The sequence below is a fragment of the Idiotropiscis lumnitzeri genome, chromosome 20 (assembly GCF_059441095.1).
Source record: "Idiotropiscis lumnitzeri isolate Australia: NSW breed Sydney's pygmy pipehorse chromosome 20, RoL_Ilum_1.0, whole genome shotgun sequence".
Classification (NCBI taxonomy): domain Eukaryota; kingdom Metazoa; phylum Chordata; class Actinopteri; order Syngnathiformes; family Syngnathidae; genus Idiotropiscis; species Idiotropiscis lumnitzeri.
Window position 1 is genome coordinate 10015280 of NC_142410.1, and position 285104 is coordinate 10300383.

At 43.4% G+C, this 285104-nt stretch overlaps 9 protein-coding genes and 2 long non-coding RNA genes across 21 annotated transcripts in view; 8 read left to right on the forward strand and 3 right to left on the reverse strand.

The window, feature by feature from the left end:
* The first annotated feature begins 409 nt into the window (after positions 1–409).
* Positions 410–132861, forward strand: nrg3b (neuregulin 3b). The gene is made up of 9 exons (XM_088283739.1): positions 410–2618; positions 77496–77631; positions 109000–109073; positions 115132–115158; positions 117005–117107; positions 117953–118073; positions 123835–123932; positions 127767–127949; positions 131944–132861. The coding sequence occupies exons 1-9, from the start codon at positions 1766–1768 to the stop codon at positions 132473–132475; spliced, it is 2127 nt and encodes a 708-aa protein (XP_088139865.1). The 5' UTR covers positions 410–1765; the 3' UTR covers positions 132476–132861.
* Positions 132862–147518: 14657 nt separating this feature from the next.
* On the forward strand, positions 147519–153358 carry cep55l (centrosomal protein 55 like). The gene is made up of 11 exons (XM_088283767.1): positions 147519–147634; positions 148062–148262; positions 148368–148475; positions 148801–148956; positions 151106–151159; positions 151237–151530; positions 151604–151797; positions 151881–152004; positions 152084–152155; positions 152540–152665; positions 152808–153358. Exons 2-11 carry the CDS (start codon positions 148074–148076, stop codon positions 153003–153005), a joined length of 1515 nt encoding a protein of 504 aa, XP_088139893.1. The 5' UTR covers positions 147519–147634; positions 148062–148073; the 3' UTR covers positions 153006–153358.
* Positions 153359–153933: 575 nt separating this feature from the next.
* rbp4 (retinol binding protein 4, plasma) lies at positions 153934–156383 on the reverse strand. Of its 2 annotated transcripts, XM_088283765.1 has the most exons (6): positions 156320–156383; positions 156127–156232; positions 155921–156057; positions 155748–155854; positions 154694–154906; positions 153934–154571 (listed from the first exon to the last, which is right to left on the reverse strand). In XM_088283765.1, exons 2-6 carry the CDS (start codon positions 156226–156228, stop codon positions 154549–154551), a joined length of 582 nt encoding a protein of 193 aa, XP_088139891.1. In that variant the 5' UTR covers positions 156229–156232; positions 156320–156383; the 3' UTR covers positions 153934–154548. The 2 variants fall into 2 exon arrangements, with proteins under 2 accessions (XP_088139891.1, XP_088139892.1); XM_088283766.1 differs by lacking the exon at positions 156320–156383 and having other exon boundaries at positions 156127–156254.
* A 1830-nt stretch (positions 156384–158213) lies between these two features.
* pde6c (phosphodiesterase 6C, cGMP-specific, cone, alpha prime) lies at positions 158214–168467 on the forward strand. Its single transcript, XM_088283763.1, has 22 exons — positions 158214–158733; positions 159813–159965; positions 160052–160141; positions 160580–160720; positions 160826–160900; positions 160982–161046; positions 161448–161514; positions 161724–161771; positions 162101–162250; positions 162489–162632; positions 162709–162774; positions 163197–163352; positions 163461–163568; positions 163637–163746; positions 163822–163909; positions 163973–164073; positions 164993–165100; positions 165217–165280; positions 165900–165974; positions 166065–166148; positions 166533–166686; positions 167217–168467. Exons 1-22 carry the CDS (start codon positions 158266–158268, stop codon positions 167258–167260), a joined length of 2559 nt encoding a protein of 852 aa, XP_088139889.1. The 5' UTR covers positions 158214–158265; the 3' UTR covers positions 167261–168467.
* Positions 168468–169137: 670 nt separating this feature from the next.
* On the reverse strand, positions 169138–180375 carry fra10ac1 (FRA10A associated CGG repeat 1). The gene is made up of 14 exons (XM_088283779.1): positions 180247–180375; positions 179957–180039; positions 179776–179868; positions 179571–179616; positions 179416–179492; positions 179258–179341; positions 179070–179154; positions 178086–178131; positions 171141–171254; positions 170573–170615; positions 170364–170497; positions 170199–170243; positions 169621–169699; positions 169138–169335 (listed from the first exon to the last, which is right to left on the reverse strand). The coding sequence occupies exons 1-14, from the start codon at positions 180262–180264 to the stop codon at positions 169293–169295; spliced, it is 990 nt and encodes a 329-aa protein (XP_088139905.1). The 5' UTR covers positions 180265–180375; the 3' UTR covers positions 169138–169292.
* Positions 172470–179661, forward strand: LOC148317634 (uncharacterized). Of its 3 annotated transcripts, none has more exons than XR_015839997.1 (5): positions 172470–172735; positions 173026–173087; positions 176564–176647; positions 179348–179455; positions 179543–179661. It is a non-coding gene; the product is annotated as an uncharacterized LOC148317634 (long non-coding RNA). The 3 variants fall into 3 exon arrangements; XR_015839996.1 differs by having other exon boundaries at positions 176564–176693; positions 179540–179655; XR_015839995.1 differs by having other exon boundaries at positions 172473–172735; positions 176564–176693.
* Positions 180376–181454: 1079 nt separating the features above from the next.
* lgi1b (leucine-rich, glioma inactivated 1b) lies at positions 181455–186580 on the forward strand. Its single transcript, XM_088283780.1, has 10 exons — positions 181455–181713; positions 181781–181852; positions 182530–182601; positions 182697–182768; positions 183728–183799; positions 183908–184077; positions 184246–184410; positions 184476–184696; positions 184775–185021; positions 185081–186580. Exons 1-10 carry the CDS (start codon positions 181514–181516, stop codon positions 185428–185430), a joined length of 1641 nt encoding a protein of 546 aa, XP_088139906.1. The 5' UTR covers positions 181455–181513; the 3' UTR covers positions 185431–186580.
* A 143-nt stretch (positions 186581–186723) lies between these two features.
* slc35g1 (solute carrier family 35 member G1) lies at positions 186724–191778 on the forward strand. The gene is made up of 5 exons (XM_088283781.1): positions 186724–187764; positions 188841–189015; positions 189759–189893; positions 189972–190168; positions 190729–191778. Exons 1-5 carry the CDS (start codon positions 187470–187472, stop codon positions 191139–191141), a joined length of 1215 nt encoding a protein of 404 aa, XP_088139907.1. The 5' UTR covers positions 186724–187469; the 3' UTR covers positions 191142–191778.
* A 3463-nt stretch (positions 191779–195241) lies between these two features.
* On the forward strand, positions 195242–239807 carry plce1 (phospholipase C, epsilon 1). 4 transcript variants are annotated; one of them, XM_088284710.1, is made up of 46 exons: positions 195242–195390; positions 200596–200655; positions 200739–200921; positions 201797–202403; positions 202803–203144; positions 203675–203884; positions 215086–215297; positions 216058–216203; positions 222946–223103; positions 223191–223358; positions 225181–225326; positions 225417–225564; positions 225989–226099; positions 226164–226273; positions 226357–226476; positions 227365–227493; positions 227672–227808; positions 228149–228255; positions 228322–228446; positions 228602–228746; positions 228838–229002; positions 229371–229485; positions 229569–229728; positions 229797–229919; positions 230083–230219; positions 230291–230529; positions 230737–230798; positions 230876–231041; positions 231163–231270; positions 231387–231503; positions 231901–232059; positions 232135–232270; positions 232354–232395; positions 233662–233780; positions 234376–234493; positions 234904–235041; positions 235588–235881; positions 235958–236121; positions 236415–236676; positions 236746–236864; positions 236991–237119; positions 237193–237390; positions 237918–238118; positions 238200–238412; positions 238684–238795; positions 239578–239807. In XM_088284710.1, exons 4-46 carry the CDS (start codon positions 201843–201845, stop codon positions 239766–239768), a joined length of 7062 nt encoding a protein of 2353 aa, XP_088140836.1. In that variant the 5' UTR covers positions 195242–195390; positions 200596–200655; positions 200739–200921; positions 201797–201842; the 3' UTR covers positions 239769–239807. The 4 variants fall into 4 exon arrangements, with proteins under 4 accessions (XP_088140836.1, XP_088140838.1, XP_088140837.1 ...); XM_088284712.1 differs by having other exon boundaries at positions 200596–200921; positions 238684–238887; positions 239578–239723; XM_088284711.1 differs by lacking the exon at positions 232354–232395 and having other exon boundaries at positions 200596–200921.
* A 1721-nt stretch (positions 239808–241528) lies between these two features.
* pcdh15b (protocadherin-related 15b) overlaps positions 241529–285104 on the reverse strand; it is a 76367-nt gene continuing 32791 nt past the window's right edge. For 2 of the 5 annotated variants that reach the window (XM_088284286.1, XM_088284283.1), the window contains 22 exons: positions 284322–284471; positions 284151–284242; positions 283396–283497; positions 280481–280613; positions 279866–279945; positions 278486–278579; positions 277341–277469; positions 272707–272826; positions 272279–272464; positions 271958–272194; positions 271257–271373; positions 269581–269721; positions 268935–269047; positions 262574–262683; positions 261432–261572; positions 258661–258788; positions 256725–256955; positions 256322–256410; positions 255760–255936; positions 255477–255695; positions 254161–254271; positions 249634–251900 (listed from right to left, as the gene is read on the reverse strand). In XM_088284286.1, the coding sequence (XP_088140412.1) occupies positions 250382–251900; positions 254161–254271; positions 255477–255695; positions 255760–255936; positions 256322–256410; positions 256725–256955; positions 258661–258788; positions 261432–261572; positions 262574–262683; positions 268935–269047; positions 269581–269721; positions 271257–271373; positions 271958–272194; positions 272279–272464; positions 272707–272826; positions 277341–277469; positions 278486–278579; positions 279866–279945; positions 280481–280613; positions 283396–283497; positions 284151–284242; positions 284322–284471 (4419 nt within the window). In that variant the 3' untranslated portion in view covers positions 249634–250381. Of the gene's footprint in view, positions 242990–245485; positions 245616–247840; positions 247915–248032; positions 248072–248379; positions 248402–249633; positions 251901–254160; positions 254272–255476; positions 255696–255759; positions 255937–256321; positions 256411–256724; positions 256956–258660; positions 258789–261431; positions 261573–262573; positions 262684–268934; positions 269048–269580; positions 269722–271256; positions 271374–271957; positions 272195–272278; positions 272465–272706; positions 272827–277340; positions 277470–278485; positions 278580–279865; positions 279946–280480; positions 280614–283395; positions 283498–284150; positions 284243–284321; positions 284472–285104 lie in introns of those variants that run through there. The other 3 variants (XM_088284287.1, XM_088284288.1, XM_088284284.1) reach the window with 3 other exon arrangements.
* Positions 241611–248453, forward strand: LOC148317639 (uncharacterized). The gene is made up of 3 exons (XR_015840029.1): positions 241611–241711; positions 246765–246835; positions 248290–248453. It is a non-coding gene; the product is annotated as an uncharacterized LOC148317639 (long non-coding RNA).

Below are 285104 nucleotides of genomic sequence, written 5' to 3' on the forward strand. Positions count from 1 at the left end.
CCATCTGTCCACGTTGCGTACTTTCACATCCATGCATCACAAACGTCACACGTGAAGGCGCGGATTTTAATTAAGCTCTAGCTTGAGGGGGTTTTCTTTTATCTCCCTCCCCCGAATTCCGAACGAGATTTCCATTTCCATAGCATAAAAACTGTCTTGGCCGCGAGCCGAAAAAGCGAGTGCGTCCCTCGCGAATGACAAAATAAGCATTGAAGTGTCAACTTGAAGTAGGACTCGGAGTCTCTCATAAATTCTGATGCCGCTCTTTAGTTTTGTTTACTCGCTGGAAGTCTGGCGCCTCCTCCGCCTGCTCCTCTCTCTCTCTCTCTCTCGCTCTCTCCCTCCTCGCCTCCCCTCCCTGGGGTGTGTCTGTGCCTCTCCTCTCCGAGCAGCGTGAGCGTGTGTGCGTGTGCGTACATGTGTGAGCGCGCGCGCCGCCGCCGCCGCTGTTGCCGCCTCCCGCCCTTCCGTCTTTCTGCCTCCCATCTGCATCTGCTGCAGAGCTTAGCCAACACGCATCTCGAACACGCTCCGTCATCATCATCACCTTTTTCGTCCCTTTTTCTTTTCTTTTTTTTTTTTTTCGTTGGCGCCATGGAGACGGGACAATCGGCGGGCGTCACTTTCCGAGTGTTGAGGATAGCGGCTGGGACGCGCGGGGACGCATCACTGGATTGAGCCAGCTGTCCGTCCCTCAGCCTCCAGGAACCGCCGTCGCCGCCGCATCATTTTTTTTTTTTGCTCTCCACCCCTCCTCTTCTCTTCATCTCCCGTTTTGCTGCTTGCGCCACTGTGGGAATGCGGCGGAGGTGAACCAGTCGTAAAGGTGTCTACGAATTCTCGCGCCAGGAGCGGCGCTATTTGCGGAGGAGAGCGGCGGGCTGCAGGCGGTCGGACACCCACCAACCAACCTACCAACCTCCCTCACTTGGGGGGGGGGGGGTGCGGGGCGCGGGGAGGGGGGGCTGTCACTCCAGGAAAGCAAAAGTGCAGGCGGCGGATCAGTTGGATCAGCACCAGCGGCATCTTATTCGGACTTCATCTCCATAATGGATTACTAAAAAAAAAAAAAAAAAAAAATTCTAAATTAAAAAGAGGCGGGCGAAGTGGGGAAACTTAAACTTGAACGATCGGACTGAATGAGCGAAAAAGGGGAACGACACTTTTCTGATCTTCAAGCAAGCAAGAGTGGCACGCACTTGGATTTACAGCTCTGATCTACACCACCTCGCAACGGATCAATACCCCGTTTTTTTGTTTTTTTTTAAACAAGGGAGTGAAGCATCTTGGGATTTATCATCGCTTTGTTTGAGCCCCCCACACCCCCTCCCCCCCCCCCCTCGCCACCACCACCACCAGCAGCAGCCTTCCTTCCTTCCCTCCATCTCACCTGCGCATAGCCCTATGAGCTCGTGTGTGCGTGTTCTTGTGCATGTGTATGTGCGTGTGCGTGTGCGCGTGCGTGTGTTAGCCTCCTCGTCCACCAGAGGGAGTGCGGGTTGTGTGGCTCGTCTGCATGCAAATGCTGTGCCAGCGTTTAATTAGTTCCATGAGTGTGTGAGTGTTAAACGTGCTTTCGAGGCGTGCGCATGCATGTGCGTGTAAATAGAAGTCGATCCGTCGAAATGTGTTGATAGGCTTGCCGTGTGTATTTATTTGTAAGATGTGCCGCTTTCTCTCGCCACCATCCGTTTCTTCTAAACACCCCTCGATCCTTTGGCAACCTGTTTGACCTCCAAAAGCTCCCCGGGAGACCGAAAGCAGGATGAGCGAGCACTCGGGTGCGAGCACTCTGGCGGCGATGACGCTGGAGGAGCCGGGGGCGGAGCAGGCGTCCCCCCGAGCTCCGGGCCCGTTCCGCTGCGGCCCCTGCGCCGTGTGGCCTCGCCAGCAGACCTGGTTGTGCGCCGTGCCCTTGGTCATGGGCTTTGTCGGTCTGGGACTCAGTCTCATGCTGCTCAAATGGATTGTGGTGGGATCGGTCCAAGACTACGTCCCCACAGACCTGGTGGATCCCAAAGGTAGCATGGGCCAGGACCCGATATTCCTCTCGAAACCCAGCGCCATGCCCAAGGGGCCGGACATTTCCGTCGCCACCACATCCGCCGCCTCCGCCACGGCGATGGTTGCCACGACAACGCCGCTCGCCGCCGACGGGACCGCCCCGGCGCCGAGAACTCGATCGGGGCCTCCGGCGAACCACTCGGCCAACGGCGGCGCCGCCGCCGCCGGCGAAGGCAACAGAGCGCCGCACCTCCACAACCGGGTCGGCACTCGCGTGGGCGGCACCGCCGTGACGACGTCCACCGCCCGAGCCCCCCGACTCACGCCGCCGCCGCCGCCCCACGGGAAGGACGTGACCCCTCGCAGCACGGTCAGGAAAGGAAGCGGCGTCGTCGGTGGCCGCAACGGCGCCGGCCACCCCAAGCCGGGACAGACGGCCTCGTCCACCGGGGCGTCCACGACCTCCGGCACCACCACCGCTGTGCGGATCACCACTAAAGTCCAGACGACCACCTCTCAGCCACACGCCCCCCCAGTGAAGCCCACCGCCCGCTGGACTCACGGGCGTCAAGGAAAGGCTCCGGCGACCCGGCCGCATCACCGCTTCCGAACACGTGAGTTTTACACTATCGCAGTGTTAACGATCAACACCGATTGGCGACTTGAAAAAGTCTGTTTTTGGCGACTCTGGGCTCATCATAGAACAATACGACTCATCACGCGAGTGAACTGGATTAAATATGTCTGCTGGTCTGAGAATGGAAAGAATTGCGTTTAGGAACCTCCGGGGAAGTGGATAGCGGCCAGATTAGCGTTAATTGTATTCATTAGCCCCAACTGATATCCTTTTGGGGTTTTCACCCCTCTAGTCTTTATCTTTCACTTATGCATTAATCCGATAAACATCTTACCTCCGGAAGATTGTCTTTTCTCTCTCGAGCCGATTTTTTTGACACGCGATCGACGGTGGCCTGTTTGAGGTTTCAGGAAGGGGAGTTCTGAGCTCCTGATTGGACCAATCAGTGAGTCCGACTCGCCGACGATGTCGTAGGTGAGACGATGGCCGAGAAGGGGGAGGATAAAAAAAAATTGAAGACAACGAGGACAAAGGAGCCGAACGAGGAAAAGCAAAGAGATGCAAGGAACCAAGTGATGGAAAGGCCCGAGGGGGGGGGGGTGACTAGAAGATGTCACAGTGAGGGGGCTGCAGATTTTGCATATTTAGCAGACGGCTTGCCTATTATTAATTTCACCCGGGTGCAGATGGGATGAAGACGTCGTGGCGCGCTCCTTCAGCTTTCAGTGTGAGTGTTTTCGAGCACAATTTTCAGCCACTTTAAAAACTCATTGACCACCAGTGGAAAAAAACAAATGATCTTGGACGTCATTAGCCGTCAATGGCAGTAAATGAGTTAAAGACGGGAATCGGCGGCGCCTCGTTTGTGCACTCCGCGTTACCTCGGGGCACTGCGACAATTAATTGTCCACATCATTGGCGGTGTCAATCACCATCTCTGCTTTAGATGAATTCGATGAACATTCCAAAGCCAAAATGGCCGCCAACCACTTCAAGTTGACGAATTGATTTGGATCCTGCCGTCCATCTCTCGTCCATCGCTTTTTACTCATTAGGCCTTCAAACAAGTCGGAGTCTATCCTGGCCCTGGATTGGTCGCTAGGCAACCGCGGGGGGGGCACATGCAGAAAAATGATTACTTGCACTCAAATTGACTTCTGGGGGCTATTGGGAGTCTTCGGTGGAACGAAAGTGCACGTTTTTGGAATGTGAGAGGGAGCTTGAGTACGCCGGCGAAAATCTACAAGGCGAACGTGCTGCCCCATTGATTGGCGATTTTTTTTTTTTTTTTAACGGGTTGAAATTTGAACTGTCTAAAAAATAACATTTGCCGGTGGAAAGTGTATTTGAGCCTGCCATGTCGTGACTGGCCTGTAGGTGGCGCAATATTGAGTTTCGAAATTAAATCAAATTAAAAATGAAATCAAATTATTTAGTATCATTAAATAAAAATTGACTCACGGCATAACGACCCAAAGACCCAAACGCGGCAAAACAAGACTTTCATTGGCAACAAATCGTAGCGAGACTGATTTTACCCCCCCCCCCAAATATGTGCCAAAAAGTGGGCGTGTTTGGGGTTCATCGCTTTGGCCGAGGGCTTCGACACGCTCATGCCGTCGATGCGCACGCTCCGGGATGTCTCGCGTGAATGATGACGACTCGGGGGCGGGGCTAATCATCGGTTCAACAAATGGAGCTCGACTTGGATTCAATAGGTCGGGTCAAGTCATTTCCTGACTTGACTTTTTTTTTTTTTTTTTTAAGCGTGTGTCAACAAATGTTAAATGAAGCTTCCAGTGGAAGGACTCAAATATTTGTATTTATATAAATAAGAAAAAATTTAAAATAAAATAAAATATTTATCTTAAAGACCGACGCCATGTGACTTAAATTTTCGCACGCAAACATTTGCCCTTGGCAAACCTTTGCAGCAAACAGTTTCTTTTATTTAAAAAAAAAAAAAAAAAAGTCTTCCCATCGGTTCCAGAAGCTCCCCTCCTAATTTCTTTGATAAATCAGCCTCCTTTTAAAAGGTGGCAGTAATAGCTGGCTGAAATATCTTGTACTTATGTGCAACACGGTGTGTTTAAAATGTAATAACACAACAGAATAAAAGGTCTGCGCCGGTGATGAAACGCTGTGCAAGCAGGTACTTTTTTTTTTTTTTCTCTTCCTTGCATCTGCAACCAATTTTGCTAAATTGTGGACTAACCAACTTCGTCTTGCGCGTCCAAGAAGCTTTATGATCGGATTCTCCTGCAAAAGCTCCAAATAAATAAAAGCCCGAAGCTCCGCTCGATGACGCGACTCGGGTGAAACAATCGCGGGGAGGAGGCGTGCTGGCCCGATGCCCGTTTTGCTTAATCGCCGACGATGATGCCACACGGCATCTTCGTGTTTGTGGAAGTCGCCCGTTTAATCAGGTCAGCGTCCTCCAATTTTGAATTATTTTTTTTTTTATTGAGTTGAAAGTTGGCTTTGGCTCGTTTACAAAGTGTCACGTGGACTCGTTGACTGATTATCGAGCCATGAGATGACCTTTGACCTCGACGCCGCGGCGAGGTCATGCGTTTTGTTTCCGTCGTCACCACATCGAGACTTTGATCGGCAAATTCCATTCTGTCCCGAAAATGACATCAAGCAAGCCGGCCGACTTCCGAACTGGTCCTGATTGGATCGGGCACACGAAGGCTAAGCGGATGCCAGGGCGAGCGAGCGATCTGAGTAAGGTAACAAAATGAGATTAGATTGGAGTCGGAATGAGCAGCGCAAAGTCAAAAGTCGACCCGTTATTGGGCCTCTTCGCTCGACCGGATTGGAAGAAAAAAATGATGAGCGACGCTGGCAAAAAAAAAAAACAGCAAGACACGCAAGCGCTTGATTTAGTTTTTAATTTTTTTTATTTATTTATTTATTTTTTTTCCCTGACCATACATAAAACCTCGTGCAAAGTCCTGCAACCAGTGAAGCGTGTCAGGGGGATTAAAAACAAAGATAGAAATCCAGTTTGCGGCTCATCCCCCCCCCCTCTCCCCGGAGGTCAGGCTCAGATTTGCCACGAGGCCTCCGAGGTCCTGTAACAATATCCGCCCCCCCCCTCTCCCCCTCCCATCATGCATCTCGGACACGTTGCTACTGGGATGCTTCTTCACTCCTGCGTGCGCTTCAACGCATCCCCCGTCATCGAGGTGAAAGTACTTTGGCGCTACTTTTTCTTGCAACCGGGCTTAGTTACGAAAGAAGTTTAAGCCCTGCCTTTGACTCGCTTCTATTAGATGACGAGCTGCTGCCTTTGTAGTTACAAAGCGGTCTCCTAAGCCCCCAAAAGGGTGGCTCGTCGTCCACGCTTGGAAGTTGAAGTGTGATTATCTAAAAGGGGGGGGGGGGTTAATATCAGTATCAGAAAAGTGTAAATATGTTTAGACAATGCAGCAGGAATTGCTCATACAGCCTGGAGGAGACGCCGCTGAGAAAAAAAAAAATGTTTTGACACCGCGTGCCAACTGGAGCTGTTCGGCGTCCCAATTATCAACATGTTTAAAAAAAAAAAAAAAAAAATTTTTGCATAACATCACACGGTTTAAAATATGCAAGCCTCTTGCAAAAGAGCGAATATGGCACGAAGGGCCGGCTCGGCTGGCCTTGGACGTCTTAGCTAGCGGAGACACTTGACACTGATGGGCACCAATTACAAAGCCGAATACATCAGCGTATTCAGCGGAGGGCAAGCCTGCAGACAAATTATCCCGGACTGACAGGCCGAGCGAATATGTGGAATTTTGTGGAAATTGATCCCAGTGCCCTTTCCGTTGCAAGTGCCGAGCACGGCCCACTGACTCTCGGCGAATCAATAAAGTAGAAAGAGGAGGGCGGGAGGGAGGCGGCAGGCCCCGGAGTAATGAGAGCTGAGCTAAAAGAGACAAACAAGATTGTGTTTTGGAATGCGGAGCGGCGCCGAAAATGAAGTTAATGGGGGCTGTCCAAACAATGACGGCCGTGAAGATCCAGCTGGAAAGTTCACAAGTATAAAGATGTTGTGTGAGGAAATCGTTGTCACCGAGGTCTCGGAGAATTCCGACGTCGCGTTCCTAATCGTGTCTGATCCGTCCCAACGGGGTGGCGGGAGAATCTCGGCATGAATGGTCCGTTTGAAGTTCAGGAGAGGTTTGACGATGATTTTATGACTTGACCGTGCGATGGAGTGGAAAAAAAACACAAAAAACAAACGTGCGGAAGGAAGCAACTGTCTCGGTTGGATGAGGAATCGAGATGACTGAGGTGTTAGGTACGGCTCGTTAGACAAGACAGGAGGATTCCTTGTCGGATTATTATGCAAGCCAATGTGGTGTGACCTTGACATCGGAATGGAAAGCCTTTAATGGAACGATGGTTTGGGCAAAAAAAAAATCCAAACCTCCTTCAGGTCCTGAAAGGGAAAAAAATATATATTTGAATTATTTATTTATTTATTTATTTATTTTTTGATAAAACTGCTTCTCAGTAGTTTGATTCCTGTTTGCTTGCCTGATGATCCCGCGTTTCCGTAATTATTTAATTGAATGTTAAAATAAGTCCAAACCGTGCGCCAATTCATGCAATCCTAGCTCATATCTAACATTTGTAATCCATTTCTTCAAGAACATCATCCCGACATTGTTCGCTCGCGTTATCGCCGAAGACAAAATGGCGTCTTCTTGATGGATAAACTCCAGTACACATCCTGTGGGCGGTTCGATAATCTGCCGCGCTCGCATGACACTGCAGCACTCGCCTGGCGATGCACCAAAGTCCTCCCGTTCAAATGAGAAACTTGATCCCGGTACCGCTTGCAGTCCAATTGGCTGACCTTGAACCTCAGCTATGACCTCAATATTAACCTTAGCAAATAAAGTGTTCAATGTATACGACGGCGGGGGGGAGGGGGGGGGCAGCTCGGGAATACGCACCCCACCGCCCCGTTTGTATTTCTCCACTTTTATCCGACAGAGTAAATGTTGGTGTATGTACACACTGCGGCTATCTGGTACAAATCACAGCGCGTCGTGTCGACAAACGGTCCTGGTGGGACGTGACAAAAGCGCGCCGGCGTTTGGCGAGGAGTGACGCGAAGTACGCGGCCTCGGTGGTCGCGCTGGAGGTTTAAATATTCATGTAGAGAAAGGGAAACGTGGAATGTGTACTGCAAGGAAGCATGAATAATTGATGACGTGTCCCATTTGTTAAGTGCAGGAGATGTCCCATGCACGAAGGTGGGGGTGCGCGGGTGCGCAAATGGCCAGAACATGCTGTAGGATGTTCGGGTACATGCTCAGCTAAAATTCCACATGCCACTTAAAGCTTTTTTTTTCTAAAAATATCCCGACAGGATGTTTTTAGCCCCCCCCCCAAAAAAAAAAAAAAAAAAAAATCGAAAAACTACTTTTGCCACTCTCGTGTGGAAATAAAATGTTTTGCCGCAATTCAAAAATCACAAATTGTATGCGCTATTTATACCCCGTCACTTTCTTTGGTTGCTTTTTAGGAAGCGTTGCCGCCTGCTTGTTAAGCACAAATCCTCTCTCAATAATTCAGTCAGTCATGAAATCGTTGACTTATTCATCCATTCGTGTGCACAGACGGACGCGGCCACTGGCTTGCATCACGAGGGGTGGCGCGCCGGAAAGAAATAAAAGTCGCGCGCCGCGCTGAGAATTACTCGTCATTAAATATGATCTGAGACCGTTAGCTCCCCCGTATTAAATCACGGGGCCCAGTGGGGTGAGCTGCTTGTGTTATCACTGTGTAATAACACAGGGGAGGAATGGGGGGACGGCGGAGGGGTTTTAATTTTTTATTTTTTTTTGTCCCTCAAAAATGTCTTTTTTTTTTGTTTGTTTTTGGATCGAATCATGAATAAATATCATATATTGTAATTCAATTAAACAGAATTGCCACGTCAAACCCCATTTTACTTTATGCAGTATAAATAGCTCTGCTCCTCGCAGAGGATAAATAATATATGACTATGAAAACTAAATGTGGTGTTGCGCAATTTTTCAGATATATTTCTCACTGTTAGCATTAGCCGGCTAAAGGCTAAGTTGGGTGTTTTATGTTTAATTTGCGTCTTGAAGCCCCTCATTTTGAAGCATTGTTCCATATTTGTGGCGTGTATATAATTTTGTCCTCACGCTATCATTTATAAAAAAAAAAAAAGTACTTTGAACTTTCTTCATTGAGACATGTATGAAAAAACCGAGCAAATAAGAATATGCAAATGTACAACAGGAAGAGCAAAACCTCGAACCTCAGCCGCGCTGGCCACAAAGAGAACTTCTCTTTACGTAAATCGTCCGGCAAGTCATTGACGTCAGAGCGTCTCGACCGGATTCGCACCTAGCATCTGGGTACATGACGAGCCTGCGGGGGGGGGGGGGGGGGGGGGGGTTTTCGGAGGCCGCAGCCGTCTGATTGATTCATCGCCATGCGCCGCCGCCTGCTGCCACCGCCGCTGACGGGGAAGTGTGCCATTGTGCCCTGGCGGGGATGTGGAAATGAAGGTCACTTCCTTTGCTACTTGCCACTCAACTAGCATTTTTTTTTCTTTTCTTTTTTTTTTTCAGTAGTGATGGGTAAATGAAGCTTCAAAGCTTGCCTCGTGGCGGTAATCCACGCATGGTTAAAAACCTGATCCACCGGGATAATGTCAACTCCCTCCCGAAGATAACAAGACAAAAGCCCTTTTGCCGGAGCGCTCACTCCTCTTTCATATTCGTCTCTAATCTGTCATCTTACACGACTCGCCGGCCAGTGGATTTGTTGCCGCAGATCGCCGATTATCAGAAACACACACGCGTGCGCGCCAATGTTATCGGAAAAGACGGCAAATGGCGTTTCATTTCGAGTAGCGCTTCGGTGTGATTAAATATTTGGTTGGGAAATTTACATTCGAAGCCCGGCAGGGCGGGGGGGGGGGGGTAGTCGGAAGACGGCAACGTAGCACATTCGTTTCCAGTGTGGAGGCTTGATTTTACGCTGGCGTGATTTTATAAGGTCATATATTTGATGACGCGACGTGTGGAGAGAGCGACGGGGACATCGCGGCGGAGGTGCCGCAGTTATTTTTGTCTCCTCGACATCGGGAGAAACGGATTTGCTGCACACCTCGAGGTGATTTAGTTTTAATTTATACGTCCAGTCGTTTCAATTGACTTCAAAATGTTCCATTTCTGCGGTTAAAGTGAAGGTCCATCTGTCATAAAAAAATAAAAAAAATAAAATAAATAAATAAATCCACTTCAGTTCATCAGGTTATTCCGGCAAAAATTCATCAAAAAAAAATAAAAACACTCCACATTTTGTTTACCGTTCAACCTTGACGCAAGCCGTGAAAGTTGTTTAAACAATCGCGGACTAATAGCCGACGCCGAACATTATAGCGTCCTCTGATTTCATTGTACCTCGCGTTTTTTTTTTATGACTCACAGCGCTCTTGCTTCTATGATTACCCGTTGCGAGTTGATTGAACAGGCGTGAGGGTCGTGTTACCGCACGCCGCCGGCCCGCTGCGCTGCCGCTTGGTTAAAGGTAAAAGGACGGTTGCCGTGACAACAGCCGAGCTCGCGTTCAAAGTCGCGAGATGGCTCAAAAGATTTGGGGTTGGTCGCTCAGAAGGGACTTGAACCAAACTGTCCGATCCGATGAGGTGGCTGAAATACTCAAATGGGAATTTTTGGAATACCGGAAGCCGGCGCCAGACAATATTGTTGTCCGCCATAAATCAGTCCCTGAATCTTAATCGCTCAGTCGGGCCATGAACTGGTTGTTGGCTAAATGAAGCATCAAAACTGCTTCATGAACCAGTTGCAGTATTTTTGGCCTCCTGTAGATGGCGCCATTTTTTTGGAAAACCTTTATTTAAACCAACAGTGCCATCTAGAGGACGGAAAAATACAACAACCAGAACCCGAGCTCTAGCATCCTGACTCCATCTGCAGATAATTGATGCTCTGAAACACGTCGGACTATTCCAATAATCAAGTCTAAAAGCATTCATAAGCTCCTCCCGGTCTGCCTTCAGTCTGGATGCGTTTTTTCCCCCCTGCTGGTAGAAGTACGCTCGTCTGAGTATTTACACAAGTGACAAGCAAGGAGGGAGAGCAATCATCGCATCTGGGTGGCTTTTATATTCCAAGTTCTCCCCGAACACCGTCCCGGAGAACTCCTCCTGTCAGTCCCGCGACCGTCAGACGTGTGGCGCGTTGAATCATTGATGGGACATCCCCAACAACAGCCATTAAAGGCCTGGCCGTCGCAGGCAGCCAGCGAGGAATACAACCGGGATGAATCTCCGACGATCTGTAGTATTGTAAACAAAACGCCGTTGCCTGCTGCTTCCTTTTGAGGGGCTTTGTAGTCATCCATCAAGCGCTTGGCTTCGCTTTGCCACGCCGCGGCCCGTCCCGATAACGCTTAGCTGCGCCAGCAACGTAAATAGTGGTACTGAAATGTTCCAGCATTCTGGTGAACGATACAGATTTTTTTTTTTTTTAACTGGCTTCTTATCTCTGTTCTGATCCGTGTTGACCCGCCAAATAAATAAATAAAAAAATACAAAATTGAAGAATATAAGGAAGTCAACGATTCAGTTCAAACAATTGCTGAGCTCTGAAAACATTCGAAGAAAGACAGTCGGGATCGTCTGTTGTGGTGCCGGTTAATTACCGTATTTTCCGGGCTATAAGGCGCACCGGTTGCGCGGCAACTCTTTTTTTTTTTTTTTTTTTTTTAAATAAAAAATATCTCGATTTATTTAGCGTATCTGAACTATAGAGCACCCCCCTACTGGTGAAAAAAAATCTGCACCGGTTTACTAAGCCGAGTGGGTCGAAATCTAGCAAAAAAGTGGCGGCTTATAGTCCGGAAAATACGGTCATTAATTTGGACCGACACAAAATAGTTGCGTATGATTCAAAACAGCGCCCCCTGCTGACCAGGAGTGTAAAATACAAGTGCCTCGCTGTGCTCAAAAAGTTTCCAGCTGGAGATTTTCCACCAAACTTGGCCCCATTAATGGTCGCCATTAACATTTTGCGAGCGTATGACCGTCACTCATCTTCCAGAGGCCCGCCGCCATGTGTCCCCTCCGGTTATGTGTCTAAACTCGCCGAGCAAAATGGCAATAGCAAAGCCTATCATGTATTTTTCACGGCGTCTATTAATGGAAGGGAATGAGGGGCTTAGCGCATGCGGCAGTGGGGAGGGAAAAAAAAAAAAAAAAAAAAAAAAGGAGCCGTAGGAGGCACTAATGTGCGCTCCTTGCACCGTCATCAAGTCGACACTTTGATCCCAGCTGGAGTCGGGGATCCTCGAGGGTGTGATGGAATATTTTATGGCGCTTTGTGAGGAAGCCACGGTGAGGGCTGCTTGTCACTGTGCCCCCCCCGCGAATGGCCAATATCTATATTTATTCCTGTTTTTCTTTCTTCTTTTAATTAATTAATTAATTAATTAATTTAATTTTATTTTATTTTTTGATTTTATTTTATTACATTTTATTTTATTTTTTATTTTATTTTATTGTATTTTTTAAATGTTTGCTTAAATTTCGTCAAGGTAGCACTGCTTTGGAAATTGTTCTAGATTGAGGGCATCCATTTGTTGTGTATCATTTATTTAGTCCGTTTAAATGGAACTCCAATCCGTTTGTGCTCTTAGTGTGAGCGCGTGTGTGTGTGTGTGTGTGGCCGGGGTGGGGGGCCGCCGGGCTGGTCCAGATGAGGCTCCCACCAGAAAGAGTCTGTGGCTTAAGGGCAAATAATGAAGATTAAACGGAGATCTGGCGGCCGGGAGATTGAAGAGTCATCGGGATCGGCGTATAGAGGCAATTCAAGATGGATCCGCTGGAAACAGAAATGGAGACGAGCTCGGATCAAATCCAAAAGTCCTGAAAGTGCCGTTCCTATCCACTGGCTGATGCTTAAACTGTTTTGGAAGGACAAGAAAATAAATCTTGGCTTTAGGTCACATCCAGGGCATGACCTTCGAACGCGGGCCGCAGCGTAAGAGGAGCTCTTGTTGTTTGTTAATCCACGACAGCTGGTATGTGCGTGCGTGCGCGCCGGGTATCGCGCGTGCGCACTCGTCAAGTGTGTGCGTACGTGCAAGAAGGTTGCCATGTGTCCAGCTGTGCCAGTCTGATGGCCTAGATAACGATGGGCGACGACACGTTCGAGGGGTGCAAAAAAATTAGAGCAGGCGGTAACGCACACGCACGTCTGGAAACTAAGAAAATAAGATGAAATAATAAGATTTGACATTTCTGATTTTTTTTTAATTTTTTTTTTTTTAAATATCATATTCAATTTGGAATTTGAATTGGATCACATGAGTTCATTATTCAAGCGAAGAACGATGAGCCTTAATGTAAATGTGCAGCGAATGATTTAGTTGTGGTGGCAGCGTTGCTGAGTCGGCAGGACAGAAAGCCAAGGCCTTTTTTTTTTACCGCGAGAAGTGACTTTCTTCTTGAGACCAAGTTGTGAGAGGTTCGCTTCTGATTTTTACCTTCGAGTGCTCTCAAGACGCTCGGGTCGCCCAAAATTCTTTTATTTCATAGATTTGGAATTCGGGATGTCGGAGCTTGGGTGTGATCTTGTCGACGGCTCAAATGGAGCGCTTGCCCTTTTTTTGGCGTCGTTCCTTCATTAGCTGGAGCAACCGATGGCGATTCTGCTGACGTTGCGTCGATCTACCTGGCCGTTCTCGGATTTTGCCGTTTCTACGGAGGTTAGGGCCTGATCGATGACTCGACCGACTCATTTAATTGCGCTTTGTTTGTCGCTCGTTTTAAAATCGACCGTAATTGACACGTTACGTCATGAGGCAAAGTAACAAAATTGGATTTTTGTCTTGTAAAGTTGCACAAATGCGTGTTAAAGGACCAACATCGAAATTATTTGGTTTTTTTTTTTTTTTTTTTTAATTAATTTCCCGATTATCACAATTTTATTCTGAATCGGTTGGGCCCTATTCATTGATGTCTGATTGCAATTATTTTATTCTTATTTTACATACTATTGTCAACTTATCACTCAGCTTCTAATTAAAAATATTTAGCGCATCGGTGCCTTGCAGTACTTTTTATTATTTTTTTTTTTTTTTTTTTTTTTTTTTTTTTTTTTTTTATATCCGAGGCTGAAAACTACTTTATTTAGACCAGTGACCGGATTCCTGCCATGACATCCATCTGACAGTCTCTTGACGTATATCACGATGCAAATTGTCTCAGTGGCGAAATGCTAATATTAAACCCAAAAGCTAGCAAAATTTGTGAAAAAAAAAAAAATAAAAATTATTGAAATTATTATTATTATTTTTTTTTGCAATGGGAAAAAGGCCCAGTGCGGATTTGCCCGAGCAGAAACCGTCAAAACTTCTTCGTCAACAAATCAAATTGCATTGAAAGCGTCGTACTACCGCATCGCTAAGGCGAAAACGTCATTCAATATTGGCAAGGAAAAAAAAAAAATGTCTTTGCTTTCATTGTTGTAGCACCCCCCCCCCGCTAATATAAAAACGGGCCAGATATGTGACAATGGTGACTACTTAACAGGCATCCGAGCGAGTCGGAGCGGGTGGGCCCGATGGCACACTGGAGAGGCATTCTCTCGTCTAATCTTCTTAGCGTGGATTTACTTGCCGGCAGACGAGCTGCAGACCTGTTCATGCTGCAATATATGACGGAGGACATCTTGAGTCTTAGAACCAGAACCCCCAATCCTTAACCTGACGCCGGATCAGATCATGTGATCATGGATTTTGTTCTCCATGATGAGGTCTCGTCGGCGGACGGGAGAGGCTCGTCTCATTCAAGGTGACTCGCCGCCAGCAGGTGCAAGGTCACCGGCTTTTGATGCGGACGGACGGACGGACTACTTTGGTACGCTCCTTTTCGCCGCGGCTGATCCGCCACTCGCTGTCACAATGAGTGCAGCGAGAAGCTTTGGGATGGGGAAAATCCCCCCCCCCCCTTCAGCAGAACACATTCATGCTTGAAGCCGGAGAGAGATGAGAGAGGCCCACTTCTCTGAGTGAGAGAGAGAGAGAGAGCGAGAAAGCCGGAATACATTTTCGTGTGAAATATTAAAGGCCGTGCATTAATGTGTCTTGCCGCTCCCCCGAGTGCCGGTGACGCCTCTGTCCTAGCGTTCCCCCACGAAAAAAAGGGACACGAGCTGTCTCGCTCACCTCAGCTCGCCGACATGTTTCTTTGTGAAAAGCGAGCTGCGGTCGTATTTGCTCGTTAAAACAAATTGGACTCCCGTAAAAAAAAAAAAAAAAATACACAACTGTAATTTTACCAATTTTTTTTTCCAGATCGAGTCCTCAATGTCGATACCAAGTCACCGATACCACTACATTTGATGAATAAAATTTGTATTAAACAATGCCAAATAATTAGAATTTTATTTCTGACAAAAGGCAGAACAGTGGAATTAAAATTTATTTATATAACACAATTTTAATTCATAATAAATGAACAAAAGTGCCAAATAAAACTGACAATCCCTCAAATTTTGTTCAAATTAAATATAAGTGCAAAATAATAGAGGTTGCGCTTTTATTAAGCGTGACGATAGGAAGTGGGAAAAATTAGGCTTTAGGCGGTACAAAAAATGTCCAAAAAATTGAATTTTGAAGCAATACACTAAACCGGCTAAAAATAGATATCCTGTATTGGATGCAGTTCACTTCGAAAAAAAAATTCTCTCAGCCGTGTGTGACATTTAGCCGGTATCGGCAACTGGTATTAGCAGCCCCTCGAGTACTCGCTCCCTCATTTTTATTATTTTTTTCCCCCGACTAAATCCTGTTCAATTCTCATGAGAAGGGCTCAGCGCGAGCTCGCCTGCCATGCCATCGTGCAGGACAGTCCGTTGGGGGGAAAATGCGAGTTAACCGCTCTTTGTGCCAGGTCAGACCTGGAGGCTGTGCCTGGGGGACTGAACACCCCCACGCGCCCCCCTCCCGCGCCCCCCTCCCAGGTGCTAGGGCCACCCCTCCTCTGTAGTCAGCAGCTTGTGCTGGCTCTGCTGGTGTTGACTTGATGCATATGATTAAAGATTCTCCAGCTAGCACTTGGCCTCAGGCTTCTCAGTGGAATATGCCCCCCCCCCGCCAACCCCGTCTCCTCCTCCTCCTCCTCCTCCTCCCCCCCCCTCCTTCGCCATCCCTCCACATGTCACACCGCCAAAAGTGCACACGTGCACAGCCCCAGACGCACGGCTGCCATTCCGCACCGTTTCTCTCCTCCGCATTGCTTCACTCCATCTCCCGCTCTTTCCTCGGAGGTGGCCAAACAGTGCACTAATGTGATGGCGCACCCCTCTCATCTCAAACACACACGCACACGCGCGCGCAATTACGTGTGATGGCGAAGCAAAACCCTCGGTCCGACACATGTCATTATGGAACGTTTTGCCGTGACAATGGCGCTAATGAGCCAAATGCAAAGCTAATGAAGATAATTTTCGCGCTGAGTGGAACCTGAGTGCGAGGTGCGATCTCCATTGAGTGAGTCAGAGATGCGCTCTGTTGTCGAGGACTGCGCATGTGGCTTTGAAGACCCCCGCTTCACACACAAACACACAGATGAATGAGCGTGTTTGGTTCTTTTTTTTTTTTTTTTTTTTTTTTGAGCTCTTGGTGAATTCTTGATTGTCCGCTAAGCAGTCCAGGGTGTTTTCCCGACGTCTCGCCCCAAAGCCAGCCGGGATATGCTCCAGTTAGCCGCAAGGCGAAAGAAAACAAGCGCCACGTGTCGGAAATGGATGGATGTGCCTCTCAGTGGAGCTGTCCAGTGCTGAAAGCTGCACAATAGCAATCAGTGCTGGGGAAAGTTGCTCGCAATGGAAAGTGCTCTTGCAGGAAGTAGTGACTTGGAAAATGTACAAAGAAAAAAAAACTGGGCGGGGGGGGGGGGTGCAAATAAGTTATAAATGTGCACTTTATTATATTAATAGTGGTTGCAAAGCTAATTATGCATATTTATATATTGTAGGAAAATGGAAATAAAAGAACATCTATATTTTTTTAAAAAATATTTTAATGAAATAAATTCATGAATTAATGCAAGAAATTCTCAGAGAAATAAATTTTTGTCATTCATTAAAAGTAAAAAAAAAACTATAAATTATATAAAAAAAATATAAAAAATTCCAATTAAGTATGGACAGTTGACCTCCGCTATTAAAATCCACGTGTATTTGACAGCCGTAATAAATGCACTGAAAAGTCTTCAAAAAACGGTAATAAAAAAAAAAAAAGGTTCGGCTTGCCCACAACATGCTGAGGAAAAAAAAAAAAACTTTTTGCAAACTGAAAACTTTTCATTGAGAACGGACCTCTACCAATCCTCGACCCTGGCTTGCGGCGGGGGGGGGGGGGGGGGTTAACTGTACATTGCACATACTTTGCCGAAAATGTCGTGATGGTGGCGCGATGGAGGACACGACGGAATCATTCTCACTTCCACGATTTCACATGGCGGGGCTCCGTTTTAAAAGGCCAACTAGTCTGTAATAACACGGCACGGACTTGCTGATTTCTCACCGGGCTGACTCGGTCGCTCCAGTTCATTATCTCGCCGGAGTGACGGCAGGAGACAGGAGATCCACGTTTAATTGGGTGCGTACAGTACGGTAGCTGGCCGTCGTGAGAAAGCAGCTGTTGAGAAGAAAAAGGCGTTATTTGATAAAATAGTTGCGTAATTAATAATGGATCATGCCGTTGCGGATTATGACGTCAGTTGGAAATGTGCGCCCCAGGCAATTGTCTCGCAATAGCATTTGCTTTACAATCGTGTGTGACATAACCCTCATGAATAATAACAATGTGCCCCCCCCTCCCTCCTGGAAAAAACCCCCCCAAAAAAACCAGTGAGCACATCACCAGAGGCAACCTGAATTTATTTTTCCGTCTGTGTTTCAGTTTTAGTCTAAAATGGTTTAATTGCAAGTGAATTAATTCATTAAAAAAAAAAAAAAAAAAGACTTGCCGGCTTTAATTGACAGCCGTGACTAATTCTCAGCGCTGCCTTGACTATTTTATTTATGCGGCCCCTCTTTTCAAAATTCTCCTCCAATATTGTGCAAGTGGGAGCTTGCATACGTCTTGATGTTTCCGCTTGACGTCAACTCAACAAACAGAATGTGTGTGTGTGCGTGTGTGTGTGAGCGGGTCACCCCGTAATGCAATTATCCGGAGAAATGTAAAGTTTGAATGCTCGACGACAAAGCTTTCGCTGGCTCGCTCGCTGTTGTTTGATGTCGTTGGGTTTGAAAATGAAAAGATGAGCATTCAAGATGTCCCCCACGAAGGCGAGTGTGAATGGACCAATGGATGTTGCGATTCAGAGAGGTGGCTCACAAGTGCTACGCGATGGATTATTTAATTAGCCGCGGCTTTGATTTTGACGTCCGATATTTTGCTAGTCTGTTTCCCACTTAAAGAAATTTGGTACGATGATTCTTAGTGAGCCGCATTTTTTTTTTTTTTTTTTTTATAAACGTAAATTTGGGACGTCATCATACGTATTAATTTAAAAAAACATTTGTATGTGTTTGGAATTATATGGAGGACAAACATAATGCCTCAATAAAACAAAATGAGTTTCTCTTGTAATGTAGTTTTGTGCCATCCTTGAATGGGCATTTTTTTTTTTTTTTTGCAAGAGAGCCCAAGAGCTAAAAAAAAAAAATAAAAATCTCGATTGCGTCAAAACCATTTGCTGTTGCGTTATGATCATTGATTTTTAATGCATGCATTGAAAAATTTCTGATGAAAAATATTAAAGTTATGTATTTTGCACATATGCATATATTGCGTCCATATCTAAAATATTTTTGTCTGGTTAGGAAGTGCATGAAAAATTGTGCATCTCAGGTCAACATACTGACAAAAAAAAAAAAAGAAAATTCTTGAAAAATTATGGCATATATACAAAAATATATAATTACCTAGCAAACTTTCACCGACAATGATGACTCAGTTGTAGCAAGCACAATAAACGAAATGGAAAGAATGTCAAAGTGCTAGGAAAAAAAAAAAAAAAAAGATTTTGACATCTCTAATCTAATTGGATGCGAGTGTGGCTGTGAGATGAACGGAGACGACATTAAGCGTTCCTCTGATGCGGTCCACTTAAGCGGGCCACCTGACGAGCCCCTAATGGAGGCGTATGAATGTTTAAAGACATATGCTTCCGAATGTGCACACGTGTGTGTGTGTGTGTGTGTGTGACAGCACCTATTCCCTCCTACTTGGCGACCCACGCCAAGCAGCCTTGAGTGAGGAAAGGAGCAGATGATGCCGCCGCCGCCGCGTGCGTGCGTGTGCGTCGCCACGAGCGCAATATGATGGAGGTGGAGGAAAATCTGTCTTCCCACCCCAGCAACCTGCCAAGACGCTGATTTAAAACGATACAAATGCATTCCATGTGCCGAGATACACGTGGCGGCGAGGGGCGGGGACTGCCAAAATGGCCGCCTCCCAAAGCAAACATGACGGGACTCGATATGTGCAATCTGTCTTTTTGGAAATTCTTTTTTTTTTGTTGAAATTGTAAGCGCCAATTGGAATTAATCAGCGAGCGTTGAGCACGGGCGGAGCCAGACCTTGTATGCTGGGTAAACACGTCCGTCGGAATCTACGCGGACCGCCGTCGGGCTGCTTTATGATGTATCGACGTCGCCATCTTTCACCGGAATGACAGTTTGACAGCTCGACTTAGTGCTCAGGTACGGCCCAGCGGAGTGCGCCGGTGCGCGCAGGTCAGAGAGGAGGTGCGCTGCACAGAAGGCGCTTGAAGTCTTCTGGCGCTGTCGATAAATAGAGCGGAGCGTATATCTGAAGGTGACGGCATGCTGGGGAATTACCGGAAGATGAGATGGCACGCCGGGTTCTTGTGATGGGGACAATTGTTGTGGCGTTTTTGTTGGGAGGTTTTCCCATTTCGAAAGTGTTCCTCAGCTCAGTCAAGGTTAGGAAAGAGTCCAAGATGTGTTTATTTAAGAGGATTGTCACGGGCTGAAATGCATCTCAGTTGTTGCCGTGACAACCCGTAATCCTCTCGATTGCACCTACGAAAGCCTTGGTTAAAAATAAATAAATAAATAAATAAAACACATTATTCATACTTTAGAAATGCAGGAAGTCTAGTGCTGCAGCAGTTCAGAGAAAAATCAATAAAAAAATATTTGTAGCAGTGGTGCAAAAAAAAAAAAAAACACTAACCAATTTCATTTGAATATCCAGTCATATTTACTGTTTATTTTAATCTGATTTTTTTTTCACCTTAAAAAAAAAAATATATATATATATATATATAAATTTTTTAAAATATTTTTATATTTATACATTTTTATAATTATTTATATATTTTTTTATATTTTTATTTTTATATTTATTTATATATTTATATATATATATATATATATATATATATATATATATATATATAATTTTTAAATATTTGCGTCGGAGCAGACAGTGCTATCTCTGGGTTAAAGGGTCCAGATGTGAGACGAGCGCGTCAAACATCTCCAGGCGTATTTTTGTTGCCATCATCATGTGACATTTTCCAAAATGGCCCGAGCAGATAAGCGCCAAGGCCCAATGAGACTTCACAAGTCAAATCAAGCCCGCTCAATGCGCCGGCCGTTTACTCGTCCGCATTTGCGACGCCCCCGCAGGCGCCGAGGTGGTAATGTTGCCGTAGCCGTTCACGCTCCTTTTTTTTTCTTTTTTTTTTTTTTCTCCCCCCTGGTCCTTATAACCCGACTTCACCGTATATTCATTACCCAATTTTACCTTATACAGTTTGCAGGGTTCGACTACATCAAGAAAATTCCGTAAAGCCTGTTCGGGGTGTACGGGAAGTAATCTTGAATGATGTCCCTCATGATGAAGCACTAGTTCCTTCGTGACTTCAACCCCCCCCCCCCCCTCTTATGGTAAGCGTCCGTGTCAATGCAATCCGACTGCAGCCGGGGGGAGGGGGGGGGGGGGGTGGCCCAGGAAATCATATCAATTATGCCTCATTTGCATCGGTGACAACTTGGCCACATCCTAATTTGCCCGTCGCGCACGGTCACTTAGCCTCCCGCACCTCCCGGGACGGAGCGTCGCGTCTTCGTCTTTGATGGCGTGAACTGAAAAGTGGCACGTGATCGATGGATTTCTATTTTTCGCGATGCCTCAATTAAAACTTAGTGATCTTTTTTTTTTTTTTTTTATAAATACGCTTATTCGACAACGCGCCGGTCATGGTCGTTTGTCACCGCTCGTTTGTCTCAGCCTTGTGATGCGCTCTGAGCGGCGGGGGCCTCGAAATGAAGAGCGGGTTTTAAATGAGCGCGTTGATGGCAAGACAAGAAAAATGCTCGGCTAATTTATCCGCTCCATCATGCATATTGCTACTTTCGCCCGGCTGATAAAATCGGGAGGCTGTCTTTTCTATTCCGCGCGTGTGCGTAAATAAGTCATATTTTATCTTTTAAAAAAAAAAAAAATGCTTTTTTTTTTGTTGTTGTTGTTGTTGATGAAATATGTTGACTCGGGAGCGTCTGCTTGAATCGTGACGGTTTTAATCAATCAGCGGCTCGACAGAGTGGCGGCGGTTAAATAATGATGCTCCGCTTGCTTGCTGCTGCTGAAGCCACGCGGTCGTGAAAATTTGCACAAGCTGACGTAAAATGGGACCTTGGACGTCCCTTTGCAGTTAGCGCATGTATGCCGACGCTATAAAGATACCCGTGCGATCTATTATTGCTCGGGATGCCTCCGAGTTGTTGTGAAAAGGTTGAAAATATGCCAAAGGGAAGCGGGCACCTCGTCTGTTTGTTGACATTTTGAATCGGCGCCAAAGGACCGCCAACTAGCAGATTTTCCAGACTAGAAGACGCTACTTTTTTTTTTTTTCTAGATTTTCAATCATGCGGTTCATGTGGATTTTTTTTTCACCACTAGGGGCGCTCTATAGTTCAGAAAATAATATTCTATTAATTAAAACCTCGATTTTTTTTTTGTATTTTATTTTATCATTTTATTATTTTTTTTAAGAATCTGTTTATGAACTTTTATGTGTAATTTTTTGACACATCGAAAACTTCACCTTCATCGATTAGCCTCAAACGGACTCGCAAAGCAGTTTGCTGTCATTTTTTTTTTTTTTTTTCCTTCCGGGGTCGTGCAACGAGCGGAGTCAGGAGGGAGAAATGTAGTAAATAAGCCGAGCAATTGGCGACGATGTGGTGCTGAGCGATGGCCCTTCCGATTATGATGGGCTGACCTTTTAAAAGGTGAGATAGAGCGATCGCTAGTTTTTTTTTTTTTTTTCTCGATTAATCAGTCCTGACCTTTACTCCTAAAACACTGTCACACTCGTGATTTGATGCTTCCCGCCGCAAAACCACATTTTTTTTTTTTTTTTTTCCACCTCAGCGATGGTTTTCCCTCCGACTTGTGGCGACGTCGATTGGCACGCAATCGGAACCAAAAGAACACGCTACATGCCGTCGATTAACTCGTTCACTGCCATTGACGCCGATAGATGCCCAAAAAGTACGTTCAGTTTACCAGTGAATCAGTTGATATCGAGTCAATCCGCGCGCTGACACCCACGTCACTCACCAGGCTGACACGCTTAAAGTCACAGATGCTACAGTGGAACCAAAAAATGGCAATCGCGATCAGATATCATTTCACGAGAACGATTTAGATATCACGATGTCTATAAGGCATGTTAAAATGTAGCTTTGCTAAACTTAAAGGCCATAAAAAAAAAAAAAAAAAGAATCCAAATACTCATTTGTCAATTTGAAAGCACATCAGCTCCCGCCCTCTTGCTAATGGTACACTAATACTGCAATTTGTTTCTTGCTTTGTGATCAATGTGCGCAATTAAGTCCGTTGATTCCATAGTTTGCCACATTAATGAATCCTGGAGGCCGCGTCGCGAATGCGGGAAACCAAAACAAATGGGGGGGTGACAGTTGAGGAGGGGGGGGGGACAAAAAAGGAAAGTCCCCACATTTCAGCCTGACACTGACGGATTGCACTTCCTGCCGCTGTCCTGGTGATAGATGGCGAGCGTCACATGCTGTGACTAAATGAAAATCACACGGGCGGAAGACGTGGGGGAAAAAAAATGGAATTGATGAAAGAATTAAAGCAGCGTGAAGCGGGATCCGGAGGAGCTGCGGACAATTAAAAACACATATTGGCTGCAAAAGCGACAGGTATAAAAATCGGTGCAATTAAAACGGGCAGACAAACATTTGAAGAGTGCATTTACGTCATCGTGCGATGCGTCATCAGCAAAATTCATTTTGAAGCCATTTTGATAGTTGAGAGGGTTGGAAGGATTGAAAAAAAATAAATGAAAAGAAATATTTTTTTTTACGCTTTAACATGAGATTTGCAGAGCACGCTACCGGAATGACTCATTCTATTTTTTTTTTTTTTTTTTTGCTTTCTTTTTTTAATCTGGATCAGATCTGGATTAAATTCTAATCCTACAATTTTTTTTTTAAATTAGAAAACATTTGTAAGAGGTATGCGCATGCCACAAAAAGTCGTTTAAATTGGCAACCAATCATTCAACCTGCATAAAGACATAAATCGAATGTGATGTTATGCATGACTTGGCCACCAGGTGGCAGTATAATAGTCCGTTTTACTCAACTCCTGTAAAATACTCTGTAATCTGAATTAATGTTTGTCATTTTATGCAGAGGATAAAGAAATATATGCCGGCGAGTGTTCTGTCTGTCTACATGTGTTGCTGCACCGTTTTCAACTTCCAATCCCTTAAGGCGTTCATACACATGGCATGCGGTTAAAAAATAAATAAATAAATAAATAAAAACAGGATGAAATATTTAAACTATTATGGGATTTGCCTTGATAGCTGATTCGGAATTTGCGCCAAAACAAGCGTCGATAAACGAACGGCGATTAAAGCGTCCACCTTGGCGGAGGTAATGACCTGATAGCGGACAAGTGGCACTTAGGTGAACTTGATGTTCATCTTGTCGGTTCGGGGAGATTGACCCATAAAGTGATGTGAGCGCCTTGCAGCAGTCAGCCAGCAAAGTGGCCGTTCCCTCGACGGCTTTTAAGCAATCCGAGCCTCCTCCGTAATGGCGTCGTCGGATGGATTCATACACCTCGCCGCCGAAAGTGATGGGGAAGCTCTTCACTGGGCCGCAATCAGCCAATGCCATCATTTCACCTCCACATCAAATTGTGATCCGTTCACAGTCGGGCCCGGCCAATTTCCTTGGCGGGGGCTTCCCGCGGGACGTGGAGAAATCCCCGGCTGTTTTTTTTTTTTTTTTTTTTTTTTTTTTTTAAGCAGCCCGGCACGCCGTTCCAGGGGGCAAAGCAGTCACTTTTAATTTGTGCGTTAAAAGTTAATAACTCCATCGGCGCTTCCAAGAAGACATGTTCCTTTCTCATTTCCAATGTCAGCCTATGAAATATTAGTGTGACAGAGAACATTAAAATTGTTTTGGTGTGTCATTTCTAATGAAGTGTCAAAGTTAAAGCGTGCTCGCCTGTCAAACGAATTAACTGCTGGCACGCAAACGCTTTAGCCGTTCACGCTAATTAGACGGCGCCAAACGGATTTAGCCCAATTGTTGTTTACGTCCTTCGTACGGGGTGTGTGTGCGTGTGTGTGTGTGTGTGCGCCCACCTTTTGTTAATATCTGCCCGCATCCTTCCAAAATAATCTGCTGTGCCTGATAAATTGCCACGAGTGAGCAGTAAAAAAAAAATAAATAAAAAATCTTGCGAAAAATCCGTCCATTTCAAAAGCATTGTTGCTTTAGCGAACGCTGCAAAGTCTTGGAAGTCGCTTAGTTTTAGATACTACTTGACTGAAAAGCAATATGTCAGTTTTATTTTTTATTTTTCACTGCTGGACATAGCATTTTTGTCGTAAAACAAACCTACCTGTGCACAATTGGCTAGGAGAGCGCTCCTGCCCCCTACTGGTGTGGATGGGCAATTACACTTTTTTTTTTTTTTTTACTTTATTGTAGTACGGCGGAAAAAAAGCATGTTCCCCAGGGTCACACAGCCCCCCCCCCCATTGCGGCCCGCCCCTCTATTTGAGAAGCACTGAGTTATGCCCTCATGACGATGGTGGTTGACATGCAAATTAGCAAAATTTTCTGTCGGTTGTGAATTGTGTGAAGGCTGAAAACCAACCAAAAATTTCCCATTCATTCCCAATGGGAAATTGAACAAATCCAATTGAAATTGTTCCCATTTGGAATTCAAAAGATTCATCTTATTCAATTCACCTCGGAGAAAAATTTGAATCGGCCAAGAATTGCCACACTTCTAAAATTCCCTAAAAAAAAAAATTCCCATTTCATGGCCAGTTCGAAATTCAAACTTATTTAATTCACCTTGGTAACCATTTTTAAAAATGTCCTAAAATTTTGTCATGCCACAAAAAAACCCCCCAAAAAACCCCGCATCATTTGATATCATTCCGTATCGTTCCACCTATGATATCATTTTTTTTAATTTAACCCAATTTCTCCAGAAATCACAAATTTCTCGTCGAAAATCACTCAAATAAAATGGCGGTTGTCGACATGCAAACTAGTGACTCGTGTATTAGCATGCTAACATCTTAGCATGTAAGATGTCTCATTAAACGCGCGACATCGCCGTATTGGCGTTTACACGCTCGCCTGGACTTCCCGTCACGCATCGACCGCAATCGAGGCTTTTGTCTCATCCGCCGGCTGGTCGCCTTTCAAAGGACGCGTGCCAATTTCAATCGTGTGTTTTGTCACCTGTTCACAAGCCAAAAATGGAGCTTACCCGCGACGCTAATATTACCCTTTCTCATTCATTTATTGATTTATTTATTTTATTTGGTCAACCTGTCGAGCATGACGAATGCCCGCGCCAAATATAACCCCGGTGCCACTTGAGGCTTGAGCTGAGATTTAATCATCTCTAATGACCGGCAACGCCAACGTTGCTATGCAGATCCCGCCGAAACGTCCTTCCCAGCACATTTGGGAAGCTGTCGAAAGCCGTTATCTTCTGGAGCAGCTTGCAAAAGCTCCAGTATGGATCAAATTCACACGTGGCTGGAATGGAATGACCGCAATTGGTGCGATCCCAAATTGGATGCCTTGCTTTTATCGGCGCGATTACTACCTTGGCATTAAACATGAAGCGCTCGCCGCTGCAGTCGGAAGAAGATCGGATTTAATGGAGCGGTTCGTTTAACGGGGGTGATCGGAAGATTATTCGTAGGATTGCCGCATAATATTAGCATAATGTCGCACCTCCTCCATCGGAAGGTCTTTGGCTTGTTAGCTTTGTGGCTAAGCGGGAGGGCAGCGAGCCATATTTCGAGGCGAGGGAAGCGCTTCCGTTTCGTTGAGTACGCCGCGAAAATGAGCTTTTTTTTGTATTTGTAAAATAATTTTTTTATTGTTTGAAAAAAATAGCATGACTCATGATCTAAAATACTGTACCATTATATATATTTCTATTTATTTTTTTTATTTTTATTTATTTTTCGTTTATTTATTTATTTATTTTTTTCTTAGTTACTTGAATGAAACTGAATCCACTTGTATGAAAGTACAATTCACTGGTCGAGTCGACCGCCGTGAAGGAGACAGACTGACTCCAACCCTAAATAGTGGAAGTCCAAGAATCAAAAAAAAATAATAATACACGTACACCCTCCCAAATAATTGGCTTTTCCTCGAATAATGACCGACTCACTGTAATTAATTTAAAATGTAAAATGCGTCTGTATTTTTCTTCCAATGCACGCAATTTTTTTTTTTTTTTTTTTTTGGGGCAAACTATGGAATTTTTTTGTTTTCTGAGATTTTAACCAAAATTTGAAAAAGTAAAAAAAATGTTGAAGAACTGCATTTTGCTGTCAAAAGCGCTTCTATTAAATTAAAAAGTCATGACATTTCTGGAGTACCTTTTAAAAAAAAAAAAGGGATTTAATATGTTTTGCCTTTGTAGTTATTTTCCCGACTTGAGATGAAATGTGCACCACCTGCACGCCTCCATTCCGCGTTGCCATCTCGGCTCATCAAGTATGACATTAAAGTTGTCGGATGAGGCGTAACGCGATGAAGTCGTACAAAAAAAAAAAATAAAAAAGTCAAAGAGATTACCTTGCTTGCTTGCCTTTCACGTTTCATTAGCGGCGTCCTCATCGAGGAGGACGGCCGCCGCCGCTTTGGCCGGCCACTCAACCCTCATTAGGACGCCTTTAAAGGGGTCAAATTATTTCATTTCCATGCTCTCCATATCGCGCATGGCTTCACTCTCCTCCTCCGGTTTTCCTTCTCCGACACTCGGCCGGGATAATCTGCAAAGATTAACCGCGGCAGCCGGCAGCCGGCAGCGGCGGCTCGGTTTGGTGTCGCCACTTTGAAAGGGACACCGAGCCACGACTGGAGCTTCTGGTTTTAAGCTCCTGCTGGTGGGCGTTGGCTCCGCTCGCGTTTCCAAGTTTCAAGTTGCCATAATCTCGCCGGTGTCACGGCTGCTGCTGCAGAAGTCGCTGGGGCCGTGAGTCAATACTCGCAAATCGTACTCGCATAAATCTGAGCGTCACGCTTCGGCGCTTTTGAGCGTAGCCCCCCCCCCCCCCAAAAAAAAGAAGGAAATCTTGGACTTTCTTTACATTTATAAATACAGTATTTCTGGACTATAAAGCGCACCTGTATATAAACCGATAAATAGATAAATAAATAAATAAGATTAATTAAATAAATAAATAAATAAATAAATAAAAATAAATAAATAAATAAATAAATAAATAAATAAAATAAATACATAGATAAATAAACAAATAAATAAATAAATAAATACACAAACAAATAAATAAATAAATAAGATAAAATATAGAGCGCCCCTACTGGTGGAAAAAAGTAGCATTTTATCGTCTGGAAAATCCGGTACATTTGGAAAACGAAATATTTCCAAGCTCACATGTTAGATGAAATGAAAGAATGAGCAATGAGCCACAGGTTGCAGACTTCTGTTTTTTTTAATTAATTTATTTTTTATTGCAGGACTTACGAGACCAGACGGGGGATGTCGTTTCTCTCCCCTTTTTTTTTTTTTTTTTAAAGCTCAATTGAAAGCAAGTGGGTGTGTGTGTGTGTGTGTGTGTGTGTGTGTGTGTGTGTGTGTGTGTGTGTGATCTGGCTTAATCTCCTCACAACAGATGCCCAACCTTGGCTCAAAATGGCCGCCGTGCCCCTCTAAACACTCTTAGAGTAATGATCGGGAATGATACTAGATTACCATGCGGCGAAGAACACTAATTCAGTCTAACCTCTCAATTTCGCAAATTTTTTTTTTTTTCCCTCCCTCGCCCTCCTCCTTATGCTTTCTATTTAAATGCCGTCGGGTCAAGGTCGTGCAGCTTGCGTTCACTCAGCATTCCACCAACATTCCTTCGTTTGAGCTGTTTCGGAAAGCATGTTCCAAATGCTCCCCAATCGGAGGTGAGGGTCAAATGACATTGGCGGAATATTCAATGGCGACCGCCCGACCTTCAGGTGACAAAATGGCGCCCAGACTGCCGAATTCACGCCGGGTGACTCTCGATAATCTGCTCCGTCGCCCTCTTCTGCATGATCCCCAATTAAGTATTCATGAAGACTTTTCGGCACTCAAATGGCCGCACATCTTCCTTTTTTTTTTTTTTTTCGTCACACTTAAAACGGCGACGGGAAACTCGGCTTGGAGATCGTCGCGATTGCTTTGCCGCAATTAGTATGCAGTCGCGGCACAATCCAGAGATGACACAAAAGTTGTTATTAATAAAGAAAGGCAGCGGGATGTAATTGGATTCTTCAAGTCCATTATACTAATGCACTTGTTTTGTTGCATGGAAGAGTGTCGGGCATACCAAACAAAGTCGGATGTTTTTCCTTTGTTTTGATTTAGTTTTTACTTTTGTTTTATAAATTATTATTATTATTATTTTTTTTAGCAAGTTTGTTAGTTTTTATTACCGTATTTTTAGGATGATAAACTGCTAATTTTGTCCTCGATTTTGAACCATGCGACTAATACAACGGTGCGGCTTTTCTGTGGATATTTCTTTCACCACTAGGGGCGCTCTATAGTAAGGACAATACGCTTTTAATAAATCTTTTTTTTTTTTTCCACTATTTTTTTCTTTGTAATGTTAATTGTATGCCAAGCAATAGTTAAAAAAAAACAAAACAAAAAAAAAAAAACGCAATTTGCATAAAGTGGGTGAAATTCTGAATATTTTGGGGAAAACAGCATTTTTCTTTTTTTGTTATCTCACAAAGTCCTAATATCATATTTTGTCACGCAACAACAAAAGATAAAAGGAAAAACCATCCAGACTGATAATGATCGTTTCTAGTGGCGGTTGAAATGTACACGAGTGAACGCGTCGTTAGGAGTCGGACCGAGGCAGCGTTTGAGAAGAGTCCTCCCACGCGTTGGCGACGTGACTCAGAGACGAGGTGACATAACACGCGCAGAATGCAAACTTGGCCAACACGTGAACGCAGGACGCCGCCACATCTTTCAACTTCTTGCAAACGTTTTCTAATAGATGCAAAAAGAAAAAAAAAACATTCCCGCCACAAATAAATGCGCAGACCGGCCTCCATTGCTTCAAGTTTAAAACGTCACACGAGGATTACGGCAACCATTTTGTACGGCAAAAGGCTGCCTGAGGTAAGATTAACGAGCAGTTTTATGTAATCCAGATTTAAAATCATGTTCTGATGTTGTCCTTTTTCTTAACTGCACTCCAATATCTTTAGACGCTCGTTAAAATTTTCCATCTGCTGGTTTCGATTTTTGGCTTCTATGAAACGGAATTCATCAAATGCGTCCAATTTTTATTTCTTTTTTTTATGTACAGGAACTGTGCATGTAGTTGAACGCTATTTATTTTTCTCCTCTTTTACGCCCTATCAAATATTTTTGTGCTTCTTCCCAAGTAAAACGCTGAACGTCACAGTTTGTGGGCAGCCATTTTCCAGGTTTACGTTGCTACGGTAGCTTTCATTCTGTTGATAAAAATAAAATGAAAATTTTTTTTTTAAAAAAGTGGCGTTTTAGGGGATGGGAGCAGGCGTTTCCCAGCATGCTTTGCTGCCGTTTTGACATTTAGCCGTTATCAAGCCTCTCTAACGTATTATTTCGCACACGCATGTCGTAATAAGTTATTGCGATTTTTGGTTGCGATAAATCGAAAAAAAACCCGAGTTGCAATGAATGACACGATGCTCTCTAACAGTTTGCTCGTGAGGGACATCGATGCTTCAGTGCACCGGTTATCGTTTTGTAACCATGCTGGATGTGGCCCGCCAACCGGGAGTTTGACACCCGAGGTCTGAAGCCGGAATCGCCAGCTTGAATGACGCCAACTTGACTGCGTTGGAATTTGCGATCCTTAAACTATTCATCCCACATCATGAATTGCGGTCAATGATTGAAAAAAATGTCCATTGATTCGACTTTTCTAATAGACTCCCACTGATAAATGTTTCAAGCCGCGGACGATTCACTGCAGGCCAATTTTCTTCATCCTGAAACAGACTGCCGTGTCAGCACGAGCTCTCCATCACTATACGGATTATACAAAAAAAAAAATGATGACTAGAAGCGAGGTCTTTGGAGAACCGTCATGATTAGGCACTCGTCTCCGTGACACCGGAGAAGTGGCAAGAGATTGTCCTGGATAGAGTTTTACTCGGCAGATCAAAGTGCAGATGGTGGTGATGATTACGAGAAGACAGAGCACTTATTATATACTTCAACATTTCATAAAAATCGGCGGCCGTCTTTTCACCTTCTGCTGTGTTAAGCGCGCCACGCCCTCCCCCCAAAAAAAATTTAAAATAAAAAATTGGGCGACTACAGTGAGGAAAATGGCGCATGGATCGGTAACCATAACTCTAAAAAAATATAAATAAATAAATAATACAAATATAAAGGTGAATTTATGGAACAAACTGCTTAGAGAAGACAAAATTCAAAAACTTTATTTAAAAAAAAAAAAATATATATATAAATTTTTTTTTAATAACTCATTCACTCATTCGTCTCCCAAAAAAAAAAAAAAAGATTAATTTTACCGGGGCTGGCATGAAGCAAAATTGCCGTCCGTCGTCGAAGTCAACAGTCAACTTGAATTAAACAAACAAATTAAATAAATTAAAATAAAATGAATTTGAAAATTTGACCCGGCTGATGTGACTTTTGCGTCACTTTCATTTTCAGAACCTTTGACTTAAACATGAATAAAAAAAAAAAATTCCTCGCTCTTGTCTTCAACCCAAGTGTTATAACGCCGCCATTTTCTGAGCAACTCCTCTCCTCGACACACACACACACACACCCCCACACACACAATCATCTATAATTTAGCGGCCGAGTGTGATGAAAGGAATACGTATAGACAGCTGGAGTCGGTTCACGCGTATCTTGGAGCCGAGCAGCCATCAAAGTGCTGGCGGGCAAAAGGTGAGAAGTGCCGTAATCAAAGATGGGGCGACGAGAGGGCAGCTACACCCCCCTCCCCCCCTCTTTCGGGTTCACAGCTCATGCCAACAGATGAGTGAAAAAAACATTTTTGCGGTCGTTATAGTTTTTTTTTTTCGTTTTTATTGTTCGTGTGTGTGTGTGTGACATATCCAAATATTTTTATTGACATTTTGGTGATGATTCCCGCCTCCATCAAATGTCAAATCGGCGTCTCTTCAACATTTAATGCCATATGCCACAGGACCAGCAGGCATACACTAAATTGAACACTTTGACTTTTGCATGCAAACTATAATTGGGTGCGCCGGGTGCCCGATATGGAAAACCGCAGGCTTCCACTCGCTCGTCCTTTGCTTTCGATTGTCTCTCTCTCTCTCTTGCTCTCGTAGACAGAAATCATTAAACCGGTGAAGTCATGAGTTCCCTGTCAGGAGGGCTAACGAACTGTTCCTGTTGTAAATGTGAGATCTTACTCACCGCAAGATGCCCAAAGGGTCGCTTTCGCAAAGCGAGGGAAGGAGAGTCGATATTCGGAATGTGTCATGTCCGCCGTTTTTCTGTCGACGAGCTTTAAATGAACGTTGATGATTGTTTGCGCTTAGCGACACGCCGTCGTTTGTCACCAAGCTGCCGGCGTCCAGCTTGTCGGAGGCCATTTTTTTTTTTTTTTCTTCTTCCTTCGAGGGTCATTGACGGCTTGTAATGAAAGAGCATATTGTGCTAATGAAACATTTGGAACGCGACGCTGTGTGAATCATCCCAAACTCTCAGTGAATGACAAAAAAAAAAATATATATATATATATATGAATAAATCACTCAGTGTTGCTGTTGGTGTAAAGAATTTATTTTTTTAGACGCCTTAAGATAGAAGAGAGGTCACACACAGATTTAACCTTAATGGATAAATCAATAATCAAGTGAGCGGTAGTAAGAAGTGCTTCTGACGGTGCGGCGGGGGAGAGCAAGACGCATCCATATTATCCGTTTTATCAAAACGACTCTCATCTGAGCTGGAAAGATGTCTTGGAAAAAGAAGAAGCTGCTTTGTTGAAAAGAAAAAAAAGAAAAAAAACATTATTTATTCCGGAAAAGTGCAACGAGGGAACACGGTGTGCTCGGCTTCCACCACCGCAGCACGACTTTGCCTGCAGGGAGCACGGCCTTGGACTTTTTACGGCAGCTAATGATGAGGTGGGCGGTGGATTTTTTTTATTTATTTTTTTTATTTTCCCAGGGCAGGTGAATGGTTTCAGCCGAGACACACCTGGATGTCTGACACCATTAAAAAAAAAATCGGTTGGCATTTGCTGTCCACAAAGGACACGAGTCGAAGATGGCCGGCTACAGCAGTCACAAATTTTATTTAAAAAAAATATAATAATAATAATAATAATAAATAAAAAAAAATAAAATAAAATAAATAAATAATAATTCCATATTGGCCAAGCCGATGCACTTTTTAAAAAAATTTTTAATAAATAATCCCGAAAAACAGACATGCTGCCCCTAGAGGCGCTTTGGGGTAGAGCAGGCAGTAGTCCTGATTTACTATGAATTAATTCCGCTCTTTAGAGCAGTACTTCTCAATTATTTTCTGTTACGCCCCCCCACAACGTACCCTCCACTGCAACTATAAATAGGAGAGCGCCACTGCCACCTACTGGAGTGGATGTACACTTTATTGTAGTACGGCGAAAAGAAAAAAAAAAGCATGTTCCCTAGGGTCACACGCAACCCCTCAGCATTTATCCGCCCACCCCCACTATTTGAGAAGCAACCCGATAAGACGCACTGCATTTTCCAAGGCATCATTTTAACCACCTAAAGAAACGTGCGCTTTTAATGCAACGTGCTGTGAACGTCACAGCACTTTTTATTAGCAAACGCATTCCCACCACAAGAACCAAATGTTCCCCGGCTTCAGATAATCCAACACGTCGACATATGCTACATAGTCTATATGTTATGTCAGCAAATCCTTAAATCTCCGCCGTATACGCTTTTGTTTAATCGTTGCGACTTGGGGGGAGATATCGCGATTTACCCTTACATTCACCTCAAGCTGTCCAAAAAAAAAATTTCCCTTGAAAGAAACGATTGTTGAAGCGGCCAAGAGAATGGGTCCGCCGCGCCGGGCTATACGTTGGCTTCGGCATATCGCCGCATGTTTTGAGCGGGGAGAACTTGGTGGGCGGAAGGATGTGAGCGGCTCAGCCGTGCGGCGGGAGAGACCAGCTTGCTGCGGGGGAGGACGGTGAGATTGCTGTGAAGTCAAAGCGAGCCATGTTAGACTTTTGGAACAAGAGGAAAGGAACGCGGACCGGTTTTGGAGCGGACGCTTTGTTTTGCATTTCAGCTGGAATCGATACGTACACCCAAAAAAAGGGAGATGTGAATTGAAGGAGACAAGGTCTGATTTGGGAGATGAGTTTTGTGTGAAGGCTTTTTGGGGCTTTGTTTACAGTTGACTTGATGTGTTTGTCAGGATGCAAATATCACCCGGAGGTTTTTTTTTTTTTTTTGTTTTGTTTTTGTTTGCCATGTGGCTTGTCATTGGCGGAGAAGGCAGCCAAGTTTTTTGACAGAAGCTGCAGGGCCAAACAATGTTCTCGTACAACTGTAGAAAGTCGCGTTCCAAGTTGCCTTGTTAGAGATGGGGAATACTTTTCGGCTGTTTGTTTCCGTGCGGGCTCAAGCCAATTCCAGGTTCATCAAAATCATGATTTTTTTTTTTTTTAATACCAAACCGGGAAGGGAACAAATCACGCGACGCGTTCATCACTTTCAACGTAAGGCCAGCGAGACGTCGTGATGGCGAAATGAAGCTTCAGATTTGCTTCATGAACCGGTTGTTGTATTTTTGAGTCCTCTAGATGGCGCTGTTGGTTTAAAAAAAATGTCAAGTCATCCCAATGTTGAACAGAGAGCGCCATCTACAGGAGTCCAAAAATACGACAAGTGGTTCATGAAGCAGATTTGAAGCTTCATTTAGCCATCACTAGCGAGAAGGCCTTACTGTGATCAACTCGCGATCTGATTGGCTATCCAGCTGTAAAAGCCCCCTTCGCTCACAGAGAACAGACGCGCGCACCATTGCATCGGAAGAGCTCGGACGAATGGTGCGTGCTACTGGTATTATGAAATCTGCCTGGCAACACGAGCTAGCTGAATTCTGATTGGATAAAAACTCTCATTAAAAATACAACACTAGGATATTTTATATATTGTATTCATTTATTTATTTATTTATTTTTATTTATTTATTTTTATTTATTTATTTATTGATTTATTTTATTTATTTATTACTTTTTATTATTCTTATTTTTTCTTTTTTTTTTTTTTTTAGTTTACCATCTCGCCCAATTATTAATCTACTTAAGTTGTCCCCCCCCCCCAAAAAAAACAAAATAAACCAACCTCATGTAAAGTACATACAGCGCGCTCGAAAAAACAATAGTATGTGCAAATGTTTGCTTTTCCATCCCTGCTGGTAACGCCACCTTGCTTAATTTGGGCCTCAATTTTAGTAGCTTAATTTTTTTTTTCCTACGGTGACATTACCCGCCAAACGTAAATGCCACGGCACTGCCAAGTACGTAGCGGCATATCATCATCATCATGATGACGATGATGATCGTCATCATCATAATCATGCAGCTGGAGCAAAAGTGTTTACCCGCTCATGACTGCGGCTTACAGGAAACAAGCGGCGCTTTTGCCATGTAATTGCACGAAATGACGAGCTGCCAAGCGGCGGGTCCTGGAAGTCAGCGCGCCGTCGTTGGGGAAGGGAGGAACGGATCATCAGAACTCGGCAGGAGGCCCAGAGTCAAGCGCGCTGCCTCTCGAGCGCCGTTGCATCTTATTGAACTGCCGCTTCTATAGGACGAGCCACCGCCGGGTATATTAACTTTTTCTTTCGGACATTGTGTACATTGCGTCCATGTCGGAGACACGGAACATCCTATACCGCCACGCGGAGCAATTAGGGAGACACGAATCAGGATTGCGATGACGATAATTGAGGCCGCAGATCCAGAATACATGCCTGTCCGTGTTGTGACATTGTCCACAAATGTTTTTGAGATTATATGATGCTATATAGATGTTAGCGCATCCTTAGCATTAGCCGTTAGGTGATAGCATTAAGCTAGCTGACTGGAAGGCAAAGTTATTATATATATATATATATATTTTTTTTTTTAAATACTCTATGTATTTTTATGATTAAGTTGAGAGTAACCTTCACCTTTGAGTGGTACTAAAAATATTTTTTTGTCATTATTCTAGTTGCTAATATACCTTAAACACTATTAAATGACAGAATTTATGATCCAAATTTTTTTAGTTGCTGCAAATGCATAATTGCACAGATGGGGAAAAAAACATCAAGGTGTTATTTATTTATCTTTTAATTAACAATGTTTATATACTGCTATTTCTCCTTTACACATTACATTCCTCAGACGGCAACACTGTTCCACATGTGAGAAGGGTAACCATAGCAACACAGAAGGCCGGTGGTGTCGAATACAAAAGTGGCATGCGCTGCTTATTATATACGCGCGCTTAATGAAACCGAGACTTGGCTTATGTTGCCATTAAAACCAATGAAACTATTTAGGCGGCGTTAGCATCTTTGAGCAAGTAGCGCACGCAGACGCACAGCTAGCGAAACCGAAATAATTGTCTTACCGTCGATTGAGACAATTCAACCGGCTTTATGAAAATAATTTAACAATTTAACACCGACATGAGTCACTTAAACCGTCTCCATTAACGAAAGAATTGATTTCAGATGTGACGGGATAGCTCAAGGTTGCTAAATTAGCGACGAAGCCTGTCGTCGATTCGTTCCAACTTTCTGAGAAGCTATTTGAGAAGCTCTGGCGTAACCCGAAATTGTTTTCCTCTGCCTTTACGTCACGCTGAAAGCTGCTAAAAATTGGGGTCGATATCAATGTAATATTGTTATTTATCTCATCGCGGCTTCTGAAGGCCACGCTTGTTAAGATGCGGAGCAGGCCCGACGATTTCCGTGGCAAGATCTCTTTACCTGTCTCATCAGCTTCGCCGCCGTGTGAAACCCGCTCGGCATGCAGAGCGCAAGAAAACGCGTCGGGAACAATAGACTCGTATCAGCGACGTCTGCCAGACTTTTAACCTCGGAATCCGTCCGGCTTTGAACTGCAAGAGCCTCCGTGGCGTCTCGGAGCAAATGCTCGGCTGCTTTCGAGAGTTCTCCTCCGACTGATTGGATGGCTCCACTTTAATTACGCCACCGTTCGATTTTGAGAAAGAGGCTCTTACCTCATTCAGTAGAGGTCAGCGACCAAGCGCAGCTAATTGAGGATTAGTCGCTGTTTTACAGGCAGTGCCGGAGAACGCTTTTTAATATTTGTTGTCACCGGTTGGCAGTCAACTCCGACTCAAATTTGTCGGCTCCACGAGGGAGTGCGGAGTAGATTGTGTGTTGGGAGATTTAGGCGCTGGTTGTGGAGGAATAAATCAGTGAGGTTGACAGACTTGCAGATTGATGATGATGGCCGTGGTGACCTTTTCGATCAAGGTCGGAATCCGAGGGAGAGTGATTGACGGGCGTTTTAGGCACTTTGGCTGCCAGGAAGTGTCGGACTTTGACAATTCTCTTGGGCCAGGATTGCGCCAATCAATAAATTAGCTTTGAGTCTTTTATTTGGAAAGTTAGTGTCTTAATTAAACACACCTTTGGCTCCTCCCACAAATTGGAGGTGGCATATTTTGAGATATTTTGGTCGGAGGTCTGCCTGGCAAACCTTAAACAAAAACTTTCATGTGCTCCTTATTTGCAAAAAGTCTTTTTTTTGTTTAATTTTTTTTTTCTCTTTTTTTCCGATTTTTTTCGATTTTTTTCAAATTTTTTCGATTTTTGATTTTTTTTTTTTAATTTATTTATTTATTTATTTATTTTTGTTCGATACGCATAACCGATACCTTGAGTACTTTTGACGTAAAATGTCATTCACCAAACTGACAACAAATTGTGAACAAAGACCGACTGACAAGGAGAACTCGATCCATTTGAGCATCGGTGGCTGGTATCGGCATCCTCCACAAGTATCCGATACCTTCAAATAAGGCCAGAATCGACCCTCGTTATTATAAACAGCTGCATGCTTTGACAAAAAAACGAATCGAATCATGTGGAAAAAGAAAAATTGTCATCAGATCATATAAATACACAATGAGAGAAGAACACAACAGATGTTAATTTATGACAGCATATGCGTGACGAAGCCCTTTGCCAAGAAAATGTGGAAATTAATGAAATGGCTTACAACGTTCGACTCGGCCAACAATCGGCGCACAAATAAAAACAAATTAGTGAACCGATTTGGGCCCTTGACACAAATCCAACGCGGATCCAGACTGGCGTTACGAAAAAAAACGTCATATTCTTCGCACGGCGCGACGTCCTCTCGAAGCGTTCCATCTGCGATTATTTCCGATGGATGTAGAAAAGAATTTGTAAAAGCCAAATCAGGAAGCCTCGGCAGCAATCGCATGGCAGCGTCCGTTCTCTGATTTGTCAACGGAAATATCTCCTTGATTGATTTTCAAGCGTGGTGGTCTCGGGTGACTTGCAAATACTTGTTTAGTCATGCAGCGCCGCTTCGAGAAAAAAAAAAAAAAAAAACGGCTTTTGAAATCAGCCGTCCGCTGCTTAAGTGCCAGGTTTGCGTCACCGTTTTGCTTTTCTGGAGCCCGGCGAGTAATTAGATCCGATTTGAATGCAAAACTCTCAGGCAGGCTTGTGCTGAGGGACGCAATGCAATTTGACACAATTGTGTTTTTATTTATTTATTTTTTTTTTTCCTCACAAGCGGCTTCCCTTTGTTATCTCTTGACATTTCATAGCGCGGGAAATATTCATATAAAAAGAAACACAAACCGAAATGCCAAGCTCGTCGTCGTCTTTCCCGCCGTACAAATACAAAGAGGTCATTCCGAGCCGAGATGAGGAATCGGCCACGTGAAGATTTTTTTTTTTTGTGAAATTTTAATCCTTTATTACTATGTAATAAAGTAGTAATTAACTATTTAAAATGTTATTATTTAATAACACCCGAAATGAAAGGCTGATGTCAGACGAAGTTGCACATCAGAACAAGGAAAGCCTTCGCTAAATTTTTATTCAACAGTTTTGATGTTTTTTTTTTTTTTAATTGAATTCCTTGATTCAATTATAAAGAACATGCACGCGTTTTTATCCCTGCTGAAATGTAAGCGCGCGACACCGCTTTTATCCGAGCGACGCGACAGGCAGCTGGAGGTTAAATGGATCACTTAACAAACTCATAGCACGACATGCTAACGTGTATGTTTTTTGGTTTTTTTCCGCACCGCAGACTCAACGTCATGTGGAGCGTAATTGCCGCGGGCTTGGTCGCTGCGACTTGTGAGGAAAAAAGAACATTTTCACGCACGTTCAAATTGCCGTTGTTGTGGCACTTTGCAGTTTTTTCAGGAGCATTGGGATTTTTTTTTTCTTTTTTTTTTTTTATGTACCTCAGTGATTTCTGCGGCCGTGAATGACAATTTAGTGTGTTCACCGATGCCCGTGAAAAGCAAAAAGTCCTCGAACAGCTGCCAAGTCGTGTTCAGCGATTGTCCACTGGAGTTGCCCTCCTACAATTTGCCTGGATCGTAATCGGGTGTCTGAAGGGAACGCTTGGAGACCTTGCCAAATATAAACGCATCGTCTTCCTCAATCATCTTCATCATCATCATCATACGGTCTCTCGACTTTCTTTCTCCTCGGCAGAAAGTGCGCGTTGATTAAAAACCGGGATGAGCTCGGCGGATTCTGACAACTTCAGCGTATGTGGGGCAGATGTCATAAATATTACAGCAAATACGAAAGCTGTAATCGACAAAGAAAAATCTTGCCGTCAGAGGCGTCAGCCCCCCAAGGAATGTTTTACGCATTCACTGCCAGCCTAAAAAAAAATGAATAATTTTTTTGACGTATTTATCCGTCAATGGTAGCGAACAAGTTGATTGTCAAAATTCATGCGAGCAAAATGTGTTCTCTCTCCCCTTCGCATGACTCAAGAAGTAGCTCTCGGTTTTCAAATAGGTTTGTGACCCCCGGTCGAGTGGACCGCGACGTTATTAATGTCGACGAGCCGCTGCTGAGATGAACTTGTGCTGCTCGGCGGACTTTCTTATTCACAGCAGCAGAGGCGGATCAATTGGAATCCGAGGCCAATGGCCGACTGAACGTCGACCATCAGTCTTGTCAACTATGAACCGAGCTGGAGGCTGTTTCCGGAGTCGCTTTTGATCTGCGTCGGAGATGAGCAACATCGCAATGAATAACCCAAATGTGGACACTCCTGATTGGTTAGCATCTGAACGTCATGAGTGTTTGGAGTTTGCGACAATGGGGGAGGCGTGAGTGAAAACCGCGACGGCCTGAGTTCGTTGTAATCCCGCGATGACCCACGAGTTGCACGTCATTCGGCGTCGCATCTGCCCGCCCCCCCGACCGCACAATGAGAGCAACGGCTTGCGGAAATAATGTTGCATGAAAGCCGCGGCTGGCGCTTCAACATGCCCGACTGTGTGCTGCGCGATACAGCTGGGATTACAACATCTGTTGTTGTGAGGAGGGAGGGCAAAAAAAAAAAAAAAAAGGGGGGGGGGGTATATATCGCACTGCTTTTCCCTCGCCAGTCGCGTTCTCCTCGTTGCAGAGACCCCGGGCAACTCGCGCTGGCCAGACGGATGCTGCGTTTGTGTGCAGCCACGGCTCAGCCAAGCACATTAATCCAGGCAATAGTCGTCTGCTTTTGCTCATTACTCCCATCGAGGCCTCGCCAAAAAAAAACGAGCACCTCTCCCTTTTGCGGCGTTCGCCTCGTTCCCTCAGCCAAGTGCGAGGGCCGTTCTATCGATCGCCGTTTGTTCGTTAGCAGGATGACACACGCAACCAATTGGTTGAAACTTAAGAGCCGGGCAGGAACTCATTACGTTGGTGTAAATCTGAACGGATTCTATAGGAAGAAATGCAATTGGTCGTCCCAGCAGGCTGTTGCTAACCTCATTAGCCATGAAATACGAATTAGTCTGTCCCAGCACAATCTTTACACTTTTCCCCGAGTCGTATATTTTCTCTTGTTGCGGTTCACAAGTCCAGAACAGAGCAAGAGTCTGTCTCATGTTTTCCTCCGTGAACCAAGATGTAGCCTGTTAGCTAGCGCGGAGATGGAAAACAAAAGATATGTTAGCTGTGACACATTAGCCTTTTTTTTCTCCATTTGTGTCATGATTTAAACAATTTGGCCATGTTGTTTTTCAATTTTAGCCACGAAATATATTTTTTTGGATAGGTGAAGTTGTGTCATTTGTCAGGTAGCATGATATAGCTTGCTAGCTAGCAAATAAGACAAAATAACTGAGCTCTGATCTTTCCACTTTTGTTACAGAAATTTATTTGATGTTTTTACGGATCTAAATTAACCGCTTTTACCATAGAATAAAAAAAAAAATGGTCTAGTCTTGTTTGGACATCTTGTGTGACCCGCAAAGTAGCCTGCTAACTTCTCACCAAAACAAAATTCACAGAGAAATGGGATGCGGCCATTTTTTTTTTTTTTGTTCACATTTGAGTCACCTTAAAGTGTTTCTCTTCCGATAAGATCGCAACACTTGCACGTTAAATTTTACAAAGTGACACTTTTTTGACTTATGCTGTGTTGCAGGTGTTAGCTAGCTGTTAGCAGCCGTTAGCTTCTTCTGCGTAGCTTCACCGCAAAGGCTGATCATTGCCATGTGCTCCCTTTATATTCTTGAAAAAAAAAAAAAACACCAAACTTGGCGGCGGTAAGCGAAATTCTACTTCCTGCCTTTAATGAGAGACTGCAGATGAAAGTCAGGCTGTCTTCCTGTCCTGCACCTTTCAAACGGCATCTTTCAAAAGAAGCCCCAACTCTCTGAGGACCACCGAATAAAACGCGTTATGAAAATCCATAAAAAAAAGGGGGGGGGACATTTTGATGTGGATTCCTGCTTTTGTTGTGCATCTCTTGTCAGATCTCGTGTTTACCATTGTGCTTGTGTTCTCCCAAACGTAGTTTTGGCACAGATTCCGCGTTCTCTTGCCCCGCCTCGGCTAAGACCACGTCGGGGGAGAGGAAAGAACGTGGCTGAAAAGCAAACATTTCCCGCAGCGCCTCGCTGTGTTTGTCATCTCGTTAGCGTGTCATTTGGCGAAATGGCGACTTGCGAGAAAAAAAAAAAAAAGCATCGATTCAGTTCAGTTCAGTTCAGCGGCTGCTCCTGAGCGGGACCGCGGGGCCTTTGGAGGTTTTCGTGTCGTGTTGATCGGGGAAATCGAAGGTAATAACGGGGGTGTGTAAAGAGCATCTGATGCGTATGTGATTTAGATTAAGTTGGGCTCGGCAGTTCCTTTAACGATCCCGAAGGAAATCCGACTAAATTGTGGTCGTCGCGCTGAAACATCAACACATGCAATTAGTGTTACTTACGTGGGTTGCCGTGGAAACAGGCTTGATCCCGAAAAGCGGGTTCGCGGTGGTTGTTGACTTTTTAAAGGCACCCCCCTACTGTCGCCAATTGATAGTTGGCATCCCTCTAATAGATGCTCATCGGGTGCACAAAATAAATGCCTCCCTTAAATTGGAAGTTAACCAAAACAGCAGCACCAACCCGGGCACATAAACTTGCCGCGAAATCATTCGAAAGGCTTACTCCTGGAATGACGCGAACGAGAGAGATGACTTGGCTCGTTTAAATGAGGCCGATGGCTATCGAATGGCTTTCGAAGGCAAGGTCCGGCCTGGTGAGTGACGTGGGTGCCGAACGATACCTTCCCCCAATGAAGTTGGAAGCTCGCGCTTGTGTTTTTGGACCGCCTCACAAATGCATTGTGAGGATTTTTACGATTAAAATGAGTGATGGCGCCGAGGTGAGGTTTCACTTGAGCTCGTCCCAACTTTACGGCCCCGCAGACCTTCACTGAGCAGATTTGTCATATATATATATTTTTTTTCGTACAACTTCCTTTAACGGACGCCCAGGCCAGATTTACGCACTCTTGAGGTCATTTTTTTTTTTTTTTTGGAAGGAGCTGGTCTGAAATGGGGAGATAGCAACCCGTCAACTAATTCACCTACCCTAACGCCGATTTGAGCTTATCCCGTTGTGCGTCCTATCAAATCACAAAGCACTCACCGAGCCGCGTTTGTGACCGTAAAGGATGGCGTTATTGGAGCAAACCGCACAAATGCACTTAGCAGTCGGAATACTAATGGCGAGTCGATAATTGCAGCTGCGTCTGCCATTTGAGTATGTGTGGGATGTTTGTTGTGTAGATTTAAAATGCATTTAAATTGATAGTCTTATTACGAATAACGTTTTAAAAAAAAAAATTAGTACCAAAGTCGCGATATACTGTTAGTCATTCAGGAATTATTTATTTATTTTATTTATTTATTTATTTTTTTAAAGAATGAGTAATGTCACAAGGAGCTGCTTTAGGCCACAACTGACGCTCAGATGCTCACACGCAACAATCGAACACAAAGATTCAGCAGTCGGTCACGAGGCCACACCACTTTAAGGCACGCATTCATCACGCGGATACTACAGTGTTGTACAAATTGTAATTGATCATTCGAGTGAAGTATCCTTTTTTTTTTTTTTTTTTTTTTGGACATTCGCAATTAGGCCAAACCACTTAAAGGCACGCATTCATCACGCAGATACTACAGTATTGTACGAACTGTAATTAATTATCACAGTGATGTCATTTAAAATTTTTTTTAGCATTCTATGATGTTTTTGGGGTTTTGACGTTCGTAAGATGAGCCAGTAGGCACGTGTCAATTTCAATTTCAGGACAAAATGGCTACCCCCCTGACGTGGAATATGCCGCTCCATTCTTATTTCACAATCATAAAATCAGATTTAGTCTAGTGGGGGCACTTTGAACAAGAAATTTGTGACTTCTGCATAAAAGCGTAACAACACTGCCAAATATATGCTAACTGTTAGCCCGTTTATGGCATTTTCCTTTGAATGTTCAGATTAAAATAGTGGAGGCTAAGTGTTTTGCTTTTTCTTCTGAAATACTCAACGCGCAAGTCTGTATTTTACATTTAGCTTGACAGTAACCTTGAGCCGAGAGTGGCCATAAACCCCTTGAAGCCTCTTTCTTGAAGATTATTTATTGCTAATTACGCCTGCCAAGATGCTGCTTGTTGAGAGTTCAGTCACCTGTCACAGAACAACGCTTGTAAATCTCAAATATGGAGGACAAAAAAAAAAAAATGAGCTGATCGACGGTTTGTGTCTCGAAAGACTGACGAGAGCGTCCGGGGGCATTTCGGGAAGTGCATGAGAAAAGAAACATGATGGACGCCTTTATTTCTGCTCCTTGGATGCTTTTATTCTTTTAAGGAGATTTAAGACACTTGTGAATTTTTGCAAGATGTCATTTTCCCACTTTCAGTTATTTTTGGTACATTGTCTCTCGCTCCTGAGCCAGTAGAGGGTTCAACCGCTTGTGGCTGATATTGAGGGGGGGCGAGAGGTGTGTGTGTGTGTGTGGGAGGGGGGGGGGATTTATAGCCCGGAGACACTCCCTCATGACTACATGGCCAAGTCTCTGTGATTACAGCCTAATCCTCCCCAGCATATCATGCGCAGCGCGGCGGCACATCGAGCGGATATCGGTGACGTCACGCGCAAGTAGTAGACGAAGTGGCGAGGGGGGGGAGCGAGGGGGCGGTCCTTGGCGGGACTTCCCTGTCAATTCTCGCTGTCCATCTTATTTTGCCTCCTCCAACCCCCCTTTTTAAAAAAAAATTTTTTTTTAACCTCTCTATCGCTGGTGCTTTATTCGGCCTGTCAGTCTCTTTGCCGCTCACGCTCGCGCATAGTGCGAGGGGATCAGCGGGGATTATCATTGGCAGTGAATGTCTGGAGAACACGGCAGATTTGTGCGTCACCGCCGTGGTTTTTTTTTAATTTATTTTGCGCCACCCTGCTCTCTGCTAATGGGGCAGCTGGAAGCACATCTGAGGTGCTGACTCATGGTCTTGCGTTCCGGGCTGTATGTTTGTGTTTCTATCGCGCTACTTTCCAACAAAAAAAAAATTGGTAAATTGTTTTCGGTGCAAAGTCAAAGAATAAACGCAAAATAAGACGGTACCCGGTTTCATTAGTTCAAGGTTTCGAGTGCTTAAGAAGGATGCCGATACCGGCCACCGATACTTTTTGGTTTTATTTATAATTCTGCTTTGAAAAAATTTTCTTTTTTTATTTTATTTTTTTTTTAATGACTATGATTTTACTTTCTTTCTTTCCCACTCAACAGCCTGACTTGTTGTATTGTGCGTCTCTATTTTGCTGCATTACGCTGAGTCACGGTACACCAACACATCTGCCCCTGGGATGTATTCTGATCGTGGATCTTCTAGTTCAACGCCACGTCCACCTTCGTCATTCGTCCGCTCCGTCACGTCCGCGCTGTTCCCGCTTCGGTCTGTGCTGAGGTCGCCTAGAGTTTGATGTGCATCTTTAAAAAAAAAATAATAATAATAATAATAAATAAATAAAATGCTGCAGGCTGCAATCAGGATCCCACGCGGAACATTGACTTCAAGGCCTCGCCGCCGCTAACCGACTGAAGGTCCCGCCGTGTAGCCTTTTAAAACGGGCTGCCGGCTTTTTCCGCGTATGCAAATGAGCTTTGGCTTATTTTTATGTTTGGCGTCGCTTGGAAAAGATGTTGAAGGAAATGCAATTCTCAAAGTGCGCCGGCTTCCGTTGCAGCCCGTGGAGGAACGCTGAGTTTATTTAGTTGGACTCCACGTCAAAACAAACATCAATGGGGACAATCATGGATTTTGAAAATGACATTTTGAAATTCCGCCCTCATGGTTCAAGTCTTTCCCCCAGATGACGCTCGTGCAGAAGTGGCAATAAACGCTTGTCATGTTTATTTGGCATCAAAAGTGCGCGCTCGCCGTCGGATTGGGAGCTCTCGCAGTGTTTCTGACAGGCATCGCTCTGCCTCAGAAGCTCATATTCAACTTCAGCCCAATCACAAATGACGCCGACTTTGTATTTGTCTTCTTTTTAATCTTCCATTAGAGCTAGGAGCCAGACACTCGTGCCTTCTTGTCCGATATATATATATATATATATATATATATATATATATATATATATATATATATATATTCATCCCAAATCTATAATTTTTTGAGCAACTATATTTCTCAGATATCAAATTATTTGGATTTTCTACTCTTCGGGGGAAAAACTGAAAATATTTTAGTGTTGAATAACTCAATGCTTTAAAACCAACCGCCGCTGAGATATGGCGCTGTATGTAAATGAAAATAAAAAAATTATGCATTGAACGAATATTTAATCAAGACACTCAAAAAAGGGAAACTAAAAGAAACAATTTAGAGATTTGAAAAATAATATAATACCATCTACTTTAGATGCTCCACCTTTAGTGTTCTAGTTATGTTTACCTTGCATATCTGGAAAATATCATTTATTTTAAATATTAATTTTTATTTATATATTTTTTTTATATAAATAAATATTATATATATATGAAAAAGTATACAATAACATGTTTGCATTTATTCCAAGTCTGTAATTTTGCAATCTCCCCAAGTTCCTTGCTAAACATCCCATGGAAATATTTCTGGAAAAAAAAAAAAAAAAACCTACCCGAAAGTTCCCGTCGCTTCAAAGCACTTCGTCAGCATCCAATCGGACGCTCGATGCGTGGCAAAGCCTCCGGGGGTCCTATTAGCATGCTAGGTGGGGATTTCCCCCGCTCGCGCGAGCCGACGCCGAATGTAACGACAGCTGCCGTTTGAGTTGCCAAACAGCGTGTGAGGTAATGTCGCCGATCAGTGAACAAAGATTCCTCGAGTCCCTGAAGGATTTCATGGATGTCATATTTTGACAGTCGTCCTCATTTTATTTAGATCTTTGTCTCGTATTGCTTCTATAACTCCCAACTCAGCAAGTCATAATCCTGACGTACTGTAATTTGCCTTATGCAAAAAAAAAAAAAACGCAAAGGTACAATCGTGCAAAGCGGAAATGAATTTTCATGAGAATGCATCCTCAAAAAATGGTTATTTGCCAGAGCGCCGCGGACGGTTCACCAAATTGTCCGTCTCTGAAGTCAACAAAGCGAACATGCCCCTCGAAGACGGACAGCGAGCTATCGACTGAACCTCTTGATAGGAAACACTTGCATCACACGCGCCATTGTGCGGGTAAATCATTACGGAAGGTTCAAAGCCAACTTTGTTCTTGCCGGAATTCATCATTTAAGCGGACGTTAGAAATCTGCGGTCGAGGGAGGGAGGGGGGCGGATTGCGCGGGTGGCTTGGTTAGTCCGCCACCCGATTATTTTTTTGGACTATGTTTCTTCGCGGACGAAAAGAATTTGAAATTGTTTTGAGGAAGACTGCAAGTCCTGCCGCATATTTGACCGCGCGAGCCGCATGTATTATTTATTCCATCGGACTCGTCTGCATCCATCAAGCAGCCCGCCGCTTGCAAAGGCTTTTAAACGAAGTCCCCGCGGCCATCTTGGAAATGGGCAACTCGCGCACGTGCACGGCGAGGAGAAAAACGCACTTGATTCCCATTGCCCCCCCCCCCCCCTTTTTTTTTTTTTTTTAAATGAATGCAGCTGACTAATGGGCGGGAGCGTGCGAGATGAAGCCCCATAAGATGAATGTCAACTTTACCGGAGTAAATAATCATCATCCATCATCAAGTATCCGCTCCTGAGCGACCGAAAGGGGGTATTAGAAAATAAACACCTGCTTAAAGATTCTCGTGATTTATGGCACTCTTTTTTTTTTTATATCACACAACTCACACGGATAGTTTGCTCCTCCGCTCATCCTCTCCAACGCTGGAGTATGTAGGAGTGGGTGCTGGAGGAGGGCAGATGAGTTGATGTAAGAAACGAGGTGTCACGAGCAGTGGGCAGCTGCTGGAGATGCGGGGGAAAAGAAAAAAAAAAAGTGGAGATGTCTTAAGCACAATTCCCAACGGGGGGGACAGAAGGTCGAGCAGAACCGCAGTTTAAAGAGGCAGAAACATGGCTCAGGCGCTCGGCGGTCCTAACGTTAGGTACACCTGCACACGGCTGCGCATGGGGACTGAGCAACAAGCTAATAAATTAAATTAAAAATATTTCGTTCTCATTCGGTGCTTGTCAAATAGTGGGGTGGGCCGACCTTGGGAGGCGTAGTGCGATGCCGAGGAGGGCACACCCCGGGGAATTTTTTACCGCTGTACTACAATAAAGTGTAATTGCACATCCACACCACTAGGTGGCGGTGGCGCTCTCATTGCTCCTTGTGCACAGCGACTATTAACTCTACAGTGTAGGTTTGTTTTCCAACGAAATTGATTATTTTTAGTTGCGGCGGAGAGTGGGAGGAGGTGGGGGGGCGCAAATTGTTCTCTTCTTGCTGGGGGGGGGCCGTAACACCAAAAAATTGACAAGCACTGGTCTACCCTGTAAAACCAAAAGATTTATGTATCGTATTTTCCGGACTATAAGATGATAATTTTTTCCTAGATTTTAAACCATGCAGCTAATACAACGGTGCGGCTTTTCTGTGGATTTTTCTTTCGCCACTAGGGGCGCTCTATAGTTCAGAAAATCGGCTAAATAAATCTCTCTCTTTTTTTTTTTTTAATTTGCAAAATTGTTGCCGTGTTAAAAGGCACCGTACAGTGCGGAAATCCAGTAAATGAAATCGCAATATCAAGATGTACATTGTGGTTGCAGTTTTCCTCCTACTTAAAATTCCGGCGAATAATAACAAACCTGCCGCTTGAGTACAAATGCTTTCAAAAGCTGGAAATGACTTTCAAAGACGTCCAACTTTTCTCCATTGAGGCGCATTGCTTTCGCGTTTTGTGTCATCACTGACGGGAAAAAAGTCCTTCAAGTCACGTGACCCGCCGTTATCGGCATCTTGCGATCTCCAGGTGCGAAGGAGAAGCAATCTCCGGAGGAAGGAATGAGAGACGACCAAAGCATTTGTAAACCAATAAGCATACCTCGTTATCTTGGAGGAGGGAAGTCTGTAGGATCGCCGCAAACCCGCGTTGACACTTTATTATACTTCCAATATCTTGGGAAATATAACAACTGCCTACACCACGCCGACGGTGCGAAAAAGATATTTAATCTGTTATTCCATCTGTGTGGCATTTAATGTTTTTTTTTTTTCCAACAATCGGTCGGCGCAGGAGCCAAAACCTCCGAAACAACAATTGCTGAACTCTCGGCACACATTCGGATTTTGCTTCCAAAAGGTCTTTTATTTATTTATTTATTTTTCTTTTTTTTTTATTACACAGACTTTTTTTTTGGTGCTGAGCTGCAAACGTGGCGTCTATAAAAGAAGAAAGAAATCATGATCATATTCTTCACATTATATCCTAGTGTTGTATTTTTAGATTAGAGTTTTTATCCAATCGGAATCCAGCTAACTCCTGTTGCCGGGCAGATTTCATAATACCAGTAGCACGCACTATTCGTCCGAGGCCTTCAGATATAATCGTGCGGGCGTCTCTTCTCTGTGAGCGAAGGGGGCTTTTCCAGTTGATAGACACTTGCGATAGCCAATCAGATCACGAGTTGGCTACAGTGAGCCTTCTCATTGGCCGTATGCTTATGTTGGACCCAATGTCCCGCGTGGTTGGGAATCAATGGTGTTGACAATACCCGGAAAAGAAAATGGCCGCCCAGACCATAAACCACAAGTATCTCTTGTGTTGGCGCCGAAAACTGTGTTCGGTCTTTCTACCGGTAAATCACGACGTGACTCATGCGTTCCCAAAAGCAAACGTGTGCTTAGCTGGTTTGCTTTCCTGCCACTTTTTTTGGGACCCTCGTGAACGACAGCGGGGCCACTCTGAAGCTTGTATCATCACATTGTTCTTTCGTGCTTTCTGATCCATGTGATCTGGCGCAGAGGTGCTGACTCCAGTCCGAAAAAAATAAAATAAATAAATAATAAAAAAAAAAAAAGTCAAGAACAAGAGGAGACTGCTAGGCGTCGGTTTAAAAATAGCTTGCTAGCTCGCTCAGGAGGAAAGACGGTTTCACATTCATTCATGACGATGACGGCGATGGTGATGGTGATTCCTCGCCCGTCTTCACCTTGACAACTTTCCATTGGCGGAAATCACCCACCAGCGGCATGTTTTGTAAAACAAGCGATTGCGCGTCATTAAAACGCAAGGCACGGCCAAGTGATGCTACTTAAAGCAGAATCTTAGATAAGTCTGTACATGTCGCACCGGGGAATACCGTCCACTTCCATTACTCCGCGAGCGAACATTGAGGTAGCAGGTTAATGGAGCAATTATGCGGTCCATTTCCAAGCCAAACAAAATCATGTCGCGTTCCAAGAACCAAAGCTGGCTCTTGTTTTAGCTTCCAAAGTGGTAGGCGGTCAAGGCCAGCAAGGCCTTCTCTGCTGGCCTAACATTAACAAAAAAATTATAATCATTCTTCACATTGATGTCATATTATATCCTAGTGTTGTATTTTTAATGAGTGTTTTTATCCAATCAGAATTCAGCTAGCTCGTGTTGCCGGGCAGATTTCACGATACCAGAAGCACGCAACTTTTCTAATGCCTACGAGTAGAACTAAATCCTTCTCAACGTCAACCAAATTCGCATTTCTGTAAAATGAAGGTGAGATGAACCCCCGGTGGAGATGTCAAGGCTCATGCGCGTTACGTCAACATGGCCGGAGGAGACGTCACATTCCATCGTGTGTCCACAAGCGGCCATGTTTGTTCTGACGGGTCCACGGGATCGCCAGCCTCTGGCCCGGAGCTGCTCTCTCTCTTTCAATTACCGCTCGCTTCTGTCAATGTCGTCAGCGAGCCGAGTGCCACGGTGTTTCATCTCACTTGAGAGAGGTTCTGCGGAAGGAGAGACTGCTTTCAAAACTGACAGATCAGACTTGTGTCGGTTTCCAGTGGAGGAGCGGCTGCGCTCATAGCAGATTTTTATTTTATTTTATTTTATTTTTTTTAACCGGTTCAAGTGCAAGGGGATCCTGGTTGGTTTGAATGTCGCGGGAGTGCTTTGGAGTTGAGGCGCAGCCTTGTAACCAAGTGGTAAGGAAACTAAAGCGGTGTTTGTCATAGGAAATAATGTAAATCCAAATAATCCGTTCAAGACGCCCAGAGATACGAGCAAAACAATACATTTTGTTCAACAAATTTCGAATAAATACCAAATGGTTAACCAACGTTCTGCCCACCTACCAAAATGATGTTGCGAAACTTTTGCGTCCATATTTGTCGTGTTTGTGCCAAAAAAAATCAGTCCTGTTAGATTGCACTTTCATCCATAAAAAGCTCCCCACGAGTCCCATCTGATGTCCTCGTGGCATCTTGCATCAGATGGTTCGTTACACAACCTTTCCTCGCACCTCCTTTGCATAAAATCCCGGTTGGCAAATGGCAAAATGCCGCGATTAATGATCACCGCGGACTCCGTTATTGTTTCACGCCGCATCGAGCTTAATATGCAAAGAAAACTGCGTTATTGTGCATTCTAATTACGTCCCGATTGCTTGATTGCATGCTTGTGCATCAATGAGGAAGGCGACATGATCGTTTGCACGCAAAACTCTTTCGCGCAGCACTACAATTACGGCTTGCTGAAATAAAAAGCTGTCGCGTTGTGCCTTATGATGCCATCTTTCAGAGTTTTGCTGGCATCACACTTCATTAATTACTGAAATTCATCTCAGCTCACAACCCGGCAATTGCCGCGCACTTGATCAGAATGATATTTGTCTATTTAGAGGCTGTGGAAGAGTGTAGCTTGCAAATACCTTCTTTGACGTTCATGTTGAATTATCCGATTAGGCTTTACGCAAATTTCACTCGCTGCCAGCTCAGGTAAAATGAATTAACGTAAATATACGTCAATGGGAGTGAATGAGTTGAAAGCAAATCAGTAATCTTAGATATTCACAAGCAAAAATGAAAATTTAATAATTTGTGACATTTGGAGGATAGAATGTATTTTTTTGTTCTGTATTTCTTTCTTGAAAAACCTATGGCAGTCGCCAAATCCCATTTCCTCTCGACACTGCGAACAAACATGAATGAGTTGCTTTCAGGTCACTGGAGCATCTTGTTTACTGAATTCAGAAAACGCCTATGAAGCACTACTTGAACTCTTCCCGACTACCTTCATCTCGGGCGCGTCGCGGAAAGTGAAAATATAAGTCGGGCACGCTGGCAAAATTCACACAAGACACTTCTGACGGTCTTGTTGGTGCTGGACGAGGCATTGACTTATTGACTGTGTGTGAAGCCTCTCAGAAGCGAGAGAGCGAAAAAGAGAGAGAGAGGATTTCCCGCAGCGGCCACTCAAGCAGGCACAAACAATGTTGGCCCTCCGTAGAATCCATTTGAAGTGAAGCCGGCGGATGCCCACAAACGGGAACGGCGCCGTTGTGAGGATGGAGCATATCCCAGCATTACTTTGCTCCGTTGAATCTGCTCGGCGAAAAACAAACAAAGTGACTCGACAACCTCCAGCGCATAGTTCACACTGTGACAAATGCATTTTTGCCTTTATTGACAATTTGTTGTTTTTTTTTTCGCAAGGGCAGCCTGCGCAAACGGGAAATGTGTTTGCATGCTTGACACCCAAGATAAAGCGGAGCGCGTTGAAAAGAGATTCTTTTTGGTTGGAGGGCTCGGGGAGCAGTTGTCGTCGGAATCAGTTAGTCATCTGCGATTCTATTTAAAATCATATTTTTTAGTTTATGAAAGACGCATTTAAGTTGTTTACTGCCATTGACGGCTTAAGACGTCAATTATCCATCCATTTTTTTATTTATTTTTTTAACTCTGCTGGTATTAATGGCTTACTGCACCCAAATGGATGCGGTTTTGAGTTTAAGAAATGGAAAGCCCAAAGGAGAGGGATTCCTTTTAAATTTATTATATTTTCTATATCATTGGTCAATCAACACGTGTGGGTGTTACTTTTACACATCAAAAGTGTTGAAAATGGCTCATGTTGCGATGCTAAAGGGATGAAAAAAAATTGACATTTTTTTTTAGGTCTCCTGAAAAGCGTCCAAGGTTTTGATGGATTACATCATTTCGGTGACTCACATCGGTAGATTGTGTTTGACAAGAAGAACATTTTCATCTTACCTTGATGTTTTCCCACAAAAGAGTTGAGCACTTGTCTGTCCAAGTCCAAAAATGGCCGTGAACAAAACAGAAAGAAAAGTCACATTGAACAAGGCCGGACGGTATTGCGCTCAGTCAGAGCTAGCTTGTTAGCTTAGCGTGTTAGCTTGACATACTGGAAGTAGCTAGCCCAGATGGCGAGCGTACCGGAGGTTACGCTTTTTCCCGCTTTGTTCATTCATCACTTTCTTTATTGTTTTGCTTGAACAAAGCGCTGCTTCTTTTCCTGCCCAAAGATTATTCACGTTGATAGAAAGTCGCGGCGAGCCAAAGTGGAAACGTCATGGTGGAAATGGAAAGGGAAATGGATGGCGTCCATTTATTGCCGCGTCTATCAGCGCCTCGTTCTGCGGCAACTCCATTTGAAACCAAACTCATTTCCAAAATCGACACGCCGCGAGATTTACTCGGTATTCATCTCATCTCTTTGAGGAGATTGTGATTCAAGGCGCTCATTGTGGCATATTTCCGAGAGGCGGGGCTTCCGGGTAGATGTTCACCGGGCTTCCCGCACAATCGTCCCTCTCTTGCTCGTGACCCCGTTATCGTCCATTTTCACCCGCAGCGCGGCAAATAATGGACTCAAGGGCAGAGCAGTCAGCTGAAGCTTCTGCAAATAGATGAAGACACGGCTCGCTCGCTTCGCTCGTGCGCGCCCGCTACCTACGCTCCCCGTTTTAAGCGGGATTCATTTTTGCCTTTCATTTTCCACGTCACCACGCTTGGTCAAATCCCGGCGAGCCTGGCGGACGACATCTCTCAGGAGGGGGGTGCGAGCTGCCGAGTTTTGTTTTGCCACTTCCAAGATTCATCTTGTGGTGGACGGTCAAGGCCTGCAAGGCCTTCTCTGCTGGCCTCACATAATCAAGAAAAAAAATTATATTCTTCACATTGATGTCATATTATATCCTAGTGTTGAATTTTTAGTTAAGAGTTTTTATCCAATCAGAATTCATCTAGCTCCTGTTGCCGGGTGTTGTTCTGTAATTCGCTCTGTCTAAAAATTTGTGATTCCTCCCGCAACATTCACTCATTTGTTGTCGTCGGGTCAAAAATGTCTGTTGACCGATAAAAGGGGGCGGCAATATCGCTTACAGTTTGGCCGATGTTTCCTGAAGCTAAATGCTGAGTTGGTGACACACTTCAAGCTCATGAATAATTCAGTGTCCTACTTTTTCTTTTTTTTTTTTTTTTTGCTCTCCCAGCTTTTCATTTTATGGCAGGAGGTGATTATTATATCAACTGTCTTCAGGGTGAATAAACAGCGCTGCCGTTGCTTCCCCCCGCCCCCTTTTGTATATTCATGCGCTTGCGGAAGATGAATATATCAGCAACAATATGAGATGGCTGCGGGCGACGTGACAAACTGCAAAGTAAGATTTCACAAGTTTAAAAGCAGACAAATGACCACGCCGAATTGTGCTTGGATCCTCTTTTCTTTTTTTTTTGAGTCAGCCAACTTTTCCTAATTGATTTGTCATCACAAGATTTATTGTGTTTGCCAAAAGCGAGCCAAAGGCAGCACATTAATTACAGGTCCAATTAGCATCGTGAGCGATGAGGCCGTTTTTTTTTCATGTACAACCAATATCGGAATGTTTAGAAGACGGCTAAAATGGTGCGACAGTGTATTTGTTTCATCTCCAAATTGTCTCCGATGGCGTTTACGATCAATAGGGTTCGAAAGTGCACCCTGTGGACGGCTGACAACGAACAGCGGGCGTGTCTGACTGGTTGACAATGAAAAAAAAAAAAAAAGAAAATTCGTTAACGAAATGCAATACAAAACTAAACGAAAACTGCATTTTAGGTTTACAAAAATGAATTAAAAAAAAGTGAAAATGTCCTTTTTGTTTTTCGTCTTTGGAAATTATTTAATGTTGAATTTAAATATATTAATTTGGAAATTAACTCATTCAAGTAATAAAAATTGGATCTTTGACGTCTTTAGCCGTCAATGGCAGTAAATGCGTTAATAGCGCGAACGTTAGCGAGAAGATCGAACAGTCATGTGGGAGTGCTTGTCACATAAACGCGACGTCAGCGAGCAGCAGCCAATAGAAAAGAGCCAGCACGTGACATCACTCCGAGGAACATTTAACGCAGCCTGTAACGCAACGTCAAGTTAAAAGTTCTTTCCCTTTTTTTTGTCTGTTTATCAGAAAGAAATCTGTACAGTATATTATAAAAATGCCAAACCAGGTTTAATTCGAAACATTAACTCATTCACTCCCATTGACGGATTTATCCGTCCAAAAAAGTCAATTCATTTGACCTACGCTGGCAGTAATTGAAGCCACAAATCCGAATTCTGTGATAATTCCGTAATGGGGGTGGCATGGCGTATTGGTCGCGTGTTCGATCCCCGGCCAGTGTGACCACGCCGAAGTGTCCTTGAGCAACACATCGGAGAGGTCGCTCCTGATGCTGCGTCATCCGTCGGTAAATGAACTAACAAACGGTTGTCTAAGGTAGAAAAGCGCCACCACTTGCGTTCTCAACTGAACGATGAATACTTTTTTTTTTTCATAAAGCAAGCAAAACATAATTAAGCCAAACGATTATGGATTTAGATTGCACGCCGTAATGTTGCTTCCATGTGCCGGCTGATAGAAAAGGCGTTTATGCTAATATGGTTGCTCGGGTTACGAGTGGCCGGCTCTGATAAAGCACTGTGTCTAATTAACACGCTGACAGCTGCACTGTTCGGGAAATCACAGCCTTCCAGTTTAGTCGCGTCGTTAAAAGAAGTTACGGTGGCCACGGGGCAACTGCTGCCGTCATTTTCTACTCTTGCATGATTTGCACCGAGATCAGGCAACACAAAAAACGCGTCCGTTCACCGAGTCACAATTTGGCAACTTCCAATTTTTTTTTTTTTTTTTTGTGGCATCTCCAGTGGGCTCTAAAAATACCTCTCACATCACAACACGCTGCTTTCTCGCGCAGCTCTCGAGTTAATAATGCGGCGTTTTGATTGGTCAGGACGTGCTCCTGTGATAGCGGCGGAAACAACAAACAAAAAGAACTGGCGAATGAAAGCAAAAAATAATCATCGGCAGTAAATCTGGTCATTTTGTTTACACTTGGCACGCCGGACAAGTCGCCTCTCGCTGGATAACTTATGTGCAACATTTCCCGTTTAATCTGATTCTCGACTCACTGGCTCTCCTGCTCGTTAGGAGCATATGTGCATGCAATCACTAATTTGTAATTCATCACGTATTTTTTATTTATTTTTTTTTTTATTGTCACTACAGGACATTTACGTAAATATACGTCTTTGGTATTGTTGGTAGTGGTGGGAAAATGAAGCTTCAAATTTGCTTCACGAACCAGTTGTTGTATTTTTGAGTCCTCTAGACGGCACTGTTGGTTTAAATAAAGGGTTGGAAAAATAGCAACAAGGTTAACAAGGTTTATTTATTTCATTTTTTTTCCCAAGTTCGGCGGACCGGATTAAAACGTTGAACGGGCCGCATGTGGCCCCCCGGGCCGTACTTTGCCCACGCCTGGTCTAAATGTTTAGCCAGTGAATCCAATCCGGTTGGCCAATTCATCCGCTGGCTTCCAGGTCACTTAGTTGATCACGTTTGCCTTTTTTTTTTTTTTTTTAAGAGACTTTTTCGGAAGACCGCACTTGGCGTTCTTGATGTTGCGAAACGGCCATCGTCATGGTCACTGATCTTTGATAACCGACGACTTGTTCAACTGATAACCTATTTGTTATGAGGTGAACGCTCCTCAAGAGTAGCCCGCGCTGATGTTCAACTTTATGTGGCAGCGACGTATTTCATCCACCCCCCCCCACCCCCCCCTCCTTCCATTGGCTGGGATCTGCTGAAGACAGGATATCAGCTGACCCGATAATGCCCAGTGGGAATTCAAACAAAACCGGAGATGAAATAGATACCACTCAGTGTTCTGCCAACAGTTCCATTTGTAAAGGCCATTTTTTTTTTTTTTAAAACTAAGTGATCATCGCTCCAACTCTTCATACCCGGAAACTGAATGATCGAACGGATCCATCAGTCCCCCCCCCCCCCCCGCCCTTCTTGAAATTCCTTCATTTGCCGTCTTTTTAATAAGTGTGTACACGGATCGGCTTGTTTTCCCGTTCTCGTATATCCGTGCTATATTTGCGCTGGCGCTCATAACGGTCGAACCGACGTGTGTTTGACGGCGCACTTAGCTTGAAAATGTTAATGTGTGTTGACAGAGGACGCTAATGTTTTCACAAGCTGTGGAGTCCTGCTGGCCTGGTTAAAGGCTCCTGTCATTTGTCCTCTTCTTCTCTTGCGATGCCACGTTCGAGAAAGAGACCTTTTGGGGCCGTCCCCCCCCCCCACCCCCGACTCTTGTCGATCAAAGGTCACCTCTTGGCAGCATAGTAGCAACACCTCGAGGGGGTTTGCCCGTTGATGTAGAGCGAACTAAAAGGCCTACTGACAAGCGCCGTAGTGACTCAGTCAAGCCTTGAAATGCGGAGAGGGATACGTGCCGTTTGTTTGTGCCGGTTGCAGGGCTCCCCCTAGAGTTGTGGAGTGGAACTGCGCTTCAAACCACTATTGTGGAAGTTGATGTCATGATTATTTCTCAATTCTCACGTAAATCTGCTGCACCTGGCGTCTTTGAGGTATGACCCGTAAACTCGGTTCCGGTCATGGGTCGATGGTGACGGGCTCGTTGAAGTTTTCTATCAAACGACATATAAAAGAGATATCATTTGTGTATTTCAAATTAGCAAACAACTTTTGCGTTCGGAACGAGCTAGTTAGCTTAATGCTAACACATGACGGGACAGGCTGACGATTAGCATTTACAATAATCCCGCCTGGCATACCGGATAGGATTTATCCTCTATGAAATACAACATAATTCTGAATTGTACTGCCCCCGGTGGCCAAGGCAGGAATAACAGAAGGAGCAGCACAATGGATTGAATTGTAGCACAAAAATCATGATGCATTCCTCAGTATTTCTAAAGTATATGCTTCTTTCATCAAGACGGCGCACGATATACCGAATGCTCGCTGATGCCTGGCTGGAAATAGATGACTTAGTTTACGTCACCTTACATATACGGAGCAGGAGAAGATGGGCGTACTTTAATCTGCCTGCCACAGAAATTAGCTTCTTTATTCCTGAGTGTGCATGATACGCTGCGTGTTGCGTGCCTCGCTGAAGTCGGGAGGGGAAAGAAGAAAGAAGTCGTCGACACGAAAGAAAAGAAGCCAGTCGTCTTGTGTCTTATTTCTTCCCTTTCATTTATCATGGCGGATGCGCCAAATAAAACGTGAGGGCGTTGCAACCGTATTTGCTCGCTTATGTCAAATATCAACGCCATAATATTTTAGATTTTTTTTCCGAGGCGCTCTTGGACTCGACGGCGGTGTTTAGGCTGCCGGCCGACGCGGCTCAAACAATTTAATGAATATTCATGTCGAACTAAATAGGGAAGAGCCACGAGCCATTGGCGCCGCATGAAGCCGCCGTCGGTGTCGGCGTGCGCGCGGCGCACATGCTAACCGCCGCGCCGGATGTTCAAGTGCGAGTAGAACATGTTTCACGGGTAATGTGGACTGACTTGCTGAGCAGCGCTGGAGGAATCAATTCCGTCTGCGTTAATGGAACATCGCCATCAAAATGACTTTAATGCTTTCATAAGTTCATTTATAGCAAATTAGCACGGCGGGGAATTATAAATGACTCATGTATGGCAGGTGTTGTGTGAGATATCCTGACAGCCTAAAGCATGGTAGGGTACATCTTCCTGCTACATTATAAATAAAGTAGGAATGCCATCGTCAGGAAGTGACAGAACGGCGACGCTACTTTCCGAGGAAGGTCATCCGAAGGTGAATAAATCTAATCTGTTGATTTGACTGGTCGGCAGGGATGGGAAAATGAAGCTTCAAATCTGCTTCATGAACCAGTTGTCGTATTTTTGGACTCCTGTAGATGGCGCTCTCTGTTCAACATTGGGCTGACTTGGCATTTTTTAAACCCTTCATTTAAACCAACAGCGCCATCTAGAGGACTCAAAAATACAGCAGCTGGTTCATGAAGCTAATTTGAAGCTTCATTTTCCCATCTCTACTGGTCGCCACTAATACGGTGCACCATTTTAGGAACGCGACAGCCAATTAATTTGTTGTCATGTGCTGAAAAAAATCTGCATTTGGTATCACCTTTAATTTTTTTTAAATTTAATAATTTTATAACAATTTAGTATATGTATAAATATTTTTTGGGGTGAAAATAAAAATTTTATTTTATTTATTTTTTTTCATTTTCTATTTTTTGTATTTATTTCATCAATTGTCGACGCGCTAACCGTCGTAGCCCGTTGCCGTTTGAGGACAGGAGCGTCGTCATCTATTAACACTACTTTGAATCTTTCACGGACGCTCTCAGTGCGCACAATTTTTTTTTTTCAACTTTGAAATGGCATCAAAAGTTTTCAGCGACCCGCTCGAACGCGCGATCGTCACGGCAACCCGACAGAAAGTGAGGAAAAACATGTGATCGGCTCTTAAATGCGAGCAACAATGTTCTCAGCGCTCGTAATTAATCCCGGTGGCCTGGAAAGGTTAGATGTATCAAAACGGTAATGATGATTGGAAGCCAGAAAAATTGCCGCTGCGCTTTTGTGTACGGCGCGGCGGCTCACTTAAATCACGGCGCGCCGAGGAAGCAGTGACCAATCAATCGCGTCCCTATTGAGGTAATTATCTTTGTTTATTTTAGTTCGCAATGTAATATCCCGATGTTGTGAATGATGATTGGCCAATTTATAGACTTGGGCCGGAACGCGCGTATTAAAAAGAGCCGAGCGATCGTTGGCAAAGCTGCCAGCGGAGCCGCGTTGACTCCAACGTCACATCAAATAACAATGCGCGACATTATTATGTAAGGCTTGCCGCGTGGAGTGGCGCCTGCCGAGGGTTACCCGTCCTCTTTGAAGCTCCCTGCACGGAGTCGCAGCAAATTTCAGCTAATTGTTCCGCCGGCAACTTTACGGCTCGGCTCGGCTCTCCGAGCTCCCATTGTGTCGTTTTCAGCAGCAGCAGGCAAAAGAGTTTTTAAAACTCCTTCGAGCATACCTGCTGTGCGCCAGACAGCGACTGTGGCGCCGTTAGAGCGGCCGACTCGCTAACGCGGAGAGCAATAAGTCGCTAATAAAACTGTTGAATTTGGAGCGAGGAGACGGAGAACTGGGCTTGGGTAACTATTTCTTCCAGTTGTCGCAGTTTTCTTTAATTGTTGGGTTGAGCTGGAAAAAGATCTAACAAGAGTCCTTTTTTCTGCCGCATTTTGCTAGCGTGAGTCGCGATAATTTGACGGCTAAGATTTGCCTGACTTATTTCAAGACGTGACCACGTAAAAGTTAGCATCGAAATCGATTTCAACTTTTACTAATTTATTTTATTTTATCTTGCCTTGGAGTTTAGAGCGGAGACGAGGAAAGCCTCTCTAATATTATACTTAAAAAAAAAAAATAAAAATATCAATTAAATTTTCATTTCATACTGCAACCCAATTCATTGCGCTACTCCTTCTGTCATGCCTCCCCGTGGCAACAGGGCGGCAGTATAACAATCCTGAAGACGACTTGACACTAGTGATGGGTAAATGAAGCTTCAACTCTGCTTCATGAACCAGTTGTAATATTTTTGGACTTCTGTAGATGGCACTCTCTGTTCAACATTGGGCTGACTTGCCATTTTTTAAACCCCCACAGCGCCATCTAGAGGTCTCAAAAATACAACTGTTTCATGAAGCAATTTTGAAGCTTCATTCAAGTAATCTTCCAAGTAATCCTATGCCTTTATGTGGAAGCTAAGAATTGAACTTTATGATTAATGCATTGGCTCTTTTCTGGTGTGCACAATTTGACCACTAGGGGGAGTATGATAGTCATGTAGACACTAAAGACGTTCACAACTACTACTACCTATTTTTTTTTTCACAGCAGAAAAAGAATATATACCTGTGAGTATTTGTCTGTCGCCATGTGTTGCTGCACGTTTGTGTTCAAAAACCGTAACACATTCTGCCCTCCAGCTGTTAATATAAATGTGTTCTTGTCAGTACTTTATGTGTAACGACGGGCTTCCGGGTGGTTTCCCTCGTTCCCGGTGGTGATCAGTCAGTCCGCAACGAATGCGACTCATTGCGATTGTAATAGCGTCAATTCTTGATATTATTGTGCGGTACACAACGCGCTCTCTCGCCCGCAGTCCCAACGCTCCCTCTCAGCCCCGAGGATATCCTATCGAACTCGGAGAAATGTGTTTCTGCTTAATGTCAGATCCGACTAGCGGGTCGGGATTGGAGGCCGGCGTGTCGCGAGTAAATGAACAGAATTTGCCTTTTCCGCCCCCCCCCCCTCCCCCCCCCAGGCTTCCATTTGCCCTCCTTCCCTTCCTCCCCGAAGTGCTCACCACGCCATCGAGCAAACACAGGAGCGGGAAGCCACCTTCATGCCTCATTGACTTTGTTTGCTCTGGCTAATTTTCCCCATTCCCTCCCACGCATCGAAAGTGGGGGGGGGGGAATTGCAGCTCACAAATGCCCCCCCCCTTCCCACCCCACCTCCCCCGTTAGTGACTTTGACACACAGGCTGTCATGCAGCAGCTCTCAGCGAGGTGGCGATTAGCGGGGCTGTCACCATATGGAGTGAGAAGAAGCGTCAAAACAAGGCGACGTAATTGCCGCCTTGCGTAACCGCTTTGGAAGGCGAATGCGAGGAGCGATTCGAGCGGACGCTTTGGATGGCCGCGGCTGCTAATTAGCGCCAAGCAATCTAACATACGTCATTTCTTAGTGAAGTAATCTGACTACAGTTACTTTGCAAGGTCAGAATTTGTTACTGTTCAGCAATTATTGCTCACTCCCAAGTGGTAGTGCTGTTCACCTCCTCTTGGGTGCGACAGTGAGCAGCATTTAATAGCTCACATTTATTCACAACAAATTGAAAAGCCAGTCATTAATTGTTTGTTCAACAATTCTTTAGTTTATTTTAAACGGGAAGGATTGTTAACAATAAATAGCAATATCTCATATCTCAATATTGTTAAAAGTGAAGAAACCGGAAGTTGACGCATATAAATTGACCTAAGCGGGCCACATTAAATGAGGTCGCGGGCCACATCTGGCCCCCGGGCCTTTAGTTTGACACCATCTGTGTAACCATTATTTTGATGACGCCCAAAGATCAAAGACTTATTTATTATTATTATTTTTTTTTTGTTCTTTTGTTAGTTTGTTTTATCAGATTTATGAGGGGGGGCGGGGCAAACTGGTGGTTAAGCAAGCCAGTGTCTTGTTTTTTTGAACGTCGTATTGAAATGGACTTGCAAACTGAGCCGAGGGTTTCGCGTTGCTGACGGCCTAATTATACGGATTGGCTGCAGCAGAGCGGAGCCGATCAGCGCTGGGGACGAATTAATTCGGGTGGAGGGACCCAGAGAGAGAGAGAGAGCGAGAGAGAGAGAGAGAGAGCGAGAGAGAGAGAGCGAGAGAGAGAGAGAGAGAGAGAGCGAGAGCGAGAGAGAGAGCGAGAGAGAGAGAGAGAGAGCGAGAGAGAGAGAGAGAGAGAGAGAGAGAGAGAGAGAGAGAGCGAGAGAGAGAGAGAGAGAGAGAGCGCGAGATATTCGGTCCGGTCCACCGCTAGCTAGAATTGATGGCTACTCCGCACTTGACTGCGGGGTGCATTCCGTGTCATTTGGAGTGTGACAGATTTGTGTTGAATTACAACAAAGGGCCATAAGCCAGACGTAAACAGCATTTGTGTTGATTCAATGACGCTCTCTGCATGTGTTTGCTCGTCGACGGGCGCGCGTTCATCACTCAAAGCAGCCGCTGGTCATTGGCGGAGCAAGCTGGGAATTATTGTTTGACTCCGTACAGTATATTAGCTAACATAAAACCACAAAGTAATTGGATCATAAAAGGCCATTTAGGGCGACAAATGTTTGTTTTTCATCACGTAGCGCGGGATTGATGCCGTAACGTAATTAAAATGTCATTTTAGCCAACAGAAAAAAAAAAAGGGGGCGGGGGGGGGGGGGTTATATTGTACTTGTACAACTTTTCTGCCAGCGTTTGTCTCATCAACTGGTCGGGTTAATGAGAACATTTGGATGGAGGATGGCCGTAATGTGCAGAGGGAAGAAACAAAAGGTCATTAAGAGCCCAAGTAAATCAAAAACACATTCATTATTTTCGTTGGAACGCGAGTAAATCAAAGTGCTCGCCGGGGTTTGCTCAGGCAATTGGCGGCGGTGTGCTGCAGCCCAATCATGACTTTACCAAACAAACCCCAAAAAAATGGTTGAATTGGCATTAGGGTTGATTTTTTTAAAATTTATTTATTTATAAATAGTTTCACTTTAATATGACAAGTTGACAAAATTCAAGTTCCCCCCAAAAAATAGAATGCAATCTTTTCCAGTAAAAATGTTACTTTTGTACGTTTGTGCATGACTTTTCTGGAAAAAAAAGTCTCGTCACTTGTGATAAGAAGCGCAAAAAGATAGCAAGTGTGAGTCCCAGCCACGAGTTGCAAGAGCAGATTGCAGCGTGTGACCCCCTCGCCCCCCCCTGCCCCCCCCCCGCTTACAGACTCACACAACATTCTTTTCCGCCATGCGTGGCTTTTGTGCTGCCACGTTATTATTTGCAGCGTGTTTTTTTTTTTTTTTTTTTTGAGCGCCAGCCGGCCCGCTCCATCGTGCTCATGTTGACAGGTGTCACTGGTTTATGTCTGGAATCCTCTTTTATGCTCACTCGGGCGACGCCGCGCGTGGATCTCATCGCTGGCAGCGTCGTTTTGGCCAACAAGAGCGACTCCGAATGAAGGCCGTGTTTTGTCTGTCTTGCTTTTTCCGCTTGTACGAATGAGTAATTGGAGCCTAAAAAAATGAGTGCCGTGAGACACGTTTATCAGGTCAATACCTTTTGTGCTGAACTATCATATTTAATTTAAAAAAAAATAAAAATTTGACAGATGGGGCCTGGTCTAACGAGAAATGAAAATCTAACGACTTCTGTTGACTAAAACGGCATAAATTGACAAGTCTTGCGGATTTACATTTTAAAATGCGCATCTTCAATGTAGTGTGCCGTTGGAAGGTTAGGATTTTTTATTTATTTTTTTAAAGATAATTTTTTTTTTGTTGTCGTTGGCAAGCCACCAGTATGCGCGGTGCGTGGGCCGCTTCATAAAGCGAACATCATGGAGGCAGCTCGGAAGATTCCATTCAGATTCAAGGATTTTGTTCAAAGATGAGAAACGTAACAACCGTGACATCCACCTTCATCCGTCACTATAAAACGTACAAAACAGGTCAACGAAGCGCTCGCGGGTCAAATATGGAATAAACTTCACGTCGGTCGTTTTGAAAACCCACAAAGGCTAGTAAGCTAACGTTACCGTTTAGCTAACTGTGACGTGCCCTTTTTTTTTTCTTTTTCTTTCTTTTTACGCCCCCACATTTATTTTTTTATTGAAAAGGCCAAAACGCATTCAATTGTAAAAAGGAAAAAGAATTACAATATTTTTCTTGCTTTTTTTGCACAAAAAAAACAAGAAAAAAAACAAACAAGCGAACTGTTTGTTGGAGTAGCAGGATAACCTTTAATATCGCTATAGTTCTAGAAAGGAAAAATTTATGTGTTTAAATTAAATCAAATTGAATTGAAATAAAATTAAATTGATTAAAATTATTTAAATTTTTTAATTGAGAGGACAATGCATTGCTAATTATTAATGCAAGTCAAGTCACACATTTTAGCATGTTAGCCATTAGCGCTCATCTCCACACATTCATTTCATACTTAAATTGCTAAACAAGCAGAAACGACAAAAAAAAAGGTCTCTTTGAAAAATGTTTGTGATTAAATTGGGAATAAAGGATTTAGAACGCGATGAATGTTCCAACTACAATGAATGACGACTCCGATGAATGCAACGGCGTCCTCCGGCAAACATCGAGCGCGTGCTTCTTTGTGCCTTCATTGTCCTCTTTCTCCGACAAAAAGCTTCTCCCGAGAGGATAAGCGGAGTTGTAATCTGCTCGGCGATAATAAAGATTCTCTGACATGTACTTCGCAGCGCACATCCAAGTGGAAAAGTAATCCTCCTCGACATGGCCGCCACACAAAAAAAAAAAAAAAAAATGTTGCTTTTAGGATCAAGGTCCAGCCGCAACGTTAATCGTTGAATGAGATGGAAATATTGTAAGAGGAGAGCACTTTTGTTGTTGTCCGTGTCACTTTGTGACCTATTTCCCCCCCCGCCACGCCTGCCTTGTCATCTCCATCGCTGCCATCTGCGCCGCACGCCGGCCTGACAAGCGCTGAGCTTTCCCGCTTGGCAGCTTTGATGGGAACCCGCTGAGCCAAAGTTTTGATGTTTGCACGCTCTCGCACACATTGGTCTCGCTCGAAGAAAAAAAAAAAAATGTCTTTGAGCCGTCGTCTGAGTCATTAAGGATGGCGGCCGGGGCGTGAGTCTGCCTCGTGGTTCTTGACCTTGTGGCAATTTCATTTTGGGTGTTCATTAGCTGCAATTTGTTGTTGTTTTTGTGCTGCTTTTATGTTGATTGTGATTAAAGAGCGACAGCGTCACTGAACAGGTGTTTTTAAAACTATTCTGCCTTATTGAAATCTCATTCGGGTTAATCAGATTATTACACCACCACATTAATAAATATTTGTTAAAAGCGTTATGATCTTCATAAAGCAAGATGTTTCCGTGCGTATCATTTAAAAAAAGAAATGATTTTACGCCCCCCCAGCGTTGCGCACAATGAGCAAGGAGAGCGCCACTGCCAACTAGTGGTGTGGATGTACAATTACACTTTATTGTAGTACGGCAGGAAAAAAAAAACGTCATAGGGGGGTTCGCCCCGCTATTTGAGAAGCAGTGGCGTGACGTAATGATGAAGCGTCAAATCTGCTTCATGAACCAGTTGTAGTACTTTTGGACTCCTGTAGATGGCGCTCTCTGTTCAACATTGGGCTGACTTGGCATTTTTTTAAAACCCTTTATTTAAACCAACAGTGCCATCTAGAGGACTCAAAAATACAACCAGTGGTTCGTGAAATTTGAAGCTTCATTTTCCCATCACTTGCGTAATGTAATGAATGTGTAATAACAAGCAGAATTGTGAACAAAGCCGCATCCCAAATTTGCAACTAACTCTTACTTTTTGTAGATGACAAAGTTGTCATTTGAACAGTTGTGTGTAACCGTGACGATGTGCTCTCTAAGAGGCAAATGTGAATCAGTGCTCTGTATTAAATATGAAACAAAAGTGGTCCTAAAGGCACCACGGAACGAGCGAGCGAGCGAGCTACCATTTTGTCGCTGCAATCTCGAAGGCGACGTCTCGCCTCGGCTATGACACATGCTCGCCGTCGGCGTGCACGCAATGTGACACATGAGGCTCGTTGCCGGCAACCTTGTGCTACGGGAGACGAACGCCACTGGAACGTATTCATCCGCCCCTCGCGCCGAATGGCTCCGAGCGCAACTTGTTTGACGAATACATCCGTTAGGGGAGCGTTATGCACCAGAGAGAAGCGCTTTGCCCGACACCCGGCCATCCTTCATGCGCGACATTTGCGTCCGTCAGGTTCAATGTTTTCGTCTGTCTCGTGAGGAAGGCCACGGGAGAATGGCGTTTTTATTTTGGTGTCGAGGCGACGCGTTTTACGGAAAATTGCATCGCCGCCGCCACGTCTGGAGAACTCGTCACTGAGCTGCGTTATCAAGTGTTGAAGATGATTAGTTGGATCCTGCGTCTGTTGAGGAATCATGAGAGGTGTTAAAGGAGTGTGTGTGTGTGTGTGTGTGTGTTCATCTTATGCAATAATTGAGCTTGGCTAACACACTCTCTGACCTAAAAAAAAAAAAAAAAAAAAGATGAGCACATAACTGCACCCAGAACTTGCATTTATCTTTTTGCTTTCGGGAACCCAACCCACAAAAAAAAATTTAAAAAAAATTCCCAAGCGTCGACGTCTGACTGTGAAAGGTCAATTGAGGACAGTTACGTTTACTTAGCAGTTTAAAAAAAAAACACACAAAAAAAAAAAAAAACACCACCTTCTCCTCCTCGTCGTCCTCTCCCACGCAGGAAGATAAACGCGGCAGGTGGCGAGGTGTTAAACGGCTCATAATTTGGACGGAAATGCAAGCCAGACACCATCCCAAGGCGATGGCGGGGGCGGGGGCGGGGGGCGGATCAGGACGAGTCGGCGTGGTTGGCTTAACGGTTTCCCTGATCCCACATCAGGCTTGACCAGCACAAACTGCGTTGCATCTCAATAATGCTCGACACGACGTGGCAGTGAAGCCAGACGAAATAAAAGCTGCATTTGTATACGTTCAAAAAAAAAATTGTACTCATCCTCATGAAATTTTGGACAAAGAAAATCGACTTTCCTGGAAAAACGGATTATTTAAAAAAAGGATTGTCAAATATTGCTTAGTCTTGATAAACAAACAAACATTATATCTCGTTTCCATGGATGCCGCGGTGACCTCCGAGCGTCGTCGCTCCTTTTTCCCAGCGACCTCGAATGCAGCAATAATATCACACGCGTTTATTTTGACGGCGCTCACTTCAGACGAGCTCTGCGAAATATTTCCATCAGTTGTGGTCACATCGGCGGGCCCAGACCACTCGAGAGGCTGCATTCAGGTTGTGTGTGTTTTCCGCGTGTGTGCGTGTGTGTGTTGCCTAGCAACGTAGTGGGCAGAGTGCGCAAGGCTGTTTGGAATGAGTGCGCATTTCTCGCTCTCTTTGCTTTGAACGTGTTTGACGCAAACACAATGGAGATGATGCTGTTCGTACGTTTTGTTTCTATGTATGGAGATGAGTCACTCGTTTTGGTTCGGTTTGTTTTTTTGGGGTTTTTTTTGCACCAGTTTCAGCTGTGACGACATAGTTAATTAATGTTTTCGGGGATGAGGAAAAAGTCTTGGGCTAAAATCTAGATAATGCTTTTATTTTTCTGCTTCATAAAGAAAACAGTATTGTTTTAATGATCCCCAAAACCCAAACCCGAAATGTCCCACTTTCACACGTGGCCAATTGCGTGAGCGCAATTAAAACACCACTCAAGTGGGCGTGTACCTCGCCGTCTCTGTCGAGCGCGGTGAAAAACAAACAGGATGTGCCGCATGAGGCCAAGTTGACAGAAAAATTGCAGCGCCGCCGCTCCACTGCCATCCGCCGAATCCCTGCCGTCTCTCGGCATCATAGGCGCACGCATCAAAATAACAAGCGGATGCCGGCCAAGGACATAAAAGCAGAAGCCTGTCATCGAGCTGCATGGAAGAATTGGCCACCGTGATTCAATGACCTTCGAGTTCTTGCTTGCAATACGAGATTGACCATCAGAGACCAATTAAGGTCGGCCCAAAAAAATTAATAAATAAAAAAAATAAACAAGAAGAATGTTTCTGGATGATTCCGTTGTGTCAAATGATTGTCTGTGCACCCAAATTTTTAGCAATTTTACGAAACGTTTAACGCTGCTCGTTTTCATGCAGACCAAATTTTGCCGATTCCAGCGCGGCGTCGGCGTTGTTGATGCCAAAAGACGATTTGCAATTCATCGACTTTAAGATGTAAATGTCAATGCGCAGTTTTAACGTGGACTCATCGGTTCAGCTCGTATTCAATTGCGTAATCTCACTTCCTAGATCGAACCACTAGGTGGCAGTGTAACAGCCTTTAATTTACTTTAGAACCCCCTCACCACCTTTTTTTTTTTTTCTTTTTTTTTTTTATCAAGATAATTCTAGCGGCATTTAAGTCAGTGAGGTTGAAAGGATTTCACCCCCCCCCAAAAAAAAAAAAAAAAAAAACTCAAAAGTAATCCAGCTAAATAGAGCCTGGATAAAAGCGTTGCAGTCTGCTGTCATCGTAACTCAAGCGCCATTCATTCAGTCTGCCGCCGGTTAGCCAAAATGCTCATTTGATGCTCCCAACGTTTGGAGCGCTATCAGCAAGTTTACAGAAACCGTCTTCTTCATCTCTCGAGGCCCGCATATGTTTTCGTTTGACCTGGAGGCGTTCGCTTGCATCTTTTTTGTTTTGCATTATTTAAGTCGCCAATCGCCATTCCAGAATCAAATCAGGCGTACACCGTCGGGGCCAATCAGATTTGTCTGTTTATGCCGCAGTTGCTTTGGCAAGTATCCTATTCTTATCGTCCTCTATTTCTGATTTCGATCTGACGAGACCCTATTTCATGCCCCTCCCCCCCTTCCCCGTTACGCTCACATGATGCGTAGCCCAATTGTGCCACGGGGGAGCAAAACATTGAAATTATGCGCCAGTGTTGACGAGAAGCAGTCCTGCGAGGTTTTAGTCCCATTTTTTTTTTTCCCGAGCCCGTTTTGATCTGATTCTTGTTTGTGTGAAATCAATCAAATATACGGCGGCAAATGGCTGCCTTCTCCCTCCGTCAGACGATGTGAGGCACTAAAAAAGCCGAGACGGGCTTCACTCCGCTGATCTTAGGAGTGCATTTTAGCAAACCGCCCACCCCTCGTGCTGTGCCCATGAGTGCCCGCACCACCCCCCCTCGTCGCCCCCCCCCCCCTCATGTGCCCAGAGAGCTGCCAAGAGAGTGGACAGACAAGCTCAGTGACTGCCAGTCTGCAGATGCAGGAGCTCGTGCACTCATGCATATTAAAGAGCGCCACCACCTGCTCGTCGTACATCACGCCCCGTATTCTCGCGCCTCGGAATTTTAATCAAGCGCGCCGACAGGAAGCCGCTCTGTGGTCCACGTTTTGCGGGGGTCGTTTAACTCCAACACTCTTTTGCCTCTCGTGAATGTCGCTGCGGCATTGGGGAGGTCCTCGAGAACACTGATAGAGGGGGCGGGGCATAAAAGTGAGAGGCAGGAAAAAGAGGATGGGCTCCGGCCTGCCTCTCACGTATCGGAACAATTTCCATTCCGGAGTCTTGTGTCTTTCCTGTCTCACGCTTAGCCACCGCCACACTTCCTCTCAAGGGTGAATAATTACATGCCTCCAGATTAGTGAGATGGAGAGAGGATTTATTTCGAAAAAAAGTGAGAAGACGGCAGCAGCAACTGCGGCTTTCACTCGCTCATAGGGAGAAAGGAGGAGGCTGTCTTTCTCAAATGTGAGATGGAAGCAAAAGCTCCTGGGTTTCATTCATTCATTCGTCCTTGGGTAGAGAGAGATGAAAGCGCCACCTTAAGGGGATTTAATACATTCATTCGTTCATAGAGAGACTAGATTCATTTTTAAAGGGCATCAATGAATTCATCCATTCATAATTTCATTATTTGCCCATCTGACATCTCTCACACCATTCATTTGTTCATCTGTTTAATTCATCCATTCATTATCCCTCCTTCCAGTCATTCTTCCATGATGGAATTCACACCCCGCTCACTCATTCATCCATTCACCTAATTCACACATTTATTCGTGCACATATCCATTAATTCATAAATTCATCTATCATCCATTATTTACTCATCAATTCATTCATTGGTGTACCCGTCGGCTCGCTGTTCATTTTTTCATTCACCCTTTCATTAATTATTCATCATTGGTCCACCCTGTCCAGATTTTTCACCCATTCACCCTTGTAGAATGAAAGTTACACCCACATTGATACATCCATCCGCTCAAGGATCCGTTGAGTCATTCATTCATTATTTCATCCATTAATTCAGCCATTCATCCATCCATCATTTGATTGATATTAATGGATGTTAACGTTTTGGTGGTGGATGCGTCCGCAGTCGTGTTCCCGTCTGCACTTGTCCTCCTTTGAGTCTTTATTTGGCAACTCATTTGCATCATTTAGCGACGATGACTTCGGCTGCTGCAATTGGGGCAAAATTAGGCTCCTCATAATGCTCATGACTGATTTTTTTTCCATCTGATTGCGTGTGTAAGAAGTTACATAAAATCTCATTTCATATTCAGACACGCGGTACTTCCACGAATTCACGTTCTGTCTGCACAGATTATATGCAGAGTGAATCTGAAGCGGCTCTCTCGGCCACTTTCGAACTGCCAATGTGTCGTCCAAAAGCGTACGAGTCTAATCAGCAAAAAAATAAATAAATAAATAAATAAAAACTCGATTGTAAAGATAGAAACCAAGCAAATTGTTTGTCCCACGTGAGACGCGCCGTTTATCCCTCCTGGTGGTATATTAACGCAATTAGAGCGCCGTCGGTGAATACGACTTATGTGGCTCGTGATTTCCATATCGGCGCTACGAGCGGCATGCCAGGCAAATTAGCATCTAATAATATTTCAATCGGGTTATTTGGAGAAATTCTGACGGCATCTCCAACTGCGCTCTCACTGAAGTGTACGTAGGTGGGATATAAAAAGTCTACACTCCCCTCTTCCAAATGGCGGGATTTTGTGGAGTTAAAAATGACACCGAGAGAATTCATCTGAAAATAATTCCATTAACATGATCTATCACCTGGATGCAATTTGGTGAAACAAAAATAATTGTGATTGCATAAGTGCGCACACCCTTTATTGCCACCATTTAAAGTACTTTCTGATTAACCCAGAATAAACTTCAGCTGTTCCTATCTTTTTTGTTTTGCTGGCGTTGGTTACTTCTTACTTCACGGTAACTTAGTTACAATTACAATTTGGACCTAGCACAGTGCAACTCATTAAATGGAGCCGCAGTCAATTTAAAGGCCCCCCCTGAGTAACCCCAAAATCAAGTTCAGCTGTTCTAGTGGGCTTTTCATTTTTGTTGTCGCAGAAGGCCGGGCGCTACGGCGCCTACGGTGGCCGTGTGAACTTGAACAAAGACGAGGCCGACACGAGAGGTCGGCAGCTAATTAAGAACGCGAACGGCATGACGGGTGCGAATGCTTCCCTCGAGGTTTTCACTGCACGTTCGGCTTCTTGTGGGCCGGGCCTTTATTAACCTGCCGTTTTGGATCATCGGCGGCACTTCGGAGTCCATCTCATAACGACGCGACGTGCTAATGACTACATTCAACTGTGACTTTGTATGACTCATAAAACCATCGGAGGGAGCTTCTACTTTGTTCAAGGGAAATGGGGCTTACGTCGGTCGTTTAATACAAACGTCTGCCTCTTTGCTTTCTCATTTGCGCATGACAAATATCTGCACCTTCGCACCGGCAGAGTCCTCCAAGGCTTTTTATGTTGATACTCCGCTCGCCTGCATTGTTTCGAGTGCGTGTTCATTCATATGGAGTTTTGTTTAGCTGCATCCTGTAATCCTGCGGAGGTATATTGTCTTCTCCTTTTTGTTGGCCAGCTTTTATCTTTCAAGGTAATCGACGAACGCGAGTTTTCCGGTGTAAGAAATCCCTTATGGATAGAATTGTCATTTTCAGTGAGTTGGATGAATCCCTTGATGATGCTGTGTGGTAATAATGCTGTAAAAATTCAAAAAAATAAACAAAAAAAAACTAGATTTAGGGCTTGACCGATTAATCGGCTCGCTGATTTAATCGGACAACATGAGCCACCTCACAAAAAAAGTGCCATTTTTTTTCTTGTCTGTATATGCAAATTAACAAATGACAACATTAAAGAAAGAAAGAAAACATTAAAACATCCTCCTTAAAAAAATCGCAGATTTTTACCGATTTTTCTCTCTATTGTGTATTTCAAAACAAACTATCTTTATTGTTGGGAACTTTAAGGAACCATGAAAGAAGTTATTTTATTCTGCTAAATATCGACTTAGGCATTGAAACACTGTCTCACACACACACACACACACACACACGCATACGTGTTTTTAGGACTTTTCGGGACGCATGCGCACACAGAAGATCGCTTTAAATTTCAATCGCTCCTATTGGCCTCATTTTGCACTTTTCAATTGCTTTAGATTCCCTTTTCAATGCTTCTGCACAAGAGTGTGGGGAGGAGACAAAAAAAAAAAAAAAAAAAAGCATTCCTGTCATTTCTCAGCCATTTTCCAGATAACTCTGAACACGCTCCCTAACAATGTGATGTCCATCCCCGCAGCTCCAAACACATCTGCGATTCGGAGTCTGCCCACAAGGCAGCGGTGCATGTTGGGTAAGCAATCAGCAGCTTCTCAGAGGCGTCGCTCTCTCTCTCTCTCTTTCTTTCTCTTTGGTGTGTCGTGCCGTCAACACTGGCATTGCTCTCCCAACAAGCGCTGCTGCCTCCAGGGGCAGTAAAGCCCCCGCACAACAACACTAATGAGCGCATTAGAAGGAAGCCGTGGAGGGAAAATGCTCCAATTGTAAATGGAATCGTCCCGTGTGTTGTTTGCCCCTGCCAAGGATCCTACGGCGTCCGCGTGCTGTGCGCGGGGAATAACCTTGAAATTGTCTTTTCGGCAAGGCATCGTTTGCGCAATGATATTAAGAGCAGGCAAAGGGTTGAGGAGTTGGTGAAATGAGGATTTGACTTTGGTGTTTTGAGATGTGAGGGGCGAAAGGATTTGAGGACAGTTAAGTTTTAAAGTAGAATGATTTGGTTTTATTGAGATTACTTTTTTTTTTTTCTAGGACTCTTTGCAACAACAATTAAATGAGCTAGCCCGTTGTCGCTGTGACATTTTTTTGTATTTTTTTTTTTTTAGTATCATGAAGCTGTAATTGCACATCCACTCCACTAGTTGGCAGTGGCGCTCTCTTTGCCCATTGTGTGCAGCGAGTATTAATTTTGAAAAGCGTGCAACCTTGCACTCACCGATTTTCCGATTGGCTGTGAGCGTCTTCGGATCATAGGACATAAAATGATTATAAGTTCCAAAAGTAAAAGTTTGGCAAAAATAATGAATAAATAAATGTTAAGTATCAAGCATATGAAATTGAAAAGTCTCCGGTTGGGTTGATATTTATTTCCTCCTGAAACACGAATGCTGAGACGTGCATTTTTTTTGGGGGGGGGGGGGGGTGGCGGGGGGGGGGGGGGGGTCATCGCATGCCATTTACCGGCATGTGTCCTGTAGCTGCCACACTTTTTAAATGACCTCCACGAGCTAATAAATACGGACCCGCTGCATCATTAGAACACCTTAGCGATGTGCTCGAAGGATCTCAGGTCTGAGAATTCTCTCCCGGATCACAGCGGCAGCATCTGTGATCCCCAGCCAGCCGGCTCGCGCGTTTCCTTGAAAGTCGCTCGACGAATCAGCGATTCTCATCGCGACGTCTCTGAAAAGTGGGCGAGCGATTTCAAAGAGTCCGGGATGAATCGGCGCTGCCGGTGCCTTTTATGAGTGTATTTTCATCCATATAGACCTCGCTCCAAGTCTGTGCGCCGGCAGCGATTTAATTTGAATTCAAGATCATTAAGCCAACTCAATACTGTACTTGTTTGTCGCTTGTAATTTGTTCAGCGCGCTTCCGTTGGATTGTAACTACTGTAAAACGGCTGAAAAGATGGCGCTATAAAGAGCCACTTTCAAATATAGTGCAAGCGCTTTGTAATTTTACCCAAAGGACATAAGTGAATTAAAACGTCATTACCGGCAGCATTTAAGTAACGTTTTAACTCATTAAGGCCGAAATTGCCTGACGAAACATCCCGGTAAAAAATTTATTTCCTGGTAATTCAACTCGTACAAAATAATTGATATCGTCTCACTTTGATTTGATATTCTCAAGCATTTCATTGGAGAACGAGAATTGGTTAAAAAAAAAAAAAAAAAAAAACTCTAGTGGTAGAAACGCGGTAATGCGCTTCCGTGCATGATGTGAAATGTTTTATCGATATTTATGTAATGCCAGCGTATTGCGCTAAATGAGCTTTATGATGCATATCTATATTTAGCACAAAGTCATGATAGACCGATTTTTTTTTCAATGTATTATTTAATTAATATTTATTTTTAATTTATAATTTTGAAAAAATAAAAACTTCAAAAACTTGACTTTGTTTGAATTCCTTTACGCATGTTTTTTTTTAACTCATTCACTGCCAGCCGAGTAAAAAAAAAAAATTCTAAAAAAATGGATTTTTGACGTCTTTAGCCGTCAATGGTAGTAAAGGAGTTTATATATCCAACGTTAAACATCCTTTAGCTGGATTTATGGCATCTCCGCACCACCTCCACCGTCACAAATCACAAAGTGAAGCAGCAAGATGTTCCAGCGTCGGCCGGGCCTTGCGATGCGTACTTAATTCCCTTCGCTCGTCCGACCCTGAGCGGCCCTTACAACACGGGGGGAGAGCCCGGCTGCCATCCTTCAGGACCGCAATGCAGAAAGCGCCGCCCGGTGATAGATGCGCAGCTGTCAAGCAAGCTGTTGCGGCAACAACACATCAGCATTGGGCGCTAGCAAGCGGCGCTACATGCTAGCGCACGCCATCGTGTAATCGTCTCGCGCCGCAAATGGGATTGACTGGCATTACGCTCGATACCTTGCCATCACAATTGGATTACGCATCATTCTCCTTTTCATCCGTTTACATTTTTCGTGCGAGCGTCGTCCGCGACAATCCCAGCCGCCGATATTTTCCTAATTGGCATTCTGAGCCCGCGCCGATCATCTGGCACACATTTGACGGCCGTGCGTCTGTTGGCCGGCAGCCGCCTCTCGACAGATGCTCTCGACGACGATCACTCGTGGCCGAGTGAAAAAACACCGTCATCTGTTTGTTGCGCCCCAGTGTCTCGTTCAATCTGGGGTTTTTTTTTTTGTTTATGGCCATTGATCGATCAATCTGGGGGCTCGGGATGTAAAGCCCGAGAGATGATGACGGATCAGACGGAACACAAAAATGAGAAATATATTCCTCTCGGGAACGACGACTGGTGGGTGAAGGTAAACAGGATCATCGAAATGTGCATCAGGCAAACATTTGCTTTTCATAAAATTATGCGTGTTGAAAGATTTCCCGGCATGCACAATAGGTCCAATGAAAGTTGCGGGGAAAAAAAATAAATAAAAAATGGGCTTTTACTAACAATGTCGTACTGCTCAGTGTGACACGTTTTACAGTTTATTGAAGGAGTTACAGTTCTCTAAATAAAAATTTTTACCGCAAATTGAATAGAAAAGAGAACCTGGGATGGAGCCCTCGGGGCTGCCTTAGAAGAGGGTGAAGTTCAACCTTAACCTGCTAAAAAGTCGAGAGCCGAACGCTGAAAACAGCCACAAAAGGACCTTCACCATAATTTATCGCCGTTTCTAATATTTTGGTTGCCTAATTTGCGGTAGTTTTTATGAGAGTTTTAGATAACCACTCAACCTGAAATGTTTTACAACTAGACTTTGAGGAACGCGACCATTGATTTATGGTCGCGTTCCTAAAGAACGCAATTAAAAAAAGGCAAAAAAATGACATGTGGCGCCCTCTTGCATACGAGAGTCAAAATATGCTGGATACTTTCTGAGAATGTTTTACTGAAGCATTACGCAAATTGAAGGGGCCTTAGGATGGAACCCTGCGGGATGCCGTGAGTGATTTTTCACATCTTCGCGACGTTGGTGACCTCATATTGCTAATTTTACTGAACTTTAGTTCTCGTTCGATTAAGAGTATTTGTTTTGCCTACTGAGAATGTGGAAGGGGGGGGAGGGTGGGCTGGGTGGTAGTCTCCAATCTAAAAGTAGACACATTTCACCAATTCCCACAGGACAACATTTAAAAGCTTTCCTATTCCAAGATGCCACTTCAAAAATAGAACACAAGACTCTCCCGTGCGGGATGCGAGTCCCCGGCAATAATTGTCACGGCGTTTCGAGTCCCTCTCAGCTTTTATCTCAACAGCGGCAGCGGTGACCACATTAGGTTTGCAAAAAAAAAAAATGATGTTAGGTCAGTGGTTTTAAGAGAAGCACACAAAAGCGAGATTTTTTTTTTCTTTTCTTCCCAACTATTAAAGAATGTTGATTTCATACGTCGTCGAACCTTTCTTTCTTCTACTTGTCAGTCCCTATCGGAATGGTCGCATAAGGAAGCAAGGCGGGAAGTGAGCAACGCAAGGTTGCAGGGGTACGAGTGACACAGCACTTTGGGAATTGATGATGATGTATGATGTCGCAGCCAAGAAGAAAAAAAAGAAAAAAAAATGTCTGGACTTGAAGGCACATTTTGGCAGCAACGTTTTTGAACGTCTTGAGCCAGAGGGAGCGAGGCTGTCAGGTCAGCCTTAAATTCAACATGTGACGGCAGATTCATCGTGTGAGAAGTAAAAAAAAAAAAAAATTTAAATAAAATATTTATCTTGATCAAGTTTTATTTTATATGTTGAAGTATTTTTAGATGAGTTGGTGGACTTTTCATACTCGCTATGAATTAAATTTCATTCGAAAGGTCAGGATTTCCCTCGTGGCATTCCTCAAGGTACCGTCCACGAGCCCCTTCTATTCCGCAATCGCCTCACAAATTTCAACGTTTGATGTTCGGTGAAGTTTTCTTCTTTTATGAGTGTCCTTTCACACCACTCTTACCCTTTAAAACTCCGGTTCATTAACCCCCCCCCCACCTTTTTTTTTTTTTTTTGTCTGGTTCGTTTTATGAGGTGTAACTAAAGTCCGTTCCATAACTTTTACCGCGCCAATAGGAACCAATCAACCTGATAGTGACCAAACAAAACCAAACCCAAAGCTGCGAGAGACTTTGATAAGTCGGATCACAGCAGGAGCACCCCCCCCCCACCGTCTTATCGTGTCTTTAAAGACCTTGTTGATTTATTTTCACGGCTTTTAGGAGAAAGACGGCTCATCGCTGAACTTGTTTACCAGCGCTCAGCTCTTTAGCCTGTGAGATCGAGCAACAAATCTCTTCCTCTGTCCAACACTAAGTAGTAAACTAAAGAAAGGTCAAAGAGACGTTCCAGGCGGACGCGGCTCTACTTCTTTGGTCACCCCCCCTCTCTCTCTCTCGCGTCGTGACGCAGACGGGATTCCGCGTGTTGATGATCTCATCTTTTGCATATGCCGTCCTAAATTGTCCTTTTTGTTTTTCCTTCAGCGATGGCCCCAACGCAGCCCAGCCTGCGGTCGGAGGTTTTCAAGCCTTGCGTCGAAGATAAGGACTTGGCCTTTTGCCTCAACGAGGGCGAGTGTTCCATCATCGAAACTGTGGCCGGGGTCCATCGACACTGCAGGTGAGCGCTCGGGCGGGCGGGTTCTTTTCTTTCCTGGAGTAAGCTGGCTGAAATCGGAACGCGTAACAGAACACACTCAAAGTCCATAATCGCCTCAAACACTAACTGAGGGATCAGAGATGCTTTTGGCCGCATTAGTCGATGATCCGCGCAAACAAATAGTGGGTCTTTGCATAAATGGATGGAAAGGCACAAAGCACGACGGCGGCGGCGATAATACTCGCATCTACGCATGTGTTGAATGGATGAGGTGCGTCAGAAAAGTTCCAGGACTGAGCCTTGAGTTTGAAATAGCAATAAAAATAAAATCACAAATCTGTGGCAATATTCTTCTTGGCCAGGAACTGTCAGATGCTCAAGGCGATGTGAACGGGCGGAAATGTCGAAGGATCGCTTTGTCAATTTGGGTTTCATGCGTTCGTTTTCGTATTTTAAAACGGCTCAATGAGAGGTAAGTCCAATATTGTCTTTTTGGAAAAAGGATTACGTTGAAATAACACACCTGACCAGCAGGGCGAGCCGTTGTCAAAGATGATGTACTTAAAGGATTTGAAGTGTTTGAGGATCTGAAGGAAGATTCTAAAGGGCGTCAAAGCGCGATTTAACTTCTGTCAATCTTGTCTCGACGAGTTCAGCGTTTGATTTTTATTGCGTTAAATAGGCGAGTTGAAAAGTGGACATTTTCAGATACAAGTTGCGGCTCTGGACCGGACGCACGGCTCCTCGCTTTGCGTGCATATCAACTCGCCCCGCGCAGCAGCAATTCCACCAACGATTACGCAAACACGTCTCGGAATCGGAACATTTCGGATTAAAGCACACCTACGTGGAATTAATGCGCCACCGTAGAAAGAACACAATAAGATCATAACTGACTGATGAGTTCAGGGAATAGGAAATATATATATATATATATTTTTTTTAAATTTAAATTCAGTTGCATTTAATTAAAAAAATGTTTTAGTATTAGTTTTAGGTTTTTTTTATTATTTTAAATTCAGTTGTGTTTAATTTTCAAAAAATTGTTTTAGAATTAGTTTTAGTTTTTTTGATGAGTTCAGGGAATAGGAAATATTTTTTTTTTTTTTTAATTCAGTTGCATTTAATTAAAAAATAGTTTTAGGATTAGTTCTAGGTTTTTTTCTATTTTAAATTCAGTTGCATTTAATTTTAAGAAAAATAGTTTTAGTATTATTATTTTTTTTTATAATATTTCAAGTGCATTTTATTTGAATAAAGTTACTAGCTTGGTGATGGAACAAATGAAGACACTTTTGAATTTTTTTTTCCAGATTGTGGCCTCCACCCCCACAGAAGCCTCAATTAATCACCTGAATAAATAAATGCCACGCCCAAAAATGGGCGTCAAATTAAATATGATTACACACATTGATAGACATCATTTTGGTGGAATAAAAAAAAAAAAAAAGTGCCGGAGTGTTGCAATAAAATCCTGACAGTATTCTGGTTCGTGCTGATAAACACAAACACGCACAAAAAAAACTAAAATAAAATTATCAACTCAATTCACGTCATTCCCTGGCGGCAAGCGAGCACTTTATTTATGATTCGGGTTGAGCTGACATTAAACAAGAAAAGATGTCAAAACAATCAGCGCGCTGGCGTCATTGATTGAGAACTGCGTTCGCAACTTGAATCAATGGCGAATCCTTGATAAGAAATCTCATTTAGCTCTCTTCTTGCCTTTTTTTTTTTTTCTCTCGCAGCCTTCCTTGCGCAGGATGTTCATGTTTGCCAATGCTAATAAGGCTCCCAAAATAAACATGCAAATTTGCTTTAAGACCTACTTTCGCGTGAACGCCGCGGCTGGCTCCCTCGTTCTCTTAACGCGGCGCCTTCGCACGTAAGACGACAGTCACCGGAAGGATCGCCGCATGACCGGAGGCCATCGCACACGGCCCCGTTCGGACGATTTTTGCTCGTCGGAATGGCAAACGGTCTGCGAGATAATGTGAAAAGGGAGCCGCGTTGCGGTTTAACGCCGAGCGGGACCTTTATCAGGATGAAACAGCGGCGTCTGCTGTCAAGCGCGGTAATTACGGATCATCAAATAAAGCCGGGAACCGGGGGGGGGGGGGGGGGTGATGACAGCTAGCTAACAAAGGCTTTCGTAGAAAACTGAAGCAACTTTTTCGACAACAAATTGTGGATTTAGTCCTTGAATTATTGTGAAGCATATGTACAGTTAAAAAAAAAAAAGGTTAGAAAATAAATTCTCATTCACTGCCATAAATAAATAAATAATTTACTGCCATTGACGGCTATAGGAGCCAAAAAGTTAATTAATTTTACGTGGGCTGGCAGGAAAAAAAAAATAATAATAATTCAAATAAATAAAATAAATAAAATAATTAACTCATTCACTGCCATTGATGGGTATAGAAGTAAAAAAGTTCATTCATTTTACGTGGGATGGCAGTGAAAAAATAAATAAATAAATAAATAAATTAACTCATTCACTGCCATTGACGGGTAAAGAAGCCTAAAAGTTTCATTTTTCAGGATTAAAAATCCAAATCAAATTCAATATAATGAATGCATATTGACACCCACTATGATTATTTTTTTTAAATCAATCAATTAGTCAGTCAAATCAAAAAGAAACATGCTGCCTAGCCCAGGGTGTGTGTGTGTGTGTGTGTGTGTGTGAGACCAAAATCTCAAGGTAGCAAGCGCCATGGTAACACAACGCCTCCTCCCGTTCTTGGGATATTTCCCTTGGTCCGTCATCATGGCGCCAGTCGTCTTTTCGAGCGCGTCAGTCGTCAACGATCGGCGGCAAATCATGGAGACATTGACGCCCGCCGTCGCAATTGATACAATTACCCATTTTTCACTTTTGATTGCTGCCTCCAAAAGTCATTAAAGCGCGCGCACGTTACATTTTAACCGACACCTCCGGCCAAATAATTCAGTCAGCGTGCGCACGTATCGGAGATGCTCTCACAGAACGAAGCAACATATTGGACCGCAAACGTCAATATTGTCATGTTCCGTGATGGATGCGCATTATTAAAGAATTGGCCTGCCGAGCAAATTTCTATCGCTGATGATTGTTTGAGATGACAAGACCGAGACTCAGCAGGTGGTGAGAAATGAACAGCAAACGATTACACTGGAATGCATTCTCGAATATCATAACAATCCCCCCAGATAGCATGCAAACATGAAACGGGGGAAATTGAAAACAACTTGGACGTGAATGAAATTATAATGTAAATATTAATAAATAAATATTTATTTATATTTATATTATATATATATATATATATATATATATATATATATATATATATGTATATAGATTTATTAATAAATAGATTTATTAATAAATATAAAAATATTAGAAAGGTGTGGGCAAACTATGGCTCGGGGGCCACATGCGTTTTAATCCGGCCCGCCGCACTTTGAAAAAAATTCAGTGAATAAACCTTGTTAATGCTTTATTTTTTTTTTAAATACTGTGGTGTGTCAAAGACAAATATTTCGTTGTAATGCTTTTGTTCACTTTGATTTAAAATTAAATGTCGTTTTTTTTTTTTCTCTGAGGAGTCCGGCCCCTCTGTCAAATTTTAGAACCCATTGTGGCTCGCCAATTAAAAAGTTTGCACACCCCTGTTATGAAGCATGATGCCTTTTTGATTCATATATATAATTATATAATATGTATTATTTTTGGAATTATCATTTATTTTAATTAATCGGTCCGTTTATCGGTAATCATAATTTTCAGGAGTTGCAGGCGACTTCACCGTCACGCTCACAGTTCACACACTCCAGTTGCGCAGGACATAAAAATCAGACGCACGTGAAAAAAGGCCAATTATGGCCTTTTTATTAAAATGACAATAGTTTGTTTTACGGCCAGTTGTGCGTTTTTTTTTTTCTTTTTTTTTATGGTGCACTTTGCGGCCGCTAACACGCGTACGCGCTGAAATGGTGATGGATTAGGATTTTAATCGTGGCTGTAAACAATGATGGATGAGCGGTGTGTGAGGTGCGCTGGGCAGCGGTGATATTGTGGCAGCTTGCAAGTTAACTCCTCGGGCCTTTTTAGCCTACGATCATATCTTATGGAAATAACGGTGTCACAATTGATCACTTCGCGTGGATGACCTTGGCTGGGCTTAGACATTATTGATAATGCGCCCCGGGCAAAGATGTTTCCCTTCCGCATTTAAAAGAAGTATACTTTAAACTAAAAGCGTGTTGCTGGACTCGTCGGGCTGCTAGTGTGGAATATTTGAGACCGAATTATAATTTGGTGTTTTGTTTCGGTGAACGTTAACTCATTCACTACCGAGTAAATAAAATTGCTCTTTGACGTCTTTAGCCGTCAATGGCAGTAAATGGGTTAATATTAAAAGTGTGGGGCTATTTAATCCATTTTTTGAATTACTGAAGTTTCATGAAACTGGTTTAAAGACCACATGGACTACATTTTCCGTTCTCTGCGATGATTCGGCCGGCCCGAGCAAATGTTCTCCCGGGCCGAAAATGGCCCCCTGGCCATAGGTTGCCCAACCCAAGCGTGTTTTCCGCCGGCGCAACTTGTATCCTCTTTATCAACGAGTTTCCTCGCTTGTGATGCAAAGATGACGCAAAGCTGCTGCAAGCAACTTCATCCAAAAGAAAATAACAAAAACTTTTAACGGCCCACTTCCTGCAGTTCCTCCAGTAAGCCACAATTTTTTTTGTCCTTTTTTCTTTATCAGTGCTTCTTTCCGATTTATATGTAAATCCGTCATTATTACATAAAAATGCTAATGCGCGGCGACGGCCGTACGCTCGGAAACTAATTTTCCAGGCAAGTTTGCATTTCAAGCAATAATTTTTGATCAGGGACAATTAATTAGCAGCCAATTAATTGTCAACATCCCGATTGAGTGATTAGTCAGCAGTCCCGACATCAACCCGAAACAAGATCAAATGCACCAATGTTGCCGAAGTAACGAATAATTAGGGTTGTAGTCAACGTCTGCTGAGTGCGATGAATAAAGGCGCGGATGATGAAAAGCGGGTTGCCGTGGCAACAAGGACTGCGCGCAAACACAATTAAGGATGCTGATGTTTTGGTTGCAGATCTTGATGTCTTTATTTGACACAAGTCTGCCATCTTTTCTCGCCCTCCGAAACGCCTCAGAACTCAAGTCTAGAATTTTTTTTTTTTTTTCTGTTGTTGTCCTTAAACCCCTCGAAGAGTTCACCGGCCATTCATTTGACATGTTTTTTTTTTTTTTTCTCTTGCTTCACATCCTTCAGAGTCCTTGAGTCTGTCGTAGAGAATGAGATTCTTTGTTGAAAATGGCGTTTGAAAGTCGCTCGCTTTCACATATTGCAGCAGTGTCCGCACGTATTTGCGAAAGTCATCTCGTTACATTGGCTACAACGATTAATCGACAACTAATCGAAAAAAATCGGGAAAAATATTTTTTAGAATGAATTATTCATATAGAGATTGATCAACGGAAAATTGTCCAAATGTCATTCTGTGTTTTTTTGTTTTTTTTTGCATTTGTTTGCGTGTGCATCCATTGTGATTAACAATAATTGCCGCCGAACGCTGTGATTTGACCGCCACTCGAAATACTTCATGAGCAGATTTGCACATTATATTTTTTTGGGCCCAAAGGCATGCTGACAACGGTTATTAGATCAGATTTAAATCAAGACTAATGGCTTCTTTTTCTTTTTTTTTTTTTTGTATGTTTGCTCCTCCAAAGCCATCAGTGCAAATGGATATTTGCAGCAATATTTCAAAATGTGTGTGTCTGTGTGCCTGCTGTGCCTCAGGGGACATCCAGCGAGATGAGGGGAAACATAAAATCTCCCAAAAGGAACAAAAACACAATCATGCTCGCTTCACCTCGTATGACAAAAAAAAAAAAAGTTGTTTTTATGATGAGTTGTCCAATAAAATCAATATGCTTCTAAATGTTTTTTTTTTCTTTTACAAAGTGAATACATGTTGAAAATAATTTTAAAAAATTAAAAATGTATATAAAAAAAATAAATAATAAAAAAATTATGGCAAATAGTGGCAATCTGCGAATAATTAACGTTCCCTCATAATTGATGAAAAAAATGAAAAAGAATAAAAAAAATAAGTATATATAAATGTAAATTCTCGTGGATCGTATATGAGTGACAGAGTCGATTGTAAGAATGTTTGTCTTCCAAGCGACATACATCAGAAGACAGCATCAGCAGCGTTCACCCAAAGTGACAAACTAAATCATAGAAATGAAGAGCACCATCTCTCAATTACCGCTTCCTGTTTGTTTCCTCCTGACCGCTTGGGCGATTCAATTGTGAGCGCGCCGTCCAACCTTGACGGGCATTACTAATCCACGTTGCTCCTCGGCTGAGCCACCCTGCTCGCCAAATGACGTTCGCCGGGTTCTAAAGCCAATGGGCCGTGTCCAAACTCCCCCTGCCCCCCACCGCCCCATCCTCGACCCACCGCCACCCGCCGCACGGAAGTCAGAGGTTTCTATCACACCGTGTTTGAAACTTTTTCTTTTAGTAACATATAGAGTGCAGAGTTTTTACTTATTTTTTTTTTCTTATTTGAAAAACAACAAAAAAAAAATTTCCTTTTTTTTTTTTCACGGTTCCGACCAAAATTTCCAATTTGTAAATTTATAAATATATAAAAATATAAATAAGAGATTTGATATAGATATAGATAGAAAGACAGATGAGTATATATTTTTTTATTTTAAATGAAATTTAATTGGCAGCAACACAGAAAACAGAATATTGGCAGGCAATCTTGGTCTAGTGCCACCTGGTGGCCACACCGAAGGAAAACAATGTCGGTCTGTAACGGATTTTCATTTCTATTCACTTCAAATGGGGAAAGATTATTTGAGAAAAGAATTGGGACGCGCTAATGTAGATTTATTGTCTATTTGTTTGTTTGTAGTTTTGTGAACCCACCCCCGCCCCCCTCCCACCCCCGCCCCCTTCCGTTGCTTCCTCCAAATGTCCGCATACAGCGAACGTCCATCTAACGCGCGCGGAGTTCACTTTTTTCCAGCGTTATCGTTGAGATTCAGCAGACGCCAACAGATGAAAGAGTCGCCTGTGTGTGTCGAGCCGACAAGGCCTCCCTTGTTGTTGCTCAAGCGACATAAGAGCTCGACGGCTTCTTGTCGGAAAATACAGTTCAACGTGCGCATTTGTGATGCGCTGCTTTAAACGCGGCCTTTTGTTTGGAATAGAGAAACGTCCATTTGAATTTGAGAGTTTTTATGAAGGCGCTACGTGCGGGTTCAGAAAATGTCGGCATGTCGGTAAATCTGATTTAGGACGAACTTGGATTGAAAAAAAAAAAAGGAAAAAAATCGCATATTAAAAATCACACTTGCAATTTGGCGTGAGGGGAAAAAAAACTCAATTAATTATTTTCAAAATGTTTCAGCCCAAATATTATGGGAGAGACGCTTGCAGATGATTTTAACCCCCCCCCCAAAAAAACAAAAAAAAAACAAGGCCGCAACCACACGTAACGGAACAGGCACTCAAACTGGGACGAGGTGTCCTTGTGAAGATATTTAATTGCGAAGATGGCGACCTGCGACTTTGCCTACTTGGATGTGCACTTGTGGCGACGAATGCGTTGCTGTGTCCTTGAGGACCTTTACTTGTTGAGCTGTGTACTTGCTCAGCTCGTTCTTTGTACTTGTGATGGCGCAACGCTCGGACAACATGCCCTTGAGTTTGTTCACGGGAGGAATCAAAGGATGCAGACGTGTGACTCGGTACCGGTAAAGATGTCGTTGTGGGCCGTGTGGACCGTGAAGGGAGAAAAGACGTGTGCTGGTCAACATTGACGGGAAACGCCTTTCACGGATTCATTCGGGGGAGCGGGTCTAACCAATTATCCGTTGTATCCGAGTACTTTTGAATAAATATCGGAGGTGTGCCAGAGAATCTTAAGCCACAAGTAAGAAAAAAATTAATTAGAAAAATAAAATTGTCAAAAAATAGGAAGTATGAATATGTACGTAGGACGTGCATGCGTCGTGTGATGCTAAGCTAATGGCCATGCTTTCCATTTACTTTGATGGGAGAGTTGCCCCTGCCAACATGGCCGCCATATTGGCGCGTGTTTCAGCCTGCTCGGTCTACTGGAAATCTGTTGTTCTCGCAGCTTGTTTTAGTTTGGCTTTTTTTTAGTTTTACGATTAGTTTCAGGGGTTTTATTTGTTTGTTTTTTTAAATATATAAGGTGATTTTTAAGCGCAAGATTTAAAAAAAAAACAACTTTGACCTTCCTTCATCAGCACAGATGTGCAGCGATACCAAAATAAATATTTTTTCAAATAAACCCCCAAATTCTCACCTTCTCACACGCTCAACCCACCTGAGGGAGCCCTGCTAACGAGATGAATTCAAACTCTGTTAATTAGTTGAGTGAGTTTTGTCCCTAAACAATCAGATGCCAATCGTGATTTCCGGGACTCTTCCTTCCACTTGGCATGTTTGCAGCCGACGCTTATTGACCTGCTCAAATGAATTTGGGGCGTAATCCAGTGAAGTTGCAAATGAAAGGAGACGGACAAGTAAATCCCATTGTTGCAGCCTAATTTAACTCACTTATTAAGCGACAGGCTGTTTGATGCCCGACGGCGGGAAAAGCATGATTATTTGTCAGGACGCGTAAACGTTGCCGCTAATTTCAACCCGGCGCGGTGAATTGAAGGCGTTTTCCGTGACACATTTAACTCGTCGTCAGCGTGAAGGGAGGTCATCTTAAAAAAGTGTCATTTTCTCCTCCGTGTGCGCCGAGACGACGTCAGGTAGGAGACAGTCTTGTTGAAATAATCCGAGTGGTGTCCATACGTGTTAGTTGTGACGTCACTGGCCACTGAATGAATTGTTCAGCGAACCGAACGAGAGATGCTCGACACACGGATGAACCGCCTTGACGGTCAAAAGGAATTGCAGTCATTTTGCGTCGTCATTTTTTTTTTGTCAAATTGGAGTTGTGTTCCGCGTTCGTATATTATGACGACATTGTGGTTGAACAGACCTTGACGTGTGGAGTTGTGGCATATTTGGTCGTCTTGGTGGTTCGACGTCTCTCTCTCTCTCTCTCTCTCTCTCTCGCTCTCGCTGATGATGCATTCACAAAAATCGGAAACAATACTACTCAGCAAATCGCAATTGTCAACACAAGAACAGATAACCGAATTCGTTCCAAGATGCTTCAAAGAGTTCAAGCGTATTTTTGTTGGGGTTTTTTTTTGCCTGGATTGTGTTTTTCATTGTTTGTTAGCATTAAGCTAGCAAACTTTCCAAATAACCAAAGTTAATGCAGTTTTGTTAAATACAATATGCCTAATTATCTTTGGTTCATGTTTATTTTTTTTCCGGCAGCGCTCTAAATAAATGCTTGTAAGTATACTCCAAAATATCGAGGTCAAAATGGATAAAATATTATACATGTGGAAAATGAACTGTATGCTAAAAAGTTAAGCTAATATGTGACGCTCTGTTGCTTCCGTTTGATTTGAATTCTTTTAATGATTGTCTTTGTGTGTGTATTTCTCTCTATCGATGAGGCAAAACATCGCAAAACAATTAAGTGGAAGCTGTCTTTTGGGTGTTTTCAATTTGCTCGCCTCGGTGACATAACTGGGCAGCTGTCATAAATCCGAGCAGGAGGTTAAGCTTCCTAATTGATGTCCTCAAATTCCTTGAGCCATGAGAAAGAAAAACGAGGAGGTTCGAGGGGAGGGGGGTGGCGACCCGGCAGTGTGAGGCAGAGGAGATGAGCGAGGGAGGAAGATTAGAGTTCCCTGACAAGGACTCTTTCAAGTTTGTAGGTTTGAAGTGCTAACGAGATGCAAATGTGTGCAAATAAGTGCGCAACCACCCTCTGCTAAACTCTCGCGGAATACTCACAAGCTACCAGCTAATTGTCAAAAATGGGGGAAAGTTTGACCAAATACTGCAAGGAATCGGAACACTGCCGCTAATTAACGGGCTCGTCGTTCGGTGGCTTGTTCTGATCGGGAAGGAAGGATGGCGGCAAATTCAATAAAATGCTTGTTTGATATCCCGTCAAGATAATGCTCCGTTGGGACGCGATTATTTGCTAATGAACATTTATTGCAATTAAACCGTTTTTCTTCAGAAAATTTGATTTTTTATTTATTTATTTTTTTTTAGTCAAATTAAAATTCATTTGTACTTTGTGTGTGCGTGTGTGTGTGTGTGTGTGTGTACCCTAAAACATATCTGTTGATTAATACGTGCAGACATGATTAGGCGGCCATGGTAAAAAATAAAAAAATAAAAAAACAGTTTGGCAACACGTGACAAGACAACTAACGGGAAGCGAAACCAACGTCGATCGATGGTCCAATTACTGTCGCTGACACGCAAATCCATACGCGACGATATGGAAGATGGCAAATGAATCCATCTGACTTGTGTTTAAAACTTGGACGACAAATTGAGCGAGATCGCCGAGCGTCGCCATCGACTGGGAATAACAGCCCCCCCCCCTCCATCCCTCCCGACGTGTGAAGGAACTTTGAAATGCCTCCAACCCCGAAACGGACTCGGCCCGCACGCACAATTCCGGGAAGTGGCGAATGACACGCTCATATCGGCAATGCAGCGCAGATGATCCACCAGATTGTGACGTCAAGGACTCCTAATCTCGCCGCATCCCTTGTGATGACAGAGGCATTAGCATGCAGAGATAAACGGTGACGAACGCAGGGAGAGAATTGCTGAGGGAGGCTCAGAAATGTGGATTTTTTTGTTTTTGTTTTGTTTTTTTATGACCACATTGAATCGACAAGTCAATTAGCGATGAAGGCATAATGTGGCACTGTAATTTTTCGTACCATGATGGAGGAATTATACCAAAGGCTAATCAAGTCGTTAAACACACTTTTGAAATAATAAAAACACATTTCAATGCATATTTAGAGAGTATATATTATTGTACATATTTTACAGTGTTTAAAAAAAAAAAGACAAAAAAAAAAAAACCCGAGACAATATACATCAATGAAAATGAACCTGTCGATTTCTGTCGGCGTAAAAAGCAGGATTTAAGAGGATTTGCTATTTCATAATTTTCAGTGGTCAACTGTGGAATTGCACCCACAATAAATGGGAGACGACACAAAATTTAGATAGCGAGATAAATTGTAACCACAAACGGAGCCGACCAATATTGGAAATGATGGAAAGGAAGCTCAGCGATAATAAAACAATCATTAATAATAGCGAAAATTAACTTTACCGGCTGGGAAACCTAACTCCATTCGTTTTCTACCCGTATATGTTGTCGCCGCTTTGTCGTCAGTATTGCAATGCAAAAAAAAAAAGCCATAAAGACTTTTAAAAGAAAAAATAAGAATAAAAATCTTGAACTACCGGTCGAGTGAAAAAAAAATTCAAATTAATCTTTGACGTCGTTATCCGTCAATGGCAGTAAACGAGTTAACTGACGACAAGAGCTCCACTTCTCAATGGCCTCCTCACATTTTTCTCGACTTGAAAAATGTCCAAAAGCGTCGTGACAGTTAGTGATGGGAAAATGAAGCTTCAAATTTGCTTCATGGACCAGGGGGATGAAAAAAAAAAAAAAAGCGCTCGGATCAGACAAAAAGGAACCCTCGACGTGAACGAGCTCCCCAGCGCGCTTTTGGAAAGCAGACGTCGTCTCGGTATTTAAGAGCAGACTGCATTTATTCAGCGCACAGCCCACCTTCACTCCCACCTCGTCAGCCGCCTCTCTTTTATCTGCCGCCACGCAGCGGATCTTTCACTCTCCTTCGGTACACATTCACGCACACACGCGCTGTTTCCATGGTTATGGGCTGCAGGAAAATCGCAATGTCCCAATTTATTGGGACTTGTTCAACATTTGTCATGCTTCCTTTCTCCCCCAAAAGCGGCCGTGTTTACACCGAATTATACATTTAAAGCAGCTGTACTGTTATTTCTTTTCTTTTTTTTTTTTTTTGCGCTAATATAACAAACCCCCCTTGAATTGACAAAGTGTGATGTCAGACACCGGAACCCAACCGGGCTCATTACTCTGCAGCGCCCCTCGGCTTTCTCTGAGCTTTTGGGCAATTTTCAAGCACACTCATTATTTTGCTGCTCTCATTTATTTTTTTTTTTGGTCCATTTTGTAACCGTCTTGCTGTGATTTTTTTTTTTTTGGTCATTGATGAAAGGTCCAAGAGGAACACATTTAAAGACATTTAATGAAGTATTGATTAAATGTTGGCCATCTTAAAGCCATTAAAATTTCAGTTCGGAAACTTCTGTTCACTAGCGGTTGAGTCGATTAATCGATTAATCGGCTGGTCCACAGGTTGACTTAACTCGGTGCTTCCCAAATGGGGCCCCCTGGAGGGGGGGGGGCGGTGTGACACTGAGGGGGGAACATGCATTTTTTTTCCCACCATACTACAATAAAGTGTAATTGCACATCCAGTCCACTAGTTGGCAGTGGCGCTCTTCTTGCTCATTGTGCGCAGCGAGTGTTAACTCTACGGTGTAGGTTTGTTTTGCCACAAAAATGCTATTTATAGTTGCGGCGAAGAGCGGGTGGGGGGGGGCGCGAATTGTTTTCTTCTTGCTAGGGGGGGCATAACAAAAAATAATTGACTTAACTTCAAGCTGACGAATTGCTAATCACGTTTTGGCATCGTAACTCTTAACAGAGGATTTTCGATGTCGCTAGACACAAACCAGTATTAAGTCGCATCATACGTTTTGGAAATAACTTGCCCATCACTGTCTGTGATTAACTCATTCACTGCCATTGACGGATATCGACGTAAAAAATTCCAATCATTTTAACTTGGGTTGGCGTTATGATACCGATCAGGAAAACCCACGGATCCATTTCAGTAGTGAAGTGGTGAGCGCCGATGGATCATTTAGAACCGGGTCAGTGATGTCATTTTGGGGAAGTCGGGAGCTCGGTCCCAATTTGATGGCGAAGCCTGCGAGAGTGCTTAAGAAACCGCTCCAGGCGTTCCCCCTCATGGCAGAATTCTCACAGAACCCAGAGAAGATGGAAGAAAATACAGAAAAGATTAAGCGTAACTGTCCGATCTGAAAATACTTCCACGCGTGATTAGAATTCAAGCAACCCAGAGATGATGATCTCATTCAGTCCCATTGACGGATATATCCGTCAAATCGTTCATTCATTTTACTTAGCCTGGCAATATTCCAAATGATCTCTCACAAAAAAAATTCTAAAACAGCTTCACAGTTGATGAATCTTAAAGAGAACCCCTGAGGAAAAAAACCTCCCAAAAACCCATTTGGGGTTTCACCAAAAACGAGCATCTGAAACTCGTCCTGCTACCAACTAATTGTTTACCGTCAAAATAACCAAATAGCCGTCAGATTAAAATTTTCAAAGGACCCGAAGCTCTTGCAAGGTGAGTTTTTCCACGTCCAAACGAAGTTCAAAAGCAGAAAAGTTAACTCCGACTGCGTTATGGTAACGAGCGCGCGCGAAAGCGATTTGAAGGACGGGTATTTTTGTGATGACAATTTTTCGTGTTGACACTTTCAGGTCAGCTCTGTTTACGTATGTAAAAATGACTATTTTGATATTTGAGCTGTAGACATGCCACGACATTTAAAGAAAAGCAAAAGGAAGTCAAAAACATGAATGTATTAACGGCTGGCGGGGAAATGTGCCGAAACATAAAATGTTCTTGTCTTGTATTTTAGAGTCTAAAGGGAATGGAAATGGAAGTAAAAAAAAAACACATCCTTTGGCACATACTGTAATTGCTGGGAGTTACATGCATCCAAATGTGAAAGGTTAGACGTAGTAGAGGGGGGAAAATAAAAGGCAATTAGCTTTCTTGAGCCATTCTACAAACATTCCCCTGAGACATGATAAACAAACAAAAAGGCCAACGCGTGTTTTTCCATCTCCACCAGGCTGTGGGCAGATTTAAGGTTCAAGTGGAAAGCCACCAACAGAAGCTCCCAGTCTCGGGAGACTCCGCCCCCTCCGTCCCTCCACTTCGGCCTGGGGGCCACATGCGGCCCGTTAAACGTTTTAATCCAGCCCGCCAAACTTAAAAAAAAAAGAAAATAAAAAGAAAATGTGGTTTCTGACATGTGCGTCATGAGGAACTATTTTAGCCACACAAAATATCAGGAATAACTATATTTAAATAACTAATTTAAATAATATATTTCAATATCTTCTTTCGATAACTACTTTAAATAATTTATTGACATATCTTCTTTAAATAAATTATTTAAATAACAATATATTTAAAAACCAAAACCTCTGAATTCATATGCAGACTCATTTATGTTTGTCATCTGTTCGGACGGCGCACGTTCTCGCTTTTGCGTGTCGATGTCGAGCGGATGACTTCCCCCCATCGTGACAGAGAGCTCCAAAATGGCCGAAATAATCAAAAGAAAATCACCAGCCAGTCATTCTAATTATCCACCGAGAGGTTCCTCAGCGAGCCTTTTGTCTCCACGCCGGAGAAAACGACGCTGTGTCTGTTGCGTACCACGGGGGTCAGCTGTTCTCTCTTGTGACAATCAAGGCGGCGGCGGCGAGGTTGTCACATTTCGGACAGCGAGTGACATGCCTATCTTATTAATGTGCTCCGAGGAGCGATTAAAGCAACAGCTGAATAACCCGCCGCCTTGAAGAGTGACTTGAAAATCTATCGGCAAAAGTGTGACAGCTTGGTCGTTCGTCACGGACGGAGACAATGACGGCTTACTTATTTCCCTCCAATTGTCGCTAATTTTACTTATTTCCGAGGAATAATTGAATTTGTCAATCAGTTTCATGACACCGGTCGAGCTTTGGGTTTTTTCTCAAGCGTATGTTCAACCGGTAATTGGTTCGACTTGAGCTTTTTTTTTTCTTCACCACTAGGGGCGCTCTATAGTTCAGAAAATACGCTAAATAAATCTTGATTTATTTTTTTGCCCCTCTCTTGGGTCTGTTCTGTTTTAATTAAATAATTTAATTCAAGTTGTTGCCGTGTTAAAAGGCACTGTTTTAACCATCTGTTTATGTACCATTTTTTTTTTTCAACATAGAAAACTGCGGCTTGTATGCCTTTATTTTTATTTATTTTTTCATTTTTATTTATTTATTTATTTTTTTTAGTCCAGAATTTATGGTATAAACTTTATTAACACCTGTAAGGCAATTCCAACTTTTTAAACAATGCAATTGAGATCAATCAATTGAATCAAATGTTTTATTTTTTGGTGTATTATTATTATTTATTTATTTATTTATTTACTTTTTTTTTTTTTTTTTGCGAAAAGTGGACCAACGAATTTGAAATAATGATGCTGTTTTTTTTTAATTTATTTTATTTATAATATACGTTTGAGGTCAACGAAAGTGGCAATAGAGGTCATTAAATTCAATCCAATTCTGTCTTTCAGTCAGGAAGAAAAAAAAAAAAAAAAGGATTTCCTTAGATGGCGTTCTTGGAAGCGTCCTTTTCGGTTATTTTCCATTTTATATTTCCACAGTGCAAATGTTGTCTAGAAAGTTGATTTCTATTTATTACATTTTTTTTTTTTCGGCGCTCTCCAACCTGCTCGGAGGAGCTTATTTGGGGATTTCTTATCAACGGTGCTCACAACTGTAATCGCACATCAAAATCTCCTGGCTAATTTTCTCCAAAGGCTTTTAACCTTTTCGGCGGGTCAGTGGAAATTTTTTCTTCACGTCGCGGTAAAGCAAATATTTCCCCACTTGCTGCATTCCAGCGCGTTAACTTCTGACTCACAAGGGCTGCCGTCGAAATTTTCTTGGCCAAAAGTGTCTTTCTTGTGCGCACGCCGCTCGGTAGAAAGCCGTCAAGAAGTCGCCGAAGAACCCTCGCCGCTTTTGGAACGCTCACAATCCAATCTACTGCGAGGGAGTTGAACTCCAAAAGTCAAAGTTTCCCGTTTCCTGATCGCATTAGAACACGGCAAATCACACCTCCAAACGTTTGGAATCCCACTGATAAGAGGAATATTCTCGCGCGCCGTGCCGAATTACCGGCGTTATTTCATGTCAGTGGCAAGTCTTTCGCCTCACTTGTTATTCCACAGCAGCAAATGCGCCGCAGGCTTTTTTTTACATTTCAACGTGCCGGATCCCCAACCTGAAATATTAGGAGTAAGCGGATCAAGTTTTTGCACAAAGTGAGCTCTGTCACACGTCTTTTTTTTTTTTTTTTTTTGGTGACCCACATTTATCCACGCACGCAAACTTCAATTAATCATTTCATGTCTCTTAGCAGGCATGTGGTGGCTTATGGGAGAGAAAAAAACAACCGACCTGCTCTGACGTCTTTGAATTTTGAATTTTTTTTTTTTGTAATTAAAAACAAAAATCAGTTTCCGGGTTATGTGTCGAACACGTTTTAAGTTCCACGACAAAAACCAACTGTTGTATAACAGCAATGCTTATTTTATATTTAAAACAGAGCAGTGACAAAATTCTGCCTAGCAACGACTCAATGCATCTGACCAGGAAGACCAAAAAAAATAAAAAATAAATTGATATTGTTGTGATCGCTACACTTTATTATTTATAATTAAAACAGGTCGGTGAAATTAGTTTATTTACCAAAATCTATTTTGGGAACAATTGCCCGAGTGAAACAGCAGTGCTGCGAATTCTGCCTAGCAACACGTGACACCAATGCAAAAAGTCAAAAGTGAGTTGCTTGCTTTGGCGCCACCTAGTGGCATCGATGTTGAAGTGAGTTGAGGCGCTTCATGTAGTGCTTTGACGCCATCGTCTATGTGGGGGGGACTGTCAATTTTTGGTGGCAGGGCTTGGTCTGGTTCTGAGAACATGGTGACTAATAACCGAGTGCGCTCATGAATGCAGCGCACCCGTACGGTTATGAAGTTGAAAAAAAACAAAAAAAAACTCCGCCCCCTTGAGTCAGATGGCGTTGGCGCCGAGCGATGATGAGTGAGTCAAAGGGGAGTCAGCTGTCACATCCTCGCTTCCCGCCGCTCGGCACTGGCGACAAACGAAGCGTCTTTAAATCTCATTTGGCACCGACGATCATTGTTTGCCCGCCGCGTGAGTCAACGCCGCTCCGGCCAACCTGACGCTGAATCGGATTTTTTTTTTTTCAGGGTGCGATCATTAATCAGTCGGTCGGACGGCGTTGCTAGGCCTTGGCGGCGCGCTCTGGCTCGGACTTGTGGATGTGTTTTGGCGCTGATAAGAGCGAGCGGGAACATGGTCCTCACATTGAGGTGATTGAAAGGGGCCGTCGGTGTCACTTGCGGAATGAAAAGAGGAGACGTGTTATTGTTTGGTCGCTCGCGGCTGTAAAAGCTCGCAAATTGGCAACATTTCGTTGGCTCAATGTTGAGCGAACACATTTGACCAAAATATGCTTGCTGTCATTTTTCGTACTTTTTTTTTAATGGGCGGAACTCAAAAATTTAATTTGGGCAAACTGCGGCCCGGGGGCCACATGCGGCCCCTTGAATGTTTTAATCCGGCCCGTCGAACTTGGAAAAAAAAATTAATTTTATAATTTTATCAATTCTATAAATTTTATATAATTTTCTAAATACGGTGCTTTTTTAAAAAAAAAAACATATATTGTTGTCATGTTTTTTTTTCTCTGATGAGGTGAGGCTACCAAAACACTCCATCCATCTGCTCCTGGTCCGGCCCCTCTTTCAAATTTTAGAACCGCCAATCAAAAAGTTTGCCCACAACCGATTTAAAGGGTTGTAAATTATAACATCAATGCCCTTTTTTTTTTTTTCTTTTTTTTTTTAGCATGTCTATGGCCTCTGCGATTCTGTGTTAGCATTAAGCTAACGGACGCGGAAGCTACAATTTTCTCTCCACCACTCAATGAATCGCCAAGTAGTTAGCGCTACGACCCCAAGACGAGCGAAAAACTATTAATAATAGTCATAAATAATTCCGCGTACGCTGCGCTAACGCTAATCAACTCATTCCCTGCCATTGACGGCTATCAAAGTCAAAAAGTATTCAAATTTATTTTATTTTTATTTGACCCCGGCTGGCAAGTTAAAAGGTCATTAATTTACATGGAGATGAAACAATCTTTTATTCATTTAATTCAATTGCCAACTCTTGTTTGCGCTTTAACCTCCTCTCTGCCCTTTCCCAGAACACGAGATGGGAAACGTTCTCGTCGGAGACGCTTGATCAATAAGTCCAATCGATTCAACGTTTCAAGGGCATCATATTTAAAGCCTGCCGAGATTATTCCGTAATTTATTCAGGTGTTTTCCTGAAAATTCTTCCCTCGTCCAAACTGACAAAAAATGAACTCTCGGTAACCATGGAAACAGAAATGCTGCGGAAAGTTGTTTTGTTTTCCTGCAATATTTGCCGGCATTACGCTAAGCTAGCCTAACCCGCCAATAATCGCCTCAGTGCTAAAGCGGGATGTAATCTACTAACTAATTCCGCCGACTCGCTTTGAGACTAAATGAGGAGGAGTTGGGGAAAAAAAAAAAAAGAATGATGGCGCCCGTTTTACGGTGGCGGCGGCAATCAATCACATCCACTTACTGTAACGTCGTCGCCTTGTCCTTGAAAACTTGGAATTTGTGTCACAAACATCGCCAGCTATCAATCCATCATTTCACCTGGACGTGTCCTTGTACCTGCGAGATTTTTTTTTTTTTTTTTTTCTCGGCATTGAGTGTTACATGAGAAATTGTGTACTTTTTCCCACCCTGTAAAAATGAAAAATGGTCTTTTCCGTATGAGCAGTAGAATGGTTGAATGGTCCGTTTATCTAAAACGTGACATTATTTATTTATTTTTTATTTATTTTTATTTTTTTTTTTACACACGTTTTAATTAAAATTATTCTCCGAAGCATAACAGGGTCAGCCATATTGAGATCTGAACCTTTATTTATTTATTTTTTTTATTATTATTTTTTTTTGTGTGTATGTGTAATTGGCCGGGAGTCAAGTCGGCTGCGTTCAGTCCCACAACGGCGCAAACGCCCATTTCTATCTGAGCCCGTCTCGGAAAATGCCAAAAGGAAGTAACTGTTGAACCACACTGCTAAACTATTTTTTTCCATTGGCGTCACTGCGAAATTTTTGGGAGTTTGCTTTTGTGATTTTTTTTTTTAATATTTTTTTTTAATTTTTTTTGCTTTTGAGTCTGAATTAAAAATGTTCTACTTGCATATTACTCCAACAATGCACAAAGCAGTTAAGAAATGAATTTTCAATCATTTCCCATAGTTCGGAATTGTTTTCCAATGTTGATGGTCAGAGGTCAAAGGTCGATCATCATCCAAAATGGACCTCAGGATGACCTTTGTGGATGTGAGGTCATTCTTTTGAAAATTCAAAGAAAACAAAAAAAAAAAAAAAACACGGCATTGCAGCTCATTACGAGCAATATTTCTCAAAGCTTCGCCTGGAACGCCGAAAGAGAACGCGCGCGTTGCATAATGTCAGACGACAAGACTCGGCGTTTTGTTTTCCTTGACTGCGTTCGTAGCAGCCAATCTGCACCGAAGCGTCTTTTCTTACATTTTCGCACATTCTGCAATTTATTTATTAATTTTTTCTTTTTTCAGTCGCTCGCAATTGTCCATGAACTTTAATGTCACCGCGTTTGTTTTGACATGACACCAGCAAGCGCCCTCGAGTTAAACTCGGAATGATCTCACCGAAAGGCACCGTTGCTCTATTCCCTCCATTTGACAAAGATAGCGGTCGTGGCAGGAAAAAAAAAGCAAGTGAGGAGACGGCGCTTGCGGCATGGAGATTGGACGAGGGATGCGACATGAGAATTATTAAATAATAAAAAAAAAAAAGATCTGTTCATTTGCGTTAGAAAATCCACCCCACCATTCTTTTTTTTTTAGACGCCGCGTAAATGGCATTATTCAGTATTTTGTTCTCAGGAATAAAGCGTTCGTGCTGGACAGACGACGACAAAAGGAGCAAAAAAAAAAAGAAACAAGGCTCGAGAAGGAAGCGACAGAAAGAAAGGAGCAAAAAAAAGAGGAAATCGTTTTTGTTGTTATCAATATGTGCTCGGCAGAAGAATAAGCCAGGAAGGCAAAAAAAATAAAATAAAATTTCAAATTTGACCAAGATGAAATCTTTCATATCAGAGCTTGACGGCCAGCGTGTGGAACGGGAGAATTTGCGCTTAGAGTGCCTTGTTGTCCGACATGAGTGCATAAAGTTGCAAGTACTGGCTGGGGAATTTTTTATTCATTTATTTATTTTTTATTTTTTTTAGTAATTTTCTTCTTATTGAAGAGCAAAATTTCCACTACACAAACAAAGTGAAAAAATATGTTGCTGTCAAAAAAAGAGGAGAAAGAAAAAAAAAAAAAAGTGATCATAATGAAATATAATAATAATAATAATGATAAATAAAATAAAATTAAATATTTAATAATTAATAAAATATTAATTTATTTGATTATTGATTTTTCTTAAGTGCAACTTGACAACCAGTGTGCTGTGGTCCCTTTAGAGTGCCTCGTTGTTGCCGTGTGAAAAAGCCCCACTCTTTTTAATGGGAGTGTAAATAATAATAAATAAAGACTTTATTTCTTTAATTTTTTTTTTTTTAATTACCGTCAGGGTAGAAGACATGGCCCTCAAGCCAAAGGCTCCATTTTTTTTGTTCTGCTGTTGTGGGCACGTGCGATCATGCCAACCGCACTCTGGGTGAGATGCCAACACATCTCCACATATGCGTGGTTGGAGTAGATATGCAAATCTTATTTTGACAAGCGCACCTTTGGACAAAAAGAGCATTGAGTGAACATAAAATATGTATTTTTTCGAATGTGGGTGGACGTTCATAAATGTGCTAAAACAGAAGGTAGCTTATTAAAGTCCAAGCGTGATTGGCTGATGAATTATGAAAATATGCCTCGATAATTCTAATTAGAGGGGCAGTGTTTTTTGTTTTTTTTAAATAAAACTCGTCATGTGATGACAAATCTCACATTCTTCATCATTGCTGTAAAAAAAAAAAAAAAAAAAAAAATGTTTGTTCTCTCCCCATTCCTCATCTTCATAAAGACTGATTGTTTACTGGCTGCAATTAAATGGATTTTTTGCCGACGCGTTGTTATTTCAGCCGCAACGCAAGTGATTGGGATCCGTGAACGCGCACGTTCCTTTCAGCTGCGGGGCAAAGCTAATCAGCCGAGCGTTAAGAAAAGTAATTAGCGTCATCCGCGTGGAGGTGCGGATGTGCGCGTCGCGCCGACTTACAAAGTATCCCGCTTTTGTTTACCGAGTCCTTCTAACCTAGTCCGACTTGCTTTAATTGAACGGATGCAGTGTCGATATTTGGATTTGTCCTCAATTGGTTCACGGTTACAAGTACGGAATGTCATCACCATCCAGAAAACAAGAAGTGTTTTACCGCGGCAAATAGTTTTTTATAAGTTGTTGAGTACTGCTGACAAGGAACCAATTAGATAGTGCTGTGGGCGGGACAATCTGCTTCTGCATGCAGGGCCACCAGCATGAGGGAGAGGGAGAGAGAGAAAATATTTTGTTTTTATTTCTTGAACAAAAACATTTTCAATTTTAGGGGGCAATATTTCATTTAATTAGCCATAATAACCTCTCATTGACCGATTTTTTTTTTTTTTTTTTAAATAAATAATTAAATTACTGACAGAATTTTCGACTGCTCTACATCAACCTTCGAGTTGACCAGCCCGACGTGATGCAAAAAAAAATTTTTTAAAAATCAGCCATTCATTTCTAAACTGCTCGCAACAAAAATATCCAAATTGTGCCAAATTCCCCCAAAATTCAAGATGACATTTCATGTAAAGAATTCTCCAAGGATCCGAATTGTCACAATTATTTTCAACTCCATAACGAGCTCACGTGCGCTCGTTAATTTCTGTCATCGGTGGCGGAACACGCGTGTTTCATCACGGACCGTGTTCGGCGGGACTTTGCGCTCTCGGCACGTGTCAGCCGGTCACGACGAGCAAATTGTTTCTCGCCCTTTCGCGATTTGCTGAGTACGGGCAAATTCAATTAGCCGCCATCGCGGGAACTGAGGCTTGACTGACAGCGACGTCTTTGACTTTGACGCTTTCCTGCCTCCTCGTTTTCATTTTCCACCTGCCTTCGTTTTTTTTTTTTTTCGTCATCCGTCGCCTTCATTTGCATGTTTGTCCTTATCGAAGTAAAAAAAAATTTTTTTTTTTCAGGATATAAAATATCTTTTGGGTGCTCGGAATCAAGTGGACATGACGCACCCTCTGCTTTGCAAGAACAACAAAATGACGAGGAGAGAATTAGCGTGCGATGGATACCAATCCAAATATAAAAACGCTTCACTTTCACTTTATGGGATCGACCAATCGGTGAATCGTAAAATATGGCGAGTATTTACAAAGTGCGGAGTAAATATAGATCACTTTCCACTCTAGACAATCCATATGGCTGACATCTGCTGAGAGACGGCGTTTTATTTATTTATTTATTTATTTATTTTTCCTCCCTCTCCTCTTCCAATTAGCATCCAGACTCTAACTTTGCTCTGCTGCCTCATATTTCATCTCCAAATGTAAAATATATTCTTTTTTTTTTTTTCTTTCCAAGGTTATTTAGTTTTTTATTTTTTATTTTTTTGTTATACCTTACTTATTACACGTTGCCGATTTGAAGCTGGCGCCAGAATCCGCTTGATTATCGTCGAGGTAACTTGACCGCGTGACTCGTCGGCATGTGGGCACTCGGGAGGGGAAAAAGGCGATACGTTTGAAGCGACGATTTGGCTGTTTTGAACGACTTTGTGCACATTACGTGTGAAATTGCGTTTGGGGAAAAAGAAAAAAAAATGCCGGAATTTGATTTGTTTAACTGCCTTTGTTAAGCAACATTACTGAAGAGGTTCAAACGAATAAATAAATAAATTTAAATAAATAAATATAAATAAATAAATAAATTAATTATATATATACATAAATATAAATTAATTAAATATAAATAAATATAAATAAATATAAATAAATATAAATAAATATAAATAAATATAAATTAAATAATTATATATAAATAAATATTAATTAATTAATTATATATAAATAAATATTAATTAATTAATTATATACGTATATATACGCCCACACATTTCCCGACACGAACTGCCCACCATTAAAATGTCACGTCTGACCAACCCGCACTACATCCCCCCCCCCGTTGTGTTCGGCATCGCGCCGCCATAATTGCCCCATCATATCGTTCCATTAAGCCGCCGCCCCATTTACGGGCCGACGTGTCATTCAGCGCCAAGTGCACACCGGCCCGCCTCCCTGCAGGCCCAAAGAAACGCGAGCCATCTATTCAAGGCCACTTGCTGACGACAGTAAGATGGATCGCCGTGTGAGCTCCGAGGCGCAAGGAAGCGCCAGTACCGGGTACCAGTGCACTCTTCGGAAGCAGGACACCGCGTAGCAAACACACACACACACACACACGGAATGTCATTTACTAGAGGACGTTACACCGACTTCCGTCCATTACCTCGAGATTTAACTTTAACTACTTCTCGCCTCAAGTTCACCCTAAAAAGTATTCACCTTAAAAAAGTCAATTAATGACATTACGTTGGTCGTCGTTTGGTCCCCGAAGGAGACGAGTCCCCCTGGTGTGACTGCACGTTTATGTGCCTGCAACCAATAAACGCACGCGCACACACGCACACACGCGCGCACACACAGGTGTGCCTTATTAAATGGTGCCTCAGTGTGCGAGTCGTTATCGGCGAGCATCATCCATCTTTTTCAAGCTGATAGTGTTGCTGAGCCACCGGCTTTCGGCCGCAAAACACTCCGTCGGCAAACAAAGCTCCGCCTCCAACGTCATGTGGTGGTTGACCTCACGTCCGGCTATTATTTACGTAGCCTATCCAACGATATGCTAAGACAGGTGTGGGCAATCTACGGCCCGCGGGCCACATGCGGCCCGTTCAACGTTTTAATTGGGCCCGCTGAATTTGAAAAAAATGAAATAAGTAAACCTTGTTGATGTTTTATTTTTCTAAATACTACTACTACTGTCAAATTTTAGAACTGATTGTGGCCCGCCAATCAAAAAGTTTGCACACCCCTTGTGCTAAGAAGAACTGAAACGAGGTCTGTCATAAGAAGTTATAAGGCAACCTCACCGGAAACCGGAAATTAAACTCCCAATGCAAAAAAAAAAAAAAAAAAGTATAAAAAAAAATTTACAATACTCATTTTTTTGGGGTGTGTGTACAAATATTTGTGTATTGTTAATTATTAGAAATGTTAATGTTGAATTGTGTGCGTTGTATCCATTGTGATGGAGTTCTAAAAGCTGACATCAACGGATCGAGAGGTCCTAAAAAGCCATTTTACTGTCAAATCATTTTATTTTTTTTTTTTCCGACAAGCTACGCTGCCGCTGCTGCGCTGAGCAGCGGGTGGGCCTGTCGACAAAAATTGAACCCCACTTCACCTCTTTGATGCCGTTCAGTCGAATCGGCCGGAATAATGTGACTCCGTTATGTATCGCTGCAAATTATCTTTCCATCCCCCCACCCCCCGCACCCCAAAAAGAAAGAGTTCACGCAATCACTGTCATTGACGGATATAATCGCCCAAAAAATATGTTCATCTTACCTGGGCTGGCAGTGAATGAGTTAAATTAATCAGAATAATTATAAAAAAAAAAAAAAATTAAATTACAAATGGAATCAAGAAACGAGTTGTGCCAAAAATGAAATAAAATAAATTAAAAAATAATGCTTTATGAATCATAATAATAATAAATAAATAAATAAATAAATAATAATAAAATTCACAGGAAAAAAAAAACCAAATCTCAATAGATGTAAAGCACGCGGCGTGGTGCTCCACTCTGCGAGCATAAAAAAAAAAAAAAAAAGGTTAGTGCAACGCTTTGGCACATTAGCAGACGGATAATAACTGTATTTAAATGTACTCCGTGTCAAGTATTAGTCATGAGCGCTGCGGAGAAAGCCAGACGGTGATTAAGGCATAATGGCGGTGTCAGCTGCCCTTTCTCTTTAAGACGCGTCAACAAGAAAACAAAAACGTTTTAAACGTATTATTTAACGCGGCGATCATTTACAAAGCGAAAGCGATGCATTTGCTCAGAAAGAAAAGGTCATTTCCTCCCATGTGTGTTTTCAATGACACACTCGACCACTCTCATTAAAACTAAAGAGGTGTATTTAATAATAAATTAATAAATTAATAAATTAATAAATTAATAAATTAATAAATTAATAAATTAATAAATTAATAAATTAATAAATTAATAAATTAATAAATTAATAAATTAATAAATTAATACAAGTTTGTGTATTAGAAGAAATTTTTTAAAAATGTGTTGCCACACACTGACAAAGGATTCTGCTTACTTTATCGTAAATATGGCGTGAGGTAAATATTTGAAGGCCCGTGCCGCAAGTACATGCGCCGGCGCTAATGTTTTTTCGATGTCACGCGCCAGCGAGCAACGGCAAACGACAAAAAGAACTTCCCGTGACGGGCTCGTACCGATGTCCCCAGCGTCTTCGACCACCGCAGGTGAATTATTTATTAGGGACGCGCCAACCTGTTGCGTTCCATTACAGGACATGTTTCATAAGGTCAAAAAAAAAAACTAATAATAATTCTGTCAATTCTGTTTGAATAAATACGATTGAGCAAAAGTGTACAGCCTGAAAAGCGAGAGAGCGTGAGAGTGAGATGTCGGCATGCAGAGAGAGGCATAAAAGTGAGGAAGGGGGAATTATTTGGGAATTTATTTTTAAGCCTGACTTGACAGCCAGTTTGTGTTTTGGGACCTCAGACTGGCATGGCTGCTTTAGAGCGCCTCGTTGTACATGCACGGCTGTCACGAAGGAAGGAAGGTTAAAAAAAAGTGAGGTCACTTTAGAGTGCCTCGTTGTTGCATTTTGTGTTTTTATTTTATTTACAAAAACACATTTTAAATTTTAGTCGTAATTATTTAATTCATTTTAATCAGCTATAATAACCGCTCATATTTGGCAGAATTCCGATAACCGATTCATTGACCGATTTATAATTTTTTTTTTTTTTTCTTTAAATTACCAATAGAATATTTGACTGCTCTCCGTCATCCTTTACTATTTACCTTTACGACCTAGTGAAAAAAAAAATCGACTTTTTTTTTGCCGTTTGAATGTCATATTTGTCTTATGTTCAAACTTGTTAATTCGTAAAATAAATATGTAAATAAAAATCGGCCGATTTTTGCCCACCTTAAAATATCCGCCGAATGATCCTAGTTGGTGTTGCACCGCGACTATCAATAAATCGCACATTGCCGCTGATGTGTCCAATTGGCGTTCAAGTGCTTAAAAATAAATAAATAAATAAATGCCAGGCTTGGATTTTTGCTTCTTTCCCAATTTCGACGACAACAGAGCAATTTGGGAAGATTGCAGCCAAGTCGCGAGGCCATCAATAACAATGAGAAAAGTGTCAGCCGCTGATTAGGGCGTAGGTGGGTGTGCGCGTGCGTGTGCGTGCGTGTGTGTGTGTGTGCGTGTGCGCATGCATGATGTATGAGATGTGATTTTTGTTCACATTCCTCGTCAGAAAAAAAAAATGAAATGTATTTATTTTTTCCTGCTTCTGGCGGAAAACAAGCATTTTTAGCAGATGGTAAAAAAGTAAAACGTGCAGCTGTCAAGGCAAATAATTACAAATAAAAATATGCAGCTGGTAAAAAAAAAAATATTTATATTTTTTCCTCCCCACGCGTATGCAAATGTGAATCTTGACTCGGCAGGATGTACAGCAGGTGAAGTTGCGTAAATTAAGTGTAACAGCCGCTCAAGCGCCACGGTTGGTGGTCTTTATGAATTGCGGCTTTGCGTCAAACGAGTCGGGGCGGCGTGATGAATTTGTCGAGCAGGCCTGTCGGAACGCCTGCTGCCAAAAAGTGATTATCTTTGAAAGTGAAACTGGATTGGCGGGGAAAAAAAGCAGGCTAACAAGTGAGCTCATTAATTATCGCATTTAAGACTTGATCGCAGGTTTGTTTTTTTTGTTTTTTTGTGGTCGACTAGTCAATCAATGACGTCGCTGATTTTTGAACACGGGACCGAGATCAGCAACTTTTTTTTGCGACACAGACCGGTTTCACGGCATGGAAAAAAAATAAAACGGAATGATTTAAAATACAGCTCACAATTATGTCGTGTAGTTGTCGTAAATAAAGTTGACTAGTCGACTAACCAGTTCAACCCTTGTTGGTTCCATTTGCAAATTTCAAATGAATCAATCTATTAAATATATTTGTGAAATACCAAAACCTCAACTCATTTTTTTCCACTCTCTGTGTGATTCCATTTTTTACCTGTAGAGGGCAGCAATGTACACCAACGGGCCGATTGACAAAAACAAGTTTTTGAGTTTTTTTTTTTAATTGCAAATATTTACCACAAAAGTGATCGTAATGTTGAGCAGTTAAATAAAAAAAAATGAATAAATAAAAGTTTTATGATTACACTGAATAGTTTTACTATTAAATCTTTTGGAACGCGACGCCATATGTTCCTGCCGCTTCAACCTGAGGCCACGCTAAATGACGTGGAACTTTCAAAACGTTTCTTAAAGCGAATCGGCCGCTCGCCATTAAAGAAACAAATTGCCGCCATCCGTTCTGAGCATACTGTGTGTACAGTAGTGTCTTCAAGGAGAAATGAGAACAATTACATATTTTATGACCCCCCCCCACTCCGTAAAGGCGCAAAGATAAAATGGTGATTAATTCTTAAATATCACTTGGTCATTTATTGAGCACGTCTGGAAAACAATATTAAAGCGGACCTATTTAAAGGCGGCGAATAATAAAAAGGACGTTAACGGCGTGTTGCAAAAGTCTCGCAACTTCCCGGTGTTTGATCTTCATGTCCTATTCGAGCCGACCTCCATTTGACCTCGCTGCTAATTAACGCCGATTAGCGATGAGGTAACGCTCTCGCCGTCGTCGTCCAGACGGAGGGGTGTGGTTTGCGAGATGTGTTCAAAGCAGCTGGGTCGTCACAAGCTGCCGCGCAAAATCGGGCCTCGAATTTTGACAATCTCACGCCCCTTCCTGCCTCAGCGCGAGCTTTTGTTCTGTGATTTTTTTTGTTTTTGTTTTTTTATTTTTTCCCTGAATGCGGCGCCCAAAACATCCTCGGAGCGCGTCATTATCTGGCATTGTTTGCCAGACATTGACTTAGTGTTTGCACAAAACGCAATACGGAGCATTGTTTGCATGTCGCTGAAAGGCTGGGCTGGCGTAAAGAGAGATGGGAGATGTCGACGGCAGACGCCCGTTGCGCCGGAATACTAACAAGGAGCATCAGCTGACATGCAGCAGGAGGGGAAGTGGTCGGTCCATTTTTAGCCTTTGAACGTCCATTTTGTGCCTTTCAACCTGTCGTGTCGATGAGCCAGCTTTGTCATCTTTTTTATCTTTTCTTTTTTTTTTTTTCAAAATAAGTAGCCCTCTAATTTCTTGGGGTATCTGCTGCACTTGTAACTCGCCTCGTCAAGTTTTAAGTGCTAGCGGTGAATTCAGCGCATTTAAAAACAAGCAGCAATTTTGCAGACAGCGAATAATTCTTCAAGCTGTTTATTGAGGGGGGAAAAAATAAAATAAAATAAAACACACCATAAATAAAATGTGCAAAAAATAAATAAATATATATATATATATATATATATATATATATATATATATATATATATATATATATAATAAATAAATTAAATAAAATAAAATAATAAATAAATAAATAAAATAATAAATAAATAAAATAATGTAAAAAAAAAAAGCTATTTTATTCATTTAATATTTTCTTAATATGCCAATTATTGTGCCATGAATATCAAAATGGATTATGTTGATCAGCCTAAAAAAAAAAAGAAATTAAAAAAGTCCACCTTGGTCCGGCCCTAATTTCAAGCCCTAAAGTGAAAACTTTTTGAACACAAACATGGAGCAAAAAATGTCGACATATATGCATGCATATATGCATATATTCTTTATCTTCTGCGAAGAACGACTATGACTGCAGTTTACTGAGGAGCTTTGACGATGATTTATACTGCCCCCATGTGGCCAAGGCACACAACTGAAAGAACGGCTCGATGTCCGTTGAATTGAAAGCCTAAAAAAAATGCGGCAGAAACTGAATTTATACAATTATGACGTTACTGTATGATTTTACAAAATTATCAGGTGGTGATTTTCTTTTCTTATTCATTTTTGGGAGGCTGTAACTTTGTTCATTACATTCGCGGCTTTCAAAGCGACCACTTTAGTTCCGTCGAGATCTTTTCTTAAAAACCAGATTCGGACTTCAACATCCGGTTATTTCTCTGTCTCACGTGCAGCCGACCGTGAAACAATGAGCGCCTCTTCTCTTCAAAGTTCCAATTGTGCATTTGGCGTAGCGTTAAATGAACATTTTTTTTTTATGGAAAGCGCCCCGCAGCTTGACGGACATGGTGATTAGCGTCCAAATGTGTCTCACTCGTTTAAAGAGTTGTTTGCATGTTTCAAACGGATCTCGGTTTAAGGCAGAACTCATTCGAATGGCGGCGGGAACAATGGATGGCGTGACTGTGTGCAATCTGGAGTGGATCACACACACACACACACACACACACATTCGCAACAGCGAGTTGTCAGCTGTGTCTGCCCCCCCCCCCCCCCCCCCCCCCGGAGCGCCGCAGAGATTTCCGAACCTCTTTCAGCCTCATTTTTCATCCAGCTGGGATGTTTTTTGTGTGTGCGTGTAAAATTCTGCTATCACGACACGCCAGAGAGCCACGAGACAACGTGAGCAACGAGCCGGTGGAGATGATACGGGTTCAGACCATCAACACACTTGAGGTGGCCCGTGTCGGTGACAAGGCGGCGCTATCTTAACGCGTACAAAGGTGGCTCCCCCGACACCGGATTTGGAACGCGACGACATGCGGCCGCCGCCCACGTGAAGCTGGTTCCTTGTCAGATGTAGCATGGGGCGGGGGGGGATACATTTCATACCCGGAAAAACTGTAGAGAGCCCAACTCACACATTTTTTACACATTTTGCGTTTCTGAACAACTCTTCTCAGTCATTCGCTTGCCCAGTTTGCTTCAAGTTGAATTTGGCGATTACTCCCGATCAGTGGCGCTGCAAATTAAATTTCCTCCTTCTGCCATTTTGGTTTAAAAAAAAATCTAAATATATTTTAAATTTTTCCAACGGTGGCCAGTTCGCTGCCCCCTCACGAGTGAATAGCCAATCACAAGCTGCTGTTCATCACCTTCAGCGGGAAGGCCTTGCTGTCATCAACTCGCGATCTGATTGGCTATCGCAATTGTCGATCTACGGTAAAAGCCACAAAACGGACGCCCGCACGATTGTATCTGAAGCCCTCGGACGAATTGTGCGTGCTACGAGTATTATGAAATCTGCCCGGCAACAGGAGCTAGCTGGATTCTGATTGGATAAAAAAATCTCACCTAAAGATACAACACGAGGATATAATATGACATCAATGTGAAGAATATGATCATGATTTCTTGATGATGCGAGGCCAGCAGAGAAGATCTTGCTGGCCTTGACGGCCCGCCATGATTTTATCCGACAAAAGTCTGCTTGCTTAAGGTTAACGAGACGCCGTAGGCCGGTTCTCAATTTTTGTCCGTTCTCACGTCCTCGTGATCACGTGAAACGTCCTCATAAGTCCTGTTCCAATTCAAAGTACAAATAATGCACAGAATTCCCGATCCATTCAATTTATTTTCTTTTTTTCATGAATCCATACAAATGATTTCTTATTCTTAAATGTGCTTTTAACCTCACCACCGACTCGCGACCTCTGACTGGCAACCTATTCAGTAGTCACCCAAGCTTCTGCCTTCGCCCAAAACGTCTGAGAGGGAATTGCAAAAATGTTCAACTTTGTGTTGGCAGGACCTTTGCGGATTAGGCAAGCCGAGATTCTTGATGTTGTCGACATTGCCGCCAATGTTTGCAGCGGTCTTGCAGCTATAGCTTTATCACTTACATCACATCAAGTAACTTTCTCCTGTTTTTTTTTTTTTTTTTTATCCCCGCTAATAAGGAGCTGGCCATCCTGTCAGTCATGTGCTATCAGTGAGGCTGCAGAGTGCTCCCATCACAACTTCCTGACAGTTTCAGACAGGGAAAAAAAAAAGTCAAAGATGAAGAACAAATCCAATGATATGTTTGTTTGTAATCATAATTTTTAATATTTTTTTTTAATATTTTGTGTCCAACAGGTGTAAGGAAGGCTACCACGGTCTACGCTGCGACCAGTTCGTACCCAAGACGGATGCCATCTTGTCTGACCCAAGTAGGCCCTCTTTTTAATTTGTGTCCCGGTCGGAAAAAATTCAAATGACAAAATGCAAAAAAAAAAAAAAAAGAAAATCTTAAAATTCCTCTTTTTTAACTTTTTTTTTTGGGAATGTTGGAAGTATGAAAAAAAATTTAATTTTCAATATTATTATTATTATTGTTATATTGGAATGAAAATTGAGTTGGCAAGTTTTTTTTTTTTTTTCTCCGTAAAGTGGATCAGCCATCCAGTTTTTGCGTAATCCTAACAGATGGGCATACAGATGGATGCCCGAGCTATTAAACCCATCAACCAAAACAGAAACAAGTTCACCAAAAAAAAAAATAATTTAAAAATTGCAAATACAGAAAGAGAAACCAATGGCATCAGATGTAAACTTGTCAAGCCAACATTTATTCACAAAGTCTTCACTGAAGTGCATTTATACAAAAATCATTGCGGGTTTACGCATTTAGATACTTAGAAGTCTGCGATTGCTTTTTCTGCAAAGGGAAATAAAAAGTCTGTCCATCGATGAGAAACTAAAACATGTTAAAACAATAAATGGACACTAAAATTTTAATAAAACTAAAGCTAATTCTTAAACTATAACTAAAACCAATTTTCTGAAAAAAATAAAATAAAATAAAAAAAACCTGCGCCAAAAATGACTATGAAAGCGTCAAAATAAAATTAAAAACTGTTGTGTATAATTCAGAATTTTCATATTTTATATATATATATATATATATTTTCTTTTTTTTTTTTTTAATATATATTTTTTGATTTATGTTCAAAGGGGAACTGCAAACAAAGCAAAGCCAGTTGCGATGCTCCGCGAAAATAAACCTTCTTCTCTAGCGCCACCTGCTTCAAGATTTGACCCCGACGACTTTAAACACTTCAATGAAGGTCATTTCCAATTGCTCCGAGGTGGCTCCAGCGTCCATATTTAGCCGTTCCAGCTGTCCTTTTTACACACACATCAATTGGCCGGCGTCCCTTCCCCAGATCAGCGTTCGCCGACGCACCACCTCTCGTCAAAATGTGCATCACGAGAGCGCTTGTCTTTATTGCCTGACGCCATCAGATTCAAATGAACGCCCGCATGGAAAAACCTCCTGCGTCTTTTTTTTTTTTCGGGCCGCTCCTTAACCTCGCTTTCGACGCCCTTCGCGCTCGTCCTTCAGCTTGCTGCTTTTCATGCAACAGTGACGCTGTCGCTATGCTTAAAAATGTATAAAAAGCAGGAGTCGGAGGTACAAGGCCTCTCCCGCGAGCCGGCTGTGGTATGAATTTGCACTGTTTTTATGTGAGTCTGCACCAAGAGCTTAATTCCTCGTGTGTTTGATACCAGCAGGCCCTGTGAGAGCCAGTTAATGGGGTCACAAGTCAGTGTCACAAAGCAGTGTATGCTTTATACCTCCCTCATGGCGCAGACTTTTCACTAGGGGACCTCTTATTTCTTTATTTCTTTTTTTTCATTTTTTTTTCCCGCTCCGGCTCCAGAATGTGGCTGATTATTTTTATATATTAATATATCTATACGAATGTTCTCGGCACAAAAAGCAAATAAATGAACTTTAATGACATGCATTAGTTAATTAAAAAAATAATAATAATCTCTTAATAATGTCTTCATAATAAGCTTAGTTGTTATTTATTTATTTATTTATTTGATTTTTTTTAGCCGTTCCAACCTAAAAATTTATTTTTTGGGGGCCGATTTTGCTGTCCACAGTTTAATGTCATAAAAAAAATTAAAATGAATAAATAAATAAAAATTTAAAAAATATATATTGTAATGTTTTCTAGGTACTTTTGGGCTGCTGAGTCCAAAAATGAATTATAATAAAATAATAATAATATTAATCATAATATAATATAAATATAATATTCATATCATATAATCAAAAATATTTAAAAAAAAATAATGAAAAAAAATTATAAATTAAATATAAATAATAAAAATGAATTGTAATTTGAAATATTTTTGGTGGGGTCAATTGGTTGATAATTCATTTGGGGATTATCGAAAATGCTCATTGTTTATTCTCTCATAAAAGTGGACCTAGCTTGCTAACTGCTTTTGTTGCCTAATTTATTTATTTTCTCTGATTGCGTAATTTTTCACATGAAGCATCCCCATTAGACTCAACGAGATTAAAGAGCTTCCCCTGTCTAAATCATAAAATAATAATTAATCTCTGTGATCATTTTTCCGATTTTTCCACTTGTAGCAAAAACAAAACACCAAAGTCAAAATTCATCATTTTAACACTTTTGTTCAAAATCTGAAATATCTGAAAAACTACAGCACACAAAAAAAGAAAAGAAACAAATGAACAATGTTGGAGGTGCTCCGCTTTGCAATTCTATATCTGCAATTTCAAACCTCGCAACTCTGCCCTACTTTGAATCCTCAAATGAAAAATTGCACGCATGCACCAGTTTAAGCAAATAACATGTTTGAATCGGCCCATTCTTTTACCACCGGGACGGATCAAGTGTGCCCAGGAAGATTTAAAAGACAGCCTATTTTATATCTCTGTTGATACAGAGTCATCTAAATTTACCCAGATTACCCATGGTTCCGAGGATTATCCTGCTTTCAAAAGCCAAGTCATGCCTGAACAAACACACACACACACACACACACTAATAGCAGCTACAAGTGGGACAAGCACCCGTGGAATTCATTGTGTCGGCCTTAAGCGAGCGTGTTGGTTGTCACACGCACATCGGCGCCGATTTGCCTCCGTCGTTGCTCGGCAGGCCCGAATGCAAAGAAAAAAAAAAGTTCTCGCCCCGCCAAATCGATCCAATAAAATCACACTTCATCCATCAGCGCTCCTCCTTTGTCTCGCTATTGACTCGCCACGAGTGAGTGAAAAAAACGAAGCGGAGTTGGTGAGAGAGTCTCGCAGATTGTTGCGCAGCGGTGACCGGGATGTATGCGGGTTGGTGTCAAAAGCTGGTAAAGGCTCGATGAGTCACATACTGCGCTCGCTGCCGATAAAAGAAACGAGATTCGGACTGTTGAACCTCGGAGTACGGATGCTCAATGAATCCATATTTTATTGTCCGGCAATTCTTCTTTCAGTCTGGGGAAGAAATTGACGTGAGGTAGAAACAAGCAGCGGATGATGTAGATAGCGATATTGCGATAGAGCGATTTTTTTTTTTCTGGGCTGATACCGATTATTGGTCGTCATGGATTCCGATAACCAATATTTAAAGCCGATATTTGTTTGTTGAAAAAAAGGGGTCAAATGGTGTGAATATTTTGAAACGTTAAAAATTCCAAAAGTTGCCTTAGTTTAAATGCCTTTAAGCACGTTTATTAAAACAACAAAAAAAATCGTGATTTACAAGACGTTAAAGATTTTGTAGGTCTTAGAAAATAGAAGTTAGTTTTAAAAGTCTAACAAAAAGTGCACGCAGCTCCCAGAAAACAAAGATCTTAAAAGTTTACGACGGCAAAAAAATTTCTGTTAGTTGTGAGTTGTAGGAGACATTTATTCAAATTTCGGCAAAGTCTGTCGCTTTTCCTTTCCTTTCCTTTCGAGGTAAAAAAGCAAACAGGCAGCTGACTGCTGATTGGCTGCTACCTACTGCACAAGGAACCAATCAGATGCTGCTGTGGGCGAGCCAATCTGCTTCTGCACGCAGGGCCACCAGCACAAAATAAAATAAAATGCCTTTGCCGAGAATCGGCAAATTGCCAAATATCCCTGCAGATAATCGGCCCGGCCGATAATCGGTTAGCAAGTAATTTAAGACAAAGCTTTAATTGTCATTGCGGAAAAATTCTGAAAATAGTTGAACCAATAATTGTCCAAATATAAAATCGTGAAATGTACAGTTAATGGTCATTTAACACCATGTAGTGTTATTCGGGGAATTTAACTTTTCTTGAATTTTATTGAACAGACCTTTCAATCATAATTTAAATCCCCCTCCGTAGTCTACAGACGGTGAAACGGGAGGCGAGCCAAGTCTTGTTCTTCCAGATGTGAAAATATAAATACGTGCTGCCGTGGCAACAGAGAATATTGCACGCCGTTGCGTTGGCACACAAGGATGGGATTACGGATGGGATTCATCCCGTCATTGTCTCCTTCCCGCAGCCACTTTTCAGGCTCATAATCAGACCCAGAGCATCTGACACAGGTATTCTACCGCCTCGCGCGTAAATGACTCCCCGGGGTGCTTTGCCGTGCCAGTGCGAGGGATTGGGCGCCAGATTATGATTGGTGAATGCCTTGAGACAAAGCGAGAGGAAGCCACGTTCAAGGGATTCGGAGACGGTTTGGTGCGAAAAAGTCGACGGTAGCCGCGAGCTTGAATGGACGATGAGAATCGTGCTCCGTTTCCAGCGTCAGAACGAAAATGCATCCCGTGACCAAGTGGCAGTTAGACCTAAATTCTCCCCGTGGCGAAAATCGGAACGTTCACCCTTCTGTAATTGATCGGTTTTAATCCTTCACGACGCCGAACCCGACGATGAATCCGATGGAGCATGAAATAAAGGCTGACGTTTGTTTATTAATCCTTGAGGGCGCCTGAGATAAATCTGCAAGTGGACTTGCTGTTCAGAGTGTTCAACAACAACAACAAAAAAAAATAAATAAAAAAAATTAGAATGATGAGCGCGACGCGCTTTCAAAATACGACCCGAAAGACGGCGGGCAAAGGCCACTCTTGCCTGCTTTCAAGCTGCCCCCGGGGGCGCTTCATTTGCGGCGACGACACAATCAAGCCACCAAAACAAACACTTTGTGTTGGCGAGTGCTTTTCAGGATGCCTTTTAATGGCTTTGAATTACTTGCGTGATTGGATGTTTACCGAGCGCAGCCGGCCGGAGGGGAGGGGGGGGGGGAAATAGATGCGACTTATTCATGGCAATTCATTTTTCTAATCGCCATAGTCAATAACGTCATGTTTTGCAACAACAGTTTTTTTGGGGTTTTTTTTGTTACGCTGTTACTTACATTAGGTGAGGTTCGTTATTTTCATTTAAATTTTACGGTGTTTTGTTACGTTACCACGGTGCTTCTCAATTATTTTCTGTTACGCCCCGCCCCCCCCCCACCACCCACTCTCCGCCGCAACTATATTTCCGTTGCAAAACAAACTCACACCGTTGATGTAATACTCGCTGCGCACAATGAGCAAGGGGAGCGCCACTGCCCCCTACTGGAGTGGATGTTCAATTACATTTTATTGTAGTAAGGTGGGGGGGGGGAAACACCCCAGCACATAGCGACAGAAAAACGAAAAAAAGATCTCGAAGAGGCTAATTACTGTAAAACTCCCCCAATCAAAATCCATCTTTTTATTTATTTTTCTTTTTTTTTCCGAAAAGCGCCAAATAATCTGTCGGCAGCTTCACCCAGCCACATTTTATTTAAGAGTGGGCCCACCTCTGTCAGAAAAGCAATTACTGCTGAGGGCTTTCATTTTAATTTAAACGCGATTACATTTCAGTGACATGAGAAAAAAAAAGGGGGGGGGGCACTGTCGGAACGAGGAAGGAACACGAGTGCTGCTTTTTTATCAGTCCCCGCAGCGCTGGGATTCGACTTAGCTGTTTGAGGGCGTATGTCAAAGTGTGAGAGACGCGCGCGCGTGTGTGTGTGTTTAAGTGTGCGGGTGTGCGGGGGGGGGGGTGCGCGTGTGTGCGTGAGATAGCACGTGTCTTGAAGCTACCAGCGAGCAAGTATCGAGAAGTGAAGCTGGGAGATAGAGGGAGAACAATTACCGCAATGCCTCCGGCTCAAATCAATATCAAAAAAAAAAAAAAAAAAAAAGAAAGAAAGAAAAAGAGGTCTAGGCAAAGCAGCGGCAGTCGTGACATAAAGCTTTACGATGTGTCATTTTTGCAACTTTTATTTTCAGGACTTTAATCCTCGCAGCCTCCTCGTCTCGGTTGTTTTTATTCAAAGCAACTGCGTGACAATCTCGGTCTGCCTAAAGGTGAATTTTGAGTCATGTTGAAAGTGTTTGACTCTTCTTTTTTTTTTTTCCTCACGCTTTTCCCGATGCTGCCATCTGGCCTGCGATCCAACAGCGGACGAACTTGGTATCGAGTTTATGGGTAAGGCACCTTGCTGTTTCTGTTTGTCAATACACTCATAAAAGAAAAAAAAAACTTCACCTTGGGAAAAAAAATGAATGCGGACCAGTTGCCATGGCAACACAGCGACTGTGAATTACGTGTATGTTGTGTGAACGCGGGCGCGATGTAATGGGGCTCAAAAAGACAGCAGGTTGCTTGTTTTTTTTTGTTTTTTTTTTTAAACATGTGGGCTCAATAAGTGTTTGGAATGCCTAATGCACTTGAACGCACCATGGGAATCGTCCGACATTCCCGCCTGCCGCGTGGATAACAAATCTTTCTCAAAACAATAATTCACCTCTTTTCCCCGTAATAATATCACGCTGCTCTCTGTCCAGAAGGAATACATCCACACATGTGCTCGCATTCCGACTGTTTTTCATTTTCCTCGCCCGGAAGACTCGCCGTCGAGCATACCAAACAAGCGATGGCGCTCGCTGGGAAGTTTCCCATTAGCTTGACTTCACACAAGGAGGGCGGGAGGCACATGTGAAAACCTTCCTCAACTCGGTGATTACAATCTGCCCGCTGGATTAATTGGGAATGTTGAATCGGAGGAAATTGAAAAACCAGATCCAGGACTGATTGGACTGACTTCGGGTCGATGGTGGCACGAGCACCAGCGAGTCTGTCTGCTTTCTCTCGTCGACTTGGCCTAACATGGAAGAAGCGACATTTTGCCATTTCCTCCCGGAGATTCTCCGGGGGCTTTGTGATTGTATTTGAGCCTGCCAAAGAGTGCACCTCTGTCATCTGGAGGCGCGGCGCGTGATTCCGGGAGTGCTTGAGAGGTCATCCGGCTGACGGCGCTGACACTTCTTGACACTTCGCGAGAGCGCAACGGCGGACGCGTCTTCAGACTAAAGTGCAAGTCGACGACTGCTGCGCTCGCAACATTGTGACCACGGGAAGCCCTCAAGCGGCCGCCGCGTGCACGCCCAACAACGATTGGGAGAGCTTGATAAAAACGTGAGCGGACAAGCACACATGAGGAAAGACCTCCCGGGACGGTTGACAGCCGCAAAAGCCGCAGACGAGCCGGCGAAGGTCACCGGGATGTCTTCGGAAAGTTTTATTGCAGCCGGGCCACCAAGATCCCAGCTGGAATTTAAAAAAAAATAAACAAATATTATTTATTTTTTTAGTAAAATGACAGCGTGATGCGTTTTTGACCTCGAGAAAAGTCCGGAAAAGAACAAGTTTGACAAAATATTTATTTAGAGCAGGTGTGGGCAAACTACGGCCCGGGGGCCACATGAGGCCCGTTAAATGTTTTAATCCGGCCCGACGAAACTTGGGGGGGAAAAAAATGAAATGAATAAACCTTGTTAATGTTTTATTTTCTATTTATTTTCAACGACATATTTATTGTTGGAATGCTTTTGTTCACATTCATTTGAAATTAAATGTATTTTTTTTTTCACTCCATCCATCTGCTCCTGTCAAATTTTAGATTTAGCTTTTAGGTCTAGAGCATAGCATAAGAAAATATTTGACCAACAATTAGATTTTTGGTGAATTTGCCTTGTGAATGGAAAAAAAACTGAATATTTTCAGGTTTGATTGGCAGATTGACTACCAACCTACTCGCCTCTTTAGAGCGCCTCATTGTCGGCCATTAATGGGCGCATGTCACGGTGAGAAAGACGGAAGCGCCAAAATAGGAAAAGAAAAAAAAAAAACAAAACCTCTGACTTGACAGCCAGTGAGTGGATCGGAGTTTGGAGCTACCGTGGTTGCCCCCCCCCCCCAGCAAGAAGAAACAAATTTGCACGTGTCAATTGTGGATCTTTAATGGCCTGTATCCCCCCCCCACCCTGCGCAGAGAGCGGTGACACCTACCAGAGGCAAGTGTTGTCCATCTTCAGCATCGCCTCGGGGATGTGTCTTCTCGGAGTGGCGTGTATGGCTCTCTACCGGCGCAACAAGTAAGCGAGCGCACCTGTTCGGGCGAGCCGCGGGCACCGAGCGAGCGAGATAGGAAATCAAGGAAAAAAGAAGCAGCTTATCATCCAGAAAATTTTTTAAAAATAAATGTATCTACCTAAATCACAAACACCTCTTTATATTTACTAGCTAGCCGCTACTAGCTGGTCGCTAACACTTGCTACTCCTCTGCTAGCATGGCGCCGTTTAAGGAACAGGCTTGTCAGAAAGAACACAAAATAAATATGGTTACCGTGCGGTTTATGCGAGTGATTCATGGTGATATTTTTTTTTTTTTTTTTTTAAGCGAAGGGAGTTGTGTTAAATCTGCTTTTACGGGAGGTTTAAATCCTACGTGATTATTTTTACATACTGTAAAACTTTTTTCCTCTGCGAGTCACGGCAGTCTTGTTTTCATGGCCTTTAGTCAGGATGTAATTAGTATGCAGTACTGCGGAGAGTTTCGCAGCCCTGTGTGTGTGTTTTTTTTTTTTTTTAATATGAACTATTAATGGCAAATTAACATTTAATCCCAAAGTTTTAGGAATCAGTTAATATTTCATTTGATCAAAGTTGAATCCAAAGGGAAGGAATGGCCTCACATTAAGCGTGACTAAAAGATTGCGTTCGCATCACAGTAGGAGGGAAATACGGTCATAAATAAGTGACAAGTGTTGTTTTAATTTTGTTTGAGTTACATTATCATGAATAAATAACATGCTGATTGACGTTAAAATGTGACAACTAGCTAGTTAGCCGCTAGCGCTAAAAGCTAATGTAGCTTTACTGACGGCTTATTTTATCTGTGTTGAGGTTGTGGAATTCTAACATTCATTTTCATCCGCAGGAGACACCGGCAAAAACTCCAGGCTCATTTCTCAGAGAGTCGTAGCTTGAGGGACTGTGGTATCAACGCCTCGGCTCTGATGTCCAAATCTGCCTCGAGAACGCAGTACAGCCTCCACAAGGCAAGTATTTCGATCTTGTCTTTGTCTTTTTCTGAAAATGAAAGCGTTTACCAGCGTCTATCCAACATGGAGATACCAAATCTTCGAAATCATGTGTGGGCAAACTACGGCCCGGGGGCCACGTGCGGCCCGTTCAACGTTTTAATATGGCCCGCTCAATTTGAGAAAAAAACGAAATGAATGAACCTTGTTCGTGTTTTATTTTCTAAAAACTGTGCTTTTTCATAAACATATATATTGTTGTAATCCTTTTGCTCACTTTCATTTAAAATTAAATTATTTATTTGATTTTATTTATTTAAAGTATTTTTTTTCCTCCGATGAGATGAGGTTACTAAAATACTCCGTTGTGGCCTGCCAATCAAAAAGTTTGCCCACCCCTGGGCTAAATAAACGACGTGAATTAAGCAAGATGGCCTTTTTATCTCATTTACTGCCATTGACGGCTAAAGACGTCAAAAATCAATTTATTTTTTATTTTTTTACTCGACTGGTAGTGAATGAGTTGATCAGTTCTCTGGCTCTTCCAACACACATCGTTGCGCAAACTGTGGTGTTAGCCATTAGCTTAAAAATTGTGAAAAGTTGAAAGTCCCAGTGTTGTCGTACTGTATTCTCATCACTCATGGGTCAGTTCTTGTTCAAACGTATTGCTTGGTCGGGATTAACTTGCTGTAAAAAATGACATTTAGCTCGTAATTATGCATTATTCACGAGCTTTGAATAATGAATCCATTGCTTGTAAATGCTGAAAACCGTGAGGTGCATCAGGACAAGAACAAAAAAGGGACTCTTGGGGATGAAAGGAGATTAAATTATGTGATTTAATTATTCATCCCGGGATAAAAAAAAAAAGATAAAAAAAACATGACATAGGGACATTTTGAAGAGAATTCTTGAGTACCAAAGATGCTTTTTTTTTTTTAGCATAAAAAATGATGGAGCATGACAAGCAAATTATTAATTTTGAGCGAATATTTGGCAATAAATGTGCATGCAGGTGACAATCACCTCGGCAGTGTCGCGACCGTGGCTTTTATTGCAGATGCGCTTACATGCGCTTTTTTTTATCATCCTCACGTAACTTCAACGAGCAAATTATATTCGGGACTCAACCGTCGCTTGTATTTGAAAACGCTGCCTAAAACATTTTTCAGCTTTTTTTTTAACAAGCAATAAACAAGCTGGTATAAATTTCGCTGTAAGTTTGTTGCATCTCTTTTACGGAAGTACCTTTCCGAATACAGCTCTTACGGAGGCTCTTCAATAATGCATCTACGTCTGAAACAAGCGAGCCCCGCCCATGGAAACTTACTTTGCAGACTCTTAAAAAGCCTTTTTTTTTTTTACGACTGTGTCATCGAAAATGGCGACTCAAGTGTTGACAAGCTGAGAAGCGTCAAATATCCATCTCAGCAGGGTACAATTTCTCCTTCTGAAAACACTTTGCGAGCGACTGTCCACAAGGTTTGACACCCTAAAACCAATCCCAATACTTTAAAGCCCAGCCGGTCTTTTTTCATCGGAGCGGGGGGTGGGGGGCTTTGAAATTCAGAAAGCCCTCGTAGGATGCCGAGAAGATGCCACAAACGTTAAAAAAAAGCTGTCTGAGGGAAGCTTAAGTCGGGAAGAGAAAGATCAGCGCGCCCGAAGCACCTGGGAGGCGGGAATGAGCTGCAGAGTCCGAGGGGGGAGGTGGTGGATGGGGGGGGGGGGTCATATATGAAATAATTTGTTTAATGTACCCTTTGTAGGATGAGAAGTCAAAATGGAAAGGGGAATTTTCACACCTGAAATTGCCTTTGTTGCCACGGCGAATGGACGGAGATGAGAGTGAATTAGCATCACGGTTGGAACGAGATTGCAAAGCTGATGTCAGAATTATGTGCCGCAGACAGGTGTCAAATGAGGTCAGGGGGGAAATTAAACTCGCATCAGCATAAAGTTAACGCGCCGGCGACTAATGTACTGGAAAAAGAAACAGAGGTCGGAAAGAACCTGGGGAGGCTTTTTATGGCGAAAAGCACATGGTGTTCCGCAGGGCTGCGTTCTGGAACCGCTAGATTATGGGTTACGTTACATTGTTGGGAATCGGGTTCCTGTGTTGGGTTTCTCATTCGGTCATGTACTAGAAAAAGAAAAAAGCTTACGGTTGGCCAAAAGGCAGCTCGAACTGGTTCATGTTAAATACTGGATGGTGTTCCTCAGGGCTGTACTCTAGAACCCTTCAACTTGATTCAATTTGTTTCTAACACCGTCAGGGCATCGTTTTAAACACAGTTTTGCTTCTGGAGGTATCTTCATAATGAATGAAACGGCAGCTTGACGGATCACGCCGGCAACAGTTCGGCATTTTCTGCAAATGTACATGCAGGTGCCTAATTATGCAACAACGCGCAGATACCAAAAAAAAAGTGTGTAGCTGTGCGCAGTTCTTAATTATCCTGCTGCTGTTTATTTAAGGATCCTAAAAGGGCCCATAAAGAAGGGCGGGATTAATGCGAGGCTGAATGCCGAGGTTTTTCGATAGCTTTTTACGAGGCTCCCGTGTCCTCCCCGTTGTCTCCACGTTGTCTTGTATTGTAAAGGCTTTTAAAAAGAGTCGTAAAAAAAAAAAAAAACGCGGCCGCAAACAAACAGGCGGCGGCAAGTTGGCAAAGTGGTTACACCTTGCAACGTCTTGCCTTTTGTCTCTGGCGGACGTGTGCCGTAGGAATGCAATTAGGGTTTAAGAAAAGAAATTTATTAATTAATTAAAAATTCTGCACAAAATAAATTAAATTCTGAACTGTACAGACATTATAAGTCACTAGTGTGCAAAATATCTTGCAAAGAAATACAAAAATAAATAAATAAAAATAAATAAATAAATAAGGAAAAAATGTCCTGTTTAGTGGAAGCAGAAATTGTGGAGCTGTTATCGAATTGGGGGGTTCTGATGTTCGAATGGAGCTTGACCTGTGAAGATGTTTTTAATTAAAATAGCTTTTGAAATTTTTTTCTAGGATATTTTCATCGTCTACTTTTTTATGTTGAATTTGGCGCACAAAAGGTCAAAGAAAAACAAGAGAGCTCAAGCGAAGCAGATTGCATTCATTTTAATTGCTGGAATATTTTTATTTTTTTTTTCAAAATATTTTTTTCAGATTTTTTTTTTTGTAACAGAAATTAATTCCAAGAAACAGAAAAATAATTATTCCGTGAAACTGAAATTTAAAAAAATGACTCCAGTTAATTCAACGCGCTTCCATCTCAACCCCGACATTTGGACGTCATTTCTCGTCCAATTACAAACAGAACGAAGTCACGGTTTGCCGATTTTTTTTTTTTTTTTTCGCCGAGTCACCTCTAGTGTAGTGCTTCTATACTGCGTCCGTGTCCGATGCGATTGACTGGTGAGCAATCCAGCGTGGCGACTGCCTTTCTCCCACATTCAGCTGGGATCGGCTCCAGTTCGCCCGTGACCCTGAACAGGATAAGCGCTCCAAAACGGACGGATGGATGGCTCCCCTGACGCAAATTCTTGAAGGGACCTACTAGGGCTGAACAATTTGGAAAGATTTATTATTATTTTTTTTATTTTTTATTTTTTTTTTAATGTAATCTTGCCATTTAATATACAATTTTTTTAAAAAGTCATTTCCTCATATACTTTAACACAAGCAATACTTTAAAATTTATTACAATAAACTAACAAATTTATTAGATTTATTTTTTAATGAAACAAAGATACTAAGCCTTTTTTTACCCCCCCCAAAAAAAAATCGTGATTAGAAAATCGCATTTGACCACATTGCAATGTTGATTTTAAATTTGATACTCCCAACCAGGGGCGGAGCTATATGGTGCCCCGCCCCCGCTGGTCACACTCTGGCCACCCCACATCTGGGGGAAAATTTGGGGCTAATTGATCACCCTTCAGTGTGATGTTTTGTCACTCCGGCCAACCCACTAAAAAAAATAAATTAATTAATTTAAAAAAAAAAAAAGTTTTTTTTTTTAAAAGGCTAGCCACGCCCCTGCTCCTAACACTTTAACATGAAACGATCCCTCGAAATCAATGTCCAAAGCAGGAAGTCCTGTTGGCAGAATAACTGAATCATCTCTTGATTTTCACCGAGGCGCTCCTTGCGGGTGCTTCCCGGGGATTGCCGCCAGATAATGTTGTTCATTTTGATAAGACCGGGGCAAAAGACGAACGCCGAGCGGAACGTGTGGAGCCATTAACGTAATCTTGTGTGGGATTAATTGTTTGTCTGTGAGGGCCAGTGTGCTGCTTCATGCACAAAAGTGCCCCCCCACTCCTCTTCTAATCTGAGTTTTAAAATGTAAAGTGTAATTAAAGACAGCGCCTGAGCACGGGGGAATACGCCAGCGAGCCACAGCGCGCTTCCTCACCCTGACAGGAGACATAAACCTTATGGAGTGCGCTGATACTCCACTCTCAAGACCCATTATGTATTTACCCCCGAGCTCTTTCACTGCGTCGTCTTACATCACTTGCAGCATGTTTTTTATTTGGACCGCTGCTAAAAATGGACCCAAGATGAGCTGTATGAAATCAGCATTGAGGAATAATTGGATTTATGCTGCTCTAGGGCTCCCTCTAGAGTTCACAAGTGTAATTGAATTCCTGGCCACTGCGTGAAATCTACTTTCGTGATTTTTTTAAAAAAATTTTTTAATATACTATATTGGATATTAGAAAAAAAAATTAATGATTGGTTTTGGGAGCTTTTCTTTAGTGCGCTTTGTTGTTTTTAAACACATTTTTTTGATCATCTTCTAAATTGATGAACATAAAAAAAAGCCACCTTCATCAAAGTTCACTCTAGGTCAATTTGCAATAAACTTAATGAGATCAGATTTTAGCTGTGGGCTATACAAACATTCTTAGTTCATGATTACGATTGGCAAAAAAAAATAATAATTAATTAATAGGTACCAAAACGTAGTTTGGCCTAAACCCAGTTTGCAAATAAAACCACATAGCCATACCACAAAATTAAAGATATGACCCAATGTCCTTACTTAATTATTTTTTTTTTATATATTTCCGAAGCAGTTCACTGTAATAAGGCCAAAAAAAAAAATCCCATTGCCGCCACGGCATTGAATCAAATGAAAGCCCTTGATGCATGAACGCTTTCCAAGTATGCCATTAGATTGCACTAATATGTGCTCTCCATGTCCAAAATGATGATTAGTCCACTGGAATAAAGCCAAAAGTCATCACGTTGAGTCACACCTCAAATTCTCATTTCAGGCGTTTGTGCTCATAAGCGCCCACAATGTTTCATAACACGACGTTTGGGGTCACAGCATGTTCATGAGTGGAGTCATTTTTACTACTCCCCACTTATCTTTTTCTTCTTCTTCATTCTCCTCTTGGTTGATTACGTCTCTTTGGTGGAAAGCGCCACCTACTGTACAGGAAGTGCAAAGATTTACTCAATGCAATTCACATTTCACAACATGACGAAACATGACAGCTAGACTAGCTAGCTGCAAAAAAAAAAAAAGAAAAAAATCAGGAGTTCACTGTCCAATAAAGGAGGTGTCTCGACTGGTCCGCGAATTTTTACAGATTGCACAGGATGACAAGGACGCCATTGTCCTTGCCGAAAGGCGGCGTGGATCGTCGCAATGATTTAGCAGCTGTTCTCTTTGAAGGTCGTATTAGACGGTGTTGCTTCACGTCAACGCCGGCGTGTCACAATCCACATGAATTTGCCACAATCACTTTGTGTCTCCTTTGCAGGCTTGCGGCACCCACCGCGGCGCAGGCGACGCGCCGCCGGCAGCGTCGACGCCATCGCCGCACGTTCTCGCCGGAGAGCCCAAAGGGAAACGCTTCAGGTGAAAACGGCCGCACATCGCTCACGCGCGGGAAAGCAATCAACGTGCAATCTGACGGTGACCTTTCGACGCTAAACAGATGATGCAGACGATTGTGAAGGATGTGCCGTAGGCCGGTTGGCGCTCAAGTGCCGGCGAATATTTACATGTGAAATGGATCAGCGTTCAGCAATTTTTTTTGTTTTATAATATACTGAAAAAAAAAAAAAAACTTTTTTTTTGTCGCACAGAAATTGCTCGACTCAGGATATTAAATTATTTACTTTTTTTCGGAAATCTTTTCAAGTAACCTCACTTGCAATTCTCGCCTATAAAAAAAATTTCAATTACCTGAAGAGAATAAGTGCAATTAATTATTTTTCATAAAAAATATTTTATTACATTATTAGGAGAACATTTTTTTAAAGAACAACATCATAAAAGAATAAAGCTGTAATTTTCCCAAGACAATTAGAAAATCAATCAGCATCATTGACTGTTTGTAATTGCCTATAGATGCCACAAGATGGCAGCAAACTCCTTTTTTGTTCTGTTAGATTACTTCAACATTGTTGTTTGGAACCAAGATGATGGTCAAATAATTTTTGGCCTGTTTGCAATAAAAAAAATAAAAAATCGGAATGCTGTCATAAAATGCAAAATGCCATAGATGGGCTACTGAATAGCATCAGTGTAGCCGCATATAACCCTTTAGGCGACCGATATTGAACACAAACGGTGGAGTAACACAGATAACATAACACTCACTGGCATGTATTCTTTATCCTCTGCGTTGAATGATTGGTCATTGTAATGACACAAAAAAAACTTGTGGCACAATTATAAAAAAAACTAAACTATTTTCAAATCGTGAGCAAACAACATATGGAAAAGAGTAAACAGCCCCGTGGCGGGAAGAAGAAGAAAACCCCGTCGAGTTAAACATCGTCATCCTTTTGTTCTGCTTTGCTTCACTTGACAACATATTCAACAAAATGCATCGCCTCGGCTACGAAGGATCTCGGAGGTGGTTCTGCTTTGTAAACATAGTGAGCGGGGCAAAAGGGGAGGAGTGTGACGAGAAGTCAAGAAAAACAAAAAAAAAAGAAAAATTCTGTTCGTGAGACGTCTGCCGACTCACTCCGACGCTTAATGACATTCATGTCAGGCCGCCGCCACGCAAGCAGCAGCTCACTGCAAACTCGCCTCGCACTCGCTGCTGGCAAATCACCAGAAATGAGTGACGGTAAATGTCTGCTTTCCACTTGATGTATCGCTCTTGTCCTAATTATGGGCAGCGGCTGAAAGACGCCCGTAAATCTGCCAAGTAATGGGATGCAAATAAGACAAGACGGTGCATAAAGCGCCGCGCGTTTATTTAAAGTCGGCGTGATGAGTGCAGCTTTGGGCGTGATAAAGCAAGGACATGCCGGTGTCGTGCCAAAGAAGGTGTCAAAGCTCATTTTGAATGAGTTTTTCATGAGGTCAGCCATTTTTATTGATTGTGGTCTGAACATGTTGACCTGGTTTACTTGGATAATTAGGATTTCCGTTTTTTTTTTTAGGCAGATTACTCTTTGATTTAAAAAAAAAAAAAGGTAAAAGATGTGAACTCAATGCTTAGCGCTTGATATATTTCTGCCGGAGATATTTTACCGTTTTTTTCTGGAAGTGGCACCCTTAAATTCCTGGAGCCACATTTTCTTGAATGTGAAATAAACGCCTTCGTTTTGTTTGACTGGCAAAGGTGTTTAATGGGAACATTGCTAAATATTTCGTATATAAGTGCGCTCTGTTGAAAATGACGAAATATTGAAACGATATAAAAATGTGATCATATAGGCTAGACATTTCGGGAAGTTGGACTTTGGTACGGACCTTTTAATTGGAAGAAATTTTCGTCGTGGACCTCTGTGACTTTTAATTGAATACCTCTGCTCTATATTTACCCGTCATAGTCCTGAATTGGAATATAACCGAGACAATGTTGGAATATGATTTCAAATAAAGTCCTTCAACCGATTGTCGCCTCCCCAATCCGCCGTCTAAAAAAAAAAAAAAATGCCCCCAAGGCGCTATTTGTGGAGAGAGACATTAATTTTCGAGCAGAATTCCTCTTGTGTATGAAACGGAGAGAATAAAAAAGCAAGACACAAACCGACTCTTCTTTCTGGGAGCGAGAGGACGAGAGCAACAATTGGGGCTCGTCTCATTTTGTTCCTCGGGCTTGTAACACAGATCCCGGCAGAGAAAACGTCCAGATCAATGAGCGCCTCGGTCGATCGTTTTCCAAAAGTGTTGATGCGTTGCCAATAGGAGGGAAAAAAAAAAAAAAAAAAAGAGTTCTCGCGCGCTCCCGAGTCGCTTCGCCCACAAAGTTTGACGCTTTCGGAATCGATGCGTAATCATGGCGGCGCTCGCCAGTCGATTCCGCGCCGCCTCAACGTTTGAATGTCATAATTGAATTATGAAGAACGCGTGAGGGCTAATCGATGAAGTGGGATTTAGTCTCGGGGTGAGTACAAATGTATTTATCGGGAACGTCGCACTTGGCTCCGGTTTGTTCGATAAAATGCATCAAATAAATAACGCAGGATTAATTCTTCTGGCACGCAGGTCACGTCAGGATGCTTATTTTTGGGGAAGTACGGCAATAAAAAAATGAAACATTTAACACATTGCGCAATCAAGTATGGCTGTCGATTTTTACATTTTTTATCCCCCTCCCCTCCAAAACTGCGGGAAATGTGCTCGCAAACTTTTGCTTCGACTTCAACGTCCTCTCCGGCAGATATCCAGCTGAGAGAACGACGAGTTTGTTGTTTTGTTTTTCCACCTCCACTCGAAGAATGTGTTCCATGCGGTTCAACACCAAAAAAAAAAAGAAAAGAAAAAAAGAGCTCACAGGGGGAGAAAGACCAAAGCAGCTCTTGATGAAGCAAGCCGGGAAAATGTTTTACCTGCCATTTGAGTCCCATGAGGCATTAACAGCGGCTTGTTTTCGGTAAATCACAATGGCGTCTGCTTAATGCGGTGATCAAGTCAAAGTATTCGGCGGGAAAAAAATATTTGTCGTTGTGCTGCTTTTCGAATAAAGTCGCCGTATCAAAAGAGGCGGCTGGGAATACGACAACGTTAGCCACTTACAACGAAATGTTATCGGTTTGAAGTTATTTTTTTGGGGGGGTTGCAAAATCCATTTAAATCGGAAAAGAAGCATCACTTCTGAATCCTCAACTGTCAACGATCTGTCACTTACACCTTCTGTCTTTAATTGGTTGTTTTTTATTTGATTTTTTATTATTTTTATTAAAAATCGAATTATAAGTGGATGGAGCACAGAATTTTTTTATTTTAAACGATGAATCGTTTTTTTTTTTCCTTTCTGTTGACAAGAAAGCTTCACCATCATTGTAATTCCACGTTAGATTTTTTTTTTTCCTCCCCTTTCTCCTCATGACCTTCGTCTTTGACTTTTCCTGCGGCGCCATCGGCGGCGTGCCCGCCATGTTGATTTATGACCACCCGCGAAAGCCTCTCCTCATCCTTCTTGCGTTCCTCGTCCGAGCGCTCGCACACGATCGCATGATTATGCAAATCAAAGGTGTAAGTGATGAATGACATCTGTTTCACGTGATTATCACATCCCTGCCATGTTTTTTTTTTTTTTGACAAACATTATAAATTCCGGCCGCCTCCATTTGGGCGCTTAGCCGAAAGGTCAGTCCAAACAAGGAAGAGATAAAGATTTTACAAGGGATTAGTGAATCCGTGCGGCCGTGTGCCTTATTACGTTAAATCCCTGATATTCATCCACGCTTTTTTTTTATTTTATTTTTTTTATTCCATTTCCAGGAGCAATTCCCTCTCGCTCAGTCCGGCGCTGAGACGCAAGGAGGCCAATCATTTCAGGACGCCGCCCGTTTCCAGAGGAAAGTTGAAGCTGCCGTCCAATCTGATGGATGCGTCGCGAGCGTCCGCTCACGTCTACAAGCACCTGCAGGAGGAGGAGCCAACTGACGTCGAGTCCTTTAGGGGGTAAACTTGCATTTTTTTTTTTTATCTTTTTACCTTTTTACCTTCTTGAGCAGTAGGCCGTGCGGCTGGTGAAAATATCAGAAAAAGTTTGCGTATCGTCATTGTCAGGCGGAAACCTTAAATGTAAAAAAATATCAAATAAAAAAAAATAATAATTTAAAAAAATAATAAATAAAACAATTTAAAAAAAAAATAGGTGAAGGAGAAGAAGAAGTAATTTTGGAGATGTGCAGATATCTGAAGCTGATATTCATTTGTTGCAATTTTCTCCATAACTTCTGCACGCAGGGCCACCAGCATGGGAGGGAGGGAGGGAGGGAGGGAGAGAGAGAGAGAGAGAGAGAGAGAGAGAGAGAGAGAGAGAGAGAGAGAGAGAGAGAGAGAGAGAGAGAGAGAGAGAGAGAGAGAGAGAGAGAGAGAGAGAGAGAGAGAGAGAGATCAGCGCCGCTCGCAAACGTTGGGTCACGTCCCAAATTGCTGGCCTGAATGGGAACTCGGCATCCACGCATCGCACACGCACTCCGCCTCCTGTTTGTCGCGGTTCATCTGCGATGTGTCGCCATCCGATCCGGGGCAGACGGGCACCAGTCCAGATGCTCGTGAACAGATAATAGAGCATTCCGACATGCCCAGAAGGCTTTCGCTTTGAATCAAGTCTGTCATTACTGCATGTCGACGCTTCTGGTCATGAAAATAACGAGTCGTACAAACATTTAGGGTGCAATCCAATCTGTTCCACATTTCTCCAATTTTTTTTTTTCAAAATTCTAGAAGGCTTGAAGGATATTAACTTGAGGTTGTCTGAAGTCCTCGACATGTAAACGACACTCCGAAAAAACAAAATCTGTGAGGTCCGGGCAATTAAATCATTTTCTAATTTCCCCGGGAGATGAGAAGATTTGGTTTGGTTCAACACTTGCAATCTCATTAGCCTCACGTAATTGCCTCGCAGATCCAAGCGATCCAGTCGGGTTCTCGTGACCTCATTGTGGACGTCGAGAAATGAACAAAAGATGCCAGCGGAGGCGCATATTGGACATGTGACATGGTGGAGATTCATTTTGGAAGCTTTTCATGGTGGCGCAGATGTCAAGTGAGGACAGCGACTTGTCCTACTTCTTGACAGTTATCGCGAGTTCAAGTTCAGCAATTAGAAGAAGTGCAGGAGAGGGGGAGGCTGAAATCGCTTTCTTTGGTCTTCCACTGGAGACTCTCGCGCAGTGAAGTCCTCACTCAGAATCTATTCAAAGATGAAGGAATGTAACATTTGGTGTGAATCCGGATCTCGATGCAAATAAGAGCTAATCTAAATGTCCTAATCTGGATTTGATCGGCTATGGTACAGGTTCTCCAGGCCAGTTTGGCAATTGGCATTATGTAACTATGATTGGACCGATTGCCGCCGGTTTAGGGTGTGTCAACCAAGATGTTACAATCTTAACCCAAGCTAGCTGTAACCTGTATCAGAGGTCTTCAATCCTGTTCCTCAATGGGCCGTTGTCCTGTCCGTTTTTCATCTCTCGCTGCTGCAACACCCGATTCAAAAAATCAGATTAGCAAGGTCTGCAGAAGCTGGGTAATGATCCTGATCATTGAACCCGAGCCAGCTGTGACCCACATCGGAGGTCCTCAATCCTGTTCCTCGATGGGACGTTGTCCTGCCCCGTTTTCCATTTCTCCCTGCTGCAACACCTGATTCAAAAGGTCAGATAATTAGCAAGTGCTGCATTAAGATAATAATAATAATAATAATAATAATGCCTTTATTAGTCCCACAATGGGGAAATTCGAGATTCAAACCCAGGCCTCCTGGGGAGACTGGGTCCTGAACGCGGCGCCTTAGACCACTCGGCCATCCTGGCAGCCACGAGATTCGAACCTAGGCCTCCTGGGGAGACTGGGTCCGGAACGCGGCGCCTTAGACCACTCGGCCATCGTGGATAACAGTCCGGATTATTTCAATCAGAGACAAGAAAACAGACACCGTCCTTCGAGGAACAGGGTTGAGGACCCCTGCCCTACATGATTCTTCAGTCTTGGCACTGAGTCGTGTGAAGACCTCCACCAAGGATAGGCAGAAAGATTCCTGGTCAAAACCAGTTTAAAACCGGTCGCGTTTTCCTCATTGGGGTGACCGGGACTTTATTCCAGATGATTTCTGGGTCGAGGAGGGCAGCACGGTCGACTTTTGCCGGGCATCCATACCTGTGGACTATTCATTGAATCATGTTTGAACATCCACAAGCTTTTTCCTCCACACCGACACCTGCAAGATTATTTTCACTCCAGTCACCCGACCAAGAAAGCGATTTTCGGCACGTCGATCGGAAACGGCCTAATTTGGTGCGTAACTTTATCAAAAAGCGTCCGTCATGAAAGCGAGCGGCCGTGTCCCTCGCGATGCTCCTCTTAGCAAGCCGCACTGATTGAACATCGCAACGACTCGAAACGATAACGCCGCCTGCTCCCAAACTCTTTGTGACCTATTTTCTAAAATTTTTTTTTTTTTTTAAACAAAGCTTCACGGAACCGAGCAGTTCTCCATCCCGGAATGAGTGTATCCCCAATTGAGGTCAGGGCTTTTGTCTCCATTTGAAAGAGAATTAGTGTGAAATGTGCTCTCATCAGAACACTCGCCATCGTGTTCTGCAGATCGAGCCTCACTTTGCGCCTTCAAATTTCACCGGCCGGATCTCCCCCGAAATATTTAATCGAAAGACGACCCTGGCGATGTCCGCTCACGGAGAACCGAACGAGCTCCCGGCAATCGACGCTCAAGACTCCGAAGTTGAACCCATTTGGATCTCGTTAGCCGTCCACGCGGTTCCGCCCGTCGATTGCCGGCCCTCGAGCAGGTTAAAGTGACCTATTTCTGGACTGAGCAGCGAAACAACGCTGAGTTTTGGAGCAGCCCCTCACCCACCTCCTCCCTTTCTTCCCAGTTGCCATGGCGATGCCGTCTCATCTCTGAATAGGAGTAGTGGGAGGTGGATGGCGGGATGAGGGGAGATGGTGACGATAGCGCGGCAAAACGGGGAGGATAAAGACGGGGGGTGTAAAAATCAGAATTGAGCGCCGGCGCCCAAACTTGGGAAAGTGCCCCTCCACGTTTTCCCATTTCCAGACAACAAATTCCCCCCGCTGAGTGTTGTCACTTTTATTATCCAGCATCAAAACATATTTACCCGCCGCAGATAAGGACAGAACTGACGGCAACTTTGCAACGGGGTTTATTTTTAGATGTGTTTTGATCTGCCGGATTTACCTCCAGCTTGCATTTCCTCTTCTAATATCGAGGAGGGACTGGGGAAGTAATTCAATTGTAGAAACTTGGTTATGCTACAAACAATCTCGGAAAGGCTGGCAAGAACAGCGGCTGTCTCCTCAGGTGGGTGGGGGGGGGGGGGGGGGGGACAAATCCAAATGTGAACCCAGAACTGGTTCATGAAGCAGATTTGAATCTCCGTTTACCCATCACTAACCAAATCTCCAGCAACAATCCCGACTCTCCAGAATTCATACTTCCCAGACTGACCTGTGAGGGGCGCTGTGGTGCCACAGGGCATCCAGAATAATTTTTCAAGCCTATCTCACACCGAGCGACACAGCTGAAAGTATTGATGGGGAAAATGAAGTTTCAAATTTGCTTCGTGAAGCAGTTGTTATATTTTTGAGTCCTCTAGATGGCGCTGTTGCTTTAAAAAATGTCAAGTCAGCCCAATGTTGTATGTTTACCCCACGAAGGTCAAGCACCCTACAGTTGTTCCATGAAGAGACTTTTCAAAGATGTTCAGGGCAATTCATTCCTCGTTTAAAGATTCACGTCGCATCAAGGAGGAATAATTACAAAGTCATCACGAGAGGAAATTACAGAGAAAGCGGCCTTATTACCGCACCCCGGCACTTTTTACGAGAAATATCTGCTACGGTGTAAAGGTCCCCGTCGTCGTGACGTGCTCTCTAATTCCCGTCTCATTCTCTCTCTCGCCTCAAGGTGTGATGCGAGCGGGGGAAAGGTCGGCACCGGATGGACCGAGGTGCCTTGCACTCGCCTGGATAAGGGAAGCAGCTTCCCTCCGCCCTCGCTGCGCACCCGTTCTGTTCCCATCATCCCTTCGCTGCAGGCGTGCGACCTTGAGGGAAGGCGTTTGGATACCACTGACCAGAACCCGGGGGGGTGTCTCGTCCCCGCCGCCAGCCCTTCCTCTCGCCCCGGCGAGAGTGCCGTGCCCATTAGTGTTTGCCCTCAGACGCCCTCTTCTTCCTCCGCCGTTGAAATGACCGTAGAACTCGTTCCGGTATTAAAGCCGAAAAACATTTCCAGTCCTGCGACAAAGTCTTCGGGTTCTCACATCAACCGCAGGGGTGCTACAGAGGTCGGCGCCGGACAAATTAGCTGGGATTGGGCCAGAGAGCAAACAAACCCTGGAATCCGAGGTTTAAAGACGACAGGCCAAGGTTATACCGCCATCGAGAACCCGAACGGCCCCTCGGCTATCTGCAGAGGAAACGTAAATTCCAGTTGATTGGATCCACTTTGCAAAGTTCCTAGCGAGTCGGGCCCAACGCCTTTTGCTGCTTGGCAGGTGGGACCATCTGTGCGGCCAAAAACCGGACGGACAGATTGAACTGCGACGGACGGAAAATGGAATAATATGCCCGATCATGACGGCAAACAAGCACACATTGTGAATAAACTCATAACATGACAACGAACCGTGAGTGGGAGGGGAAAAAAAAAAAACACTATTTAAAGGGAGCTTCTACCTAGAAACCAAAATAGTGTGTCTCTATGTTGTTTCGCTATTGTAAAGAAATGAAATTATACAGTATATGTCATCTAATATATGTCACATGGACGTATATATATTTGACATACAATTGTGACAAAATAAAGACAAAGATAACGGTGTTAATTAAGAGCTTTGCTCACCTCAAGTCGTTTTTTGTGGGTCCAAAATGGAACGATATGATGCGTATCAGTCCTAAGAACGGTCAATGAAGACAAATCAACAAAAATCAATTTTGAATGAAGACCAAAGACCAAAAGTCGTTTGGGAAAATTCCAAATTACCGTAACTGGAGGTGGCAGTCGAGTGTTTGCCGGAGAAACGAAAGCAGAACCATGTGGCCAAAGTCTCCCCCGGCGCGCCATTAATGAGACATTGAATCGTTTGGATTTCTTCCGACCCCCGTCTTTTATGGCGCCTCCCTCTGAACCCGCAAATGTCGTTTGAAGCGTGGATGGGCTCTTTTCCTACAGGCTGCCGAGTCGAGGAACAGCGGGAAAGAAAAGCGAGATGGTGTCTTGATCAACCAAAAAAAAAAAGAGCATGGTGGGATCTGGTGAAAAAGGTACGATTTTTGTGACGAGAATGTTTTAATCGTCATGGGTTTGATTGATTGCTTGTGATAGTCGGCAGGATTGCGTCAAAACGGAAAACCATTTCCCATGAAACTCTTCAGAGAAGTGAAAAGTGCCTGAGGATGAATCGGTAAATAAAATTCACTGGTTGAGTTTGGACCATTCTGAACATCTCACTCTCGCACTCTCACTCTTTCACTCTCACTCTCTCTTTCTCTCTCTCACTCTTACACTCTCTCTCTCTCTCACTATTTCTCTCTCACTCTCTTTCCCTCGCTCTCTCACACTCTCACTGTCTCTCACACTCACTCTCTAACTCTCACACACTCTCTCTGCCACATACACTCTCTCACACGCTCTCACTATGTCTCTCTCTCACTCTCACTCGCTCTCTCACAGTCTCTCTCCACTCTCTCTTTCTCACACACTCTTCTCTCACTCTCACTTTCTCTCGCTCACTCTCTCTCACACACACACTCTCTCACTCTCTCTCACTGTCTCTCTCACTCACTCTCACTCCCTTGCTCTCTCACTCTCTCTCTCACGTCCCTCTCCACTCTCTCTTTCTCTCTCTTTCTCACACACTCATTCTCTTACTCTCACTCTCTCACTCTCACTTTCTCTCTTTCTCTCTCTCACTCTCTCTCACTGTCTCTCTCACTCACTCTCTTACTCTCTCACTCTGTCTCTTTCCCTCTCTCCCTCTCCCTCTTCCCCAGAGCCACGTTGTTCTCGAACCAGGGCGTAGCATGTTAGCTAACAAACACCAAACTGCATATCTTTGATCTAAATTTTTTTACTCTAAAGGAGCCGGAGTTGCTATATCCATACGACTCTAATTCAAATGTTCTGATCACGCCAAACAAGCCAAGTTTGTTGTTTTCAGAGACAACAAACCAGGTCGCCGTCAACTCCCTTCATATCACCGTCCGGCGCTTGACGTGAGAGGAATGCTAATGTAGCAGGGCTGGTGAGGGCCCTCCCCGCCGCCTCGCCAGATGGCCTGAAGATGAGGAGGACAGCAAGGCGGCGTGTGTGCACTGCTGCAAGACTTGTGATGATGTCTGCAAACCTCGCTCACCAACTCGCCTCCACTCGGGATTTCAGGAGACACTTTACATTTCCGGTGACCGTGTATCACTAGTTCTACTACTGCTACACTGACCATTTGCACAAACAGTGCACATGGAGATGCCGGCCTATCCTGAGCTAACCACACGCCAAAACAAAATTAAAAACCGAAGGCTAGACGAGACGAGAACCAAGAAGCGGTCTCTTTCCCACGGTCACACTTTTCAAAGCGAGAAGAATGAACCGCTGACTGAGAGTGACTGACACTGACAAGGCTCTCCCACAAGACGTGTTGACCCCGGCGACTGCTATGATTGCCGGGCATTGCTGGGTCAAGACCCCCCACCATCCTCCGGGGGGATGCCAAGCGAGACAGATTTCATCACGACCTCACACGCGCTCTTTTGGTCTCGGCTATAATCTGACAAGCCCTATGCGCGAGCTGTCACACTTTCATCGTCAAGAGTTCAAAACGAGGCAAGTTCTTTTCAGATGGAGGAAAAAAATTGAGAGGCAGTTTCATGTCGATTTAAGTGTGTTTGCTGGTTTGGGAAAAGCGCCACAGATGTTCTGTTTGGTTACAGGAGTTGTTATGCAAAGTCGACCATTTTTAAGGATGTCACTCGGGGCAACAGAAGGCTTTAACGATAAATAATGGAGCGCTTTTCCTTTGGGCTTTTAGCGTGTGGCTTTCCTGTCTCACGAAGCAAAAAATGCGGATAATTAGATGAGTGCGTGGGAATTAAATTGAACCAGAGAAAAAGTTGGAATCCATATGCCAACGTTAACTTCCTGTGGAGTACCACAGGGATACCTTGTTGGTCCCTTTCTGTTTTTATTTTCACCGTTGATGATAAAAAAAAAATCTTCTTTTTTTGGCCAGGATGTGTTTGTTTGCAGAAATTGAAGAAGGCAAGGTCATTTGTGACCCAGTCACGAGGAAAGCGATGACATCACCCGCGGTCGTCACCAGAAGCCCAATTTGCTGCAGGTTTGGCTTCATTTCAGATTCTATTTCAACTTCCTCCCAAATCCAATGCTCACTTCAACCATTGACGGATGGCGCCGTCTTTGTGTTGGATTGCACAGACCACCCCAGAGTGCTAGGCCGTTAGGCCGTTTGTTTTATCGATAAGATATGAATCGACCAAATAATTAAAAACAATATATAATGAATAAATGTTTTTTTCAGTCTCTAAAGGCTTAAAATTAAATTCTTAGAGCGCTTAAAAATATATGAATTATGGGCAGAACATTTGACTTGCTTATAATTGTCCGTTAGAATTTGTTAAAAAAAAGTCTAAAAGTGTAAAAAAAAAATAATCATAATAATAATAATGATAATAATAATAAATAAATAAATAAAAAATGGGGCGGGGGAATCTGATTTTTTTTCTTTTTTTTTTCAAATTTTTGGGGTCTCCGGAAGTTTCCTATGTTTGTAATATATAAAAAGAAAAACAATTGGATGATTTTGGGAGGCAGAGGACATATCAATGTTATGAATTTTATTTTGTAATGGCTATTAGCATTTTTGAAAATTGGACGATTTTCTGTGGATTCTTCATGTTGCCCCCCCCCCTCAAAAAACGGGCCGAGTTGCTGTTTTGTTTTTGGGTTTTTTGGGGCAACATAAAGAATCTTCAAAAATGTTAATAGCCATTTTAATTGTGAGTGAATTTATAGACTTTTTAATTTAATCCTCTGAGGGATAAACTCGATTCATATATCTTGCTTTAACTTTATATTTCTAACGTCAACACTTTAATTACACAATCTCCCAAATGTGAATTATATCTCTGTGATTTAGCGACGATTGATCATTTCCCGCTAATTGTCTCGCAAAACAACCCACGACTAAAAAAAGCTCTCACCTAGTTACCTTTTATTCTTCTTTTCCTTGAACGTTCTTTTCACTTGGCTTGCGTGCACTGGAACCTTTTGACTCGCTCGTAAAAACAAAATGCTCTCAATCAATCCTCTCCTCTCCGGACAGATCAATAGAGTTGTTATTCTCATATTAGTGAAGACAAATGGACTTCTTTCAGCGGGAAAGGTGGTGAAGTCCACCGGCACCGACGTGCGTTTGTATGACAAAGTGCGACCCGGGAGTCGTGGATCCGAGCTCGTCGGAAACATGGCGGGACTCCGTCAAGTTGAGGAGGCAGCTGGCCGCAAATCTCCGCTCTTAAATAAAACAAGACCTTGAAACTGACCCGAACTCTCATAACACCTGAGCTGTTGTCTTTTGAAATCTTAGTCCGACTCGTCAGTGTCAAACGGAATCAGTCGGCGCAACGGGCTCAGGTGAGGCCGCTGAGCACCCCAAAAAAAAAAAAAAATAGTTTATTCTCAGAGTCAAACTATTTGAACTTTTGTCTCGCTTCCTGTTTTGCCTCACTAGCGTCTTGAGTAAAATTGTAAAAATGGGTTTTCTTTTTTTCAGTGCACATAGAATGGTCGTCAATTCAGGCTGTGACGAAACAAAGGCAACAAATTGTCAATAAAATTTTGCAGCAAATCAATGGATTTTGTTGCGCTAACAAGCATTCTTTCCATCATAATAATAATATTATTAAATTATTACATTATTACATTATTACATTATTACATTATTACATTATTAAATTAAATTATTAAATTTAATTATTAAATTAAATTATTATTAAACTATTAAATTAAATTATTATTAAATTATTAAATTAATATATTTTAGAATTGTTCAAATAAAAATGTTTACGATTATTTACTCAATTAATCGAGGAATCGGAAAATGCCAACAGAGATGACGGCTTGCTCTTAGGAGGCGAGTCTCGTCACAAAAAGACGAAGCACTCACTTTCTAAATGAGCCAAATTGTCGTGGCCGGTGTTCCAATATTATGATTAATTCCAAATATTTTTTTTTATTTAAAAATTAAAATTTTTGTAACCATCGCTTTTTTGGGGGGGGGGGTTGGATGGATCCACAAAAAGTTAAAGAAAATGAATCATGGACAGTAAACCTCAAAGTTTGCTTTTCAGAAGCAAATGTTTCAACAAGCAAGCTCCCCTCAACACACCCTGCTGTAAATTTACACAGATGGGATGTGGTGGGGAAAAAAAAAAAAAAAAGCAGTTATTGCGCTCCGAAAAGGGAAATTGCCTCGCAAATGGACCCTCTGGAGCCACTTGTGCCGTTTCCAAAAGTCCTCCAAAGGCCACTATTCAGATGCAGGGGCGAAAAAGTGGCATTCATGCGCTCTCGTGTTGAGAAAGAATGAAAAACAAGAAGAACTTTATAGGCCCGGCTTAAAAAAGCAAAGTGTGAGGCAACAGCGTGAGCCGCTAGCATGCTGTCGCTAGCAATCAGTCAACGTGGGAAGATGGAAGCTAGCGTCGCGCTGTGCCGAACCGCGGGGCAATCGGACATCAACTGGATGGGGTCGCTTCCATCGCTGCGGAATCATTTAGGGCGCACAATAGGCGAGGAGAGCGCCACTGCCAACTACTGGAGTGGATGTGCAATTACACTTCCGGCGGGGGAAAAAAAGCATGTTCCGCACGTTCACACGCACTCACTTGATGTGTCAACTAAACAAAAGGAGTTACTCCGTGTGTATTTGAAACAGTTTTACTTGAGATGAGTCTGATTAGCTTAATGCTAACAATGTAATTCGGCCGAACAGGTAGCATCGCTGTCGCAACGTTTTAACCTTTTAAGTAACGGATACAAATATCAATTTAATATCGAATCCAACGTTGTTGTGTCCCATTTTTCTCATCCCGGTTTTAGCAACTCACTAGCTTTATCCTCAGTTAGCTTGTCGCGTTCCAAAATGCCGAAATTGAGTCTTGTAAAAAAAAAAAAAAAAAAAAAAACATTTTCATTCCCTCCCAATGTGGCACTTAAATGTGCCCGAGCGCCCCACCATGACCCACCCACGCAAAATCCCGGCGTGACCTTGCCTTATCCGCCATTGGCGAGCTGTCATTTCGGGATATCAGTCAAAGCCACGCGCTGCTCTCCGCAAAATGCTTTTCTTGTTTTCTCAGAATGTGGACGACGGCAGACAAGATAAACTCGGGTGATGTCAGCTTTATTTGACTTATTTCGAGACGTCTGGAATGATTCTTGGGCGATGCTCCGAAATAAAAGGCTTCAAATTTTTTATTGGCATTCCCACGTGAAGTTTGTCAAATTAAACATAAAACAAATGTGTATTTAAAAGAACCTCATAACTTAGTTTAGCTAAGTGCTAACAATGAATCTAGACGGGCTAACGACTAGCTAAATCGTTTGTGGAAAATGTCCGGCGTCCATTTTGACTTTGAGCTTTTCACTCTTTTTCCTTCCATCGTCGACATGAAGCGAAACGTCCTTGTCGCTTTTAAGCGGCGGGTCTCAGAACATTAATATTGCAACTCCCGTACCCCCCCTGAGGCAGAGGGCCGATGCGTTTTTAATGACATTGTCTGCGTCCCGTCAAGTTCGCCCGGGTGAGTCGCCTTGGCCAAATTCACCTGCGGAGAGACGTAGAAAATGAAGTCTCGGGATAATTTTTTTTTTTTTCTTTTAAAGCCCAAATTTTCAAACAATATTTTTTTAATCCGCTTTTTTTCTAGAATTTTTTTTTTTCCAAAATTAATTTTCCGTAATAAATCATAATTCGTATGTATTTATCTACGTGCATACACAAACGTGTATTTCGGTTTAATTTGGCACATGTCCACCAAAAAGCAGTGTGTGTTTTTTAACTAGGACAGAAAAGAAGTTTGGAAAGGTGCAAGTTGATAAATATAACATTTGGCATTGAAGTAGAGAGTTGCTGTTTTTTTTGTGTTGTCCAGACGCCAAACACGATATACTCCTGCTAATTTGAGGGCGGCAGTGGGGAATTCTTCTTTTTAAGTGCCCAAACTGAAACGGCCCGCAGCCTCCGCTCTGTTGTTCCATGCTTCTGTCACGTCTCGTTTTTGGTTTTCCGCCTGCTGCTTCCTTTTTCGGGGGAAATCTGCACAAGCGGGGGGGGGGAGAAAAATAAAAAAAAATACCTGGACTATGCAAGGATTATGATTATTACCTTCGTTTATGACACAACGGCGGGAGAAATAATACGCAGAAAGACGCTAGCTGTTGGACGACCTCGCCTCTCTCGCAAGCGCATCTGCAATTAAATCCACACTTCGGCCATTGTGGTTTAAAAAAGAAAAAAAAAAATCCAAAATATATTTCAGATTTTTTGAACGGTCGCCAGTTATGACTTTCTGTTGTTGATTCCGCGCAGCCCGTCTCATGAGTGAGTATCCAATCACAAGCTGCCGTTCATCACCAGCGAGAAGGCCATCAACTCGCGATCTGATTGGCTATCGCAACGTAGAACGACGCCCGCACGATTGTGTCTGAAATCCTCGGACGAATTGTGCGCGCTATGAGTATTGTGAAATCTGCCCGGCAACACGAGCTATCTGAATTCTGATTGGATAAAAACTCTAAATTCCAAATTCAACACGAGGATATAATATGACATCAATGTGACGATTATGATCATGATTTCTTGATTATGTTCGGCCAGCAGAGAAGGCCTTGACCGCCCACCACTTTGTAAATCGCAATGATTGTAAACTGCCATTTAGAGAAGAAGCGTGTGCACGTTGTCATATATTGCTGAAATGACCACTTCTATTTGTTATTTAATATTAACAGAGCAGCCAGGACAACATTTACAGCAGTCGCATTTCAAATGAATAAAAAAAAATAAATTGCGCGATGATGCTAGCCGAGCGTTAGCAAAAGCACTCACGACCGTCTATTAAAGTTAGATTGGCATTTTTACGTGAGCCACTTCAAAATTGTGCTGATGACACTCGAAAAAATGTTAAATGTATCCCATTCGCCATAAAGATATTTAGAAAATTAACTCGAGGACAAAAAAAAAAAAAAAAATGACGCCGCAAACATTCAGCGGCTGCGGCAAAGCCAGCTAGCAAAGAGACCAATTATTTTTTTACGCGGGCTTTTTATGACGGCTCTGTCAGACAAAAATATATTCCTTTGCACTTATAAAATGAATGATATATTAATTATAACCTCCAAGTCTATCTTGTGTTTTATGGCGACGATAAGAAACGTGACCTGGTTTCAACTGCTAAGCTGGAAAATACGTATTTTTTTTTTCCACCCGCACTCGATTTATTTATTTATTTATTTTTTACAATGTTTGCAATGAATATTCCCTTCATCCGCTTTCAAACACAAGTCCCCTTTTATGAGCTCATCTTTTGGCATCGCTGGCTCCGCAAAGGTTTCACGAACAAGATTTTAGTGTTTGCTTGAACGCCACGTCTTCCCGGGGGACTCATTTTCTTCTTTAAAAGCCTCCCAGAGAGCCGAGCTAAATCAAACGCATTTGCTATAAATGCTCGATTTCCATCGAGTGGCTCGTCTTGGTCGAGCCCAGATCAAATCCCGATGGCGGAATTGACTGTCAGGTTTATTACGGCGAAAGATTAACATAAACTTTCGCATTTTTCAACGGCACATTTCCCGCTCTCGGCGTTGAGCTGTGACAAGCCCTCCCGAACGAGCAGGTGCCACACGGGAGCATCGGAACGCATTTACGGCTATTTTCAGTGAGATCACTCAAGTGAAGATGTTTTTTTTGTTTTATTTTTTCTTTTTTTTTTGTGTTTGCGCGGCGCAAATATGAATGCGATATTTCATCAAACTTGTCATAAAATCGCTGAAGAATAAAAAAATTTTCCCCATTTTTTCTGACGGCAAAATAAAAACATATTTAATTGAAAATTGATCTAAAAAAACGCGCATCATTGAAATAGAATGTTTTCAGTCAATTTCATTTTAATTAATTTTTTTAATAGAATGTTATTAAAGGTACAAAAGTGATCACAAAACGAATGAAATGTGCTACTTATGGTATTAATATACTTGTAATATTTTTAAAATAATAGTATGAAGCTGCCAGTCGCTCACAAACTGTGGCGCTAACTGCTAGCTAGCTAAGCTAATGAGGATAGCTTATTGGTTGTTTCTTTTCATTGCTTTTAAACGATTTTAAATCTCATCCTTTCTGGATTCAATTGAACCTGTCTGATTTAGAGACGGCGTAGATCGTTTTTTTAACAGAAGGTTAAATTGCGGCTAATAAAACAAGGCTAGCTTTTTAGCAAAACTGACCACCTCGTCGCATGAGGTCCATTTGCTTTTCTCCGCATGTTTGGACAACAAAAATGTCAGCTGTCTCAATTTAAATGACTTGGTAGATGGTTGCTGTTTAAACTTTTAAATCGTTAGAGACTCGGAAGATAATTGCGCCGTTAAAAGCAAAGTCGCAAGCGGCGGCGCAGGAGAATGATTTGAGTGAGCGATTAAATCTCACTTCTCGAGAGGTGGGTTTTTTTGTATTATTTTTTTTTTTATTAAAAAATGTGCAAAGGAAAAACTTTTGACGGACAAATACATTAAAAAATAACTATTTGTGTTTACGCCACATTTTTTTTCTTCCATATTTTTTATTTATTTATTTTTTAAATATTTTTTTCAGGTGGCGCTGTTATGAACATGGTCACGGAATGAATTAAAGTTAAGGAACCTCATTATATTCCATGATCTTTAATGTGTGTGTGGGTGTGTGTGTGTGCTCAGTAAATCTGTTATTTGTTGTACAGTTTGTAAATAATTGAGCAGCTGGCGGCACTAGATTTCACGGCAAGTTGAAAATTCAGATGCGAAACTCATTTGCATGCGACTAACAATTACGCGAAATCTGTGACGATTTTAACTGCGTGCCGAACAAGTTCAACAGAGCTGAGCAAGCCTTAATAGTTTTGTACTTTATGTAATAATAGAACATCAGTGCCGTAAACATCATTTCTCCTTTACAACCCGCCCCTGCGTTAAATGTGCGCGCTCGTAAACATTTAATGATGTGCGCCGCGAAATGGCAACGTGTGTCGGCAAAGCCCCGTCGGAAGACCGGTCGGAAACAATGAGAAACCATTAAGTTAAGGAAGCACTGCGGCACGGTTGCAAGTATCGCTGCGCATAATCGAGTGGTACTCGGCCGTCTATGCGAGGCGTCGAGCATCTTTCGTCAATGAACAAATGAGCTGGATAAGAATGATAATGATACAGGAGTCCGAAAATACTACAACTGGTTCATGAAAGCACATTTGAAGCGTCAATTTCCCATCACTACCCACTCTCCGCCGCGACAATAAATAATATTATTTTCATTGCAAAACAATCCTACAAAGTGGAGTTAATACTACTGCCACCTAGTGTAGTGGATGTGTAATTACACTTTATTGTAGTACGCCGGAAAAAAAATGTTCCCCAGGTTCACACCTGCCCCACTCAGGATCGCACCGCAGCCCCCCCCAAGGGGCGCCACTATTTGAGAAGCTCAGTTAATAAAGATTTTATGATAGCCTGGAACAAATTAATTCACTTTATTTCCCATGGGAAAACGGTACCGAAGTCAACGAGCGTCTCAAAAGGGGATCGTGTTCGATAGCGTACAGATACGCGGCGCTGTGGGTTTTAGCTCGGCGGCCCTCGCCAACGCGCTCATCTCGTTTGAAACTTTCTTGGCCCGCCAATTAAATTAGCGCTCTTCACCTTCCGGGGAAAACTCACACATCCGCGCACGTTCTGACCCGACGAGAAGAGAAGGCAGCAAAGATTGAGACGTGACTCGCACCGTGAGTTTGCAATCAATTAGGAGCCTAATAGAAATTCCCTCAGCCTTTTCCTGTCAAGAGCGGCTTCGGAAAAAAAAAAAAAGTCTTGATTAAATTTAACACGTTAGAAGGAGCACCTGCGTGGCTATTTTTGGGTCGGTATCACACAAAAGAGCCGACCAATATCATCACGTTGGACAGAAACTGCCCATAAAATTTTTTTTATAATTTAACGACGCGAATCGCGCCAAGCCCAACACAGACGGACGGCAGACTTGATTTTCTTCGTGCTGTTCCACCGCGGCCACATTTGGCGGCGAGAAGACCAACGAACTGTCCTGCTCTTTATCACCCGCTCAACTGCCGACTCCGATGGAATATTCGAGTACAAAATTACAAATTAATTTACAGGAATTATTTTCTTCTTGTTAGGGTGGGCGTCAAATAATTGAGAAGCTGTCTTAGAGTAAACTAGTGGTGATTTTCTCTCAAAGAACACTTGTGGGCAAGCTCCATTTGGAATTATGGTAAAAAAAAAAAAAAAAAAGAAAAAAAAATGTATTTTCATATCACAGTGGCAGTGACCTTTGAATGGGGAGTCTAAGTGGAAGTTTGTGCCAAATGTAATGAAATCTCCTCTCAGCTGCTGCTGAGATATTGCTTTCATAAGGAGAACGGGCCTGACCGACAGCCCTGAAAAGCGCACCGCCGCCAGCTATGACCGTCGCCGGTACGGAGTCATAAAAAGTAAAGATCCGATTTGGTTGCTCGGTCATGCAGAGAAGACGGGCGTCGGCGATTTATTGCGGCAAAGTGTCACTCGCTCTTTTTTTGGGGGGGGGGGGTCTGGAGACGGCGCGCAATCATCTGCAACATTTGGGTCGGTGGTGAAAATCAATCTGAAACGTGTCACAGGTTGACAAGGTTATGATTGTGTTAAGGCTTTTGTTTTACTACCGCCGCCGAGTACCCGCTGATACGGTGCATAAAGACGCAGCGAGGTTCGTTCGGCGCGCGGAAGGTTATCGAATATATTACACTTTGCGTGTAAACATCCTCGCGGGTTGGATGAAGTACCCCTCGATATTGTTTTGGTTGTTTTTCGATTCCATGTCAAGATTCTACGCCGTACACTACTGGTCAGTTCAGCGCGGTATGAATGTTCAAATTTAACACCACCGGTGTTAAATTTTAACACAGCCGGTGTTAAATTTTAACACTGCCGGTGTTGCCTCCAAATATCGGTATGGGCAATTCGGTTCCTCCATTCCATTTCTATTCTGTTTATATCAAAGTATAATCCAGTTTGTGGGCTTCGAAGTGAAGATTTAGCAATGAGGGATGTATTTACTCAAGCAGATCCACCAGATGGTGCTGTTTCATTCATTTTATATTCAATACAGAGCAGAGAATCCATCCTTATAGTGCTGTATTTTCTAACAAATTAAACTTGTAACGCAAGATTTCACTTTTGATTGGTCTTTGGGGCAGTTTCAATTCAGCCCCACGAAATCTGCCTAGCAACAAGCGGAGTAAGGGGGTTAAAATTGGAAAATAGCTTTTGTAGTTTTTGTACCCCAGTGCCAAGGCGACAGACTAAAAATTGCTCGTCGGTACTCAAAGGTCAGCAAAAAGCCAGCTAGGATGGGGATGAGGCCGTTCTGGCGGTGCCGGTCGGCGTGTGATCGCCTGCCAAGTGGTGGAGGCGTTTTCGGCGATGATGCTGACACAACTCACCATGAGACTGATCCACCAGCCAAGACAACCCCCCCCACCGCCGCCGCCGCCGCCAGTCCCCCTCCACACGCACACACACACGTGCACTACCCCGCCAGCTCTCGTTAGGAGGCTGAGATTGTGCCAACTTAGTGAATCACCAAGAAACAGATGGTGAAATTAAAGAAAAAAAAAATTCCCCAGAATGTCAAACCATCTCGTTCGTTTCTAGTCACTTTCACGGGTTCCCTTCTAAATTCAGAGCGGTGACGTGTGACTTGTCATGCTGTTGTGCCGCTGCTGTACCTTTAATCAGCTCGACGAGCGAGATCCTCAAGGGAGCCATTTTGCAGTTGCAGTCTGACAGAAGTGACTCGGCTTGGTCTGTCTGCTCAGTGAGACAACAGACGGCCTTCTTTGGTGGTCTGAGAACAAATTATACGACCTCACTCCGCCGCACGGCACGTCACCGCCGCGACTGTCTCGTGGCATTTTGTAAATCGGCGGAAGTTGAGCTAAAGCTTGACAAACCATCCCGAATGGAGTTTAGAGAAACTTTAGAAAAAAAAAATGGAATTGCGCATCCACAATTCCCTCACTACAAAAGTCAAAGAAGCTCTCTCCGCCTACCAAGCGGCAATAAAACGGTTTCACCGCATAACGAGGAAAAGTTGACAGCTTGGCTCACATTATTCACAAACGCAGCATTGACTTTGCCTAACATTAGCCTCGATGCTAGCTAGCGGTTAGCATGGCGGGACTCAGCTGCCATTAACTTCATTTAACACAGGGACAGCAGATGATTCGCTGAGGTGTCAAACTGCCGCAGTTTAGCGCTAATTGCTGTCCGATTATTTAATTTTTTTTTTTGACTAAGTATCGTTGGTTGGTATCGACACCCTCCACGATTACCCGATACCGTTCAACAAGACCGATATTGGTCAATTCCTTGTTTTTATTGTTCTGTAAATGCCAAGTGATGCCACAAGGCAGTGCCAAATGACTGCTTTTGTCCAAATGGAGCTCCTCAACGCACTTGAACAGCAGAATGTCAAGCGATGGCACTAAAATAATACTGTTATTGCTCGGACCTGATCACAAAAATGTTTTTTCAGGAAATAATGATGGCTAGGTCGTCTGTCAAAAAAAAAAAAGGAAATTAAGCAAACGTGGAAAAAAAAAAATAATATATATATATATATATATATACATATATATATATATATATATATATATATATATATATATATTTTCTTTTTTTAATTTCATTTATTTATTTATTTTTTTTTATTTTAACTAGGGTAGAATTCTGGATCAAAAACGTGCAACTTTTCAAACATTGCCCCTCAATATACAGTACATCCCTAAATGCAACTGCTTTTCTGTGAACAACTGTTTGAAAGCCCGCGGCGGGTGAAATCAGGTGAATCATTTGGTGTGGAAAAAGAAAAAGTATTGTGTCTTTTGGAGTGTAGCGCGTGTGCTGAAAACCAAGTCAATGCAATGAAATCTGAATCCCTGAACAGTGAAGTGCAAAAGAGAAAATAGACTGCAAAATGAAACAACAGAATCTTCTGAACCAGAAAGATTCTTTTCCACCTCAGAGAAGCGAGCGGGCTCTGCGGATATATATATCGCTTTTATACTGCTCACACAGGCTTTAGTTTCACTCTGAACTCCACAGAAGGAAGACGTGCCCCACAGATGGATAATGATGATTTGTTGGACAGATACGGCTTCTCGCGTGCGCTCTAATGAATATAGCGTATGCAACTTTGTCTTCCCTTAATGAGGTCACAAACCTGCTGCCTCTTACAATGTTTTTCGCCGGCTGCTTTTTCAGTGGGAAAAAAAAAATCTTTACATTTGGAATTGAGCTGCATTCCCAAGTGTGTAAATCACCTCATTCGCATGCATTTCTTTTTTTTTGCATTTATTACATAAATGAGCACACACGCATACGAGAGTCAGATTTTGCAGTTTTAGGTTTAAGCTTCATTGGAATGCATTGCACGCTAGCTGAGGCAAAGTGTTGCCTCCCACAAATTCATCAAAAATAGACAATTTAAATTAAAGGGTGAAAAATAGGCCCTTGTTCTTCTCCTCCCTAGCAGTGTGCAGCGCGGTCGACAATCAATTGTAGCTGTTACAATTCTTAGAATGTTTCAGTTGGTGTTTACAGCAAGGTCATTATTCTGATTTATAGCAGAAAAACAGTGTGTGGCGATGACACTTTTTAACGTTTAATTCACAAACATACATTGAGCAGAAGGTAAGAGCATAACATTTTTTTCTGCCGGTCACAATAGGTCACTAGCAACGAGGAGCAATGATAAATTATCCAAAGCAAATAATACTTTTTGGACGGGTGAAGTGAAATATAATCATTTACTTCAATAAACTCCTTTTAAAAAATACAAATAAATAATAATAATTTAATTTGTAATTTATTTTTTAAACCCCATGACTTTTATTCGAGCATTGATGAATGTAAATTGTTTTATGAATAAAATGTAAATTAAATACAATTATTATTATCATTATTATTATTAGGTAAGCGTCATTCTAAGCAAACGCCTGCCTGGTGCTCTTTTTAGGTCTAAATTAAACGTAAAATTTATACTTTTACGACCATAAAATGATTCCAGACAGTTTCCTAAACTCAAAAAAAGACCACAAAAAAGTATAAAAGTGACGTCGTCGTCGCTGAAACGAAAGAAAACGCCCCCCGGAAATATTTGCGGAAGTGACGTCACGGCGCTCTAATTCAAATTTAAGGAAGCGGAGGAAGCCGTAAACAAAGACCCCGGTGGACTTTTTGGACGCAAAAAAAGCTACTCGTCAACTCCCCCGTGAGTTTTTTTGTGCGTGTTTTTAAAAGGAAGTAAGTAGTGTTTGATACCATATGTTTAATTTAAAAGTGCAAGGCGCGCATTTTGAGTCGTTCGCTTGCCACGTTCGGTTGCTGTCTATTGACAGGTGTCCTCTTTTAAGGGCGTTCCGTCGATGCTAGTTGTGTTGGATCACGTTTGTTTTGCTTTTGAATGGAATAAAAAAAATAATACAGTACTTGGTGTATGATTCAGTGTGAAATGAGTAATTGAGCACGTGCTTTAAATGCATTTCCAGATTTAAAAAAAAATGTATTAAATATATCTGCTCATTTAATTTATTTTATACACAGCCTTCTAATTTTAATAGTCTGCTTTAAATTCAGTTCCGGTGTGCGAGGACTGAATTACCAACATCCTTTCTTAGTAGTCCATTTCCTGTTTGTAGGAAAGAACCACCATGACATCCAAAGGGGCAAAGGAGACCATCGTCGCCAAACTGGGCTTCAAATCCGGCAGCTCTGCCTCTAAAGCTGAAGCTGAAGTGGAGCGAGTCAGGAAGGAAAACGCGCATCTCAGGAGGAAGATTGACGAGCTGGCCAAACGACACATCAAACCGCCTGACGCGGACAAAAGCAAGCTGCTAGAAGTGAGGGACGCTGACGTCTGAGCAATCGGCAAAATTCACTCCGTGGTGTGACTTGATCGACTGCTTCAATCTCCTCTTTTTGTGCTGCGTGTTGCTGTTTTGCAGAGGATTGTTTCGCTGGAGACTCTTCGCGAGAGGAACAATCAACAGTTGCTGGTCAAGGAGCAAGAGTTGGAAACTGTGAGGCAGCAGCTGGCGGCGAAAGGGGGAGAGGCACGTATCTTGCAGTACATTATTGCGCCAAAACACGGTTGAGTCCCACTTAACAAAATTTGCAAACTCAAATGTTTTTAACGCCATTAGTCGGACTAGATTAATACGATTTGAATTAATGGATTTTGACATGATTTTTTTCCCCCTCTCACACCCTATTTTGGTGTACTATGAATAAATGAGATGCGCATATTTACTCAAAATCTCCCAATGGATTCTATTCCGCATGCTTTTAAGTTACGTCACTCACATTGGTAAAGTGGTATCATTGTCTTAGTATCGGCCTAGCTGATTTGTAAAACCGATACAATGTACCTCGGTTCAGGTGGTGGCGGCACTGCAGTCCCAGCTGGAGCAACGGCGCAAGGATGCGGAGCAGAGGGACCTCCACGTCCAGAATCTGTCCCAGGAAACGGAGAAGCTGAAAAACCAGCTGGCCACAGTTTCCACCCGCTGTCAGTCCCTGGAGACGCGAGCGGCGGTATGTTAATCCTTTCACAATGTTAGGAATCCTTTCTGGTGTTTTCTGCATGTTTTTTTTTTTCCCCCTGAATGGTGTTTTTCGATTAATTACATGAAGATTAGTTTAGATTAGAGCAAATTGAATTTTGATGACTAATCAGGCAGTGACTTGAAATCTTAATTATCGTCTCTTGTTCGAAAAGGGAACAAAATTGAGAGATACTGTATTGTTTATTTATTCCCCCTTGTGGATGAATATTCATGACACTGCTAACTCCTGCACCCGAGACATTTTTTTTTTTTTTTTACAATTTACAATTAATAGGAACATAAGTGTTCAACGAAATGAAGTAAACAATTGAAAATGCACTTATAGCTCTGACCACTAGGTGAGGCTGTTTGACCTTTCCTGGCGTTGAGTAATCTCCCCGCCAGCATGGAAAGTGTCTGTCAAAACATCAACATTGGCATCGCCCACAAGACCCAGCGTGAAGCCAGGCGGCACTAAAACACACGCGTGTCTCCAGTTTTGTTGTGTTTGTCAGGTTTGATTTTTCTCACGTTATAAATAGTCAGGAAGTGTGTTTGCACTTTCTGACTCACGCTGGGGTTTTAAGCAGCACAACACCCCCTCCGTGGGGACCAAAAAACTGCTACAAATGATCTCCAACTTCATGCATAGAAAAAAGAATTGGGATTCTTCTTCTTCTTTTTTTTTTTTTTCAAGTGCCACCAGTATGTCAAATGTTGCGTTAAACACTTTTCGTACAGTTGAACTTTTCCACAATTGTGTGTTAAGCGTCAGTGAGTCCCTTGAAAATCTTCTCAAATTTTATGCAGCAAGTACCAACAGTAAAATAGTCGCGGTCATCAAAAACGAAGCACTTTGAATCCAACTGAATTGTGGCTATGTAGTAATTCTATCATGTACCACTAGAGGGAGCCGTAAAAGTGGCTCTTCACATTTATTTTCGAAGAATTTTCACCTGGCGAGGTCGTAGGGTTAACACGCTTCGAAGAAGTAATCTGCCCCACCGACCCTGACACCCACCCATGCTTCCTGTATGTGCTAAAGCTATTAGCTGGCTTAGCGTGCCGGCGTTTTTAATCCATCTCGGAAAAAGTTGACAAGCTCACCGTGCTCATCTGCGAGGGCTCACGCAGCCCTAGCACGCAAACGATCATTTAGATGCCACCTGTTGTGGCGCTGACGGCAGTTTTTTTTTTTTTTTTGTAAAGATGTCGGCAGGGCACGGGCCGCTCCGGTGGTGGTCGGCGATGATGAGAGGTGTGACCGCAAAGACTCTTGCCGCGGCGGCTGGCGAGGAAGCTGCCTCGCGGCGGGGTCGTGACAGTGCAGAGAATATACACTTTTAGTTTGACTTTGGTTGTTCCGACGCAAGGGAACTAATACAGCGAAAATTGACTCGGTGGGAACCTGTTGGAGGCGAAGCTTACCGGGGGGTTGAGCTTTAAAGTTCAAGGCAAGACGAATTCAGAAGTCAAACGAGAATCATAAGCTGAGCAAAAATAGGGAGCGGCAATGCTGCTTTTTTTTCCCCATTATTATTGTTCATTGTTCAGCGAGGGTATCGATGATGACAACTAAAAACTGAATTTATTTCGTTGTAGAGCGTACACTGTGGACAAAAGTAATTAGTAGTGATGGGCCGATATTTGGCATTCTGCCGATTATCAGCATCTGCTTTTTTTTTTTTTTGTTTGTTTTTAATTTATTATTATTTATTTTTTTAATTCATTTTGATTAATTTTTTAAATGTATTTTCATTTTATTTTTTATTTATTTATTTAAACTTTCAAGGCCGATGAATTAAAAGCTGGTTTATTTTTGCTCACTAGAGCACACCTCTCTCTCTGTTTCCGCTGTGCTGGTGGCCCTGCGTGCAGAAGCAGATTGGCCCGCCCACAGCACAATCTGCAGTGTAAAGTGCAGCTTTTTTTCACCACGTGAATATCGGCTTCAAATATCGGTGATCGGCCTCGATGACTTCTAATAATCGTATCGGCATCGACCCTGAAAAAAGCATATCGGTCTATCACTTGTCGTTAGACACCTGCCGTGTGTGGAAGTAAAATATTCTGCGCCACGCTTGGTGGCTGTATTCCCACTGCTAATAGATGCTTCTTGTCTTTCTCATTTTTCTTAGAATGGGCAGGCGTCCTCTGCAGACTTGGCATTGGCACAGGATCAGCTGAGAGATGTGAGTATCCCCCAAGCTCGCTCACATGTGCCGCCCCCTAGGGGGCAAGAAGTTCAACTGTGATTCGTCTCCACCAGGCCCTGGAGAAGAACCAGCAGTGGCTGCTGTACGACCAGCAGCGGGAGGCCTTCGTCCAGTCGCTCCTCGCCCGCTCGCGCGAGATGGAGGAACAGCTGAGCCAGGCCAAGCGGCAGGAGTTGACTTCCGCCGTCGCCACCGCTCCGCCAGAAGCGGCTTCGGATTCCTGCGAAAAGGAAGCGCAGCTCCGGAGCCGCGACGAGGAGTCCGCGTTGGCGTCGCAGAAACGACTGGACGAGCAGATAGACCAGCTCGCCAGAACGCGTCAAGAGCTCCTCACGCAGAAGGAGCAGGTGCGCATCGGTGTCGGTTTTAGTTTTCCCGTCTGTGCGTATCGTCCTGACGGATTTCGGCGCCGCCGCGCAGGGCGTCAAGAGTCAGGCGGAGCTGCAGCGTCAGACGGAGCGCGTCGCCCGGCTTCAAGAGGAGATGGCGGCGCTGCAGCGGCGCTTGGACGACAAATGCGACGAGCTGTCGTCCCTGCAGAGGAAACACAAGGAGAGCGCCAAAGAATTGGAGGAGGCCCGGCGGCAGATGCAGACGGAGCGGCACAGCAGCAGGTAGGAAGTCCGAGTCCGGGAAAAGTTTTGACGTCACGGCGAAAGATTGACGTGTTCTCCCGCGTCTTTGCTATTGGACGTAGGAATGCGGTTTCCGAGGAGCGGCAGGCGTCCTCGGAGCGAGCGGAGAGGATGAGAGCTGAACTGGAGAGTTTGGACCTCAAACTGGAGGAGGAGAGGAAGCGATCGGCCCAACTTCTGCTCCAAGTAATGGACGTCTTTTAATTTTCACCGACGCACGCGAGTGTCCTTAAATGAGCTGAAATTCGAAACTCCAACCGGACAGGTCAACCTGCTGCAGAAGTCGCTTCTGAGTCAAAATGACGAGCAGAGGAGGATCGCGGCGCTGGAGCAGCAGGTAACAAAAAACGTCACGCGTTTTAATTCTCGTGATGTTGATGGATTGGCTCGGAAATTAATTGATCGATTTTTTTTTTGCTAACCAAAACAAAAGCACCTACTGAAGCAAGTTTTGCCCTGCCGCTGCAATTTAAAAAAAACAAAAAAAAGAAACAATTTTTTTTATTTGGGGGGGGGGTGGGGCAATTAAAAAAAAAAAAAAATGCAAACAGAAATAGCGGGAAGTCTTTCAAAACGTGTTCTCAAAGTAAAATTTGCAAAGTTTGCATTTGGAGCCCCCGCAACTGGAGAGGCAACACTTTGTGTCGGTTTCGGTTCGCCTTCGTTTTTTTTTTTAATTAGCCGAGAGTTACGGAGTCTTCTCGTCTGTTCCGTCTCGAAGATCCAACTCTCCGTCAAAGATTTTGAGAACGAGAAGATGGACCGTCAGAGCGTGCAGCATCAGCTTCACAAAGTCCTCAAAGAGCTGCGCAAAGCCAGCGATCAGATTGCCAAATTGGAGTCGGCTGTAAGTGTCACCCGTTTTATTATTTATTTATTTATTATTTTTGGAATTTTTTTCAATAAGTGCGAAAATCTCAACATCATTTTTATACAACTTGCCGTGTCTTTCTTGTCTTCTGAACGTGTCGTTTCCGTTTTCCCCTCAGAAGCAGCCCAACAGCCGTTTCTCGGAGCCCGGCTCTTACAACCGCCTGGCGCTGGACGACCCGCGCTCGCCCACGTCGCCGTCCAAAGCGGGCAGCCTTCTGGACGAGAGCTTCCTGGAGTGCCCCCGCTGCCGAGCTCACTACCCGACCAGCCGCCATCGGGAGCTGCTGGCCCACATCGACTTCTGCTTGGCGTGACGTCGGATCATCGCAATCGGGATTTCTTCATTTTTGCCGTGGCCGAAGGGAGAATGCCAAAAATTTATTTGGGGACGTCTTGCTTTTATTGCTTGTGTTTGATGTCATATTTATTCTTTTGGGTGTTTTTTCGTATTTTGCTCTTTTTAACCTATGAAGGGATTGCATCTCTGCCATGCCATGTGTGATTATGTTTAACTTTTTGAATCATCAGGGGACAAAACTGATTTGGAAGAGTATTATGGCCATGTGGCTGCTGCCTTTTTAAATCGCTTTTTTTTTTTTTCTCATCGTCGCTGAGAATTTTTATCCACGGTGCTTTTGGGGAATTCACATTTCACATTGCTGTTTTTTTTTTTCTCTCTCCCCATTTCCACCTTGACTTGTCATGTCTGCAGGCCCCGCCAGGCTGCAACAAGATTGCATTGAGTTAATTCCTTGTACTAAACTATTTAAGGCGGCGGATTAGTCCGCTCGGTCGAGGGAAAGGTGTCTCGGTTGCCCCCACGCCTGTCGGCAATGTGACTTTTTAGGCTGTCGGGATTTTTAATTTAAAAAAAAAAAAAAATGTAAATTGCCTGTGCCATCTAATCATGTTTTTGCTTACTGAACTGAACAAAACGCGCAATAAAGGTGTGGAAATACTTTACAAGAAAAAAAAAAAACTGCACTCCTCCTAATTATATTCGGACCTTCCCATTGACTTGTTTTTGTCCAGCTTGTTTCCATGGTGACGCACTCCGATGCCTCGTCCAATTACCGAGCAGCCAGCCGGCGCCAGCTCGGTTCAGTCGAAGCGCGCGCGCCCGCCGCGATAAAAGATTCAAACGCAAACTTTTCGATCGGGTCCAAAGGCAAAGGCATGAATTTCTTATTTGCACCTTGCAACTTGAATAAATATTTCAGCGCCATAAAAAGTGAATGAGCCAATGGTATGAATGTTTTATTTCACAAAACTATATCAAGTACACTGAATAAAATTAATACAAAGGATGTTGTGGAATACCGAACCCGTGATTGAAGATTATGAACAAAGTCTACATGTGTACAAGGAGACAAAAGTGTAAAAAGCAATGCCAGAGATGATGGCAACCATTTTTTTTTTTCTTCTTGACTTGTAAACATGACCGGTAGAAAATTCCAGATTTTTGTACGTGGTGGGAAGAAGCTGAGTGTGATGTTTAAAGACATTTGGTGTCGTGTTGGCTAAACGAAGCTTCAAATGTGCTTTATGAGCCAGTTGTAGTATTTTTGGACTCCTCTAGATGGCACTCTCGGTTCAAAATTGGGCTGAATTGCCATTTTTTTTAAACCCTTTATTAAAACCACCAGCGCCATCTAGAGGACTCCAAAATACAACTGGTTCATGAAGCCAATTTAAAGCTTCATTTTTCCATCACTCACATTTCAGGGAGTGCGACTCTTGTGACATTTTCTGCTTTGATTCTAAGACGAAATAGGCTGTCTTCCGTTTAAGTCGAGGGGGCGGGGCACCATCCCTCTCGTGGGTGCTTCAATAAGAAAGTCCCTGAGTGGGAATAGATCAACTGGTGCTGTCGCAGCCGTCTGTGAGGCAAAGACAGGAAAAGAAGGCAGCGTGAATTCTCAAACATGCTGAATGTTTAAAAGCCAACCCGGAAGAGTCTCTCTTGGGTCCGGCCGCGACGGTTTCAGCAAAGTCGACTCACCGTTGTGTGTGACGCGTCTGTACTTGCCCAGCAGGCACAGTTCATTCTTCTTCACGGACAAGTTGTACGTGTCCTCCGGCCTCACGCCCAGGATGTTTCTGGAGAAGATGAACGAGTAGCTGTCCAAACAGGTGCCGTCCGCATCGACGACTCGGCAGGAGTAATGGATGGCGTAGTTGTCGTAGTCGGTGTCGATGACCCAGTGGTCGTCATCTGGAAGCGACGGGGGGGCAAAGAATGACGCAGGGGCATATCGGACCGGTTCAGGATTAGATTGAATTCAGGACAGGATTGCCCAAAAATGTCCAAATTGTGTTATAAAGATTTTTTTTGTAAGGTGATTGACTTGGCGGTATTCTTGGCTCGGGTGGGGTCATAGAGTCAAGATCCAGAACTCATCAGTGCACGTCAAAGCACTCGACAGAATTTGACAAAGCTAAAATTCCACACTTTGCTCCCGGCTGAGGTCATTCGAAACCCTGACCCCGTTGAAACGTCGCAGTGGTTGGCCTACGCGTCAGCGTTTGATTGAATCCGATTGGACTGACTTTCCGAAGGCAGGGTCACCACCTATGCAAACAATTCTCAGCAAACAAAGAAAAACCTGGGGTCATTTCTTTTGGTAATGATTACCGTATTTTGCGGACTGCAAGCCGCTACTTTTTCTTCCTAGAACCATGCATGTGGCTAATACGATGTAGCTTTTCTGTGGATTTTTTTTTTCACCAGTAGGGGCGCTCTATAGTTCAGAAAATACGCTGAATAAATCAAAAAAAATTTTTAATTTATTTTTTTTATTTTTTTTTAGAAAGAATAATATACAAATATACCGGCGCGCCTTATAATCCGGAAAATGCGGTAGTTGCTATCATCTCAAGTCTTCAACTCACTGGCGGATATCATTGTACTTGACGAGACAAAATTCCGTACCTAGCTGTCGGTTACGGTAATCTTGACTTTAGCCTGGGTCGTCGTCGAGATCCATAAATTATTAGCATCTCATGTTGGATAAATACTTTTTTTGGAATACTTTCCGTCCCGATCCAAAACTTACTTCCCGTCTGCAGGTAGGCTGCCACTCCCCAATATTTCATCCGAAACTTAGCAGGTTCGCCCGTTTCCTCAAAGGTGGCGAGCATGTCCGCGCACGGTTCCCAGTGGCTAGGTTGCAAACAGAAAGATGTCAAAACCGTAGTCGTCGTCATGGTAACCAAGACGGGGACTCACTTGAAAAGATTGACTCGCCCCCTGGCGGTGGCGGTCATCGTGCCGTCTTCTGCCACGATAAACTGGGCCACGATGTTGTCGATGAGGAACAACCCGTCCGGGTCCTTCTTTGCCACGGCGTACCACGTCCCTGCGTACTGCCAGGCAAACCATCACGCCGTGCTCGGGACTCGGCGCTACCGTCCCGACGGAACCTCGCAACTCACCCTGCTCCGGTTGAAATTCTGCATGACCTGAATGTTGGCCACTTGGCAGTCCTGCGCCCACGCCAGGGCCAGCAGACAAACGCACACGACGTAGCGCAGCATTCGGCTTCGACGGCGCCGGGACACAAAATGGTGACATTTCAGTTTGCGTCCAGAGTCCGGTTTAGAGTTCGGAGATGGGATCAATACGTACCTCGTTAGCAAACAGATGAAGTCAGCTGCCGCAGATGAGTCGCCACCAGCCTTTTATACCGTTGGCCGCGGTTGCATAATGACTCCCGGAGATGTGAACCTCCCCTACGCCGACAACCCGAAAAGCTCGATTTCCATTGGACCAAAATTGACATGACTGAACGCCTCGGTTCACTTTTTTTCTTTTTTTTTTTTTCCAACCAGATGTTTTTCATGTTATCTCATCTTATGAAAACACCAAGCAGAAACATCTGGAAGGGGGGCGGCATGTAAAGTGCAAAGCACAGGGAGTCCCATGCCATATTGATTTACCTTTGTAGCATGTTTTTTTTAAAAAAGAAAAAAACTCGACAGGACTTTTTTTTTTATGCCACTTTTTTTTAGATATATATATATATTTATGCCACTTTTTTAAAAAAAAAATTTAATATATTTATGCGACTTTTTAAAAAAATTTTTTTTTATATATTTATGCCACTTTTTAAAATTTTTTTAATATATTTATGCCACTTTTAAAAAAAATTTTTTTTATATATTTATGCCACTTTTTAAAATTTTTTTAATATATTTATGCCACTTTTTAAAAAAAAAAAATGTAATATATTTATGCCACTTTTTTTTTTTTTAATGGCAACGTCTATTGACTCGATGAAATTCAAATCGCTGTTTTTTTTGTGGATGACAGGCAAAAGTCCACAGCAGTCAATGACGAGGTAACGTCAACGAGGGTCACGAAATCAAAACCCCCCCGCCGCCTACTCCTCCCCTCCCTTCCTTTTAGTACTTTTGAAGTGTCGTTGACCAGATGAAAGCAAAATCAGTGACGATTTGGGATTGTTGGCTACAAAAAAAAAAAAAATTCTAAAAATAATCTCACGTTGACCGGTTAAAATTGTCGGATAAGTCATGCTCATCTTGTGCGGGCGCCCTCAAACCTCATCTGGCCCAAATTAATTAATCTAACTGGACTCTTGAATAAGAAGGGCAAGAGGGGGGGGGGGGGAAATAAAAATAACAAAAAGACATCTGCAGCCTGCATAACCCGAGGGCTCCGTGCCGATTTTCTGTCAGATGAATCGCGGCTGGAACGCGTCCAAAGACGAGAAGCTCCATTTCATAATCGCAAAAAAGTGAAGGATGATGTTACGCAATGCAATGTCTCAACTTGGCGGTAAATCCGACCAAGTGTCCTTGAGGGATATAACATGCTTTGCGTTGTAGAATGTTTTTTTTTTTTTTTTTTTTTTTAATCAATAGCTTATGTTACGATTGTCCTTTTTAGCGTATTTTCCAGACTACTTTTTTCCGAGATTTTGAACCGTTCGGCTAATATAACAGTGCGGCTTTTCTTTCACCACTAGGGGCGCTCTATAGTTCAGAAAATATGCCAAAAAAATCTTGATTTCTTTTTTCCTCTTTTTTTCTGTTAATGTGCCTTTATTTATATATATTTTATATTTATTTTTTATATTATATTTATTTATTTTATTTTTTTTCAATTGCTGCGGCAGTTTTCATCGCATTTCCCAGGTTTTTCTGCTCTTGTAAATGATTTCATTCCACATCGTGTGCCGGTTGTTAAAAGTTGAACATACAGACGCCGTTGTTCGCCGACGTGTCGCTGTCCTCCCTTTTGTGGACGCGTCACACCCGAACCGACTCTCCTTCTGGCCCGATATAAAATGATCAGTGGTGGGATTTGCTTGGGTTAAGGACGCTTAGCGCAGGGCTTTTAATGGCGTGACGTCACGTTAATTAGCGGCCTCTTTGATCCTTTCAGCCTCTAAGCCGCGGTGCGTCCCGGGACACTGTCAGTGATTCCCGCTCGGCGGCACCGCGGAGGAGGATGCACTCGCCCCTGTAGGATTTAATTTCCATTTTTTTTTTTTTTTTTTTTTGGGGGGGGGAAAGTGGGGGGACTGCTCTCACCGGTGAAAATTTGCAAGAATGGCAGATAAAGACAGCGTGGAGAAATATCTGGACAACAACCCGCAGTTTGCGAAAGAATATTTCGATAAGAAGGTGCGGGCGGAGGCCCTCACCGCCGCCTTCTCGGCGACCCTTCAGGTGAAGGACACGGCCTCCTTCAAGGATGTCAATTCGGTGCAGGAGGCCGCCATCATCTTCGATCTGGTGCAGGCCATGCAAAAGCAAGGCGTGGTGGAGGAGTCGCTGCACACGGTGCTGCAGCGGGTGGCGCTCATCCTGCAGGCCGACCGGGTCAGCTATTACCTTTGCAGGTCCCGCAACGGAATCCCCGAGCTGGCCACGTCGCTCTTCGACGTCACCCCGACGTCCAAATACGAGACCAACCTGGTGCACCCGCAGACCGAGATTGTGTTCCCGCTGGAGATGGGCATCGTGGGCTTTACCGCCTCCTCCAAAAAGCCGCAGAGTGTTCCGGATGTCTCCCAGGTGAGAAGTCGAAACGGGAAATATCGCGACGATGAAATTGAAAAAAACCGTGATGAATCGTGTCGTCTCATATCAAGCTGTAGTATTGATACATTTGGATCAAATGTCAAGCTCACATTGACAGTTTTTTTTTTAAATTATCGTATATTCCGATGATAAGCCGCTAATTTTTTTCCAAGATTTTAAACCATGCCGCTAATAGAAAGGTGCGGCTTTTCCGCAGATTTCTTTTCCACCAGTAGGGGCGCTCTTTAGTTCAGAAAATACGCTAAATTTTTTTCCAAGTTGCTGCCGTGTTAAAAGCCTCTGTTTTAACAATCTGTTTATATATATATTTATATATATATTTATTTGTTTATTTTATTATTAATTAATTTATTTATTTTATTATTAGTTTATTTTATTTTTTTTGATTTTATTATTAATTAATTTTTTAAAATTTATTTATTTATTTTTATTTTTGGGGGGGGAGTTGCTGCAGCTTGTATGTGGGTGCGCCTTATAGTCCGGAAAATATGTTAAATATTGCGCAATCGCTAGGCAAAATATCCCATCTCTTTTTCAATCATGCAGGTGTGCTAAATGTTATGTCCGCTGGCAGCCGACGTGTGTGTTTGTCTCGCTAATGCTCTAAAACGGCCTATAAAAAGGCAGCTCGGGTCCAAAAGCGGCCTCGCGCCGTTTAATTTATTTCGGCCCAAAAATATGGCAATTTGTCCGGAATTAAATACGAAAGCACGAGAGAGACGTTTTACTGCCGTCTGCTTCATACTTTGTTACTCAAAGGACGTTGTACAATCAGACGAGCGCTGATTTCTGCTAAAAAGTAATTAAAAGCCGCGATTAATTCCTGGCTCATCATTCCGCATTGTCTGTCATCAAGGTTGATTACTGACAAGGCAACTCATCTGCGTTTATTTATGAAAGCAAACGAGATGAGATGAATTTTGCCGGAGAATTGCAGAAAGCGCAAGTGCTCAATGTGAACGTGGCGGCGGGGCGAATTGCGCGACGTCCTTCATCAAACCACCCGCGAATCGAGTGGATGACTGATGTCCAATGTTCCGCTCTTCCCCCAGAATAAAAAGTTCTGCGACTTTGTGGACAAGCAGACGGGCTACAAGACCAAATGCTTGCTCACGTTCCCGCTCATGGCTGACAAAGAGTGCCTCGGGGTGGTCACGGCTCTCAACAAGATCGGAGCGCCTCACTTCACAGCCGAGGATGAAGCGGTACTGCAAAAATGAAACAAAAACAAAAATGAAAGATTTTGGCGGCTTTAATCCAACGGCGCCGATCCGTCCGATGTGCTCCTCAGCTCTTCCACAAGTACATGACCTTCGCTCACGTCATCGCCCTGCAGCATCACACCGCGTACATGTTCAACGTGGAGTCCAGGAGGAGTCAGGTAGACGACACGCAGAATGGCGTCGAGCTCGAAGGCCAAATAATCTGTTCAAGAATCTAAATTGTCATCGAGAAAAAATAAATAAATAAAAATAAATCTTTTTTTTTTTAACCAAATATAGGAGGCCACAATTTCAGAACCGTGTGGCAGATATGATGATGATTATTTATTCATTTATTTTTTTTATCTAAATTGAGTCCATAAAGCAGAATCATGAGTCAAGCAAACAAACAGAGCTGGGCACTTGACCCTTTTTTTTGACGGTCAGTCCCTCGCCCTCCGGGCGCGATCTCATTACCGGTCCGTTCTCGACCCTACGGCCTTATTCAAAAAAATTGTAGGCCCAAAACCTCGTATTCCGTGTATCTCCTAAAATGTGTTGGACACGCCCACTATTTTTTATTTATTTATTTATTTATTTTTGCTCCCAATGTCTAGTTGCTGCTCTGGTCCGCCAGTAAAGTTTTCGAAGAGTTGACGGACATTGAGAGGCAGTTCCACAAAGCTCTCTACACGGTGAGGATCTACCTGAACTGCGAACGATACTCGGTGGGCCTCCTGGACATGACCAAAGAGAAGGTTGGTCTTGATGAAACACACACACACACACACACACACACACACACACACACACGCGGCCGCATGGATGACAGCCGTCGATAACCCCCAACCCGATTTCTTTAGGAATTCTACGACGAATGGCCCGTGAAACTCGGAGACGTGGAACCTTATAAAGGCCCCAAAACGCCAGATGGAAGGGTACCAAAATTTGTATTTATTTATTTATTTATTTTTAATCCACACGATTTTATATTTTCTCCCACCCCCCCCCCAACGTAGGAGGTCATCTTTTACAAGATCATCGACTACCTCCTGGAGGGCAAGGAGGAAATTAAAGTCATCCCGTGAGTGGAATCAACCTCGCTTGGCGAAATTGCACACGCCGCGTGCGCACAATATAATCCATCAATTTAGCGCTGACCTCCCCCAAGGCCAAACAGCCCCCGAGGTGGATTAGCAAGCATTGGTGCTGAGTTGCAACATTAAATGATTTGTTGCATTATTCAGGCAGACATTTAACAAAAAAAACAACCCCAAAAAAATTTCAATGATTTCTTCTTTGGCTTTTGGAGGTAAAAAAAAGGTCGATTTATTCTTACCCTTAATATATTCCGCCAATAGGAAATAAATGAAAATGAATTCATCTCTACGAGGTTCCGTATTTTAATTTCACATTCAAGTGTAAAAAAAATATCCTTTTGACTCAAATCAAGTTTTGCTCTAAGTTGCTGTTTGTTTCTTTCAGGGGTCCTCCGGCAGATCATTGGGCGCTGGTTAGCGGACTTCCCACCTACGTGGCAGAGAATGGCTTTGTAGGTCCCGCCGGCTCCCACACACACACACACGCGTCAATTAACGACGATGTATAATTAAGTTGAAACTCGAGGGAGGGCTGAGTGGAGAAACTTTCCGAGCATTTAGTTGTTCCGTCCGTCGCTGGTATCGATAGATGAACAACGATGCATCATTTGTGGTGAATACAGTAAATATTTTTATTTATTTAATTATTTATTTTTTTCAGATTTGCAACATGATGAACGTGGCCGCAGACGACTACTTCACTTTTCAGGTGCGTATGAGGAAGTCATGGGCCACACTAGGAATCGATATCGGGCTTGCACCAGCCTTATTTTAAGGTATCGGGTACTCATGGAGGATGCCGATACCAGATGTCGATAATTGAGGCTTTTTTTTATTTTTTATTTTTTATTTTAAATCTGACATGGAGTAAGTCCTCCTCGGCAATAGTCGGCGAATCGTCATCTGTGTCAAAAAAATATATATATCAAAAGTATCGGCACTCGGTATCGGTGTACTTCAATATTACAAAAGAGTACTTTTCTGTTATGTTGCATCAACAACTTTTTTTCTCTAACATTCCTCAACATCCCCAACCAGAAAGAGGCGGTGGATGAGACGGGATTCGTCATCAAGAACGTGTTGTCGCTTCCCATCGTCAACAAGAAGGAGGAAATCGTGGGCATCGCCACGTTCTTCAACAGGAAGGACGCCAAACCCTTTGACGAATACGACGAGCAGATCACCGAGGTGGGTCGCTCGTTCCGCCTTTGTGTCTTTTTTCATTTTCCGTTTGAGAAATATGGAATTGAAAAGCTTCATTTGTCCCAATATGAGCAGGCGTTTTTGTACTCGTCGCTCCCTCACATCCTCTTCCTTCATCTTTGCTCTTTTCCTCTGCCGCAAGCCTGTTTTTATTTTATTTTTTCTCAAGTTTTCTTTTTCCTCATTTTTGACATCCCGCGCTTACCACACGATCGCTCGGCAGGCACTGACCCAGTTCCTCGGCTGGTCCGTGCTCAACTGCGACACCTACGACAGACTCAACCACATGGAGCACAGGAAAGACATCGCCCAGGAGATGCTCATGTACCAGACCAGGTGCACCGACGACGAGCTGCAGTCCATCCTGGTCGGTAGAACTTGCTCGCGCGCCATATCGTACTGTGATGACGACGCTGGCCTGATCGTGACCGTTTGATACCCAGAACACCAAAGAAAAGTTCAGCAGTGAGCCGGAGGACTGCGACCAGAAGGAGATGTACAAACTATTGGTAAGACGCAAACAGGCAGCTTACTGCTGATTGGCTGGTGAGAGGAACCAATCGGTGAGCGCTGTGGGCGGGACAATCTGCTTCTGCAGGCAGGGCCACGAGCATGCGAGAGAGAGAGAGAGAGAGAGAGATATGATGGATGGATGGATGGATGGATTGTTTAAAGCACAGGTGTCAAACTCGAGGCCCGGGGGCCAAATCTGGCCCACGAAGGGCAAATCATGCGCGTCAACTTTCTGTTTGGAGCACATTTTCTTCACTTTGAGATATGAGATGATTTGCTACCAATCCTCTCCTTTGAAAATAAATTGAAAAATTGTTGAACGAACAAGAGGGCGGGCATTGAGACCGCGCTTCAGTTTCCGCATGTTGAATGGCTAAACACTTCATTTACTGACTTTTCAACGTCGTGTTTCATGCAGAGAGCGACGTGCCCGACGGCCGACAACGTCAACGGCGAGAACTTGTACTCGTTCGCCTTCAGCGACTTCCCCGTTTCCGAGTTCGACCTCATCAAGGCCGGCATCCGCATGTTCTTCGAGCTCGGTGTCGTGGAGAAGTTCAAAGTTCCCGCAGAGGTGAGCGCAAGGCGCAATTGTGCTGTCGTTTTTGTGAATGACGCGACATCAAAGCGGAGATGGAAATCATCCGTCAAAGCCACCCCCTTTTTGTGTCGCCCGCCGCAGACGCTGACCCGCTGGATGTACACGGTGCGCAAGGGCTACCGCTCCATCACCTACCACAACTGGCGGCACGGCTTCAACGTGGGCCACACCATGTTCTGCCTGCTCCAGGTAGCCCACGCCGCCCACGCCGTTGTAGAACCGAACCCTTAATTCTTCAATTGTTCCTACCTTTGCAGACGGGAAAGCTGAGGAAGTACTACTCGGACCTGGACGCCTTCGCCATGGTGGCTGCCGCTTTCTGCCACGACATCGACCACAGAGGCACAAACAACCTCTACCAGACCAAGCAAGTGCAAACGTCTCGCCGTGTGTGTGTGTGGGGGTGTTTCTGATTGCTTTGTTTTTTTCCGCTCCCGTGCAGGAGCACATCTCCTCTGGCCAAACTTCACGGCTCGTCCATCATGGAGCGGCACCACTTGGAGTACAGCAAGACTCTCATGGGCGAGGAGGTGCGATACGTTTGGCCGCCGTTCCTTTTCCGACCTGACGCCTTTTGTTTTTGTCTTTTGCAGGCTTTGAACATCTTTTGCAACCTTCAGAAGCGCCAGTTTGAGACGGTGCAGCACTTGTTTGACGTCTGCATCATCGCGACCGATCTGGCACTTTACTTCAAGTGCGTTGGGGTATTTGTGAGAAGTCGTGGCTTGTCGCTAGGCAGAATTCGCGGGGCAGAATATTCCGAATTATGTTTTTTTGGGGGTTTATCCGTGCAATGGTTGGGCAATAATTATTCTTTCATTTTCCGAAAGAAAATGGGTTTGGTGTCCTTTTCCTTTTTTTTTTTTTGTATAATACTTTTTGAGCATTATTTTTTAATTTACATGTTGTAGTAATGTTAAATAAATAATATTAAATAACATTATTTTTATAAATATATTTATTAGTTTTTTTCCCACCCTCAAATATTTTTTGTAAAGTCGACCCCTGCACACGGTTTGGTACCTGCAGATTCGCATATTCACTGATGTATATATTTTTTATAATTATGTTTTAATATTTTGTGGGTTTTATTTAAATATTTTCTCCGTTTTTAATTCTTTCTTTTTCCTGGATTTTTTCGCCACTCCTCCATTTTTAAATGTAAAACATACGTTGAATGAATGAATTAATTTAAAAAATATATATAAATAATTTAAAAAAATAAGTATATATGTATATTTTTCTCTCCCCAGAGCTTTTCAATGGCCAGTTCATTTTTATGTTTAAAAATCCCTTACGAAGGGCTATTATTAAAATGTAATGAAGGATGTCAATTTTGATAATTTAATAATAATCATTTATAATATATAAATAAATATAAGAATTTTTTTTTCTGGCACATCAAACATTTGACGAGTCACTTGTTGCTAGGCAGAATACATGCGAAGCAAACTTTTGCACCGTTGCCCCATAAAGCAGAAAATAAGACAGCGGGGGGTGGCAGAAACACATCTGAATGAAATTACCACCGTATAAAAATTTTTTTTCTTTCCCAGACCGGAAATTGATCACAAAATCAGATCAATGAAACTTTGCATGTGTATGTCCCGCAGAAAACGAACCATGTTCCAAAACATTGTGAACGCCACCGAGCCAATGACGGATGATAAGGAGGCCACGGCGTTCATCTCCAACAACTCCACCAGAAAGGAGATCGTCATGTAAGGAACACACTTGTGTTTGTCACGCCACATGAATCATACAGACCGTGTACTGAATAGATTTTTTTTTATTTATTTATTTATTTTTTTTTGTGTTTCATTTCTCGGTGCTCTAGGGCCATGATGATGACCGGCTGTGACTTGTCAGCCATCACCAAACCGTGGGAAGTGCAGAGCAAGGTGAGTGGCCTCCGCAGCCTCCCATCACGAGTTGGTTTAAAATCGAAATGAAATGTTATCGTAAGGCTTGGAGGCAAGACGATGACGCGGCGTGCGCACGCAAGAACATGGAGCATAGATGAGATAAAATTGCGTTTCGATTTTGCCCTCGAAGGAAAAAAAAAAATCATCACACAGTGGCTGCACTATGTTGGACAAATTATGAGGACATTTCAACTACAGTAGAAATAAAAAAAAAAAAAGGATTTCCATCGGCGTAATTGCTCAGATTTTTTTCAATGTGTGGCGCGGTCTCTTGTTGCTAGGCAGATTTTGTGGGACTGTCGTATTTTATGGACTGCTGCCCCATGAGCTGAAAAAAGCACAGGGAAAAAATAAATAAATAAATAATAGTAATAATAATAATTAATTTGCCAACCAAAAGAAAATGAGAAAGGTTCATCTGGATTTCTTGGCGTCGTCAAGCTTATGCAGTCACTTGTTGCTAGGCAGGATTTCTCTGCTGCCCCACAAGGCAGAAAAATGTCTCCCAAAATTTTTTTTAAAAAAATGAAAATGTGCTTCCCTTGCAATAACATTTGGCAACGGATGTTTTTAAGACATTTGTGCGTGTTTCTAGGTGGCACTGATGGTCGCCGCGGAATTCTGGGAACAAGGAGATTTGGAGAGGACGGTTTTGGACCAACAACCAATTGTAGGTGTCCAATTCCCCCAACGACCCATTCCTCCTCTTTTAAATTTTTTTTTTTCCTCAACTAAAAATCGCTCTTTGTGCTCTTTCCAGCCCATGATGGACAGGAACTGCGCCGAGCAGCTACCCAAGATGCAATGCGGCTTCATTGACTTTGTGTGCTCGTTTGTGTACAAGGTAATGAGTTCATTAGCAGCGTGGGTTCCGTGTTGCGATAGACGGCAGAAAAGCGATTTGCACAATAAGTTGGTGTGGGGAGGCTCATCACTGCCACGCAATTTGGAATTTAAACACACCAACAAGTCAATGTCATTTTTCTTTTTCTTTTTTCTTTTTTTTGGACCTTTGGGTTCATGTCAATAAACTAGAAATCACAAAAATGCTAATTGAAAAAAATAATTAATTAAAAAAATAATAATAAAAATCGTGAGTCTTAATATTGCAACTTGTATTTTTTTTTTTTTAATTGCTTGTAATTTTTGGGGCTATAATGTAAAAAAAATAATAACCGTCGGTCCACTCAATTTGATCTCAAAGTGATTTCTCCATCCGTGTTGTCAGGAGTTTTCCCGCTTCCACAAGGAGATCACGCCCATGTTTGACGGCCTCAACAATAATCGCTCCCACTGGAACGAGCAGGCCGAGGTGTACAACGCCAAGATGAAGGCCATCGAGGACGAGAAGAAGAAACTGGAGGAGGAGGAAGCCCGGAGAGGTAGCGGCCTCTTGGCATTATATTACGAGACACAAAAAAAAATTCTGCGGAATTTACACAGAAATATGAAGTCATCATAATGATTGGAAAATTAATGATAAAATAAAAAAGAAAATAAAAAAACATTATTTATGAGCTAACACTTTAATAAAAATTACAATTAAATGAGCTTTAAGTCACACAATAAAAAAAAAATGCAATATAACAAGGAAAACCTTTTTTTAGAAGAATAAAATAAAAAAAATATATATTTTAGCTTTCTGATAATACTTAAAGATTGTAGCATAAAAGACCTTTTTCAGAGCCGACTTCATTTCTGTTGGAAATTTGCATGCAGCATAACAGCTAAATGCTGCTTCACCGTCTTTGCGTTGAAACTTGTTTTCCACTAATTGACCCAAGAATGCAGAATTTAGAGCCCTGTTAGCGTATCAAATATATTGCGACATATTGCGTCGTCATTTTTGAACAATGTTATAAAAAAGGGATTCAAAACTTTTGTTGATTTTTCTTCCTTGTTTGTTACCTAGCTGGTGGCGGTGACGGGAAGTCAAAAACGTGCACAATCTGCTAAATTCTTCATCGCAACACTCGGATACGGACTACAGCTGGACTGGTTCAGCCTTCTGATTGGAGCTATACAAGTAGTTCTTCCTGGTTAGTTGTTTTTTTTTTTTAGTCTCACCTAGTTCAACCTGGATTAGCATCCCAAGGAGGCGAGAATCCGAAAAGGATGATGAACGATGGCAGAACTTTAAGGACAAGTTGGACCATGGAATATTTTTTTTCTCTCCTTCTTCGGACGGCATCCTTGCTAGCCAATTAGCATGTTATGTAGTTGCACCGGTGGATGGATGCGCATCCACACCTTCACGTTTTTGGGGAATTAATACGTAGGAAAACAAATGCGCCCGCTGAGGGGACGCGAAATGTTGTACATCAGATTTTAAACAACCCACTTTTAACATGCAACGATGATGGTACAAACACAAATAGGCCAAAATAACATTAACTTAATGTACATTCATTAATAAATTTGAGATATCACGTTGTTTCCAACAGGTTATTTATCGCGATCAAAATGTTGTGATGATCTATTCCCACTTTCAGTAGATTAAGAAGAACTAATATATATATATATATATATATATATATATATATATATATATATTAAAAAATAATAATATATATATATATAAATAAATGTAAATATATATATATATATATATAAATAAATAACTGAGGCATGAAATGGATTTGAGCGAAAATCACTTTTTGCATCCACTGTATAAGAAAAAAAAAAAAGAATAGCGTGAATCCCATAGGGGGTCTTATTGCGTGACTAGCCGAGCCTTATCAATATGTCGTGTTGATAATGTGATACACGTAACGTGTTATTGATCAGGTCCAAGTCCGGCTTTCAGTGGGGCAATGCCTGCCTGGCTGCCGGAACTGGGTCGCCCTGCATTTTTTTTCTCTCCAAATCCTCCTCCTCTTCCTCTTCTTACACAATGTTTTCACTTGTAATCAATCAAACGTCCCTAATCCAATCAGGGGAGCTTTACACCTACCTGGAAACACTTCCCTCTGCTTCTTGAGGAATCAAAGAAGCATGCACCCAAAAAAAAAAAAAAAATGACATAACTCCTCATCATCTTCACGTCCTCCTCCTATCAGACGTTAGGAATGGTTCCTCTTTCACATTTGAAATTTGAAATGACCTTACTTACTTTATGTATGTATGTTATGAGATTTAACGGCAAATAAAACAGCTGCATGGAGTTGGAGGTGTCACTTCATCACACATCAAGGTTGGACAAAGAATGAGGCAACCCCCCCAACCGTCCCCTCCTCCCCACTCCCCACTCCCCTCTCGACCCCACCCATCGGGGCTTAGCAGAAACAAGCGTTCCGTCTTAGGTCGCATATCGTGCGGGGATCTTAGAGGCTCCAAAGCTGGATGAGCCTGGCAGGAAAGAGGATCAGCGGATTGCTTCTGATCCCCCCGTCGCCCGATTCGACACTGTGTGGCCGTGTTCGACATCCCGTAAAGCAACACTTGTTGTTGTTCTGAGATCTGGTGACAAATGTCCCGTTCTGAAAATAGTCAAATAACGTGCAGTAATGTGCAAAAAAGGCCACCAGCGGTTTTCTTGCTGAGAACCATTTGGCTAGATAAATTTAAATTAAACTGAAATTAGCACAAATCCATTAAATCAACTCGTGCAAACATAATTCCATTTTTTGACGTGAATATTCCAGCAGCACGCTTGAAAAATGTAACAATTACGTGAAAGAACATTCTGGGAAAAGTCTTGGAAGACAAAAAAAAAAAAAAAAGTGGGCTAAGAATTGATCCCTGTGGAACTCCGATACAACTGTTTAAGGTCATTGTTTAGAAAGTAACCATAAAAATAAATAAATAAATAGAAATTTGGCACGCTCACACAGTTCCCCATTTCACAATCGCTTTAATGTACAACGATGGAAGTGACAAGCTTGAAAATGGCGATGACGTTGAAACGGCTTTATTTCGGCGCCAGTCAAAAACACACACAAAAAAAAGAAAATACTTGAATCTCGGCGGAGGCGAGCCGCGTTGGCGTTTAGAGGAACAAGTCTTCAAAGTAGTCATCAAACTCTTCTTCCCTGAGGGGCACAGAATACATCAAAATGCACGTTCTGAAGTATTTTGTTTGCAATCTAAGGCACTTCTCACAAAGAGTGCTTTACTGACTAAAATACAGTTACAAACAGTTAATATAAGAAAAAAAAATCGAACAATTAATAATCAGTCAAGAGAAGGTCAAGAAGGTATTAAAGCTTTTCCGTCATTGAAGGTGGTCCCGTTACACGCTATGCACGCTACACCTCGTGTGATGGCATTACAGCGCCTTAGCAGGGGTCGTTTTAACGCCAACACGAACGCCTCACCTTGACTTTTCCTCCACTGCTGGGGCGGGTCCTCGCCAGTGGTCCGACTCCGACTCACGCTCGGGCTCTGCTTCGGAGTCTGCAAAGTTTATTGGAAGGAAGGCATCTATTTGAGAGGAGGCGATTGTTTGGTTGGTCGACTGAAAATTGTTCATTACCGTTGACGGCAAAATACGTCAAAGATTTTTTATTTTTTTTACTTGACTGGTGAGTTAATTGAGGTTGGATGGGAGCCACTATTTGAAGAAATACAGAAAAAGTCAATCTAAATTTGTCCAAATGATTCTATAAGTGTTGACCAGAAATATATGTGAGTAAAGGCCATAATTTGAGGCCACCAAAAAAAAAACAAACAGGAGTATCTAAACATATGAAAGTGGAGCGAGACAGCTGAGAAAAAGCAGTCATGGCCGCGGGCTAACGGCTGGTGTTTTCCAGAAGGGGTTGTTTGCAGGCTGTTTTCACTCCAAACATTTTGGAGGAGTGTGCCTGGAGGCCCTCGAGTGGAGCGTATCATACAACCGTCTGTCTTAGAAGATGACAAATGCCTGCGTGTATGTGCTCGGGAGTGCGTTTACCTTTGCCCTGCAACTCCTCCGAGCTGCTGGAGGAAGTTGATCGATCTGCGAGGAGACAGAAGAACGTCTCAATCAGCAGGGAGTCTGCTTTGGAATAGCAGACACCACCAAAAAAAAGTGCAAAATGTGGAATTTTTTTTTTTTTTAGGGGAAATTTGTTGTTACCCTTGTGCCTCCGGTGTTTGTGCTTCTTGGAGCATGATGATGAACTCTTCTTTGTCTTTTTCCTCTTCCGGGAAGGCTCCTGGTTTTCTTCTTGTACCTTCCTTAACGTCTTTTTGGCTTTGACCTCTTTGCGTCTAGAAAGGGAAAAATACGGTGACTGAAAATGTCACTTGGAGAATTATTAAGAATTTCTCAAAGGTGGCGGTTACTCGTGGTGGTAGTTGAGTTTGTAGGAACATTCCGGGCAAAGTCCTGGAAGATAGAAAAGACAATCAAACAACAGTGGGCACAGAAACGCGCCCTGTGGAACTCCTATTTCACGTTTTAAATCTTATAATATTACAAAAGGGAAAAAAAAAAAAGCATTTTCTGAGGAAAAACATTCTTCAAGAGTCTGAACAGAACATTTGTAAATGTTCCCAATCACAAATCGAGCTCACAATTCATGTTGTGAGGTTGTTTTTGTTGAATTAACATTCGGGTTTTGGCCAATGTTGACAAATGAGCTTGTCAAAAGATTGTCAGAGAGCTCGTCATTTGTTGCGCGACTGTGGTGGCTGGAACTGGTGGGTCGTCCAATTACGGTAATTATTCTAACAGGATTTTCTGCCGTATCATACCTGAAGGAGGATTATTATGAGCTGGCTCTTGGAAAAGAACCCCAGGAGACAGCAACTCACACCCTCACACACACACAAATCCGCACACGCAGCCTCATCGACACATTTTTTTTTTTTTAATTTTTGATATATAATGATGTTGAGCGACTAAACTTACGCAATTTGACCAACGCATTCCTCTTCTCGCCCTGTTCCACGTAGGCAAAGTTCACCTCCCAGCTTTTCAGGCCTTCGTTCTTCTCGCAGCGTTTATTCCCACATTGAAACTGACCTAAAAGAAGACAACACAGGCCAGAAAACGACATTTCCCGTAGGTGCTAGTAGCCTACTTATAAGATTAGAAAACATGAAAGTGTAAATTCAAATAACGGCAGAAATTAGTAGAGATATTTCAATTTTCTTTATTTTTCTCAAGCTGCTGCAACTCCCCCAAACTTATATTGAGGGGCTCGTCCCAGTCTCGGAAAATCACATCGTGAAGCCATTAATTAAATGTTGAATTAAGCAGGAGTTCCACAGGGCTCATTTCTTTGCCCAATTCCCTTGTTTGTCTTTTTGCCTCCCAGGACTTTTGATTTTTGCATTTTTTTTTTTAGACATTCATTCAAAAAGTTCACTTCCCTTGTCATTTCAATATTAAAAAGACGACGCGAACACCAGGGAGTCATAATACATTTTCAATTTTGTGTATTTTTTTTTCCTTCTGTAAAGGTTAGCTGAGAAATGGAGCTATTACAGTTTTCCAAGCGAAGTCCATTGCCTGCAGCTCTTCATGACTGCCATCCATCCCTCTCCATCCAAGACCCACCCTCGTCACCCCCCCCCCCCTCCTCCTCCTCCTCCTCCCCACTGAACGCGCTCTCATTGCCCTTTCTTATCCTCGCCTCATCATCATCATCATCCCCTCAGGACTCCCTCCAGCCGCCGCCCGGCCCTCCCGTGATCCTTAGACGAGCTTAAGGCGGCACTGATCAGCTCGGGGTTCCTCCAGATTGCAACAGCGGGGGCGAGTGCGTCACACAGGTCCCAACTTGGCATGAGGGCTAACGATGCTTCTGACCCCGAGACAGCAGGAGGGCAACGGACACCGATGACGGCGTCGGGCCACGGGACAGACTTTCTCCTCACATGCCGGATTGGATTTAAGAGCTATGATGTCAGCAATGGAAGAAAAGCCCTGCAGGCTCTGGTGCTTTATTGTGATGACACTAAATTACATTTGTCTTACAGTTACACACCACAATGAAGAAACTTTAATTCATATTTATTTTTGTTTTGATGATATTGATTTTATAAATCAGGTTACTTCTATATTTGTATACTGTAGAATTTTTACAATATTTTTTATTTAATTCAATTTATATTTGTATTTATTTTCACTGTACACTGCATGTCAAGCAGAATTTTTTTTTTCAACAGATTAAATGTAAGGATGAACTTTTTAGAAAAATAATTTAACTGCGCCACGTCGACTATATTGCTTAAATATATTTTTTATACATTATTTACATTGTTGCCTTTTCTTGAAATCAAGTCGCGTGCACACTCCGGTGCGCGTTCATGACGTCACGTGTCGTCGATGTCCGGTAAGGAGCAGTTGCCAGTAGGCGATTTTTTTTTCCGACTGAATCAAAAGTGCTATTTTTTTGCCCACATTTGTGACGTGGCTGATATTCGTTCAACTCCGAGGCGCCTCTACCCCACACTTGCGTCATTTCTATTTGCCGGGCTACTCGAGAAAAGAAGCAATTGGTGAGTCCATTCAATTGCGTGTATTAGCATGCTAACCGCTAGCTACATGTATGAAAAACAATGGGACTCAATATTTGTCCTGATTTGGTTTTATTTATGTTTACATGATGTTACACCGGTGTTTTTTTTTTTTTAATCTTCTGATATTGTCTGTTTATGCTGTTGCTTATTTGGTTGTTTGAATTATCATCTAACAGTGACCAGCTAGTTGGCACTTGACAAATGTGTTTATTAAATATTATTTCTATAATAAATGATTATATATTTATAATTGGTCCTCTTTCATCCAGGCCAGGTGATTCCTATTCATTGAATAACTTCGACCCACCTAAGGATTTCGCCTGAAGAACCTGTAAGCTGCTGCAATTCTCCTCCAGTACAGTAGGAGGCGCTGTGGCCTATTCTCCCTTTCAACATTCCATCAAACGCACTTAACACTGATTATATTTTGAATATCTTTCGCCATATTGACATATTTGCATGGCTAATTGTGAACCCCGCCTTTGGGCCACTTTCATTCAGCGGGATCTGGGATTTTATTTGTTTGTATTTCCTTATTAATTATTATAGCAAACAGGTGTCACATTATTTTGCTTAACACTGACTTGAAGCTTTTTAAGTGTTCACTGCAACCGTCTTACGTACATGTGCAATGTAAACAAGTCTTTTTTTTTTTTTTTAAACATGCTTCACTCAGCATTATTTATTTATTTTTAATTATATTGGCAACCCGAAAGAGATCCCAGTTTGAGAACCACTGACGTAAATAAATATTTGACCGCATGACGACACATTTTTGGTCATCAGTACAAGGCCTGGAGTTGTTGTCATGGCTCCTCACAGTGTGAGTGACCCTCACGTGCTTCAGGGGGCAAAAGTGTTGGCACCGACTTGGCTGAGTAAACCCGTTAAGTGAGGAAACTCCTGTCCCTCTTACGTCAATGGCTCCTAATTCCTGCCGGTCGGCGGGTGCAGATCAAGGCGGACGCGCAGAGAGGCAGATGGCCGCGTGATTAACAATCAACCGGGTGACGTGGTGAGGCTGTGACCCAAGCGAGCGGTGTGGACGCTCTTTGGCGTTTGGCGTGATTGACAGCGCGGAGGTCGTTAACGGGTGGGAGAAGCTCGTTATCGCATGTCTGGAGGACTTTAGCATGAGATGTCAAACAAAGAGTCAGATGAAGGAGCACTTTGCTAAGTTTTGCAAGTGTGATGTTATTCCAAAACTCAACATTGTGGTCTACTTGTAACCTGAAATAACATTTAAAGACAGCTTCAAAAATTGTTGAAAAGTTATTTTAATTCATCTCGTTTTCTTTTATTCTCAAGCGGTTTGCAGCCCGAGCAATGTCGTTATGTGTTGACATTGAAAAAAAATGTTGGCATTGTAGGGTGGAAAAAAAAAATCCAAAGAAAAGGATTCCACTGAAATGCAGACACTGCATTAATACTTTTGTTCGAATACTTTTATTTGGAGATGTAGCCTTAAACTGTTTCGCCGTTCCAGTTTTCCTTTGTTGGCCTCAAACAAAACGTCTTCCCTTTGAATAGTTCACTGGCCTGTTCACATTAGAGTGCCTCGTCGCTCAAAAGTGCAAGCACATCATTGAGAATAGATGTCAGAGTTTTGTGCTCCTATGCGTAACATTTAGTTACATACGGTTAAAATAGTACTTTAATTTCGATGCTATCGTATAGCTCACCTAAAAATACAGGGCGTACATTAAAAGTCCCGGAAGACAAAAAGGTAAACAACAGAGAAGTGGGCAAAGAAATGAGCCCGGTGGGACTCCCAATTTTTAGTCTGTAGTTATTTATCATTTATTAATTAGGATACACTTTGAATATCAAATTTATAAAATTGCTGATGTCAGCAAGCATTGCTTTGAAATTTTACGGGAAACCGAAGCTAAATTCAAAGCCCAGTGGCTAATTTCTCCCCCCCCCCCCCCAATTGTGAATCAAAGAGCACAATTACACCTTCAATCATCTCTCCAAGCATCCGGCTCATTATCGCGAGCCTGTCGACAGCTGGCGTATTCAAACCGAATAACGCCGATTGGCTTTTTGTGTGTCCGTTGTCGCTTTTGGTCTGGCGACAATGAAGCCAATAAAAAAAAAAGGGTGGGCTGCCAGGACCTCCTTCGCTTGCTAATGAGCATTTTTACATCTGGTGCGGTCTGCGCCTCTCTTTCTTTCCAGAGGTCTTCTTTTACCGGTTGCCAGGCAACCTCATAAGGAGACGATCCAGCAAAAAATAAAAGGGCCGCATTTCACGAATGGACATCTCGCGAGCTGTTTAAACAAGTCCAGTCATTAACGGTGCCGTCTTTCGGTTGCTAACCCCCTCCCCGGTAATCGTCGCGGCGTGACGCGACCATATTCACAGTCGCGCAATTTAAAATAAGAGGTTAAGCCTTTGACAGGAAGGCCGGCCAGACTGCCGAGCAGAGGTGCAACACTGTGGCTCTGTTTTGTAACATTTATTTACTCCGCTGAGAGCAGCTGACAGAGTGGACCAAAGGTCGTTTGATGCAACTGCAGCCAACAAATAGAGGAGGAATATTACCGTGAGGGTGGACCACAAATCTTTGGATTCGTTATAATCAGACGAAGTAAAAGTTGCTGATCCGTCTCCTCAAAACTAAAGCTAAACTAAAACCTTGACGCGGCCCACAAAAGCAAACTGAGGCGATGATTGCGATGAAGAATTGCTGCAAAAGGGCCGTAATTGGCGAATGCTTAGAGAGCAGTTCTTCACCTAAAAGTACACGCTGGTTCCTCTCCAGAGCTGATTTATTATTCGAGCACCAGAACCCAGCAGGATCTCCTTTTCAATACATAATACAGATCCAGTGTGCGGCTCGTTGAGAGAAATCGGCCAAAAGACTCCAGGCTGAGTTTAAAATGAGCATACGGTTTCGGTCCTTGCACTTTTTTGCCCCTTAACGAGGGGGGATCGACAGGATTAAAAGTCAAGGTCAAGCGTAGCGCTGTGATTAAAAGCGGTGAACGTGGAAGATTCTCCGCGGGCCCGAGGCGGCGATTTTTGGATTTGGCTGAGACGTTAACCAGGTGCTCAGACGAGAAATGGCAACGTGACAGCAAAGCGTCTTTATTCGTGACCGGCAAATTTGAGTTGATTTTTGCCGAGCGTAAAAATGTACAGTACACCTGTCAGCTGTCACCATTTTATTTATTTATTTTTTTTTTAGTTCTAGTAGGCTTTCCCTGACACTGTATTGTTATCTGGCGGGCTCCTGAATGAATATGAATGAAACAATTGGTCTTGGTCATACCGCAAAAAAAACGGAGTGTGTAAATCTGCTATTGTACGACATCGTCAAGAAAAAAAATCAGCGCTGGAAATGGGCGACTTGCGCGGTCATCACGCCGCTGTTTACTGATATTTTCAGACAAGCAGCGCAAAAACAACAACAAGCACTTCTAGCTGTTCCACGGCAACACGAAACCCCGAGTAGAAAAAGTCCTTTTCTGTCAAAACACGTCCTGCGTAATCGCCTCGTTTCTAACATCGCTTGACTTGTTGCGTTTTTTTTTTACTGCACTCCAATGTCAATTGTGTTAACACAGCAATGTGTTTTCATTTCAATTATTCAAGTTGTATCCTTGGCACACAGTGCATTTCATTTTGCTGGAGATTGGAAAAGGCGAGGAGCTCATCTAGCCAGTTAACAAAACATACAGGATAGAATTATTTATTTATTAATTTATTTATTTTTTTTAAAACACTTTTCTGTGTGGGTCGCACTTTTTTCTCATGAGCCACGAATGAGTGAAATCAAATCTTTTTTTCTCCTGAAACAGACTAAGCAACGCCAAGGTGAGGATGCTACGGGATATCGTGACTCCTCTTCATCTCATAAACACGCCGCGACCCTCACGACAAAGGTCGGCGCTCCCGCTAAGCCCCGCCAAGAGAGCCATCATCGTAAAAGTAAGCGTGAGAGCAACTTTTCTTTTGGAGTGGCGACTAATCAATGAATCATCATACTGCGTAGAAGCTGAGCTCAAGGCAAGCACCTTTCACTCGCAAACGCCGCGCAGCGCTCATCATTTGATTCGTATTGATTTCGCTGCAGGGTGTCAACGCTTATAAAAAGCGCTCCCGGTGGAAATAGTGCAAGGGAAGACGCGACCCGCTCAGGTCGGGTCTAATCCCGCTCGCTTCCTGTCGAGTTTTTTTGCCGCTGGAGGTTGAAATGTGACCGGGCGGGATTACACAGACTTAATCTGGAACAATATATTGGTTTAGTCAGCTATCTCAGACACGAAGCGCTCGTGTGCGTGTGTGCGCCGAGGTTGTGTTGATGTCAACACTATGCAAATGAGGGAAAACGTCGCGGGTAAATATTAAGTGCTTGCCAGCGAGGAAGTGAGAAGACCGAGTGTTGTTCAATTTCTCAAACGATCGTCAGAGTTTCGGTGGGGAACCAAACGGATGAACTGGAGAGGCCCGCATGGTGAAAAAGGGGTTACGAGCGGAATAAAATAAAAGGTTTATTATTTGAAAAGCTTTGACAAGAAAAGGTCAGAGATCTGAAAGGCTTTTTTTGACGGAGGCCAAAAGTGCTGTGACACATCTTGGGCCGGAGTGGCAAGTGTGCAAACGAGCTGCAGGCTGCTCTCCACCAGCTCGTCTCTGTCACCATCTAGTGGCGACAGTTGGAAACTGCACTGGCATTTTTTGGGGATTATGTAGATTTTTGCGTATTGGTTGACTTGTTTTGGGGTTAGGGCTAGCTATAAATTGGATTTTAAAGAGATGTGATTCTTACATTATGGGATTCTACAAGAAGCACTGCTCACTCTCAATTTTTTTTTTTTTTAAACAATGTCAAACCATTGACTTGCCTGAGGTACAATTTTTTTTAATTTTTTCTCTATTTCTCTGGCACTATTTTAAATGTGGTCAATTATTTTGAGGTGGCGTTGTGTGTGAAAAGTTTGAAAACCACTTAAATAGAGCAGTGCTTCTCAACTTTTATCACCTTGGGAACTGCATTTCCCCACTGCTACAAAATGGCGACCTACTTTTAAAGAAGTTAGGAACAAAGTTTAAAAGTAGCCTCGGAAACATGTGAATCGTTTATTATGGATTTTAACATCGCTACAGTATGCTTTTTTTTTTTTTTTTGTGGGGATCTTTACAATCACGAGATGCCCTTTGACATACGACCAACAACCTCTGTGTGCAAAAAATGTGAATAAATGGCTAGTTAACTTCATCAATGTTAAAAATTAAGTCACACATGAGCAGAAAGCACCAAATGATAGCAGCACTATTAATAATGATCTTATTTCAAGTTGACAACCGAACTTTGCCTACCTTTGCCCGAGACGACCTCGCTTTCCGTCCGCCAGCGGAATCCAAACTATTGAAAGGGAAATGGAAAGAATCCCAATGAGTCACTTCATGTGTTGCTTTTCAAAGCACCGCTTCCAAAGTAACGGCGGAGATAACTGGAAGGGCATTTTGTCGAGTGCAGACTTCTGCCAAGGCTAGTGTGAAAATAAAAAGCCATCTTTTTTTTTTTTTGTCATAATAAATGGATCCGACCCAAACTTTAATAGCTTCTATCCTCGGCTCACGCTCCGCCGAGCCCGTCCTCACCGGGGATACGACCCGATACGCGAAAAGGACGCAGGCAGTCGGAACGTCATAGAATGTATTAATGTTCAAGTAGGAGTCGTGTCACCCAGCCGCGGTGACAAAATCCAACATTTAATCAGATGACGACATTTTGCGCGAGCGAGCGGTGTGCATGGGGGAAAGGTGAGACGGGAATATAATGAATCAACCCTGACTTTCACTTCCCATTCCCATTTGCAACTCGAATAAAGAATTCTGCGCATTGGAAGGCTTTTGTGTGAAACTTTAAAAGCGGCACTTTATTTAATGTGAGTTTGACACAACAGAAAACCATTTGCCGTGTTTTCTCCATTCACCTTCAGTTCTTGTTGCCGTGACAACTGGGCAATGATGTTACTCTCATGGAGTTGATTTTGTTATTTACGTCATTATGGAGTTGAAATGGTGACATATCCTTTATTTGTTTCAAATGCTATTTATTTTTTATATCTTGAATAATAATGTGTGTATATTTTTAAGACAGAAATAGAGATGCTTTTTACCAGTTTGGTCGCATACTAATTGTGGTAAACAAAAGAATCACTAAATTACATATTTTGATTGAATCAGGATTCAAATACTCTTTTTCATGTAAATAGAATAATTTGTCTCCGTGTGTCTAAGTTTCGTGCCGGGGAAACGACAAAATCAATGCATCATCCTTTTATCGACCGTGCCCACCTTGTTTTCCTGATATCGACTGAGATCAGCTATGCAATACTCCTTAAACAGCTTGTCGTAATACTTCTTCGCCAGTTCTTTCTCCCTTGGATGCAAAAAATAATAAAAAAATACCAGAGGCAAGTTAGAAAAAAAAAAAAGAACACAATACAAAAGAATCTACAAAAAGGTTGACTGTGAGGCGTTACCACGTCATGTCATCTTCATCCTCGTCCCGCCAGAGGAAGCGATGATTCTCACGTAGGACATCAGAGTCTCTTTTGTCGTTTGCTCTGCAGGGAAGAGAATGTTTCACAGAGGGTCGACGAATAACCGGCCTGTTTTAACCGAACACAAAGTTACGTACGCGGAGCGTTTGAAGTCAGCCATATGTCCTCCGTAGTAAAGTATGTAGTCGCCGACAAATTTCTTATGGCGCTCAAACTGGTGTCAGCAGCTTAAGGACGTTAATATGGACATTTATTTTGGAGAAGATAAGGGTCAATTCAACACAGAGGATACTGCAGTCAGTGATATCAAGTGGGCTCTTCTATTTCTGGCTTCCTCTCTGAAAAAAAAAAAAGGCAAGAGATCAACAACACATCTTGAACAGGTGCGGAGACCACTGTTAAAGTCACTGATGACTTCAAAATGTAATTTTTACATCAAGCATATTGTTCAAAAATGTTTTGTGATGCATAATCTCAGATTGTTTTTTGCAGCATACCTGTCCACTTCACTGGAGTGAAAATTGCGGTGTGCCACCTGAGAGTTTCGAGCTTTCTGGAATGGCTTCTGTAAAATTTCCTCTTCATGTTTCCTGCCATTGGAGAAATATATTTATTGAATCCACATCTTCCTGAATGTGCTGAGGGCAGGCGACTGACTGTTACAGGCTCGCGTTTTACCTTTTAAGTCTGCTCTCCGAGGTCTCTCCTAGTCGCTCGTCGTCACTGAAATCGGAGTCGTAGTTGGCGCCACCTCCGTGCACCTTTCGACACACAACAACGTTCGTGTTGGTATTATTTTTCGCTATACTGCACAAGGAATTGCTTCACGGGGCATCGCGATATGCTAAAGAAGGTAAATAGATACGCAGCGACAATCGCCTCGCGTCAATACAATGTCGATTCTTAATGAAACTAAAGGCATCATTGCATTTGAAAAAAAAAGAAATTATAGTCAGATCAATACATACTTTGACGAGATTATCCATGGTTCGTGAATTCGCATTGAAAAGGCTACTTGAGAATGTTTACAAACGGGCGTCGCCTGGTAATGACGTATGATGTATGCGAACGCGCAAACCGATGACGTCACCTCCCCCGAACGAGAACGAAAGATTTGAAAATCACGGCATCGTATAAATAACTGCAAAACGACCATTAATGTTGGATTATGACACTTTTTTGCGTTAAATACTTGATTATATGTACATATAATTAAGCAAATCATACATTAAATCATTTTTCGTCGAATGGCGACCTTTCGATTGCAATTTGCTTCGTAAGTGATTGCCTTGCATTTACATTAATGTTCTCTTTTTCCATGCGAAGTTGTATGGAAAAATGAATATTTTAAAATTAAACTGAAACGCGTTATTTAAGTCAAACGGGAAATGAACGGCACATTTAACTCGAGGATTCAGTGCACAAAAGCGATACATGCATAGTCGTTCAAATTCTGAGTTGGAATATAAAGAGGCTATTGTGAGTGAAAAGTTTCAAGTCATCCGTTTTAAAGGTGGTGAAGAAACAAGGCTTGTGTTTTGTGCTATTTTTTTCTTCCACCCGCAAGGAACAAAGGGGCCAATGTGGGACATGCATGTACACAACAAGAAATATTTCATACTGTGTCACTTTCGCCTCATACATTACAGCTAGACAACAATGCAATTAATTTGGTGGCTTCTATTAAAATGTCTCGTGCGCTTAATATTTAATGTATCTAATTACCATAGCAAAAATGGGGCATCATTTCAATGAGGCAGGTGCATTTGCTTAGAGAGCCTCGTGAATGAATAGAAGCCTCCCCCGATAATAGCCTCGTACAGCTTCGAAGCGCGCATAAATAATGACAAATAAAAGCTGGAGCGGCTGATAACACAGAGCAAAAAAACGCGCATTTGTTTGGAGGCCCCTCCTTTCTCCCTCCATACGTCCTTGTCTTGCTCCCCTCTCATGGGGTCCAACTTCTTTGTATGCAGCAGACTAATAAGAAGCAGACAACATTTTGAAGAGGGAGGCAGGAGAGAAAGAGAGGGGGGGGGGGGGTGGGGGGTGCTATTTAGCAGGGTGACATCAATCTGGGTCCTGTTTTCTATGCCGATTTGGAGTCCTGCACACAGCAACGGTGCCTCGTTTCTCAAAGCTTTGCAAAAAAAAAAAAATTGGGCCGATTTTTTTTTTTTCTCACCGAGAAGTTGCATGTTTGCAAGTCTCAAGCGGGACAATTAGCGAGAGAATATGGCATCCCCGGGCAAAAGAGTGCGAGGCTGGACGCTCGTGTTTTGGGTGCTCGCTGCGTGCTCGCTTCTTGTTCTTGCAGCCGGACGGAGAGTGAAGCAGCCCCGATGCCCCGCTGGATGTTCTTGCACCAAAGATAACGCCCTGTGTGAGAACGTCCGAGCCGTGCCTCACACCTTCCCGTCGGACGTGCTCTCGCTGTGAGTGGATGTGGTTTGTTTGCGTCTGAAATGTTCAATCCTGATCTTCTTTCTCCATGCTGTTCAGGTCTTTTGTCAAGTCTGGATTCAATGAAATCACAGGAGGAAGCTTTGTGCATACACCTGCGCTGCAACTCCTGTGAGTCGATCTGTATTCTTTGCATGATTATTCATTTTTATTTGCAATTGGGTAAATCTTGCTTTCTATCCGTGGCATCTGATTTTTTTGGGGGGGGGAATTATGAAATGCATGCTTGGAAGAATCAAAGCCTAACCTACCAAAACACACCTGATTTGATGTTATAAAAATGACAGACACCTGAAATGTCATCCATCCATGTGTCCTACAGTACGTCAATGTTCTATTACGTAATAGAACTATATGAAAAATGCATTTGCATGAATAATAAATGCCTTACCCTTTATAGACACTCTCTGCCGTTAACTTTGACCGGTTCTGATAACGTTCACTTTTGAAATGAAATACTCCGACCAATCGTTTATCATCGTTATGGTTTTGATTTATTTGAATAATACATGTCAGCGTGCTGTTGTGCACGTATTTTATTAAATGGACTTCTGAAATGAATCCCTCTCTGACGGCGTCAATCAAAAGCGAATGCAAAATGTTTACTTGAATAGCGTTACACGGAAACATGTGCGAAGTTGAGATCATCGGTAAATAACGAGAAACACGTGGGAGCGCCGTGCCTGTTTGTTGCGTTCGTTCCCGAATGCGGCGAGCCGAATGATAACGTCACTGTTATTTTTATTTATTTATTTTTTCTCTCTCTTGTGTTTATTTTCCCTCAACAGATTGTTCACGGCCAACTCATTGGACCTCATCGACGACGACGCGTTCGTCGGTCTGCCGCATCTCGAATATCTGTAGCTATTGGTTTATTTCTGTTGCAAACACGTTTTTCGATTGTAAAATAACCGCACCTTAACCATCAAAAAAAAAAAAAAAATCTCTTTTCCAGATTCATTGAAAATAACAAGATTGCATCACTCTCTCCCTTTGCATTCCGCGGCCTCAAGTCACTGATTCATCTGTGAGTATCGTTTATCAATTACGCCAAGTAACTCATTGCCAAAACGCTCCACCCAAATCCGAAACGGCCACCCAATACATCGCAGCCGATTTACAACGTAACACTATCGCATATCGGTTTCCTCAACCGCTATGCTCGCTCGCGCAAAGATAGTGTGACCTGCGGGTTGAGACTAAAAATAGCCGCGCTGTAACCTTCAACCAGGTGACCTTGAATCTTTTTCCGAGGTTTCTCACAAGTCAGTCCAAGAGTGCGGTGCGGAACTCTTTGGCATTACTGACTTGATATCACAAGTCGAGAGTGTGTGAAAATATGAAAAGAATCAGCACCACCGGGTGGGGGGCGAAAGGGGGGGCGGTGTCAGTATCCCTTCGGAGAAGTTGACTGAATCTGGGTTGGACTATTTTTGCTTTGCAAATTTGTCATTAAAGTTGAAAAAAAAAAAAAAACAGCCTAGAGTCTAACGCGTTGGTTGTTTAGCCCGCCAACAAGTCGTCGTAAACAGGATGTGATGTTGCGCTGGGCGGTGTGAGCCACTTCCTGAAAGACTGCTTCAAGGTTGCTAGGCAACCAGCGTGAGTAAAGGGGGGTCAAGAAGAACAACCAAGTTGAGAAAATGCTAGCACAACTTTTGGCGGAATTATGTCAAGAGCCTCTTTCGGTATAACGGAGAAAATAAACCAAAATGAACGGAAGTCAACTGATTCCAGACGGTATGACGGATGCATTATTAAAATTGTCCAAGCTGTCTAAATCCTGCCCCCCCCCCTTCTGCTCTGTCATCATGCGTTTACAGAGCGCAGCCATGCAAAAATTGTCCACCCGGAACACCGAGTCCCAAATAAATAATGCAGCGCTCATGAATTAAGCTGACTACTTTTTTTTTTTTTTTTTTTAATTCTCTCATTCCGCTTTGAGCATTGAGTCCCACTCGTGCTTGTTTCTTCTTTGCCGCGAAGGAGTTTGGCGTACAACAACCTTGAGACGCTGCCTAAGGATGTCTTCAAGGGGATGGATGCTTTGACTAAAGTGTGAGTATATAAAGAATCATCATCAGCCGTCAAGAACAAGCCGAGGTGCAAATGTTTTGTGCGCGAATCGATTGATATTTGCGATGTGCGATTTGATTTTGCACGAAGGGATCTGAGAGGCAACAACCTGTTATGCGATTGCAAACTCAAGTGGCTGGTCGAGTGGATGCACCACACCAACGCCACGCTGGACCAGATCTACTGCGGCGGGCCACCCGTCCACCAGGGCAAGAAAATCAACGACCTGCTGCCGCACTCCTTTGACTGCATCGCGTCCGGTATCAACATTTGGTTGCTAAAAATGTTTTTTTTAAAACTCATTCACTGCCATTGACGGATATAGATGCCCAAAATGTTCATTGATTTTTTTTTCTTTTTTATCATGGCTGGCAGTGAATGAGTTAAAAAGGGGGAAAAAAGAGCAATTGTGACGTTGTCCTTTGCAGAATTTGCCGCCTATCAGTCCCTGAAGTTTGAGTCCATTTCCGTCGAGGCCTTCACCTTTGGCAAAGATCAATATGTTGTGTTTGCGCAACCGTTCGCTGGGACGTGCAGCTTCCTGGAATGGGATCACGTTGAGATGACCTTCCGAAGCTTCGACGCCATTGAGAGTAAGTCGGGCGCCACGAAAAGCGCAACGCCACGCTCGGCGCTAACGCTTCTGCGCCATTCCCAGGCACTTCCACCGTGGTCTGCAAGCCGCTGGCCATCCGCAATCATCTTTTTATCATTGTGGCGCAGCTGTTTGGCGGCTCCCATATTTACAAACGGGACATTTCCGCCAACAAGTTCATCAAGATCCAGGACATCGACATCCTGAAAATCCGCAAACCCAATGACATCGAGACCTTCGTGATCGACGGGGAGTCCTTCTTCGTCATTGCGGACAGCTCCAAGGTCGCCCGCCTCCATCTCCCGAGAAATGATTCCATAATTCCTTCATTTCAAACACGTGACATTGGGCTCCTCTTGTAGGCCGGCTCCACAACGATTTACAAATGGAACGGCAACGGGTTCTACTCTCACCAGTCGCTCCATCCGTGGTACCGGGACACGGACGTGGAATACTTGGAGATCTCCAACAAAGCGCACTTGATCTTGTCCAGCAGCTCGCAGAGGCCCGTGATTTATCAGTGGAACCGAGGCCAGAAGAAGTTTGACCGCCGGACCGACTTACCGGAGATGGAGGACGTCTTATCCGTGCAACACTTCCTGGTCAAAAGTAAGAAAACTAAAACCGAATCCAGTCTGTCCGTAATCACCTTTGCCCTTTTCCCACAGGTGAGCTGTTCATATGCTTGACGAGATTTATCGGCGACTCCAAGGTGATGCGTTGGGACGGCGCCATGTTCAAGGAGATCCAGACGTTTCCCTCCCGCGGATCCATGGCCTTCCAGCCCGTCGCCGTCGGCAACTGGCAGTACGCCATCCTGGGCAGTGATTATTCGCTGACGCAGGTCTACCGGTGGGACGCCAAGAGGGGTCAGTTTGTCCCGTCCCAGGAGCTGAGCATCCAGGCGCCACGAGGCTTTTCTGCGGTGTCGGTGGACGGGCGCCAGTTCCTGATCGCGTCCAGCTTTAAGGGGAAGTCTCAGATATACGAGCATCTCATGATCGATCTTAGCAATTAAATTCACCGTGCAGTTTGGGCTACCTGTCGTCACCGTCGTTGTTTATCTGACATTTGTTTCAACTCTTTTTAGAATGCAGGCGGAAGTGGGGCGGTTGAGAGAGGAATGCGGCGTAGATGAGAAGATGGGAGAGGACAGAAAGTTCACAGGGGGTCGGCTGGCGTTGATGAGGATAGCAGATCGTGGAAGTGTAAAGAACACAACGTGGCCTGGGGGGGGGGGGGGGGGGGGGCTCGATGTGGTCCGGGCTCAGAGGAATTGCGAAAACGAGGCCATCCATGTCGCGTTTCATACTACGCGGCGGAACCAATCAAATCGGAGAAACCGTATAATTGCACACGAGGGAATTAAAACGGCATTTTCCCGACCTCAGCGCTTTGGCTTTTTCACTTATTTTTTTTGTACGACGGTTTTCCGATCAAGAAGTTCTCTGGCCTTTCTGCGCCTCGTTGGGTTTTCGCTCTGTACTCAGGCTTCCTCCCACAATCCCAAAACATTTTTGTTTGATTTAACATCACCTTTATTAGTCCCACAACGGGAACATTCCCAACTTTATTCCGGACAGCGATTGAAGCGGGTCGACCCCGCCTCAGCCGCTCGTCATTGAGAGTGCACGACTGCAACTCGGCTGACGTTTAGTACGACCCGCCAAAAAAAAAAAAAAAACATGCTCCAAAGTGAGAATCAGATTGATGGCGCTCTGCCGCTCGCCACTTGCACAGCGCCGAATGAAGAAGCCACTCCGCTCTTCTCCATCGACGCCGCGGCCATCGCTTACGCAAGACTCCATGCATGATGCAGACACTCGCAGCGTTGCTTTTCGGCTGAATAACTCACTCGAAGCGTCCCAATTGTGTCACCCGCCTCGCTCCCTTTCACTGCACTCTTGCCCCCTTTTTCGCCCTCATTGACAAAAAGCATTGTTTGTATTTACAGTCCCTGCGCTTTCACGCACACCTTGTATTGGGAATCGCAGTGGAATTCGCTAAACAATTTGACAAATCTGATTTGTACTCTTTTTATGATACTGTATATAAAGTAATTTATGATACAGCTTTTGTACCATGTTTTATTTTATTTTGTTGTGTGACTTGTGGTGTTAGAGACGCTATGTTGTCAAATGTCATTAAAACTAGAAAATTCTCGTTTCCTTTTTTTTTGCAGTTATTCATTTTTCCAGCTTGACCTCTAATAACTAAATACATAATGTAACTAACTAACCAACCGTACCAGGTCATATTTATAGACTGTCTACTAAATAGTAATTCATCCGTGTGTAAAATCAAACATAATGGTGGAAATCTGTAAAAAATTATGTTGAATAATGTTTGTTTGTTCTTTTCACAGACATCGGTAACAGTGTTCAAGGCGAAGACTGAAATAGTCCCGTGAAGTGTTTTGGGTTTGCTGAAAGTGCAACTGTTTTGTCTGGGGAGAAGCTCCAAACAGATTATTGTTTTGATAGTAGATACTTTTGATTTAAAAAAAAAAAAAAAAAAGTTTTGTAAAACAAAAAAAGGCAGGCTGTGAAATTACTTCTGTCAGACATCTATTATGGGGCTAATCTTGGACCTGGTCACCTGGATCATAGCACGTGAGGAAGGAAAATGAACAACAGTATGTTAGAGGGGTTAAGAACAGAGTGTGACTATTTTTTGTCACCTCTTATGTAAGGGATAAGGGATAAAAGTGTCAGCATTGTGACAAATGACACGTTGAACAGATCGTTTGATAGGCCTAAGTAACGTAATGCACGTCAGGTGACGGGTGCAAACGTGACTTTCGGGTCGTTCTGGACCTCCACGGCAAAAGGGGGGCGTGAACGTTGGGTAATGTTTCGGTTGTCCATCAAAGTGGGGGAGAGGGGGGAGGCTTCAGTTCTACTGCCCCCTGTGGCTAAAGTCGTCACTGCATGCGTGTTGCCGTCCGGGCCAGGCAAGGTTAGTTATTAACTTAGCCTTTCCAGTCACTTCGGGGGAATCAAGAGCCGGGCAGTCTCCGTGTCGAGGCATGCTGCCGCCCGGTCCTCACATCTTACCATGGCTGACAGCGACCGCTGCCCACCGGAGAGCACTTTAGCCGAGGCCGACCACGTCACGGTCGTGTTCCACAAAGTTGCCAGTCATGGCGAAAATAGCGGCAGCGACGACGGCCGCTGGTGCGGCGACAGCGAGCCGGCGAAGGAGAGCGCTCACTTGCGAGCGTGGCGGTACCTCGACGGGGATGCTGAGGAGGAGACGACCGCCGGCAAGCTGCCGGAGGGCGGCGAGATGGAAACGCTGTGCCCGCCGACGTCGCGCGTCACCGGGAAGGCAGCATCCAGCGCGAGCCAAGGTTGACTTGATTTTTCACTTTCAAATTGTGCGCGGCACTATTATGAAATTCTATTTAATATGTTGCCTGGCGCAACCGAACCTTTAAAACGGATTCTATGGCTGCTCGTAAATTTCATGGATTTATTACTCTCGGATGACGTCACGCACAAGCGATAACGGTGCTCGTGTCACGTGACTGCTGTTAGCTAACCCCTGTCGTACATTTACGGTTATTTAGCATTGCATGTTCTTGCATAAATTAAAGTGTTTTATGATATTTGTGTGAACCTCACAGCCACTGATGACGTTTTGAGGCTCACTACTTAATTTTAGCACGCAATCAAAAACATACATCGTCAATGAATTAACGTATACGTCGTTGACGTCATTATCTTTGCTAATTTGGCGATTTGACCTTTTGGCCTCAATTGGAAAATGAATGCCAACTGTTTTTATTATTATATTGCTAATTTAACTATTTGTAACCCTTGTAAAGGCTCGCTGTTTCTTGGTTACAGATAAATGCAAAGGGCTTATGAAATAACACATTTGCTTCATTTGCCTTTGTGGAGTCATTAGTCATATAACTTTTGATTATTATTAATCTGAAGACACCGATCAATGTAATTATTTCTTTTAAGAAGTAAGAAACTGCTAAATAGACACCGCCCTGAGGTCAAGTGCTCATGAAAATGGATAGACTTGACTTTCCTATTTGTTTCTGACAAAGCTGGGAAAATGTGACCCGTTAGAAAATTACATTTGCAATGAATAAGAACGTATCAAAGTTTTTTGTTTTTTGTTTTGTTTTTTTAACTATGCTGGGTAATTGGATACTACTAAGAGCATTGTGCCATGTAATTCCTGCCCCTTAGGCCAACCTGAACAATCGGGCCTTTTTACTGAGTAAAGGTTAGAATAAGCAATTTGATATACGAGATTACAAATAGACGTCACACTGTGTAGGATAACAAAGACAGTGGAAATATAATCTTGACAATCACTGAGCAGTGCTCCGCCGGGCCGGCAAGGTTGTCTCGAGATGCTTTTGAAACTTGCAAGCACACTCAACATTTTGTTGTTTTCTTTCCACAGGGAAACCAAAGAGATGTCCCGGTCTTGGTTTGTTCTACGCCTTCCTGTCCACCGTCTTCTTTTCCATCATCTCCCTCTTGGTGAAGACCATCCAGGGAGTGCACGCTATCGAAATCAGCGGCATTCGATGCTTCTTCCAGATGCTCTTCATCGTGCCCTTGCTCATTTACCACAAGTAAGCGTGATTGGGAAACTGAATGAAAAAAAAACCAAAAAAAAACTAGAATCAGCAGTGTGAGATTAAAAGGTTATTCATATACTAGAAGGGGAATATAGAATGAAAAGCAAAATTAAATTCCTCATTGTCAAATAATTTACAAAAAATATATATTCATCACCACCAGATGGAAAATGGCATTCTGTAACATATTTAGCAAGATATACATTTAAAACGCGAATAAGTAGAAAAAACTTCTACCAAATCTTTGCTGCTCCTTCTGTTGTGCACGCTTTGGCCACTTGGGGGCAGTACAGTATACTGGTGAAAACAGTAGGCAGTGGTCATGTTTGACATTCTATGCAGAGGATAAAAAAAACTCAGTGAGTTGTGCACACCATAGTGATTTTTTTTTTTTTAAGTTTGTGATAATGTTTCCTTAAACTTTTAAATAATCACAATGGAACCGATTTGTGAATATTACAACGCTATGATTGATTAAAAGGTGGTTTGAAATAGATGAAGACTCACCAGCGTGTCCTTTCATCTATCCTTTTTTTTTTTTTTCCCCATGAATCCCCCCCCAACAAAATTACATCTGGACCACATTTCAGCCCATGCATCCATCCTTGTGTCATCTCCTTGACCCAAAATGCAATTTACGACCTTCACTTTCACCGTCTGGTCAGCCATCCACACCCCCCCCCGCCATCCATTTTGTTTTTCATTCATCCGTCACCATCATTTCTGTGCTCCTGCAGGACGGGCTTCCTGGGTCCCCGGGATAAACGTCCGTACTTGATGCTACGGGGCTTCCTGGGCTCTAACGCCATGATCCTGCTCTTCTACGCTGTACAGCAGATGCCGCTGGCTGATGCAACCGTCATCATGTTCAGGTGAAATGAAACACGTCCGTCTTGACATGCGACATTTGGGAAATTATATCATTTTTTTTTCTCATTATGACAAAACAGCAATCCAGTCTTCACCTCGCTGCTGGCCTGGGTTTTCCTGAAGGAGAAGTGTACAATCTGGGACTGCGTGTTCACCGTCTTCACCTTGACCGGGGTCATCCTTATTGCCCGGCCACCGTTTCTCTTTGGGAAACATATCCAGGGCATCGAGGGAAACTACGCAAACCACATCAAGGGGACCATCGCGGCTTTTGCAGGTGAGTTCAATGGATCAGAGTTTACGTTACGACTCATCTCACGTGACTCCTTAAATACAATTGGACAGTTATCCAGTCAATGTATATTTCTTTGGTTATTCTATTCAAAAATAAATATATTTGAAACAAGATCTCATCTTGGCATTTTGTGGGTTTAATTTCTCTGAGTCCCGTTCTGCCCCGCTGTCATATGGTGTTCCTCAGGGTTCAATTTTGGCACCCCTGCTGTTTTGCATTTGCTGCTCCTGGGTTTACATTAATTTAATTTATGTCACGTAACTTCTTACACGCTTTAGGAGCATGACAGAATCGATGTTGCCCAGTCGATCTGTATATATATATATTTTTTTATTCTATTCAAAATGTTATTTTAAACCAAAAATTACATTTCATTTGCATGGCGTTCTCTATGTATTAGTATGGCTAATTTAATTTTATTGTTTGTTTTTTTAAAAAATAGATGGGAAGAGGACCTTGAAAAAAAATTGCTTATTAAATTGCATTTGTCTTGTATTTTTCAAAATCTAATCCTGCTATTTCCCGCGTCAATTTTTCCGTAGGAGCCATTGGGGCCGCTTGTACCATGGTTGTCCTGCGCAAGATAGGAAAAAGCGTCCACTACTACCTCTCGGTGTGGTATTACGCCGTCATCGGTTTCATCGAGTGCGTCATCACCGTCAGCGTCCTCGGCGAATGGAAGCTCCCCTTCTGCGGCCAAGACCGCTGGATGCTGATGCTGATCGCCGTCCTGGGCATCGCCGGCCAAACCTTCCTGACCAAAGCGCTGCAGCTGGAGAAGGCCGGCCCCGTGGCGCTGACCAGGACGGTGGACGTGGTGCTGGCTTTCTTCTTCCAGTTTGTTTTCTTGGGCCATGCGCCCAGCTGGTGGAGCCTGGCGGGGGCGCTGTGCATCGTGTTGAGCACCAGCGGCGTGGCTCTGCGGAAGTGGTGCCTCAACGCACGCAAGGGCTGAAAGCAAACTAGTCAAGTATCGGCGCTATTTATTGTTTTCGGTTTCCACTCGCTACTGTTCTTTCATTTCTCATGTACTTTATTTGTGATGACCATCAAAAAGCTGCCTCGAGGTTTCCGGTGGAGCCGCCAAAGTCGAGTGCGACCACGAAAGAGATTCACCATCGATACATGGAATCCGTAAAACAAAAAAATTACGTCTAGAAAAGGTCTTTTTTTTATTTTTTATTACACAATGATTAACTCATTCACTACCATTGACGTCTAAATGCGTTAATGTTTTTTTTTTTTACTTGGCTGGCAGTGAATGAGTTAACTATATGGAATTAAATGTCCTTTAAAACTTTATGAGGGCAACAGTTACGAGCCCCGGAATGAATGTTTTTCCAAATGACAACAATAATGCAGGTCAGGCGGCGCCACCACGATTTGGATCGCGTTTGACTTTCGGGCTTCCGCTGGACCGAAAGTTTCCTTTTCATTTTCTTGACCCTTTCTAATGAAGCAAAATGATCTGATCGGTATTGTCGTGCACTAGCGTGAAGAAGCCGGCCGCTCGCTCGCTTGCTGCCTTGGCTCCTGTGTAGCAAAACTTGATTATTTTCTCTCTTTTCTTACGTGCAATACAAAAAAAAAAACACGCTTTGCTCGTCATCCCTCATCTCGTCGAGCCGAAATGAAGTCACCAAAGCCAGCGTTCGGACCATTCACACTGTGTCGCCAAAAATAATGAAAAAAAAAAAAGTCTTAAAAAGACGCTTGATGCTGAGAGTTCATTTGTGGATGTTGATGCACACCAGCTGTTTTCGCACTTAAAACTCGAGATGGGAGACGGTGTGTGCACTCCCATTTTTTTTTTTTTCAATTCCACACAATCACTCCACCTTAAAAAAAATTATTTTTAAATTCTCGGTTTAAGTGAAAGTAGGATTCTCTCAGGGATCGCTCGAGTTAACGACTTCAAGAATTGATTTCCTCTCGTAAAAGATGATGGAATGTGAAAACGATATACTGTAAGTTGATTTTTTGAGCTAAACTTGTGCCTTGACTGAAAGAGGCAGCTCTGGGCAAAAAAGAAAAAAAAAATATTCTGCAGCACTCACCAAGAAAAAAGGTCTTCCCCAAATGTTGACTGAGGAATTAAAAAAAAATGTGTTTCAATACTTGCACTGAAGGTTTGTAAAAAACCCTTTTGGAAGAATTGTCGACTGAAATGCTGTAAGCTAAAAATGCTAAAAGCTAAAGAAAATAAATAATTATAATTAAAAATACATATATTGCTAAAAGTAGTAGTGCCTTGAGATACAAGTCATTGTTTTCTTTTAAAATTAATCGACATGCCGTTCTGTTTTTTTCCCGCCTTTTGCATTGTTAGCATTTAGCTAGCAGACATTAGCGATGCTAAGTTAGCCCGTGTGTTTTTTTTTTTTTGTTTTTTGTTTTTTTGGGGGGTTGAGTTTAGACAAACTTTAACGGGAATGGCATTAAACACCAAGAAGCATCTTTTTCAAATGCTGCAAACTAAGTTGAGGTTGGTGCCACAAAACAAAAGTGAAACAAAACAAACGACTCGGATCTCAAGGCGGCACTTTGCAAGCATTTTTGACGTGTCGCTTACGATGACGGCTGCTGCACTTGTACTCTTTTTTTTTTTTGTTCTCATGTGTGTGTTTTCTTCTTCAAGCAGTCAAACTGAGCGTGCTAATCCGACAAATATTTGGACTTCCTTGTCAAACATGGATGTCATGCAAACTTGGGAAAATTATGTGACATTTGATTTATTTATACGCAGTTCAATATCAATTATATCAAAGTATTTGTCTTAACCCCCCCCCATGATTTTTTTTTCCGCATTTCGGTACCACAAGAATTTGTACAATTAAAAAAAAAAAAAAAGAAGAATATCACCCTACAGATATGATATTTTTTCTACTTTCTTGCTTGGTTTTTGTTTTTTCTTCATTATTTTTGGAGTAGTTCTTCTGACTTGATTGTGCAACGTGCTCTCTTGTTTCCGATGCCAAGTAAATGAATTTCATTTTGGGGCTTCGATTTGAGCTCTACTGCTTTCACTTCTATTTATTGTCATGATTTCTGTCATTTTTGGACATTCTGAACATTTCTGCATACACATGGATTCCATTTAGTCCAACAGCATTCAGTAATAAAATCCCAATGACCTCATCCATTTATACCTGTGTGTTAAGACTACTTTAAGTTTTATAGACTCATTAAAAACAAAAAACATGAGAATCAAACTCTTCCCCACAACGAAAGCCCCCATAAGGTCACAAGGGGTAATTTTTTATATATATTTTTTTAAACCACTGAGTCAGGTGAGCGAGGATAATACCCCGCAGGGATGATGTTGTCATTGTGTGCGCGTGTGTGTGCGCGCGCACAGGCTTCTTTGTTTATTGAACACGTTCATGCGGTGTTGCAAAACACTACACGTTCTGCTCCCTGAATAGAGACTCATTAAATATTCCGAAACAGATAAAATATTGGGAAGCTCAAGTTGATCACGTGATGGTAAAGGACTGTAATATTTTTAATATTTTTTTCTTACAAATCGAAGGAGTATTTTTTTCCATCAAGTGAAGTCCCACGAGCTGAATGTCATGTGTAGGTTCCGACGCTAGAGGGCGACATGCTCAAATTTGTGCTAACAAATCTCGGCAGCATGCTCACCTGCCTGATGACGAACACATTTTTTCTTTTTAATGAATTTAAAAATGATGCACTGACATCTTTAGACTTAATCACTGGTCAACTTCATAAAATCCACACCTAAATGTTCTAATACTGATTGTGACACGTGCTAATAATCCTTTGTGCCATATTCAAAGCAATGTCAATTCTAAATCGACTTTTTTTTTTGCATTGAAATGGGCAGTGGTAGAAGTGCCTAATTTTATGTTCCAGATTTTTTTTTAATAGTCATCAAAATCCGTGAGCTAATTTTTGGCACAATAAAGGCACAGGGGAGGGGGAAAAACAGTACCTGACTTTTTAGTAAAAAAAAAAAAGGGGGGGGGGAATCCCAAAGAATTTCTGCACACTCCTCGGTGGGGAGGAATGTTCGAGTATTTGTTCTTTTTTTTTCTTTTTTTATTCTTTGAGGGGATTACACATTCCTGCATGATGCCATCACGCTTCCCATCAGTGTGAAAGGGAGGGAAAATAATCCCTCGTTTTTCCAAATTGAAATAGGCGCCCTTTTATTTGCCGTGAGGTTGAGAGGACTTTCATGTATATGCGTTGGCAGTCAGTTCAGAAGAATAATTAAAAAAAAAAAATCATTTTTAGTCCTACCTGCAAACATCCTGTAGAATGGACGATGTCGTCATAACAAGCACAAAATCACGTGACAAGGTTAGCAGCGTAATTGGCCTCTAATGTATAGGACTGCATAAAATGGACATCTGGCAAGATTGAGTTGGTCAATTGCATTTGCCAAACATTCCAAGCGGGTGAGCTACACGCGTGCGCGCGCACACGCATGTAGACACAGAGCAGACTCACTTATTGTCTTCCGGTCCGCAGTTCAGCGACTACAGAAAAGATGCTTTCACGTGCAGTCAGATGTTTTAGTACCCGGTTAAAGATCGCAAAAAAAAAACAACAACTATACATTACGCTATTTTTGGGGCGCGCAAATGGTTTCGAAAATGCTGTTAGTCCTGAAGATAATTAAGGAAAAAAAGTCAGTGTAAAAGAAATAAGGTATTAACACCAACGGCCCACCGGAATGTGGTGTGAAATTAAACAATAACTTGCGGTAAATCAAAAAAGGTTAATCTTAAATGTATTAAAATTAAATTCTATAACCGGACTACAGGCTTATGATGTAAAATGAAATATATGCTTAATGACTTTTCAGAATAAAACAAATATTTTTAATTTTAGATTTATTTTTATTGACTGAAGAGTTATTCCAGAAAAAATGGATTACAACATTCAGTGTTTCATAAATGTATTTTATCGCGTGCCAACAAAACGCAACTTAACAAGAAAACGATACTGTCAGTTATTGTCGACGACACCGCGTCACTTGGTAGCACACATTTCCGAGGCGTCCCTGAAGGCATCAACCGCAAACTTTGCATGGTGCAACGCAAACTGTTCAATCAACTATCAGCCGCGCACAGTCTCCTCTTTCATTTCCATTCCATTTCATTTCACTCTCTCGCTGGACACTTCAGCACCTGACTTCAACTTTTTTTTACTGGACCGAACTTGACCCGTCGGTAAGTTTGAGCTTCGACGTCCTTAACGCTGACTGGCGACGTTTCTCCACTTTTGCTGCAGCCTCGTTTGTTTGTTGTTTGTTTAATAATAGCGTTTCGAGTTTTGACGTGTAGCCACGTCACATGTTTGAGTGTTTGTTGACGCAAACTTCGTAAACTTGAAATGTGCTAAAAATTTGGTTGAATATTCGCTGCGAAGTTGCAATTGAACGCATCATCTCCGATGTTGCATTTGACACTTGTGTGTTAATGTTGGAGTCTTAATGTTGGAGTTTACTGGAGGGGAATTTTAATAAAACGGACTTACGACATATGGCAAATGGTCAACTTAAAAAAAAAAAAATTGGTGCATGACTTAAAAAGATGGATGCCATGTTGATTTATTTGTGCAGGTCAACACTGTTGTGGGTTGTTTTGCATCATGGCTGGCTTGTGGACAGTCAGGAATTTGCTTGGACTTTCCAACATGCTTTTTGTGCACAGCCCCCCCCCCCCGGGCTTTCAGCTGTGTAGTGACTCAACTTTTATTGCATTTGTGAATTACCTTTTTTTTTCTTTTCTTGAGCTTTTGTTTCAAATGCGAGAAAACTAAAGTTGCTTGCCGGCTTTCAACTTGTAGTGAAGATGAGCTTGCTCACTTTCAGCATCAGCATCACGACATTTGTGATCCGATGTAGAAAAAAAATAAGTTGGGGAATTCAAGAAAATAAAATTGTCTTGTCCCCCAATTTAAAGATAAAAGTAAAAATAACCCAGCAAATTTTTTTAGGGCAAACAAAGCTTGCTTTGGTGTGCTAACTAACATTGTTGCCATAAATGTTAATAATTTATATTTTAAAATTGTTCCTATACTTATATTTACTTACCAGTGTGGTCGGTGGAGACCTAAATTTTTCTCCTCTTTTCTACTCTCGGCTTCAAACACAACGATTCAATCTGGATGACTGAGATTATACGCATATTTAAAAAAAAAAAAAAAAACAATAACACAATGTTCTGGGACATCGGTATTTGTTTTTGTGTGTGTCGTACTGTGACAATAAATTTAAAGTGCTTTTGACAGTTACGCTATTAGACTAACAAAATGTTACAACAAAAAAACCCAAAACACTACATTGTAATTTTTTAGAAAAAAAAAAGGCGAAACAAAAGCACACGATAAAAAAAAAATAAAAAAAAGTCGCGTAATCAGCACATTCATTCGCAAGCTCACACGCACCAACTCTGGCTAACTCTCATTCACCGACACCCACGTCACTCACTAGGCCAGCTATAGCAATACGCGGTCAAAGATTGTACGCTAGAACATGAGGATGGCGACAGCAAAAGAGCAAAAATAATCCATAAACTCATTAAAAAAAAAAAAAAAAATCCATTAGTGTTTAAAATGCAAACTCAATTTTAATTCGATTAATCGGTGGGGTGATTAATAAAATACTCGATTTTTAAAAATATGCGATAGCTGGAGCCCAAATTGAAAAAGTAATGTTTTAATGTTTTTTTTTCACTTCTAATTATGCGTCTCACCTTTCGCGCAGATAAATTGTGCCGTCGCTTGGTCCACCTCATGAGTCATCTTTCACTCTGCTCATGCAAACACTTAAACGCGCTTACGCCGCCGTGAAAAATACAGTCGGCCTTCTGCCTTCGTCGCTTTGTGTGCGTGCACGCGCGCATAGCACACATAGCGCCTCGCTCTCTTTCCACTGGCGACTCTCTCTGCCCTGCCCTCTAATCAAAGCCATATGTGCTGGTCTCCATGAAAAGTTGCTTGTGTCGGGGTTTGACAGCGGAAGGAAACGTGCAGCACGGTTCACGTTGTTGTCGTCGTTGTCAAATTAATTGCTCATCGTTATTGACGATCGATTCATCATTTAGATGGCTTTTAACGAAATTGTCCAAATCGTCAGGATTTCAGCTTTTCGACAGTTAGCATTTCTCTGGTTGCTGAAATCGTCCGCGAAAGCGGATTCATCGATTAATCGGAAAAAAATAACTGACAAGTAATCGATTATTAAAATAATTGTTAGTTGATCAATCAAATCCCTTCAGGTGCACATTCTTTTTTTTTTTAATCGTAGAAAAATCATGTTCCATCCAATTAATCGATGAGACAATCGGTAGAATGACACGAGTCAACAGCTAATTTTATTTACATTTTTAATTTTTTTTATTTTACTGTAATACAACTTTCAAGAAATCACTGCACAGCAATTCAGGGCGACATGCAAACGTAACCGGCGATGGTAACATTTGCGATTTGAAGGAATGCAATCCTGTTGTGGTCTGATGAGACCTCTTTTCTTAACTTTATGCAAATTGCTTAAAAAAAAACAAAAACTTTATTATCCATCATCAATTTTTTTTGTCTTTGTGCTCAGCTTACGACCCTCTTTTGTCACCTCCCCCCCTCAAAAGCCTTTTTCTTTCTTTTTGTCTGTGACGCCCCCCCGCCCCCTTGCTTCCCCAACTACACAATAGACAAGTGGAATCCTGTTCTCCCTGAACTGCTGATTATGCTGCTGGAATGCTTAAGAGCCCGAACTAAACGCTCCCGTCAAGTATTTACCCATGCCGAGCCCCCTCATTTGTTCGTTTGTAGGGTCTTGGCCCCGCCCCCGTGCTGGATGCCGGGTCGCGCCAAATCACAACATAGCGGGCGGTGAGTCATCCTTTGGATGAATTGCGAGATGATGCACGTGAATGAACATGGAAAAAAAAAAGGCTTTATTGTGCTCTGGCAGAGGAGGAAAACGATGATTCGGGAGCGTTTCCAAGCGCGACGCACAAGATTCGCCCTTCGCGGGCCGCGGGCCTTGAGTTTGACACCCGTGCTTAATGAGAGATGTTGGCTTCAAATTTTCAGGAATAGATTACGTGTATGGAGAGAAGTCACATGACCTTTCATCCGATCCGACGCTCGTTCGGTAACGGAATCGTCGTCCTCTCTGCTGTCGACGATCGACAAAACTCGATTTTTGCGTTCAGCACATCCCGTCAAGCAGAATGGATGCGCTTTCTTGGTCAGTGAACCTGTCACTTCATGTGACCTGATTTGGCGGGTTTTTTTGGTGTGTGTTTTGTCTGCACTCTTGGCTCCAGGCTGAGATTTTGCCCGGAAGACTCATTTGCTTTGTTTGCTTTGGCTCGCTGTGCAGCTGACCTCTGCTAGGAGAGTAACTGTCGCAAAGACGGACTTTTAGAAAATGTATTTTAAAGAAATATGCTCGACAGCTCATTGGAGAAATCCGAAATAATTTGCGCACTTTTTTTCTGTATTCTGCAGGACAAAAATCGTATTTAAAGATCAAAGAAAGCTATTAGAACAAGCTGAGTCGAAATATTCTTTTATATTTTTTTTCCACATTAATTTAAATATTTTACTCAAGTAAATCTCGGTTCCGAGCTGCGTAAAACAAAAAAAAAATTGTATTTGAAAAACACGATTAATCGTGATCAATGATGTAAATATTTGGCATTAATTCGTTAAAAAATTGTAAATTATTTGCCAGCCCGAATATTTGGATGACTTCGTTTGCTAGCTTGGCGACATGAAACAGAAATTTTTTACAACTGAAATGCTTCCTGACCTTTGACCTCGGAGGCCGCCCGTGTCAATGCAAATCGGGATCTACCCTGACATCTGTCAATCATTTAGAATCGAAAGCAATAACCAACATTTTCTTCGAACCTCGATCTTTTTTTTTTTTTTTTTTTTTTTAAACTGTTTCGTGTCTTCCGCGCCCTCGAATGACTTCGCCGCCGATGTCACAACCCCTCGCAAAGACAAACTGAAAGTGAGCTTTGCACATTCCGGACTCGGTGCACTTTGCTCCGACTCGCCGTCACCCCCGCCGGCCTCGCAAACACGCGTCGGCCGTTTCGTTGCGTCACGGCCGTCGCTCCCGATGCGTGCTGAGCGCCGGCCGTGGTTTCGAGTCGCTCCCGCCCAAAAGTGAAAGCTTCTCGTCGGTTTGCATCATAAGTGCAAATTCCGACTGTTGATTGCTTGACTGGAAGTGTCGCCGCAGGCAAAGAGAAAAAAAAAAAAAAAGAAGCCACTCCCGTTTGCTCCACTTCCTGCCCAGTCGGTGTCGAGCAAACGCAAAATTCTTATTAGGTGTTAATTGGTTTCGGTGGACTTTTTTTTTTTTTTGCATGAATGAATCATCAGTCAGTCTGAGCGTCTCCGTGACGTCGTGTTCGCCGCTCGTTTTGTGAACGGTGCGCTTGTGTGTGCCGGCCAGCTTTGAAAACACGATTTGGACCATGTCCAGATGATGATGATGATAAGTTGAGTCCGGAACTTTTTCGGGAGCGATGTCAAGAATGTTCCGACAATGGCGTCTGCAGTCTTACGCAAATATCCTCCCACGTGCGTTTGATGGTAAACAAGGAAGAAGATGAAATCGTCGTGGATTTCCTCATCGGAACGAGCGTCTGTGGGTCGGCGCTGACCTTTTTGCTGCCAAGCGCTCTCACGGTGGGAGTGGTCGAAAATGATCCGGGTGCGTTCAAGGATGACTTTGGTTTGAGGCCGTCGGTGATGAAAAGGACTTCTCGGCCGCGGCGAGCGAACGTTTTTAGAATCGAGTATCGTAGCGATTGTCTCATCGAGTAATCGTTTGGAAATTGATTGTTTTAAAAGTTGGGCTCTGGTGAGTGACGTGGGTGGCGGGGGATGAAAATGTTGAGTTGGCTCACCCCGTTTTTTTTTTTTGTTTTTTTTTTTCTTTGGCGTGTGTTAACCTGTTAGCCAGTTTGCTTGTTAAGTTTCTTATTTCATGTGTTTTTATTTGATTTATTTATTTATTTTTTCTGACGACAGAACAGAGACCACCACAGCAATTGAGCGAAAGCGACCACGTTTTTCTGTTTCTTATTTTTTTTTTTAATTTTTACTTTTGATTTAATTTTGATTTATTTTTATTTTGTTTTGTTTTAATTTTTATTTTATTTAATTTTTATTTTTTTTATTTTTATTTTATTTTTATTTTATTTTTATTTTTTTGATTTTATTTTATTTTTATTTTTTATTTATTTTTTTGTATTTTATTTATTTATTTATTTTTACTCAGCTGCTCGTAAATGAGTTAATGGTGCTGAGAAGAAGAAAAAAAATGTTGTAAATGTCATCTAGCTTTTAATACTAATACGATTGATTGCCAACTGTTTTTTTTTTTTTTGTTTGTTTCCCCCCCTCAGGACCTGCAATAAAAAACCGCTCCGGAGCAACATGTCATAACGGAGCTCTCGCTTGGCCTCGTAAGCCGCGACTGTGATCCGTAGACGTACTATCGAGGAAATTCCTCAGGCCTCCCGGGTCACCTCCGCTTTTTCGCTATCAGTTTAGTCTGTGCAGCTGCGCCGCGCTTCTGTTTCCTCCACAACGCACGCTTGAAGTTCTCTCAGCCACTCGGGAAACCATCATTGGACGATTCCTGGACCAGAACGCAATTATCCGCCACCGTGACCCGCCGAGGAGGACGTTGGCCTGCTATGATTCGCCTCGGATCCACGTGATCGTCGGCGTAAGTATCCCGAAGGTCATTTATGACGTATTTGCTTTTTTTTCTGAAGCGCTTTCGTTCTCACAGAGCCGGCCGGGCGAGATCAGTCAACACGAGTGTGCTCCCGCCATACGTAATAAAGCGGCAGAGTTCATTTCCTCCGCAGAGCTCATTTCCTTTTCTGCTTTATGGAGTCAATAATTGGAAAGGAACGCCTCGCTTCTGCCCGTCTGGGAAAACGAGTCGCGTGTGTGCGTTGTGGAGGAGCAAATATGACACGATCGATAACATGACTTGTGAGGACATTAGATGTCTCGACTGCCATCGACTCTAAATTAGTGATAGACCGCTTATCAAGACGATATTTGGCATGTTGCCGATTATCGGCATCGGCCTTTTTTTTTTTTTTTTAATTTTCAAGGCCGATTATTTTTGGCTCGCTCTAGCACGTTTCTCTCTGTCTCTGCTGTGCTCGTGACCCCGCCTGCAGAAGCAGATTGGCCCGCCCACAGATTGGTTACTTGGCAGCCAATCAGAAGTAAGACGCCCGTTTGCTTTTTACCTCGAGTCACACGCACTATGTGGGAGGTCCCGCAAGCAGAAAAATTGCCGAAATTTTCTACTACAACAAAGTCTATTTTCTAACATGTAAAAAAAAAATGAGCCTTAACATGTTGCTAATCACCAGTAGTTGAATAAATATGCACTTAAAGACATTTAAATTAAGTCAAGTTTGGGAGTTTTTATTTTTCAAAATTTTGACACCATTTTACACGTTTTTTTTCCAGAAATGAATATCGGCTTCAAATATCGGTTTTCGGCCTCCATGACGACTAATAATCGGTATCTGCATCGGCCCTGGTCCATCACTACTCTAAATTGTTTCTTCTTTTTAGCTGTGAACCAAGAGACTTAATCGGCGGGACCCGTCCGGCAGGCGCAATGGCCACCGAAGAGAATCCGATGGTCTCGGACAAGCGCGCGACACCTCCAGCCGCCGCGGTCCGACCCGGCCGGGAAAACAGATGCTCAAGCGACTGCCAGGAAGTCCGTCAGCACCCGGACCAGTTCTGGCTGTCAAAGCAACGCAGTAGCCCCGCTCTCCTTCATTACAGGAAGTTGTCATGTGACACTGAGAATGAGACCATTTTGGACACGGAATACGGTTCTTTTGAGTGCAGCCCGGAGGCCAAGCCCAATCCAGAGCGACCGGTTGGCAAAAGAATCGAAGCGGTCGCCTCAAAGCCCGCCAGAGGTTCCGACGGATCTTTTAGCCATCTGGACTTTATAAGTGAGGGCGTGAATGACGGCAGAACGGGAGGCGCGCCTTGTTCCTGCGCCCGCTGGACCCGCCGCGACTCGGCGGCGGGCGCTCGCCACCGGTCCCCATCCTGCTCGAGCGGCAGCCCCGGCGACAGTCCGTCGCTCAGTCGAATCTATTGGCTGAATCGGCGGCATCTCCGTCGCTCCAGCCTGCCCGTGTCGACGGCGGATTTCCAGCAGGTAGCAAACGCCACCGCCGCCGAGACGTATGGTCTAGAACTGTAAACTCTGGACTGGTTGAGTTGGTTTTTCAAACTATTTTACTTTGCCTACCACTAGTGATGGGTAAACGAAGCTTCAAATGTGCTTCATGAACCAGTTGTAGTATTTTTGGACTCCTGTAGGTGGCAGTCTCTGGTCAACATTGGGCTGACTTGCCATTTTTTAAACCCCCACAGCGCCATCTAGAGGTCTCAAAAATACAACAACTGGTTCATGAAGCACATTTGAAGCTTCATTTTCCCACCGTCGGTAGTACCCCCAAGAAAAACCTGATCCTGAAATGTTTTGGAGTCGTGGTAACGACTTCGGTGATGATGTCACCCCGCCGCCGCTTATCTGAACGTTTTCTCCTCCCAGACATCCCCAAGCCGCTCCCCGCGATGCAGCCCCTCCAGTGAACCCAACTCTCTGGTGTCCTCCCCCTCTACCTCCCCGCAACCCAATCACCGGCCGCCGCGGCGCAACGGCCACGTCCAACATCCCCGACTCAAGGACGGTTTCTCCAGCTTGGAACGACTCGACAGAAACCGTTTTTTCCGATCGGCGACGCGTGACGAGAGGTTGCCCTCGGGAGGCAGGAGGGGGAGCTGCAGCAGTGAGGAGGGGGTTGAAGAAGACCTGGAGAACTCGGAGTTTGTCCGGAACCGGAAGGAGCGTTCGACGATCCTGGCGAGACGGTTCTTTAAGAATAATCAGAAGGTACGGACGAGTTTTTTTGGAAAGTCCTCTCATGAATTTCTTTCTTTCAGATGATTTCTGTTTTGGGTATTGCAAGAATTCTGGGAGACGAACTTCAAGGCTGATCATCCAGTCCCGATTTTAGTTTTCTTTGGCTCACAAGTTTCGAATGCAATTTCCAGGAAACTGATGTTTTGGGTTTTTGCTTTGAACCACAAGTCAACGCGTCAACATAATTTACTGCGTCTCTCCGCAGTCGCACATAATTTGAAGAAGAAGTTGGTCCCAAACACGGAGAAGAATCCGCAAGGGTTGAATCCCGGCAACCGGACTGTCGTTTGTTGAAGACGTTTCATCTTTAATCCAAAATTCTTCTTCACTTGAGTCATTTACTGCCATTGACGGCTAAAGACGTCAAAGATCCATTTTTTTTTTTTTGCCTCATTGGGGCTGCCTGGATTCAACCTTTACGCATTAATTACCATGACTACAAATCCAGAATCCACCCAGACAGTCTCCTGAGAAGGATCGTTTGTTTGTCTTTGTGAAAGATGACCAAGTGGGTGTGCACCGGAACCAGAGCGATCGTCCGGACGCTGCCCTCGGGCCGCATCTCGGAGGAGACCTGGCACGAAGTGATGCGCCGCCCGGCGCGGCGACCCGGCAAGAACCAGATCCTGCCGATCCTCAAGCGCTGCGTGGACGAAAACCTCAAAGTCTGCCGAGGGGTGTTGCGCTTTGTCTGGGCCAAGATGCACAAGGTACAGATGAGATAAAGAACGAGTTAATGATTTATCTCGCCATTTTTTTCAACCGACCGGTCCTGGCGTGTTTAACTTGCGTGCGTTTCTCATTTGAATGTCGGTTGACAGTGCTCAGGCTGGAAAAAACAATTTGACATTGAAACCTTTTTACCAGCCTGGGAAAAATGAATGTACTTTTTGACGTGTTTTTCCGTCAATGGTACTGAATGAGTTAATTGATTTAAAAAAAAAAAAAAAAAATTGTAGATGATGGGAAATTTCCACTGACGATAAGTTTGGGTGATTTATTTATTTTTTTGCCACCTCTCGGCCGATTTGAAAGCTTTCCGCTTTCTCCTATTTGGGTCGAAATGTGAAGCCTGCGACGCATTAAAGATGAATAATGTTTTCTCAAAGTATGTTAATAGAGCAACAAGCGCGCGCACGCACACAGGCTCTTTGTTCAAGCTGCGGAAAAGTGATTTATTCCCTGCTTCGTTCTGCTCCCCGTATTACTGACTGAGCTCTCTGTCCTCATGTGTGCACGTTGGTGTGCACGCGTGTGTGTGTGTGTGTGTGTGTGTGTTCAAACACACCGAACAGAGTTGGAAGGATGGAAAAGCCGCAAAAATTGAAGGGAAGGCGAATGAGATGGTTGGGAACTTTTAACGTTCCAGGTCAAGCCGCAGTTGCGCGAATTTTTCACCAACGCTCGCGTGCAATTTTTCAGCTATGGATGTCCCACTGAGTTGAAAGAATGTCTCGAGTAAATTCCGGGAGTCTATTTGATAGGTTTGCACGTTTTCAGCAATTATGTTTGAATACTGAGAACCGCGTCGTGCTCGGTTGTGGAGTTCTGGCGTAAAAACGATGTGAGTGCTGATGTAGAGTGCCTCGTTGTTCATTGTGAGTGCAGGTGTGGGGGGGGGGAGCAGTCAGACTTGATGGTAAGCATGTGGACAGAGGAGTCAGGCTGTCATGGCCGCTTTAGAGTGCCTCGTTGATGCGGTATGGAAATCTAAATTCAAGCCACTGGAAGACTTTATTTATTTATTATTTTGTTTTTTAATATTTAAAAATTTCTTATAAAGTCGCATCTAATTCTCCGAGTTGTATTTGTGGTATTTGATTGACAGCTGACACACCCACAAATTTTGAGAGCAGTGACAAGTGCTTGAATTTTTTCCCGATTTTGAAGATTTTATTTTATTATTATTTTTTTTGAATCATTCAAATTTCACGTGGCCGTGAACAGCTCGCTTCTCTGCGGCGTGTCAACTTCAGAAGACATTTATTTTCACTTGACACGGACTTAATTTGTACATTTTATTGGCTTTTAACGCACGGCAGATGGACTGCGGACAATCGCTTGGCTGCCGACGAAAATTTCGTACGCTGGTGTTCTTTCTCTCCTCAAATTTATCCTAAACGTCTCCGGATGGCGTGTGGCAACTTTGCATGCGCGGCTTGACTTTTGCATTTTTTTATGGACGTTCTTGTGTTTTCTGCGGCGTGGTTCGTGCACACGGCGGACCGCCACAACAGAGCCTGTCACTGTCTAAGGTTGCTCGCATGTGGAAGTGCGTGTGTGTGTGTTTGGGCACACACACACACACACACGCCGCCGAGAGCGTGGTTTTTGACTTTGGCCGGGTGTTTTTACGAGGCCTCTGCGGTTGCCGCAATACGGCTCGAGCTGAGTCGGAGCCGGAGCCGCTTTTTATGCACCCGCTCCAATAAGAGAGCATTGCTACGCTAGCATTAACATTCTTAAGTGTGAAAGGAAACTACTTGTGCTCGCACCCTTTTAATGATGTCTTTGAATTTTCCAGAAAGTTATTTAAAACTGATTCAATACCAAAGACGTATTTACACGTCTTTTAGAATCCAGTCATTCAAATCCCGGGGGCGTATTCAGATATATTTGTATTATTATTTATTTATTTATTTATTTATTTTACGTGGGAGGTTAAAGCAGGGTTGAAAATGGTTGACACTGAATGTGTTTAAAAAAAAGCTAAATAATTTCCAAAATAAAGGAAAATTTCGGTGAAGCATATTCGTCGATATCCTGTGAAAAATCGTCCGATTGTATTTTTTTTATTTTTTTCACGTGAACGGAATGTAACCTTATTATTATTATTTTTTTTTAATTTAGAAAAAAATGGACTTAAATGTTTTTCAATGACTGACAGAATCAAAATCTGAGCTCGGTTTCTTTCTTTCCGTACCGCAAAGATTGAAACATAAATAACTTGACGTTTGAAAATTGTTTTTATTTTTAAAAAACTGACAGTTGACGTTCAAGTCCCCCGTCATTTACAACTGTTGTATTTTCGGTTGCGGACCTTTACTGAAGTTCCACTGCACTGTGCGTGCTCATTCTCGACATTGGCGTTGACAGCGCCGGGGAAGTCAAACAGACAAAGAGGAAGTGACCCCCCCCCACCTCAGCGACACGCACACCTGGCACAGGAATCAAACCAGAAGCCTCTTTTGTTGCTTTTCTCTTGTCGATTTCAATCGAACCAAACGGCTGAGCGGTAAGTGGCGGGCGGCGCTGAGGCATCGGCGTGGGGGCTGCGCTTGTCTTATTACAGATGATACAGGAATAGAGCGTGTCCTCGAGGGACTCGTGTTTACGTCGGGGTGGCAGCGCAGAATGTTGTGGCGTTGCCATCAATCTCTGTCATGGGAAAGTAAATAAAAAGGCAGAAAAATGCGCTTTTCTCACGGGCTATTCAGGTCACGGAGCATTTTGGGATCACGCTGAGATTGATCCTGATCGATATCGAAATGAACGCTGAAGTGTCGTGACCTTTTCAGGCGAATGGAGAGACATGAAAGTGAAAGCAGGGTGGGCAGAATATGATATAAAAAAAAGCAAACCGGACTATTGGCGTCATTTCCTGTCTGGCGGGAAGAAGCAGTTGTGGAGATTATCAGTATTAGCGCAGCTGTGTCTGTTTTGCTATCGCAAAGTTACTGGCATCGTTTTCAAATGTCGGTGATTTCTTTTCTGGTTTGTGTTTGGTTGTGCTGCTTTGTAAAAAAAAATAAAAATAATTTTCTAAAAAAAAATAGGACAGCCAAACCATTATCTTTGCCTTAACACCTGCTAGCTTAGTGCTAACAGCTAGCATCTGTGTTGCAGTATTGCCACCCTTTAAGTAATAAAAAATATCAGATAATATCACAACACTCGCCGGCATATATTCTTTATCCTCTGCGAAGATCCACTGATAGCATTGTAGCCTGAGGAGGAGCTGACATTTTTATTTCCGTTCCGAACGTCCGTTGTTAGTATTTCGTCCTGGTGTTGGAAACCAGATAATCACCTCCACTTGGGATTTGTTTTGGTTTCTTCTGCAAAAACTTATCACCTCCTAAATTCTTTTTCGTGAATTTGGGCGAGTTGAGGGGCATGCCGCGTGACCTTTTGTAATCATTCCTTTATTCTCTCCCCGTGTTGTTCCACTACAAAGGAATGTGCCGAGCACGCCGTTTTCCTCATTCACGTGCGTGTTGTGGTTTAGCCGCAGATTAGCGAGTGTGCGTGTGATGATTTTTTTTTTGGGGGGGGGGGGGGGGTCACGCTCTTGTTTCATCAAAGCAGAAATTGGTTCTGTACCACAGAGCAGCCGCTCCATCGACTCTTTGTGAAGCTCTCGAAGAGCATGCGGGTTTTTTTTATTTTATTTATTTATTTATTTTTTGGCCGGAACACTCCGGAGGTGACATTGAAGTGTCAAAACTGCACGTGGGTGTGTTTTTTTTCCATTTCATTGGGTGGAATTGTGTGCATGCTTGCGAGCTCAGGCGCCTCACGCCTCGGTGACAAGGAAACGGCATTTTGAAGTGCTTTCAAAGCCGAGGCACATATTTGGTGGAAAAAAAAAATCTTATGATACAACCATCATGCAAAAAGTCAGTTTGGTTGAACGAGAAGATATCGACCTCCATTTCGCGTCAATAACGGGCGAGGGATGACGTAATCGGACTTTACCGGGACTCATTCTGAGGGTATCCCAATTCTTTGCCAGCTCAATTTGGATTATCAAGTGGATTAAATAAAATCATGTAAGCTTTGTGTTGGGTGCTATTTCAAGCACTCTCCATGAATCGGACAATTGATGTAAAAAAAAAAATAAATAAATAAATAAATAGCCCCGCCCCTTTGTTGACGCATACACGCGTGACGCGCCGTTGGTCACATGTCAGGGTTTAACCCAAATTGTGTGACGTCACGGTTATGTGCCGCAAGCAGATTGGAAACGAGGCCTGTTAGGAAGTCTGCAATTGAGGACGTTCCGCACACTCTGTTACGAGTTACACAATCGAATAAGAGCCGATAGAAAGAGTTGGATTGTCATGTCTTTCAAAACTGAGCGCTCGTTTCTTGACACAGCCTTTATGTTGACTCTCTCTTTAGATTGTGTAGTCATTTTAAGACTAAATCACTTCCCTCGAGTCTACTTTCCTGATTATGGCCCATAACGTGATGTAAATTAAACCCTGAGCGATCGTGCTGAGCGAGTGACAAATGGAAAGGAATGTTACAGTGCCACCTAGCGGAGACAACTCGGCAGTGCACACAAATAAATGAGGAACCTGTGCTTGGTGGCCCACTAGAGAGCGACGTTACACGGTAAAACAATTCCCCCCCGAAACATCTTGTCTCTCTCCTTTATACCAAAAAGCAGACTTTGTACCTTGTGGAAGCAATTAGTGTCGTACAATCCGTGATGAATATGCGCCCTCATTAGCTAGCGAGCCGAGCCAGGCTAGCGTTGATCAAAGACGAGCTGAGGGGGTGCGAGGGGCGGCCAGCTGTTTGCATTGTCCTCATGCAACTTTGATGTTAATTGTTCCACTTCATTAACCTCATTATTTGTTTGTTTTTTTTCGTTCAGTGGGGATTTACCTGACTTAATCCATCAGAAATTGAATTAATTAAAGAAAAAACAATTTGCTTTCACAGTATCAAAGTACTTATCCCTCGCATGCCCTGTAGGTACGTTTTGGCAACACGAAAAGAAAATTAAGAATAGAATTGTTCAAATTCAAATTGAAATGTATGACAGCAAGAACAATTCTCCGAAAATGAAGCGCTACTTTGCTGCTCGTCTCCATTTTGCGAAGTCACGTCAAAGTGAAAACGCGCGGATGTTAGCTTGTAAGCTAGTAATTTGCCTTGCTAGCAACTTTTTAATATTTCTTAAACCAATTTTAGTGAGTGAATCAGCATAGTTGCCCAAGACCTATTTGAACGTTTTCATAAAACGAGAAAGACTAAGAATGCCCACTGACGTAACCTTCGACAGTCACGGCGGGACATTTTTTGAAGAAACGAATTTTTCTCATTTTTGATACTTTACATGCGCGGATGACCCCACGTTCGCATTCGCCATCCCGTGAAAACACACAAAGGTTATTGTGAGTTTGGTCACACACATTGTGTACACGCACCCGAGGAGGATCGATTGAAACACGATGTACAGGACCCCCAGCACCCCCTCCAACTTTGTGTGTTTAGAGTACGCTGACCGATAACATCTTGCCGGCCTGTTGCATTATAACCTAATATGGGGGTTACCCAAGGCGGAGATATCAGCCCCCCTTTTTTTTTCCCTCTCCTTGCTTTGTCCCTCACATTCATTTGCTTCCCTGCTCTCTCTCTCTCGCTTTGCTAGCTTTGTTGATGTCGAGCGCACGCACTCCCACTCTTGCTCTCCTGTGCCCCCCCCTCCCTCCCTCCTTCAGATGTACTCGCACTCTTTTATGAGCTTTCTCAGACAACGGGGGTTTTGGACGGAGTAACCCTCAAACGCATCGGAACCGTAAGTAATAGTTTGCGACTAGTTTTAGCACTTTCATTCATAAACTTCGCGGGTTTGATGTCACTCTCGTCACGTTCATGAACTCAGCCGAGTGGGGGGGAAAAAAAAAAATGTATCTTTGACGTCTTTACCCGTCAATGGATCGGCTTTTAAATGAAGATGCATTCAACGCACGTCAGTCAGTCGTTTAATTTTATACTCGTGTGTTCGGTTTCCTGCAACTTTCTAGCATGTCGTACGGAAGAACATCCATCATGCTAGTCTGGAAGTGTCACCACCGGCATTCTGCGCGAGGATGTCGCGGCCTCGTGTTGTATGACATCATGAGAACTGTAAATGAGAGAGAGGGGGGGGGGTGTGAAAGGATCCCGCTGGCTGGCTGCTTGTGGGTAATGACTTCCAGCTTGTTGGAATCGCAACGTGGTTTTTTGTTTACACTTTCTGGGGCAGTCCTTGGTGTGTAGCAAGCAAAGTGAAAAATGTGCAGGAAAAAAGTTTGAATTTGAATGTCATTTAGTCGACATCGGAGTGGTAGTTTTTACTTTTCGGTGGTCAAAGGTCAGCATGAAAGTGATTGACGCGTCATGTCTTCTGTTTCTGATTGGTTGTTTTTCCTCGGGCGCGGTGGCGGTACACGAGGCCAAGTTGTGTTGACTTGTGGGTGTGTTTTTTTTTAAATTTATTTTCATATAGACGTTTTTTTCCAAATATTCTCAGTTATTGTGCATTTTCTTCTGTTAATTGAATTTTTTTCCCCCATTTCTTGCAAAATTACAATGACTTCATATTCATTTTCAGCCGTATTCTGGTGTTTTAAAATTTTTTCAAAAACATTTTCCCATTCGCAAAATTACGTCTTCCCCTAAAATTCAAAGAGCCAATGATGCCATTTTTATTTGTCGTCGTTCTTCTTCATCTAACTGCAAACACTTTTCTCTTCCTCCCCTTGGGGGGGATGAGCGGAGCAAACGAGATCAATCAAGTGCACGATTCTTTTCGAAATCGGAGACGCTGATTGCGTTAACTTTATGACCGTTGTTTTTCAAGCTACGTTCGCTGACCTCATCTCCAAGAGTAAGCTTTATACTAATTATCTGCTTCGTACCGTTAAATAAAAAGACCGCTATTGTCTCCGGTTAAAAACACTAAAACGCGCTAATGCATCCAGTCTCTCTTTTTCCTGCCTGAAATTTTCTTTTTTTTTTACATTTTTTTAAAAATAATTCTAAATTGTATTTATTTTATTTTTTTTACTATGCATACTCTGACAGTTTTGTGTTGACTCCGATGCTGCAAGCTCGCTAAAAAGGTGCAAAGCGGTGCCGTGGGGGGTGCAGCGCTTCGCTCAAGCAACTCCTTGTGAAATTTAGCGCGGCATTAATCATCAAGACCCGGCAGATGTCCAGTCAGGAGCCCCCGAAAAAAAAAAATCAGACCATTTTTTTTTTCATATCTTGATAAATGTGATTTATTCCTGGCAGCCTCGAAGGCATTCTGGATGACGAGCGATCGCAGTGCTTCTCAATTATTTTCTGTTAGCCCCCCACCCCCTAGCAAAAAGAAGACAATTTGTGCCCCCCCCCCACCACTCACTCTACGTCACAACTTTTAATAATAGCATTTCCGTCGCGAAACAAAAAGTTAATACTCGCTGCGAATAATGGGCAATGAGAGCGCTACTGCCACCTGATGGAGACGACTTGCAATTACACTTTATTTTAGTACGTTGGAGAAAAAAAAAGCATGTTTCCCCAGGGTCACACGCGCCCGCCCCAGGGGGGCCCGCCCCACTATTTGAGAAGCACTGAGCTATGATTTCATATTTTTCACAAAGGAGGAGCAATAAATGAGCATTTAGTTCAACTACGACATATATATATATTTTTTTTTTTACAATCGCAGAACTTAATCAAGCTGAGAAAGTCCAGGCTCCGTCTGCGGCGGGCAAACATGACTTCGCGGAGACACACGCACTACAAAAAAAAAAAAAAAAAAATACAGCAGACGAGGTCAGTGCTTGTGCAAAACAATTGCAGCTCACGCGCTACGTCTGCGCCGCTTGCTTGGGCGCATCAGTTTTTGTCTCCAAGCCCAGTTTGCACGCCGTCCAAGGACGGTGGACTTAAAAGCGTCTGCTTCCTGAACATACCAAAGCTGCTGCACATACCTGGCGCCTTTTGAAATGGATTAAGTGCTATTGATTGAAAGCCTCAGCGTCTCCCTCTGATTAAATAAATAAAAAAAATTCTCGATGTACCTGAATTCGCTGATTGGCAACCAAATATGCAGATTTTTTTTTTTTTAAACAGTGGCTGAGCCTATTGAATCATTTTGTGTGTCCAAATTCTGCGCATGGCCACCAAGTGCGCGATGGGAAGCCAAAGGTTCCGAGTGACGTCTCTGCGCTGACCTCCGCTCTGAGCCCACTGACCAGAATAACAGCGTTCTTTTAATGGCGAGCCTTCTCCCGCCAGGCTGCGCTAACCTTCACCCTTCCTTTCATGAGTGGTCTAAAAGTAGCTGTCAGGAGAAGTGATGTATCGGCGAGCTCTTCTTTGAATGTGCGCTTCGTGGGAGAGTACACCAGCTTTGACGGGTTTTATTTATTCCCGTTTGATGACTCGGGCGTGCTGCGGGACGTGGAATTATATTTTCAGGCTTTGGGCGGAAATGGCATCTGATTTTGGAGCATTGTGCCACCTTGGAATTTTGTGGCGGAGCATTAGCTTTGATGAATGGATGCTTAGCTAGCTTTAGCCAACTTGCTAGCTAGCTAGCTAGATTAATTCTTTTTTGCTCTTACTTGCCCGCGCAGACTTAAAAATTCTGCATTGTAGAATATCGGTAAACTCCTGTCTACTCTGATATCATATATCAAATATACTGATCAATAGAGGGCCGTGCATTGATCCCTGCGGGACCCCGATTGAGTTTGGTCACTGGACAAATTAAAACACGATAAAAAAATAACACTGTGTGTGTGTGTGTGTGTGTGTGTCATGGTGAGGGAGTATGGGAGTGTGCGGTGGGTCGTGTTCATCCAAGCCAAGAGGTCAAGATGTGGGTGGTTGTGTGTCGGCGAGGATACTTCCAAGCTTTCTGCTGTGAGACACGCATCAGCACAAGGCGTGTCTACGTTTGTCACTTTGTATGCGGTCATGTTAGCATGTGCGCATTCCAGCTCAAAGTTCAGTACATCTGCGCGCTGCCCCCCAGCGTGCCCTCGGAGAATGGCTGTTACCGGGCAGATAATTCGATCCGATGGATTGCCGATACGTCGAAATGGACGCTTGATACCCGCCCAAAAGTGCAGGTGTCAGTAGGCCGCGAATGAGGTGATGCGTGTGTAAATGATCATTTTTATGAATGGGATTCGGGACGGGTCGTTTAGAGGCGCCGTCTTTGAGAACCAGCGACACGTGATCTGACCGCGCTCTACAGCTGTCATTTGAAGTCTATTTTTTGTTTATTTTGTTTTCCATTTTTTTCCTATTTCTTTATTTTGTTGTTTAATTTTCAATTTTTTTTTATTTTTTCCTATTTATTTTTCTATTTATTTTTTCTATTTATTTGTATTTTATTTATTTATTCATTTCATGGTTTCATTTTTTTTACCATAGTAACATTATTATTTTTTAATTACTGGAAAAAATAATAATAAAAAGGAATCCTAACACACACTATCAAATTTTCCGCCAACCATAAAAAAAAAAATAAAAAAAAATCAATGGCTTTATAAACGTAAAATGTATCTTTCGGTTCCCTTTAATTCTGAATATCCCTAAAAATCCATGCGAATGGACTTATGTAATAACCTGAACTTGTACAACCAGGACGTTCACCCGTCATCACGACCCGAAATTGGACTTTTGTCAGGGAGCAGCTGCCACTCGCGGCCTCTAATTTACTTTGACGGGACTTAAACCATTAGCGTTTCCTGTCCACTTGGAGTAACGCGAGCTGCACGGCTCAACTCGCGGCGGCGTGTCGCTTCACATTTGTGCGGGAATATGCACACGCTTTCATCTGTGACGCCGATGTTTTATTTCAAACCCTTAGACGAACAATCTGGAATTTTATCATTATTTGTTTTTAATTAAGTAGCAATAGAGATCATAAATTAAAGAATTCTACTGCCCCCTGGTGGCCATTTGTGTCCAATTCTCACACGATACTGTTATACACCACGTGTACTTTTTTTTTTTTTTTCTTTGACAGGAAGCAGGTCTGTATGTCGTGCGCTGGCTTGCGATTCGAGGACAAGAATGTTTGTGCGCGCGTGCGTGCGCGCGCGTGCAGGGCAGCTGCCGGCTGTCCGTCACTGCCGGCAACACGCTCCCCGCGGTGTCCTTTGTTGTCGGCCTCTCCTCTTACAGGCACGCTCTCTGAAAACCAAACCTGTTCCTCGCTAAAGACGCGTCCAAATTCATTCAATTCAACGCTGTGATTCGTCAGTCTGCGTTTCAGGGGGCGTGGCTTAGCCACCGCCATCAATACTTGAGTCAGCATATGTTTTAGTTTGCAGACTTGGGGACGTTCAGCAAACTGGCCTATCCAGAAAGTGCGGTCACTCAGAAAGGCATGCGGGTTATGCACGATGTCGGCCAAGTCCTCCATTTTGCTCCGACTTATCTCTTGAATGTGGAAAAAAAAAAAAAAAAGCATTGTTAATCTCGTTTAGTAGCACTTTATGCCGTTGAATAGTTTCTCTGAGCGGAGGTCAACGCTCTGACGGTTATTTGAAAAAATATCTTCATGGAAGCTATTTAGTGGATTTTTTTTTTTTTTTTTGGTGTGACAGACACGCCGGACTCATTGCTGTTGATTTAAACGGCGCTCGCCCTCTGCAAACGTGCATCCTGGTAGCTCCCATTTCCCCTCGGGACGGTCCAGATCTGATGGCAGGACCGACTGCCCACGCAGGAAACCCATCCCTTTCGTTGGACTCATTATGTTTGTTTAATGCTGGGCAGAAAGTATGAGAAAAAGTTTTTTTTTTTTTTTTTTTTTTTTGAGGCTGAAAAGTAATTGCTGATGAATTGCAGGAATTGAAAATCCGCGTTGTTTTTGGAAGAGAATGCATTTTAGTTTTGGTTAGATTTTTCCTCATTTCTACATGGTTGAGCTGCAAAATAATCCGGAATAAAATTGCCAGAAATGGGTCATGTTCAAAAGGGTCCACGTGTTCTTTTTCCCTTTTTTATTTTTTATTTATTTATTTTTTTTTAACTATTGTGTGCTGCCTCCCACTTATTCCATTTATTCAGCGTATTTTTTTTTTTTTTTTGCCGCTTGCCTATACTTCTATACCCGCCACCCACACGGCATTCTGGAACACGTAGCGCTACTTGGAAGTGACACACTTGTGCTCCTCTCCAGGTGGTACACAATGTCCAAGATGCTGCCGCACTTAACCTGACTCACCCTGCCAAGAAGCTGCTGCTGCCGCCACCGCCGCCGCCGCCGCTCGCGTATGAATGCATCAGTCTCCGATTTTCTTGCTGGCCGCCGCCCCCTGTCAGCGGGCGTCCACCTGGACCGGCTCGGATCACCCGTCCTGATCCTAGTCGGGGATCGTCTTGCCCACCCAGGTTGGTGCTAGACGAGTTTTTTTTGCTTTGAGGACTGTTTGCAATCATCGCAGTCTGGTATGGAGGACTGAAAGTGCCAAAATTAAATCAATAAATAAATTCACCATGAAATGTTTAATTAAAATTAAATATTTCGGATAAATAAGTAAATGCACCATAAAATAATTAAATAAAAGCAAATTAAAGTTTCATTAATTAAATGTTTCATTTATTTATTAATATGGAATTAAATAAATCAACGTTTCATTAATTAAATAAATTACCTATAATTATTTGGAAAAAAAACAATAAATATATAAAATCATTTCCATATTTAATAAATTATTTCTTGGTCTAGTGTTGCAGTTTTTCATGAATTTATTTTATCTAATTAATTAAATACAGAAATAATTTAATAATTTTTTTTACATATAATTATTGCTCATTTAATGAATTTGTGACCATTTTAATGATGTATTTATGTATTTAATTTTGGCGCTTTCAGTCCTCCATAGTTTGGATTGAACCAAACCACAATGCTAACAAACGATGCAAAATGCCATAGACGTGCTAACAAATAGCCTGTCTGAAATTCCTTCGAGTTGATGCAAGCGACTTCAATTGACTTTGACATGCCAGAGTTTCGTAATGTCCCTCATTGTTTTTATGCTAATATATTTGTTACTCATTCCGTTCCGTGTAAGTGAGCACTTATGAGGGAATCCTCCCTTTTTAAATGAGTCACCTCTCTTAGTTCCTCCCTCCTTTACTTTCTTTCTAGGTTTTATCTCGCATGTGCTCAGAGGACATCTGTTTGCTCCCTGCTGACCGGAGCCCTTCTGGAAGCCACGGCCGCACTCGGGGCCCGCTCCGCCTCGCCCTGCCCGCTCGGCCAGTCCCCCAACAGCAGCCACGGCGTGCTGAAAGGTGCGTGGCAAACTGCTTTTCCAAAAAAAAAAAAAAGTCAGTGGGTGTTTGATTGAGCGGAAGATAAGCTTCCCCTGTGGTCTGCTTTGGAGGGATTTTGTGATTTTTTTTTTTTTCCTCTCCCCTCCCATGTCCCCATATTTATATATAAAAACGAAAATGTGTGCATTTCTGTCGTCTTACGCGAGAAACTAAACGCCAGCTGACCTCACCGCAAGCTCGTACGCGAGTAATCCCAAAAGTCAAATGACCGTCTGACTAAGCGTGACTCAGCTGCTCGGCCGGCCGTCCAGCTTCTCTGCACCGACGTTACGTACGACTCAAATGTAAGCCGAGAGCCGCACGTTAAAGTCCCGCTGGCGGCGCTCCACGGGACGGGAGGCCCCCGCGTGCGCACTGTCAACAGACACACGTCTCTGAAGCTTGACACAAAGAAATAAAAAAAACCAGAGCTGACTTCGACCCAAAATGTTCAAGTCGTTCTCGCATGTGATGAGACATTTATTCTTGACGGTCGTGCCTTGAGTTGGGCTGGCGCATTAATGTGCTTCATACCATATACGGTAACGGTCGCACGGCCTTGTCGTGTTGCCTACCTTGTTTGATGGGCTCTTTCAAACGGAGCGTCCTGATCGCGCTGACTTGCTCGGGAACCGACCTTGCGCAATCAACCGGAGAATAATGTTGCCGCCGAGGAATGGGCGATTCCCAAACGCTCTACATTTTACATCTGTAATTTGGCACTCTTTAAATCAGGAACGTCAAAACTCAAATACACGGTGGGCCGAAAAGTAAGACTTGAACAAAGCCAGCATTGAACAAATGAACCTTTTTATACGGACCCAAACAAGATTTGCTGAATATGGAACAAGCAACACATAATACTATCCAATATATAACTTAATAGTCCAGGTATGCAAAATCGCATTTTAAAAAAAAAAAAACAAAAAAAAAAAAACATCAATGACATTACTTTATTAAATAGAATTTAAATAATAATAAATAATTATTTAAAAAAAAACATCAATGACATTAATTTATTAAATCAAATTTAAATAATAATAAATAATTATTTTAAAAAAACAATGACATTCATTTATTAAATCAAATTTAAATGATAATAAATAATTATTTAAAAAAAACATCAATGACATTAATTTATTAAATAAAATTTAAATAATAATAAATAATTATTTAAAAAAAAACAATGACATTCATTTATTAAATAAAATTTAAATAATAAATAATTTAAAAAAAACATCAATGACATTCATTTATTAAATAAAATTTGAATAATAATAAATATATATATTTTTAATTATTTAACATAAATTTATAAAATAAAATTTCAATAATAGTAAATAGTTATTTTAAAAAAAATCAATGACATTAATTTATTAAATAAAATTTGTAAATAATAATTATTTTAAAAAAATCCATCAATGACATTCATTCAAATTGGTATAGCCTCATGGGCCAAATATAATTAGCCGGCGGGCCAAATTTGGCCCGCGAGCCAGAGTTTGACACCGATGCTTTAAATCCTTCATTCATGACCGCTAAATCTATTTTGAACTCATTCACTGCCATTGACGGCCAAAGACGTCAAAGATCCATTTTTGTCGAACCCAGCTTTGCCTTTGCGTCCAGATTTTCAAAATGCTTTCTGTGAAATATAAATAGGAGCGGTTTGAGTCTCATTTCCTTGGTAACACAAAGTAAGTCGCCCGGGCTGCCATCCCTCCCCAGCTCGATATTGCGCTCTTTCACTTTGCTTTTCTTCCTTTCTACTTTTTCTCTCGCTCTCTCGCACTCTCTCGCCTTCTGTCATCGTTGCACATTGTGTTGCCCGAGCCACTGACAGCCGATGCGGTGGGGAGTCGTAGTCGAGGGAAGTCTCAAGGATTACCGATTGTTTACGCAACCATACGATGGCTAAAGATATACACGTGAAAGTTATGACGGTGTTTCCGTTAAGCGAATGCTTATTTGTTCCTCTCTCTTGTAATTGTAGCGTGGCGGAAACTGGATTTTGTTAACAAACAATTAAAATGTAAATAAAAAAATAAAGGAATAGCAAAAGGTGAGTCGGGTGCTTCCAATCGTGCAACGTGCACTTTCGCTGCTTTTGGAAAATATCTTGCAAAAAAAAAAAATACATCAATAATTAAATTCACAGAGATATGGAAAAACGGGTCAAAGGTCAAAGAATGAAATCGTGCAAGTTCAAAGGCGCATTTAAATTTTTTTTTTTTTTTTTTTTTTGCATTTGTGCAAGTTTGAAATACGAAAATAATTGCCTTGCCCAGAATTTCATATTTAGACCCTCATAAATGCGATTCACAATATATAATTCCAATAATTTCTACAGCAACAATTTAGATTCAAGGCACCACTCAGCAAAATCGATCGGAGCAGCACAATTTCCATGAAATTGTAGCAAAAAAAAAATAAAAGATCTTGACATTTGTGTAATTATGTTATTTGTTTCTAATAAAAAACACTTTGCAAAAATGTCCGGGTGTCTTTTAGGAGGCTCCCGGAAAATGACTCATAATGTACTCAAGGTCCCCGTTGCCAAAGCGGCGTGTGATTGGTTGTCTGCTTGGTGGAACTTTCGCACATGGCTGTGAACTATGTATGGCGCGGGGGTGGGATGTATAGTGGGCGAGTTATTTGGGGGGGGGCGAGGCACACAGAATGAGAGAAAGAGAGAGAGAGAGTGAATGCAGTCCAGGGAAAGAACATGTTAAGAGTGCTGAGGGGAAGGGGCGAGTGAGAGAGAGAGAGAGCGAGCGCTCTAGAGCAGCTGCGGGGAAACTGGAGCGCCGGCTTCAGTGTGCACGGGTACACCTCGCCACTGAAGTGTCAGCGCGGGGACGGGCGGCGGAGTGGTCAGCTGCGGCGGGCAGTCATGAAGCACTCAAATAGAATGGACCTCAAGCTGTTCAGTAAGTGGAGCCGCTCTCGCCGCGTCGTCTCCGGCACGCGTTGGCTTCGACGGATTTGCTTTTTTTTTTTGTTGATTTCTAATCAATTATATTGCGTTAATGTCAATCAATGTTCTAAAAATCACAACTTAATAAATACAAATGTGCCTTAAGACAAATGAAAATGATTCTGGTGAATATGAACACCGTGTGGCAAAAGTACTCCAAAAATGAGGGCCGCCACGATCGAATATTATTCTGTCGATGACTCCATCGATTAATCGACTAATCAGATGACGATTTTTTTATAGCATTAGTGTTTTACCGTTTTTTTTTTTTTTGTCGATTACTGTTTATTAACCAGTTATTATTGTTTTACGATTGCTTAGCGAAAACAACATTAAAACGTGACTTGAGAAGTAACTGATCCCATTGTTGTTTTGAAAAATAAAAGCCGATGTTTCCAAATGTTTGATTTGGATTAAACACAAAAGGATAATTCAGCTGCTGAGTTTTTGTTAAAATTTTGTTAATATTATTACGGACGATAATAATTTGTACAGAAACAATAGGATCATAAAAAATATTTATTTATTATATGTATTTATTATTATTCAATTATGTATGTAATTATTTATATATTTATTTATTTATTTTATTATGATTTTTATTTTTTACCGTGTTGCCAGGCACATTTTGACCCGTCGCCCCTCGCGCGCCATGCGCCAGCGTGCCGCGCATTGCCGTGGCCGAGTGCCTTTTGCGTCCCGTTGACCCGCACACCCGAGGCCACAAGGTCACGCTTTTATTGCCGTCTCCAGGATACAGTTAACACTCTTCGCAGCTCAACAACAGTGCGACTAAAAATATGCCCAAAAAGCAAAATGTCATTTCAGTCTTTCATACGTGCTGCCTGAGTTTGGATTTGATGCCGATTGTGGCGTTGTTTGTATTGGAGATGCAGAAGTGTACACCCCCCCCCCTCCCTTTTCCTCCTTATAGCGCCATTTACAACGCGTTGATGTTTTTTCACGGGAACGCGCGCGTGCTTTTGGACTCCTTTCATGTGTTATCTTCCAAGGACTAGACGGTGTACTTTGACGGTTCAACACGTGAAGCGAGGAACGAGCTGTTATAAAAAAAGACGTTTCCCGGTATTCCTGTCGCGACTGGGTCGCCATGACATCTTCTGGGAAAAAATGCTAATTTCCTCCACGCGTCCACCTGGTGAATCTCATCAACGAATAATGCAGATTTATTTATCTATTTTTTTTTTTTGTGCTTCACCTTTTGTGTGATGGATCGTGTTCAACGTTTTTGCACGATATGAATAAGTTATGAAGACCGCTCTAAAAGTTTTTCATTTCCTGCCCTATTGATTTTTTTATATTTTTTTTTGCAGAAGCAGTCCCTTAATAGCACTTGAGTTGAAATCAAGTGGATGTTATTTGTTTTGATAGCAACGTTAATCAAGCGTAACCTCCATCAAGGAATCGCGTCGGTCCGCGCCCCAATTTCACTCAGGATGTTCGGATTTCGACATGCGGCCGTTTGCGCATGATCGAGCGACCGCGATGCATAAACATCATCACGTTTATTGTCGGCTCGCACTTCCCGGCCGGGAAAGGTCAAGGGTGCGCTTTCGAGAGTGAGCGCAGGCGCATCTCGGACAAACGACATGTATTGGTGTGTTTCATCTTTTCCGATGAGATTCTCGAGAGCGTTTTGTCGCCGTCTTGACCGACGATGACGATTGTCGCCTCACCGAAGCAAAGGAGGAATAAATAAATGAATGATTGGTCATGAAATTCATCGCTGTCCTTTGAGGCGGCGTTTGTTGTTTAAATCAAAAACGTTCGCCCGTGGATTGTTGAGAGATCAATAACGCCTGCAACACATTTTTAATCAGGAATGCAGGTAAACTATTCCGGATTCATTTTTTTGCACTGATGCCGAATCTGACCTTTTTTTTTTTTTCTTCTCGATCACGTCATTATAGTCATAAAAACATTTTTTTTATAGTTTCATTCTTTTTTTTTTTTTTCTCCTCGAGCATGTCAGGTTTTCATCATTATAGTCATAAACACTTACAAGGAACCGCAACTTTAATCTAAGTTAAAAAAAAAAAAACTTGTCTTGGGTTTTTAAAAAAAAAATAAAAATTGCTCTTTTAGGCCCAAAAATACAAAATCTTTTTTTTTAATTAATTAATTTCTTTATTTTTATGAATACCAGATTAAGTTCAGCAACAGTTGAATTTTTTTTCATATCTATTGATTAAAATCTGTGTTGCGCACCAAAAATTTGAAAAGGACATTTTTTCAAATTGGCGTGACTGATTTGCTGTTGAACAATTAGTTTGATCGCAAAACCAGTAAAATATCCTAAAAGTGCTGCAATTTGGATTTCAATCAACATTTTCTAGGCAAAAATCCGCCTTAAAAATCAAACAAAACCTAAATAAGATTTTTTTTTTATCCTGTAATTTTTAATGATACAGTCATGAACTAATTTTGAACTAAATTTGGCCCTCCTGCGGCGCGGTAGCGCTGCCGTTGCCACGGCGACTCGTCGACCATCTCAAGGGTTACCGGGAGCAACCCGGCGAGTGCGTCTCTCCGCTTTGTGTACGAAAGCGCGCCCGCGTGCTGACAATGAGCAGACGGCTTTGCGTGTCATTTGTTTGGCCGCTCGCATCTCATTACGGCAAAGTGCTCATCCACAAAGCGCCGATTGTGAATATGATGAAGAACAATAAACGCGCGGCGAGGACGGGCGCTCACGTGACGCTTCCCAAAGTGCGAAGCTTTTCAATGTGCGTGTTCATGCCGGTTGGAGCCGGCCCGAATCTAAACAGGAACCTGCCGAGGTGATCAATGATGTTGACTTCGCGGATGAGGAATTGGGCAGGAGATCATTTGCGATCTTTGCGGTGTTATATTGCCGCCATCTTGCAGTTTTGGAAATGTGGATCGAGAGTTGGTGGATGAGGTCTAATTGTTAAATCTGTATTGATTTAAATGGGAGGGCGTTGATTTAAAAAAAAAAAAAAAAAAAAAACTAAATAAATAAATTGATCAAATGTTTTTGTGGCTCTCCCAGTTGGCAGCGTTTGACTTCAACTGGCATCACCAAAAAAATGTATTCAATTAACTTTTTTTTTAAGCCTCAACCTAAATATATATTTTTAATTAATTTATTTTTTGGGGGTAAAATTCAAAACTGATTAGCATATTTGTCTGCAATTCGTTTCATTTTTTAAATTTATTTTATATTATTCTTTTTTTTATTCATTTTACCAATAATTAACCAATCTCAATCGCTTTTTCTCTTTGAAGATGCAACATTTATGATTAAGCAAGCATGCCGTTTTTTTTTTTAGGTCTCCTGAAAAGTTTCCGCCTGACACTGCCGATAGGAATAAGTCTGTTTAGCTTAATGCTAACACATAATGCAAATCACCATAGAGGAGCTAACGAATAGCATAGCAGTCAACGTCTTTCCTCCCTTTAAACAAAAACAGCGAATGCAACAATAATTCACGGCATATATTCTTTATCCTCTGCAAAAAACGATTGATGAAGGAGCAGCACAATATCCAATGAATCAAAGCAAAAAAAAAAAAAAGTCAAGTATGTCGTCCAGCTCCGTCTTTGAGAAGCTGCGGCTTTTCCCGAGCAGATTTGACGTCGTAAAAGCAGCATTCCCAGACAACCAACAAGAGCTTTTTCGGCTTTCATTAATGTCCAATCTTGTCTTATCTTGCGTCTCATGCTGTGACCCCCCCCCCCCCTTGCCCCTCCCCCCTGCAGAGCGTCAGCTGGCTAACAGCATGACCAGCAGCAGCGGCGCTCTCGCCGCCAGCGTGAGCGGCATCAGCAAGGAGCTGGCCGAGCTGCGGCACCTCGTTCAGTTCCCCGAGGAGATCGCCTGCATCCTCACCGAGCAGGAGCAGCAGCTTTACCAGCGGGTGGGACGGACGGGCACCCCCCAAAAAACAAAAAAAACGAAATAATTCTCTTCATTTGTTATTTGACATCCGTTGCTTTGGGTGCAGGTGTTCCCCTTGGACTACTTGTGCTTTCTGACGCGAGAGTTGGGCAGTCCGGAGAGTCAAAGCAGGCGGCACCCCAACCTGAAGGCCTCGCTGTCGGCCCCCAACATGCCCACCCAGACGACGCCGCGCACTAACGCGGTGGAGGACCTGGTGGCGCGCTTCAACGAGGTCAGGAAATGAAAAGCGACCATGTGAGCTTATTACACGTAACGAGGTGCGACCAAATAATTTAAATGTGCATTTTTGGGGTCACAAAATGGAAAAGCAAAATTTGGCGTCAGTTGTTATTCACCACCCCCGCTTTTTTTTTTTTTTTTTTTGTGCGCGTCAGCCCAACTCATGGCCGCATGGCTGAACTGTGCACACTGTGCGCGCCAGCAAAGCGCACGCTCTTCCGTCGTGCCTGGCGAGTGACTCTTAGAATAAACACGGGCGGAGAGGCTGATAGGCGATGATGTCGCTGCTTTGCATTTTTGGTGCAAGGAATCACACACACACAAAAAAAAAGCACACTTCTCTGTTTTCCAATTGTTGACACCCTTAAATTGATTTTTTTTTTTGCTTCAATTCAATGGACATTGCATTGCTCCTTCTGGTGTGCACACTTTAGCCACCTGGGGGCAGTAGAGAGCACACACAGAGAGTTTCACCACTGACTCAGGAAAACATTTTGGACCTAAAGAGTTAATTTGAGATGGTCGAGAATGAGTTAAAGATCTTTCACGGGATCTGCTTATTTATCGACTGTACTGCCAAGCGTCGCCGTTTGTTGTCTGCGATGTTCGGCCCCCGATGGCCGCGGCGTTTGTCATCAACGGTTACGCAATACGCGCAGCAAGGAGAGGCCGACCCTCATAGCTCGACTAATAACACAAACACAGACGGCGACAGACACACAACATCAAAGTGATGGTGGGGGCGAGGGGGGGGGGGGGATCAGTGTGTCGCCTGTGTGTGCGTGCGTGCGTGCGTGTGTGTGAGGAAAGTGTCGCTTTTCTCATTGGAGCTGCCTGTATTACTTTTCCCCGCTCACTCACACGAGGTGCACTCGCCTTTCGCCGTATGGAATAACAGAGGCGATGGCAACTTAAAAAAAAAAAAAAAAAAAGAAGCGCGTCGCGGTTGGTCAGAAGAGTTGAGATGGCGAGAGGAACGCTAGCCGGGTGCCGACTGAGTGGCTTTCGGCGAAGCCGTGACGCCCCGCTCGCGCTTGTTGGGAAGCCGCGGATGTGTGGATCACTTCTCGGAAGTCGTACGGAGCATTTTCGAGATGTGTCGTGTTTTTTTTTAACAATACAATACAATTTTATTTACATCAATGTTTGTTTGTTTTTTAATTTCATGTGGTTATATTTCAAAGCGACTGTACGCCTAATTCAGTGGTCTCCAAACTGCGGCCCCGGGAGGCCTTTTTGGCCCGCCGTTTATTTATCTCGCGGCCCTCAGCATATTTAGAAAAATAACTTTTGACCTTTAGTGTTGAAAAAGTTTGAGACAGCCACCTTCGTTCCACTTTTGAATGCAAAAGTTTTGTTTTTATGTTACTGGCAATGAGGCACCTCGTCTGAACTAATGTGTGTGTGTGTGTGTGTGCATATTTCCATGCGTCTCTTCATTCGGCCCCTTTGAAGTGCGGCTGCGGCGGGCTTATTACGTAACCGGTAACAGATATCGAAGCGTGTCAGGGGGTTAGCAAGTTCTTTGCGCGCATACATTCATGAGGCTCAAACGCATTGCGAGCGAGAAGCGGCCAGATTGATGGCGGATAGTTTGCTGTGTGTGTGTGCGTGAGTCAGAGCAACGCAGCTGAGAAAGGATGACGATGATGTTTTCATTTGGGATGTGTGTGTAGTTCGTTGAGCTCATTTTATTTTTATTTATTTATTTTTTTTAAAAGTCATGAATTAGCAACATGAATTATATGCGCATAATTTAATTTAATTTTATTTATTTATTTATTTTTTTTCGGGGGGGGGGGGCGTCCACGCAGGTGAGTTCATGGGTGACGTGGCTGGTGCTGACGGCCAGCTCCATGGAAGAGAAGCGAGACGTCTTCTCCTATCTGGTCCACGTGGCCAAGTGCTGTTGGAACATGGGCAACTACAACGGCGTCATGGAATTTCTGGCCGGACTCAGGTCGGGTGGCAACACGCGAACGGTCCCGGATGACGCGCAACTTCCCGGAAGAGCTCTGGCGAAATTGTTTGCGTTTTCAACGGCTCGCAGGTCCCGCAAGGTGCTGAAGATGTGGCAGTTTATGGACCAGTCGGACATCGAGACCATGAGAAGCCTCAAGGACGCCATGGCGCAGCACGAGACCTCTTTGGAGTATAAAAAGGTTGTCACCAGGGCGCTAAACATCCCAGGATGCAAAGTGAGTGGACGTTATTGAGTTAAAAGTGCCAATTTGTGCTTTATGTTTCATATTTTCGTGTATCTGAATTCTTTAACTCATTCAATTCATAAGACTTTTTTTTATATACGTTTTCAAAATTGTAGTCACTGCCTCCCAAAGACGTATTTATACGTTTTTTTTTCTTGCTCTCTACTACTAATCAGATTTTTTTTTTATTAATGCATTCATGGAATAAGAATTAATCAGATTACTCCATTAATTTTCATCAATCTCCCCCAAAAAATTGAGCAATGCGAACCCAAAGGCATTTTGATGAGCAAATTTCTTTTTCACAAAAATACTCGAGTAAAAATCTGAATAAGGAGTAAATATATCTCGCACCTATTTTACTGGTTGACTGTATTTATTTGAGCCCCGGCAATTGTTTTCTCTCCCAACCTAGGTGGTACCTTTCTGCGGGGTGTTCCTAAAGGAGCTTAGCGACGCATTAGACGGCACAGCAAGCATCATCAGTCTTCAAACGCCCGCGGATCACAACGACGACTCCATAGAGGTCCGCAATGAGCGCACGCGCAATCGGCGTTCGGCGTCGCTAACGTCCGCTGTTTCTTCTCCAGTTTGTCTCCGACTACAGCGGCCAGCACAACTTCTTGTTGCGCGCCGGCACGGACGGTCTTCACGCCCCCGAGAAAGAAGCCACCGTCAGCAACATCCTGCAGATTATTAGGTTGGGTCGCCACCGGAAATGGATCTCGTTTCTCTCGCGAGCGGGCGGTGTCGTTAGCGGCTGTCGCTTTCTTGCTTTCGCAGGTCGTGCAATCGCAGTTTGGAGGCGGAGGATCCCGATGAGGCCTCCGCAAGTCCTTCTTCTTCTACTGGCCCAGCTCCGGCCTCCAGAAACAACTCCCTCAGGGACCGCTGCCGCTATCAGTTAGTATTTGAGGGGCGGGGCATAAGTTTTGTGGGCGGGTGTGAAGATTGAGCATACATTTGAAATAACGAGCAGCAGTTTGGCAATTCTTCAAAAAAGAGGAGTGGAAGTCCCCGTGGAGGTTTACTGTCAAAACAAAAACTAAAACCGATTTATAACTTAGTCAAAGTAGACACGATAGCAAAACATTTTCTTGTCTTCGCAAAACAAGAAGAGACTAAAAGCGAGCAAGGTTGGTTTCCCGTCAGGCCGGGAAGGAGCCGAGTTCTGCTCCTTTTCACGGCGCTGGCGGCACGCAGCCGATGACACCGGCAGGAATTTGGAATCAGCGTGGCTTGCGGTGTTTGTGCAAAGGAAACCTGCTTTATCTTTCCCGCTTCTGGATCGTTTTCTTTCACTGCGAGTCTTTGTTTATGTTAGCGCGTAGGATAACAAGTGGACTGGAGTTTTGTGTTATCGAGACTTCCTACTTTTTTTTTTTTTTTTTTTTGGGGACGCACTCCCTCGTCTCTCAAATCTTGTCATGTTTTTTCCCCCCCCTTCATATTCTCTCTTTCTATACTGCAGTTCACAATCATTTCGGATGACACAAGAATCAAAACCTGTCTCGTTTTTTTTTTTTTTTTTTTTTTTTTTTAAATCGCCAGCTAACCTCAGCATGGTCTGAATTTTGGGCTTGTTTTCAGCCGTTTTTTTTCTTTTTTCTTTTTTTTTTTGCAGTGGCGCATGACTCAGCAACGTGTTGCATTCAGATGCCGTCGGGGAGAATTATTTACGTCAACCTGTTTCTAAGAATTTTCCAGATAATTTTAGGAGTGATGCTTTCACTTGGCCGTGTTTTTTTTTTTTTTTTTGAAAAACATCACACCAATCTCCTTCATTTTTAGGTTCATGGTGGGCGACCTCTCCGATTCCGAAGGCGACCTGTCGTCTGAGCCGGCAGCAAACGAGATGGAGTTCCAAGGCACGGAGGAGACGCACAGAGCTTTTTGCCACGGCACTGAGCTCATTCCTTGGTAGGAGATGAGCTCCGTTCAGAAAAATGAAAAAAAAAAAAGCAATCTCCTCAAATAGAACACACTAACAGTCACACAAGTGCTATAAATATCAGCTTGACCCAAAGTCCAAACACTCGCACGCACACGCATAGCGGAGATGCCCCCCATTTCAATCTTTTTTTTTTTTTTTTTTAAGGTACGTGTTGTCCCTGCAACCAGACGTTCACCAGTTCCTGCTTCAAGGCGCCACCGTCATCCACTACGACCAGGACAGCCACCTGACGGCTCGCTGCCTGCTAAGACTCCAGCCCGACAACACCACACTCACTTGGGGTGATTATTATGAACGCCGTGTCGCCTTGGTAACGTTGCGAGGTGATGAAATGACGCTTCAAATCTGCTTCGTGAACCACTCGTAGTATTTTCGGACTCCTGTAGATGGCGCTCTCTGTTCAACATTGGGCTGACTTGCCATTTTGAAACCCTTTATTTAATCCAACAGTGCCATCTAGAGGACTCAAAAATACAACTGGTTCGTGAAGCAAATTTGAAGCTTCATTTTCAAAATCGATTACCTTTTGAGTGAATCATCAATCAACAAAGTCCGCTTGTAAATGAGAATACGTGGCCAGTGTCAATTTCCTGTGGCAAACTTGTTGTAAATGTTTGGTAGGTAAGCCTCAGAATGGAGGGGTCTCCCCCACGGAGCTCCCACCAGGACTGGGACAGACTGCGGTGTCGGGGCTGGCCGAAGGTCTGCTGGACCTCGGAGTGGTCAAGGTTCGTCATTTGCAAAGTGATGTCGGATGTTGTCGGAGAATCCTAATTTTGTGTTTGCACTTCCAGGCGGTGTTTCTGGGTCACCAGGGTGTCGACGTCCACGCCGTTTGTTTGCAGAACAAACTGAGCCAGATGACGGTGGAGGAGAACGGCCTCAGTCTCCTCTACGGCCTCAGTACCACCGACAACAGGTCGAGACTTGATTAGCTAGAGTACTGTACGTTCAATTAAATTTTTTGATTTTTGCCCTCATCAGTGGGCAGAATTTGTGTCAAGGAAATGTATAGTGACTTTCGGGACTCCTTGTATGGATTTTAATTTCTTGAGCCTCCGTCATGTCCAACAGACTGCTGCACTTTGTGGCCCCCAACCACACGGCGCAAATGCTTCACAAGGGTCTCTCGCAATTGGTGAATGCCACCAGGAAGCTGAAGAAGTTTCCGGATCAGCGCTTGCAGTGGCTCAGACGGCAGTATGTCAGTCTCTATCAGGTAGGCCTGTGATGTTTCTGCATATCCATGCAAAGACGGTTTTCATTCCAGGACCACATTTTTTCAGTGCCTTTGTTGTTCTGTTTACCAGGAGGAAGCTCGATACGAAGGCCCGACACTGGCCCAAGCCATTGAACTGTTTGGAGGGCGCCGGTGGAACATGGGTGCAAGTGGAGGAGATAAATCGGGGGCCCCCAAAAGTAGCCCTTTGGGAATCAATGACAAGGCGAAGAAGAAGAAGAAGGCGCTTGTTCGGGTCAGTTCTCCTCCGGTGTTGAATGTTTCTAGGTCATCTCCCCTGCTCTATTATGGCGCGACTGGAGAAGGGGATGTGGTGGCGCATGCTGGCTGCGACGCCCTCTCTCTGCACCCGACACCTCCCTCGTTTACATGTGCTCACCTGTCTGTCGTGTATTAACGTGTGCCAAATGTTTTTACATTTTTTTAACCCACGAAAACGTGACGCTGTAAAAAGAGACCCGGTCGACTCCTGTTCGGTATCCCCCCGTTGGTCGTCGTTTTTATGTCTCTTGGAAGTTTTGTGTCTGTTCCATTTTGTCGCACTTTGTGGTACAATGACAATAAAACTTTTCTGATTCCGTTTTTTGCTTTTTTTGAATGCAGGGAGACAGTGGGGATGCCACGGATGACGAGATGGTTTCCAGGAAAACGCGCAGCTGCAAAGAGGGATTTTATCGCAATGGACCTGAGTCGGACAGCTTAGACCAAGACGATCCAGGTGAAGAGTCTTAAAATGAAGGTTGAGGCCATACCAAGTTGAATGCGTTCATGTTTAGCCTTGATGGTTTTCAACTTCTCCAGACGATAGCTTCCCCGGACCGTTCTCCCTCACCTCTAAAGGAAGTCCTGGATTGCTTGGCTCTTCCTCCTCCTCTTCCTCTTCCTCCAGTATGGCCAGCTCCAACCAGTCGCGCCCGCAATCCTCTCCTGTCCTTTCGGGGACTACCAAGGCCCAACCGGGGTACGTTGACATGCCGTCAGCCAAAGCTCAACTTAAGGTTACATCGCGATTGTTTTTATGGTGGACAGGGCGTGGAGCAGCCGGTCGTGGCACGGTCGCGGCAAAGGCTGTTTCAAAGGTTTCCAGAACCTCATGATCTCTGACAGCACCATGAGCTTCATCGAGTTTGTGGAACTCTTCAAGTCTTTCAGGTAGATACTTGGATTGTAAAAATGGCATCGTTTGCTCCACACTGAAGTAGCTTGATCCAGTTTTGCTCGTGGCACACTTGTACCTTGTTTTCAGGGGCATGCACATCCAGTGAGCTTCAATATAAGAAAACTCTCAGAATCTTTTTTACGTGTTTTCTGCCAGTATCCGGAGTCGAAAGGACCTCAAGGAGCTTTTCGACACCTTCGCCGTCCCTTGCAGTCGTTCCACTCCAGAGTCGGCCCCTCTCTACACCAGCCTGAAGATTGATGACCGGGACGCGGGCCTACAGCCAGACCTCGGTACTAACAAGGAGCATTTTCAACTACGCAAACATCCACGCCGTTTTAATCGCCTTCCTACTCCTCTGTAGACCTCCTGACTCGGAACGGCTCCGACCTCAACCTGTTCATCCGGACCAGGCAGCAAATGTCGGACAACCAGAAGCTGATCTCGGACGCCATCGCCGCCGCCAGCATCGTGACCAACGGGACGGGCGTGGAAAACGCCTCGTTGGGCGTCTTGGGCTTGGCCATCCCTCAGCTGAACGACTTCCTGGTCAACTGTCAGAGGGAGCACCTGAGCTACGATGACATTCTCAGCATCATCCAGGTGAGGACTCCTTGGCTGAAGGCAACTTTAGCGGAAGCTCTGATTTGGAGATTGGTTTGGATTTTGAATGGGTGAATAGCACGAGGAACAGCCTGGTATTGATTAGGAAATGGAGCAGATAAATGAATTGGATGTATCTGAAAGTAAACCTCCGCCAGGAAAGGATGGTGGCGATCGATGATACTGACGAATGGATTTGCGTTGCAGACATTTGAGCCGTCATCAAACATGAGGCTAATGGGCTGGATGTCATTTGAAGGCTTTGCAAGGTGCGGTTGGAGCAAACAAATATCGAGCCAGTAATGCCAAATGGAAGTTGAAGCTCTTAGCTTTCCTTCTCTTCCAGGTACCTCATGGACAAGGACAACTTTGCCTGTCGCAATGACGAATCCCAGCTGAACCCCGAGGAACTCCAGTACCCTCTGTCCTACTACTATATCGAATCCTCTCACAACACCTACCTGACCGGACACCAGCTCAAAGGAGAGTCTTCTGTTGAGCTTTACAGTCAGGTCAGTGACTGGAACGGATTAATAGCATTGCCATTCATTTCAATGGGAGAAGACGATTTGAGAAACGAGCGACGTGATTCGTTACATTTTGGAAGCAACTTTGTTGCTGTCTACATCGAAGGTGCTGCTGCAAGGCTGCAGGAGTGTCGAACTGGACTGTTGGGACGGCGATGACGGCATGCCAGTCATCTATCACGGACACACACTCACCACCAAAATACCTTTCAAGGTATTGAACGAATGCGATACTTTGTTGCCTCTTAAAATTCCACCCTGAGACCAACTCATCTTGAATAATTGATGCCAAAGAACGTCTCTCTCTCTCTCTCTCTTGTAATTCCTCAGGACGTAGTGGAAGCAATTAACCGCTCAGCGTTTGTCAACTCGGACATGCCGGTCATCCTGTCCATTGAGAACCACTGCTCCCTTCCGCAGCAACGCAAGATGGCCGACATCTTTAAGGTACGGCCATTGGGGGGGGGGGGATTTCCTCCCTCTATTTATTTTTTTTATACTCACGAACACATGAGATATTAGTGCTGGAATGTGCACACGCTTTCAATTTGCTAAGCCGTCCCAGCATTACCCCCCACTCGCGCCCCCGGGCAACAGAACTCTTCATGTTCACGCGACTCTTTGACACACACACACACACAGTTGCTTTGTTGATGCGGTTTCTGCTTTGTGGTTAGTCCAGAGAAATGTACCGTCGACCGCAGTGCGAAGAACTGTCCGAACCATAAAACCCGAACCGCAAAAAGCGAACGCAATTTCCTTCAAATCGGAATTCTTCGCCTCAATTCCCTTCCTTTCCTCACGCGGCTAACAGATCCTTATCTGTCGCACCGTAATTTTCCAGACGGTGTTCGGGGACCGTCTAGTGACGCGCTTCCTCTTCGAGGGCGACTTCAGCGACGACCCCCACCTGCCGTCGCCGCTGCAGCTTCGCCGGCGGATCCTGCTGAAAAACAAGAAGCTGAAAGCGCACCAGGCACCGGTTGACCTATTAAAGCAGAAGGTGCCGCGCTCGTTTGATCCGGCGCTGGCTAATGAGTCAGTTCTCGCCCAACTCTTGACGTGTTTCCTATTTCAGGCTCACCAACTGGCCCACCTGCAGGCCCAAGCCAGCAACGGATCACCGGGGGGCACCTCGCTTGGCAACCACGGCAACGAGGAAGAGGATGAGGACGAAGACGAGTATGACTACGACTACGAGTCCTTATCAGACGGTAAGCTCGCGTTTTTAGCGTCCAGTCAGGTGACTTCCTTCCTGTCTGCCCCCCCCGTTTGATTTGACCTCTTCTCCACTTAGCCGATGTCCTCAATGCCTCTACCGCCTCCTATGGGCTGGAAGGTAAAACTCCATGTGCACCGGTGTTGCCTTCTCATTCCGTTTTGCGGTGCGAGCGCCATCTAACACTTTGGTTTCTTGCCGCATTTGTGTCATTTAATGCGATCCTTTTCTGTTTTCATTATTCAAAACAATTCCAATGGTTGTGAGAATCAAATGTAAAGTATGACCATATACATACAACGGATATTCCAATTAGGTTTTTGACTCTGGGGAGAAACTAAATTACTCTTGAACATCTGGTCCTGAAGTTGTCTGGAAATTGAATGGAATTGAATTCTTTTTTTTTTTTTTATGTGCATCCATGTTGGCTCGTGTTTCCACTTCACAAGCTTGTGCTGTGTGTGTTTGCTTGCACTGCGTTCACCCAAAAAAAAAAAAAACTATGAATGACATGCAACTTGTGACTCAATCGAGAGGAAAAAAAAAAAGTCCGTATTTTTTTTTTTAAGAGTTACATTGTCTGGATGCTTTCTTCTTTTTCCACCAACACATCACCTCCCTTCTTCCTAGCCTCTGTGCACCGTTTTTGTCCGTGACCTCGACTCATCGGGGAAAACAAAACAAAACCATCTGGTTTCTCAGGCCCTACGCTGCCCCCACGCCAAACAACGGACCGGGGGAAATTACCCTATTCCACTCTCAGCATTAACTCTCTCCTGATGCCACACTTAGCCCCGACTCCTCCCCCGACGCCCCGCCCCCCCCCCCCCCCCCCCTCAAGCCCTCTCCATCTTTGTTCCCGATCGGAAAAGCCTACCGCTCACGGCCAATTTTCCGAAATCAACTCCTGATAGTGTTAATCGTGTGGCATCAAAGCTGAGTGAGCCGTCGTCAAATTTCACTTCATGTCCACATTAGCTCCTCCTCCAAACCTCGAGGAAGGGCCAGCGGATCATGATACCGGAAATCCCGATTTTTTTTTTTTTCAGCCAAGTCTCCTTAAAACTGAAGGCTTTTCGCAGTTTAGTCGCGCAAAATGGCCCCGCCCCCAACAGCCGCCATAAAAAAAAAAAAAATGAAACGAAATACGAACAGCGGAAAGGCAGGACTAATTACTGTTGTTCTTTTCAGTCGGATAATTTGGAGTGAGCGAGAGGCTAATGAGGCTCATCCTGACCTTTTTTTTTTTTTTTTTTGCATGTTCGTATTTGATGGTTCCCATCTGTTCCTGCAAGTGTACGCCATCCGCACCTTGTCCGGTTAGCGTCGTCAACTCCGTTCGCCGTTTACTTCATCAATGTGGAAAAATACGACTTGTGTTCGCAGATAACCTCCTGGAGGAAAAATCCGACGGGAAGAGCTCGGCGGACAAAGAGGAGCAGCCTGTGGACGAAGTGCCCAAGCGTATGAAGAAGGCTGACAGCAGAACTCAGTGTAAAGGAAAGGTCAGCGCACTTCAGCGGCACTCCGCCAGTCGGACACTTTGGTGCGATTGCGCCTGTTTGAGGTCCTCGAAGGAGAAAGTGGATCCTGATAGCTTTTTCCTCGCATTTGAGGAAGGACGAGTTCATCGCATGAGAAAGGACGGGGGGGGGGGGCCAGTCGAAACAATCTTGTTAGCGTTAGCGTTTTATTAACTCTTTAAGCACCGTTGACGTCAATTGCCGTCATTTTTTAAAACATTTTTTATTGGAATAGGCGGAGAAAAGTCTTGGCTAACTCTGGTTTGATCATTCAATTCATGGGGAAAAAAAACATGGCGGTCGCTTTGAGGTGTGACCGTTACAAGCAACTTGAGAGTGATCAAAGTTTTCGTTTTTTTTTTTAACCTTAAATCTGTCACAAAAGAGTGAAACGATAATGGAGATCATTTACATTTAGAAGTGATGAGACGCGCACACACGACTAAATACTACTACGACTAAATAGCATGCAAAGTGATTAAATTGTAATTTAAAAAAAATAATAATTGCCATGAAAGCACATTTTTATTCTTTTTTTTTTGCTAAGTCCGCCCCCGATCTTTCCTGCACCCCACAGGTGTTCGACATGGAGCTGGGCGAGGAGTTCTACCTCCCTCAGAACAAGAAGGAGAGTCGGCAAATCGCGCAGGAGCTGTCTGACCTTGTCATCTACTGCCAGGCTGTCAAATTTCCAGGTGAGCAGACATTCGGAGGATTTTCTTCGTCTGCAAACATCGTTGATCTTCCTTGAAATGTCTCCCGCTGGTTATTGCCTCTTTCCTCCCTTAACTGCTCTCTTTGCCGCCCGTATAAACTAAACTGCTCTTTTTATTTTGTTGACCTGAGCTCTGACAAAGGGTGAGCGGCTGGCTGTCGCCCTCATAAAAAAAAAAAAACTTTATTCGGCATGCGGGCCAAGTTTTAAGTCATGGTTTTAACCTACTGCGATTAATGATGGCGTTTATGTTTAAAATAGCAAAAATAAAAAAGTGCAGCGTTTTTTTTTTTTTTTTTGTATTTTCTTTTCCCACCGCAGTTTATTATTATAAACAGTCAAGATAATTATTTCTGGATTGTCTTACTGATTTTGCGGGACCCCACACAGGCTTGTCCACGCTGTCTCCTTCCGGCTCGGGAAGAGGGAAGGACCGCGGCAAGAGCAGGAAGTCCATATTCGGCACGACTCCGGCTCGCTCGGGCCCAACGGGGGAGGTCTCGACGCTGAGCCGCACGCCTGGGAAAAGTACGTCACTAAATCGGCAACACAAAGAATGTTTTAGCGCTAATGCTAAAGTCAGTGTAAAATGACATTGACATGCTAACGGAAGTTCTGGGCATGCTAGCCCTTCAAATGATGAATATTTAAACACAAAAGGTGCAGCAGCACACGCAGGCAGGCAGTAGAACAATACTCAAAGACATAGATTCTTCAAACACGATGTTAAAAAAGCTTAATTGCGACTTTTCTCATCTCAATCCAGGTTTATACGCAAGTGTGGCACCACACTGCCCCCCAGAGGCCGCCAAGGAAGTGCGCACGGAGAGAACGACTTGTATTCAATTTTATATTCTTTTCAAAATGATTTTCAGAAGTCAAATAAATACAGTTTTATTAGTGAGTAATCGTTTAGATTAAGCGGGATTGCGATATTGATTAGAATGGTCAAGATTTTTTCCATAATCGCAAGCGTAGTGAGGGAACAAATTAAACTGAATTAAATTAAAAATTTATTTATTTGCATTTTTTGCAACACGACTCAATCCAAGTGGATTCATCCATCGCCTCTAGGTGGCGCCGAGCGTCTGAGCTGGGACGAGCATCAGCAGACATCGCCGTCGCTCAACCCGCCGACGTCGCTCAGCGCCATCATCCGCACGCCAAAGTGCTACCACATCTCGTCGGTCAACGAGAACGCCGCCAAGCGCCTGTGCCGCCGCTACTCGCAGAAGCTCATCCAGCACACGGCGTGCCAGCTTCTCCGCACCTACCCGGCCGCCACCCGCATCGACTCGGCCAACCCCAATCCGCTCCTCTACTGGCTGCACGGCATCCAGCTGGTGGCGCTCAACTACCAAACGGACGGTCAGCCACCAAAAAAACCCACAACAAAACCCGCAAAGTTGTTGCTTGTTGCCGAATGTGGCTTTTCCGGACGCAGACCTGCCCATGCATTTGAACACGGCGCTGTTCGAAGCCAACGGCGGCTGCGGCTACGTCCTGAAGCCGGCCGTGCTCTGGGACCGAAGCTGTCCTCTCGCCCACAACTTCTGTCCCATGGAGAGAGACGTGGAGCGAAGCAGCCCGGCCGTCTACTCGCTCACGGTGAGCGCATGAAACAAACCCGAATGGCGTGTATCTTCTTGCCGACATTAAATTTAAACCTTAAATAAGCACCTGTGACGCACAAGTCCCTTTAAAGTACTCCACTTGGGTCCATTTAGGAGTGTTTGGACAGCTTTATGTCCAGGTCGCCCGCTCATTTCATTATTTGACAGCCGTGAAAGTAAACAGGATGAGTTCAGCGGAACCAAAGTGAGCGGCACCAGAACCTCATAAAGTCTTTGATGAGATTTTTAAAAAAAATTTTTTTTTCAACCTCGATTTTCCCCGCGCAGATCGTGTCCGGTCAGAACGTGTGTCCGGCCAACGGTTCCGGCAGCCCCTGCGTGGAGGTGGACGTCTTGGGCACGGCGGGCGACAGCTGCCACTTCCGCACCAAGCCCATCCACCGCAACACGCTCAACCCCATGTGGAGCGAGCGCTTTCACTTCAGCGTGCACTTCGAGGAGCTGTGCTTCCTGCGCTTGGCCGTGGTGGAGAATAACAGCTCGCAGACCACCGCGCAGAGGACGCTGCCGCTGAGGGCGCTCAAACCAGGTGGGGGCGCCGATGGCGGAGATGCACTTGGACGCCACCTGCTGGTTTAACCGTGTTTGTGCGTTTCAGGTTACCGGCACGTGCAGCTGAGGACGCAACATAACGAGTCGATGGAAGTGTCCAGTTTGTTCATCTATAGCAAAAGAGTCGAAGAAAGTCCGACGGGTGGCGCGTGTCCTTCGTCCCAGGTGAGGCGCGTCAGCTTAGAAACTAATTAATATCTACGGATGGATGGAAAAAAAAAAAATCATAAAAAATTACCCATTCTGTGTAACATTCATGGCAAATATTTTTTTTTATTTTTTTGACATAAGATGTTCAATCCTGAAGAGAAGAATTCTTCGAAACAGCACCGAGTAACCGTACACGGAGCTCCCGGACCAGAACCTTTCACCGTGTTCTCCATCACAGAACACACGACGAGCAAACAACTACTAGACATGGTCAGAATGCTTAAATCTAAAAATTAAATTAAATAAAAAAATTTTAAAAAATGACATCATTTGACGCTCTTAGATTGTGACCCCCGAGGGGAATCCCAGCGACTACTTCCTGTGTGAGGAGAAGCTTTCCTTGTCCAAGGAGCGAAGCGAGACCAAGCGATGCGCTCAGCGTCGCCCGCTCGTGCTTGACGAAACGCTGGTGCGGGTGATCTCCAGCTGGGACGCCGAGGATGGCTACGTGGGGAGGATCTGTCTCCAGACCAGAGAGGAGGTACACTCGCTGATGCAGTCACTGGCAGTCTGGCGCTCTCTAGTGGTCGGGATTAGTCATTGCAACGAATACACTCTGCATTGGGTATAATACGGTAAACATGTGAGGCTCGTTTGATGCGTCAACTGCAGAAGGCGGTTTGTCGAACATCGTTTGTGTGTGTGTGTTTTTTTTTTTCTTTTCTGGTGGGTCATTTGCGGGATAGCTGCGTAACAAAATAATAATAAATATAAAATAAAAATAATAAAACGGCCAGTCGTCCGTGAGTGGCTTCATGTTCAAATTCATTTGCTCTTAATTTGAAAACAAAAGTTCACTATTCCTTTAATCAACATGGCTCAACCCCCCTGAAAAAAACAACAACAAATAAATAAATATTAAAAAAAAAAAAAAATCTGTGTAAGAAAAAAAACATGTGCAAGGTCCACTGTATTAAATTTGCAAGGGCACTTTAGATGCTGGTGTACCTAATGAAGTGTCCGTTGCTCCTGAGCAGCTTCTCACGCGATCGTGGTGTCGCTGTTTAGAATTTAAACGAGAAGAACGCGGTGACACAAGGTGAGGAGGAGGCGCTCGCTGTTGTTGGAGGAGGAGGAGGAGGGCGAGGAGGAGAAGGCGGCGCAGAGGAGGACATGTTCTTCGTCCAGGTGCACGAGGTGTCCCCGGAGCAGCCGCACACCGTCATCAAGGCTCCGCGCTACAGTTCCGCGCAGGACATCATCCAGCAGGTTAGAGGAGGTCACCAAGTTTGCGTTCCAGAATGTTCTGTTCTAAACATACGGTCCATTTTTTTTTTTTTTTTCTCCCAGACTCTGTCCAAGGCCAAATACTCGTGCAGCATCCTGTCCAACCCCAACCCCAGCGACTACGTCCTCATGGAGGAGGTGACCAAGGACGCCGGCTCCAAAAAATCATCCGCCGCCAAGCCGGTCCAGCGCGTGCTTCTGGATCAGGAGTGCGTCTACCACGCGCAGAGTCACTGGAGGGGCGCGGGAAAGTTCATTCTCAAGCTGAAAGAGCAAGTAAGCGTTGCGACTCGTAGTGATGGGAAAATGAAGCTTCAAATGTGCTTGTATTTTTGTGACCTCTAGATGGCACTGTTGGTCTAATTAAAGGGTTTCAAAAAAATGTCAAGTCAGCCCAATGTGGAACCGAGAGCGCCATCTAGAGGAGTCCAAAAATACTACAACTGTTTCATGAAGCACATTTGAATATTGCAAGGCCATTTGTTGTAAAATGCCTCGCCACCTGACCGTGACCAATGACGTTCGTCTCCGTAACCACGTGCGTCAGGTGGCGCGCGAGGACAAGAAGAAGGTGATGTCGTTCGCCAGCGAGCTGAAGAAGTTGACGAGCCGCAGTCGCAGCATGACGACGGGCGCCGCGGTGGACGGCCCCGCCCACAGTAAGGACGAGAGGGCTGCATGCTGCGTGGCGCTCACCGAGTTGCACGAGTGAGCCTCGCGCGCTGCTCCGTGCATGAGGAGTGCAGCAGAGGTATTGTACCGCATTAACAACCTTGGACCGAGTGTCGTGCTTGGAGTAACACCATGTTAGTTGTTTGGACATTTAACTCTTAAACACGGTTCGGTAGTGCGATGTAAGTGAAACTTCAAATCTGCTTCATCAACCAGTTGTAGTATTTTTGGTCTCCTCTAGATGGCACTCTCTGGTCAACATTGGACTGGCTTGCCATTTTTTTAAACCCTTTTTTAAAACCAACAGCGCCACCTAGAGGACTCAAAAATACAACCACTGGTTCATGAAGCAAATTTGAAGCTTCGTTTGCCCAACACTACTTAATCGGGTCGCATTTGACATTCTACTCTGGCATGTGGTGACTTTCGCTAAAGTGAGCCAAAATACCAAAAGGTGTCAAATTTCATTCAAGAGCTACCCTGATTGCTGTACTATAATAGATTTAGAATTGGATTTAGATTTAAGAGTTTGCGGTTAATCAGGGAAAAATCTGGAAACTGCAAGGCCTTTACGTGCCATAAATGTATTTTTTCAATGGGAAAGTGAGCTTGAAACCGTTTTGAGAAAAAAAATAAATAAAAAATCAGTCACCACCTCAGACCCTCAACAACATACTGTCAACAGAATATAAAGCTTGATAAACTCGCCACTCTCACCAACTTTATAACCGTTTTTGACATCAGTGGTCAACAATTGTCACCCGTGCAGGGTACGCGAGCGTGAGCACGGGACTCAAAGTGTGGATGGCAGAGAGCCAGGTGGGGACGGGATGTCGCGCACAGGCCTCGTCTTCCTTGTCCACCAGAGGGCAGCAAAGTCCCGGCGCCTTCCCCGCCTCCTCCCTCAGCCCGTCGGCGTGGAAGCTTCACATCCTTCAGAACTGGAAGGTCCACAAATGATGGAGATGGTCGTGACGGTGACATCCTTGGGGCCGATTTTCTTGCTTGGAGCGCGCCACAGCGAACCCCGGCGGCGGCGGCGGCGTTCGGAGATGAATCAAGGTGACGGAGGTCCGCGTTAGCGAGAAGAAGGCGGAACGTTTGGAGACAAGAGAGACGAGCTGGCTCGTTTACTTTCTGTCTTATTGTTTTGGCGTACTGGAGGACATTTTGGGTCGCAAAGGGACAAACGTAGAAGGAAAAAAAAAAATGCTCATTTAAAGGTTGAGCAGGACGCCAAACGCTTTCACGGTGGTCCTTTCGACGAATTGTATTTTGCCGTTACTGACAAGCGCACTGAAACGCGACATCAAGGTTTTCAAACAGCATTTTGCACTATTGATTTTTTTTTTTCTGTACAGTTGCTGTCACGAGGCTTGAATGTGATTGGACGGTCAAAAGAAAGAAACAAACAAAAAAAAAAAGATCATCCGATTTATTTCTTTTGATTTCAGTTGGATTCGGGTGCCCAAACCGAACGAATTATTTGGCTTGACTTGACGAGGTTTGCGTTTTTCAGATTGAATTGATTGAAGTCATCTTCGACTTTTTTTGCGGCCCATTTTGTTGAATTTTCATATTTGCTTTCCTAAACACTCTTTCTTTCTGGGAAAAAAAAGAAAAATACACGACAATATAATTTTACGGAAGCCTTGAAATGTCACCTCTTTGTCAAGATCTTCATTTGCAGGGGGTGGCATCAATTCACATTCCATCTTCTAAAAGGAACACACTTTTATTCATTGAAAGAAATATTTATAATTATTTACTATGTAATGAGGTTAAAAATTGACAAAAGAATCACCAACCTTTAGCTTATGTCAAATAATAAATTTGTCGTCGGCCGGGTCCCAAAATTTTATTTTATTTTTTTCGATAAATATTCTAAATGAAACAAAAAGGGATCATGTCCTAAAGTTTCTGCAGTTTCTTTTTTTTTTCAACTCTTAATTCCCCCCCAGGATGTGTTATTATTATGATTATGTATTTTAATATTTGAAACAGATGTTATTTATTTGCCATTTAAAGCCCTGGTTGGCATTTAACTGTTATTTTCATGGACACGTCGTTTTTAATTTATTTTAAAGCGTTGGAAATGGAGATTGTCTTTATTGATGGTGTAAATTGTGACAAATGATTCATTCATGTCTCATTGATGTACTTATTCATCACTTCAGTTGTTCTGGAGTTGTAACTTTTTTTTTAATTAGTCGACTAGCTGGACAAAAGTAACACTACTATTTTTTTTTTTCTTTTTTAAATATTTCAATTGTGTATTCACGGTATAAATATCCACTGACAATTTGTTGACTTTGTAAGTGGTCATTTCTGAAAAGATAACAGTGACCATGATGACAGCAAAGGTTGTCCTGTTACTTGAATTTTCCATTGGATGAATATTTGTGGATTTGTTGCATTAGTGGAAGACCAATAAAAAAAATACAACATGGCAACTGTGCTGCGTATCGGATACTTTGACTACTTCAATACATTTCAGAGCAGTTATTGATGTTCATTCTATAGTATAAATTGAACCCCAAAAAATAATCGATATTCATAGCCTTTGTTAAATTTTGGGATGGAAAATTTTTTTTTTTTTAAACATATGTACACATAATTAGATTAACAATTTGTTAAACTTTGGTCACACATTTGCACAACTTTAATGATAATTCTAATCAACATTCGGACATGAAGTGAACCACCATGACACGGGCAATTAGCGCTCTCTCGTGGTGGAACCTTGATACTGCAGTCAGTGAAATATGCCAGGCTCATTAGCCGCACGTTCGCCAGTTGACAATTTTGACACCTGCTGCATGCCCTCGTTTTCATTCGACGCTCGTTTAGGATTTGGGTCAAACGTTGCCATAAGGATGCTAAATTCATCGATCTGCTGCAAGGTAACGTTTTAATCATCCACACTCTCTGTCAAGTTTTTGGACATTTACGTGCACATACTTACGATTAAAGTGTTACTTGTAAACAACGATAGCAAAGCGACGTCCTTCCTGTTAATTAAAACGCCAAACTGCAAACTTTTTAATGCTAATTTTAGCTTAGCTCATCCATTCAACTGCGTAAAAAAGGAAACGGACGCACATAGTTGAGAACGTCATTGGACGACATCTTTATTTTATTTTTTGATACCGTTTGCCAAGCACCTTGACAAAAAAAAACATACAAGACGTCGCGAATCGCTGCAAAGAGTCGCACAGTTTTTAAAATGAGTCGTGACACTGAACGGGAAAGAAATAAATGATTCACAAAAATCTAATTCAAGGCAACTTTTGATGACGTATGTGACTTGGCTGTCGCACGGCTGGAAATTTCAAACCAATGCGCTCCACTTTGTATTTTTTTTTTGACATGCTGATTAGCCTTTTGAAAGTGGCACTTGAGCGTCCGTGTTTTTGAAGCGCAAATGAAGATTTATTAAGATTGAAGATTGTTGTAACGTGTGAGGGTGTCAGTCATAGTTTGGTCATGGGGATGTGAAGGTTGTTCCAAGGCCCCATCCAAAGCTCCTCCTCGTCCGACTGCGTCCTCTCACTGGGACATCTGGGAAGATCCCTCATGACCAAGCCTTCGTCTCCTTTGCTGTTATTGCCGTCCACTCCGGACTCTCTCTCGCCCTCTCCCAGTTCTCTGTCCTCACCGGTCCCGTTCCGAAGTCCGCCGTCGGTCTGAGCGTCACCGTTGGAGGGCTGCTCCGTGGCCACGTTGCTGGCGGACTCTGAGGAAATGCTGGATTGTCGAGTGTCGAACACGTTGACTGTCTTATGGATGTCAGTTTTGGTAAACATAGGGCTCGCGGGCCCGCCGGGTCCCGAGCTCTTGAAGGTGCACAAGGTTTTGACGCCGCTGTCCGGCCCAGTTCTGGGGCTGTTCAGGGGCAACTTCTCCTCCAGTGTGGCGGCCATTTTGTCCAGTTTTTTAAAGTGCTTGGCCAGCCGTGAGCTGAAAACGGGCGATGGGGGCTTGGTGGGTGTTACGGAACGGCGGGTGCGGATGACGGAGCCGTTCTGGGCCACGTAGAGACCGCCGTTGACGTTGGTGTGGTTGTTAAAAGTGGTGGTGGAGCGGCCGCGGGGCGGTTCTGGGGCACTGTCGTCACCGGTGGAACTAGTTTCGTACTCGCGGTCCAATACCAGCTTGATCCGACGCTTTCGGCTGCCGTGCTGGGGGATGAACACAAACGCAAGTCAGGAGTTGCTGCTGACATGAAGTGAAACGTTTCATAAGAACGTTTCATAATTCCCACTTCTTGTAGCGACATGGTGAAGTGGTCTTAAAAGCCCTTAACGCTTCCATTTGATTTCACGCGCTCACAGCAAACACAAAATCCAAATCAAGTTGTCTGAAAATTGTCAATGTTTTTCAAGGTCGATTAAAAAATTGACGCAAAGGCACAGGTGGGAGCAGGAGCGAGGAAAGGGCTCAGGAGTACCGAAAAACTACCGAGAAGCAACAGGCGCAGTTGAAAAATAAGCTAGTAATGAAAATGACGCTTTGAGTCCTCTAGATGGCGCTGTTGGTTTAAATAAAGGGTTGAAAAAATGTCAAGTCAGCCCAATGTTGAACAGAGAGTGCCATCTACAGGAGTCCAAAAATACGACAACTGGTTCATGAAGCAGATTTGAAGCTTCATTTACCCATCACTTGGTTATACTGAAATGTTTGGTAGAACCGGAGCTTTTTTTGACTGCTTTTTAAGATAAGTGGACAACATGCCCCGCATGAAACTCAAAGCAAGAAAATCTCACGCAGGTCACTGCAGGACACTCAAAGTCTTACTTATTGGCAAAGAACTAAATCTTGAAAGGAGCTCCTCTGCGTCTCCATCACTCTCCCCGTCCTGATCAGTAATCTGTCTCTAGGCGCTTGTCTCCTCCTCGCTGTCCTCCATTATGGGCGACAAGGCGTCCGAGAGGTCGATGGTCTGCGGCGGTGACTTCCCTTTATGGTCTTCATTGGAAGAGTCTCGATATGTTTTTGGTTTTGAAAGCGAAGAGTATCTCGTGCTTTGTGTCTTGTTCTTGCGATGTTCTCTAATTCTGCCTCGCCGCTTGGGATCTTCTCGTACTTTACTTGCCGGTGCAGCTCTTTGACCGCCAGAGTCTTGCCGCTCGTCACTATCTGATCCTGACTCCCTCTCAGAGTCTCCTTCCCCGTCCCGGCTGCCGCTCTTGGACTGGCTTTCCGTATCCGATTCGGTCTCTTCGCGCTCGGACGAAATGCTCGAGCTGGGATTGTTGGAGTCGCTAAAATCCGACTCGGAATCGCAATGATGGGACAGTCTTGGCCATCCCTCCGAAAAACTGTAGTCCCCTTTTGCCAGCCTCCCCCCTTCAGCTGCATGGCCTCGATGTGACATGAACGCAGAGATGCTCATATCTCCTACGGAGTCATCCATCTTCCGAACCCTCCCGCCCCCTCGATCCCCGCCATTGCGCCACACTTCGCCCCCTCTGGCGCGGCCTTGGAGTCTTCTGTTAAGGGAGATAAAACCGAGACCATCGTTCAGTTTTTGTTTCCTCCCCGACTGGACTGCCTCGGCGGACCCTCGCTGATGACTCCTGTTGATAACGAGACCGCCATTGGAGACCAAACCAGGAAGTTCTCCCCTGCGCTCCGACCCGAGACCCTCTCCACCCGCCTTGATCCTCTCCCAAGTTTCCCTTTCTGCTCTGGCCCGCCATATTTGAATCCTTTCATCTTCTTCCCCACTTCGAACCGCCATGTTTTTTCTCTTTGCTACCTCCCCGATCTCAAACTCCTTCCTCGCACCTCCTCCCTGTCTTTCCCCGAACATCCCTCTGCCTTCAACTTCCACCGGTTCGATTCTGGCTTTGTTCCACAGCCGGTGGACGCCGGGGGGCCGCGCAGCTGTTTTACTCGAGGACAGCAGCGAACTCATGAGAGCCCTCAGCTTGGCAGCGGGGCCCAAACTCGCTGGCGTTGCGCCATCCTCGGGTGGATGCCTTTTGTCCGTTACGAGTGCCGCTGGGGTCATTTTTGTGGTGCCGTTTGGAGGCGGGAGACGAATCTGCCGGTAGGGACGTTGGGGTGGTAATGTGCCGCCTTGAAATTGTCTTCGAACCTGCTGTCATGGTCGGCAGTGTCCCAAAAACCAGAGGGGACATTTTAGAATTGGAAATGAACAATTGTAATAAAACAAAAAAATTTTTTTTTTTTTTTTTTGATGGACCTGAATTAAATTTTATGCTACAAGCTATGAGGTTGAACTCTTGTTTTGTTAGGCCATTGGAATAAGCAGGAGTTGAAATAGGTTCATTTACATTTTCTGTTACGCCCCCTCCAGCAAGAAGAAAACAATTCGTGCCCCCCGCCCCCCCACCACCACTCCCTCTCCGCCTCAACTATGAACGATAGCATTTTCGTTGTAAAACAAAGTTAATACTCGCTGCACAATATGCAAGCAGAGCGCCACTGCCAACTAGTGGAGTGGAGGTGCAATTACACTTTATTTTAATAAGAAGAGAAAAAAAAAGCATGGTCACACGCGCCCCCCTCAGCATCGCACCATGCCCCCCAGGGGGCCCCGCCTACTATTTGAGAAGCACTGATTTAGATTTCGCTGATAAAAATCAAACTAATTAAGACAAAATGTCGTCCACTTCAACTCGTCTCGAGTTCTAGCGTGTTGCGCTTGCCTCTGCTTCGGATTCCTGCGGGCTGTAGTAGTAGCTGCCGTCGTCATCGACAACAACCTCGCCGTATTCGTCGTAGAGGCCCGAGGGCGAGATCAGCTTCCGTCGACTGCCGTACTGAGGAAGGTCATAGCTGGCGACGCAAACAAAAAGCATAAAAAAAAAAAAACACGCAACAAGACATTGCGGCGTACTTGAACAAACCCAAGGAAACGCTCTTTTCTCTGAGCTTAAACCAATCAGAGGTGAAGACAAGAGGAATCATCTTAACAAACAAAAGATTATGCAGAGCCACTTAACGCGGCGGCGTGCGATGGGAGGGGGGCACTGCAGCATGATTCATGGACGTCTCACTAAACCCGATTTAATCGCAAAAGGAGCATCTTCTCACCAGCAGGCATTTTGTTAGCAAAGAAAATGATGGAATTTATTTATTTATTTATTTTTCTCTCCTTTTTTTGTCCCACTGTGCTTTGCTGGGAGAATCGCCTGCTTCCGTCGGCCAAAAGAAATGCGCTCATGTATCAGCGCTTATGGACTCGAGCCCCCCCCTGGAGCCAGAGATTTGGATGACACACACAAAAGACGATATAACCCCCCACCCCCCACCCCGCCCGGCGACGATAGAAGCTCTTGTGATTAAAGTAACAAATCTGCTCGCGGCCCTTTTGGCTCGCTTTCCAGAGAGCAAAGTTGCCTCGTGTAAATCACTCCGCTTCCGGTCAAGTCTGTTCCGTCCTAAACACAAATGCGGCAAAGTAAACAATCGAGGATGTGAAAGAGAGGACGGACTCGCTCGTAAAAGGCTGCTCATACGTACAGTAAGGACGCTTAATCGAAAGTCGTAAGAATTGCATGCTGTCAATATGCAGTTTCTTTTTCGTTCTCATAACCAACCACCAGGGGGCAGTCAAACATTGGGAGTAAATCGTTGCAGGTGACAGAGGGACAATGTGAATAAAAATGCAACAGGCTCCATTGTTGGTTTCTTGGACCTGTTCTGTTATTCTTGCAACATGTTCAGTCACTTGAAGTTAATATGCTCTTTCAAAAAAAAAAAAAAATCAAATTGTTGTTCATTGTGAGTGCCAAAATGAGTTGTTCCCACAAATCACACATAATGATTGCATGTGTTGCTGCTGTTATTGGGAGCGTTGCCATGACTACAACATCCATGATAAATTTTAACAGCCTTTCACGTTGAGCTAGCTCACTTCTGAGGAAATTAATTGGCGTTTAAATATTCAATGTTTAATTCTCTTGTTTTCTGTCATTTTTACAGCAAACTCCAACTGGAACCGCTCGCGTCGCCTCCCATTTGGATTCCCGGAAGATTCCATTTGGATTACTCAGGTGAGCGCCACGTCCACGTTCCCACAATGGACAAAAAACGTGCCCCGTTTGTTTGTCGGCTACTTTTGTTTGTTCGCCTTGTGTTGTGTACTTTGTCAGCAACTTTGTTTAGTGCTTTGTCTTGCAGCAAAGCTTGAACCCGAACAAATGCAACAGCCACGGCGATTAGATTCGAGTCCCGCAGGGTGGAAACGTGTGATTTTTTTTTTTTTTTTTTTAGCTGTTCCTGTTTATGTACACATTCAAAAATGAGTTGGTGGATTTTGCTGCAAGCCAGCAGCATCTGGCCTATTGTGAAAGTGTGTGTGTGTGTGTGTGTGTGTGTTTCCATGGCAGGCTCCCTGATTAGCACTGTTGCTACACTACCTAGACAGAATTATCTTTGTGAGGACTTGTGTGTGCAGAATGTTGAGAAAAAAAACAACTAATGAGCGAGCCTTGCAGTTGGTGAACTTGCATTTTGCACGTTTACGGCGTCAGCGCAAGTGTGCCATTGTGTCTTATTGTGGGTGGCAGCTTAAAAAAAAAAAACAAGATGCAGCTCTAATTATCATTTCTATACAATGCATCGGTGTGGAAAATAACACTCACACACACACACACACACACACACACACACTCCCGCACGCACGTACACTTTGGGGAGGAAATCCATCGTCGTCTTGTTCACAAATGTTTTGATCGACCGCGTTCTTTTGTGTTTAATGCGCCGCCCTTGCTTCTTCCAATAAAAGATAAGCGGAGAAGCTTTTTTTTTTTACAGTCTCACACGCGCATTGACACTGTATGGGAAAAAAAAATCGATTTTTTTTTTTCAGTGTAGCCCAACGATAAACTTTAGTTGACATGGGACAGACGAGCCGATGGAAAACGACCAAATGTGAACTTGATTAAAAAATGGTAAGGAAAGAAAGCAAAATTAAAACATGAAGGGTCTTGGCATTGAGCCTTGAGGGACACCCACAATTTTGACATAGAATTAATCATGCAAACACGAGTACTGACCCTTGATCATAATTGTAGTAATCCTGTGTGTAGTAATCCTGACCCGGGTCGATGCCGGACTCCATGGATAACTCCTTTCAGAAGGACGCATCGTTAATACAACGTAATGGACGTACACGGAGCAGGCGGTCATGCTCGTGAATCACTTTCCACAATGAGTCAGCAAGAGGTCAAAAAAGAGAGACCGAGTACCTCAGGTCTGAGGAGAGAAGGTCGGAGGAGTTGTTGTGACTTTCAGAAGAGAAGAGAAAGACAAATTGAGGGCAACACAAACTCCAACACATTTGTGCTCTCAAACGCAAAGCGATTTTTGGTCGTCATTTTTAGCCACAAATGAGTGCCGTCTAAAAATACGCATTTGTGGCCTCTTGGCAACTTTGCGCAAAATGCAAGCAAGGAAAAAAGGAACTGCTAATATACGTCAACTTTTTTTTTCCTTCTTTTTCAAGTAATCATAAACGAGAGACAAGCATGCGAGAGAGGAAAGCGAAGACGACGTCCATGCAACTTGGGAGAAGCGACGGCAAGCCGAGACCTACCTCATGTTGTCCGTACCTACGACTGCGAGACGACAAGGAGGGGGGGGGGGGACAAAAAAGAGGCGGAGCAAAGACGCACTGTAAGTGAATCCACATTTCTCATTTGACGTTACGCAAGCGATGGCAAACATTTTACATTTGATGGAATCTCATTTGGAAGTGCAACCGAAAAGCGTGTGCTCGTTTTTCATAGACTGAATTCTTGATGTCACGATGGATGGCGATACAGGGATCGATACTGGGCCGATACTGGTCATGGGAGTAAAAAAATATTTATTTTAATTTTAAATGGAAGTGAACAAAAGTATTACAACAATAAAAAAAAAAAAAGTTTTTAGAAAATAAAAAATCAACAAGCTTTATTTATTTCATTTTTTTCCAAGTTCGGCGGGCCGGATTAAAACATTGAACGGGCCGCATGTGGCCCCCGTGCCGTAGTTTGCCCACACCTGCTTTAGACTTTCGACTGTTTGTCTCGCCGCGCAGATGCACAACAGCCGCTAAAAAAGGCTGAGCGCTATAAAAAAAAAAAAAAGAAAAAAAAAAAGCAAGATCGGATTATGCGTTGAAATGAAGGTGTGAAAAGCAAGATGGAAGATGCCCGGACGAGCGTGAGCCAATTGCAAGAAAAATTGACACGGCGGCGGCGGCTCAGGGAGCGCATGAAGGCTTGATAGATGAATGGCGGCTTTAAAAGGTGCTTCGCGGGTCATCATCTGGTTCAAAACGAAACAAGCGCATTCGCCGTCAGTGCACGTGCGTGCGTGTGCGTGCGTGCGTGTGCGTGAACACAAAGATAAGTCCATCCTTGTGCTCTCATTACTCTGACAGACACTTTATGAGGTCCTCTGGAGACAATCTGAGTTGTGTCACAAACACACATGGAATGATTGACTCGTTTATATCCTTTCCACCTTGAACGGTTTCGCGCGCGCGGCCGAGTAAACGTTATTTGTTTCTTCGCGACAAACGCGCTTGTCATTTTTCTTTCATGTCACACACCTACCGGCGTTCAAGCGCCGTCACCTTCAGCATCGTGCTGACCCTTCATTCATTTGCTCTTTTTTTTTTTTTTTTTTTTTTTAACCTGTCAATCAAATTTCTAATCAAAAGGGTTCTACCTTGCCGGTAAAAAAAAAAATCCCAAAGAGAGAGAGAGAGTTGGTTGAAAATGTGCTGATTGCTGAATTTTTTTTTTTTTTTTTGCCCTAAACTGTCAAAACTCTATAAAAGTTTTCAATCAACGTAGCGTGACCTCTGCGGAATTTGTGTTGGGCAATAACTGACTGTAAAAGGTCCACAGCGGTCATGTTTCAAAGCAGGTTCAAATAAGAGCTGAGGTTTATAATTTGAATATTGAAAGTGCAGCGGCGGTCCAAGTTCCGTTTATCGACTTTTGATTTAAAAAAAAAAAAAAAAAAAAAAGGTTGCTATGTTGTTGTATTTGAAATCCAGACGATTTATTAAAAAAAAAAAAAAACATCTCATGCAATTGATCCCAATGGGAAACGATTGTGAAAAATGTTAAAAAAAAAAAAAATTGTACATAAATAAATCAAACAATAAATGGACAACACGAACTACATGACAGAAAAGGACAGTCTTCATAATTTCCACCAAAGAAGTGTGTTCAAATGCACTTAAAAAATTAAACTGCAAACATGATTGTCAATAAAGACGATGGATGAAAAAAAAAAAAAAATTAAATGAGGTCACTACGAGATAAACAACAAAACACCGCGGGATCTATCTAATTGTAGAAAAAGCCAACAAAAAGAGCAAAAGGACATTGTAATCGGCAAAATCCCGTCCGCAAATCTCCCCGCGCGATGTCGGGAGATCACGCTGTTGTCTGATTATTACTGTCGGAGCTCATTTGGGTCCAGAAGGTTACGATTGGAGGTTCTGTTTACGTGTCGTCCTTAAAACGGCAAAACAATGACGAACGGGATTGTGAAAACAAATTCCAGAGTGTGCGCGTTGCACGTCAGAGAGGTGAAGGCTAGAGGACCGTGGACTGAGGGGGGAATCGTTTCTCCAGCTCCACCACGATGGAGTTCATGTTTGGGTTTGGCTGAATCTGCGGAGGTGACGGGTTCACTTCGCCATCTCCTCCTCCGCCGGCTACGACGTCCGAGGAGTCGAGCGAGTCCACCGAATCAGACGCGCAGTTCTTCGTGACCTTTTTGAGCGGGATCTGTTTCTGATCGATCTGGCTGAACATGTTGGCTACGGACTTCTCGATGTCGGCGATATTCTGGATGTTTTTTAAGATGCCTTTCAGCTCCCTGCGGGGAGGTTCCGGTTCTGCCGGCAGGGGTCGGGGTGCGGGTCGGAGGGACACGGGTCGCAGGGCGGGCGCCTCGGAAAACGAAGGGAGCACAAAGGTGGATGGTCTTAAGAGAGAGGGCGACAGTGGCGGAGGGAGGGGCGGCGGAGGGGGAGGCGATGGGAGAGGAGGGCGGGAGGAGAGAGATGGTGTCGGGGGGAGAGGAGGAGGTGAAGATGGGTGGACGGGAGGTGGAGTGGCGGCGGGAGGTGATGGTGGGGACGGGGCAGGAGCAGACGGGGGTGGCGGCGGTGGAGTGGAAGGAGGATCGGGGATGATGTCTAAATGTACCGAAAGTCTGTCGTCCAGAATCGACTTTTCCATCAGACCCGACCCAAAGCGTCGTAACACCGGTGGCGTCGGCTTGTGGCTCGGCGGAGGAGTCCCGCCATCCGTTTGGGTGATGATGATACACGGGGGACTCTCTCTAGGCTGGACGTTTGGAGAACTAGTGGCAGAGATGCACTTGGGGTACTGAGGGGAGTCCGGGAAGACGGAAAGGAGAATATCAGGGGACAGAGACGCCCGTAAGTCTCGGTTTAACTTTTGTCTCATTTCCTGGACGGCCTGCTGCTCGAACTGTCGGGCCTGTTGTTTAACGGTCAGCTTGGGCTCAAGACTCGGGCTCACCATCTGATCTGAGTCTAACCCGTGCTCAAATCCGGAATCCAGGCCGGCGTCTTTGCTCTCTTTGAATTCCGCCTTGAGAAGCTCCAGTTCCCACTGGACGGGGTCCATCACCACTTGCCTTCTCAAGGCATCGTACATCTCTCGGCGATGTAGCCTCGACGGGAGAGTCCAGCTGTGGCCGCCTCCTGATCCCCTCCCGCTGTCGCTGCCGCTGTACCCACTGAATCCAGTTTCTCCTCCAGGGGAGCTGATCCTCAACCAGGCCTCTCGAAGACGTTTCCTGGAAGGCGAGAAGTGCCCGAGAAGGTCTCGCCTCCTCTGGCTTCGTCCAAGAGTCTCCGGACTGCTCAGGGTTCCGTCCTCGTGGTAGATGGGATTTTTGATTGTCAGAGGGTTTTCATCCGACAGAAAGGTGATGCTGGACTCGGACTTGGGAAGTTTGTTGAGCACCCCTCCGTTGGCGACGCACTGCCGGTGGGCGGCGATCGCCCGGGTGGCGAAATCGGAGATCAGGCGCTGGCGATCGCTTTCGTCCAAACTTCCGGCACTGCGGCCGCAACGGCTGGCGCGAGGATGCAAGAGAGGAAAAAGTAGAAATGAAAGATGGAGAAGGACTGACGTGAAGGAGAGGTCTCTGCCGATAGGGTTAGGGTACCGGGTCCTAGAAACTGCAAACGTTGAATCAAGGACTCTGGACGCAAGCCAACTGGACTCTTCTTGGATGTTGAAGACCATCACCCTATCTTACGCCATCACGAATCGTCTTCTGTCCTGACATCTCCCCCGCAAATCGTCTCACTCTGACGGGGAGTTTTCCCGCCGGTCATTCACAAGCAACCAACAACAACTTTCAGGATCTCACACTTGAACTGGATTTGGATTCATGGTGACACGTCTTCAACAACCAAGAAGAGTCAAGGCGCCTCAATTTAACGTTAGCAGACGACGTGAAGCTAGTGACGAGAAAACCAGTGGTTGTATTTTGGAGTCCTCTAGATGGCGCTGTTGGTTTAAATAAAGGGTTTCAAAAAATGTCAAGTCAGTCCAATGTTGAGTCAGAGAGCGCCATCTACAGGAGTCCAAAAATACTACAACTGGTTCACGAAGCAGATTTGAAGCTTCATTTACTACGTGAAAGATGTGGATGAAAAATTTTTGAAAAGGCGTACATCCACATTTGGAGATCTCCTCTCGACGGTTTTAGGTCATATTGGACCGGGATCACAGCTGAGGGATAAACACGGCAAAAGCTGTAGACTGCAAGAGGTGCGCTACGAAGAAGCCGCCGTATCACATCTATCACCGACAGCAGGGAGGGATCAATCACTTTTTGCCGTGCTCTGAAAGTTTGCAGATTTTCCCCCTTTTTTTGATAAGCGACCGATTTGAACGCACGCATGCGCCGCTATTTGCAGAATCACTTCTTGGAGGGCAAAAAGAAAACTGCACACTTCCAAAGCACCGCCTTCCACCTTGAAAAGTTCCTTCAACCTTGCGCTACTCGTTTCTACTGTACAAGATTTTTTTTTTTTTTTTTTTAGGTGGCGCATTAACCAATCCACGGCGAAAAAACTTTGAATATTTTACTCACTTTGGTCTGTCGGTTTTGCAGAAAGGCGGAGAGATGAAGAAGAGATGGTTTAACATTCAGAACAAGTTTTGTCGGAAACACAAAAAGGGAGGGGGGGGAAGCTTTTAGAGGCGCAATAGCAGCAAGAATAAATTTTTATAGTCCGTCGGTCGACAAATATAACGATGTGAACATAACTTCTGGAATTTCTCGTCCTAATTTGTTTTGTCAGGTGTTTCCGAAATAATATTGCTTTGGAGCAATTCCGGCAACGAGACATTTTACGGCGCGCCAACGCCAAATAAGATACATTTAAAAATAAATTTTCCAAAAAGGTAATGGAAACGACACATTGAAAGTCCGGACAAGCGCCAGGAGCGACGAAAAGGAAATGAAGTCGACCGAGTTGTTTGATAACGGAGCCCGGTTCCGGATGTGCAAACTTTTTGCGCTTGGCCTTGTTTTATTCTTTGATAAAGAAGGAACTGTTTGTACTTTGCCAGTTGCCAGCCTTGCTGAACTCATTGATGTTCCACAAAATACCAACATGCTCGCGTTCCAAACAAAAACACAGCGACAAATACTCTTGCCGTCTTATCAGCGGAACTAATGATCGCCCGTGGTGGTCGCCTTGTAAATTACGAGCGCTATTTATTTCAATTATCTCATCTCGGGTTTTTCATTTTTTTTTTTTTTTTTTGCAAGTTGACGCCGCCTTGCGTGAAATGCCACGTTGTCCTTTTTTTTTTTTTTTTTTTTTGATGGAGCGCGCCCCATCACGCACACGCAGGGCTCTCATGTTAATGGCGGTGCGGAAAACAGACGGGAGTGCGGCGACGCGTGCGATGCCGATCGGGGCTTCGTCGCAACTTCATCTCGGTGCCTCGGAAAAATGAAAGCGTCTCGCGCGGCGCCTCGAGTGCGCTTGGCTTGTTGAAAAGCTGCGGATGGAAATTAATAAGTCGTCGCTGTTTGAATCTCGTCCCGCCCGTTGAAACGGAGGAAAGTGTCGGTGGTATTAAACGCAGTTGGCCTTGAGGGATGTTGAGGTGAGAAACGAGGTTGTAATGTCACGTGAAAAACAGACTCTTGTTGATTGAGCAAAAACTGGGCTGAGCTGAAATGATTTTTTTCAGTCTTCTTATAGTATGCCACCCTCTAGTGGTCAACAGTGAAATTACACCGAAAATGAATGGAAAGCCGCACAAAATTAAGAGTAACTATCTAATCGTAAAATGTTGTCAACACTTACATGGCGTTGTCGCCCAGCTCTTCGTATAAGTTGTTGGCGGTGCCCCCTACGGGTTTGCCGCTCGGCAGCGCCATCTGGATGCGGGCGGTCTTGGCACACTCTTCCTGCCGTCTGCATAGGAAGCAGAGAGTTTAGAGATGTGAAGTGGAACCTTAGGAGGGCTTAAAAAGTGCCAGTAAATCCCTCGCTACACGCGTCCTCGACAAAGACTGCATGCCAACGACCGGCAATTATCTACATCATGTGCTTGCCGTGGGGGGGGGGGGGTAGGGGGGGGTGCTGGATTGTGCCTCTCGGTATGGAGATTTAATTTACAGGAGCCAAGAAGTTCTCTTGTAGTTGCCTCATTATAATACCAAACGAGAGCCTCAGATATGACTAAAAAAAAATAAAATAATTTTCAACATATTTTGGCGTATTGTATTTTGGTCACATAGTGAGAAGCAAAAAATGATAGACTTCACCTTTCTTTTCTTATTTTACTAAAAGCTTGCGTTTCTTTACTTGAATCTTTTGTTTGTTTTCATGTTTTGTCATTCTTTCCCCGAATTGGTCAGGGGTTACAGCGCCACCTGCTGCCTTGGCATGCACGACCATATTGAAACTGTACTCACTCTTTAAATCTGCCGATGAGGCGTTCAGTGGAGAAACATGAACAGAACGAGAGAGAGAGATGGAGAGACAGATCAGTCACTCTTTGAAGCGTCAATCACACAAATACCTGGGACAAATGTTCCAATTTGGAGTTATTAGAAAGTAAAAAGTCCAGTGATCACCATGCTTGATGGCGCCGATCTCAGTTAATTAAAATCATTTGTGAAGAGGATCAGGATATGTTGGGGTGTGTGTGTGTGTGTGTGGGTGTGTGTGTGTGTGTGTTAATCATTCATGGCCACATGGTTAGAATTACTGTAACATCTTAATAAAGAAGTGTGTTTTAATAAATTCAAATTAGGAGCACTTGAGGCGTAAAGAACTGAATTTTTTTTCCCCGAATGATATCATGTATGGGCCCGGAATATGTATTCCCTATGATCATGGGGGATTCATTGTACTACCGGCCAAGTGGAAAAAAAAAAAAAAAAAAAAAGGATCTTTGACGTCTTTACCCGTCAATGGCAGTGAATGAGTTAAAAAATAATAATAAATAATAAATTAAATATGGAGTTCCACAGGGCTCTTTATGTGAGCCTCTCCAATGCACATTTGTTTTGTTTTCTTTAGGCAATAAAATTTACTTTCAACTCCGAGTTGAGGAATAAATTATTCATCCATTCATTCATTTGCTTGGAGAATGTTAAATAAGGTGCACGTACTGCCTGTATGTGATGATCACGACCAGTATGGCGGGCACACAGCAGATGATGATGATGACCGCCAGGGCCAACAGCGCCCCCTCTGTGTAGCCGACAGTCTGCACAGCCTTCTTCACGCTGGTCACCACTTCGGGCGTTCGGATCTCTAAAATGCGGCCGCCGGGGGGCATGAAGGGCTGGAACTCTTTGTTGATGTCGAGGAGTTTTCCGTCAAGAAACCTTAAAACGCATGGAAAGGCGGTTTTGGAATTTGAACATCAACGGCGCTTGGCATCCTTCTTACTTGTGGAGCTCCTGCCTGGACACGGCTCTATACGTCAGCGGGTCGATAGCGTAAATCATCAGGTCCGATTTGGTGTAGTCCTCTTGTTCCAGTCCTTCTCCGTGACGATGGGGACCGATGGTTTCCACGAACACCTTGGCTCCCGGAATCTGCTCCTGAACGTAGCGCTCTAAAATTCTGACAAAAAGAAATAGACCTCTTTGGTTAAACACCAGGCTGCATGTTTCGCCGAATGAAGTGCCGCACACCCACGCATGTGCGCATTCTTTTTCTGCTTCTTTAGAATCCCGACAGCAAGGGCACGCCGCCTGCTGTGCAACATTGATTCCCGTCCCCGCGAAACACCTGCTCGCAGCAGGGAAGGTGTGTTTCTCCGTCTGCGCGTACTGCACCAAAAAAATAACGGTAGCAAGCTCCTGTCAGGCTCTGAGATACTACCCGGGCAAAAATTCATCATTACTTGTGTATTAATTCTCCATTAAATAAATGTTTGTGCTTGAGAACGATAACAACACACATCGCGATCAATGTTGTCAAACGCTCTCCAAGCTGAGATCGTTACCTGAGCAGTTTGTCTTTGTTTTTGTCCACATACGTCGGTGGGACGTTCGAGACGACCACCTGCATGTCCAGCTGGTTCACCACGGACACCTGAATGTGAAAAAATTTAATGTTTGTCCACGTGCCCTAATACTCATGTCCATGTGGTCCATCTTCAAACTCGTCATTTTGAAAAAAAAAAAATATATGGTTAATGAAGCTTCAAATCTGCTTCATGAACCAGTTGTAGTATTTTTGGCCTCCTGTAGATGGCGCTCTCGGTCCAACATTGCCATTTTTTAAAACCCTTTATTTAAACCAACAGTGCCATCTCGAGGACTCAAAAATACAACCACTGGTTCACGAAGCACATCTGAAGCTTCATTTTCCCCGTCACTACTTTTAACCATCGCGCCGATACTCGCCACTATCTCTGCCGTGCTGCTGTGTCCTCGCCCATAGTCGTCGGTGGCGACCACCTCAAACCTGAAGTAGGAGCGTCGCATGTTGCGGTACATGATGGCCGTTTTGACCACGCCGCTGAGCGGCTCGATGACAAAGCCGTCTTTGCTCTCCTTGCCGTCTTTCCCGGACAACGGGGCGTTGATGAGGCGGTACGTCATGGAGCTGTAGTTGCCGGTGTCTTTGTCCAGAGCCTGCGAGACGAGAATCATTTGATGCCGTCGTCAGCGTCATCGTCATTTTGGAATTTAATTAATGACATCATCGTAATTGTAGCTGGATCCGAGGATTCCGGCAGGCGGTCTGAGCGGAAGGCGCCTCATTGTCAACATGCAGAGATGGATGGAGTGCCTGCTCAAGCGTAGTCGGGGGTAACGGTGACAAAGATCTGAACGGTTCTATTCTGGCAAGGTTTGGGAGACCGCCTCTGTACAGCGACCACTGTCAGGTTTTATCGTCGACATGAAAAATAAACGAGCCCGGATTTCTTGTCGGGCCAGAGCCAGGCTCGCAAAGATGGCCTTAAAACTATCGACTGTTTTATCCCGCGCGATGACTCGTGCATATTCATCTTTCATGTCACGATGGGGGGAAAAAAGCCAGAACTCGCCTCTGAGGTGGAGATGGGTTTTATCCCGTCTTTATTAAAACTTTCCGTTTTAATGAAGCTATCTTAAGAGAGTGTTGGGTCTCTATGTAGAAAATTCAAAGCGGAGTGGGTTTGTTTTCTTTAGACCGTCCCCCCAAAAATATTATTTTTTTCTCTAAAGCTGATGCACAACGGTGACTATTTGAGATTGTACCATCAGCCCGCTAGGATTTCTAATGCTTTTAACGCTCCAAGGAAGAGTCAAATGCTACTAAAATGTCAGGTGCCCGGCGCACCATCTCCCGGCTTTTGACTTGGTTACAACGGAAAAGGTGCATTTGTAAAGGTCAGTAATATTTATGGAGAGGCTGCCGAGATCAACCTTCCCTTCATCTTTTTCTAGCACGTGGCGTCCTATTCAGCGAGATGGCCTCCCTCCTCCAGTCATAAATCATCCGCACGGTGGCCTGGCTGGCTCCATCTCTTCATCCCCTCGTGACTCTTGAGTATCTTCTTAATTAAATTGAGGATGACGCCGGTTGTTTGGGATCAACTTCCGAACCCTCCTGTATTGTCACAATCAAGGCAAGGAGACGCGAACATAGAACCGATCGGGTCGGGGTTTGCCCGAGCTTTCGAGAACCATGCGCAAAAAACGTTCCGTTGTTTACTGTGAACGTTTCCGAGACAGCCGAGAGATGTGCCAATTAGCTCCTAAGCAGAAGTCGATGGCGCCGAGTGACAACCTTACAGGGAGTCGTGGTACTGAATATGATCGGTTAAATAAATGTCAGGCACTCGCCGTGCACTGTGCTCCGTGTACTTTCAATTCATTTCGCCGGATGCCCTTGTGGTTTGGAGACTTGAGTATTTGACAGAAGAGGATGTGAAAAGATTAGAATAAAAGCCAGATCTGTGACGATCCAGTTGAGGAAACCCCACGAGAGGAGCGCTCGGATATTAATAACTTGGAGATAAAGTTTCGTCCTGATCCGGAACTCAATGGATGCCACGGAAACCAAATAATTTTCCTCCTAATTCTGAGATTGTTTTAAACGGTTTTGACAATTCAGTCGGGAATTTGGTTGGAGATCGTTCCCCATATCGGAATACGTTACTAAAAATTTGGTTCTGCTGTGCATGATTTGGCCACTGGGGGGCGGTGTAATACAGTCATGTAGACACAAACGAAAGAAGACTTTCACCACTACTTTGAGTCTGTAACTGCACAAACTTTTCCGCAGAGGATAAAGAATATATGATGTTGTGCGTCTACGACGTGTTGTTGTCCGCTGATGCCGCCGCAGTACCTGCACTTGCAAGACGGAAGTGAATGTTTTGGCATCTTCGGCCACTCCTCCGATGTAAAGCGAGGTGGTGAAAAGCGGCGAGTGGTCGTTCTCGTCCCGGACGTCAATCACCACCACGGCCGTGTTGGCTGAAATCACAAATGTTTGGAATAAGCACGGACGGGCACGGCCGCAGCTCCACAAAGGACGGAATCAAGCGAGTGCAACGTGGCAGATGAAGACATTTCAAAGGCAGTCTGGTCCCACTTTGACGTCGGAGTCACTTGTCACCAGAAAAGATAAGCCTCCATTGAGACCCGCGGCGCGACTTGACAACCGAAGGCAGGAGGAGGGGAAAAAAAAAAATGGCTTCTATGAATTTAAAAAACTTGAAATGCCTGCTAGCAAGGAGCATCACATTAAAGGCTGTCGGCAAAATAGAAGCGGGCAGCTATTACCTTTTTGTGCCCGGAGGTGACAACACAGAGATGTTTACATTTGCTCTAAACTGAAAATGCCACTGCAACCCTTTTCCTTTTCCTCTCCCCGCTCGACGACGGGAGAGGTTTTTGCTCGGGAGGAATGAATTATGCCAGTTGGCATTTACGCATCGTTCCTTCGCTAATGAGCGTTACGATCGCATTGGGTCAGTCTCTGAGCCACGAAAATAAAACTTGTGTTGCTACCTTAGTGTGCCCGATTATTGCTTTCAATTAAACACCAATAAAAGCAGTGATTTTTTTTTTTTTTTTTTTTTTGGATTAACTCATTCACTGCCATTGACGGATATAGACGCCAAAAAGCACATTCATTTTACTTGGGCTGCCACTGATTGAGTTAAAAAGAAAAAAATCATACAAAAGCATCATGATAATCTCCGTTTTAACACTGTTCTTGATTTCGGGAGTGAAAACGAAGCTTCAAAATTGCTTCATGAACCAGCGGTTGTATTTTTGAGTCCTCTAGATGGCACTGTTAGTTTAAATAAAGAGTTTAAAAAAATGCCAAGTCAGCCCAAAGTTGAACAGAGAGCGGCACCTACAGAAGTCCAAAAATACTACAACTGGTTCATAAAGCAGATTTGAAGCTTCGTTTACCCGTCACGAGTGTTCAGTATGCGTTCCTTTTATCGCTCATTACGCTCGTTTAGGTGTCTTGAAATCGTCACATTACCTATCTCTGACTATTTTCTCTTTGTCCTTGTCGCTTCCTCGAACAGAGTCGAAAAAGTCTGCTAGCATAAATTACAGTAAATGAAGCTCGAGCCAAAGTCTGCAAAGACATCTGTTAATTAGCTTCGATGAATATCCGCGCACGACTGAGAACTGTTCGTGTCGTAATATCGTGTGATAAGATGAGCTCGTTTACAGGAGAAGATTCAAAAGCGACGGTCGCACGTGCGCCATTTCCAATCAGACTCGGTCGTTCCGCCGGAGACCCACCGCGGAGACTCGGAACAAATTGTGAATTACGCACGCGTGAAGCCCAGGCGCAGAAATTAGGAGTGAATCGTGTCCGACATTACCATCCGAAGATTGGGGCTTTTACCAAAACAAAAACAGTCTCCTTTTTTTTTTTTTTTTTTCAAATGTGTTGACTGACGACACCTGAAATGCTTATTTACGATTCAAAGCTTCACTTAAGTCAGAAAATGAGAGCGCCGTGTCGTTTCGAATGCTATTGATTGGTTGGCTGATTAAAAGCGCGGCCCGGCGAGAATTGAATCGTCGCTAATGAACACAATGATGCAGAGCTTTGTTCCTGGCGGAATACTTAGGAGTTAAATTGCGTAAACGAAGCGAGCGTGGCGTGTGGTAAACAATATAATTAAAGACGAAAGCCAAGGAGACGAGCATCAATTAAGACGAGTCGAGCGGCACTCGTGGGGAAAGGCAGAAAGGGATCCATGGTCGGCCGTAAACGTGCCAATGCTGCAATTGGGGTCATTTAAAAATAAATAAATACATTTTACATCAATCCGTAAGGAGTATAAATATGCGACATAGAAAAAAAAAATGGAAAAATATATATATATATTTTTTAACATATTTGCATTGAGACATCTATCGCATTAATAACAATTTTCTTTTGTTCTTTCCAGTCAAAAGCTGCCGGTCACCCAGAAAGGATCATTGGCAAGCGACGATAAGGAGCACGGAAGAGAATACCTCATAAAGAGAGTCGGGGAATTTTGCAAATTGAAGGTAAGAGACAACGACGACCACGTCGAGCCTCAACCCGCAAAGACAGGTAAGCTAGCGTCACGGTTTAGCTAGCGTCACGGTTTAGCTAGCGTCACGGTTTAGCTAGCGTCACGGTTTAGCTAGCTGACGGTTGGTCACACATGAGAAATGTCACGTTTGTTTTTCATTGTGATGGAAAAAGTCATCAAGAATGCAGAGACTGTCAAAAATGTGAATTGTGAAAAGTGTTAGCGTAGCGGCTAAAGTGAAAATTCAGAATGCGACTGAGGAATTAGTTTTTTGCGACCGTATCATGGCAGATTAAGACTCACATCTGACTTCCACGTCAGCTCGTTTCCCCAACTCTGCTTTTGAACAACACCCCAACTGCTGCGCGATGCCCGGCAGGAACGAGGCTATGCTAACACGTCAGGGTTTATTGCCGCCGAGGCTGCGTGAGTGCCAAAATGGCTGCAAGGACGCAGAATGCTTTCATCCCACGTGTCCGCTCGCATGTCCTCATTAGACAGCGAAATGTCGGCCCGGAGTAAATCGTCACGACCCGTCCTGCCTCAAAGGAGGCCACTTGGTCGAAACGAGCTGACTTACTCTTGGAGGGAGCCCGCAGGTTGGAGGAAACCACCCTCATGGAGTCTGCTTCGACCTTGAGAACGTAGCTGGAGTTGGCCTCGTAGTCGAGCGGCTTGGCTGTGGATATTATTCCCGTTTTATTGTTTAACGCAAACACACCTGCAGCGGAGGAGGCAGGGAGAGAATATATAAGTTGCAAGCCATCAAGTGTGAAATCAACCAAGTCCATTTTTAGCCTAAATGCCCGTTTTGAAAAATTCCAATTTAGCCGAATTGGGGCGTCTCGTTTCAAAAAATGTTAATAATATCGAGTTTCCTCGACGATAACCGGGCGGCCGGCCTGGTTGAAGATCTCCCATTTTCAATCGACAGACACGGAAGCATCATCATGTCAAAGCCAAAAGGTAAGCAGAGCTGCATTTTTAGCACATATTACCGTTGGTTAACTCTGACAAGCGAGATATATTCGAAATGTTCGGTGAAGCAAATGCAGTATTTTCCGGAATATAAGCCGTGACTTTTTCACCTCGATTTTGAACCTTGCGGCTAATACGACGGTGCGGCTTTTCTGTGGATTTTTCTTTCACCAGTAGGCGGCGCTCTATAGTTAAGAAAATACGCTAAATAAATCTACATTTTCTTTTCCTCGTCTTGGGTCTGTTCTGTTTTAATTAGCAAAGTTGTTGCCGCGGCAAAAGATTTTAACAATCTGTTTATGTACCTTGATGTGCATTAGTGTTCTGTACATGCAGTAAACAATTTTTTTTTTTCTACACAGCTTGGAAAACCTTTTATTTTTTATTTTATTTATTTATTTTTTTTTCCAAAAAACAGCTGCTGCGGCTTATGTACAGGTGCGCGTTATAGTCCGGAAATGACAGAACTCAAGGAATAATCTTAGTTTCTGTGTATGAATGTCGGTTATGTAAATTCTTCCGAAGTGCTGCCTCCATGAGTGAAAATACCCAAAAAAATTCCAAAATGGCCCTCGTTTTTTTTTCCCCTTCACACACTATGCTGAAAGTCGCCGCTCACCTCGCCCTGCCGTCTACAGAAACTCAAACAGTCGTGCACCCGCGCACGCTCGCAAGCTATACTTAGCGGTCATGCAAATTAGCCAAGGCAGCCAACCAACGCAAACCGCTCGGCATAGCGCTCACCTCCCTCGTTGCCCTCCACGATGGAGTAGACGATGGTTTGATTGACAGCAGCCGCCAGGATGACTCCCACGGGGGTTCCGAGCGCGGCTTCCTCGCTCACGGGCGGGAACCTGGGAACACATCAGTCGAGCAACAGCCGCCTTTAGCAACATTAAATATGGATACGCCTTACTCGGGGGCCTTCTCTTTCCTCCGGAGGCTCGGCCGCAATCAGCTGAGATTTAAAATCTGTCAAGTGCTTCCAATGCGCCCCCGTTTCCTGTCTTTCCAGTCCTCCATCATAGCTTCCTTTTAAACATGATCAAAATGTTAGTTTTCTAATGACTTTTTGACAACCATTTTTGATCTTGATTAATTGAAATTTGAAGCGGTTTTATTTTATTTTATTTTATTTTTTTTTTTTTGCACGCACAACTGCCTCTACTTAAGTACAGTGAATTATTTTTGCACCAGATCTGCACTTGACAAAAAAGAACTAAATAAATACATAAATAAATAACTAAATAAATAAATAAATGAATAAATTAAATTAAATAAATCAATCAATAAAATTAAATAAATAAAATTACATAAATAATAAATTAATTAATTAAAAAATTAAAAAAAACAGCACATACCAATCAATAACATGGCGAAGAATTCAGAGGAAGTTTCCAAAGTTGCAAAAACTGTTGCGAGATAGCGAGCACTGGCTGGGAAACAATTAATTGTTTGACAGGTGTTGAACACATTTAAAAAATAAAAAAAAAATTCAATAACGCCTCCGCTCACTGAGATGTCGATGAGTGTGGTAGAGAAGGAGCTGGCGGATGTGCGAGAGCTCTAAGAAAACTGACAGTGCCCCCATTTTTTTCCACCCAGTATGCTTCAGCAACGCACTACTAATTGTTGTTGGATAATGAATTCACGTCATCGGATAAATGTCAGGCTGAATGCTGTGGTTGTAATGCAAACTTTTCTTTTTTTTTTTTTTTTTTAACTGAATTAGCACACGCTTTGCCAAATGTCAGCGAGAAATCAGCAAAATAGCCTCCTCCGATTACTCAAGATGACATTGGAAAAATTAACTTTCTGTCAAAAGTTCAGCACGCTTTGTTCAGGAATGACTTGGCAACCGTTGAACGTTTTACTCGATGTTGTCCTCATCTTGGAACGGACGTTTTTTTGTTTTTTTTTGGTGAAGATGAGTCTGACGATAATCGACCTGAATTCGGGTCCTACTTGGACGAGCGTATTTCTCAATACCTCAATTCCTCCTTTTAGCAGCCGCAGCTTCGAATATGACATAAGCTGAGACCGCTGGGACGATTTTTTAAAGCCGGCGCTCGCCGCACTTGCCAAAACGCGCAACATTCCCGTCCCGTACACGACTTGACGCCAGATGGACCACACAAACTAAGCGGCGCAAGCTGGGTTTACACTGATAACACGGCGACGCCGATGAAAATTGAAAAGTGACATCCGATAATTAAAAACTACGCGGCAGGTGAATTTGGAGATAAGAGCCCACGTTTGTTTTGTTTTTTTTGTCTCGGCGTCATGAGCCACGCACACACACGCGCAGACTGAATAATGACGCTGTTGATAGATGTCGGCAACGATAAGGCGGCGGCGTGTGGATGTCTTTTCTTATTGCCGCCGCCGTTTCGTTTTGTCTCACTCATTATGATGTTCGCCTACAAGCTTGTCTCTTTCCCGCGCGCCCTTTTCGTTATGATCTAGCGTATTTCCCTGTTGTCATTATTCTTTGTTGCTCTTCACAGTTGTCCCTCTTTCTCGCTTTACGTTATATCCTGGTGGTGAATTTTGAGGTGAGAGTTTTTATCCAATCAGAATTCAGCTCGCTCGTGTTGCCGGGCAGATTTCATAATAACAGTAGCACGCACTATTCGTCCGAGGCCTTCAGGTATCATCGCGAGGGCGTTTGTTCTGCATCTCAGTTGATAGACAGTTGCGATAGCCAATCAGATTGAAACATATTCTTGATTTCTTTTTTTTTTAAGCCACAATGGCCAAGGAGGGAAAAGTCTGGATTTAATTGCAGATACACTTGCCGATCCATCGTTGCTTAATTTGAATCAAATCCATCCGGGAGTCGTCCGCCATTCCTCGTCCCAAAGAGGCTGTCATATTCGTGTGTGAGTGATAAAAATACTCTCTTTGTACTCTGCGGAACGTTCCCCTTCTTGCCATGTCATGCTTCTCTCTCCACTCCACCACATTTGCTCAGGCACAACGTCTTCATTTTAAAAATTTTTTTTTTTTTGCCTGTCAATCACTCTTCCCCGCATTCTCGCCGACTCTCAGCGCGACTCTCTTTTCTCGCCTTTCTGTCGAGCAGTCGGCACCTCAACATTTGTCTTCCGCCTCGCCACCTTGCCCTTGACGGCGCCGCTGTAATTGCCAAACACGACGATCAAAACGGCTTAAGAGGCGCTCTGAACCGGAGTGGAGCCGCCGTTGAAATACAGAGCAAGGCTTGAGAGGGCCTAAAAGTTTTTGGGGGAAAAAAAAATAGCAATGAGAAGAGGTAACTTGGCAAAAAGTAGACGACCTCTTTTTATTTTATTTTATTTAATTTATTTTTTATTTTATTTTATTTTATTTTATTTATTTTTAATTTATTTATTTTTAAATTATTTTATTTTTTATTATATATAATATAATAATGTATCATTAATATATATATAAAATAATAAAAATAAAAAGATCATAAAAATAAATAAAATAATTAAAAGAAGAAACGACCTCTTTTAATACCCTTGTAACCATTTAACTTCAACATCCGCGTGGAGCCTCCAAAAGAATTCCTCGTTATCTCCAAATCAAAAGCTCTTTGTCTCACCACTCCACTTCATCAATCTTTGCCCGCTTTCATTATCCTTTTGTCCCCAATTTCTCCCCGACACTTGACAGCCGAGCGTCTCCTTCGCATCACTTATTGGGGTCATAACGCAATCAGGCTCGTTGCCGCGTTTCCGCACTGTCCACAATCAACACCAGGCCAAAACCGCAGCCCCGGCGACGAATACCGCGTCAGGAAATAGAGAGTCCGATCGTGTCGTGGCCATGGCGGGAGGGGACACGGGTCAGAGTTAGTGGGGGGGGGGGGGGGGGTCCTTCAACCTTCTTGATGAGAACAGCGGGGAGACCAGAAGAATCTCGTCTCCTGACATTTTGCTTTTCATACGTGCGTTTCAATAACGGTGTGTCCTTTTGAAGATTTTTTATTTTTTTTTTTTTAACCTGGTAGCCTTTTAGTTAAAAAGAGATTTTCTTTCAAGTCCCTCCTGTGTGACCTCAAGCTGCTCCTTGTCCGTCCGTCGAGTCTTTCCCTTGCTCCGGTGCGTCCGTCAGTCTGACGGCTTTTTAATGCACTTTTTGACGTCTATATCCGTCAATGGCAGCGAATGAGTTAAACGCCCAACTCGGACGTCACTCTCTTGTTCTTTCTCGCTATGCTCATTCACGAAATTATTTCTCGATTGTCGCGTCGGCGCCGATCGTTTCGCTCCGGCTCGACTGACGTCTCTTTAAAAAAGCCTCCCACTTCAAAACCTGTTACGTTGGGGAGTCGCCTCCAATGCCTTCTTAAAAAATGTTTCGAGACGATGGCAATCGCGTTTAAATGACACTCCTCAACACTGCCCAAGCTGTTTTTTTTTCTTTCCTCTCTGTGTTGACGAGAAAGATGTTATTTTGGGATGTTTGATCCACCAACGCTTCCAGAAGCCACACAAAGCTTGACAAACTAAATGCGTTTCTTTCTCTCATAATATTCCACTTGCTGAATACGACTAAACGTTTTTACGGGTACGTTGACAAATCCGTGAGGGTTTTTGTTCCTCAAAAAAAAAAAGTCAGTTAATTAATGCGTATACACAAATAGATTTTATCTACCGCCATCTACAGGACACTCCTGGAACTGCAACGCCGTGCTTGTTGTGTATGATTTTCTTGTCTTTGAAAGCAAAGTCGCAAAAAAAAAAAAAAAAAAAAATGAAACAAGATCAGTGTGTCATTAAAGAGTTTGAGATCGTTATCCAGCGTAACACTTTCTTTCTTAATTAGTTGAATCAGATAGAACGGATTACCTTTCAAGCCCGCGTGTGTGTGTGTGTGCGACTTTGCTGCAAAATCGAACCGTTCTTTCACTTCCAAGAGCGAGATTAAGGATTGCGCCTGTGAACTTGCAATGAATTAACGCCAGATCAATTTGCCAGAAGTAATGGATGCATCGCTCGACGTACAACCGACAGCCGTGCTTTCGCTATTGCCCGACCGACTGGAAGAGAAAAAAAAAAAAACACGAAAAACAAATCCCTGCTCTTTCCACTCGGTGCCAGAGATTCCCGAACAGAACAAGGCCCGATTTTCTTTTTTTTTTTTTTTTTTTATTTTATTTCTTTTTTTTTCTCCCCCCAATTCTCCTGGCATGAATTAACGCGTTATCTCCATCTCGGCGACGACGCAAGACAAAAGCAAACAGCTTGTCACGTGCGCCGCCGCCACTTCTCCCGATGATTCACGACGCTTTGATGTTCGGAGGTGATTTGGCTCTTCGCTCTTGCGACCGCCTGATAATTACATTCATTAAGCTTGTAACAGGCTGTGGGGCATCGTGGCGGCCGGGGAGGAAACTTGGCTTTTCCGCGCGCACGCCAGTTCCCAAAAACACACACACACACACACACACACCCGAGAGCGCTCTGTTGTTAAATAATCTTCCAGAGGCCAATATTTTCTTTCTGTTCGCTTAATCCCCACACTGCTAATTGCCAGTGGGCACTGTTAACTATTCGTGTGTGTGTGTGTGTGTGTGTGTGATGTGGACTGCATACTGATGGTGCAGGTGCAAGGACGCTCACCCGAGAGGCGGCAGAGGGGCCGCGACAACAACATATCGCTGGCGTCGGGCCCAAAACTTCTCGTGAGTCGTCCGTCCAAACGTGTTTGTTTATTTTTAAATATTTCCGCGCCTGGAAATCCCGCCCGACGCCTTCGCTAAATACGCCGAGTAAGCACGGGTTGGCTTCTGGTTTTAAAAAGTCCGTTTCAAAGCAGTTCTATCAGATTCTATCCGGGCCAAGAGTGGCAATAATTTGTTGTGAAATGCGAGCTGCGAGAGCTGGCGCGTGCTCAGTTGGTGAAATAATTACTGTAGCGCACGGGTGTCAAAGTCGAGGTCCGGGGGCCAGATCTGGCCCGCGACCTCATTTTATGTGGCCCGCCAAGGGCAAATTATGTGCGTCAACTTCCTGTTTCCAGCACATTTTCTTGACTTTTAACAACATTGAGATGTGAGATATTATTATTATTTATTGAAATGAATTGAGGAATTGTTGAACAAAGTCACATGCTCTCCCAGTCACAAAACCTAAAACCTGGGGTGACCGGGCCTTCTTCGTCCCTGGGATTACTTTGTAAAATCTTGGACTGTTAATTGAAAAGAAGGAGAAATGTGAAGTTGTTCGTATTTCGATGGGTTTCGTCAATATGAAGCAAAGTAGCACATCTGACAAGAAAGTGAGATCATTGCCTTCGCCCGCCGCCTCTTTTCGGAGATGACGGGCATACGGCGGGGATAAATGGAGGCGGGAAATGAAATGCCGTCATCTAATTGAAAAAGAAAGCAGTGTCAATACATGCTAGATGTGAGGATGGAACGCTCTGAGGAGGAAATTGTTTGAGATGGCACCTCTTCGCTCACTGTCAGGTGGGCGGGGGGGGGGGCTTGGACAACCCGTCTGGAACGAGGGTGGTTGAGATGCATTTCAAGTATTGTGTCTGTGTATTTCGTTTTTAGGAATGGACACATTTAACATATAAATATATTTTGCTGTCGACTGGGAGAATTTGAAAATGCGATTGAATTTCACAACCGGCAATCCAGTTCAATTTCGCTTGGGGGCACTGGTGAGATTTCAGTAACCCCGCCCCTTCCTCGCAGCTTCCGGGTTTGCGGTCCCAATGTTTCGCGGAATTCGTTTTTCTGGGAAACAACCGTTTTTTTTTTTTTTTCTACCTCCCTTTTGTTTTGGGTGCAGTTGCACTGTCCACCACTAGATGGCTGCACTCTATTTTGTTTGTGGTCTGAATTTGGAAAAAAGAGGAATCCACTTATTAAGGCCCTCAGAGCGGTTGACGCTGCTGTCACATCTACCTGATGATGTCATACCATCTGGAGCCACCGGGGGGGGTTGTATATTGTGAGATAAGTTAATTAGGAAGGAACAAATAATTGAGGAGCACTGCTCTCATCAATTAATCAACTACAAGTTGACTTTTGTTACAGTCGACGACGACGAGCCCAAGCCGTTCAACCCCTTATATACGACGGCTCACGATTTCGCAGTCGTACCTGTACTCCTCTTGAGTAAAGATGGGAATGATGGAGGGCTGAAGGACGGTGATCTCCACCAGCGTGGTGTTCTCCTTTAGCGGCTCGCCGTGGTCGTAGGCCACCACGACCAGCTGACGAATGCAAAAAAAAAAAGTGGCGACGTTAGATCATCCAAATCGTTTTTGGGGGGGCAAAGCGTTATTTACGAGCGCGTCGTCCCAACGTGGTGCTTATTTTCTTTGCCTTCGTATTTAAACTATGAGTTGTTTTTTTTTTAAAGTGTAGTTTTGTTTTTCATACTAACATGAAATGCAACTATTTCCGTCCTTGTATTTCAGGTGATTTTTTTTTTTTTTTTAATTTTTTTTATCACCAATAATTGCACAATTTTTTTTCTGCAGTTGGTAAGAGCGGAGATAAAATTGGAAGTCTTGAGAGGATTTGGAATCTGTGTTGCGTTAATTAAAGCCCGGCGAAAAGATTTGAATTCGCATAGCCCGGAGAGAGCCTCGCTTCAGACAACAACTTGGGGAAAGGCTATTTTGAATCGGATAATATGAAGACGTGAACGCTTCATAATGATCACGCGACATGCCGGCGTGGCCATCAAAAGCACGTTTTAAATCGGGAAATGATCGTAAATGAATCGGCCGTGTACACTTACGCTGAATTTGAGGTTGGGCTCCTCGTTGAGGTTGACTCTTGTGACAACATTTCCGGTGTCTTCCTCCACTTCAAATATACTGGCGGAGTATGAATAGGCGTCCTGATCCAATTTATAGCGCACCAGACCAGCTGGCGTTCCCTACGGAGACGACAAACGGCGCTTAGGGAGGGAAAAGTGTTCTGTTACGCCCCCCCTCACTACACCCCAAAAAAATAAAAATAAATAAATAAATAAAAAATTGGCCGCAACTCGAAATAAAATGGAAATAAAAATGGTTGCAAAACAAACCAATGAGAGCGCCACTGCCAACTAGTGGAGTGGATGTGCAATTACACTTTATTGTAGTATGGCGGGGGAAAAAAAGCATGTTCCCCAGGGTCACACGGGTTCCCGTCCCACTTCTGTTTGAACATGTCCCCGCCGTTTAAATCAAGTAGTCAATTGCAAGGTTGAAAATGTCCAGAAGATATAAGGAACAGCCGCTCACTCTTTAACGGCCACCTTGATGTTTTTTTTTTTTTTTTGTTTTTTGTTTTTTATAGCCAGGCCACCAAAGTGAGAAAGTGAAAGGCTGCTGAGTCGGCAGAAGTTGAGAAATAAATTGGAGTGCGTCAGTGACAAAAACGCCGACATCTATTTGCATGGGCGGGCGGCGAGGGCGTCGTCGACTTGTTGGGCGAAGCACGTGGGCGCCGCTTTATTGCGTCCCGCCGACAGAATGTTGTTGCTTCTCGACCTCGGAGGGAAGAGATTGATGCCAGCGCTCGGGCCTGAATCGATCGCGCCTGGTGTCGGTTGACGGGAGGCCCGTGAAAATTTTAAAGGGGCCACGGCGACGTCGGGTTCATTCGGGTGACGTTGCAACTCGTGAACCGAGGTGACATTTTTTGAAAGAATCCGATTTTATTCCTCTCTTAATTATTCTTTTGCAATAATAGTCTGGATTTTACACAATACTGCTAAAACGAGCCGCCTTTTTTATCCTCCTTCATCATTCATATTTATTCCAAGAGATTTATGATACTATTCATCCGTAGAATATTCACCCACATAATTCCCTTATTATTTTTGAGAGCGCCGATTTATTGAGCCACCGTCTATCTTACGTGTAAAATCAAATGTGACGTGACTCATTACATGATTTTCAAGGCATTTTTCTCACACGGCGCCCGGAGCCCAATTTCAACATTCGACAATTTAGAGCCGAGCTTAATATCCGACAGCCCGTAACGGTGGAATGTGATTATCAAAGGGTGATGCGAGGGAGAATCAGTGAGTTCAATGCAAATATAATTTACGTTTAAATTAATCAAAAACATCGGAACTTTACTTTTTGACTTCTATTCCCGTCAATGGCAGTGAATGAGTTAATCTTTAAGATTTATTTTGAAACATTTAGGGATATATATATATATATAAATATATATATTTCCCTTGGTGATTATGACACCTAAAATCATCTGGTCTGATTCAACCTCACAGACGTCGTGTCGATACTAAAAGCCCAACCGACATCCCAAGAAATGGCACCCTGGGAGCCCAAAACAAAACAGGAGAAAGAGAGAAACATATCGCAAGTGCACACAGAGGGATAATAAGTGTCATTATCTTCAATCATTCCCATGCACAATGTCCCCGGCTCGCTTGAATAACGGCAAGCCGGAGAGGCTCACCGCGGGGTCAGAGTCGTTGGCCATCACCGTGGTTACGATAGTCCCCTTGACGGCGTTCGGGGCCACCATGCCGCGGTACATTGGCTGGCTGAAGACTGGAGCAAAGTCATTCACGTCCTGCGGAGAAACGAACGCCACACGGCATCAGCGCAGCCTTATTCTAATTCCACGGCAAAAAAAAAAAAAAAAAAAAAAATGGCGGTCCAAATAGCCTTCATGACTTTTGAAAGCGCACACTTTGCCAGGTAACAGGAGCGTCTGGTCGAGAGAGTACTCATGTATGAACCTAACAAAACAAAATTGCGCACTGAATGGTGAGTGGAGCACAGGCCGATGTTCTTTTAATTATAATCCACCATCCCCCCAAAAAATAAATGCATCATAGAGTGAAGGAAAAACTGTTTGATTTTTTTTTTTTTTTTAGACTCAAGTACAAAAGATGAAGAAAACTCCCGAATGGAAAAAAAAAATAAAAAAAACAACAGCAGCAGAAAACAGTCGTTTGGCCTCCGTTTTAATGAACTCTACCTTGGCCTGCGCTACCACCCTTCATCAACACGCAGGTGGTAGTTAGCATAATCCGATTTGGTAGACATTTTGTATGGCTTTTAATATATTTGCATGACGTTTAAAAGTGAAGGCAAAATAAACAACGACAAGGTTCCTGCAAAATTTGGTGCAACGCGTGCACGTAAACGCACCGTGATGCTGACGCTAACGGAGGCCACGCCTGGAGGCATGGTCCCCTCTGCGTCCAGAGCCTCCACGGTGAACGTGTAAGAAGAATTGGAAGGGGTCAAGGCCTCAAAGTCCAGAACTTTCTGTACGGACAGCTCTCCTGTGATTGGGTCGACGCGAAAAAGACGACGAATCTCGTCATTGGGGCTGTGGGTTCTGATGCGGTAGGTGAGGTTGGAGCCGAGATCGGCGTCGATCGCCTAAGCGGGAACGGAGAATGAGCGAAGAAGGAAATGTCAGCCTCTCAAAAAATCATTTCCGGGTCGGCACACTGGTCCACTCACGTGCAGTTTGAGAAACACGGTGCCTTTGGGGCTGTTCTCCGGCAGCTTGACGTTGTACGTTTGTTGGCTGAATACGGGGCTGTTGTCGTCCACGTCCAGAACCGTGACCGACAGAGTCAGTCTGGACCGCCGCGAATCCACGGCGTCGTCCCAGGCCTCCACGATCAGAAAGTAGTGACCCTTCACCTTTGGCGTGAGAGGCAGTGATGGGTAAACGAAGCTTGAAATCTGCTTCATGAAACAGTTGTCGTATTTTTGGACTCCTGTAGGTGGCGCTTAAACCAACAGTGCCATCTAGAGGACTCCAAAATACAAGCACTGGTTCATGAAGCAATTTTGAAGCTTCATTTTGCCATCACTAGTGAGAGTTCCAAATATCACTCGCACACTTTTCGTTACCAATGACGGAATTCGACGTGAATGTATACTTCTCTGTCCAGCGGCTGCGTGGTTCTGATGGCTCCCGTGGCGTTGATTGAGAAAAGCTTTTGATGGTTGACCAGTCGGTAGTGAACCTGACCACTTGCCCCCAGATCTGGATCGGTGGCCTGGTGTGAAGAGCAGCCACAAATTGGGTCAAAATCCAAATCCAGATCTGATCCAGATTCAGGATTTGATGTGAATTTGGAATGCCATTTTGTTGTTCGGATGCTTACCTTGTACCTGGCCGGATTCTGGATTTAAGGTAACAAAATATCTACCGTTCACTCACAGATTTCTATCGGGCACAACGCTTCTTTGACTTCACGAAATCTTCGGTTGCTTCATTTTTTTTTTTCTTTGTAAGGTGGCGAAGATCAAGAGCGCTTTATTACCCGTGGCCATTGTTCAAACGTCAACCGTCAACATTTAATGAGACGGCGGTTTCAATTTTCGGAAGCGCCTCGTCTTGCTTCCTTCCGATACGCTTCGTTTACTCACGCAAAGTATAAGCGCGATCGCTCCACGTCGTCCCTCTCGGCCAACGCGACGAGGTGACAAATTGCGAGGCGAGGTTCCTTTCATGCGGCGTGATGAGGGCTCACCTTGTGCCGCCATTGTTGTGCTGACATTAAAACTGATATGTGCAAAGACTGACAACCGTGTAGGACTCGGTTGTGGAGATATAGGATTTAGCTGCCCCCTTTATCTAAAAACTGAGCTCCTTTGTTCGTAGATAATTGCGAGTTATAATTACTTGGCGCATTTATACCACTACAGCGTGGTAGTCGGCAAGCTAGCTACGCCTTCTCCTTAAAACGTGTCGTCTCCGGCTACCGTAGGTTCCACAACGGCTTAGTGTCCTTCAAATTTCAAAGTTTTATCTATTTTGTGTTTTTCATCCGACTGTACGATGTTTAAATGTTATGTAGCGTGAGCCACAGGCTGAAGCTTGAACTTTCCTGAAGCCTGTTAGCATGTAAGCTAGCTGGCGGCTAGCATCATCCGGCTATTTTCAGCGTCTCCCTACCAAATTGACAAGAAATTTTGACTTTCAGGGACTTTTAAACACGACAGGTAATCAGCTTAGGAACGTCAGCGGCAACGCTAAAGCCGAAACGTCACGAGAGGTGGCCAGGGAGATGCTAGCACGTTAATGCAGTATCCAAATATGTTTTGAAGCTTATTGTGGACCTGATAAATTTATGGCGTGAACATTTTATTTATTTAGTTCTTACTCATTCACAACCAGCCGAGTTGAAAAAAAAAAGAATCTTTGACGTCATTAGCCGTCAATGGCAGTCAACGAATTAAACATCTGTTTGCCTTGAGCGCCAGTGTGTACTGAATTTCCACTCTTGGGACCACTTAAAGGTTCAGCTGTTCTAGTCCGGTCTTGTCCTGTGACTCAAAAAGAATTGAAGAAGAAACTGACAGATAACGTATAGCGTTAGCAAAACAGGCTAACACAAAAAAAAAAAGTCTCCAGACATGAAGCAACTTTGTCCAAGTCCAAACTTTTACAGATAATTCAGTCTTGCGACGGCCCTAAACTGCAAGGCCGGAGAACCACAAAGATAAAATGATATACAGACAGTTATGTGGGCCAGTAAAGAATTTTTAAAGGGACAGATGTCCAATCTGTTATATGGACGCATTACCATCGATAAAACTCTCGGCTTACGTGCCTGCGGTGAGGCATTAAAGCCGTTTAAGATCCGAGTGGCAGCGGCGCATCACTCGCTCACGGCGTCGTCTCGTGGCGTAATTACGTCGTCGCGCCGTTAAAGGCCACAAACACAGAAAGATGAATGTGTCTGTTGACAAAAAAAAAAAAAGGGGGGGGAGCTTGAACGTTTCTTGTAAAGCTGTGACAGAATCCCAAGGAAGCAGCCCCCCCCCGGCGGCAGTCGCGACGTATCCGCTGAGAGGGAGCAATGAGCCAAGCTCTTTTGGTACTTTGTTAAATAAAACATTTTGCCGGTCACATTTGCGCGATTAGCGCGCTAACAAATGAGCGCGGGCAGCCAGGTGTTGCGGCAGCGCGCGAGGCCGATCTGCATACAGACGAGCTGGTCTCGTGGCGGACGGATCTCGTACGTCTTCTTTGCCGTTGACGTTTGGTACTTTTGCGCGATAACTGACGGAAACGCGCGTCTTAATCAAGAGCAGGTTGAAGTGAAGTGACAATAGCTGCGGGGAGCAAACAATCACACGGCAGGGAGGCGAGTCATCGCGCCGCGAGGGGCCAATGAGTGGAGGGTTTTTTTTTGGTTTTTTGTTTTTTCAAGCTAACAAGCATCACTTGTGATTTCTAGTGTGACAAATTTGTTTCTTTAGCGGCTTTTTTTTAAAGCTAACAAGCATGGCTAGTGATTTCTAATTTGGCAAATTCATTTCATTAGCTACTTAGTTTTTAAGCTAACGAGTGTCGCTAGTGATTTCTAATTCAACAAATGTATTTCTTTAGCTGCTTTTTTTTCAAGCTAACGAGCATGGCTAGTGATTTCTAATTTGATTAATTGATTTCTTTGGCTACTTATTTTTTAAGCTAATGAGTGTCACTAGTGATTTCTAAATCAACAAATGAATTTATCTGCTTTTTTTTTTCAAACTAACGAGCATGGCTAGTGAGTTCAAATTTGATTAATTTCTTTAGCGTTTTATTTTTAAGCTAACGAGCATCGCTAGTGATTTCTAATTCAACAAATTTATTTCTTTAGCTGCTTTAAAAAATAAACATACAATTATTTATTTCTTATATTTATATATTTATTTTACTGTATGAGTCCTTGTAAGCACTGACCTACATTTTCCTTTCCTCGCATTTTTCTTGCCTGCCTCGCTTCTAGTACGTGGCTGTGGCTGTTAGATTATTTTTTTTCTCCAATCATATTTCATCTTCTACGTGTTGCCCTGTGTTGCGAACGGCTCCACTTGATATATGTACTGATAATTTTATCGAATAACTTCGACGGGATAGTGGCGGAATGTCGTAGCGATCAAACACCCGCCCATCATCGCAAACTTGCCACGCTGGACGGCAGCGTCAAAAGATTGTCTTTTACTCTCGCTATTTTTCTCCCATCCTTCGCTGCCATATTGCAGCAGTCTCAGCACACCAAGGTCAGGTCCATCCATTCTTCCGGAAAATTTGTTTAATAACTACAGGTGGCGACCCTGGTTTGGATCGCGGCCCACAGTCACGCCTCTTGCTTCTTGCCCGCCCCGGGGGGGGGGGCTCGATTATCACCGTCTGTTTAAATTTGCCGAGATGGGAACGATTGGAATGAAATGACACCTTCTGGAAAAGGTTAGATGTTTACCGCATGCTCAACGGAATTTTCATTAGGTACGCTTAACGTGCTTGGAAATGAACGATTGTTGCGGTAGGATGGGAGAAAATGACTCCCGGGTTTCTTAGTTTAAAGGTTAGAAGTGAGTGCGGGAATTCTGCAAGCGAGCACTGCATTTCAAGCGAACGTGATAACTCACGGGCCTAATTAGAAAGTTGGAGAGGTTTTGCACCGTTACGTTGACGATCGGCAATCCCCGCTCTAAAAAGGGGGAGCGGCTCAATTTAATTAAGAGTCCCTGTGGAAACTTTCTGGTGTGGGGGAGGAGACATGTGGAAGTACATCAGAGCGTCTGTAATTATGTGTCACGGCGGTGACCTTTTGCAGGTGACGGAGACGCGCGTGACTTATGTGTGTGGGGGGGGTCTGCATCGCGGTTATTATAGTGAAATGAAACGATCATTGAAAAAAAAAAAAAGTTTTGTTCACAAAATAAAAATAAAAAAAAAAAAATAAAAATGGAAACTAACTGAAACTAGCTTACATTTGGAGTCGTCAATCGATGTAATCATGGCAAACATTCAAATCGTACATGAGCTTTCGGGATTTCATTTTAAATCAATTTTTGTTGTTGTTGTACGTTCATACAAAAGAAGGAAGGTCGTTGAAATTGGTCGTTTGCATTCTTGAATTGCATGTTAATAAGTGATTATTTTATTTTTATTTTTTTTTAATCCTGCACCCAACAAATTCTCCATTTATTAAAAAAAACTAAAACTAACACTAAAACTAATAGAAGCTAAATTAAAACGGTGCATTCTCTAATCTCGTTGCACACTTGAGTACAATGACAATAAAGGGATTTCTGATTCTAAAATAAATAAATAAATAAGTAAATAAATAAATAAATAAGTAAATAAATAAATAACCTGCTCTAAAAAAAGAGTAAAAATGTAAAAACAAAAGTTAAAAAATTCTCTCTCTCTATATATATATATATGTGTAATTTATTTTATTTTATTTTTTTTTAGGCTAGTGATTCTCAGTTTGATATGCGGGATCCCCCTGGTGGTACGGAAAAGATTCACAGCCTACATACTATTCAGTTGTATTTCACTTTTCTAGTGGTACATTTGCATTGAATCTTAGAAAAATTGTTTTTAAGCGGTGTAAAATCCCCCCCGCCCCAAAAAAAAAAATTGCGAACCACTGCTCTCGACTCCAATCCGTCATTTTGCATTCATATCCATCATGCTGTCCTTGAAACGGAGATGAAATTTGGTCACGATCAATGTGTGGGGGTGTGTGTGTGTGTGTGTGTGCGTGTTTGGGGAGGTAATTCCTACCTTGACATGTCCAACGAATGCATGATCCTGCTTTTCGGTGACAGTGAGGTTCACCGGCAATGAAGGATCAAACAGCGGGTCGTTGTCATTGACATCTGTCACCACAATGTTCACCGTCGCCGTGGAGGTCTACACACACACACACACACACACACACACACCCCCACATGCCGCTTCATTACTATGACAAAGAGCATCTGAAGCTTTTTCCAAAATGTCAATCATGTTGCCGTGTTAGGTATTTTTTTTACTTTCCAGTTCAGACCTCGCTTCCTAACGCCTCCCCTGATTGGCAACCTCATTTTGCATACTAATTAGCTGCATTTCGGCCATTTAGGTCATCTGCTCCTTTTGTGCCAGCTTTCCACTCCAAATCTGTTTTCGCATCCACGCTACTTTGAAAATGCCGTCATTGCGCTAATTGGAAGGCTGAAACGGCGATTGACGATTAGCGTCAACATTTCCTTCATTCGAATGAATGATTGAGTTTGACTCGGGTGACCCGAGGTAAATTAGGCCGGCGAGGCACTTAAGGTTGGAGCTCATTTTCAGGTAAAACACAAAAGCAATATCTCGAGCTTTATTTATTTGACAAAAGCCATTTTCGTGCTTTGGCATATCTTCAAAGTCCCTCGAGGCTAATGGGACCATAAAGGACCCTCTTTAAACTTTGAGGGGATTACTTTTCCACATCCATAAAAGATGTTAGTGTCTTTTAGAATATTTTAAAGACATGCAATGAATACATTTGTGTTGATGAAAAATGCAGTGGAACTTTTGCAATTTTTATAAGCCTTAATTTTTTATTTATTTATTTATTTATTTTTTTACAGCTGCTCATTTTTCTTATTTAAAAACAAAAAAATGCGAGTTAGCCATTCATTTCCCTTTATCAATCAGTGTTAACCCGAATTTTTTTTTTTTTTTTTAGTTTGCTTTACGTATATCATCGTCGATGGCAAGCTGCTTATTCTCTACAAAATTAATTTCTATAAATTATGGGGTTTTTTTTGGAGCGGATTAATTAGATTTACATAATCTGAAATGGGAAATCTTACTTTGGTTTTCGAACCATTCAGATTTAGTTAAAACCGAGGTTCAACTCAAACGCTTCTCCTTAATTTTCAACACGTGAGTGTTCTTACCCCGTCGGGCCGCTCATCCGAGGCTGTGACCACCAGTGTGTAGCAGTCCAGGTCTTCCCTGTCTAGAGGTTTGTCCAGGACCAAATACCCAGAACTGGAGCAGAGGGAACACAAATTACTGTTAATCCTGCGGCCATGAGTGACGGCTGAAAAGAAGCCGAGCGGCAAAGTTTTCTCTTATTATAAAAATGTCATCTTTGGCTTCAACCTTAGCGAATATTTAACTCATTCACTACCAGCCGAAAAAAAAAAAGACGTATTTCGCCGTCAATGGCAAAAAAAAAAGACGTATTTAGCCGTCAATGGCAATAAATGTTTTTTTTTTTTATTATTATTAAAAGTGGTCAACGTTATTGTCATGTTGTTTCTTTGACAGCATCTTTTTGGAATAATAAGCGAGCTGACTGATGCAACGCACGCTGATGAAATTCTTCACTGTATAAAAAAAAAATAAAAAATTGACTTCACTGCGTCAGCTTATATTTTCAGTTTCCGGAATGCGACTTTTTAATTTGCAAAGTGGGCCAACGTGGAAAATATTGGGCAAGTTTGCATCGACGGCAGCTGCAGGGCGTGAATGTCGTTTGCGTGAAAGCACAAGTCAGCACACCTTTGTAGTGGAGCTCCAATAAAAAAAAAAAAAAAGCTAAAGCTCCGCAAGTGGCGTTAGACAAAGCCCAGCCAATATTCCTCGAACGTGGAGATGAAAGCTCCTTAAAGTGCTTGTTTCATGATTTTTTATTTTTTTTTGCTGAATACATATTCTTTGTGATTTTTCAAATCCATAAATCCTCCGTCTTAGCTTCCTGGCTGCTGTTCAACATTAAGTCCATCATATTTATTTTATTTTTTTTGTACTCCACATGTCACTTCACATTTACATCTCTGTCTTTCTCTTTCTGAATATAATTCCCTGGGTCCCCCCGCCCCCAAGAAATGTAAATAGACCTTCCCTGGTGGTGGTAATGCATTTTTGATGACCTATAAATGAATAAATACAGCAGTGCGCCTTTTGGTAATCTATGTCGAAAGTTCTTGTTGGAGCCCAATTCTCTAACGACTCAAGGATCTTTTGGAGCTATTATTGTCTCTTTGTGATTTTTTTTTTTTTTTTTTTTTTTCCGACTGCGACATTGTCGCGTGAATATGTATTATTCAGGAAAATTGTTCGGGTTCTAATATGACGCCCGACACCATTCCCGATGAGGCGGACCACTGCAAACATCCACAAATAACGAATGCCACTATAAAGGCAGACATGTTTTATTGGATCTTATGAGATTGTGCCGGTTTATCGACCGTAACGTTGCAGTGAGCGTCTGAAGGAGAAGTGAGACATCATGTGGCGTGAGATTCAAGACACGGATAAAGTTCGCTTACTTGCGCTCCAGTAAAAACTGCCCATGGTGATCCCCACGGTTGATTCTGTAGATGATGGGGTCCCTCTCACGATCAGCGGCCTGAAAATCGGGATGGAAACCACTCACAAAATTTGCTGATCTCAACCAAGGAATTGAACGGCAAAATCCGCAACAGGTCTGAGAATATAAGTCTACAAGGGTTCAATTCCGGGAAGTGGACTTTTCTTGTTTGTGGAAGACTACACTTTTGCGGACGACCATGTCCAAATTCTGGATAAGGAGATTGGCCGGTTTGAAAGATGTGAAAGGAATCCTTTTATGGGAAACTAAAGAATCAGTTTTTGAGAAAACAGGAAGTTCGTCCTCATACAACAACGTCATGACAGATCTCCTGACAAGATCGTCTCCCGTGAACGACGACTGCTCGGCATCTTAATGGTATAACCGAAGACATTTTTTGGATTCAAGGTGGAATCTCTTCCGCCAACAAGAAAAGTCCATTTATACTGATTACGACGACGGAGAATCTACAAAGACTCGCCGCGGTGTAGTACCGAGTACTTCTCGGTCTCAAGACGTCGAAATGTGAACAGACGATTACACCTCCTATTTAGCGGATAGTCCGTGTGTGTACCTGGAGGTTCAGGAGCGTCGCCCCCGTCCTCATCGCTTCGCTAATCTCCAGACTGTACCGCTGCCGTGGAAAACGCGGAGGACTCTGGTTGTTGGGCGGCAAAACTTCAATGTAGACCGTGGTAATGGACGACCTTGAAAAGATGACAGAGTCAGCCACTGCAAACGCTCCGTTTCTTGGCCGTGTTTAATCAATCCATTCAAGACACAAACTTTGAGCCGTGCAAAGGTGCTCTCGCTCAGCTCAGGCTTTTGTGCCGGGAACGCCTTTGTTTTCGTATTTCCCGTAAAAGGCCTTGTAAGGAAACAATGCTCAGCCCTTCTCTTCATTATGCGGCATGTAATATTCAAAGACCTTTCGGAACGTCGCTTCGGCAGAGAGCTAAATGCGTATGCATTGATTAAAGTCCGTTTCGTAAACTAATGAGGCTAATCAGCGGATTCTTTTTGTTGACGGCAAAGTAGCTTGAAAGCTATCCGAGGAATTGACGGGAATAAAATATTTGGACCGAGGGTGACTATCTAAAGAACGTGGCCCAGCTTCTTTGTGCTCGGAGATCCTTCAGCCGGCTTTAAATTCCTTCCCCCCGGTGGTCCTCCTCCAAAGTGTAATGGAGGCTGTGCGCTAATTTGAGTCCAAGACACCAACGCGAGGTCGTTTAACAAACCCTTCATTACTTACCGCTCACCTAAGATCTTTTCCGAAGCCTTCCCCAAGTGCTGCCGGCAGATGTTTTCATTCCGATGCGTGTGACACTTGGCGACAGCTTGTTGCCATAGCGACAGACTATTTACAAAGCCAGCGCCACATCCCATTAAGGCGGGGGTTCTCGGCACGCCCCGCATCAAGACTTTGAAATTTGCGCCGACAAATGAGGACTGCATATCGAGCGTCGCTCGCAGGTTGGCTGCAGCCGCCAAACGCCCACTGCGGGATCTCTGACAAGTATACCGATTTTCCCCGAGTGGGTGAGGGCCAACGTCGGAGCCAAAAGGAGGGCGCGGAGAACTTAAAGATTCAGACAAATATAGCGTCGCACCGAAAAGTAACTCATGACCTTCCGTACTTGATGTCAGGTAAAGTTCAAGATGAACTGTTGGAGAATTGGCTTTGGTTTCTTTGACTTGGCCAGGACAGGGCAGGGGCGGGGTTTAAGTACATCTAATTTATCCTGTGCGAAGAACGACTACAACTGTTTCGTACTGCACTTAGTTATTAAATGTCTGTGGAAAAATGTTTCATTCAATTTAATGACGTCATCTCAAGGCACCGCTATTTCGTATAAAATAAACACGGGCTAGACAAATGTCAGCCATAATGGCTTTTGGTCCTAATGTGGAAGCTTAAGAAAAAATATGGAACGCTTCAATCACCACGGCAACAACGGGTCGCAGGTTTGCAATCAGCATCCATGAAAAGTCATGTTTCGTTTTGGGCGGGGGGGGGGCACGTAACTCATTTTGGGTCTTGACCCATAACAAATCAGCTCGCGGAGATGGATATTGATTTGCAGGCGGGGTCGTGTTTCCCGAGATAAACAAGGGGGGAGGGGGGGCTAAGATCTGGGGAAATGTGGAGCCAATCTTCCACTGCCCTGCGTGGAGACCACCTCAATCTGCGCTTTTTTATTGATTGGGGGAGCACACAGCTGAAAACTGACAAAAAAAATCATTGGCGAGCCCGAGCCAGCTTCTGCCATCTGGAAATATGAACAAATGCATTCCAGGGTCTCTTCAAAAAATAAAATAAAATAGTCAACACAACATAGTATGATCATAGGCTAGGCCAGTGCTTCTCAATTATTTTCTGTCACGCTCCCCCTTGCAAGAAGAAAAACATTTGCTCCTCCCCCCCATTCGCTGCCATTGACGGATATAGACGTCAAAAAGTACTGGCGGTCAATGATTGATTTTTCTGGTTTTAATTTTACAATATGCTTATTATTGTGCTTTTCATAAGCGTCGAAATGCTCCGTCTCATACGGAGCGCCGTCAGGTTCGAAATGGCAAAGTGTACTCGGCGTCTGTTTTTGATGTCGGCAAACAAGCGGCGTTGCTTGATTTTTTTTTTTTTTTATCTATTTTGATAGTAGCTCTTTGTTTGTATTCTCCCCGCGGTGCGTCGGTATCAGACGATGCGCTACGAGACAAGAACGCGGCAAGAACAAGGGGGGGGGGGGGTCAGCGCGCATCAAACAACGTCAGCGAGACTCGACGGCAGTTTGTACGCGGCTCGCGGCGTGAAGTTGCGCCTGCCGACCGGATGAAAAGAGCGAAGGAATGAAATGATTTAGCTCGTGCGCAGGCTGGAATTGCGTCTTTTGAATTCACAAAACTTATATGAGGACGAAATTCAATCAATCTCCGTCCTCGATGTCTGGAACTCATGACGTCCTCAGCAAGTCGCCCGAAGGCCGTATGAGATTCATGAAAATACGATGCGTGTTTATTATCGTGTATTTTTTAGAAATTGCGACGAAATATTTTGGCTTTATGAAACAAGTCCTCTGATATTTTATGCGGATCGCTTCAAATGAAATTGAAAAAAAAGAAATCAGCTCGCCTCTATAGTCATTGGTTACATTTTTCTTTTTCTCTCGCCCGCATTTCCTCCGCCGCCCTCAAGGAGAAGCTAACGAGTAGCGTGTCTCCCTCCCATTACCGTTGGTTCCGCTTCCGTTTCATTTACCCCACTCCCCCCCCCACACACACATACATACACTGCCCAATTGTCACCCTGGGAGGCCCAAAACCCTTTTCTCGCCTTTTTTTTTTCGATACACATCTATAATTCATGGCATCTTGCTGAAAGTGAAATAGGTTCTGCTGCCAAGCAGAAAGGTTGAACTAGAAAAAAAAATGTTTGAATGACAAGCAGATGGACAAAACTCTTTTTTCTTTTTTTTTTTAATTTACCTTCTGTGAGGTTCTGCTCCATTGTCCATAGCTTCCACGGTCAACGCGTAGCGTCGCCCCACAGACAGCGCCACACCTGGCGCGACAGTAATGATGCCGCTGCTGGAAAAAAATGTTTTGAAAAAACACCAAGTGAAAAAAATAATGCACTGAGAAAGATAATTATGGTTTTTTTTTTTTTGTTTGTTTTTGTTTTTTTTTTTTTGTTTTTTAAAGGGCAGATACTGATTATTGGTAGTAAACTTTTTTTTTTTTTTATCTTTAATCATTTTCTAAAAAAAATCTTACAAAATGTGCAGTGCTCTCCCAATCCCAGCTGCACCTTTAAGAAAGTTCAGTAGGTCTTCAACAAATAGCTCCCGAATGTTGTCTCGAGTAAATAAAGTTAAACAGAACTGAAAGCTTCAACTTGCACTAAAACAAAAGCAGAACGTGCTGGGAGTTCCTATTTTTTTATTTATTTTTTTAAAGCTTGGAGCCAAAATAACCCAGTTTGAACTTGACGCCCTATTGGCCGACCGGAAAAAAAAAAAAATGGCAGATGCCAATATGTGTCGAAATGCAAAATATGCGCAGCCAGCCGGTGCAGTTTAAAAAAAATAAAAAAATAAATCTTTGAGGTTCAAGCCATTCTGATTTGTTCTAATCTGCAAAAAAAAAATTCCCTCTAGGAAACAACGAAAATAAAGGATTTTTCAAAAACCTACGAAAAATTACAAAAAATATCTAAATATATATAAAACACGTCAAGCTACCTGTTGCCGATCTGAAACTGTCCTTGATCCCCCGCTAAAATCCGATAAGTGACTCGTCCATTGGGACCGTCATCCTCATCGACTGCTAACAGCTGCAAAAAAAAAAAAAAAATGATTGCACATCACGCTTAAAAATGAACACCACAAAAACTCGTGTGAATCCAAGTGTACCTGCAGCACAGTTTCCCCCGGCGTCATGTCGGTATACAGGTGGACGTTATAGGACACGTTGGCAAACGTGGGCGTGTTGTCGTTTGCGTCCAGCACGGTTATCGTCACGGCGACCGGAGCGCTCTGCTGGACGCCGTCTGATGCTTGCAGCTTACGGCAACAAACACGCGGCAGAGGACAGCAATATATATATTTTTTTTTTCAGTTGGGATGTAACAATAACTTTTTGCCACATACAGGAGACGCTGCAAATCAAATGCAAATTATGTGAAAATCGAAAAGATTTGGGCTGTGGTTCCTCTTAACTCGTTTACTCCCATTGACGGCTAAATACGTCAAAGATTTTTTTTTTTTTTTTTTTTACTGAATGAGATAAATGCAACAGATTCAGAAGCAGGCAGCTTGGCTTTATATTATGTGGCGACAGGGCAGCCTCGCCGTGTACAGACACGGCTAAATGAGATGGCGGCGAAATAAGAGCGAGAAAAGCCGCAACAAAAGAAGCATTGACTTTTCAAGGAAGGAAGTCGGCGAATTAACGTCATGATGAAAATGGATATTGAGTGAGACGTTCGTGGTGTCAAAGTTGTTATTGTCCTCGGGTTTGATGTTTGTTGTGCAAGTAAAATCCAAATACTTTGTAAAATCTTTCTTCTCTGCCAGTAAAAAAAAAAAAAAAGTTGACATTTATACTTGGTACGTTATACGTGCGTACTTTTTTACTTATACGTACGGTAAGGAGTCTACTTTTACCGGAGTATTTTTTTAATAGGTTTAATTTTC

Excerpts from the sequence above, each read along its gene's own strand:
- cep55l (XM_088283767.1), top strand. The coding sequence starts at position 148,074 with ATGACATCCAAAGGGGCAAAGGAGACCATCGTCGCCAAACTGGGCTTC. Across the intron at positions 148,263-148,367 it reads ACAAAAGCAAGCTGCTAGAA|AGGATTGTTTCGCTGGAGAC; the intron begins GTGAGGGACGCT and ends GCTGTTTTGCAG. Across the intron at positions 152,156-152,539 it reads TCGCGGCGCTGGAGCAGCAG|ATCCAACTCTCCGTCAAAGA; the intron begins GTAACAAAAAAC and ends TCCGTCTCGAAG.
- rbp4 (XM_088283765.1), bottom strand. The coding sequence starts at position 156,228 with ATGCTGCGCTACGTCGTGTGCGTTTGTCTGCTGGCCCTGGCGTGGGCG. Across the intron at positions 155,855-155,920 it reads GGGCGAGTCAATCTTTTCAA|CCACTGGGAACCGTGCGCGG; the intron begins GTGAGTCCCCGT and ends TTTGCAACCTAG. Across the intron at positions 154,907-155,747 it reads AGCCTACCTGCAGACGGGAA|ATGACGACCACTGGGTCATC; the intron begins GTAAGTTTTGGA and ends CGTCGCTTCCAG.
- slc35g1 (XM_088283781.1), top strand. The coding sequence starts at position 187,470 with ATGGCTGACAGCGACCGCTGCCCACCGGAGAGCACTTTAGCCGAGGCC. Across the intron at positions 189,016-189,758 it reads CCCTTGCTCATTTACCACAA|GACGGGCTTCCTGGGTCCCC; the intron begins GTAAGCGTGATT and ends GTGCTCCTGCAG. Across the intron at positions 190,169-190,728 it reads GACCATCGCGGCTTTTGCAG|GAGCCATTGGGGCCGCTTGT; the intron begins GTGAGTTCAATG and ends ATTTTTCCGTAG.
- nrg3b (XM_088283739.1), top strand. The coding sequence starts at position 1,766 with ATGAGCGAGCACTCGGGTGCGAGCACTCTGGCGGCGATGACGCTGGAG. Across the intron at positions 109,074-115,131 it reads TGCCATCTTGTCTGACCCAA|CGGACGAACTTGGTATCGAG; the intron begins GTAGGCCCTCTT and ends GCGATCCAACAG. Across the intron at positions 117,108-117,952 it reads GCTCTCTACCGGCGCAACAA|GAGACACCGGCAAAAACTCC; the intron begins GTAAGCGAGCGC and ends TTTCATCCGCAG.
- lgi1b (XM_088283780.1), top strand. The coding sequence starts at position 181,514 with ATGGCATCCCCGGGCAAAAGAGTGCGAGGCTGGACGCTCGTGTTTTGG. Across the intron at positions 181,714-181,780 it reads CCGTCGGACGTGCTCTCGCT|GTCTTTTGTCAAGTCTGGAT; the intron begins GTGAGTGGATGT and ends CATGCTGTTCAG. Across the intron at positions 185,022-185,080 it reads GCAACACTTCCTGGTCAAAA|GTGAGCTGTTCATATGCTTG; the intron begins GTAAGAAAACTA and ends CTTTTCCCACAG.
- pde6c (XM_088283763.1), top strand. The coding sequence starts at position 158,266 with ATGGCAGATAAAGACAGCGTGGAGAAATATCTGGACAACAACCCGCAG. Across the intron at positions 161,047-161,447 it reads GAGGAAATTAAAGTCATCCC|GGGTCCTCCGGCAGATCATT; the intron begins GTGAGTGGAATC and ends TGTTTCTTTCAG. Across the intron at positions 164,074-164,992 it reads GATCTGGCACTTTACTTCAA|AAAACGAACCATGTTCCAAA; the intron begins GTGCGTTGGGGT and ends TATGTCCCGCAG.
- fra10ac1 (XM_088283779.1), bottom strand. Across the intron at positions 170,498-170,572 it reads AAACTCAACTACCACCACGA|ACGCAAAGAGGTCAAAGCCA; the intron begins GTAACCGCCACC and ends TTCCCTTTCTAG. Across the intron at positions 169,336-169,620 it reads GCAGTGGAGGAAAAGTCAAG|GGAAGAAGAGTTTGATGACT; the intron begins GTGAGGCGTTCG and ends TGTGCCCCTCAG.
- plce1 (XM_088284710.1), top strand. The coding sequence starts at position 201,843 with ATGGCCACCGAAGAGAATCCGATGGTCTCGGACAAGCGCGCGACACCT. Across the intron at positions 223,359-225,180 it reads TGGTGGCGCGCTTCAACGAG|GTGAGTTCATGGGTGACGTG; the intron begins GTCAGGAAATGA and ends GCGTCCACGCAG. Across the intron at positions 227,494-227,671 it reads GGCACTGAGCTCATTCCTTG|GTACGTGTTGTCCCTGCAAC; the intron begins GTAGGAGATGAG and ends TTTTTTTTTAAG.